General features: G+C 44.2%; 4 protein-coding genes across 5 annotated transcripts in view; 2 read left to right on the top strand and 2 right to left on the bottom strand.

The window, feature by feature from the left end:
* The first annotated feature begins 17,493 nt into the window (after positions 1-17,493).
* NPTN (neuroplastin) lies at positions 17,494-70,838 on the top strand. Of its 2 annotated transcripts, XM_080351185.1 has the most exons (9): positions 17,494-17,702; positions 40,764-41,111; positions 46,362-46,524; positions 50,349-50,443; positions 58,825-58,958; positions 60,428-60,701; positions 67,815-67,836; positions 69,313-69,386; positions 69,735-70,838. In XM_080351185.1, the coding sequence occupies exons 1-8, from the start codon at positions 17,615-17,617 to the stop codon at positions 69,371-69,373; spliced, it is 1,185 nt and encodes a 394-aa protein (XP_080207311.1). In that variant the 5' UTR covers positions 17,494-17,614; the 3' UTR covers positions 69,374-69,386; positions 69,735-70,838. The 2 variants fall into 2 exon arrangements, with proteins under 2 accessions (XP_080207311.1, XP_080207312.1); XM_080351186.1 differs by lacking the exon at positions 40,764-41,111 and having other exon boundaries at positions 69,735-70,826.
* A 79-nt stretch (positions 70,839-70,917) lies between these two features.
* Positions 70,918-83,061, bottom strand: REC114 (REC114 meiotic recombination protein). The gene is made up of 6 exons (XM_080351600.1): positions 82,791-83,061; positions 82,158-82,247; positions 76,433-76,516; positions 74,024-74,236; positions 72,682-72,750; positions 70,918-71,096 (listed from the first exon to the last, which is right to left on the bottom strand). The coding sequence occupies exons 1-6, from the start codon at positions 82,923-82,925 to the stop codon at positions 70,935-70,937; spliced, it is 753 nt and encodes a 250-aa protein (XP_080207726.1). The 5' UTR covers positions 82,926-83,061; the 3' UTR covers positions 70,918-70,934.
* Positions 83,062-122,549: 39,488 nt separating this feature from the next.
* HCN4 (hyperpolarization activated cyclic nucleotide gated potassium channel 4) lies at positions 122,550-215,269 on the top strand. Its single transcript, XM_080350900.1, has 8 exons — positions 122,550-123,338; positions 150,479-150,902; positions 178,190-178,351; positions 186,950-187,168; positions 198,896-199,042; positions 200,886-201,126; positions 202,823-202,987; positions 213,438-215,269. The coding sequence occupies exons 1-8, from the start codon at positions 122,635-122,637 to the stop codon at positions 214,991-214,993; spliced, it is 3,618 nt and encodes a 1,205-aa protein (XP_080207026.1). The 5' UTR covers positions 122,550-122,634; the 3' UTR covers positions 214,994-215,269.
* Positions 215,270-230,953: 15,684 nt separating this feature from the next.
* Positions 230,954-288,358, bottom strand: part of NEO1 (neogenin 1) — a gene marked incomplete at its 5' end in the record, with an annotated part of 156,458 nt that continues 99,053 nt past the window's right edge. Inside the window, 24 exons of the mRNA XM_080351601.1 lie at positions 230,954-231,599; positions 232,986-233,122; positions 233,438-233,692; positions 234,904-235,062; positions 237,572-237,664; positions 238,053-238,291; positions 238,597-238,740; positions 239,510-239,582; positions 241,184-241,216; positions 241,804-241,998; positions 244,260-244,367; positions 246,662-246,800; positions 249,656-249,879; positions 250,976-251,071; positions 251,751-251,945; positions 254,542-254,652; positions 256,251-256,395; positions 257,248-257,297; positions 260,307-260,445; positions 261,230-261,378; positions 261,882-262,036; positions 266,396-266,615; positions 284,283-284,403; positions 285,168-285,322. Coding sequence (XP_080207727.1) covers positions 231,516-231,599; positions 232,986-233,122; positions 233,438-233,692; positions 234,904-235,062; positions 237,572-237,664; positions 238,053-238,291; positions 238,597-238,740; positions 239,510-239,582; positions 241,184-241,216; positions 241,804-241,998; positions 244,260-244,367; positions 246,662-246,800; positions 249,656-249,879; positions 250,976-251,071; positions 251,751-251,945; positions 254,542-254,652; positions 256,251-256,395; positions 257,248-257,297; positions 260,307-260,445; positions 261,230-261,378; positions 261,882-262,036; positions 266,396-266,615; positions 284,283-284,403; positions 285,168-285,322 — 3,419 coding nt within the window. The 3' untranslated portion in view covers positions 230,954-231,515. The remainder of the gene's footprint in view (positions 231,600-232,985; positions 233,123-233,437; positions 233,693-234,903; positions 235,063-237,571; positions 237,665-238,052; positions 238,292-238,596; positions 238,741-239,509; positions 239,583-241,183; positions 241,217-241,803; positions 241,999-244,259; positions 244,368-246,661; positions 246,801-249,655; positions 249,880-250,975; positions 251,072-251,750; positions 251,946-254,541; positions 254,653-256,250; positions 256,396-257,247; positions 257,298-260,306; positions 260,446-261,229; positions 261,379-261,881; positions 262,037-266,395; positions 266,616-284,282; positions 284,404-285,167; positions 285,323-288,358) is intronic.

Genomic DNA, 288,358 nt, shown 5'->3' on the forward strand with positions numbered 1-288,358 from the left:
GTGTAATAGTCGTACTTGCAATTAATCAGCGTCGTGACACTGGTTTCCCTGGGTGCAGCGGGAACAACCTCAGCCATTTGCAGCTTCCTCCTTAAACCCTCTTTAATCATGGAAATGGGCAGCCCCGAAGCTCTGCTCAGGTCCCAGAGGGGAAACTGAGGCACGGCTCTGCCCCAAGAGCTCTGGGGTAGCATCTCCTCTCCTTCCCTCCTGAGCATGAGGCTCCTTTAGGCAAAATAGATTATCCAGCTTTTTTTCTGAACCCATATCCCTGACTCTCAGCCATTCCCAAATCGATGAGCCTGGAGGAAGCCAAACACCAGGCAGCTGGGAAGGGAGGGAGCTGCAGGGTGGCGGGACATCGCTCGGCTGCCCAGGCCAGGGACACGGTTACTCATCTCCCTTGGAGCTCTTTCCTTTTCCTGGTGATACTAAAATAAATTCTATTTTATAGTTTTCACGACCTGCCGGACCATCTCAGAGGTGTCACAGGAAGGGGACACCCTGGCCCCCAACTTTCTTTCCGCAGAGGGGGTTTTCTTTGCCTTTCGGTGGGTGTCTCGCCTTTCTGTGACCCAGTTTCCCCATCTCTGCGATCTGAGCCTGGCCAAAAGATGGGCTCTGCCCCGGACCTCAGCTTTCATCCTAAGTCAGGATACAACGAACCCCGCAAACATGTCCCTTGGAAAAGGGACTCCCCCGTGCACAGCAAATCAGGAGGGCTGAACCCTCCATAAACCCAAGAAATGATTAAAACCCGCTACAAAGCATCCGAAAACCATTACCGAGCCAGGCAAGCACCACCCGCACCACGTGTGCCGTTTGTTGCAGTGGGACCTCGGGGACCATACGTCACCTGTTCTCCTCTTTAATATTTACTATGGTGCAGCCAAAACTCTGCTGGTTTTTTTAACAATACCCGGATTACCAGCTGCCAAATTATCACCCTCAGATAGGTGGAGATGTAAAGAAAACATCTGCTGGTCCAGGGACAAGTCCTCACCCACCCGTACGGGTGGGTTCCAGCTTTTGTGGGTGCCTGGGCTGAGCCCCCGGCTTTGCTCCGCTCTTGCCCAGGGTTTGTGCCAGTGAAAAGCTCGCCCTGCTCTAGACTATTTTTAGTCCCTGCTTAACTTCTCAGTGTACAGCAGAAGCTCAAAGCGGGACCCTGTGGGGATGGGGGACACGACAAAGGAGGAGTGGAAGGATGGGGTGAAACCCCCAAATCCCGGGCGGGGATCTGGGGTGCGATATGTGGCGGTGGGAAGGAAGGGACATGGAAAACAGGCACAATCGCTTGGTTTTTTTGTCCCACGCGTGGGGTGGGGTTTAGTTCTATACATTAAATATGGCATTTTCAATTGGATGGCTCTATAAGCACCCGGGGACGCTGCCGTCGCTGCATCCACACGGTGGGGACACCGCCTGCCCTCCCGAGAGCTCCCCGCACCCCCCCGCCACCGGCTCCCGGTGGAGCCTCATTCATTTCGCCCTCCCGGAACAACGCCCCGGGGGCTCGAACCCGTGACCCACGGGAGCGGAACCGGCAGCGGCGGGTCCGTGTCCGTCCCGCTCCCCCACCCCCCACCCCCCCCCCCCCGCCGCGCCGGGCGCGCGCACTTACCGGGCAGGCGGCGCGGGACGGGCGGGAGCGCGCGCTCCGCCGACGGGCGGGGCTGGTCCCGGGGCGGCGGCCACGGCCCTGATTGGCTGCGGCCGCTTCCGGCCGGGTCCCGCCGGCGGAGGAGGAGGAGGAGCCGCGACCGGGAAGGACCGGGGGGTGGCGGCGAGTGGAGTGCGGGGGAGCGGAGGCACCAAGCCAGGGATTTGGGGTGCACAGACACGGGGAGTTGGGGGCACCGAGCCAAGGGATCGGGGTGCACAGACATGGGGAGTTGGGGGCACCGAGCCAAGGGATCGGGGTGCACAGACATGGGGAGTTAGGGGCACCGAGCCAAGGGATTGGGGTGCACAGGGATAGGGAGTTGGGGGCACCGAGCCAAGGGATTGCAGTGCACCAAGATGGGGCGCACCGAGCCGGGGAATTGGGGTGCACAGAGTTGGGGGACTGGCGACCACTGAGCCAGAGGAACTGGGGTGCATGGGGCCAGGGGACTGGGGGACACTGAGGCAGAGGGAGTGGGGTGCATGGGTCTGGGCTTTGAGGAGCACCAAGCCAGGAGATTGGGGTATATGGAGCTGAAGGGTTGGGGTGCACAGAGCTAAGGGATTGGGGAGCACCAAGCCAGGGGAGTGAGGTGCGCAGGGCTCGGGGGGTACACATGGAGCCTGGGGACTGGCATTCACAGAGCTCGAGGATTTGGAGGGCACAAAGCTGGGAAACCAGAGCATATGGAGCCAGGGGGGTTGGGATGCTTGGAGCAGACCCAGGGCATTGGGGTGCACAGAGCCGGGGGTCAGGGTTTACAGACCCAGGGAGCCAGAGTGCACTGAGCCAGGGGATGTTGGGGTGCACAGAGCCGGAATGTGAAGCCCTCAAAGCTGGGAGATTCAGACATGCAGACCCAAGGAACTGGGGTGCACAGAGCAAGTAGACTGGAGCGCTCGTACCTGGGGGTCTTGGGGTGTGCAGAGCTGGGGCTTTGGAGCCTTCCAAGTCAGGGCACTGGGGTGCACGGAGCTGGGCTGTGGTGAGGCAGGAGGGCTGAGCCATCTCGTCTGGGGAGAACAAAAGGCAGCTGGAGTTTCCCCTGCGGAGACGAGGCCACTTCCTGGGGAAAAAACTGGCTAATGTTTGACCCACAGCAGCTGCCCAGAGGCACCAAAAACCACACACTGTGCTTGGTAGAAAACGCTGCTGGGGGCTAGAGGGGGACCCCCCAAATAGCTGGGAACCGCAGTGCTGGAAGGGGACACCCATGAGTGTCCCCCAACTAGAAGAGCAGGACTTCAGATGCATGAGGCATCAGGGCAGCCTCCCTCCTGCATCAACCACCCAAAACACATCTCAGCACCTTTGGGGGTTTGGTTTTCTGGGAGCACAGGCTGGCTGGGTGCTGGGGGGACACCACCGTCACTCCCATAACCCATGGGGTCAACTTCAGGCTGGGGCAGGGTCACAGCACTGAGCTCCCACCCACAGTCTTGCACACAATGTCTCCTTTTATACAGCCCCGGGCAGGCGGCACCCAGCACCACTCCCAGACATGCACAGAGGGGCCTCATCAGGACTGAGACTGGGAAAGGGAGCACAGCAGGAAAGGAGGAAGAGGAGGAGGAAGGCAGGAGGCAGGCTCTTTGCAAGGGTGACTTTTCAAGAGCACACACACACACACACCCCAGATGTTTCCCCAAAGGAAGCAGCTTCTTGTTTTCAAATCTATTTTTCACAGGGGGTCTCTCAGCACCAGGAGCTCTCGCCGTGTCCCCAAGGCTCTGGTGGCAGCGGCTGTGCCCCACAGCCAGGTCCCTGCGTGGGAGGGTTGGGTCTTTCACAGAGCAAAGGAAGCTCCTCACCCCTTTGATTACAGAGAAAAGCTGGAACAACCAAACCTGGAAAGCTTAAAATGAAAAGGCAAACAAAAATAACCTGAAACACACTATATTTAAAACCAATTCTTTTCCCCTTGCATGCAAGGAAGGATTTTGCAGCGAAAGACCTGAATGCCTTGACCCAGGCATCACAGGTGACAGCAGCAAGAATGAGAAAAGATGAAGCCAATAAACTTCAGAAGCCTGTGACTAAATTGGGAGCCTTGTGATTGATTCACAGATGCACCCTGTGAACCAAGAGGATTTTCCATGCCCAGCTGGATGTGCGGAGCAGCTGTGTGATCCCAGCTCCAGCTAAGGACCACCTGCAGACCAAACTTGAGCCATCTCATGTTGGCACACTGTCCCCATCCTTTATTGGGGGCTGATGGTTGGATCTTCTCCATCAGTCCCCAGTGCTGCAGCAGGAAGATGGTGTGAGTTGCAGGGACCTTTTTGCATGAGATTATTCCCGCTCCAAGGAGCAATAGGTCCACGGGCATCTCCAGCATCAAAGCTCAGCAACCCAAAAATGCAGGTGGAACCCAAGTGTTTCACAAAGACTCCCCAAAAGAGACACGGGGGCTTCGCACCATCACAGCTTCATGGCTTTGTCCCTTCTCCCAACAGTTCATGTGATAAAAGCAGCATCACCACTTTGATATCTTAACTGTGAGTGCAACTCAGCTTCTGTTAGTCTTTGAAGATGCAAAAGTGAGCATCTGAACACCAGGAGCTTTCTTAGTGTTAAATACAAACACACACACAAAAAAGTAAAAACTAAGAAGCTTGGAAACAAACGCAGATTTTTCAACATCAAAACTAGCTAAAAATTAAAACCCATGCTGCTTGCAAGTCTGCTCATAATTAACAATGAAAGGGCTTCCAGGGAGGAATTTAAATAGTAGATGTTCTCCATCCCAAATGATTATTTTTGGCTAATTTTCCTTCCTCAAACCCTGCAGTACCCAAGATATGTGCATAAGAAATGTGCATACTAATGAAGCTGATGAAAAAAATATACAGAAAGACAAAGAAAAAGGCTACAATTTGCAAGTTTAATTTCATGCTCAGCCAGAATTTGATCAAGGAGAGGATGGATGGAGGCACTGGGGCAAATGTGGAGCCTCCTGACAAGGTGTCCACAGCATGCAGATCAGCTCCGTGCATCCCAGGGAGGCTTGCGTGGCTGCTTCTCCTTCCCATTAGCCCCATGGATATACTGCACAGCACTAGCAGTTTCCAGCTGCTAAAGCTGGAGAAATCACACATGCAGTGCCCAGGAGGATCTCCTGGATTTCCTTCCAGCACAGGGTAGTATGCACATGTCATCTTCAGAATCTCTTCGGTAAAAGGCGGGGGAGCGGAGGGTAAATCCCACCTTGGCCACGTGCAGATTTCCATCCCCCGAAAGCTGCCAAGATCATCCATTTTGGAGCACTTTGGAACCGAACATCAGCTGGATCCACCCTGCAGCTACTCCACTGCAGAATCTTTGGACGTACGGAAAGAGGCTCCTGTTCCTCTCGCTGCCGCCTCAAATGAATGCAAGGAACATTGCAATGGCAAAAGGCAAAGGATGTGGAGGAGCAGGAATGTGGTTTTGAGGCTGCTTTGAACCAAAAAGGCAGAGCATCAAGCCAGTCCCAGGACAAGACACACCACGACACTAACGTGGGCTCCTGAGCCTTTTTTGATGAGGCTGCATCTGGAAAACCTCAATCCTGCTCACTCAGGAGGAACAGAGCTCAAAGTGCTTTGGATGTGGCCATCCCAAGACACGGGGTTGGGGCTGGGGACAGCGAGTCACTCACCACCACCCAAGTGCAGATGTTTGAGGTCTGCACATGTGACAGGAGGCCGCTTTGGCGCCAGCTCAGCATTTTTTGCAGCACACAAAGGTCATTCATAAGCAGAGAGCCCAGCAATGGACTCCAGATGCAGAACCACCCCGGTGAGATGCTGGCAAAAATGAGTTCCCAGATGTGGGTGCACACCTGGCCAAGCCCTGATCCTGCACCTGGGTGGCACCCACATACACACCAGCCCTGTCCCTCTCCTTCCCAAGCACAGGCCCAGCAGATCCCCCCACCAGGAGATGCTCAAATTGGGGTCTCAGAGCCTTCATCTGTCCTTCAGTTCAAAACAGCTGCTGCAAATCATTCCACCCTAAATTTAGGGGGGTTTTTTCTGTCCTAAAATCTGGATGGAACCTAGGATGGCAATAGCTGAAAGTGCTAGAGGTCTGGGTTGCTAGTGCTGGTGCTCCCACAACTGCAAGATGAACCAATCATGCTGATTTTTATTTGGAAATTGAACCAATGATGAGGATCAGCAGCCCAAATTCACACCGGGGTGCCCCGGTGTGAGGGAAGGGGTGGGAACATGCACTGGGGAGTGGAGATGGGCCAACACTGCAACAACCTTTACTTAGTTTTGCCTAAACTTTTGTGAAGTTGCCTTGAGGGTCCGCAAGGGGTAACGAGAGAGGGTGAGCACAGGGTTACCCCATGACATGGGGGTCTGCACCCCCAGAAAATGCTTTCAGAAGCCCATGTGAGAGCCCTGCCAACAGTCAGCCAAGCCCACACAGCCTTCCCAGTCACAGCCACCAGGGTATTTATTGTTCAAGTCATATTACATTTGCAGCAGCAGTGGAAGCGATCCTTGCAGTTAGACCTCACCTCTGCTCTGCCGGGCACAGCTCAGGACACATCCTCAGTGGGACTGGCCATTCCCCAGAGCAGAGCTGAAGCACGTCAAGAGTTTTTTTGCCCAAATCTGATTTCTAGGAATGTCTTTGGGGTGTTGAGTGCACATCCATGTCATTCTCTGCCTCCTCGCTTCACGCAGGAGCTCTCAGGAGCAGGAAGGTGAAGCTGCCCTGTTTGCAGAGGTTTCCCTGCAGCCTGCCTCACAGCAGACACTGCAGGGTGAGAAGGCTCCTCTTTGTTTCAGCTGCATTGCTTTTGAGGCACACAGGGGTGAAGAGCAAGCTGCTAGGCTGAGCTGCACACCAGGCCCTTGGAGAGGACTTCCCCTCCTCCAGACATGGAAAATGAGGCTTTTTTCCTCCTCTTCCTCCCCTCCCACTTTGTTTCCACATCCCCCAGTCCTTCCGCCCAGCCTTGCTGCTGTGAGCATCTACAGCATGAAGCAGCTTTCCTGCACCCACCTCAGCTCTCCAACAAGCTAACTGGACTAAGGGAGGCTGGGACTCAGCGAACAGCCAGCAAGGACAACATAAAGGAGAAAAGGGGATTTATTTTCCCAAATCTAAGACACATGAGAGCTGGTCCCCAAAGGCATCGCTCCTCTGTGCATCCAGGCATCACCAGAGCCTTCATCTGTCCCCATAACATTCTCTACTGTTCCAGAGCCACCCTTGTAGTGGGATCATTGGGGTCTGTCCCTCCTCATCCTGCTCCAGCCAGGCCGTGGGTGCCAGCCTGGACAGGGGTGGGCTGGAGCATTGCAGCTGCCAAACCCAAGGTCAGAGAAACGCCTCAAATCCAGCGCTGACAGCTTCGCAAAAGGCATGTCCTCGTCCTGCAAGGGCCTGGGACACTGGACAGCCCAGCTCTGGTCCTGCCATGTGTCCACTTTAACGCAGACTGAGCTGCAGGTGGAGGCAGAAATGGGAAGCTGCAGAGCCCACCCTAATATGGGGTGAAGGTCCCATAGTGCTGGCAGCTCCCTCACAAATTTCACATTGCAGGAGCAAGAGGAAATTCACAGCAGGGATGTCCGTGCTTTTTCCCCCCTTACCTGATGGCTGCTCCCATTAAACCTCACAGCTTTCATCACTTTGACACCAACAACCAGATGCAGCTTCCCAAACACTGCCACATGGCCACCACCGTCCCCAGCAAGCCCATTTACCTGTTGTCTCCATACCCATCATTGTGGGCTCTGTCTCCTAAACACACCAGACAAATTGCCCATTCACAGAAAAAGCAGACAGGAGAGCAGGGTTTTCTGGTTTAGTTATAAAGCATGTCCTGCATTTTGATCTCCCAGGAAATTAATTCCATTCAGAGCAGGCTAGCTATCTGTAAATATTAGTAAGGTATTTCCTTATCAGAGAATCTCTGCAAGATTAGTTTCACTACAGCTTTCATCAATTCATGATTTGGAAAAAAAAAAATCTCTCTAAAGCCTTTTCTTAAGGTGTTTTCTTTAATAAATTCAAAAACCCACATCACAACAATAAGCAAACTCCATGCAGGCAGAACAGCAACAGCACAGCCAACCTCAAGTGCGTGCACAAGGGAAATCAAGCAGAATAAATACCCAGGCAGTGCCAAAGCGGAGCCGCGGCACCACAGGACGGGATCACCACGTCCTAAGGAAAGCAGCGACACTGCAGCCCAGCCATGCAGAACTTCAAAAGATCGGGCACCGGTGAAGAACAAACCACACAGAGAAAAGAGATTTGCCTGGGCCATTAGGTACTCACAAGATACGCTGCAAAGGATACGTGCTGCGCACAGTTCATGTGCGTGCAAGCACCAGGTTTGCCCAAAAGCTGCACAGTCTTAAAGGAAACTGTTCCTAGTTGACTCAACGCTTCTATTTACAATTACATGGTATGTGAAGTTGGCTAAGCCTTATAGCAGGGCGTGACTGAGCTAATGCAAAGTGTTATGCTATTCCCCCACAAAATATAACCATAATCAGCCATGGGGCTAATTTGATCTAACCAGTGGGGAACCTGAGGCTGCATTACATATTAATTACATATTAGTCCCTCTCCTGCCTGGGGGATGCCCCCCAGAGCCCACACAGGACCTGGCAGAGCCTTGCACAGCTGGGATCGCTTGGCAGCTTCCACCACCCAGTCATTCCTCACCAACTGCTGCACCAGCTCCTAAGTCGGAGCCTGCAGACAGACACACAGCCCAGATCTCTCCTGCGCAGCATCCCCAGCGCTCCAGCAAAATCCTCCACAGCACAGCAGCAACCCTAAAGTAAAGGAACCATGATGCCATCGGTGTCCCTGCTGTTAGACACACCAAATATCCCTTTTAAGCCCGGTTTTCTAGGGCAGCTTAAGTGCTGATCACGTTGCTGGCTGTCCTTCTTCTCCCCAGGAACATACTAGCAAACTTTACCTAAGCCTGAAATGAGGTCAAAGCCTAAGGGGTGGTTTGGTTCCTACCAGCTTGGGTAAAAATTTAGCAGAAGTATTCAGAGCAACACACTGCAGCATGTCCCAGCTGCCCATCGGCTGCTCCATCCTCACCATCATCTGTGCCATAGTGGTCCCAAGAGGTCATGGGGGGAGGAGGAGTTATTACAGCAGTGGGAAAGGCATGATCCAAAGAAAAATGAAGCCTTCAGAGGGAATAACCCCCACACTGCTGCTGCCGGAGTAGCTGATGTCAGGAAGCCAAGCTCTAGTGTACCACATTTCCAGACTCTCCCACACATTTTTGGAGCCCACCCTGTGCTGCACAGAACAGAGCCTTTTCCAAGAAAAGCCCTTCCCAAAGCAGCTCCTCCATCTCAGCACCATCACCATCCTCCTCCTCATTCTTCTCTTCCTCCAAGGCAGCTGCCAGCAAGGAAAGGAATACAGCAATTGCAGAAGTCACCATGAAGCTTGTCTATATCTGATGCTTCAGGCTTATAAATTGCAGCTGCCCCATGGCAACGTGTCAAACGTATCATGCACAAGATGCCATGTTCGCACCATCATCCCCATCGCAGTCCTCCCCACTGCCATCTGTTTGGAGCTGGGCCCCCTCAACAGGTGGTTGGTGGGATGGCAAGAGGAACCATCAGCTTTTTAAGGGATCTTGCAGCACGGGATACACCGAATCTCTCCCAAATATCCTGTCACCTGCTTAGGCACAGTCCCACAAGGAGATTCCCACTCACAAAGCCAGGCAAAGATATTGTCACAACAAACTGAAGATCAGCTATTCCTTCCCCCACACTTTTGCAGCAGCTTGATGGGCCTCAGGGGAGGTTTGCAGCATGGACCACCTTGCCCCACAGCACAAGCCCCATCAGACACACAGGTGGCTTCAGGACAGTTATTTGAACTCACACAGACACACTCCTCTAGCAGCCTTCTTTTTTTAACCTTTAGCCTGTGGTTTGTTTGCACTGTGCTTAAATCGAGCCCAAAGAAGGGCAGATGTCAGCAGAAACCTGAAATAACCACATACCTCTGCACCCTCCTCATCGGCTTTTTCTAGAGACCACAAGGCCTCAGGACCAAGGTCTATCTGAAGTCTGGGAACCTTTCCCAAAGCCCACTGGCATCCCAGGGCACAACACTGTGTGCTGAAGACCCTGGGGAAGGGAGGGAGGGTGAAGAGATGCTGTACAAGCACCCACCTCTGCTCCCAGCAGCCCAGCCTTGCTGGAACACAACCATCCTCCACCGCCCACGGGCTCTGAGAGGCAAACCAGCCAGGACAGCTGGCAAGGACCTCCAGAGATGAGATTTCCAGCCTTCCCATCACTCTTCAGGCTTCCCCAGATCTGCCTCTCGCTGCTGGCAAGCTCAGAGCAGTTCCCTTTCCATGCACACATCCCTCAGGCTCAGCATCGCTCTCTAAGGTCCCTTCTTAACACATCCCTTGCTCTTCTTTAGGGGTTGCTGTGCCTATTTTATATCTTTTTCTTCCCCCAAACTAGTTCTGCTTTCTAAAAGCACACATGAAGGTTTCAAACTTTCCACCAAAACCAGCTTTTTTTCCCCCCCCCATGCTTCCCCAAAACTGTAATTCAAACAACTTTAATTGTCCATTATTTTCTTTCAGAGTTGCCCCTATGGATAATTTATCTTCTTTTAGCCTAGCTGTAAGGAGTACAATCTTATCTTTCAGCTCCAGCAATGCTGACAATTTCCTATCTTCTGATGCCTTCTGCTCTTTACTATGTCGGGGCTTTGTTATATAGTTGATTAAAGCAAAATTGCTTTTTGCTGCAATTTTACTGCAATCTAACCCAGAAATGCCCAAAGAATCATAGTCATCTTTCACAACACTCATCTGTTCACTGCTATAAAAGTCCTCCCTGCTCAGTCTGGAGTGTCTCTAATTCTGTACCAGCCATAATGTTTGCCATCAATTAAACCTCCCCTATTGACAACTCCTCTGAGCTTTTTGTAGGTGAGATACTGAAGATATTCAGCTGAGCCCACGGTCACTCACTGCTACCCCCCATTGTTCATTTTCTTCTATCGATTAAAAATTCCTCTGCTCAGAAATTGCTTTTCTTTTTGCATTTGCATCTAGAAGCTCTTCCCAAGCCCTTTTCAGTGCAGCTTCCCCTCAAACTTCTGTTTCTTAAAGGTGCAAAAAAGCCTGAAGTCCAGATAATTATCCCCAACACAAACAAAGCCTAAAACCTCCACAGAAACCCAGAGTTCTCCAAGTCTAGCCTATTTCCAGGCCTTAACATAACATAGCCCTGATTAACACAACCTGAAAGCCCAAGTTAGAACAGACTCACCCCAGCTCAAACCAAGAGTAACCTCCTGGCTCTGAGCTTATATGGAGCGATGGGCAGAGGGTGTGTGGGTGGGGGTCTCAGGTGAAGCTGCTCAAGGCCATTAAAGCCTATTAGTGCCCACATGGCTGGACCCAATTCTCTCATAGGACTGGTATTTATTTTAGGTGTCATAGTCGGAAGGGAAAAGGGAGTGTCACATTTCATCAAATTGCTTTTATTAAGCCATGGCATCACTGGCTAAAATAAATGCCTCCTAGGCCAGCACAAAAAGCTCCATCTCGAAAGTCCTGACCAGAGGAAGCCAAGAGAGCCATTAAGGTTAGAAAAACCCACATCTAATCTGACCTGCATCACATAGGATTAGGAAAATAGGCTGAGCTGAGCTAATTGTATCATTTACCATACTGTAAAGGCTGCTTAATACCTTTAATTTTGTTTTACCTGGTAAAAGCTGACCTGTAGGGGATGCTAAAAATAGATAAATGTCACATATAATGCGATAACCAGCACACACGACACGTATGGTCTCCCACTGCCCACCATCATGAGTGATCCATGCTGCCACGAGCTGTTGTTTATCAGCTGGATAACGAACTCCTGACTAGGCTATTCCCTCTGTCGTCCCCCTCAATGATCCAAGCCTGATCATCTTCATTTCATTTTAATCATCGGCATTTAGTCCAACGTATTGGCGTTTCCGCCTGGTTGGCTGTGCATGGCCGGGACCCAGGGGGAGGCAGCGAGAGGAGTGCGGTCGATGCAAAGCTGCAATAACACAGCTGTCATCGATGTCTGGGTCACTGGGCTGCCTCCAGCCCCCCCAAAACCAGGCTTAAGCACCCCCGCAGTGACACCCGTATGTGGGTGCTCCTTTAGGAAGAGACTCACGTCATGGAGGAGCTGGGACTGGGAACCACGAGCCCAGGAGGGAAGAGCAGAAGGCCAGGGTAGCACAGCCAAATGCAGCCCTGAGGAGGAGGTGAGGGGCCGTGTGGCTCACTGAGGTGTCCCTCGGTGTATTCATTAAAATATGTATGCTTAAAAAACCTTAATAAAAATGATGTATTAATAAAACACAGTGTGCAGCATTTTGGGGACAGCACAAGCTCTTCTATCACTTGAGCAAGGTGACCCCAGGTGACAAGTCCTGGGGGCACTGATAGCCCTGAGCAGTCCCACCTGGGACTCCCACCCATGGGCTTGGGAACCCATTTAAGCTCAGCCCAGGACACTCAGTCTTCATTTGAGCTGTGCCCCTGGGGTGCTGGTCTCTAGTTCAGCCCCAGCTACATGTGTATCTAGCTATGAGCCCTGTTGATCTAAATCCTGATCCAGGCTGATTTCTTAGTGTGAACTCAGGTCTGTTTTATCACCTTGGACCTGCTTAGGACTCATCTAGCTGTGTCTGACCCTGGTTGCCCTCACCAGGATTGATCCTGCCCTGTAGATTGATTTCTCAGCTTGATCTTATTGCTGTGAATGTACCTGATGATTTGGACTCTTGGCTGACCCTGGCTGCCTCCTGCTTTCCTTGCCCAGGTACCTTGGGGCTGGTCCTTTCCTGTCAGCCCCAGTGTCCCCCTTCTTTCCCTGTCCCTTAATGGTCTTGGCACAACAGCTCTGCTTGCTGTGGGCAGCCCTTGACCAAAGCCAAGCCTAGCCCCTAGGCTAACAAAATGTGATCGAAATAGCCTGAGTGCCTTGTGGGGAATAGTCCTAGGACACAGAGATGTCCCTGCATGCAATTAAAATAATCCATTTCTCTGCTTTTCCAGGAGACAAAGCTAAACCCGAGCTTTAGGCATTGCCCAGCCTGGCTTGCGCTCACCCTGAGCAAGCCCTGTGTAATCCATGGGTGCCACCTGCTGTCTACTTCTGATGGCATCACCCACAACTCCACCTTTGCATCCTGCCAGTTGCTCCAGGTGTTCAGCTTTTTCCCTTTGTGCCTTTTCAAAGGCCTCTGGTTGGGACCTACAGCATGTGGAACAGAGTTGGGGAGTAGCATAGCACCCGTGCATCCTGGAGCTGCTCCTAATGAGAACAGGAGGATAACGATATCCCTTTCCTTGGGATAATGAGGTCAGGGAAGAGCTCTTGTGTGTCTGTAACTGGAGACTAAGCTATTAGACCCAGTTCTCTGAAAAAAATGGGTAGAGAAAAACATTGCTGTGTGGCTGAGCTGGATGAAAGATCTGCAACTGAGAGAAAGAACTTTAGAGTTGGGTCAGAGACAGGAAAAAAGCACTTTATTTTTGTCTTTTCTTGCTCTTTTTCTGTAAAAGAAATAAGGTTAGACAACCTTCAGGTGTTCTTTTTGTTAGTACAAAGATGAAATCAAATATGCTGATATTTCCATTGGACTCTTTGTCTACATTGCAGATCATTCTGACCATAATTACCCTTTCTGTCACAATGTTCGTTTTGCTTAAAAAGATATTTCTTCTCAGAGGGAAAAAAAGTCAGTTAAAACATTTTGACCAGTTCTGACAGGAACATTTGAACACGTGGGAGGATGGGAGATCACTCGATATAACCAAACTGCCATCACCCAGTGGGGCTGAGCTTTCTGCAAAATAAGAAAGCACATCTATATTGTCTCCTCATTACTACCCTGGGCTCTTTCCTCTTTTCCTCAGAAAGCCCATTTCTCCATAACTTCAGCAGCTTTCTCTTTGCCTCTCATACCTCAGAGCACATTACTTTATGATTTTATGAGCTTTTCTTTTGCCTCTTGTTCTTCCAACTTTTTCAGTTCAATCTTTCTCTGGCTATTTAGGATGACTGACTGGTGACTTGCTGGGATGGGTGTCACCTCTGTCTGGTGGCTCCACTCAGTATCTGATTGCGTTAATGATGTTCCCCACCCACCATTGTGCCATTGGGGCGATTAAAATAACATTAATGATGTGTATAACCCAAAGGCCAGAGCTACCTTTTAGAATGCTTTACCTCCAGTACACCTCTGCAATGACTGCCAAGGGCTGGCAGCCTTATATAATGTATATACACGTATACATTGCATTGTGTTTGCTCATTCACCTCTCCCCCTGCATGCACAAAACAAACACAGCGCATTATCTTTTGATTGCACACTTAACAATGCAGTTTTCCAGTGTGGAGGTATTCTGGTTTGCCGGCACACCGTGTGCGTGCGTCTGTGGACGAGGCTGCTGGATGTGGATCTGGGTTTTTTCTAGCATGTCGCCCTCAAAGCATTAACTGCTGTTATTCAGCATTTCTCAGCCCTGAGAACAGCTGCAATAGCTGAGTTTCACTGATACACATCAGCTAATGTTTCATGCTCTATCTTACATTTTCAACTTGCCAATAATAGATTCAAAAGAAGGTGATGGCAGGAGAGACTTCTAGGGGCAAAGCTTTCTTCGAGCGCCAAAGCGTATCAATAACTACATTGAAATAACAGGGATGCCTTAAACACTTCCGGCTGCAAGAAGACATACTCAAAGATCATACAGCAAAAGTCTCTTTGCTGCTCTGCAATGCTACAAGAATTGAAACTCTTTCCTCAATTTGCTGCTGATGGTTTGGTTTTTTTTCTTCTTTTTTGCTTGTTTCAAATCCAAGATGTTCTGTTATACTGAGGAATAGCCAGAGAGTAACAATTGAGACACCCCAGGCAAAAAGAAGCTGGGTCTTGACTGAAAGGGAAACACAGGGATTTTGAGTTACTGTATTTGGAAGCGTTGTTGACACGTCTGAGTTCCCCTGCCACTCAGGGGGTCGGGAATCGCCATACCCACACAAGCACCCGCCACAAAACTCAGCCTGCCTTTGTCAGAAACAATTTCCTTACTATCAAGCTGCTGTGCTGGATCCAGTGCTGGTGAATCCTATTTTCCTCCACAACAAGAGGAACCTCTTGTAAGAGGATATGCTCTAGTGTGGTAAAAAACCAGCTTTTTACCTGATGCTAAACATGGCTGGATACCTGACTAGGGCAAAAATAGATCTTGCTATATTAGGGATCTGTAGGAACTCCAAAAGACTCTTGAAGGCAACAGATTTGGCCCGTCAGCACAATTCTCTTCTGGCCGTGGCAATCTTCTGCTTTGGTTTCTTGCGTCGTATGTTCACAGCACGTCTGTGCCAACCACAAACCCACAGGTAGCTGAGTGTGTGCAGCACCGCAGCACCTTCGTTAACCGCTCTGGGTAACCATCTCCGACCGAAGCCTCCGAGGGAAACCCCGGCAGCCGCAGCCCCACGCTCCCGCAAAGCGAAACCAGCGTAAGCGGGTGTCCCGGGGCTGCCCCAGGACAGAGCCAGAGGAATGTGAACCTGACGGGGGAGTTATGCAATTGTGGGGAGAAGATCTAGCAAAACAACAGCGTGCTGAGCTGGTTACAGAGGGGAAAAAAAAGCCTTCTGCTAACTTTGGCCCAGGCCTCTGGCAGCATGAGTCACTGTGAGCTGCCATGGTTACGAAACAAGTATTACTGTGCAGATACAAACCATGCTCAGAGGCAAGCACAGCGCTAACTAGTTCCAAACTTGGAAAACATTCGAGTGTAGGTAAGGCCTAATACCGAGTGGGTGTTTGCAAAAGGGAGAGCTACAGCGAAGTCCTCTGGAGCTAACATTCAGCAGGCAAAACACCATGCAAAGTGCGGAAAGAAGGACACGGCTGTGTGAAACCTTCATTTTTTTTGCCTGTTCCTTTTGGTTTGCAAGTGCTACTGTTTGAACTGTTCCACAGAGAGGTGGGGAAAAAGGATGTTTCTGCACCATGGCAAGAAAACAAATAGTAGAGTCACAGATGATTCAGCTGGCATGAATAGTGAGTCATGGAAATGCACCATGGAAATTCTTCGGCGCAGGATACACGGCACAGTGGAATATCCAATGCACATCAAATCGAGCACCGCGGCATCCTTGGGGAGTTAGGGGCGGCTGGGATTATGTACAGCACCTGTACATGCCCAAACGTTTCTCAGCCCCGTGAAGACTGTCATCCAAGTCCTGAAGTGCTTGAGCAGCGATTTCCCTGGCTTCAAGCAAGGAGCAGGGTTTTAATGGAAAAGGTGTGTTTGATCTCCCTTTTCAGTCTTTGAGTCAAGCCAACAATAAAAGGCCTGGGTTTGCAAACGATCGGCTAAGAATAACCAGGATGAGCCAGTCCTCCCCATTGTGGGGACACCAATGCCTGCAGAGATCTGTGTTGGAAACAGAGGAGTCTGCAGAAAATCTGGTTTTCAAGGATTTTCTGTCCCCCTCCCCCCTTCTTTTTTTCTCTAGCATCCTTCTTTGCTGGTCCGCCCCATGGTCTTCTGCAACCCCTGTATCTCCTCACTTTGGGTGTGCGATAGAACAGACTCACGTTCAGCAGCGCGATCCAGCAGTTTGTCTTGTCCTGAGCAAACTGAAATCTGGCTTAAATACCACGTTGAGTTTACCACCGGCTGGGCTCACCAGTGCAGTGCTAAGCAACTGGAGCGTAAGAAGCAGATCTGACCTGGGACGTGTGTTTTACAGACAGGGAAATAAAGAGAAAGCCTGGCCAAAGCTCGGCATCGGACGTTTTCTGTGACGCTTGGCAGGTCCAGTGAACCGGGAATGAGCTTTTGTGCTTTCTGCCCCCAACTCCCCCACTGACCTGGGGAAAAATCTTTGCTGCTTGTGGCCTTGGACTCTTACTTGTGCCAAAAGGAGAGGGTGCTTGAAAAAACACATTAACTGCTTTATTTGTTTAATATAAATGAGTAGCAGCGATTGATAAAATGGCGTCTAAAGTAATTTTGGTCTTTTGTATGTGTGCGGACGCGAAGCTGATGGGGGGAACGGGGACAATGTAGGAGACAACTATTCTGCAAATATAACAGGCTCAGGCAGGATCTCTCAGCAAAGCAATCTTTTTAATAACGATATTGCAACAATATGTGTTGTACCTAAAGGTCGGCACACATAATAGGGCAAAAAACCCCTGTTAATATCCCCCAAAATCCCGGCCGCAATTTCCCCCCCTGTTCCCCACTGGTCGGTACTTCAGGGTTTACAGACCACCCGACCCTGCCTCAGTTTATATAAAGTAATACATAAAAAGGGGAACACTTATCAATCCATTTAAGATATGGATTCCTGATACTTTGGCTACTCATCCTCCTAAGTTAACTTGTAAATACAAGTATCATTATGTATACAGCTATCAGTATATATTTTGGGAAGAGACTGTGTTTTACATTAAGGATTCACAGTCTGCTGTCTCTCAGTTCTTGCCCCTGAATTAACTTGTAACTACGGGTATCAGTAAGTATACACGTATCAGTACATATTCCGGGAAGAGACTGTGTTATACATTAAGGATTCATCGTCCGATGTATCTCGGTCCTTTGCCCCTGCTGGGGTCAGGTGCCAGGTTTTTAGTTACGTAAAAACACCAGGTTTTGGGTAAGCGCTCCTCACGACAACATGGCGGCCGAGAGGGGCGGGCGGCACCACGCCCCGTCCTCCCCCCGTCCCGCTCCCTCCGCCCCGCTGAAATCTCGCGAGAGTTGGCGGCGGCGTCGCGAGAGCGGGCGCAGCGCTGCGGTAGGAGGTCGGCGGAGAAGGACGGAGCCGCTTCGCTCCCGCCGCCGCCCGCCTCGCCCCGCCGCCCCCTTCCTCCTCCTCCTCCTGCCTCCCCTCCGGGAGGATGCCGCGCTCCGGGCCGCTCCCCGCCGCCTTCTCGTTGCTGCTGGCGACGGCCGCGCTCCTGCCGGGACCCGCCGCGGCGCAGAACGGTGAGGGCGGCGGGGCGGAGGGGAGGGCGCGGGGCTGTGGGGGCGGCTGGTTGTTTCGGGGGTGGCTGTGGCGGGGGACGAGGGTCAGGCGGTGCGGGGGTACGCTGTGCTCTACCCCCTGGACATGATGGGGGGGGCGCGACCCAGGGTTTTGTGGGAACCCCCCCCTCCCCGTGTTTTCGGTTCCCTCAGGGGAGGGGGCGCTGACAGGGCCGCGCCGCGGCGGGTCCCCCCCCCAGCTTCTCCTGAGGCTGCCGGTGAAATGGAACATCTCCTCCCGCCTACTGAACCTGCATCTGCCGGGCTGCCTTAAATCATTTATAATGCAATAAAACCGTAGTTCCTTAGCAACTGAAGAGGTCCTCTGATAGGAGCGTAAAAGAACAAGGAAAAAAAACCCCAAAAAACCCACCCTTCTCTCTTCCGTGAAGGAAAGCGTGAGCTAAATGTGGCGCGGAGTGCCTCCTCCCTGTGAGTTTGCAGCCAAGTGCATGACAATTAGTGGCAGAACGAAGCGGGGCCGAGGGGCTGGAGTGACCCCGGGTGAGCCTCCTGCTCCCACGGAGGTTCCTGCAGCGCTTTAAAAATGTGTGTTTTCTCGTGTGGCGGGGAAGGCAGGTTTTACCCGCTCCAGGAGTGCCCGAGCGCAGGCTTTCCCAGGCGGCTTCCTATGCAGCATCATGGTGAAGCTGATGGCGGGGGTGCTTTGGCCTGTAAGTGCTGTGAAGGGCAGGGATCTTGGCTCGCCGTTGATGTGCATGGGGAAAATTTACCTAATAGGAAGGGATGCCTTCCTAATATACCAGTCCCACACAAGGCTTTGTCGTTTCATCACTCTTTCCCTCTTCTTCCTTTCTGCTCTGCAGAGATTATTCAGTCCTAGCGCTTTCCTTCTACCGAGGTGAATTTGCCTTGCAGCATGTCAGCTGCTTGCTCTAGAAAAAAATGAGGCTTTCAGCAATGGTGGGAGAGATGTATATGAAAGAAATAACGTCCTGAAGATCCCAGATCACAATTATTGTCCTAGTATGTGCAGATCTTGCAGTCTGAAACTAGAACTGAGCCTCTGTTAATCAAACAGAAGCAGCTTTGACACCCAGGCTGGATGAATGGAAATTGTGGGCTTTCTGTAATGTGAGGGACTTCTTGTGGAGCCTAAAAGGGTCTGGGCAAATTCCACGGGGGTTCAGTGGGAATGAGGGACCTGGCAGGAATGTGCTAGTGGGGCTGAGCAGTGGTGGAGTCTGGTTCTCTGTTGCAGAGGTGCTGTCTGCTTCATGTGATAGCTGTGCTATCTGAGCATCGTCTCAGGCTTAATCTGCCTGTGCCGTGGGTGTTTCCCCTTGTGTTTGGATGAAGCGAGGTGAGAGCGGTCTTCTGACTTCAGTTTAAATGGGCTGTGTGCCTGAAGCTGTTCCTGTGCAGAGTTAGCAAGCAAGGTGTCAAATGCTGGCAGCTGGTATAACAATTCCAAATAGCTGGTAGGCAGTGCAAACATTTGGTGTTTGACAGTAGTTATATGTCTGGAGGTCAACAATGAAATAAATTTTTGGGATAGGTGGAAGGCTTCAGCCTCTTTGTGTCTTAATCATGACTTCCATACCTGACATGAAGGTAACCAAGCAGTAGCAGATCTAAGACTGCAGACCCCAGATGTGTCATGAAAACTCATTAAATTTTTATTTGATTTACTAGGGTCATCCAAGCAATTAAATGGCAAGGGAGGCTCTGAGTGTCTCTGCTGCTGTAGGAGTTTACACAGGCGAGTGTGAATTTTCTTGGAAAGGAGTTAGAGCCCTTTGAAGCCAAGTGAAAGGTGGAGGTTCTTCTGAATAAGGTTTATTGCTGCTCTTGTTTTTTTTACCCCAATTTGAATGCTGTTGTAACAGAAGGGAAAAAAAATTAAAGACTGTGGTCCCTGCCACAGAGGAACTGTTTTCTTGCAGCAAATAATGGCAAATGAGATGCTTAATGAAATGGAACAATTCCTCTTTGGCTTTGGCATGAAGAATAGGTACAGCCATTTCCTGAATTGCGTATACTCCTTGTAAGTCATTAGAAAAAATGATGTTGTGGTTTGAACAGGCATGTGCAAGGATGTCAGTGACAACTCTTTTTTTAAAAAAAAAACAAACACATCTAACACACAGGTGTGGGCTTTGAAGGTATTCGGAAGGATCCCAAAGTATACGCGCAAGAATTAGGTTACTTATTATTGATATGGAGCAAAAGGTGATAGTCCATGTGCTGTTGAACGTATAGTAACACCGTGTGAGTTTATGGTCATAATGGAACGGTAATGAACTTGTTGAACCTAGATTAACACCATGCGAGTTTAAGATGATAAAGGAACGGTAATGAACTTGTTGAGCCTAGAGTAACACCATGTGAGTTTAGGATGATAAAGGAATGGTGATGAACTTGTTGAACCTAGAGTAACACCATGTGAGTTTAGGATGATAAAGGAATGGTAACGAACTTGTTGAAACTGCAGGGCAGGTCACCACTCACCTGGCACAGAAAATGCCCAGTGGAATCCTGAGTCTGTGGGAAGCAGCTTTTTCGAGATCACTGTTGAATTGTCAGTGATTTTTCCAGAATTAAAGTAATTTAGAATATGTTTAATCCAACCCAACTGTAGACTTAAATTTACTAAAACTGGAAGTAGGTTCTTGACGCTTGTATGGATTACTTTTAAACTCTTGCGTAAGCACCTAAAGATCACAGAAAAAATTGTATGTCAGATATTTAACTTTTCCTGAATATTCTTCTGAGAAACTTGTCAGGTTCTTCAAGGCTGCATTTCTGGTGCACATTAGCTCATCACTCGTATCCAGAGCGTAGTTTAGATGAAGTGGCAGAAAGGAGGGTTAGAATGGAGATGAAGAAACATGAGGAGGAACAGCTGGAAAAAGCCAGTCTGTCAAGATGATCTATGTTAAACCTGTAGTTTCCAACTGGTGTTTGTTGGAAAATCACTTCAGTGCTTCAAAACAAACATCCTCCTCCTTATGGAATGGTGCTTGACTTGCTGTTTGGTGATGAATAACACGCCTTTTCCAGTTGCTGTTTTTTAACCTTTGCAATACCTCTGTTTCTCCAGCTGCTTGTTTAGAAGTAAAGACTTCAGTGTACTAATAATTTCACCTTGAAGTGTTTGACGTTAAAGTAGCATGGTTGTATTTGACTGTTGTCTAAAGTAGATGCTTGGACTGCCCCCATGAAATCCGGGGTGTTTGTTCAGCACACTGACGTGTGAGTTGAATTGCTAGCAATTTTTCAAGTTCTTCCCTTCTCAGAGCTTTGGTCTGGTAAAGTGCGCTTAAATCCAGAACCAAGTCGTGTTCTGTAGAGGAGGGTGTTCTTAAACATCACATATTAAAAACTGAAAACTGCGTTTTTAAAATTGCTTGGGTTATTATTCAAAGCTAGACTTAAGTGGGAATAAAACCAAATTAAGTTAGGTGGTGCTTGTGAAGTTCTGCTCTCTTCATCCTCTTCTTGGATGAATGAGAAAGAGCTAGCTGGCTAAAAAAGGAGTGTGGCTTTTCTGGTGGCAGAAACCAGTACAGAAATGACCATAAAATCAGGAAAGAGTAACTTCTTAAAAGAGCAAGTGAAAAAACTTGCTTTTGTGCTTGTTGTGCTATTTCTGACTGCTGATTCTCATCCATTTTGCACTGATTGTATTCTGACATAATTTTAATGGTCCCCACATAAAACTAAAAACCAGTTTCATACAGCATTTATGGAGCGAGAGTGTGGGCTGAGCAGTGAGGAAAATGTTCAAAGTTCTGTTCTCTTTCCCACCATTGCCATTCTCCTTCCTCCTACAACTCCCGCATAGGAGAATTAAAAACAAGCAATATGACTAATGTACGTATCCTCAAAAATTGCACCGAATTCTGAGAGATCTCAGCTAACAGGTAAAGAGGCAATAAGCTGCTAGTTGTTTCAAATAAGTTTTAATTCTGTCGACACCCAGTTCAAAGCGAGTGACTCAATGGAACTGCTTTTAGATTATGAATATGCTGAGAGTGTTAACTGTCCTTACAACACAACTACTGTCTGAAGACTACTTCTCGTTAAATTCATGAATGAGGCGCATTGTCCCCTTCACAATGAGCTGTTTCATTTGCTCTAAGTACTACTTGAGAGGAGGCAATTGTAAAAACTTGCATTGCAAAGGACAGTGCTAGCCTGTGATTCATCCTTGGGTGGTAAAGCCCGAGCATTCAGACTCTTCTACAAGTGCTGGAGGTGCTGCAGCTCCCACCGATGAACCTGTTAAGATTGAAAGTTAGATAAACTGTTTCTGCATATCTATTAGCTGGAAAGATCTTCTGGAAATCAAACCTAAACCTGCTTTCCTATCGTCGTATTCTTTTTATCCTTGCAATTTAGAGTGTGGAGGACGGTGTTACCTTCTCATCAGCAATGACTTGCTGTACTTGTCCAGGTTAATTGTCACGGTTGCTCTTGGGAAGTTTCATTTTCCTGCTCTTCTTGGGGCTTTTCTGTGGATTTTCTGCAGTCACATTTTCTGGAGTGTGATGTATAAAACCAGACACACTTCTAGTTGGGACCAGACCAAGGTTCAGTGGAGTGGAAGGATCACTCGATGCGTCTTGCAGATGGCATTCCTGTTTGCATCACCTATTTTATCTTGCCGAGCATCCACCCCTACTTCAGCTTGCTTCAGTTTCATCATTTCAGCTTAAGAGACCCATCATGTCTTAATTTCATTCTGTTTTCCATCTACTTGTGCTGTTATTTCAGAAAAAACACACGGTACGCCAAGCTACATTAATGAAATTTTATGTTTTGTTATGAGGCTCTTACATAGGGCAGTGCTAAAAGCTTTGCTAAATTAGGGAAACTGTGTCTGTTCTTTCCCCTCTAGAGTCACCTTTGGCTTTTATTAACTTTATAGTAGGAGGTCAGATTGTCATGGGCAAACTATTGAACCACAGGCAGGCAATACAAGTCTGTTCTTCTTCCCTTCCCCAAACCCTTCTCTGTTTTTATGGGTATTTCATAATTTCATATTCCAGTTAGAATTATGAAACCTGACTTATATAAAGGTGGAGGAGGGTGGCTGTTAAAAGTTAACTCTGGAGCTATCAAAGTTCTGTATAAAATATTATATCTAGTTGTTCAAATTGCTATAGTTATCTGAAATGTTATTTGCATGACTTGATATGTTAAACTTATTTTCACTCTATGAGTTAAACACTTTTTTGATGTCTTGTACTACATGGTCTCTTCGGTGTTGAAGGAGATTGAGTCTAAATATCATTTCAACCTGGATTGAATGTATCTGTGTCAAAACTTGAAAATATTTATCCCCTAGTAAGACAACTACCATAGACTTTTAAAAATTCATGCTCTGTTGATAAGCTTGAAGCTTATCTGGGTCATCCAGGTAGTTGAAGTCACTGCTTACACACTGACGCAAACTCATTCAAGAAAAAAGACAATAACTTTTGAAGCTGTGAAGGGTTCCTCATCATGTGTTGTCAGAAGCTGTGGGCCTCTGCTATAATAAAGAATGATAAACTTTTTTATCCTGTTCTGGATTGAATAAAGAAAAAAAGTGGGTTTAGATTGTATTATATTCATATAGGCTTGTTTTACATTAAGTATTTTAAAATGTTACATTAGTGAATCTGTTGAGGGGAAAGTGCTATTTAGTGTAAGTAAGTAGCGAAGGTATTTACTATTTCCCGTGTTTTGTGGATTATTGGTGGCTGTGGGTGCACGTAGGGATCGTTGTGGCTCTTCCTAGAGCTTGTGTATGTGCTTGAAAACCTGAACTAAATGCATATTGAAGAGATGAGAAAATAAGAGGAAGGGGAATATAATGGGCTAGGAAAGGGGAGGTGTGAAAAGACAGAATCAGTCCAAAACTTCAGCAGTAAAAGTGGGTGTGGGAAAAAAAAATAATTCTGGGAAGTTGATAAAACTGATAAAGAACATTTTAAATGAAAAAAAAGAAGGAAATTGAACTTAAATGCCTAGAAAAGAGCTTGACAAGGATTTTGGCAATGCGGTAAGCTCTCAACAGGCATCATGGCAGACCCAGAGCAGGCTGCAATAATTCACTGAAGGCATTCAGCAGGAGCTTGAAAAAAAACAGATGCTTGAGTGTATTTTTAAAAAACAAGTAGATACCATCTTGACTGATCACTCTTAGATTTTTTTTTTTTTGCCTAGTTTGTTAGAAAAGCTTTGTGGTAGTTAATGAAGATAATCTACTTTAGCAAGTTCAGGTTGTGAATGTAGAAGTATTTTACTTCCTATTATATTCATTCAAAACTCCTAATAATTAGGCGATTCTAAACTGGTTTAAATGCAGTTATAAATTGGAGTTCAGCTGCATTGTTTCTGTTAGTCTTGTTACATTCTTGCAAGTATTGTAATGTTAAGAAGCTCTTGTCTTTCCTTGATGCTAAACATAGTATGTAATGACTGACATAAGTGTTCAAAATATTACATGATGCTTTCTTGCTAGAGGAAAATCTGAAACTATTACGGTCCAGAGCTTGGAAAGGGAAGGAAGGTCCCTTGATACAGGATCTGAGATTGTCAAAGACGTTGGGAGAATTGGATATGGGTGGGTTTGGTTTCTGTTTTTTTGTTGGCTTTTTGTGTGTTTGGGTTTTGTTTTTAATCTCAGTACAGTGAAGTTATGGCCATTGTTACGCAGGCTGTCAGAACAAACAGTTAGAAGATCCATGGCATACAGTTTTGCAGTATGTTGTTGATTTTTGTATTCTATATATCTTCAAGGACAGCGAATTTCCATTTATTGTACTTTTGGTTGTTAATATCTGCTTGAGGTATTCTAACCTGTATGTACAGATAGTTTAATATTGCTTTGTTCTCTCTGCTTTGCTTTAAGCATCCAAGGTTACAAGCAGCTGACTCCCACTCTCACATTTTATGCTGTTGCATATCTATGATTTTTATAGAAGCGTAATGACATATTAATTCACATTTTGGGGTATAGTTTGAAATGAGAAAAACATATCACAGTATGTAACTGGAAGCAGTTCTTAGATCTGTATATTCAATCTAGAAAACTTGTAAAAATTCTGTTCTAGAAGGAAAATCTTTGCATACGATTACTGAGATATTGAGGACCTTTGCAGGAGAATTAGTCTTTTCCAAAATTATTATTTTTTTTTTTAATTTAAAATTCATAAAATGTCATAGTTGAGTCTTTAATAACAAAGTGCATGCTGCGGTGTTGTGCAAGAGAAAGAGGAAATCTGTAACGTTTGGATCCTCACTGGTAGGCATGCCTAAAGTTTGGTAGACCTGAGCAGCCATGTCCTCTGCTGCATGCTGCTGATTTGTACTCTGCAGTCCTGGGTCATCTTCATTCAGAAAGGGGGTTCATAGCAGAAAAAGACTGAAAACTGTTCTAGTGAGGATTGAGGAGGGAATTAAGAGATTGAGATCAAAGCCAAGTATAAATGATGTGGAGGAAATATATGTGTATATATATAGAGAGAGCAAGTCTGATGAATTTAGTATAGCAAGAAATGTGGTAATAGGATGTAAAAATTGCAGTTTTAAGGCAGTCACCAATTAAGTGAACATTTAGTCTGAACAGAATTGCATTATCCTGTGTTTCTTGAGTTGGTAGCTGAAGACTTTCAGTGTAGGGTCAATCGGGCAGCTTAGTTTTCGCTTCTGATAGATTACCTTAATGTGTCTGAATAGGAAATTTAATTATTTGGAGATATCATTTCATTCAATGTTTGCACGTGGTAAAACAAGTCCTGTAGCAAACTTCCTTCTCTGATGCTGCCAGGCTACACAAGGCTGAGTTCAGCAGTTATTGCTGTGGAGGTTTAGCACTTTGCTAGAAGAAAGTTGCCTTGGGGAAGTGTTTCCAAAATGCTGAAGCAGCTGAACATGGAGGTTTTGTGACTCAGACTCAGGTCTTCTCTGGATGGACTCCTTCTGTACTGATGTATGTTGGGAAGCTACAGCTTGCCTGGTCTGGCTTTTTTTCTTTTCATGCAGAAAAAGCCTGAGAAAGTGAGCAGAGCCATTACTGGTGCTGTGCTGTATACAACCCATCCCATCAGAAACAAGTGATTTTAATTTAACCTAATGGGAAAATCCAGGTATGTCTCAGGCGTACTGGAGACTTGGTGCAGATACTTCCAAACTGCAGGTGAAAGGATTGTCTTTAGCAGTTATTTGAAGACATAGATGTTTTAGTTGGACTGGGAGAGCTTTGCTTTTGTACAGCTGCTCTACATCTGCACTAAGAGAGAAACATTCAGATTGCCACTCCCTTTGTGCTTCGTGTTATTTTAAAAAGTGGTATATTTGGTGCCTGTTTGGCCCCCATAATCTACAAACACTGTCAGTTATTTCTCTCTTTAATTCAGGGTACTTACCTTTTTGGTTTTACAAGCTTCCTGCCTTTGTGCAGACCTGGGGATCTCTGTGTGTCTCTGGCCCAGCACCAGTGTTCTCGGAACTGCCAAGAAAATGTTGCATTTCACAAAATTGTCTTCTCTCCCTTCTACTGTATTTGGGCTCATGTTTTTGTTGATGACTGGCACCCATCGTACAATGCTTTAGATTGTATTCACCTATGCATTTCCCCCACAATCTTAGTGCTGTCACCTCTGACTCTTCTGGAAATATTTGAGCTTTATCCTATTTGTACCTTGATGCAAAGGGGTTGGGAATGATGCTTGAGTACCTGGTTGTAACCATTCAGTACTGTAAAAGGCATTTCCTTCTGTTGTGTTATTTGTGTTTGGATTGGTTACAGTGCAATGCTCCCCATTTTTTTCCCCTTAGAACATGTTGTAATGCAGTGTTCCCTTCCCAGCTCTTTCCTTCCAGAAACAAACTCCTTGAAGTAGATAGGACAGTTCACATATCTCCTCAGTTTTGAGGCTACTGAACCAAATATGAGACTTAGATGTGTGGTATTGATGGTTTGCTTTCGGATTTAAGTTGTTAAATTTTGCACTTGACAGGTTTTTCAGCACTTTGCTGCAAGTTCTGTAGTGCTCAGTAGCAACTTATGGTCCCAGCTAAGGGTCTAAGATTGTTTTAAGCAAAGTTGCAGACTTGCAAAGCTCCTATTTTTAGCAATACCAGGATCAATTTAGTGACCCCAGTCTTGAACCATATGGAGTAAGGGGGATGGGGGGAAAGTGGTTTTTTGGTTTCTAGGAAGAGAACTAGTTGGGAGAATGGCACAAAAATGACAGGAGAGAAATAGGTTTTAAGGAGCTATAAATAATAGCCAAGGCAGGAACTGTGAAAGGGCACAGATGAATACAGACCTGTTTTCTGTCCCTGTACCTCCATCTTCATCATCTTGCTTTAAGTAGATACAATAAGGTCTGTGGCTTTGTAATACCCAGTGAAAATCTGGGAGTTACAGTTGTTTGTCAGTGGCCTACATTCACATTTATTTTTTTCAAAGCATTATTGCATTTTGTTTCCCCTTTTTAAAGAAAATTAACTGTAGAGATGATTTATCCTTTTAACAGCACCTATTGAATGTTAATCTGACGTTGGCCGCCCAGTCGGTACCTTGTCCTGTGTTGCTGCTCTCCTGTTTTGGGGCCTCAGTATGACAAAAATAAATGGATTTATAGTTCCCAAAGGGTTTTCCAAATATTAAACTGTTGTCCTCTTTTTGCAAACTGAAACAGAGCTCTTGCTTCTCAGAGATGGAAAATTACCAAAGAAAGATTTTTGGTTTCTTTGTGGAAATATAAACTTGCTCTATGATGGCAATGAAAACATGACCTCTGGTTTAGGAAAACCCTCAGCACCCAACTCTTGCAGCTGGCGGAAGATCACTGCGTGTTTGCCCTGTTCTTATATTCTTGCTGTGACCACCACCCTTATCCTGGTAGAGGAGAAATTCTTTTAGTGCGATTTGTCTGGTCTTTAGTAAGATATTTTAAAAATATCTTTTAATGCTGTTGTGAAATGGCTGCACAATTGAATGTGGTCTTTGGTTCAAGAGCACATGGAAGATTCTTAGTGTTAAGTACGACAGCTCTTTATCGGTGCTGTGATGTTAAGTAGATGAAGCGCCTTTCTTACTTGATTTAAGGGAGATGATCCAAATTAGATTTTAACCAAATTTTTTAGGTCACCATTTATACTCTTCTCGAACACCAAAATAATCTCTAAAATGTAGTTAAATACTCTTAAATACATCTCAGCTGGGTTTGGATTCCCTGGTATATTGAGTAGGCCAGGCTTGAGTTCTCTTGATGCTGGGTCTTGCCACTGGCTTCTGTGTTGTACTTTTTTCATATCTTATCAGTTTTATAGTGAAGTCATGTCGAACCCTTGCCTTTCAATCTTCTCGATTTCAGTCCTGTCGAGCTATCTGTTTAAATTAATTGTATCAGTGATGTGCTGGTACTGCTGCTCAGGTCAAAAAAACCAGAAGAATTTCCAAATGAATGTTTAAAAACTGCTTAGTGAACTGTTAGGGGGCTTCGCTTTCATTCTTGCAGAAGCCTTATAGTAGATACAGCTGTTGTTGTTTGGGTTGGGTTTTTTTTTCACTTATGATTAGTATTGGTAGCACAGTGGGGTGGTTTTGTAAAGTTGCCTCTTTATACTGAACAAAGGAACAGGTTTCTGTCAGTGTTTTCTGTCAGCTGCCTTTTATGCTGACTACTGCTTGAAGAGTCCGAATCTGCTTGGCCCTTTGCTGTGGAGCAGGGGAGCCTAAACAGGAGGGCTGTACATTGTGTTTCAAGCTGTGAGGCTGACTCTCTCAGCTAAAATTGACCCCTTTAACCACAACTGGCATTTGGTGGGGGCTTGTTGACTGCCTGCACTTCATCTGGAGTGGGGGGGTGACCCAAAGTCAGGAGATGCAAGTGACTCGGTTCCTGATGATGAGCAGCCTGCGACTGGTTGAAGGTGATTTCTGCGCGTGGATCAGGATGCACGGTGTGGATGATCGCGTTAGGCTTGCGTTAATCTTGACCGATACTGAACTTGAATTTCATCTCATCAATAGCCACGTTTGATGCTGTAGAGGAACTGCCCTCAGCAGTTTATTTTAGTACTCATAATCTAAGTGGTGTCAGTAGGCCATGCGAGATCAACCCCCCGGTCTGAGGCAGGATCCGATTTATGGCATAACCCTGATGCAGCTGTGTGTGCTGGCACAAAGCGCTGGGAAGGCAAAGGCTATTTCCCTTGGCACATCCTACATAAAAGCAAGAAGAGTCGGTAGACAGCTTGGTGTGGATGTCAGAGTTTGCAAAACCTTCCTGTGGTCAGAGGCATCGCTGAAACGGGAGAAGCTGAACAACCCTGTAGAAGTGGCTTGGGGAAAAATATGGAAAAATGCAACTTGAAGCAAGCATCTCTCCATTTTCGAATGGGCATAAGTCTGGCAAACACATTGTGGCATCCCTGCTACATTTTAATACATTTCATTCCTGCCTTCATCTTCTCCTGTAACTGGAATATGTTATAATGTTTTCCTGGAGAATAACCTGGCTTTGGGCTGCCGACTGCGGCTTGTATAGCTTGTCTGACCAGGGAGATCAAGACCTGACCTGCTGGAGATGTGTTACTCTGAATTTAGCAGTTAGCGGGCAGTCATTCTCTCCAGCTACACAGGGCATAAACTTTTGAAATAAATAAAACATCCCTCCTCTAAACCCATCTCCTGCAGTGGAGCTGGTATTTTATACATTTACATTTTTTAATGTATCTAAAATGCGTTGTACCTTCTGCTAATAGCATTTCTTGTGCATGTAGATGGAGTTTTAAATTTCTTTTCTTCACGGAATGACTTGTTCTCAGCCCTGCCTGAGATTGTGTGACCTCTTACATAACCCAACGGTTCTGCAAAAGGCATTTCTTTAAAAAGGTCGGTGTATTCAGATGTCCTGCTTCTTCATCACGGATGAGACACAGCAGCTCGGTACTTCTGCAGAATGCATAAAAGGGGAAAAAAGAGGTTTGCGATTCAGGATGTGCTTCCTTTGTGCTAAAGAGAAATGTAATCAGTCTCCTTTCAAACACCCGTTTGTTGGATCAGGAAAGGTCAAAGCAAAATTGAGGAGTACTTTAAACCTTTAGCTCTCTAATGGTGTAGTCTGAGGATTTTAAATAACTAATCTGAACACAAGATATTTTTTGTTATCCTCGCCATCAGTTTGCAGTGTTCTCAATAGCTGTAGGGTGCACATCTGGTGGTCTTAATTTTTGTTGCAGATCCTTAGCTTGCAGGCTTCACTTGCTGTGTTACATGTGAACATTGGACAAATTTAAATTGCTGTCTACTGACACTCAGCTTTTCAGTGTTGTGAAGCTAAATTCCTTCCTGCTTATTTCCAGGGAGTGAGTTCTTAGTTGTTGACAATTTTTGGCGATGTACAGCAGCTTTTCTGCTCCTGTGTGGTTTTGCTTTGGAGAAATTATTGTACATTCATTAACTACAACAATAATATTTCTGTAGTGACCTAAAAAAAGGAGTTAAACCTAATAAATGCTGGCTTATTTATTTTTTTCTCCTCGCGTGGATAATTGTAAGTCGTTTGTCCCTAAGTTGTGCCAGGGAGAAGCATAAATGGAAAGAACAGGAAAATAATGCCTACCTATTCTGAGGATGATGCAAGCTTAATCTTTGGAAAAACCATAGAGAAAGTAGCCTACAAATTCAACATGGAAGAAAATCTCTTGTAATAAACGCTTCTTGATGCATTCAGACCAGCTTCCTGACAGCGTGGGCTCTTTTGAACAACCAGGCCTGCAAGAGCAGTGTTTGCTGCACAGTTAGAGAGTTCTGAAAAGGCTCAGTGTAGCATCCTGTGCTGTGCCAGCATCGGGCAGGCAACCGGCCCAGCTCCTTCAGGTGATGAGCTTGAGTGCCTGATTCCAACAGCCACTTAGGGATTTTATTTTTGGCCTTCAAATTAGAAATAGTTTATAGCTCAAGGTGGCTAGTTAGTGAACATGATTACCACTTATATGTCTGCTTTGGACCCTCATCATAAGATGAAAACTGCCTGAAGTCACTTGAGTCTTGCATCAGTCCTGCAATGCTGAGCCCTTCAGTTTGCAGTCAGCCCAGGGGAACCTTTTCCAGCCATCCATGTAGTATTCAGGAACGTGATTATGACAAGCCTCTCTTGTATTTTAAGCTATTTTGATATGAAGACTGGCTTGCGTTCTGCTGGCTTTGCCCTGAGTTGAGATGCGTATCCTCTGTGAGGAATGACTTGCCGTTTTCCTGGGATTGCTCAAAAGTAGCCTCGTCACCCACGTCTGTTTAATTGGTGTTAGGCAAGTTGTTGCTCTACGCAAACTGCCAAATGAAGTTACTCAGACTTGCCTTTTTCAAAGCACCTGATTGAAATGCCACATGGCTAAATATAGTTCTGTTTAGGATGTAGTCTTCTGTGCTGCTTGTGGTATACGTGAGCTGCTCTAAAGACAGCCAGGTTAGTTATTGACTGATATCCTCTAATGGTTTCTTTGAAATATGAAGAAATATGCTTTTTAAGGCACTGAACGAATTGGTGCACTTACTGTTGATCTGGACATCATTAATTATTTGACAGGCAAGTTGACTTGCGCGTCTCAGAACTGCTTTGAGCTGGATTTGAAACGTCTCCATTAATCTATTGTTTCTTTGGGGAGTTCTGGTCCCAGTAAATGAGGGATTTTCTTATCTTCCTATGGGAGAGAATGACTTTATCATGTCTGCAGTGATATTTTAAAATGTCTCTTCAACTAAAACAGAGAGAATCGCTTTAGTAAACAAACTCATAGGGCAGAAGAGAGGCTTGGAGCTTTCTCGTTAATACTCCTTCGATGCCTCTAAGCAGATGGGCTTAGAAAAAAGGGAATACTTTCATAATGAAGAAGCTATAAATCGAAAATAGAGCTTGCACTCAGTGGAAAATGGGCTATGATAGGAACTGCAGAGCAGACCTTAGGGACAAGCCTGTGTAAAAATAGCATCTTTAACCCCATGTCTGCTTCTCACGGGTCATCTGAATAGTTAGTTTATACATGTAAACCACTACTTTGTTTACCAGCACTTCTGAGTCCCTTACAGAAAAATAGAGGAGTTGGTGAGTTAACTAAGAGAGCAAATAAATGTTGATATCAAGGCTTGCTTATAATTTTAAAGTGGAATGTATTTCAGCTTTGTTGCATCATTTTTCCAGTAACTAAGTAAAATACCAAGTTTCCCAATTGTTTGTAAAAGACTTAAGTCAATGTTTCGGTTACTATATACTGGAGAACTAGAAGAACCTAGTTCTTTCCAGCTAAAGAACTAGGAAAAAAAGATCTGCGTAACTCCTGCACTGCCAAAGGTGACTGTAACCAGCAGGCTGACATCAATGTGGGGCCAAAATGAGGGAGTAGGTATTAATTTCATCTTCTGACTGTTCTTCATTTGCTGGGTATTCCAGACTTGAATCTCTTTTCATGTCTTCATCATGGTATCAAACATACAGATATGGGATTGTTGCAAAAGTAGAATTGTAAATGCTGCCCACAACACATGAAATAATGTGCGAATGAGAAAGATGCCCAGAGAAGGGTTCTGAACCCAAACAGTTTATATAATGAGAATATATTTGGGATGAAAGTAATTTCCTGAAATTGAAGCATGTAGCTGTAAATGCCACAACACAACAGTGTCTTTATCTATCCAGTAATGTTTCTATGAACTGTCATTTGATGTGTTTTTTCATGTGTGTGTTTGTTTTTCAGTGAATTATGGTTACTGAGATCAGTGTTTGCATAATAAAAGTGACCGTACAATAATAGTTGCGCTCGGAAATCATTGTGGTGTGAAGCTGAGCATTGCTTTTTTATTCTGAGTAAGCTCTGGAATAAAAGCATCTGCACTGAATGTATATGGGAGAAGGTGAATGGGCAGCTTGAAGGCCTCAACCTGATCTAAGGCATTTACATTTGGGGGAGGCAGTTGGACCAGAGGACCTTCAGAAATCCTTTCCAGCCTGAATGCGTTTGATTTATAACCCAGAAGCTGATCAGTGTGTCCTCTCCCCATCCATTTGTGCCAGAGAAGCGTCTCTTGGCTATGTGGGGCATGTTCCCAGGGTGGCCTTGCAGCAGTGAAGGCTCTGAAACGTAAGGACTCTGGATTTTCCTTCAGCAAACAAATGAAATTAGTTCATCCATAAATCTTTTTGCACGTCAAACTAAGCCCGGGTTTCTAATGCACAGAGAAATAAGGAATGTTGGTCTGCATCCAGAAAATGTTAATCCTCATGTCTGTGGACCTGGAGAAAAGTAATCCTCAGGTTTCCCTCTCTGTGAAATGAATCTAACGCTACATCATGAGCTCATGCATTTTACATGATGCTCTCTGGGTAGCGTTTTCCTCTGTAGCAAGTCATAACCTACCTTCAGCTATATAAAGCTGCAAGATGAGATTGCAGGAATTAATTTCGTGTATCACTCTAGTTCTCATTATGCTTATAGACGGTATAGGCTCATCTGGGTATCTGATACGCACATGGAAGTACTGGTCTTAAAGCTGCTTCTGTAGTTGGCTAAATAGGGCAAAACAAACTCAAAATTAATGCCTTTTTTTTTAGTTTATGGAATTGGTGCAGTGCACTTCTAGCCAAAGGTTGATGCAATATAGAATGTGTAGGAATGCTGTGGCAGCTGGTGAGTCACCTGCAGCAACGAGGACACTGTAAAACTGTGAAACATCTCTTATCAGTGAAGTGATTAAACCCAAACTCATTTCTTGCCATGGGTATGATTAAAACCCATGCTTTCTAGTGATAAAAGAATGGGAAACCGTCAGACCTACTAAATAATAGGCAAAACCAGGCAGGATGCTTTAGTGCTTCCATGGAATTGAGATACTTTCAGGCTTCTCCAGCTGGCTGTCACTTTTTTGGTAGATTTGACTCATTTCAAATACTTTGGTTTAGTAAAGGTGAGTATTGGAAAGAAACTAGACATTAAATAGGCAGCCTTTTGCCCATCCTAAATGAAGCAAAAATGCAATACATTGTCAAAGTGATGGTGGGCTTTCTTCTGCCCTCAAAAAATTATCACCTAATTAACACCCTTCAGTGAAGAAGCAAAAGGTATTAATTAGACAGAGTACCAGTTTGAGTAGCAGACACCTGGTGCTTGATTTTGGAAGCCTGGGTGATGGGTGCAGAAGGCAAATGGAGAGGGACGAGGAGGAGGGCAGTTTCTTATGGTAATTTTCTTTGATATTCTGATGCAAGTTATCACTGAGACTGTTGCTATGTAATAAAGGTGAAAGTAAGCTGTGCCTTCATATTTTAATGAAGTATTTTACAGCTAGCACTTAGCTTTGTGCCCCCTTCTCTGAAACCACAACCTACCTGATTGTTTCCTGATGTTCCAACCAGGTTTTGTAACCCTGAGTCCTGCTGTCACCACCAGACTTAATTTGGAACAAGGTGATTGTCTCTGAGACAGCACAAATGCAGCATTTCAGGAGCACGCATAACATAACTGGTTATGTTATATTATATTCTTCCCTTTTGAACTCTTATAATGGCAGTTTATTTGTAATTCCACTACAAAAAGATGAAGCCATTTATCTAGTCGCTCTGAAGCATGTGCTAGTGGTGGTAAAGCTTTGCTTCATTTTACTTATGCAGAGCCTGGGGTAGCTGGAAGAATTAATGTATATATTACAAAATACATTGCGTAATCCACAATAGCAGTTAGGAAAAAGGTGTAAAACCAGCTTAATGAGGAGACCCAACTGAAATCTTCAACCGTAATCCCTGTTTTGATGGTGCAACTTTGGTGCCAAGAGTGATGGCATTTGCTGGAGTAACACATCAGTATCTCACCTGGAGTATTTTGGATAACACTGGTCCACAGAACATATAAAACTTCACTTTAGGAAAGATATTTGGCTTTTTGCTATTCCATTTAGGAAAGGCTCTTCTGAAGGCACATATTTACAAAAATAAGTTGCTTTAATGAGGAAATTTCAAATGGGTTTTCCAAGACAAAGGGAAGCAATAAAGGGCTGGTTTAGCTCTGCTTTATTCAGTCTATAAATAAATGAAGTTGCAGGCAAAGCTCTCAACCAAGGCACAGAAATACAGTCTCCAGAACTGTGCTCAAGGCCTGGGAGCAGTGGAGAAGCAGTGAAATGCAGACATATGGTGGGTTAATAGGACAAATAGGAAACATCAGCCTATTGCTGTTTACATGATGGATTTCACTGCCAATGTAGACAATCTGTAAGGCATTCAGTCCCTAAGGAGTCTACATTTTATCTGTGTATTGTGGGTTCATACTGAAAATTCGGGTTATTTTTGCACTAGCTTTGCAAGCTCTCTTTTTTTGAGCTTCGAACCATGTTTTCTTTCTTTATGTAAGTGGAACTCAGCATAAGCTAGAGATAGGATCAGGTTAGGAGCATTATCTTCCTTGACAGAGACACGCGCTGCTTTGCCCTGACAGTAAAATTGCTTTTTACAGCTAGACTTGAAAATGACCTTGGAAATATATTGCATTTCCTCCATTTGGGTCACCTTTGTATGTTATGCCTGTGTCCTGCTTTGAGCTTCTCTCATCAGCCACTTGTGCTCTTGGGCTTCATATTTTCCCATTTCCCGATCTTTGCAGATTCCATTTTCAAGACTGTTTCCTCTTGCTATTTGATGTTGATGGGCTGGTGCTTGTTTTCAGCTTTAATCTTCACACTTGATGTATGTAAAACATAAAGAAATTTGTTTGTTCTATGTTGTTAGGGCTTCTTTCTGCTGGGACCGGTTTAACGTTTTTTCGCTCAGCTAGCGCTTATCTACATTTTCTTAAGGCAAAACCTAGCTTTATTTTTTAAACCCCTTTCTTTAAACCAGGCTTTGACCTGGGAAGATCAGTATTTTCCCTGCTTTGCTTCTCCAGTGCCGTTGGCATTGACTCTTTTGCATCTTGTGTTACTTTCAGTAACAAAAGGATGCTTAAATCAATAGTGCAATCATTTCTGCAGCTCAAGGATGATTGTTGCCAGGTACTGCTTTCTGTATATTCCTAGGCTGGTAGATCACTGCTAGCATGCTTTATAAGAATCGATTTCTCTATCAAGATCCTATTTTGTATGTTCATTCTAGCAGGTGAGGAAGTTGGGAAGCTCTGGTCATTGCGATACTGGTTTTAAGCTGTTCAGGAACTACCTTTTGTGTCGCTTTTTCATTTGGGCTCCAGCCACCGTAGAATCCAAACCCTACAGGCTTCCACAGCTAGTCAAATTACAGTGAAATATTTCCATAAATATCTAGTTGTATGCTCTATTTAATCCTAAAGTTACATGATGGTGTCAGCAAGAGGATAAGCCCCGTTCCCTGTCCCTCCCGCACCTCTTCCAGAGGTACTCGCTTCCTGACTATTTTCTGGCTTCTATGGATGAGGAAAATAGCCTCAAGTTGGAAAGGGTGCTGCTGCCAGCTGAGGTTGGAAGGGGTGTTGCTAGTATGTAAAACTGTGATTCATTTATATGCCAAGCTGGAATGTAGCTTGGCTTGACCTCGCTTGAATTTCAGCCGACAGGTAGCTCATAAATATTGACGGAAGAAAAATTAATCTGCAAAAGGTGTCTTTCATTGATAAAGCCTCGTTAATGAAAGCGCGTCGCTCAGGAGCGGTAAAGCTAAGCTTTTTACGCTCATTTAAACTCTCCATCTTTAGGCTTCTTGTCCACTCTCCTCTTCTGAACTCTGGATTTGTTTAATATGGAGCTTTTCCAGCTTTCTGGCTCAGGGAGTCTGCTGTACATGTTTCTTACTGCATATGGAAATTTTTGGCTGCCCTTTTGAATAGCTCTTAGTTTCTCTCCCACTCCCAGTTGAAGTGCACCTGTCTCTCAGAATGCGTTTTTATTTTTAACCTGGATTTAGCAGTTCTTCACTACAGTACAAATTTTAACACAGAGATTTTGCAAATGTGAAGAGCCCTGCTGTGCACTGGGTTTCATTCATCTTTGGCAGAGTTTTATGTAGCGACTAATTTGTTTCTCTAATTTTAGAGCATTAGTCCGTTGCTTTCCTCACCTTTATCCTCACGATTGACGGTTGAGATCGAATCTTCAATGAGCAAGCATCGCTTCAGAAGTGATTGAATATTATTGCCACTTGTTCTTCATGCTTTCAGGCAACCACCAATTATCAAAAAAGAAATTACTGGAAATATAATCGTGTACTTGAATAGCTACACCTTCTGGAGCATCATGCTTGCTTTTTCTTGTGTTCTGGTTCATCGTGAAAATTTGTAAAGTCCTTATGAGGGATATTTAACAGTAGATTTTTTTCCCTTGTTCTTTTATGCGTGACAGCAACTAGTCTTAAAAAAGGCACAAACCAGCATTTTTATTTTAATGGAGAAAACTCACTGTGTAACAGAGTAACTTATTGATGCCTATAATGAAATAAATACAGCTTTCAATAATATAAAAATAGAATAAATTATAATAAAGTAAGATTTTCTTGAAAGCACTTGAAGGTGCTTCTTCCTATTGTACTGGATGGTAAGGATTCACTTAAAGTTTGGGCTGTTTTGCTGCTTGGCAGGGATCTATATGATCTGAAGATACGATCTGTGCATTATTGCCTCCTTCCTCCAGCCTCCTGAGAGTCCTGATCTTTGTGAGCTTTTGCGTGCTGTGGTTCTCTGCTGTTCCCTATGGAGCTGACACTTGCAAGCTGAAGCTGAATATCGTTCTTGCAACCAGTGCTTCCTACGGTTTACATTTTTGGAATAAGACAGCTAGAAATTACGAAGAAGGGCAGGTTTTCAGTTTTAAATGGCTAGAACATAATCACTTGAACAAAAATCTTGACCTCTTCTTGCCTTGATCTGTTTGTATTTTGGGGCGTATTTGTTCTTTTGATGCTCCTGTCTGTAGAATTGTGCAGAACGTGGTAATAACAAAGCAGAGAGGACGGTGCTTGGAGAAGACCAAGTAAGGAAACTGTTGGGCTCCGAAAGCCTCTTATGTAAGCAATGAAATCTGTATAATGTCATTTTCTGTTTGGTTTTGAACAATTATGGAAGTGGCTGACAATTGCCAAAAAGCTGGAGTGCTTCAACTTCCAGACTCCTGTTGTGTTACAGGGAGCATTCTCTGGAATATTTAGCCTTTTTTTCTCTTTTCTTTTTATTTCCTCTTTTAACATGTCTGTTTGATACTGGCAGATTTCAGCCCTTTTTGTAGCTTCTGCCTGGATATCTTAATTGGAAATGGCCCTCCGGCAGATGCACAGTAGCTGGAAGCATCACCTCAGCTTACTGATGCTGTTTGATGTCTTGCCTTTGCTGTTTCTGAACGGCTGAAAATGCAAAACATTAACCCCAGACTCTTGTGTAGGGTTTTTAATAGCATTGCCAGTCCTTTGTAATGCAAAGTTTTTATTAATTTGCATGTGGAGGCTTTTCTGCCACCCTCATTCCCACTCGTCCTCCCAGGATTTTATTCTAAGCTGGAATACCTTTTTAAAGAGTGTGTTTTATCTCTTGGTGGGGTGTGGAGGGCCATCAAATCCAGTTTGCTCTTTTCTTTGCCATCATTATGGAGTTATCAGTGCTGAGGACGTGGTTACTGAGATGATGATAGCGTTGGAATTTATCATAACCTGAGACATTGTTTTACAAGAGGATTTGAAACTGATGGAAGCGTAGGGTTTAAAACTTAAACACAGAGAATATTTACTATACAGACATTTGGATGCAGTTGTCCAGTTCAATATTTTAAAATTCTTTTTAGGCTTTATGCAGGATTGCAACACTTTTAACAGCTTAGCAAATGCAGAATCAGATTCAAAACCGAAAGCTTTTGACAGCTTGTTTTATTCAAATTATTGGTACTCCTTTTAATAAGAGGATTTACAGTCCTCTTTCATGCCTGTTGTGTAGCTCCAGTGGCAGCGCAGCTCACACTTGTTTTAAAATGCACAATTACAGCCAGGCCAGGTAAGAAGCCTTTCTTGCAGAACTGGTTGCTTAGTAGCTGGCACAGCTGGAGAAATAGGATTGAATTGCGGCTTTAGGGGTTTGGGGTCACTTGGCCTTTGACTGCAGGGATGGATTTCAGTTCATCATCTTTGTGCGTCTGTGTTTAGTGGAAACTGGGAACCTGTAGAAGGGGAATCGCTTTCTGAGCAATCTTCCCTGAGCTACCATCATCTTTTTGGCTGTGAGTGGCATTTCAATGTTACAGTAGGAAAAAAGAGAGAGAGAACCGCTAGGATTTGGAAAGAAGCTCGCCCACGCCATATGCTGCTGCTTTAGTCTTTTGCGTCTAGCAAACCACGTTGAGATAAGTGCCGATCTCGCTGTTTGATGGGAATACAAAGCCTTCCTCGTTCAGCATCCCTTGACATGTGGACAGTCCAGCAGAGCACGGTCATAACCCCATCTCCAGCAGTGTGAAAACAGTGCGATCCTTGTTAACCTCAAGAAACAACCACCGCGGTGGGCTGGGTGGGGTTTGGAGCTGCTACTAATTAGGGCACTTCTCATGTAATAGCTTTTTTCCCCCCTCCCTCCCTGCAGCAATGTGTTATTTGTGGTGGTATTTTCATAGAGCTCGCTTTCTTTGGTGCTGGAGCACAAGGCTGGAGAATCCTTGTCAAATGAGTTTAATGGAGACAATTTGTGGGGTTAATATTCCACCGCACAGTAGCTCTTCAGACAGGACTGTGCTGGCGAGGAACAGTTTCTGTTTCTGCTTTGGAGACTCCTGATCTTGTTTTCTTGCCCAGGTGAATTTCTAGAGATACATCTCTAGTGCAAATTACCCTTGTGATTGTCTGTCAGTGTACAACTGTTTGTGTCACTATTTCTAGAGTGCGGTCAAATGATGGGAGGGAAGAATACTATTCAATGAGTGTGCATCAGAATTTTTTCCAAGGCTCTAAGGCCACCTTTTCCAAAGAATTGTCTTTCAATCCTCTTCCTGAAAATAAGCCGTGAATTTAAAGGCGGAGGATGAAACAGATTTATCAGCTGTGTGGCACTCTGTTTGCTGATGGAAGTCCCGCTGCCCAGGGAACACAGCAATATGACAGGTTTTGCTGCATAATCTGTCTGGCCAGCTGCATTCTAATCTTTTAGTTTTAGGAGGGGCTGGGCGGGGAAGGAGTCTGGCTTTAAGGCAACCCTGCTTTCAATAGATACTTTTGAAAATAGGATTGAAGGACAACTTAGCATGTCTGCGCTCTTAACACAGCTCTGAAGCTGGTAAGTATTGAAGGATTTCATGCCATAATAAGGAGATTTTGGCCTGATCTCAAATGTCAGCACTGCATCGCATTTCAGAAGGTGAAAATCGTGCGGTCTGTTGAAGCACCTTAGTCCATTTCCTCACTAATGAAATGATCTTGTGGCCTGTGTGTGTATAAACCACTGCAATTCCCTTTACTGTACAGGGTTATGAGACTCCTGGAGCTGTGGCGATCCGGCTACTTCAGGAAAGTAGGTCACTTGTGTCTTGGGGAATTCCCCGCCTCGGAAATCCAAAATAGATGGAAGGAAAGGTCAAAGCAGAGTTCAGAATTGCGAGCTGCGTCGGGCAGCAGGTTAGGGTTTTACCCCTCCCTCCCCTGTAGATCAGTTGAATAAAGCAAGAAAACTTTTCAGAGAACACGCATCTGGCCACGAACACTTAACACATACCAATTACAAGGTCCTTGCAACTGAAAAAGGCTTGAAAAGTCAGTCTGCTCTACGGCTTGGAGGTACCTCCTGGCATTGCAGCCTTTGGCTTTGCCAGTACGGCTGCCAGAGATGGAATCCCCGGAGCGGCGAGGAGAAAAGCGCTTTGTGCCGTGCATACTGTCAAGTGGGAGTATACTGCTCTCAAACTATCAACCTCCAGCTGCTAGTGCTCCTCGTTGTGCTTTTTCTATAAAAGTTGTGTTATTGTAGATGCTAATGTCTTCTCTCTTTGTTTTCTGCACCTCATTGCTTTGTTCTTTAAAAGATCTTTTGTTTTCTGCCGCTCTGTCACTGCGTTTCTGCTGCCCCTCCCTCTAGCTGGGTTTGTCAAGTCGCCCATGTCAGAAACTAAGCTCACGGGGGACGCCTTTGAACTGTACTGTGATGTGGTTGGGAACCCCACTCCAGAGATCCAGTGGTGGTATGCTGAAGTCAACCGGGCTGAGTCTTTCAAACAGCTGTGGGACGGCGCTCGGAAGCGCCGGGTCACCATTAACACTGCCTACGGGGCGAATGGGGTGAGTGTGCTGAGAATAACCCGCCTTACCTTGGAAGACTCTGGGACTTACGAGTGCAGGGCCAGCAACGATCCCAGGAGGAATGACTTGAGGCAAAATCCCTCCATAACGTGGATTCGAGCCCAGGCTACTATAAGCGTCCTTCAGAGTGAGTCCGGCACCCCGTAGTAGTGGTACTGTAGTATCTAGAGGCAGTCTAGTGACCCTCACCCCCCGTTACCCCCGTCAAACCCTCTGCTACCTTGTGCTGTTGTTTGGAACCCCAGGCTGCTCCTCTGCCTGTAGTGCTGACGTTGTCTGCCATCTGTGTCTCTCCTCCTTAGGATCAAAAAGGACTTGTGAAAATCTATAGATCCGTTTATAGCTTCTGTGAGGAAAAAAAAAAAAAAAGCAGCCCGGTGTTGAATTTGTGTTTCTTCCCCTACCCCTTTTAGTTTTGTAGTAGGTTCCCAACCACTCTAATGCTGCCTTCTCCGGGAGTGCCTTTATATTTGATTTTTGTGTTCTTCCCAGATCTAACCGTTTTATTTTTATTTCTTCTGTTCTCCTGGAATTGCTCTGAATGCCTTCTCACGCGGTTTTGGCTGCGTCTGTGCTTCTGTTCAGACCCTTCCCTTTCAGTTACACGTGACCGTGAATGTTTAGATTTTTCCATGAAGTCGTGGTGTTTCTTTTCCTTTCTGAACAGCAGCATGTTCCTCATGAGTTCTCTGATGCAGTAGCACTGAACCAATGCAGCTATTCTTAATCCAGCCTATGAAGGGAGGGGTGAAATATCTTCCCCCAGCGTTGAACTAATAACTTTAGCTAAACGACTTTCATCTGAGAATGCAACTTTTGGCAGCAGCAAAGCTTTCAAAAGCAGCGAGTATGGTTGGCGCAGAATTGCTTTCTAAAGCAGTCCCAGCCCAGTTTGGGAATTTATATTGTCAGAGCCAGCAGAGAAGAAGCATGTTTCATTTTCCGTAAGACGCACAAGTCTTGCAGTTGCTGATGAGAAGCAGCAAATGTCTAATGAGTTATAGGTAGAGTGGATTAAATCTGCAATGTGAGCCTGCTGCATGGAGGTACAGGACAGCTTGCTTTCTCGGTGAGTTCTCAGTGTCCTAAGGCAACAAAGAGTAAGGCATAGGTGTTACCTTGCTATTGTGCTCTGTGCATAAATAGATCATTTGTGTACCACTTTGAGTTTTGTCTGAGTACAAAAATGCCGAACTCTGTAATTGTGTGTCAGTTGTGATTTTGGATACCTATAAGAAAAACACACCAAATTTCCCCTAAAGCACAGTGCTGCAGTCGGCCCTGCTGGATCAGAGACCTTCTTCCCTCTGGAAAATGGAAACAACATTGATACATGTGGAAAAATAGTGCGCCCAATGATGAATTGACTTGAAATATAAGTGGCATTGGGTTGGTCAACTCAAACCTGCTCAGCTTCCAGTCCTGACGCCCGATCCCTCCTTTGTGCTTTGAGGTACCAAAGGACTCTGATGGGTAGATGGCTTGCATGACCTCCAAGAGCAAAAGCCATGTCATTTTAGGAAATGATACCACTTTGAGAAAAAAGCTAAAAAATTTGCCTTCTAGGAAGTGATTTCTCCTGGATAATCCCCTCTGCCTCTGTTTAGCCCTCTAGTTTTTCTAGTGTGTGGCAAGTCTGTGGTGGTCCTGTGTTCCTCGCTTTGTGTTTAGTCAGTTTTAGTAACCTGCTGAGGGAGAAAATCCTTTTTCATATGACAAGTCACCGTTTGGGAATGAATTACTGTGAAGATGTCTCCGTATGGAAAATGGGTTTTTCCTCTCTCAGGCGCTTGATACTAATAACTAACCTGCTCCGGGGATTGAAGTCTAACCGTCCGTCTTCCTCCCCAGCTAACGTCGTCTTGTTGCATCCGATTTATTCTACTAATTCTGGAGTGTGTATCGTGACTTTATTGCTAAGTGCCTTGTGCCCAGGTTAATGCTTCTGTGTTTTATTCATTGCGGGGGGGAATATTGGACAGGATACTTTAATATTCTGTAATACTGTGTATGTTCAGAGATTTGACCAGCTACTGCTAGACATCAAATTCCTGCATAGCTATGCTGGAAACGGAGATAAGTGGGGGAAGTAGGTTGCTAAGCCACCCTTGGAAGATGGAGATTATCGTATCTGAAGCTGCCCAAAATGTCTCATCTGCTGTGCTATGTGCACGAACACAATTTGTCTTTGAAATGGTGATTTTTCTGACTACACAGCGTTGGAGTTTCCAGCTGGTGGTGGCTGTTCCGCTGCTGCCTTGACTCGACATCAGCATCAGTGTCCTTTGAATCAACAGCTTGTCTCAAGTACCAAAACTTGAATTGTGAAGAGGTCAAGTGTGACTTGATTTGCAAGTTAGCATGCAATAACCAGTGTCCAGCTTCTATCTCATTCGTAGTTTGGATAAAGAACTTCAATTATGATTCTTTTTTTAATTCTAAAACCACATCCTACATAAAATAGGCAGTTTAAGTGATGTGTAAAACGAGACTCCTCAGCATCCTGCTCTTTTAAGTGGACATCCTTTGGATGTTGCCATCCCAGTAGCATTCCATTTGCAGTTTGGTGTCTAGATTTAAATCAAGTTAGGATTGCCCAATTGCTTTTTTTAAAAAATAACGTAAATGCAGGTAAAAGATGTAAATGAGACTGCAGTTGCTTCCAGTGGCCTTGAATTTTCTTAACCTAAAACATGAAAAGTTGCAAGTCAGACACAAGAGGCTCCAGCAAACTGCAGCAAAGCGAGCTTGAGACAGCTATAAGTGTTTTTTGGATATCACAGCTTAGTGGGGATGTAGGTAAGAATAATTGTGAATTAGCAGAAGTAGTTACAGGAGCTCCAGGCATGTTTGGTTTTTAATTTGTATGTTCTGTTTCATTGATGCTGAAGAGCTGACCCAACATGGTCCATTATCAACAGAATACAAAAGCCAGGAGGTTACCACTGTCAGACCCCTTCTGCATTCAATCTGTAACTTCTACGGGGACTAGATGGATATATTTTGGTGATCTATTTTTCCCAGTTGCTAGCATTTGTGTAATTCTTTCTGCTGGCAGCAGGTACGCTCTCCGTTTCCAGGATCGCTGCAGGATGCGTCTCAGCACAGACATCAGCATCTCTTAGAACAGCGCTCACCAGATGTGCTGCAGTCTGCTCACAGCAGCCCGGAGCCCGTCCCGCCAGCATCCTCCTGAAAAGAAAACGCTGCGTTTATTTCACAGGCTACACACTTGAAGCCGCATCTTTCATCATCAAAGAAAAACGCTTAAAACAAAACCCAGTGTGATCAGTGGCAAAAGTTGATTTCTCTAGATAAATGTTTCTGTTACCAAATTACTGTTTCAAACACACGGCTAAATATATTTCCAGAGCTCTGTTAGTATTTTTCTGAGCATGCACACAAGCTTTTTGTGGAGGATGCAGAAGCATACAGGGCAATCCAATAATGGTACAGCTATAATAAAACAATTTGATGCCCCATAGGACCCAAACAGGTCAAAAAAATTCCCAGCATGGGAACAATGAGGCAGAAGCACAGTTGAAAATGTGTGATAATAGCAAAGTGTCAAAAATCCTCACTAGAGTATCTGCCAGCTTTTCTGCAGATAAATGCTAGTCCTGGTTTTAAATAGAAGCAGCTCTGCAGCCAGCCTGCTGAAGAAAGGGGGAAACGACATACAGGACTCAAATGGCTTTGTCACCTTATTAGTAGGTTGTTTTTTTCCTCTCTGGGCAATACTCTTAAGTATTGTACCGTTGGATAGATGAATGTTTTATGTGTTGAAAAATGCAGTGTTTCTGACAGTCTGGGTATTTTCCACTTCTCCTTATTCTGTTTCATAATTTGTGTTCCAAGTGCTTTGCAGATGAATATTTAAAAAAAAAAAACCAGCATGGGTATGACTAAATTTCCATTCCAAAGATGTTACCACAAGGCGTAACAAAATTGACAGGATTAAAAATCCTTTGCTGACTTGCAAAAATCCCAAAGACGTTGCTTATTGACCGGCTTCCTCGGGCTCCTGCCCTTGACTGCTGAGCAGATGGTGCAGGAGGCAGCCCTGCAGTTCAGCGGTGGCTGAAATGAGCAGCTGGAAACAGCGACCGCTTTGGAATTCGGTTCACCTTTTAAAGTCAGGAAATACATGGAAGACTGAGGACGCAGCAGCATTTACATGGCAGACGCTGCTATGGGAATGGCCTTTAGTTCAAGCTGAAACTATAGCCAATACTAAATCTAGGTATTTTTGGAAGACTAAAGGCAAGAATTCTTGAATTTCCTTTAAGCTCTGTCATCTTGTGTTCTTTTTCAGAATAGTTGAAACCAGATGTGAGCCCTGAGACCTTCAATAGAAAGGTCTTTTTTCCAAGCTTCTGAAAAAACTTGTCTCCCCCTATTCTAAAAGTTCATCAGCCTTATATGTTAGAGAGTAATAGCTAGTCTTAAAATAACCCCCATGATTATCAAATGTAAAGACAGTGCCCTCAGAATAATCTTAGAATAATCTTTCCCCTAAAAACCTGTGAATTTGATGTTCCCAGGTAAGATGGTAGAGTGAAGCAGTCTGGCTTCAGTTCCCAATGCAGCCAGCAAAGTATGTAACTCTTGTGGTCTGTTTATGCAAAGAGGCTCACATAGTGTTTGTTCTTCATAAGTGTTTATGTTGAAGGTTACTTTAGAAACAAAATAGTTCCTGACTCTAATATTAACATGGTGTATATTCTTACTTTTTATTGTTAGGCATTCAGGGCTGTTTTCAGCCATTCTTCATCAGATTTATGCCTTATTCACACTGGGTGTTTGCTCAACTTTCAGATGTCAGAAAAGCTGTGCTATTCGAAATATCCTGTATGCACGGGATATTTTCCTCAGTTACACATTAGTCTTTTTGCATGAGGAGGTCCAGAAATATTATGCAGACAACTGTTTAACTTTAGGGGCTATTCTGTGTAGAAAATGGGTTTGTTTTAAAGGTTTAAGTAGAGGATCTAACGAATAGCCAAAAAGAAGCTGCTTGCACAAAGACTAGCTGGTGTCCCACATATAGTCACAGGACATGCATTTTCCCAAGTTATGGTCAGTAGTGTATAAAAAATACTTAATGATGTTACAGAGAAATCTGTCGTGATGTTAAATATTAAAATAATCTAAAATTAATTCTTTTTTTTTTCCACATAGGGGTGCTGATCCATAAGGTGTTGCCTTCACTAGTGGTCAGCTGTTTTATTGTGACTTTCTCGATGTCTCCCAAATTAGTGCAGTGACATTCCTTGTGTAGTCTTTTTCCCTTCCCCATTCCCCTTTGGAATTTTAGCCTAGCGCTGCGCGATTGCCGGTGCAGATTCGTTGCTATTTACTGTGTCCTTTGTTTCAGAGCCCAGGATCAACTCCAGCGAGGATGTAGTCATTCGAAATTCAGCCGTCACATTGCAGTGTAATCTCACCACAAGTCCCAGCCCCCTTTCTGCCAGTTACTGGGTGAAGAATGGAGAGGAGATCCCTGGCACTAGAAAAGCTTCCAACACTACAGAATACAAGTAAGTTTCTCCGGAATAATCTTCATGTTATACTGGAGAATTACGAACCTGATAGATTTACGCCTTTGGGGTAGCTGGTGAGATGCTGGGACTCCACGGACCCTCAGACGAATTGAATTCATCTGCGCTAGAGGCTCCACAAAAATTACACCTGGGAATAGTGCTGGAAGAACAATTCTGGGAAGATTGTTGTCTACGTCTGTACCAACTGGCTCCTGTAAACATAATGTCCACAAGAACACACTATAAACTTCTCTTTTTCAGTCTAAACTTGAGTTCTTCTCTAGGGTATGCATGATGTGTGGACACAGATGCACATAATCTAGCTTTCTTTTCCTCTAAGTGTATTGTGCAGCCTACATAAAGGTGGACCTGCAGCTGTGCATCTTTACCATGCACAGCAATGCAGCTTATAAATCACAGCTGAAATCAGCTGGTTTAGTCGTTTTCTGGCCTTGGGAGATGAAATACGGTGTTCTCCGAGTTGTAACTGATGAGCTGTCAAACCGCTACTATGAAACGGTACCAAATCTTGATTAAACCAGTACACTTGTGCTTCTTATTTGTCAGCGCAAACGCATTTTCAGCATTAATCTATTCCACGTGCCCGTGCTGTGGCTTTGTTTCTACCCTTCCCTCACGGGGTGTGAAGGAAAACACAATGTGTGCAGCCACTGCTCGTGTTTCACTGCCGCTTGCATCAGGCAGAAATCCTTTGAGGGTTTGTGTATTCCTGAAATGTGGCGCTTTTTGCCATGGATTTGATGAGAGTTTATGCTCAGTGGTGCCCTCAAATCTGTTTTGTATGTGTGATTTTTTTTTTCCTTTCGTTTTCTTCACTTGATGCCAGCACGGATAGCAAATACACCTTTGTGTTCAGCGTTAAGCTAAGATGAAGAGCACTTCAAGCATGTTTAACCACTGGTAGTAACTGGCTCTTTGGAGACATTAGGCCACTGCTGACCCACCTGGTAGGCCAGAAAGAGATGCTTCTGTCTGCTCAAGGCCCACGATATTATACCGCATCTGCTCTACTGTGCCTTGTCACTGCACTAAAGGAAGGAAACTACCTGCACACTCAACTAGCAAGATTCAGAAATACTCAAGGTTTTCATTGCCTTAGCATAGCATCCGTTCATCCACAGGATTTTGTGCTTGATTCTGATAAAGAAGTGTTTAAATATTTCCTTTTGTTTTGTACTTTAGCTCACTTTGTGTTATCTGTTCAGTTTTGCAGCATAAAAAGTAGTCTCATTTAGTTCGATAATTCCATCTTGTTATTTTACAGTGTTTTAACACTGGAGCTGAGTTCTAAAGGCTCTGCTTTCTTATCTACTAATTCACTTGATGAGCAGTCTTGTCCAAAAACACCCGCTTGAGTGATACAAAAGGACCTTTACATCAAGGTTATTGAAAATCGCACGTTATTATTCAGGAATATCATGGCTGACTTCTCTATAATCTGTTGCAAGCTAGAGTGGACTTTTCCTTCCAGATTCCTCTGTAAGGAAGAAGTAAACTTGGTTTGGCTTTAACTTCCCAGTGAATTAAGGGTTGGTAAAGCATGCAGGAATCCCAGGAAATTCGCATTTGCAATGCACACCTCAAATTTCCTGCCCACTTATAAACTCCTTTGCTGTGTGTTGTGCTTTCAGGCTTCTGGCATCTCTTTGTTTCATGTGGTCACACTGCATTTGATCTGTTAACTTCCAGTTTGATTTGGTTACTTTAATTTAGATCCAGAAATACCAAATTCATACAGGCTATATCAACACAGTTGTAGTTAAGAGGTTATTCAGCTTCAGGATTTTTCTAGATGATTGGTTTTTTGCATTCTACTTATTATCCTTAAAAAATAAAACATTTTTCCAGGTTCTCGGTGCTTCAGTCATCGAGATGTTGTTTTGCTGGAAAATGTAGTTCAGTGTTATTCACCGTCCAGTTAACTTCACAATTTGTGAATTAAACTATTACCTTAAAAATCCTGCTTTCGTATAACATTAGAAGTGGATCGCATAGTTCCTGATTCTTCATTCAAACTTCTTGTAGCTGCTTTTCCTGAAAGGCAGTTACAGTCAGAAAACTCAGAGTTAAGCGTAGTTTTTAGTTCACCATTTTAATTAAAAATGGGCAAGAATTATTTGTGGTATATTCTTTCACAAGCAGCAAATGCCTGGAAGTGGTTCTGGCCATCCTGTGCTTTCATTCTGGAGACCTGTCCTCTAGTCTGTGTTCATGGTTTGCAGCAAAGTAGGGATTTCTTTCCAAATTCAGAGTTGAGCAGCAGGTTACTGAGCTCAATTGAAGAAAATCTGGGGTTTGTTTTGGTTTTACATCTGCTGAAAGTCTCCACTGAGGAGAAGCTGGGCTTGTCCTAAAACCACAGGGCTGGGGGATGCTGTTGGCTAAATAAACTTGGTTCAGGTGTTTGTCTTTAAAACTTTGCTGCTAAATCCATTTACACTTGCTTTGATGACTTATTGCAGTAACACCGTTGTTGTTTCACACTTTAAAACGCAGTTTGTGTAGAACTGCAAGAATACAATGTCTCACTTTTCCCTCTCCTCCTCTTAAGCATTGACTCCAATGGATTAAATAAAAGCAGAGGTCGAAGTGTGATTACTTCACTATTAAGATTATCATGTTTGATACTGAATGATAGTTCTTTCTGTTAAGATAATCTTTAATTTTAACTCTGTGAGAAGTGGATATATTATTGCTTATCTTTATAATTAACTTTAGACTTCCACCAGCAATTCTGGAAAGTACGTGTTTTAAACAAAGTGGAGACTTGAGTCAAAATATCGTGTTAAACTGAGCAGCTCTTTCTATGTGTTTAAGAAATGTAAATGATTTTATTGCGGTGCTGTTCTATGAGGTTGCTGTGTGCTATTTACTTAATGTGTTTTACAAATATTAATAAAACAAAGCACACCAAGAAACCTTTCAGTAAACGGAGGGCGGGCTGTGGAGAACTCTGCCTTGTTCTGTGCTGTGTGGAGATGTAAATCCTGCATCGCACCATCATACTTCTCTATAGTTTAATATGTCTTTTGTAGGTAAATATCTGAAGAACATGCGTAGGGCTTTTAAGTCATTTGTATCCAAAAGGTTTTTGAAGGACAGCAAAAGCTGGTGGACTTAAAGTTAATACCATCTTAAGTGTAAATTCATCGTGATTTTATTTGTTTTAATTTTTGGCATTTGTTACAGCTCTAATTTTCTTCTTTCTGGCTTGCATCTGTGTTTCCCTCTGCTAGTTGTTATTGCGTTAGTCTTGCCTAATTTAAAGTGGCAGCACATTCCTGCGTGGTGCTTTCCTTCACCAGCTTTTGCAGTTTATCTACATCCAGGCTGAGCTGGAGAAAACTATGAATGGACCGGCCTCAGATCTGTTATGGGACAATGAAAACAGATTGAGATGACAGTATGACAGTGTTTGTAGTCTGTTGTTTTCCGATTGTCCAGATATTACATGTAAATCACATTTTTTTTCCTTCAGTGGGAGGTGATATCTGCCTGATAGGCTAAATCAAACTAACTCTGGTGCATAATTAATAGTTGTTGGGCTCCTTCTTTGCTTTTTAACTCAATGCAGCTTCTCCAGCTAAGTTGGTACTGACTTTGCAGACTAGAGCTCACTTCCTAGGCGAGCATCCTTTATTTCAAGTAGGTAAATCTGTACAACATACCTTGAATAACAAGTAATAGCTGCGAAACTCAGTTAAAAGTTTATGGGGAGGGAAAGAAAAGTCCTAGCCTGCTCGTTTCTGGTTGCTAACACAGTACCTAACACGGCTCATGTGTTCTCTCCCTGTCTGCAGGATTTTGAAGCCCAGAGCAGAAGAGTCAGGGGAATACTTGTGCGTGTTTGTGTTTTCAAACTCTCCTATAGCCAACGCCACTATAGAAGTGAGAGGTACTATTTTTTTCTTGTTGTTGTGTTTTGTTTCCTCTCCCCCAAAGTGCTTTCACTGCCTCTGCCACCTCGCTCAGAGCCTGTACGAAAGGCTTTTCCTCATGGAATCAAACCTGTGTCTAATCCTTGGTTATAATTTCGGGGGAGGTTTTGCATACAGTCGCAGGGGAAAGATTTTGCAGATAATGGGAATATGACCATTGCGCTTTTGGTCTGCACGGAGGCTACTAAAAGACCTCCTAGCGCACACTTCTGCTCTCTTTTGCTAAACCTGGCTATGGTGAGAGCGCACGGCCAGCAGGGTATATTGCTGTAGAACATGTCTGTGCTCGTGGAAAGACAGCTGTGGTTTCCTCCCTGTCTCACTGTAAATGAGGCCATCGGAAATGTATTCAATGTACTTTGAATTTGGCTGTTCTGAATACCCAAAAAAAGTAAGAACCAGCATCTTGCGTGTGGCAGCTTGGAACTGGTTTTTGTCTGCAGGGACTATTTCAGTTGCTGGGAAAGCCTGGGTTCTGGTTAGGACAGATGCCCTGGACCAGATTGGAGTTTTCTACTTTCATACTCTTTTTTATTCCATCTTGTGCGTGTTGGTGCTCTTCTGGTATCTTTAGGATCCTAAAACCACGGGTATAAAATTCAAAATGTGAAGGAGAATCTTGCACTGCAGCAAGTGTGCCATTTGCGCTGGGGTTTATTGTAGTTGTTGAACAATGTAACAGTGTTTGGGCCATACAAAACAGCAGTAACACAGAGCTGATGGTATTTGATAGAGTGTTAAACTGCTGCCACAATGGTTGGCTGTTCATTGAGTAACTGGAATTTACTGCAGTAGCCGTGGTTTATCCCTTCTGTGCCGCACTAAGATGGAATTGATGCATCGCGGCAGCTTTCTTAGTTAAAGACAGATGAGTTAATGTGAAAATGTGTTTAAGAAGTCTTGCAACCAGCCTGTGCGTGTCTGGGACTATACTGATGCTTGTTTTATGAAGGTATACTGTAAACTTGTTAGAAATTTAAGTAAGAATTACTTACTGTCTTCCTTACATCCCCAGCTTAAAAGTAGAGCTGCTTCTGCTGCTGTTCGAAAAAGGCAAATGGGAAGGAGGATGCTTGATGCTATTTCTTAGCATCCCTGCCCCAGCGCTGCAGCCCGTCCTGCTCTACATAGTGATCATTGCTATTTAAATTCTAGTAGGTACCACGGATCGGTAGCAAAAGCCAAAACCTGACCTGTTTGCTGGGAATTTCTGGTGCTCGCTGCATGGCCAGGATCCCGAAGCCAAAGCGAGGGAGTAGGAGTAATTCTATCGGTGTGAGGTGACAAATGCACAGTGGCGTTCTGAATGCCATCCTTCCTCCCCGGGGAGCAGCATCTTTTGAACCACACCAACAGTTTCCTGGGGAAGAAAGATATTGCCACATAAATAAGCGTTCTGACTGATAGCATACCAAGAAAAGCTTGGTGATTTCCTGTGTCGGTTTTAAAGGCTTTTTGCTGATGATCTTGCATGAAACAGCCCTGTGTTGAATCAAATCTGGTGCAGAAGCCAGCTCTGCACGGGAAAAGGAAATCTAAAATAGATGCTCGTGTGAACGCACCGCAAGTTCCTCTTGGCCCAGCGGAAAGTTGTGCGGCGTGTGGACACAGGAGAAAGGGACTTATTGATTGAAAATCTGACTGCACCCATAAAATAGTTATTGCCTCTCTTACAGCAAGTTGAGTTCAACCTTAATTTATACTTCTGGTAAGTTTGTCTTTTAGGTGTTTGAGGAACGTAGGTGTAGGGATTTTTTTTGCATTCTGCTGTTATGCTCTAATTGCTAAATCTTCTAATGTTATCTTAATTAAGATCTTAAGTACTTTCTGCCTTCCCTAGGCTATTTTGGGTGACAAAGCGCTTCCAAAGACAGGAAATTTTGCTTTGATAATAGATGAAGACCTTTTCCAGCTTTGTATAATCTCTCAAAAGGCCTTTTAGAAACATTTGGCTTAGGGCTCCGCTGCTGCCCGGTGGCAGGCGGGGACACCAGGAGAACTTGGCAGCGAGATTTACAGGGACACGGGATGTAACATTGCAGAAAGAAAAGCCAATATATATCTGATTGAAGTGCTGGCACGAAGGGCAGAGGGAGAACCATAATTAATCCTCCTAACAACTTTTCACAGGTAATTTATCTATAAATATAAATGATTAGTCAGAAGTTAATGGCTCCAGTACTGCTCTTGGGAGGTGTGACACCTGCAGCTTTCTCAGCAGTCTTAAAGCCAGGACTAAGTAATCCCATTCTCCAGCTCCTCCTGGTGGGCCTTGAATTCCTCCTTAGCAGAGAGAACTACCGGAGCTTGTTTAGGGTAAAAAGCACCTTCTTGTCAAGTCTTCTGCAAAACAAATTAGAACATGCTTGCACTTTTAAGCTGAAAAGATGCTTTTCTCATGCCCGTTGTTAGGAAATTCTGTAGTAATAAATTGGGACTGCATTGAAAGCACCAGTTAAAGAGAACTTTGTGGTCTCCTTGCGGTCCTAGTGCTGTACGTAATTTAATTTCTGATCAGAGACACTGCTCATTTGAGTCACTGCTCCTGGAAGAGACATACAGGTATGTTGGTATGGTATCACACATATTTTCCTGGATGTAAATGTCTCTGAATAATATCTGTGCTAGATGCAAAGAATTTGCAGGTGTTTCTTTGCTTTGCTGTGTGATTCCTGCAGTTCACTGTAAATACTCTCTGTGTTCTGCCAGAGCAGTTGTTGTTCTCAAAGCAGACAGATTTTTGACACTAATTCATGTGCGGACAGGTTACCTGGTTGTTAGTCGAGTTGTACATAGTGCATCGGTGATGCAGGAATCTTGTTTGCCCATGCAGATGCTGTAATTTAATGCTCACCTGCACGTGTGACGTGTCCCAGTATTTGTGGGAGGGCAATTTTATGCAAATGTAATTGCTTAATTGCTAGTTGTAATTGTATTGCAATGTTTAACTGCTGAGGCACACAGAGAAGATGGTTCTGAATACGAAAGCGCTTGTGGACCAAAATAGTGACTTTGTGACAACTTGTGAACAACTTTAACAAATGCCTCGCAGCAGATGTAATCCAGGATGCACCAGCGCCATTTGCCTTTTATGTAATGCTGCCTATTTTCTTCCTGAATCTCTCCATGTGCCATGTAAGAAGATAAAGGCAGAAACGTGAGCATCACTGGTAGGATTACTTGGTGTGCTTGCATCTTTAAAGCAGATTTTCTTGGTAAAGAGTTTGCTAGGACAGCAGTAGTGTAGCAGCAGTTGAAAATGCTGGGTTTGATGTCAGTCTCTCCAGATTTCCAAGAATGTTGTAGGTCTGGTTTCCTTCATACAGTCGACTTTCAGATGAAACATCTCACGGAGACTTGGAGAATTGCTCCAATTATTTCAGAGCGCAGCTCTGAAGAATTCTGCCTCTGCAGTCTTTCTGCTCTTATCAAGACCTTGGGAGGAGGAGGAAGAAACAAGTTTCTTTTTGTCTTCTGATATTCTCCCGGCCATCGTCTGCAGCAGCGAGAGCCAGATGGGAAAGAATGCGCTTCCAGTTCCTCTGGCTGCTCAGAAATAGCACAAGCGTCAAGGGAGATGTCGATGTACGTAGCATGACTGCTGGGGACATCTGTTCTCCCTGCCTTCCCACCAAAGGCTCCTTTCTTCTGTGCACCTGGACAGGTCGAGCTTTTAAATGCCTCTTGTTTAAGGCCTTTCTGCCATCACTGCATTGAGGCGATTCTTTGACTTCCCTCCTCGCCCCTCGCTCATTTTGCACCTTCCTTTTCTATCCTCCCCGGTTGCTATTGATTTCCCAATAGGCCAGTCCTGTTCAATGCTTCTGAGAGACATAAAACCCACCACTTTTGACAAGTGCTTGTTATACCCCTTCACTTCAGCTGAGCTTTTGTTTCCCATGCAATACTTGCACTGAGAATTTTAATTGTTGCACTTAAACTCTGGCTCCAGCCCAAGCAGCGTGCTGGAAAATGAGTGGTTATTTCAGCAGCCTTGAAGGCTCTCGGTGTCTTGACTCCTGGTTGCCTTAAGAAACCTCTGCAGCAGTTTTTGGGCCAGAAATTAATGAAGAAATCGAACATTATCTTAGCACAGCTGCATTTTAGAGTGGTCCTAAGCATGACACAGAAAATGCGCATCACGCTCTCCTGTCTTACGGTGCCTTTGGTCTTCTAGCTCCCTGCCCAGGCTGTAAAGGTAGATGTGGATTAGAATCGTAATGCAGAGAAATCAATCTTCCCCTGCCCTTTTACTAGGTCACCCATTGCACATAATAGTTTTTACATGCAAGAATATTTTTAGGTGCTGTTGCCCTTGCTTTAATTTTGGCTGTTAATGGGAAAACTTGAAGGGGTTTTGTTAAGTGGGACATGCTTTGGAGGTGTTACGCATATTAGTTCTCCTCTCCTTTTTAGGAATGCTAGTAAAATGTCTTGAAAATACCCAGAAATCAAGGGCTGAATACCTCCTATATATCAAGAAATGGCATTGCATGCCTTGTAACAAGAAAAAACCCTCTTTTCAGGGCTGTATTAAAAGCATATCATTCAGAAAGCACTTGCTGCACGGTGCATTTTGGACATATTTGGTACTCGCAGCATAAAGGCCCAAATGGCACGAAACCTCTTTCTGTGATTCAGTTTAAAACTATCAAAAGAACGATGCTTATCAGTTTACTCGTATCAAGAATGACTAAATCTGCATTTATTTTGAGTCTCTTTTAATAGCAATTAAACTAGCCGTGCCTTTTTCTGCTTTCATATGCTGCTTTAAACAAACTTTCAGTATTGAATTCTGCAGTTTCACAGTGTAAGAATATAAAACTTGCTTTCTTTTATCGGGGCATTATCTTGGTTTCAGCAATTAGGAGCTGACGTAGCGTGTTGTGCTCATGTCTCGACGGCCAACTGTGTCTGAACAGAGATGTGGATTCCGCTGCTTAAAAGCTGAAGTGAAATCTAAATCCTTTCTGAGCAAAACCCGCTTCATTCTGTGCTTTATCCCTCACTGGCACTGGAGCTGAACGGTGTAAGAAAAATCTCGACTTGAAAAGCTTCACGGGGAAACATCGCTCTGTTGCTAAATCTGTGATCGAGGTCACTCACAGCGATGTTTTAAATGTCGTTTGTGCGGCAGAATGCAACTAGCCCAACAGTTTGGTAGAATAAGGACTGGATTAATATCTCAGGCGTAGCTTATGACTGGCTAGCATGCGATGCCCTGAAATATTAATATTCCGTGGAGTGCGTACAAAAATAGTGCGTTCCCCAGCAGAGCTGGAAATGGCTGCTGCACCGCCCAGCAAAGAGCTCAGCGTGTTCTTGTCGCTCTTGCTCTCATTAGGATAACGCAACGAAGATGCCCTCTTCTTCGAGAAATGTAATTATCTCTTGGCTGCAGGAGGACGCTCAGGTCACCCTGCAGTACGAGTTACTGTGTCCTAGAACACTTTCCTTCTTTACTTTTCCTTTCTTTGCTTTCTCTATCAGCAATGTCATGTCACAGGAGAAGTGGGCCAGCTGCGGAGCGCTGACGGCCTGTCCCTTTTTCCCCGGCAGGGTTGTGCTTTGGCTCGCTGGCTGCGGGTACGCGGCAGCAAAAACCAGAGCGCTGACAGATGGAGACTGCGCGGGGCTTCGGCTCCGCGGTGATAAATCTCATTTCTCCTTTTCCCAATGAGGCTAATTTGCCAGCGCTTTTGGCAGTGCTGGTTTTGGGACCGTCGCCTTGCTGCCTGACGTCTGTCTCTTGTGCAAGCCTTTCATTTTTATTGGGTTGGATGCAATCTCTGCAAATCATCCTCAAGTAAGCAAAAGCTACCGGCTTACCTAGCGCCTGCCTAAAAGAGAACCTTCTAAGCCTAGCGAGGCAGAGGTGACACCATTCAGTAGATCACGAGATGAAATTGTGCTTCTTGCTAAAGAATCATCGCCTTTTGGAATAATTATATTCCTTGTTGAGGCTGCAGACAGTGGTTTGAAGGACCATTGCGGGTGCGTACTGATGCTTAGTACCAGTACACTCAACCTTAAAGCTGATTTATTTTCTGCTTGGAGACCTTCAGCTTGAAAACTGAATTTCCTCCAAGCGTTATTGCCGCTCGCAGGCACAGGTATGTGACCGCATAGCAAGGGTGGGATGTTCTTTCCTTTGCAGCTTGCTGCGGTTTCTACACCTGGCAGCTTCTTTTTGCACAAGACCAGAGAACTGTTCTGATCTGGTGTCTTCGTTCAGTTCATGTTTTATGGCTCTCAAAATTTTCATGCTTGATACGTAAAGATACATGTTAAGAGTCAGGTTTTTTGCGAAATAAAACTCTTAGTGCCTTCTTATTCTTATATATTGTGGTTATGGTCAACATCATCTTGCAATTAGTTGGCGTTTGTCTAATTTCATCCATTGGTCTTGCTATACAGTCACGTATATTGAATATTGTCAGCAAAGCCATTATTTGCTTGTGTGGCTTGGATCAAGTACTTGTTTCACCTTCTTTATGGAATGATAGAATCATAGTATTTTTCTATAGTAATGAAGTCCTTTTCAGCTCCCAGCTGAAAAAGTGTTTACCTAAAATCAGGAGGAAAAAGAGAACATGCTTAACACATTAAAATATAACTTCCTGAGGGTACTGCCAGAAGTTCTGGAGTTAGTTCTAATTTCTGATGGGCAATATCTCTGCTGAGGAACCAGCCCCTTCATGCTCTGCAGCATCTTGTTAGTGCAAATCATCCATTCGAAAGTGCGGCTAAGAATGAATAACTCTGTAAGCAGCAAGTGCCCGTTTCTTCACATGGCAAAGGGGCAGAACTTCTGCGGAGCTGATGATCGTATTGGAAATCCTGTTTGAAGTTACACAGGCATTTTGAGAAAAGCTGGGGTTGATCAGCCTCTCTTGTCTTTACACACATACTAAGGAACGCTGTAGCTTTAATATTCTTACAACCATGACTTTCCAGTTGTTCAGAAGCTTATTTCAATTCTGCCTCTGACAGCACTATCAATCGGCTGCATTACTGTCCACAAAGAATCCTGCAGGAGTAAGGCGTGGGATACCTTCTGCATTCACAAAGCCTTTGCATTTGGAATATGATAATTCCTTTAGAACTTAAACTCGCGGAACGTTTTCCCAAAGAATGATGATGTAAGTTTTGGAAGGAGCATACTCAGCTGATGCTGTGTTGTTGCACAAGACATATTGCTTGGTTTTCTTTTCTTGGACTGCTCAGGCCTATGAAATTTGCTTAATTCTTTTAGCTTGCAGCTGCAAATAAGCTGTCATGAACCCACGTTCCCTCTGTACACTTGTACAGGCATTGCTACTGGCGAAGGGAACTCTCCTTGAATATATAATAAATTGCAGTGCCTGTTGTTTTTTTCCTGGAGCACTGGGATTGGACTTTGACTGGATTAACAGATCATAGTCCTGCCATCACACAGCAGGCCACGTGTGACATAATTAGCAAGCTAGAAAGCGAATGGGCTTTAAAGGTGGTCGGCACGGCACCAAAGCCATCTGCTTAAGCGAAGGTTCAGCTCGGGCGCTCCAGTGATCCAGCGTAATCTCTCGTGAGGTCTTAGGCTGCACCGGGCGCTGCCACAAACGTGGCGAATGGCGGGGACGTTATTTATAGAGAACTGAATTCAGAAGCCCCTCTGCTGATATTCAGGGCTGTGTTTTGTGCGTGGTTGCGCAGTTTCACCTGCAGCCTTCCTTAGAATGTATGGATTTGTGGGTAGGATGAACAAAACTATCTTTGTTGGAGGGATTTTGACTTCTGCTGCATTCCAGATACCCAAGAGTAGCTTCCCTGTAAGGTATAAGAAGCACAAAGCATAACAAGTCGTAGCACGTTCGCAGACCCAACCTAAAATCTTGCTGCGAGGCAGAACACCTTGATTTAGCTTTCTGACGGTGTCACTTCAGAGTCCTTATGCGGTGGGCAAGTTGTAACCAGAGTCTCCGACAGCTCAGTTTCAAAGCCAAAGGTCCTGCAGAGCCGCAGGGACCTCCTGAGGGACAGGGAGGGACATGCAGGTGTTTCTCAGCTCCCTGCCACCGGTTTGTGGCAAATAACTCAAGTCTGAAGTTGAGATTTCTCCCTTGCCCCTCAATTTGTGTGCCAAATTGAGCCTGAAGGACATTCTTGCAGATATTCAGTTGAGATATTGCTTGGAAAGACAATTTTTCTTCTGTAAGGTGGGTTCAGTGTGGGCAAGGCAACAGCTTCCGGGGAACTTGTCACTTCTTTTCTGTTCAAATTCTCAGAGCTTGAATTAACTCTCACTGGAATGAGCAGCTTGTAAACGCAGAGGGGTTTATTTGGTTTTGTTCCGTAGCTATTCCTGACATCACTGGCCACAAGCGAAGTGAAAACAAAAATGAGGGGCAGGAGGCACTCATGTACTGCAAGTCCGTGGGCTTCCCGCATCCCGAGTGGGTCTGGCGTAAGAAGGTCAATGGAATATTTGAGGTAAGAAAACCGTGGCACCAGGCACGTATTAACCTGCCAGGACCCCCAGTAAGGAAGGAAACAAGCACCTTGGGTTTAGAGATACATTATTTAGGGTGCCTTATAACTTCTTGAAAGGCAGTTCCTCCAGAGTCTGATATGTTACTGAGTGAAACTGAAATTTTTCAGGATAAAATGGATATTTATATTGCTGCTATGTGAACGGAGTTGCTCGTTGCGTTGCCGCTGGGCAAAGTTATGAACTGTCCAGAAAGCCAGTGGTGTTCAAGGTACATGCTACAAATTGCAAAATGTGAGTTATGAAATGTGATTTTAAAATGCATTTGATTATAAATTTCTCAAACTATTTTCCAGTTTTACTGGTTGAGCTCACAGGACTTAATGTGAGGATGTCAGGGATACTTATTAGTGTTTAAGTGATCCTATTTTTTTCCATGTGGCAGCTGATCTAAGTGAGCAGAGCAATTCCACCTGCAGTGGGAAGAGCAGAAGAGCAGCTGGATGTTGTGAAGTCCTCACCCCAGCTGTTGTTAGATTGCTGTATGGGAGGTAGCAATTTGGCTGGTAGATAAAGAAAAATGTTAGTTGATTGTTCCCTGTCAAGTGTGAGCTTAAATTTTTACGAGACAGTGCTGTGTGAGTGACTTACCAAGAGCTGCACGTTGTCAGAGTCCTCCAGTGTAAAGCACGTTGCCCTTTACACTGTATTTCTGAAGTTAATGAATTCATCCAAGATGAACTTTCAGGATGATCAAACATCCATATTTTGCCTAAGTTTTGTCCCTTTTAAATTCTTTAAACATAAGCAACTCCGCCAGTCTTTTTTTTCTTAAGGGTAGAAAGAATGCGATGCTTTGAATTCCAGCTTCTCTCAATATTGCTGAAGTCAGTGGCTTAGGCTGCCCTGACGTCAAATCTGTGACCAAAGGCCAAGTTTTATTAGGGCTGTCATACCTTAAATAGTTAGAAAATGCTCTCTAATGTGGAATAACCTTAACTGGCGCTGCTTTTTCTTTTGTAGCCCCTGTATGTTGACATGGTTTTGTCCCCTCCTAGGGAGCGTATCCTCTCTCCTGTGACTTGTCTCACCTGTTTAGATCGACCTGTTTGATCCTATTGCTGTGAACCGGTGGTGGAGCGTAGCGGTTTCTCTTGAAGCAAAAGGCTGAGGCCGTGGTAGTTTCCACAATCACAACCACTGGCATTTCATGGCTGATGCTGTTAAAGGAGAGGGAAAAGAATAAGAACAAAAATACAGCTTGTCAGTCAAGCTGGTATTTGTTGTTTTGAAACACAATTCACTTTAGGGAGAGATGCACTGGCAGTGGGCTTTTTTGTCATGTTAAGGACCAGCCTCTCTGCAAGAATCCCTCAAATCTCTTCTAGTTTCCGTGCCATAGATACAAAGAGGCACCAGAACTTCCTAAATCTCTTGGTCTTTTCCTCTTCCACCTTTCTTCTTTTATCAGGACATCAACAACTCTTCCGGCAGATTCTTTATTTCAAATAAAGACAACTACACCGAGCTCAGCATCACAAACCTACAGATCAACGAGGATCCCGGCGAGTACCAGTGCAATGCAACCAACCAGGTCGGCTCTGCCTCGGTCACCACCATCCTCCGCGTCCGCAGCCACTTGGCTCCTCTCTGGCCCTTTCTGGGGATCTTGGCAGAAATCGTTATCCTCGTTGTCATCATAGTTATTTATGAGAAAAGGAAGCGGCCGGATGAAGTCCCAGACGGTAAGTGTGCTCAAAGCCGCTCGGAAGGAGGAAAATGAAGGCAAAGCAAACGTGCGGAAGCAGAACGGAGTGGGGTTTGTGGCAGGAAGGATCAGCAGCCCAGTTCGTTCCGCTCCGAGCTCTTTGCTTTCTCATCCGTTCCCTCTCCAGACATTAAGCCCAGCAAGCGCAGAGGGTCCAAGTGCTGTGCAAAGTCCTAACCCTGGATTTCCCCAACATCTCAGACTATTGGGTGGGAGGGTAGTTATCTTGATATCTCTAAAGCTTTTGTTGCACAAGGGGTTTAGCGTTCCCGTCTTTCTTTGCCCCGAAAAATCCTGCATGTCAGCCCTAAGAAGCATAGGGCAGCACAGGGGAGCTGGAAAGACTGATCTGCCGTTGCACTCCTTCCGTGTCACATCTGCATTGGACACTGGGCAGGTTTTGGAAGGAAACATTACATTTAAAAGAGATTGGGACCACAGAGATGCTTCAAAAATATGTTTTCAATGTTAAAAGAGTGGGGCTAGGGCTCTAATATTGGTGTGTAACTGAACTTGTATTTAAGGAATGCTCTGGAAACTGTATCTTATTGTAATAGCCACTGAGTTGATATTTTCTAAAGATTAGGTTTTTATTATCATGTTTGGTAGCAGTAATTAGTTAAACTGTGTTGGGTACACACACAAAAGTAGTCACTGTTTCATCTCTGAGCTTCTTCTGCATACCTTCATTTTTAAAAGACAGAAAGAGAGGCAGTTTGAGCCTAAAATGAGTCCTCGAAAGAACCAGATCGAAAAACAGGTTAATACGACACTTTGCTGCTTACTACAGTGTTTATCAAGAAAAATCCTTGCGAGGAGTGGCTGGCTATGCCATCGTGCTGTAGGAACATGACGCGGCCAAGTAATGGAGCCAATGCTTTTGAGTAGGTGGAGGGAAACATGCTGAGTCAGCCTGGGAAGCGCTGAGTCAGCAGTGCCATCCTGGGTCGGCCCAGCCCTGTGCTGTGGGAGAGAACTTCCAAAAGCAGCAATAACTAGTTGCCACTGAGCTGCACAAAGGATTGATAACGCAGCACGACGTTTGCCTTTTGGTATGGAAATAGAGGTGCTGAAACGGGGATCTGCCTGTAGAGTTTGGGCAAAACTTCACGGTTGCTGAGCTGTGTTTTGGAGAATGAAAAACAATAATCTTACAAAACAGATAACAAATGAGAATGGCTGAGGTGTCAATCCCTTCTGTAGCAGATGGAAACTTTCTTAAATAGTGCATACCTAGAGGAAACTAGCTGTTGATCTTAACCACTCGAGTAGCGTTTACTAACTGCTTACAGAGCATGCCTTGTTCTGGGTGTGTATCCAAAATTTAAACCATGTAGTGCATGTTCCTCTGCATAACTAACGGCTTCACAGTTGCTAAGAGACTTATTCTGCCAGCGGTTTTTGAGTGGCTCTCAACCAGCCCAGAAATCTTCAAATGTATTAAAAAGAACAGTTTGAGATGGTCTCTGTTTCACATTGGCCTAAATTTGGTGTCAGGGTGGCCAGAGGGTATCTGACCTCTCTGTTGGTGCCTGTTCAGAGTTCCCTGCATCGCAGGTGAAGTCTCACAAGGTATCAATAATTATCGTTTGATATGACAACATTAATTGCAAGCAGCCTCAAATGGGCTTAATCCAGTAGAAATGGGCTTTGATGTGCCCAGATCGCGATGCACCCACCGTGTTAATGTGATTAAGCACACGGTGGAGGTGAGGACTTTGCTTCCAAAGGCTGAAGTTTTCCTGGCTGGAAAACTTTTCCACCTTCTTGGAGGACGAAATCCCGTATCACAGTCAACATCTGGGCAATTATTGCCCGGCTGAAGGGACACAATCAGCGTCGCATCTCAACTAAAGGCCGACTTGGGTCCTACGTTCCCTTGGATGTTCTTGCACTTTCTGTAGTGGCATTTGAAGCTTTCTGTGGTATCGTGGTGGGAAACACCCCACAACCAGGGGCGTTTTACAAATGCGTATGTGAGAAATCCTCCATAGGCTGCTGATTTCCACACTTGGATGTTTTACTCGGGTTAATCTTAATTTTATTATTTTAAACACGTTGTTACGGAATGCCGAAGTTAATGTTTTAATGCAATGGCGTGCTTGTTGTTTGGACTTGAAAGTCTCTGCTTCCAAAATCATACTTTGCCTCTACATGCTGCAGCGAGCTGAGCAGTAACATCAGTGAGCCAGCAACTCATGCACACATTAGTTTAAACATCATATTAATATAAAGATTATTTGGCAACAGCTGTGATCTCTCGAGCATCAGCTGAGTGTCCCCTCCAGCCCACCCAGACTGACAAAGAACAGGTTTATTGAGAGGAACGTGATGTTTCCCTTTGGCAAACCCTACCGACAATTTCACCCATTTCATTGGAAGCCCGTACAAGAAGGTATTTGTACGAGCTTCTCAGAAAAGCGAGCGGTCTTACAGTTGGGCCAGCCTTAAGAAAAAGTTAAGCAAGGCTTGTGGGCTGTACCTTTTTGAGTTCAAACAAAAAAGTGGACAAAGGGCTGCTTGTTAAGGCACTTTTGCAATGTATTCCCTGGAAGCGTTACCTCCATCTAGAGGTGCTGCTGTGCTGGGAGGGCAAGGATGCTTCTTTAACTTTGGCATTTCCTAACCGTGGTTTTGGGTTTGGGTTTTATTTCCGCATGGACCTTGCTTTTTGTCTTTAGTTTATTTGCTTGCTATGCCGTGAACAGGGCTGCTCAGTAGCTACTTTGCTAATATTTCCTCCTTCACATAATTTAGTTGATTATTTTTTGTTGCCTACTGCTGTATAGCAGAAAAAGGACCTTTCGCACTCGTGAAATCTCCATTTCCACCAGAAATGGTGCAAAGGTGGTGCCCAGCGCAGGTTCTCGCTGTCATACCTGTGGATTTAGGGGTGGTTTTGTCCTCCCGGGAGGGGCGGTGACTGCAATGACCCCCAGTAACTGTGAGCCCCCTTGCATCCAAATTATGTGCTGGAAGGAGGAAGGGAAAGCAGATTGCGCTTGAATTTCTGCATCCTTTCAAAACGTGACTTTAAACTTGCTTTTCCACGTGGGAGAGCAATGTATGGATCACAGACCTTTGCGGAGGGTCACTGCATGCACCAGGAACAGGCTCAGAATGCAAGTTGCTCAACAAGAAAAGGAAGCAAATAGCTTTTCATTCCTCTCTGGTATGGCTGAAGCTGCTTATTTTTGAGAGCTGTAGCGACCAGCCATCGCGACCTGAATGTGGGATATATCAAAGTTTCCTAAAGAAAGCGTTCGGGTTTGTTTTCTGTTGTTGTTGGATCAAATAGCCTAAAATTAGCAAAGACGCTGTTTTAAAGGGTGTGTGCTGGGGTAAGTAGAAAGTAAAAACTTCTTGGCGACATTCCCCCGTTGGAATGTAAACAGTTTTTACTTTAAAATCCATATTCTACATGCACTTTAGTCCCAAGCCATGAGGTGACTGGGTTATAACGTGTCCTTTTTCATTCTTCCCTTCTCATTTCTCAGCTTAATACAAAGACTTCCCCTAAAAGTTTTTCTGCTCCGGCTGCAGAAGCTCCATCCATATCCCCACATTCTTTCTAATACTCATATTTTTTTCTTGACTTTCCCCGTTCCTGCTGTTGCTGTAAGTAATTTAAAGAACAAAATGTTTTCGCTGAAACCGTTTACCTTGTAATGAGTTAATTTTTGTTTAGGTTTGTTTTTCTTTTCCTATTACCCGCACCTTTCCCTTCCAAGCTTAATATTCATCAAAGGGAGGAAACGGTCAGAAAGGCACATTGCGTAGCTCTGACTATACCCTACAGTGTTGTATCACCGTGGTAATCAAATAACCCAGCTCCTCTGGGCCCTTATAAACTAATTTCTTAGCTGCTATTATGGGATGCGAATTCCTCCAGTTTAATGTAAGTAATCTCGGCCAGAGAGTCTCCGTTGCCGATACGCTTTTGCCTTCATTCCATTGCAGAGCGACCGCTTTTATTTGTATTGATTTGCTTTACGGAGTGAGACGAGCGTCTCCGTTCGCCTCTTCTTTCCCCATCCCTCCAATATATCCCATTAATGAAGCCAAAGAGAAGAGCGTTACTCCAAACCCGTCTCAACTCTTCGCTTCTATAGATATTACGTTTGTGCAAGTTTGGAAGCGCTTGAGTCCCTTTGGGTGCAAATCTTAGTGCTGGAAGTACCCATCAGCATTGCGTTTGAAACTGCTGCCAGTCATAAGATTCTACAGAAGATGAATTTGATATTAAAAATAAACACTTGAATCTTGCAAAGGAGGGAGAAGAAACTGAGTAGCATATAAAATACCTTCTAAATGAATTCTGAAAGAGGACACACACACACAAAACACAGCCCCTTTTCAGGCTGGAGCAGGAGTTACATTCCCAGACAAGTTAATATGAATCTATTTGTCATCATCTCGTGATTTTAATGTGCAGATATTTTTGCCTGGAAGGATTGATTATGCATTACACGATGCAGCGATTCTAACCTTTTGGTTCAGAAATGTGCTTTTTCAGGGCAAGACTAAGCAGATAATTCCTCGTTATAGCCACAAGAAGAGCTTGGCTGGTGGGCTTTTTGAACCTTGTATGATATCAACAGTGGGGTTTTTGGAGCCTGCAGAATTCAAAAGCAAATTCCTGCCACAGGAGGAGCTTTTTATACAATTACAGCTCCCCTGGCAGCATTTTGGGAGCAGAATGGAATGAAGCAGCGTACGGGGAGGATGTTCTCGATGGCCACAGGTTTTACCTACTGTTAGACTATCGGTGACTAGAGCAGGTCTTCTGGCATAAAGCTTTTGAGTTATATTGATATTTGTCGGTTACTATGACTTCTTTTTTTGTTGTTTTTCTTTTTTTCTTTTGTTGTTTTTATTTCCCCCCCCTTCAATTGCATCATACCTTTAAAAAATGGTGGTAAGTGAGAGATCTGCATGCTTTGGAGTTTGTTTAATCTCCGCTTTAGTCTATACAATGCACAAGTCATAATGTTAACACTTTTTCTTACAACTTCTTCATTCACGTTCACGACTAATTTGGATTTCAGTTTGCTGTTTTTAATCTTTATTTAGTCTAATTTTGTACTTATTTTTCTGTTGTTCTGTTGCCCCCCCGATTTCGCTGAGGTTTCGGTCTTTGTCTGTACTGTACTGGGGACACTTTTCCAGCAGTTAAATGGCTGAGCAGGGGAGGAACGCACAGGAAAATTGTCCTCGGGTCTATTTTCTTCAGGTTCTAGATGGGAAAGGGGCGAGAGGTGGTGAATCCACCGTGTAATCTGAACTATTCCAATAGGCATTTTTGGGCAAACACTCGAGGGCAGCCTTTAGAAACGTGAGGCTTTTTTTAAAACAAAACAACCACAAAACTACCTATCTGAAATAGCTAAAGATTTCCTAGCGAGAGCTTGAATCTTATTTCGGAAGTCAAGCAAAACAAACTCTCAAAGGTGTCGATGCTGCTTGTTAGAGAGCGGAGCTAAGTCTGAAAGCAGCGGGGGAGCGGGGGGCTGTCTGTCCGTCTGTCCGTCCGCCCCGCTGGGCTCGCACAGCCCCACCTGCTTTCAGATCTTTGGCCGAACCAAAAAGCCGTTTGCGGAGGACAGTCGTAGATCTCCCGCGCTTTGTGTTTCAGTGCCCGATGTGTCCGTATATCCCGCTGTACAAACACCAGCACTTTGATGTCCGGCTGTCCCGATTAGTCCCAGTTCTCTCTGTCCCTTGTCCGATAGTGTCACTGTTGCTGGTAATGGACTTCTGTGGACACCGGTGTGTCGCTAGTGTGTTATTTTTTGGCCGTAAAGCTCTTGGTTTGTGGTTAGTTCTTTATTTTTCTTTATTTCTTTTCGAAATATTTTCCTTTATTTTGTTCTGGTCACTGTCCGTGCTAGCGGTGGCTTTGCCTCTCCGTTGCCTTGAAGGTCCAGGTGGAGTAATGTCCCCTGTGAGCGACATTACTCCCGGCGTGTGCTCATGCGGATGCCTACACTGTTTTAAGACTGTAACTTCCATAACTGCTTCATGTGCACTGAGCACCCTTGTGGAATCCTGCTGAGAGTTTCTTAAAGACTTCAGTGAAACAAACCAACAAAAATCCCTCCGGAACGAGGTGGGAATGGCAACTGTTGAGTGCCAAAACCAGCAGGTCCTGAATTGGTCCCCCTAAAAAAATCCTTCTATGGGAGCGTTGACTTTCTGGATTGATTTTTTTGCACTTCTGTCTTCTGAACTACAGCTCTGGGGGCAAAATAAGGTATTCTCTCATTAAAAAAGTTCAATTGGTCATGAAAGAAGCTGGTGCGAAACGTTACTCATTGGCGGATCTTTTTCCAATTACCAAGAAAATTCTCTTGCCAAAAGACAATCTTTTTTGCCACGAGACACAGGCAGAACGATGCCGTCAGTCTTCTGTAGCTGAAGTCTGTTGTGTCCGGAGGTGTTGGAGCCCTTTGCGATGCCCATTGCTATCCAAGGACTGCCTTTGGATTCTTAAATTAATTGCATCTTAAAGTAATTGCACCTTCAACCTCCTCCTAACCTGGCCTGTTGTAATTAGACCTTGAGAAAAATGGAATATGTAGAGGTTGTATCATCCCTGGGGGAAGATGAGCACATGGTGTATATACCCTGGTGTGTATATACCAGTAATTACTGGTTGAATCGCTTAAAACAATATATACGTATATATGTTAAAAAAATCAATGCAAGAAAACAACCAGCAGGATTTTACAACTGAACCGTTGGTTTGTCCTCTCATCTATTTTTTATGAGATTGAACCACTGGAACTTGGGGACAAGATGAGTCTGACCATATTGCACCAGTCTGTCCGCTACAGTTGCAGTTCTTCATGACCAGCATTCCAAGTGTTAACTAAAAACCATTGAAGCAACATACCTGCCATTAAAACCTGAATCCAGAAAAATAACTCCATGAATCTTTGCACTACCCAGTGGAATGGCCTTTCCTGCTGTAGATAGATCGGTTTGCTGTTCGCGGTTCGGCCGGCGCGCGGGGCCAAAACTCACTCTGTTTCTGTTTTTCTTTCCTTTTCCCGTCTTCCCCCGGATCGCATCGGAATTTCTGCTGCAGATGATGAACCAGCTGGGCCAATGTAAGTGCGTTTTAAGGAAAAAAAATATTAATGAGCGTAATCTGAGGGTTTCTGGGAATCGACAGTAAATAGGTTGTGAACTGGCTGAAGGGAAGAAGCCAGAGAGTTGTGGTCAGTGGGGCAGAGTCCAGTTGAGGCCTGTATCCAGTGCAGTGCCTCAGGAGCAGTGCTGGGGCCGGTGTTATTCCATATATTCATCAATGATTTGGACCAGGGAATAGAGTGACTGTCAGCAAGTTTGCTGATGACACCAAGCTGGGAGCAGTGGGTGACACTGGAAGCTGTGCTGCCATCAGAGACCTGGACAGGATGGAGAGTTGGGCAGGGAGAAATTTAATGAAATAGAACAAGGGCAAATGTAGAGTCTTGAATCTGGGCAGGAACAACCCCAGGTTCCAGTACAAGTTGGGGAATGACCTATTAGAGAGCAGCGGAGGGGAAAAGGACCTGGGGGTCCTGGGGACAGCAGGGTGACCATGAGCCAGCACTGGGCCCTTGTGGCCAGGAAGCCAATGGTACCTGGGGTGGGTTAGAAGGGGGTGGTCAGTAGGTCAGAGAGGTTCTCCTGCCCCTCTGCTCTGCCCTGGGGAGACCACATCTGGATGCTGAAGGGAGTGGAGCATCTCCCGTGTGAGGAAAGGCTGGGGGAGCGGGGGCTCCTGAGCTTGGAGAAGAAGAGACTGAGGGGTGACCTCATTAATGTTTACAGATATATAAAGGGTGAGTGTCAGAAGGATGGAGCCAGGCTCTTCTCAGTGACAACCAGTGACAGGACAAGGGGCAATGGGTGCAAACTGGAACACAGGAGGTTCCACTTAAATCTGAGAAGAAACTTGTTTGGGGTGAGAGTGGCAGAGCCTGGCCCAGGCTGCCCAGGGGGTTGTGGAGTCTCCTTCTGTGCAGACATTCCAACCCGCCTGGACACCTTCCTGTGTAACCTCATCTGGGTGTTCCTGCTCCATGGGGGGATTGCACTGGATGAGCTTTCCAGGGCCCTTCAACCCCTCACATTCTGGGATTCTGTGATATTTTGTGTGAGGTTATGGATGGTAATGGACCCTTTGGTTTGTTGTTGACAGAAGGAAAAGTGCTGTGGGCAAGGTCTTTGCAAGGAAAATAGTGCTGAAGGAGTTAGAAACAAGTATTTGTGGTCTCCCTGACAGGCTGGTGTAGCCAATTTGATGTACTTGTTATAAATATTATAAGCAAAAAGCAAACCAAAAAAACAGCACCAACAATAAAGTGGTAAAACTAGGAAGGAAAATGCCAGAGATGGGGCAGGAGTTGCACTGGGCGAGAAGGCGGCAAGATACAAAGTCCAGAAGTCACGTTGTCCTTGGCCACTGAGGAGGAGGGAAAAATTAAATGCCATTTAACTTCTTATTTATTATTATTAAACTTAAACGTTTTTTCCTCTGCTTGCGACTTATTTTGGTGTGATCTTTTTTTTTTTTTTTTAATTCTTTCTTTCTCCAGGAAAACCAATTCTACAAACAATCATAAAGATAAAAACTTACGCCAGCGAAACACAAATTAAAAACGCTTCTCATGTAAGTATGACTCGCCCGCATCTCGGCTCCGCTCAGGCTAAAGCCCTTTTGCTGTAGCGCTTGGGGTGCGTAAAGATCTGTTGTTGTATTAAACCATCCCAAAGTCACTAGGAACGGCGCTGGCCTTCCTGCCATGTTGTCAGCAGCACTGGGGGGGGTCTAAAGAGATTGTTCATAAGTGATGCAGGTAGTTTAATGACACCAATCATCGCTATCGCTAATAATAATAATGACCCCCCCTTTCTGTTGGTGTGACCGCGGAGCGCTTGGCTTTGCACGCTGGGACGGGAGGTGACGCTGGGAGCGCCGCCGGGCATTGACTGGCACCTTTTCTCGTTTCTTTTGTAGAGCTTTAAGTTTCTGAGAGACTGATGGCAATATGACCTGCTAAATTTAAGGGTTGGAACTCTTGGTTCTAGAACTCCAGTTCTGTCTGATTTATTATTATTTTATTATTTGATTTTTCCTTTTCAAGTGAGCAACAATATGACTGTCTAACGCATGCCTTATTTAGCCTCTCCTGTAAGGATGACCTAGCCAGATAAATTTTAATAATGCTTCAGTGTAGAAGGTGTAAACTATTTTGGGCTTGATGTGCTGTGAATGTTGCTTTTTCTTTTTAATTTTAATTTTAATTTTTATTTTTTTCCTGGATCTATTTAAACATTAGGAGCAGTAAAGCCGGTTCACGCATGCGCCATTTTTTACTTCCTGTAGCTGTTCAAATTGGCAAAGCTCTAAATCGCACCGCTGCCATCTAGTGAGACTTTTTGTAAAGTACAGCGAAACTTAAAAATATATACAGTATATATTTATATTTTGGGGGAGGGGGAAAACCAAAATACAGTAATTGTGTTTCATTTTTAAGCTGCTGATATTCATTCCTTACTGTATGTCTGAAAGATGAGAGAATTATAGTGTTCTGGTACTTAGAGACGTAATATAAATTGAAATTATCTTAAGGGCTTAACCTGTATAGAGAGACTTGGGTGTCCTATAATCAGGCTTCAAAAGCTGGAATGGTTCGATGTGGTGGTGGAATGCAGTTGAAAACGAAAACAAACCTTCAGTTTATAAATATATATATATGATTGCTTTTTAAGTGATTTTTTTTTTGTTAACTCATGTAAATTCTCAAATCCTTTTGCACTGATGTGTTCAACATATTCTTGTACATTCAATTCAGGCAAACTTTTATAATTTTCTTCTTTTTTTGTTTTGTTTAAATGATGAAATGTTACAGCATGGTGATATTCTATGCAACTAGTTATACTCTTTAGTTTGACACTGTAATTTCTCATGATTTAAAGACTGTAGAAATAGACCTAACAGGGTTCTCATGATGTGCGTAACTGTAGATGCATGAACTTGTGTTCTGTGTATTTGTTGAAGTGCAATGATGTATAAAAAGTGGATTCACCTGTTTTTAAAAATAAAACACTGACCAAAAAAAAAAAAGGCATGAGGCTTTTTCAGATATTTAATGACACTTACTCGTGTGCATCCCGAGTGTTGGGTATCCTGCAGCGTGTCATAAGCTGGAATTTCTCAGCCTTCCGCGAGTTTTCTCAATTCCTTCTCCACATCCTCCACAAAAGCGGGGAAATTCTGATCCATGAGACACAGGCGGATGAAGGGCCCCAGCTCCTCTGCGCGCCACACCGCGCGCTGCGACGCGAGCGACAGCTCGGCCGGCCGCTTCAGCACACACTGCCAAGTTTAGCAAACACAAGGTACCATTGCACAGCTCTGGTAACAACACAGCTCCATTAAAGCCATCAGTATTTAATAAAGATCTGCCTTGTTTTGAACGCTTTCCATTGGGTAGGGTTGCAGTACGGTGTTTTTGCTGCAATACCCAGCTCCAGTCTTGCTTTTACGCAAGTAAAGGGGAACAAACCCATTGATTTGGGTGTGCCCTCTGAATATTTGTTTGCTTTCAGTGTGGTGCTTTGTTCTTATGCAAATGGGTTAATAATTACACCCCAAAATTCCTGGTTTTGTGGCTTATTTCCTAGCTCCAGATCATCACAGGAGATCCCGGGGTTTTGTTGGTGCAGAGGATGGCATCCTGATCAATTTTAAATCAGAAATGGGTAGCATGGTTCCCTGTGAACCTCCATGCTGGAACAGGATGAAATGTGTCTAGCACACCCATAGGTTACTTGGTGACCCCCGAGTGCTTTCCTGCTGCAGTTCCTATGACAACCAGCTGAAGCAGCTTGACTACAACTTACATTTTTCCATCGTTCGGGCTGCAAGTGTTCTCTAGACCTCCTCACCTTTAATTCTCTGTACCCGTCTGTGCTGAAGGCGTTAAAGCTGCAGCATGGTTATCGATAATTTTGTACACAAGAGCAGACGTAAATCACTGAAATGCTGAAGGTAAGTATGACATGCAGGGGCCTTAATATTTTTGCTAATGGTTGTTGGTTCACACTGCACTACTGCTCTTTTCCTGGTGCAGAAAAATATCTGTAAAAGATGGTTGAGGAGCTTTTTTTAAAAACAAAACTGCAAGAAAATGCTTAAAATTGGTGTCTCTGCTTGCTTCCTGCAGTGGTGGAAAAGGAGCACTGAACCCCTTTGTTTGAAGCAGGTATCGTGTTCCCATCTTATACAGGGACCACAGAATAGTTTTTAGAAGCTAGGGTGTTTATTACGTTGGGTTTAATTTACATTTCCTAGGATTGCCTCTTAAAGCAGAGGTTGGTCATGAAAATACAGCTGCTAAAAGCAAAGTGCCGTGTTTGCTTGTTTGGTGATGTGCTCTCACTGCTTTGTACGAGCAGAAAAGTAAGAGGTTGGAAAGAGTTTGCTCCTTAATCATCTGGTTCTGTACAGTCCCAGATTCACAGTAAACAAGCAACGGTAACTTTCAGTTATTTTTAAAGCTTTTCCCTCGGTGAAGCTGCCAGTTCAATTATGGGATCTTTTGCTGTGGGTTAAGCATGGTTGATCCTTTCAGACTTGAACTACAACAAAAGAAGAGTCATCTCTGCAGTCAGAGGGGGTACAAACCCATTCATTTGGGTGTGCCCTCTGGGTATTTGTTTGCTTTCAGTGTGGTGCTTTGTTCTTATGCAAATGGCTTAATAATTACACCCCAAAATTCCTGGTTTTGTGGCTTATTTCCTAGCTCCAGATCATGACAGGAGATCCTGGGGTTTTGTTGGTGTAGATGATGGCATCCTGATGTTCAGTGAAGATATTTACCTGATGTTTCCAGCATATCAAATAACTTCCTGTGCCCATGAGATTCAGTTACAGGATCTAAATACGAGATTATTCTTACCTGTGCTAGCTGTGTTACAGATCTTCTTTCTCCAAGACTTGTGCAGGAATCTGGTAGAGGCTCATCTGGCTAAAAAAAATATCCAATGCAAATGAGGGCTGGTTGGCAAGCGGAGTGTGGGTTTGTGCAAGAAGAGAAGTGGTTCCATTTTTAGAGATAACGCAAAGCATGTGCTCAGCTACCTTCTGCAGTAAAAGGGTGTTTTTCCTGGAACCTGAATGCACATCTGCTCAAATCTTTAAAAACAAAAGACATGAACTAATGGGCCTGGAGTTAAACTGTCATGTCAAAACTAAGACAACTTTTAAACTACTTACACAGTGTTGTCTAAAGTTACTTCCAGTATGAATGCTCCCCAGGAGGATTTTTCCTTCCTGGGGGCCACATCATTGAGAAGTTGCTATTTTCTGAGCAATATTTTCAGTGTTAGCTTCTGGAGCAAAAGCATTACTACCAACAGTCTGACTGTTGCTGTTCAGTAGCATTCTGCCATCAAATACTTTCTTTACCTCTCATTTTTTGCTTTAGCTTATTGGAAAATTAGCAAAGCCTAAAGTATAGGTTATCTCATAAAGAACAAACAACAAATCTTGACTATCAGCTGTTGAAGGTCTCTTGTATTCCTTCCTGGAAATGGTGTGAGATTAGTACTGTATATATATTTTTTTTCCTCAGACTTTCTCTACCAAATACGATTCCAGTGTCCAGTAGAGCAGGACCTTCCTGTCATCATGAAAATGATGTAGCTGAAAGCTTTGCCGTTCCTTTCTCAGGGCTCAGTCTTGGTCCTGATACTTTTATCACATACCTGAGGATATCCTGGCTAAGCTGGCTGGGGGATGTGTTGTTAGAGCGAGTGAAAATGATCCTCTGGATACCCAGGAGAGCAGATATTTAAGAATTAGTCACCCTCAGAAACACTTTTCCATATTTACCTTGGATCTTTGTCTTGGAAAGGGGAAACACTCTGTTCCTACCCTGAATACACTTGCTAATATTCTTCCTATAGTCATGTGAAATGTATATATTAATTTTGGTTGTTGGAGACTGAAACAAGGTATCTGATTGCTCTGAGGTATACTACAATAAGCGTGAGGAGCTGGAACCATGTTTTTGAGCATTGTTAACTTTATTTCAGGCACACTGAGACAAGAGCAAGATGATGACCAGTGTCAGCAGCTGCTTCCCTGGTCACTAACTCAGTTTCCCTGCATGTAAACTGAATTTTGCATTTCCCAAATCTACTTCCACTATTAATAGACTGTCTCCTAGTTTAACTGTTGTCCTTTACAGATCTAGCGCTAATAGTTGATTGTTTTTGTGTCTCTATACTCTTACTTACCATAAGTAGAACTGATGAGTTTTGTTCGGTGTCCTGCTCTTGATTTTCACCGTTCCCCAGTGGGTGGAGAGTGTGATAGAGCTGCTGGCTCTGCTCATCCGTGACCTGCACCGGGACGTACTCTGCGAGTTTCTGAACGCAGCTGCAGCAGCGTTCCAGCATCTGCTCCTTGGAATCGCCACCAAACTGCACGCGGAACAGGCGGCATTCGTTCTGCTCCACAACCAAGGAGAAATTAAATTAATCGTGGATCCCCTCCAACTATTTGGATTTAATTAAAAACTCCTATTTCTTGTGGTTTGGAAGAAGGCGATTAATTTTCGGATCGCTGCACCAACTTAGATGCAAAGAAACAAGTTCTCGCTGCTGTATCTTCGTTTATCCCAGCAGCTAGTTTGAAAATTACTTAAAAAAAAAAACCCTCAAGAAAATGGTGAGTGAACAGGGCTGCTTGTCAGCCAAGTGAACAAACCTTGCCATGATAACACAGTTTTTTACAAGTATAACAGGGAAACTGGGTTCTTACACTTGCTGCAAGGAGTATCCTATGAGGACGTGCCAACTCCAAACAGTTACTCGTGATATAAAATAAAATGACAGTACAGTAAGGAGACGGTAACTTTGGAATCTAAACTAGAAGCGGCTAAACATAGCAAGTCAGCAGTTGGATCAGGAACACGAGAAACTCAAATGCGTTACTTTAAATAGTGAAATAATACTAAAAATAAGAAAAACTGGATCGATCTGCCCCCTCTGTATAGGTAGTTGTGCTGTACCATATAGAATCTTTTTTTTAAGGTATAGGAGGTCCAGCAAAAACAGAGAGGTGCGGGAGTCTGTCGTGAGCTGTCCCAAGTGCATTCAGCTGATGCGAGGCAGATACACGTTGAATGCTCTTGTTTAAGGAGCGAATTAATGGGACTTTCAGTTTGATCTTGAAATTCTGAATTTGAAACACAGCTAAAGTACTAGAAAAGAAGCAAGTTTTCCTTGGACTGATGTAGCTTATTGGCATTGTAAGCATAAAAGCTCGTATCGGTGCCTTTTAAAGGGAAAAAATGTCAAAAGAATTCAAACTGTAGCACTCACTTTACCAGTGCCCACTGACATTCGCTCCAGTTAACTAAGATGTCAACTCAACTGGCTCAGCGTCGCATCGCCATGAACTGTTTGGTGGAATTGCCGGACAGGTAAGATCTCATTAAAATGACAAAAAAAGTAATATGTGTCTTAATTTGGATGCCTTTTGGAGGCTTTCAAAGCACACTTGTTTCAGTTAGCCCTACATTCCCTACATCCATCCTGAGCTTCTCAAAAATGTAGTTTAGAAACCTATTCTGCTAGCTAAGAGTCCACAATGCCCTATTAAAATAATACTTTTTAAGAAATGAGTAAGTCTCGCTATAAACACAATATTAATGACTTAAGAAAACCAATCAGTTAATGTCCAGGCAGTTTCTTCTGAAGTACGCGATCCCAGTCATTAAGCTCCATGTTTCTTTGACATGGATTACTCAATAGCTGCAAAGCAGGTAACAGGCAGCAAAAATGCAAACATAGGAAAGAAACTGGAACCAGTGAAGCAGTAAAACAAGACTGAGGAGGAGCACAAGGTAAGTCAGAAATGGTGTAATATTTTTGAAGATTGGCATAGAAGTTATATACACTGATGCCATTTAAGGGATCACTTCAGCTACATTTTAGGATATGAAGTCAAGAAACTATGATAGCACCACTGCAGTGCCACTAAATCCAGTTCAAGGCAGGTGACTTTATGGTCAGTAAACATCTAGATGCATTAAACTCATTTAAGGCTCTGTTAATATTTCTCTTTTTCTGAGCTGTCCCTCAGAGCTTCTGTTCAAGCCTCAAAAAGTGATTGTGATATTGATTTAATGTTTCCTGTGAGGCGCAGCAGAATCTCTCAACACTCTGCTGGGCAATGGGTTCTGTTAACTGTAAAGAAAACTGATTGATCAGAACTAATTACTGGAACGGCTCAGTAGTTCAATGATAATACACGTTTCATAAGGATTGACAAAAATCAGAAAGCCAAGGTATTTTGGTTTCAGGCAAGCATAGCCTGTGAATTTAAAATAGTTTAAGACACTTATGCATTTCCTAGTGGCAGCATTAGACTCGGCTTATTCTGAAATGAGTCCTTATATTTAAGGATAGATTCTAAAATAAATACTGGTCTAACTGCTTGAGTAGATAACTCAGAAAAAGCCTAAAAGACATGGTATTAGCAGTTACCAAAGACATTATGATTCAATCCATTGTAGTTTAGAGTAAAAAAAATAATCTTGTAATTGATACAGACAATTCACAGTATCTCGCAGTTTATCCACTGTTAAGAGATCTTACACAGAACTGTGTCAGCTATTAGAAATATCAGCAGCAGCTCACCTTTGAGTGTGCGCGGAGCAGCAGGCAGTCTGCTCTTCTGACTACCTTTAACCACTTATGGGAATCAATTAACGAAAAGCCTTCCTGAAATGAAGCAGAGCACAAACACACAACACTCAGCAGCTCACACTGAAGTTACATGATGTAATTTAATCCCTAATGCAATTAGTCTTTTGTATCTGTCAAAAAATTGCCTATATGTGATTTCTACTGTGCTAGGAATTGTGTGCTTCACTGAGTAATATTTCAAGTAGTACAGCTGAGTTTCAGCAGTGACCTGTGAGAGGTATCTTTACGTGTCTTGTTCCTTTAAGTACATTAACACAAAGCCTCTCAAAAATACACCACACGACGAATTAAATCTGAATCTGCAGCTCCAGTAACAACACTGAGTCAAAGTACACTCCAATCTCTATAATATTTTACATTTCTATTTATGTGTGTTATGAAATACATAATAAACCAGCTGCATCAGAGCTTTACATTCTTCTGCATCCCATGGAGTTGCCCAAGAGGGCAGCAGAGAGCAGGAAAACCTCAACGAGGGGACATTTCGTTCAGCTCAGGCCCGTTTTCTCCATCTGGAATTCAGGTAAAGGAAGCATCTTGATAAAGAGGTTTTTATACTGCAGTTGTGTTACCTGTCAGTCTCTTCAGGGAGGAGAGGACAGCAGAGAATATATGGAGCAAAACACCAGTATGAGGTTAGTGGGGTAAGAACAGAACACAGCACTATTACAACATTGCCAGAATATTCATGTTAAACTGCACATTACAATATATTACTTTGAAATTTGGCTACAGCTGTCCAGGGCTGGGCAGAGTTTGGCTCCAAAATACTGGTTAAAGCTGAAAATAGAAAAGCATGGGCAAGTTAAGGTAGTGATTGTGCACAGCAAGAAGTTATGTCAAATGTCACAAATTTCGGTCATGCCAACATCGTGGAAATAGCAGCACCTGTGATGGCAAAGAATTGGCATTAAATGTGCACACGCATTGCAAAGAGGGCTCAGTACATGGCAGTACAAAATACAAGACCAAGTGCGTTTATTTTTTTGTGAAATAAACACTTAACTTAAATTCCACATCAGCACAAGGACTTAATTCCCCCATTTAAAGCCATAAATCTTGGAACATGTTTTAACTTCTATTGAGGGGAATATCCATCCTTTCTCAAAACACAACGGCCACATTAGCTTGTGGTTACTTGTGCTGCTTCTGTTCATTTCAAATAGTTGCTGTTTTTGAGACACAGCAAATATGTTTATTTAAATACAGCTGTTCCCATAGTCAGTCTTATTTTATAGGGGTTTTCCCTATACTGTAAATGTAGGTAGAACAAACATTTTTCTCCTTAAAATAATAGCTGTTTGCAAATCATAAAAATCAGCCAGTGTTTAACATTCCTACCAACTATTTTATTGATGTTCCCCAAGCTGTCATCCATTTATACGTCCTGTTTCTACAGTAAAGAATGCTGGGAAAAAAACCAGCATTTGGAATTTTTAGTTATGTACTCATATTAATTCAACTTCAAAAACGTAATTAACTGAAATGTAATTTAGTTCAGGTTTAATTAACTGAATAACAAAGCAGAAAGTGTTTCGTTTTGTCTTGCACCTTTGGGTGATTGCGTATTGCCAAGCAGAAATAATTAAGAGTAGCTAAATCAAATAGAAATCTCAGTGCAGTACTCCAGCAATACACAGCACAAGTATTATACCTGCAAAAGGAGAAGAAATGGCTTAGAGCAGCTCAGCTCTGCAGAATTACCGTCCTCTTCATTCTATTTGCCTGATCACAAGCAGACTGCATTTTTAAAGGAAAACGGATGTTAAGATAGTTTACAGACATGTCTCAGTGTTCTTAAAGAATGCTTAAAGTCATCTCGAACACACACCCATTCCTCAAAAGTTTACCCATGAAAAATACCTAACTTGTTTTCTGATAGAAACACTGAGCATGTCCACAATTAATTGTTAAAAAAGCATCGAAGTGCTTTAATGAGCAGTTCTGGAGCTTTCTTAGATACCGTCATCAATTATTTCAAACCTACAGCACCTCCCCACACAGCAGTGTATGCTGCACAAGGTATTTTACCAACCTGCCCCGTTTAGCTCAGTTTACATCACTGTCCACCGCAGAAGAATCAACAAAGGAGAGTTCTGTGTGAAATACAAACCAGCCGAACCCTGGGAGTTCACACTTTTTATTCTGTGACTTCGATTTTTTGCTGGACTTTTTAAAAAGCAGCCACTTGCAGTACTATCAGCATAATTCAGAGCTTGCTGGCAGCTCAAACGTTCATTTTGGCTTTTGTAAAATGTATGCACCACCGAAGAACAGACGCACCCTGACTTTTATCTTCCTAAAGAAAATAGAAGGTACAAACCAAGACAGTTTGCATCTATTAATGCACTAATTTTACTACATTCCTTGCCAATTTTAAACTGGAAGAGATCAGAATATATCAACTACAGTATTATCTATTTTAAAAGCATCCAGTTAATAAGTTTTCTTTGTTACAGATGCTGGATTAAAACTATTTTTAGAAAAAATATTACCTAGGATGATCATGTTAAAATTCTTGGGGTGGGACGAGGGTTCCTGCTCTATCATTACTGCTGCAGTCAGAAAGACAAAGTTAAGAACCTTCACCACTGAATGGATTCTTGAATTTAGCTAGCAGTTTGTTCTTGGGTTACTGTCAGAGGGGAAGAAATCCCTTTATTATTCATCCGCAGAAATTGTACAAAAATGCAGCATAGTTATTCGAGGTGAGAAGGAAAAGGTGCCCCTGTGACACAGATCTCGTGCCCCGCTGTGTTCCTATGCGGCGGTACAACGTACAAAGCTGTGATAATCGTTACCCAGTCCCCTCAAAACTGGGAGCCTGTAGTACATCAACATGTCTGAAAAGCAGGGATTAGAAGATAGATCAAAAGCCTAGACATCAACAACTTAAAAGACGCACTTACTACATAGTAAGAAACAGTTCTGTTAAGCAGATGAGAGGGAATTTCAATGCGAGTAAGGCAGCATGGACGTGTTGAGAATTCCTTGGCAATAAAAGGAAATATTCAGTAGCCCAGACCAACAAGTAGAAAGGAGTGTGGGCAGTAAAAACATGAGCTGAATCATTCCAGCAATTGCAGCATTCCATTCAACTTCATACATTCCCTCTGCAGCAGAAACTTGTACATTATCCTCTGTGACAGAATGTCCGTTGTGATGGACTCCAGTGAGATGATTTGGTCTGTGACAGATTCAGAACTATATGTACTTAGTCGTGCAAACCCTGTTTAGATATTGTGACAGGTTTCTGACAGCTCCTGAGAGTCGGAGACTAGAGGGAGATAGAACCCGTGAGATTAACCATTTCTAGTGTCTGATAATTTCTACAGCAATAACACAGACTGCACAGTATTGCAGTTTTTTTGTTATAGTGCAACTCATGAAGGAGTTTGCAAAATTTCAGCAGGGGCCTGTGCAGTTCTGGCTGGCTTTGAGTCTACTGCATTTTAAGCTGCTCCTGTTCTCCACATCCTGTTGTCAACAGGCTTTAGAAGACACTTGGCCAAAGACAGGGGTGTAAACTGTCCTTGGACAATGAAGAAAAGCATTCAGAGAACCAGTAATGGTCATACTTATTTTTATAGCAATGCTGTTATCAGCATCACTGCCCGTGCAGCCTTTTTCCAGCACAATCCCTCCGCATCACCTCTCTGTTTGATGATCCTGGCTGCTTCACTAGAGACATTCCACAGCCTTTGTTCTTCAAAGACTGAAAAGATACCTGTAGGTTGGGATTGTCCCAGGAAGAACAATTTTACAAAAGTGTTTCGCACTGGGTTAGTTCTGTATGCACAGAATACACCTGCAGAATGAGCCCAATTACATCAACTCAAGTGCACTCAAAAGAATCATCAATCAGGTTTTAAAACACATACGACACTGGTTTCATATAATTTTTCTCTAAAACTTAATAAAATGTTGTTGGGGTTGGTAGAGAAGCATTGCCAGAATAATTTAAAGAGCAAACTTTTTTTTCTTTTAAACTCTCAGATTTTACCAAGCATGTCTGTTCCTCCTCTATTCTGCACTATTCTCAGCTGTGATTGTTACTGCAATATCTCAGTATCTCTTAAAAGCTGATAGAGCTCCGAAATTCCTCAGCTGGCATTTCAAGCCAGGCAGCCGCCTGAAAGCTTCACTGGCCACCGAACCCGGGAGCTGCAAGAAAGTGCTTTTCTCAGCCAAGTCTTTATGAAGCTTTTCTCATACTCCCCGTGCTCATCCCTCAGGACAGCGCTTTTATCTGCCCGCTGGCACTTGCCAGATTCAGTCTTTGCCAGATGCAGCCTTTGAAGGGCTACAGCTGTTGCCTGTGCCTTTTTTGCTCTTTAGTTAGTTATTCAAACTTACTTTCTGTTAGCCTTTATTTGGTTATTTCAGGGAGATTCTATAAAGTAATATGAGTCTACTAGTTACTAAACATTTGCAGCCATCTCATTGGGATACTGGAAACAGGACCAGCCCCAGGAGAGGTGCAATCCAAGCAGAATTTGGCAAGAGATGGCGGTGAGTCTCAATTCAGTTGTGTTTCTTCACCTATCTGGACTTTCAATTACTCCGTTCTTTTTTCTTATTCAGCACAACTGCTGAAACACTTTTCCACGTTCTTTTTTTACCTTGTCCAAGAACATTCTGCTTGTCCTCACGACATACGTGAGCCAAATACTGTGTCAGGGATGTATGAGGGATATTCAGACAGACAGCTCACCGTTAGCTCATCTATTCCACACTCCTAACACATTCACTGGACAAAAAATTTAAACGGTATCCTTGGTTCTTGCCCTATACTTACAAAATATTTCTGTAAGTTTAAGACATTTGAAGAGGCACAGCAAAAACTGATTTATAAGCTTATACATATTTAAAGGTAGAAAATGCTCTTTAATATATTCTATATAAAAGTTTTTGCTATCCTAATGCTGCAGCATCTTCCAGTGGATCGTAAGAGCTTTCAGATATATTTATCAGCCAATTCCTACTTGTTGTCATCACTGAGTGTTGGTGATAAGCATGGAACACACTTGCTTCCACTTTCCAGCACAGGCCTTCTCTGTCCTCCTAGATGGGGTGTTTTGTTTAACCTCTTCAGTGTCACTGTGAAATCTTTACAGTTTAGTCGCTGCTCCTGCTTAAGTACAGGCTACAGGAAAATGAAGCTGTGATTTTGTCTCCATGAATATAACATGTATGTCAGATTATATTACCCAACATAGAAAAAAAACCCAAACCATAAACTTTGATAAACCAAATTATCAAAACCAAACTACTCACAGTTCATTGGCAAAAAAACCATACAGCACATCTTATAGGGACTAATAGTTATATTTTTAACTACTTCTTAACAGCGTGTTTTTTCTGTTTTCTAGGCAGAAGAATAGTGAAAAAAACAGTAACACCAACAGCGCTTAGTATTACATCTTAATCTAGATTTTTAGGGGCACAGAAGAAACAGTGTTCCTCAGTATGAAATAACACAATTAATATTATTTTGATAAACACAGAGAGAAACCAGCACATGAGAATTACCATGAGGAAAATAAAATGGGCATTTTCCTTTTAGTGGGAGAGAACATGAAGCTGAGAAGGGAAACTAAGTTAATGCCGATGCTAACATGAATGGAGCAATATTCTTTATACATGAGAAACTCACCAGCACTGCTCGCCCTTGGGAAATAAAGAAATGGCCAGATACCACAATGGTAAGGATCAGATGGCCTGATTCTTCATTTGATTCAAAAACCTTTAAAAAGATACACAAAATAAAAACCTAGCCCTGTATGCACAAAATCTACATATTCCATTTCTAATGCAAAATAAGGTAACTTGAAGTAATTCAAAGGTCAGCACTAGAATTCAGGTGCATCATTTACCTCCCAGCAACGCAACTTGCCCTCTCCCAGACAGGAAGCACATTTAAGAATTTTTTTACTAGTTAAAACTGTATATCCAAGTTTGAACGACTTTAAGCAAACATCTAGACTCTTCCAACTTTATTTCTTAGGGATGTAGTTTAGTGTCAGTGCTAAGGGTTGGGTTGGATGATCCTAGGGGTCTTTTCCAATCAAAATGATTCTAAGATCTATAGTTTTTGATACAAGTCACTGCTGAAAGAAAAAAAAAAAAAAGCCACTATTATATCATGGATGTGTTTACATTAATGATGAAACTAAATCTCTCCTGTTTGCTGCATTAGTGCGACAAGACCCCTGCAAAGGCCTCAGTTGTTACTGCTGGATACCCACTGGAGCCAGTCACAGCCACACCAAGCGGCACCCCCCCGCACCTTCCAAGAGGAGGTGTTTTGCCCCTCATCGTCGGATTCTGCCGGGGGCAGGAAGCGGCCGTACCGCTTCAAGGGCCACGTTGTGGCGCTGCCGAGGAGGGAAGAGGATCCGCCGCCCCCGCCCGCCGCCGCCATCCCGGCCTGAGGGGACCGCGCTGCACCGCAGGCAGCGACACCGGGCAGGGGCTGAGCGGGAAGCGGAAGCCAATCGGAAAGCAGAGAGAGCGCGAGGGTGGAATTGTTCACCAATCAGCGGGAGGCAAAGGAAAGGCGAGCCAATCAAATAGCGCGCTCGGGCTCGCGCAAGTCTCTCTCTCGGTGCCGCTGCTCCGCTTTCGTCAGCGGCGCTTCGTGCCGTCTGTTCACGTTCCCTCGTATCTCGTCTCCTTTCGAGGGTTCCACCTCTCCGAGGGGAGCGTGTCTGCCGCCCCCCCTCCTCCGAACACCCGCCGGGGTACCGAAGTAGCGGCACCGCCTGGCGTGAGCCGCGGGAGGGAGGAGCAGGGCGCTGGGGCGCGTGCGGCCGCCATTTTGTGGGTCTGAGGGACTCGGTCCAGGCGGCGCAGACAATGGAGGTGGCGGCATCGCCAGCCAGGGCTGTGCCCCTCACAGGGCGGCCTTTCTCAGGTGAAACGTTCAAGTCCATGTGCAAAAGCTGTCCTAAGCTCTTAAATTGCCTTTTCATTTCTTGGAGCTGGGCTCACTATACAAAACTTTAAACAATGCTTGGAGTGGGATCTGTGTTAAATGTCCAAGAGCAGCTCTCTTTATGTTTTTTTTTTTCCCCTCCACTGCGGTGTTGCATGTTATTAGTCCAGGTTTGCACGGCTGGATTATTAAAATCACACTCTCTCCCTTCTCATATTTTCTCTGTCAGTAGGTTGCTCCTAGAATTATGTAACGCCACACTTTCTCCAGAAAAAGAGCGAGGGTGAAATGACTCATATAAATAAGACTGCATTTAGGCATTCCATTTATAGTACATATCCTGGCCAATTAATGATAAAAATATGTGCATTAGGCAGTCAAGGTCATGGAAGAGGCAGTTACTGTTCAGGGAGATGTTCCTGAGAGTCCATTGACCTGAACAGGCTGAGGGACGACAGCTCTAATCCCAGTTCTCAGCATTGTCTACCACCAGCAGCACATACTTGATCAACATTAAGCTTGGCTAAATAGTCACGCTTCTAAAATGAAGCAGAATAAAGAAGTTAATGCTTTTTTTTTTCCTTTTTGTTAACCTGTATGGCTTGTGCTTATGTTGCTGGCTTAGCTGATATGAATAAGGTTAAAATGGAACAAGTGGCTACTGTCTCATTTGAAATAAAACCTTCTAGGACAAGGTTAAGCTGTTACTTAAACTGCAATGGTTCAATCTATTAGGAAAATATTAGATTGACATTTATGTCATGCGACCGTTGTGGTTTTCATCACCCTGAGCACCAGCTCTGAGGAACTGTTTCCATAATAAACAATTTTACAGTGTTTTCTAAAGGAAGGTGTTTATCTGAATACAGATAGGGAAGCACAGGCAGAAAGGCATTAAATAACTTGACAAGGTCATTCAGAAAAGTCAGTAATGAAACAGGGAATACAGTGTGGGCCTCCAAGCTGCCAGTTTTCTCTAATCGCTGCTTCCCCAGAAGGATTTCTCAAATTGTGCTTGTCAAACATTCAGACTTGGACTGTAAACTTGGGACTTTCTCGGAAGCTACAGCAGCAGCTAAATATTATTGTCAGAGAAAGACACAACGGGTGCATATAGTGATTTTCCCCTAGTTCAGCTGAAGCTGTGTGGAAAACTCTTTGTTAGCAGCATCTTCTAGTGTCTGTTCTCCAGAAGTGATTTCTGGCGGATGTGCTGGAGGGAAACCAAATCTCAGGCTTTTACCAAAACAAAAATTAGAAACTGTGGTTTAAAAAGAGGCGAAAGTAAACCAAGAACATCAGATTGTCCCATCAAATCCTTTAAAAATAACTTCTTATTGGAATGGCATGTGAAAAGGACGACTATGATTGGTCAGAATCTCAATCCACTCTTACCCAAACGTACCAGTCAGAGCCATGTTCACTTGGGAGGCTGAACCTGAAACATGATTCCAGCACCCTTTAGTTTCTGATCGTAGCTTTTTGCTTGGCTAGAGTCTATTAGTTTGCTTTTAGCTTTTGGACTTGAATGCGTTATGGGTTTAGATGTGTATAATTTACAGTTTGAACTGGGAGAAATGAGCATTGTATTAAGCCTGATTCTGATTTTTTTAGGGAATTGCATGATTAGTTCTGTATTCAGAGAGCAGACATGTAGGAAGATTGTTAAAATGCTTTTTTTATAAAAGGCTACAGAGGTTGCCAGTTCTTTAAAATGACCAAGTAGAATGTAGACGAAGGAGACTGGTAGGTGAACCTGACAAATTAGGATGCGTTTCTTCAGAGATGAGATAGCAAATCCCATGTACGTGCTGAGGGTTTATCACTGTGGTTTGCTTCAGATTTGCTTGAGACTTCCCAGCCAGCAGTGGTAAAAGTTAATTCTCTCACTGCAAAAGTCCATAGTCCTGTTAATAAGTTAGAGAAACACTGCCAGGAGCAGAGAGATCCATGCAGGAGGAGAGGTCTGTTCTGTTCCTGAACAAAATGGACTTGATAGTGTGCTAGTAATTGTTATATGTGTAACAGTTGATTTTGGTACTAGGCATTTTGCTGAGCCATCTACATGACTGATTTTTAATAATAATGGTGGTGATAACAGCAATAATAAAATCCTATGACTATAACTTTATTGTAAAGTATGTCTGTCGGTTGCCCATAAGTGCAAAAGATGGACTGGAGTAATTTATACAAGTTGAACAAATAATGTATTAACAAAATTGAGGCTACCAGATGCATGAAATGAATAAAATGAGCAACAAAAGGTACATTTTAGAAATTCTGGATGTTTCCATGTGGTACTGACAACTTACCATCTGCTTCTACCCAGCTGTGTTAAAGGAATAAATAGGGTTATTCACAGTGGCATAAATAACAGGCTAATGAAAACATTATATTCAGAATACTGGATTGATTGCTTTGATTTTTACAATAACCAGTGTTACCTTATGCTGTAGTTGCTTTGTTAGTAGTTGTGAGACTCTCAGTAACTGACAGGTTCATTCTGTTAATCACCACTTCACATAGTTGTACCTACTTTCATCTGAATGCTGTTTGACATTGGGCAACCTCACTGTTCAGATCTCTTAGTGCTAATGAAATTACAGCATCTTGGTATTTGATTATCACATAACACTTCTGTATCTATCACAAAAATACCTTCATCCAGTTGTGTTCTGGGTTCTGGTGTGGCCTCTGCTGTCCTGAGGATGTCAGACTTTCACACATGTCTGAGGAAACCTCATTCCCCAGCTGGCACCAGCTGCACTCACTGAATTTTCCTCATCACTTTTATCCTGTTTCACTTTTTTCCTTGCCAAAATCTACCCCTTGCAATAAGCTTTAAATTTTTAAGTGAAAACCAGAAACCAAATCAGTGCATTCCTGACTGAATGTACTTCAAGTATTGTTGTAAGGTAGGAGTGAAGTCTGATGACTTGTGTTAGGCATCAGGCTCAAATTGTAATTTGCAGTTACACTTCATAGTCCCTCTTTTCAATGGCCATATCAAGATTAAGACTGAGAATCCACTAGTTAAATACCACAATAATTAAAAGGTTCTCCTGGCTCAGAGTCTTTCAGAATTTTAAGCAGCTGATCCAAAGTCAAAACATTTTCTCCAATGAAGTAATTTTGTCCAAGGAAAGTCTTCAATTGTCTTTTTTTTTTCCCCACAAATTATTCAGTTTTAGTATGCCTCCAGAAATTGAGTCCATAATTCATGTATTGTTTCTCTTTATCTGATGGTGACACTCCTAACTTGTCAAGTGTTGTATGCTTAAATGACAACTTCATCTTACTCCTTAATTTATATTATTTGTGAAGATGCTTGAGATATACAAGGAAGGTGTGGAAGCTCATACAGACATATATGTTGATGTGCACATTTAGTTGTGTGACAGAAAAATGTAGCCACCTAGTTCTGTGGTTTGCATATCTTAATTGTCACAGCCATGGGATTTGCTGGAGCGTTGCAAACCAAGTCAGAGGCTTTAAATTGGTAGGTGGATATAGATGTAAAAAAGTCTGTTTACACAAGGTCTCCATGGCGAGTGCCAGTTCTTTTTGTCAATAGAAAGCAGAGATCAGCAGGGACAAACAAAAGACAGGGTGACTGCATTTGGATAAAGACCCCTGGCTTAATGATGGTTTTGGCCTTTTCTTTTGAGACTCTGTCCCATGAAGTGTTAGACTTTTTCTAGGGAAGGTCACATTTATCCAAAGCATAATTTATTTGCATTGCCTTCCTTTTGAGTTTTCTAACTTTATCGCTCATTGCACAGAGGGAAGGAGCCTATGCCTCACACCTTTCACATTTACATAAAAAACCACCCACAAACACCCTTTACTGTCAGTGCATCAGTTTTGCTGAGTGCCTTTCATTTTCCATGACCTCGAAAACATAAGGGCGTTTGTTAATTAATTCAAATTTACAGATGGGTGGAGTGGAGAATTGCAGATTGGAGATAAGCAATTTGTTGTATGCCCCTTATTTGATGAGGATTGTGGAAGGAGAAATAGTCCTCACCATTGCCAAGATTTCCTGTTCCAATCAACTGTGTTTTTCATTTAACCGCTGGTTAAATAGGGACCTGAGGAGGAAGAGAAGAGTCTGGATGTAAAGTGATTATTGTAAACTGAATTTCTGACAGTATTGGATATGGACAAGAACTGTAATCATCTCTGCTTTTTTAATTCTTATGCCGATTGACTGTGGATTTTTCTTAGCGTAAGCCTATGTATACTGCTATAAATGCAGCAATAATGAAAGGGACTTCGGACTTCTACATGACTCTGTCATTTGTTTCTGCCCAAACATATACCAGACTGTTAAGAGATTTGGCAAAGAAAAAAACAGATATTTTTTCTCAAGCTACATTTAACTGTTTTTAGCAGTTCTTGCAATGAGCTTGTAGGGGAAAATACCTCTTTGATTATCTCTTTAAGTTTCAGCCCCACAGCTCACATCAGTGAGAGTTAGGTGTGCATAGAGAAGGAAGAAAATACATCTCAAACTTCTGTGCGTTCTCAAAGAAGGATATTCTCTCCCCAACACCCACCTTAATTCTGAATTTGCTTTCTAGTCGACTGGTGTGTCGTGTTCAACCTAGGACTTACTGAGCAGGTGAAGAGCGGACTCTATGTCTAGTGTAATATAGTTGCTGCATCTTCGAATAAAAAGGATACTGTGTAGTACACTTAAAGCCACCCTGCCACCTTCAGCTGTCCCTCTGACCTTGTGAGACCCTGAATCCCACACAGTTTGGGAAGCAAAGCAGCAGAATGCCAACAAACTTAACTTACTTGCTTAATTTCCCCCGTGTTTTATATTAATATGAATAGCATTATAGGAGCAGGGGTGTGCTTATATGACAAAATGTTCTCTTTCAGCTTAAGGTTAATGTAGTTACTCATATTTACCGCACATAAAATCGAGGTCTGAATCTCCTGCAGCAGGATACAAGTAACTTCAATGAGAGTGAGTTATATTCTGTGCCAGGAGTTTCTGCGCCAGGGAATGGGATATCACGTATTTGTGGTTTCCCCAAATCATGTAATATTAGATATTGGAGGCATTCCCATCGCACCAAAGATGACAGAATCAGTATGTGTAAAAGAGAGTATTGATCAGAAGCATGCGGTGTTACACGGGAAATCTTTGTTTGCTCTAACAGCCTCAAACAAAAATTAAAGACCTGGTCTTTCTCCAGCCCTCAAAGGCTTCTGCTTTGGCTCGCATATGGTGCAGTGTAGAAATTGTGCTATACTGTCATGTACAGCGTTGTTTTCTTGTTAATTAAAATATGTGAGATCCATCATTTTTTCCTGTCAGCACCTTGGGCCAGATTCTCTTCAGCTTACATTGATGAAATCTCACTGCTAATAGTGTTACAGTCTCTCAGCATTTGACTGACATTCAAAGACATTAAATGTAAGAGAATATTCTGTGAGATTATTTTTTCCCCCCAGTCAGTATCAGGCATATGATATCTCCCTATTCTTGAACTTTATCTTTCTGTGTATCATAAGAAATTAATCTGTTGTGGTAAGTGCAGATATCAATCTCTCATGCTCCTGTATGAATGATACAGGTGGCCAAACATAACTCTCATCCATTGTCCCCAGTTTCATTGAGGCCCCTTGCCAAATAGGAAAGCATTATTAAGCTTTGGACATTTCTTCAAGATATAGTTTTATAATAACCCATTTTTCATCTCTGAGCTTGCCTTAGTGCATCTTGGAAGAACTGGTTTTGTTTTCCCATGTTTTTATAGAGCCAAGCATTGCATCACCGTTTCATAAATATGTAATATCTTCTCTGTACTCTAAGTTACATTTTTGTTAGTTTTAATACAGTTGCTTAGTTCAGTCTAATTTTGTTGCTGCATGAAAACTATTGTAATTCTTTGCAGAACTTGCATACGATTCTGATCGTCCAGCAAATACACAGCAGAACAGTTTTGCCAGCTTCAGCTGATTTCTTCTTGATATTGTTTGACAGAAGGTAAGAAAGAGAGCCTCTCTGTCATATTTGTTGTTGTTACACAAGCCCTAAATAGACAGGTATGGAAATAAACAGAATTTTAGTTGTTATTCTCAGCAAAAAAAACCCAAGTGTGATGGATGGAATGCCATTTGTGATAAAAGATATTTTGTTTTTCTATCTTAGCATTCCACAGGTAGGTTATTTGCTAACATTTAGCAACAGCCTGATGTCAGTGGAAAACTCAGATGTCATTTGACATAAGCTCTCACATAAATCAAGAAAAATGTAATTTTTAATAGTCATCTCTGCTGCCTGAACAGAAGTGAAGGGTAGGGTCACACTGGAAAGTTGGAGATTGTTTTAAAGCTGCTTTTTCTCCTCACATGCTTTTTCAAAGACAACCCCTTTCCAAAGTCAAACAACTTCATGGCTTCACTACATTCACTGTAAAGGTCAATGTAAAAATGTCTTAGTTATAACAGTGATAATGTAAAATAATAGGTTTGTGTCTGTGTTTCAAGATGCTGACAGAGAATATTTTGACTTGAAGGACAGAGGACTGAAAGAGAAGGATTTTAGATTGTGCGAACATTTCCAGTGCTTCACAGTCTGTTCCATATTTTGTGTAGTGTGGCTCTGTGACTGAAAGCCACTGTTGCAGAGTATCTACAAATCACCTAAACTTTCTATCACTCCAGTATTTCTTAAGAAAAAAAAAAAAAAAGATTATTTTGGTATGATTTTCACATATTCTTCACTGTGGATTTTGCACAGTGTTTAATGCCATGTAGAAGGTGCTGGGCAAGATGACCCTACTGGTATGATCATGGGTGCTATCTTTTTACGTGTAGATATCTCACTAGTTGAGTGCAAGCCAGCGTACCAAAGAGGCTCAGTACTTAAAACAGTAGCATGGAAACAATTTTAGAGTGTTTGGCAATTTTAAAAGTATTATTGGACAGTGCACAGCACAGAATACTTTGCTTTTCAGTAGAACCGCAGACTTAGACACTTACAAGTAATGCTAAGCACTCATATTGAGAGGAAGTGATGCTTTAAATCTGTCTGGGCTTTTCATTTGCATTCAAAGCAGCATAGCAAGGTGATGCAATCTGTAGCTTTTCTTCTCCAGCAGCTTTAAGTTTTGTAAGACTGTTGTTTCTTATGGTTTTGAAAAGCAAAGAAGAGTAGGCCACATTAAGCTGAGAGTTTCCTGTAATGCAAGGAAAAATGTATTATTTAATATGTTTAAAGGTTTCATTCTTTTTAAGAAAAATGGATAAAAATACAAAACACATACCTGACTGCACAGCAGCACACAATTCATCTGTGGGCTTCTTTGCTGCAGAGTGTTGTGGAGGCCAAAAGTTACATGGATCTGAAAAGTAATTAGACAAATGCAAAAGGAAAAAAAAAAACTTGTAATGAGCTGTTAAGCATAGAGATGGCCTTAGAACAACGAAGTCCTTGAGCCACAGCTTGCCAGAAGCTTTGAGGATATTGCAGGGAAATGTTTTTATAGGATTTTCCCATTCTTATTATATACTTTTCTCATTATTCCCTTCCTTCAGAATAGTTAGTGGCCTTTCCCTAGTGAAAGCCAAAAAGCAGGGAGAGAGGTCCAGGAAACAGAGACCAGGAAGAAGTACAAAACCAAGTAAGTTCAGGGAACAACAGAACAACGAAAGAGAGAGTGTTGAGGATTGAGGGAACACTGAGCAACACACTCCCAACAGTGCCCGCTTTTCCCTCAAGACACTAAATGATGCTGTACCATTTCAATTTAATCATCTCAATTAAGAGAAGAAATATTTTCAAAGAAATCACCTTGTAAAAACAGTAGTACCTCCTCTTCACCACTCTGTGAGGAGTAGGCCAGGCATTAGCTGCTGATGGTGACATACAGAGTAGGATAAATTGACTGGTTTGCCCTGTGAGCCATTGCTGTGGCCAGTGAAAAACATTCCTGTGGGGTTTCATGTATAAGTACAGGTGCTGGGGTTAAAAAAGGAAGACGTTAGTCTACCAGGAAATTCAAGGAAGAAACTGTGTTGTCTCGTAGTCCCTTTGAATTAGGTTTGGGTAGGAATCATAATTCCTGCTGACTGCTGGAGGAAGGTGGTGGAATCTTCCTCCTTTTTTCTATATGTATGGCCTCGCAAATTGCTGTATTAAAACACTTCATTGAATTGTCTCAGTTTACCAAAGTGCTCTCTGTGTTGTGCTGACAGATAAATAATTATTTATCACTTTGCCAATCATTGTTTCATTCACAAGAGGAATTGGCAAAGACTTTGCATATATGTGCATTCTCAGGATGTTAGTTTGAATGTGTTTGTGTGTATTTATGTGTGCAGATGCGCATTTCTGTTTGCCTTATTATCACTGATAAATGTCAGATCCAGAGCTGTTATTTCTGGTCTCTTTTTCCCAGATAAACTTTGACAGCAACTCTACCAAGACAGGTTTGCTTGGAAATCTGATTTCCTGTTTGTTCCTGTTGCGTTTCAAGTGTAGGGAAGTCCAATTCTAGCTCTGCAAGCTACGTGGTGAAGCTTTGCCAAATGGAAAACCTGTGCGTTCCCAGGAAAGCAGTTAGACCTTCATTTGCTGGGTTTGTGCATCATTTGTACAAATGGATGCAGTTTAGGTGCTAGTTTTTGTTAAATTGTGAACAAGGGAGTACTTGGATTCCACTCAGTCAATTTGCAGCAGTCTTTCCTTGCTCTGAAATACTGTCGAAGTCTCAGTAATCCGTATCCTGCCTCTCAAAACATGCATTCATTGAGTTTAAAATGATGTCTGCTTTGTGTTCAGAAAGCTGACAGACCAGTGTATTATCCAGCAATTCCAACTGACTGTAGTGGTTTTCTCCTGTAACAGGTAGCTGCAGCAGTACCAAAGTGAATAAGCCAGTAGAATACTGGTCTGTTTGGTCTCAGGATTTTGTTGAACACATGTATATGCCCCAGATGTCCAGTCATTTCTAGAAAATAGGTAGCACGAAGCTTTTCATTTCAACTGAAGTACACAACCGTTCTTACGATGTGGGGGGAAATTATAGGGTAATTATTTCTCTGGTGTTATTGATATGAGGGAAAGAAAGAAGATTATAAAATCCGCTTGTTGATACTGGTTGCTAGGCAGAACAGAGTGATAGTCTTTGCCTTTCCTGTTCAAATCTCTATGGCCAGATGTTCTTTGTGTAGCTGTGAAAATGAATGAATGAGGATTGTACAACACAGAGCTGTACAGAACTGAGGGGCATTTCCTGGTTCGTCCCCAAGCATTCTTTGAAGTAGCAAGATTCTGTATTCCTCACTCTGTGCCATACTTCTGCCCTCTAGTTAGAAAATGGGAATGATACGACTCTGCTTTATGGTTGTGAAGAGGGAGAAGCAACGCGAAAATGAGTCCACAGTTGTGATGCATTCCTGCTGCAAGGGCGTGGAGAGAGCAGTGCCACTCAATAGGTTAAAGCTGCTTCCTGAGAAATACTAAACTATTTTATTAGATCTCTATTCATTACAAAGGAATGCAGCTCCAGTTGCTTGTTGTGATTGCAGGAGAAGTCAGGAATTTCTACCAAGTATATATTGTTTCATTCCAACCAGCCTGTTTGTTTCCAGATAATATAGAAAATGTTCCAGTCAGTCAGATGCTGCTACTGTACCTCAACTCACCAAACACTGGAGCTGTTCAGAAATCCAGGGTAATTGTGATACACACTTTGACCCTACTTGTCAAAACAATCACTAACTCGGGGCGAGGAGATCTACCAAGGCTGCAGAATATTCCTGTGGGACATGGAAACTTCTCTTCTGTGTAACGGAGGACATGATTAATTCTGACTGTGTTGACACAAGAAGGTTATTGAGTAGGATTTTCTTGTGAGTGGGCAAATTCATTCCCAGCAGAAAACCATTACAGAGATGTCAAACATACTCCCATTGTATTCTGAAAACCCATACCAAGGTTGCATAAAATCAGCTTAAGGTGAGTGCGGTTAAAAGGTACAAATAAGCCTTTAAAAACTTGTCCATTTTGTAGTATTATGTAGTTACAAAACAATATAGAGAAGACTCATCTTATTGAAGAAAAAAGGTTAGCTCTGCATCCTCCCTTTGTCTCCTCAGTCTGTCTCTGTGTTTTCGGTAGCAATCCTCCATTAGTCTTTTAAAAACTCCAGGCTTTTGGTTCGTGTTCTTGTGTGTCCAGAGGCTCTGGTTCCCACTCAAGGCAGTATATAATCACGTTACCAGAGTGTCCAGCCCATTATAGACACAGATATACACAGCTAGAGTGAGGACCTGTGCCTCCATTGATTATGAGGAGAGGTGAGGAAATTACATAGATCTACACTGCAGACATCCATGTTTGGTCGAACAAATCATACATCTGAGTGGTGCATTCATCACTATTATCCTCTAGAAAGAAACTAAGAACCTTGACAAATCTGATCATTTTTTGTTTCAAATGCAAGGGATGCATCACCTTGACATTTGACAGCAAATCTATGCACGTGTAGATGGGTAACAATTCACCTGCATCTACTTTTCCACCACTGAGAGGATTTAAAAACAAGTAACATCTATTACTCATGGTGCTCTAAGCACTGATGGAAGATATTTTGATGCAAGGTAATGGACGTAGTATAGATGTATAGAATTCCTACTGAATTCAGTAAGATGTAAGTGTGCATTAAAACTGCTGGAGTGCTGTACTGACTAAAGTAAGCAGTCACCTTTATGTTGCTCTGTTAAGCTCACTAAAGTCAGTGGAAAGACTTGCAGCTATTAAAAGCCACAAAGAGGTAACTGTTACCTCTCTGTGAAGTTCTAAAATCCTCTTTTAGCAACTGTTGAAAAATTCTGCCCATGACTCATAAAGGCTTCTCTTTTTTTATGACCGTTTCTGGCAGGTGTATTTTGGTGGACAGAGCAGCATGTCCTGGAAGGTATAGATAGCTGTGAATACCATTGGATTTTTATATTTTTTTTGGTGCCACAAGAGGGCTAGGTAAATCAGCATAAAGTATTACAGCAGTTAACATGGTTGGTGTGATTGCAGGAGCCCTCTTTACTATGTGGTTATGTAGACTCCCTTGGAAGACATTACTGCTTATCATAGTCTCAAAAGACTGCTTGACAGAGCGCTAAGTCTCAAAACAAACAAGGAAAAGAAATGGTTATTTCTGCCGTCTCATCTACTTATTGGTTAGAATAGAAGTGGAGAATCAAAGTATTTTGTACGTTTTCTTGCAGAAGAGATTTTAGGCCTATGGTGGGTTTTTGGAATTTATTGATTAACTGAGTCCCTGCCACAGCTTTCTAGGAGCACCAAGGCCCTTAGGAGGTTATCCATTAAGATACTGAATGCTATTCAGAATCTTATAGTTTGTGGAAGAACAATATTGGGAATCTCACTGTTAAAACAAGTTCAGAAACTCGATGCGTAGAGCCAAGGGAAAGGAACCAGTTCAGAATGTTTTCTGTCTTCCAGAAGTCAAGAATTACGCTATGTCCTTTTTGAATTTCAAGTACTAACTAATATTTCATATACATAAGTGCTAGATGTAACCTACATGTCACAAATTCCTCAGTAGGAACTATTATATTAAACCCTGTAAATACATAAATTAACTAAATGATGTTATTATTCATGTTGTTGTTAGTGTGAAATCTGAGAATCATCCTGTTAGTTGGACAGATTTTACTGATCAAGTAAGATTTGTTTCAAGTAAAATCTAAATTCCAAGTAAATTTCAGTCTTGGTTGCAAAGAATAAATGAGCAAACCCATGTATTGGTCACACAGCACTGTAACGCACAGCAGAAACAAAAAGCAGTATAACTGGAGCTGTAAGCAGACCTTTAAAAGCAGTGGGTTTAGTCCTTAAGTATTTTAAAAGTTAATAAAATTAAACATGATTTTCAGCACTGTGTTTCTTTTAGAATTTCGTGGGATTCCATATAGTTGCCTGATGTATTTATTTCTGCTTTTGGATAGTAAGTGGTTGTACCATTCCTTCTGCTCCTGAGGTCCGAAGGTGAAAACTTTACAGCTTAATTAATCAGTGCTTTTGCTGTTTTTATTGTCTGTGGGATTTGGAATTGGTTAGGGTTATTTTCCTGCTCTCCATAATGTTTGGACCCATTTGTGTTTTGCCCTGTGCATGTGTAAGGAAATAATTGAGGCCCTAAGAACCTGTGCATTCTCAGAAGTGTAGTGGCTGATATAATGATTTTGGAATGTATACATAACTTTAAGTATTGGCTTCAATGATACTTAAACATGTTTGTAATGCCAAACATAAAGTCTGACAGTTTTTCATAAACTTCGATATCAAAATAAGCATTTCTTGCTGGTACAACTTCTTTGAAATGCAAGAATTTAACCCTTAAATATTTGCTTCTTGATGTCTGCAAGGCAAGTGCTCACTTAGGCAGTTAACCTGCCTTCAAGAGAAAGGTGTTGGTGACTGAGTGGCTGCTTATTTGCAGTAAATCTTTTTCAAAGCATGGCCAACTTTGGGTCTGAATATACAGGCTTCAACTCTGCTCTCAGTCTCACCAAGTAGATACACAGGAATTCTTCCCAGTGTCACCAGTGAAGTTACTTTAGAGTTTTTTATATTAAATCAGATTTTTCAGAATTCATTGTTTTACCTTGTGTGGTGGTGTAAGCAAGACAGATCATTTTTCCTATGTAAGTGAACAGCCCACTGGTAGAAATCTGGTATATTTTAAGTTTATCTCTCTAAGCTTGTCAGATACAGCACAGTAAGTACAGTTTCTTCACCAATATAGTTAGATCTCAAGTTTTTTTTTTTTCTTTTAAATCTGAAATACTTGGTACTTCTCAAATGCAGCACCTTCCAACTTAAGAGTACAAGCCAAACATCACAGGTGCATGTTGTTACTTGTTTTGGGGATGGTGGTGGAAGATAACATTTGTAGATGTAGAAGCACATCAAGTTGGGCAGTCATTGTATTAAAATAGATCTCTTGCTTTTGAAGGCATGGTTTAAAACACTTGAAGTGATAATGCTAAAGTATTAATTATTTCTGAAAAGATATGAAGTTGTAGCTTCAGTATTGTGCAAAAGTCTGTCTGAACCTGAGCGAGGCTGTGAGGGCATCCTTGTACACATGTATTAGATGCTAGATAAGTGTGATGGAGGGAGGAGAGAAGATGATGATGAAGTGAAAGGAAATATATTCCTTAGTAACATTAACTTGTTTTCTTTTGGAACAATGAGGTAGGACAGTTAAAGATGTTGAGGTGCCATTCACAATCAAGGAACAAAACTATTCATTTTGTACTGACTCCTAGCATATTTCTAGTCCATGTTACTCAGCATCACTTGTTTTATGCCACAAGTTATATCTACATGGGTTGGGGGAAGGAGCAGGTAGATTTCTGCTGTTGTGTAATTCCTGATTTCACTTTAGAGGGCTTCTTTCTGTAGCTGCAAGAAGTAATTGTTTATGGTAACTGTAGCATCTGTAGAAAGCCTAAATCCTTACCACAGATTCAAAAAATAAGCAAATTCTTGGTATTCTAGATCAAAGGAGTGAGTAAATAGAGGCTGTATGCAGCTTTGTTGTACATCTCTCTATCTGAATAGCAGTGGATGTGATGTATGAATAAAGTGGAGGTGTCTTTTCTTTTCAAGTGCACTAGTTAGATTGGGCATGTATTGGATAAGAAACCCTGCCACTGATGTGGCACTGATTTATTTGTTCATTGTCTATGCACATACCTATATGTTCGTATAAATGTACACATATACATGCATACCTATATCGACTCTGGAAATGAAACCTCAGTTTGGAGCTTGTGTTTTGCTTGCCAGTCTGCCTGTATGATTAGAAGACTGTACAGCTGAGACTTCAGATGACTGCCAGAGATGGATCGTTGTGTTTTCTGAATGCTGCAATTTTTGTAGCTCACTATGGCTTCTTGTGTTCTGTCTCACCTGCAGTCTAAGATTGCAGTTAGAGTGAGGTGTGTTGTTCAGCAGCTTGACATTGCTCATTGGTGGCACTAGTTAGGGGACTGGCTTTGTTATATCCCAAGTCAGTAGGTGCCTGAACTGCAAGGGAAGGTTTTGTGTCATTCATGCATTTGCTGTTTAATGAACATCACACTTTGGACTCCATTGAGAGTGCAGCTTGATTTTTGACTTGAGATAAAATGCTGTACCACCACTCTTAAATTCAGCTTGAGCTAAAAGACCAAGTTAGAGAAATAAATACTTGCCAGTAAAGGAGCACAAAAGGAAATTTATATCATACTCAGACCAGTGTAGTGTACAAAATATTGCAAAGCTGGACAGTATTACTGCACATACTTCAAAGATAATACAGACCTCAAACAAACTCAAAGGAACCCCAAAAACTTCACTTCAGTGGGGAGAAAAAAAAGTGAAAATACATGGTGTAGAAAATGGCTTTTTATCCCAGTCTGATTATCAATGGGGTGCCTCTTTGTCTAAGACATCATCATCAGTTATACCTTTCCTTCCCCAGAGCTGTTTACTGTAAAAATCTATTTTCAGAGCTGTATGTAGTAGCAACAAGAGGAAGAAGGGCAAAAACCCCCGACATTTTACCCTTCAGGTACAGAGAAAAGGATCTATTAGTGGTAGGGGATGCTATTTTAGAAGCATTACCACTGTCCCACTTATTCACTGATCTGATACATCCATCTACCTTTCAAAAACCTGTAACAATGGCAGGGAAAAAAAAGCCTTTAGAAATATATGCATGCCTTGCTCCTGTTTAATTGGTGTGTTGGGTGACTGAGCTCAAAAGGCCTTTTCCGTGTCAGTCTGTGTCCCAGTTCCTGCACTGCTGTGCTGGCCGCGTTCCTGCTGCGTGGAACACAAAGCTCCAGCACAGCTGCAGAAGACTTTGGGTCCCTCTGCTGTAGATTACTGTCACTGACAGCAGGAAGGAAGATGAACTCTGAAAAGCACAGATGTACATAAGGCCGTTTATAACTGCAGGGAAAAGTGTCATTTAGTTCTAACTGCAGTGAAGCATTTAAGTACGGTAAGGGCCAGAATCCCCAGTCCTTGTAAGCTGTGCTCCACACAAGCCTGCTAAGGCTTTTGACTAATTTTAAGGCTCCGTGTTTAGGCACAGGGCGTGAGGGAATTTGAACAGCGTGGTTTCATCTAGTTTATATTGTCCATTGAATAGTTCTAGAATCTTACTGGAGTTCAGTGCACAAATCCTGACCTCTGTTTCATCTAGGTTAATTTGGGAGCAAGGGAAGCAAATGGCTTATGAGTGTGTGTGTGACAAATAATCCTTCCAGAGTTAGATCTGCACTGGCTTGAAGGCAGTTTTGTTTCTGCAGATCTCCCCCAATGCAATAGTTTCACTGGAAACTTAGTAACTGTCTAGTGTTTAGACTGGCAACCAAGAGAGTGTAACCTCGGGGAAGTCATGAAATTGCATATGACCTTATTTGCAAGTTTGACATATTAATCCTCTTCTTGAAGAAGGGGGAGAAAAAGTATATTCGTTTTCCTAGGAGAAGGACTGCTGAGAAAGTGAATATAATTGAAATTCACATGCTTGAGTGAAACATGAGTGCAATTTTGTGTGAGCTCCACAGCATTAGCAATATTCTCTTCATTCTGTTGTACTGAGATTTTATAATGCTATTACTTTAAAATCAATATGACATGAAGGCGAATCAACCTATGGAATGGAGGTATACTTCAGTGCATACTTTTTGTTATCTTTAGACAGGGGTACATCCCATTGGAAGCAGTTCATGCCTATGTTGTGAAAAGCTTAATATGGGAAGTTGAGGCACACACATCCTTCAGATTACCTGCCCCAAAGCTTGTCCCATTTTTGAAATTACAGCATTCCCATCGAGTATGTGTGATTTTCTTAATGACAGATACTTAACATCCCTGAAGAACTGCAGACTTTCACACATCTTTCAAATGATTCAAGCAGAAAAACTTGGCCTATCCTTGCATAGGCTACTATAAAAGGGGAGAGAGTTTGCTTTCCATGGCTCATCCAGTTCTTAATAGGCAGTTTTTGTCTGGGAACAGAACTGAAATGGTGTAATGCTTTCTATCCTGTAATCAGGAGAAGACATTGATTCTGGTTCTCTACTGATGTGAGCCACATTTGTTCTCGAGGCTCTAGTTACCAGTGCCATTCTCTACTCACTCTAGCCCTATTCCAAATTCTTAAGACATTCTTTATCCCCCATCCCAGTTAGTCCTGAGACTATAATTTCATCAATGAATTACATGATGAGTATATGCAAAAGGAGGGAACTGTGAGTGAGAAGGTAATGGTGGAGGAATCGCTGCTTTAATTCCACCCTCAAGCATCTTTGGGCAGGGCTGGTGGGGCAGCTAGGGCCTACTGGTGCCATGAGAACCCTGACACTACAAGTTGAATAGTGATCTCTCTTTAAAAGATGCATCTGCTTTCCTGTCCCCTCACACAGTGCTCTCTGGCATTGTGAATGCAGAGTTGCCGTTTCCTTCATTAAAATGAAATGAATCTACCGAAGCCAGTCGCAGCCCGACCATTTCAAGCAATTTATGGTGAAGCAATTCTGTTGTTTTCCAAAGTCTCATCACAGGCCAATTTGCAATGCAGGTTTATGTATCCTCCCAGTTCTTTAACTGCTGTTTCCTGCAAATTCACAGGATAGAATAAATGAAGAGCACATAGTAATAAATTACTCTTGTTGAGGCTGCTGAGTGTCCAAAACTGCAGACAGAAGGAGATGTCACATCATTGTTATGGTGACAGTAAAGTCAGTGAAGGACGATCCTTCCTCTACCCTAAACTCTAGTCATGAAAATTCAGCTATCATATATCTTTAGTCTGTGATGTATGCCAGCTGCCACTCATTACAAAGCAATAGAGAATTTGCATACATCCCTACTACATATGATTTACTAACCAACAACTGGGAACCTTTTTTAAAGGAAACAACTTGTTTCTACCTTCATTCATACATACAGTAGCTTGAGGTGGGGCTGTATTTTCTTCCTTAACTCCTAAGTATTTCTTTTTGAGTCAACTAAATATCTAACCTATTTCCTAACCACTCCAGAGTCTTCATATCTTACAGGCTCTTCCATGGGCTGCTGCTGAGCTGTCCTTTTAGACAATGCACCTTAGCCTCTGCTCACAGGATACTTCGCTCTAATTCCAGACTAAAATATTACGCTGTTCTCCAAAAAAGAAAGTCCATATTTCAGTCAGGTGCCACAGCTGAGTGATGAGGCCATTCAGGCCCATACAGGAGAAGCCCTACAGAAGTTGTTCATTAAGGGAGAAGCTGTTTGCTCATTTGGTGGCATTGTTACGAGGTACTGTTCAGGCAGGGGCCCTGTGTCTTGGCTCTGCCTGAGGCATTGCATCTAAAAAATGCTGGTTTAAAACATACTTTGCATCAGATTCCTAAGAGTTAAAGATGATCTGACAACATTTAGGGCCATAACTGGTTGTCTTTGTGCTCCCTATTTTAGCACATTCTTAGCAAGAGAGCTTTATGATAATCTCTCCTTAATCCTGCAGAAACCTGTTTTTTACTAGGCTGCCAAGGGCTGTGATCTGTAAGGGCTGGATTTGGGATATAGATGCATTCAGGAACATCGTCTTTCTTATTCCTGACAGGGTCTTCCCAGGAATGATCACTCTGATTCTCAGCTTCTTCTTTTTCACTCTTATTTTTGGCTACTAAGAAGAGCCTTTGAGAGCCAGGGATTCTTCCACAGATAAGCTGTGATCGGCTTACAAGTCTTTTCCTTTTTGATGAGAAATGAGTCCCACTTCTGCGTTCAGTTTACTGACCATAGAGAAGCCTGTTGCCTGAGTTAAAGCTCATGTGCTCCAAAATAAACTAAATATTCCTGTGTAGGTCAATACATTGCATCTTGTACCAGTTTGAACCAGACTACAACTGGTGGCCCAGAAGCAGAGGGGGGATGCTGCATCTTTTTGTTCTACCAAGACATCTAATTTCATAGAAGAGGATATAAATATTAACAAATAGTTAGTGTTCTGGTTAATAAAGGAAGCCATTTCCCATCATCCCAGGAACAGACATTGATTTCTGTAGAAATCCAGCAACCTCTGACCCAGAGAACAGATCTCTTCACAATTTATGACCTATGCTGAAAGGTTTGCTAAAAAAACTAGTGTGTCAGGCATTTGATCTTGAGTGATTAATGAAAATCAGAAAATAGTCAACCCGCAAGAACAAGTATTTCACAATTGCAGCAGCATCTTCACAGACTTTATTCTTGTTGTTCAGTTAACATGTTTGAACTCCTTATTAGTCTGTGATTTCTTTCTGTCTTGCCCATAACCATCCTGACTGAATCCAGGGACAGGCAATTCTGTCACTGTCTCTATTAAGCTCACAGCATTAGTTTCTGAGTTACCACAACAACAAGGATTACGTGACAAGCAAATGAAGAACCAGACAGATAATGGAGTTTTTAAAATGGGGATTACTGGTGCTGAAGATGTAATGGCCTCTTTGATGCTGTTACTATCTATAGAATAAATCCTTCTCAGTCTTTGGACTATTGACCTGACACACTGAAAAGGCTTCTTTGCAGCCCCTATTGTCCAAAGAAAGGAAAAAGCTTTGAGCACAGACATCTTCAAGGCATAGGAAAAACACAAGGCCAAGAGATAACTTTAGTAATCTGAAGGTATTTTATTTCTTTCAAGCACAATCCCAACGTTTTAGCTGAAACTGATAGCCTGATTTTATCTGTGTTGCTTTTTCTTCAAGGTGTGCACTCAATACTTTGTAATTTCTAAAGATATCCCGAGCTGATCTCCTCAGCCTTGCAAATCAGCGTCTGCTGAAAAGGACTGTCTAATGAGATTTTGGAAAATCAGTTGTCCCTGACACTTTGGGCACTGTACCTCTTGGAGTTCGTACAGGCCTCTCAAACCGTATGACTGGATATATATATTTACTACCCAAAACCAAATAAATTTTGGAATAACTAGGTTGATTGGTTTTGGCTTGTGAAATGCCAGTTAGTGGCAGTGGAATAATTTGTAGAAAGGCAAGAACTTTTAGCTTTTGTCCCTAACATAATTCTAACTCCCTGCAGAGCTGTTAATGTAGAGAGTCTGCTCTGAATTCTGAAAACATGAACTGTTTGTGCTTTCATCCAGAGATCTCTTGAGGTTTTATCAGGTTCATAATATTGTGAGGAAGTGGGGGAATGTAATTCTTTCCATTTTTACAGATATAAGGTGAAATGATTTCCTGAATTAGGGCAACATTACGCTTTATAGTGGAGTTGTGAAGACTGCCTGCAGGAACTTAACAGGTTTAGCTGTGCTTCACACGGGTGCGCACACACACGTGCTCCCTTGCTGGTTCTCTCGTTAGTCTCTGGTTTTGTGAGAGCTCTGTGGGATATCTGGCAATTAGCAAGTCTTGGACCAGGCTCATTTTGCTCTACCTTAGGTGGGTAAAAGAAAACCAAGGGGTGAGTTTGAAGGCTACACTTGTATAGATGTTACCTCCTTCAGTTTTGACTCTGCTCCTCCGCTGCATTTAAGGACAGGAGCGTGAAAATGAAGAATAGTGAGACTCATTCAAGAGCCTTTTCATACAAACACCTGATGGTGACTGTCACCCTGAGTCCCTGTTACACAACAGATGCTGTCACTCAGTGCGTGAAGAAGCCTCCCGCTGATGCCAACACATTTGTTATATTACACTGCCCAAGTTCAGAGAGGCCGGTGCTTTCTTTTTCTTGACAACCCATTGTTGCCTGTTTGCAGCTAAGGACTCAAAAGAGTTGTCCAGGAATGTGAAGGAGGTGAAGTGTTCTTTTACAGTGACTTCAGAGTGTCTTCCTGGGCAACAGTGCTTTCCCTTTCTGTGCTCCCTTTCTGTATATCACAGCTGGTTATGCAATTGTGCTCAAGACCTTCAGTTCCACAAGTTTTCAACATTTTTCTCTTACCAGTTGCACTGTTCATGTAGTAGTGACATCTCACTGTTGGGAAGCTCTCTTGGGCTTTAGCCTATGCCGCCTTTACTCCATTCCCTTTCCCTTCCTTCTCATTACAGCGCTTCAAAACAAGCTGAATTTCCCTCCCTCCTTGTATTCAAACCCTTCAGCTGTTGGCACGTGGCTGTCATGAGTCCCCAGTCATTGCTGAGCCAAGCTATATATATTGATTTTTTAAAAATGTAATCTTTCCTCACAAGTCAATCCCTTCAGGTCCCTAATCACTTGCAATGCTTTTATCTGAACTCCCTACAAAATCTGGCAATGTCTTTGTGATAATAAGGACCCCCCCATCACAGAACACCACATTATAGATACAATTTCACCACAATGGGGAAAGACAACATTTTCCTATTTCTTTGTTTCATAATACAACACTGCTGCAGATTCTCCCTTTAAAATTGCTTTATCTTCCCTTTTTGCTGATATATTTTTCTGAAAACTCTGAAAAATTTTCTGTTTATCCTAAGGCCTCAGGTCTTGCCCATGGTCACACATAGTATGTAGTTCTTGGGGAAGCTATTGCCCTTAAGTTATTTGTAAGAACAATCCAACTGCTTTTGATAGTTTTGTGTGTGTGTGTGTGGAAAGGATGGTGGTCTGATTTATCAGGGTGGACAGAGCTAGTGGCAGGAGTCCCGCAAGGCATACCAGTTTAAACACAACTGGATTCAGGTAATGAGTCATGGCCAGAGCTGAGGACAGGAGACAGGAACTCTAGTTACTAATTTTCTGCATCAGCCTTTGATCTCACACCTCAGATACACAGACATCTTCCTGACGAATGGCTCCTATCAGAAACTGCCTGCTTTTAACTGCCTGGGGCAAACTAAACAGCATCACTTACAAATTTCTGTTTATCTAGTGTACAGGCACACCAGAGCTGGTTGTCTGTGAACCCCTGGAGGGAAAGCAAAGTTTATTTGCAAAAGCAGCTATTCACATTCTAAACTGCACTGTGTGAACTGATCTGTTTAGATTGGAGCTGGTTTAGGTGTTACCTATTACACAGGTAGCGACAAGGTGAAACTGTGCAAATGGAAAATTAGTTGACGTATCAAAATGTCGTAACAGTTGGTGTATTACACGGGGCTGGTACTCAGGAGACTTTGGCCCTACAGCTGCCTTCACCGCTGAGTGACTCCCTGAGCATGATTAAATCACCTTCCCACCTTCATCCTCTCTTTGCTCTCTGACCCTTCATCTGGAACATCAGCCCTCTGCAACAACAGCTGCCTGTCACGGTATGTTTTACGCAGTGCCTAGCACAGCAGGGCCTGGTTTTAGCTAGGATTCTCCTGTAAATCACCATAACGAAGCCCATCACAATAGAACAAACTACAGAAATAGAGCAGAGTGATAAGCCCCTCACTAGGTTATTTGAACTACAACGGGGCTAAATCCCACAGAATCTGCTGAGGACAAGACTGGCAGCAAGAGGGATTTAAGTAATGTAAAACATGTATGAGCTAAGATACACTGGGACAATACATGGCTGCCAGTAAAATTTGGGCTGAAAAGGCTTTAAGCATCAAGCCACGAATGTTCTGGGTGAGTTTCCCACTGAGGAAGTTGGAGGCAAAAGACCTAACTTTTTGTACTAACTCTTAATACCCTCATTAACGTTCATTAATAACAGGGTATAGGGCTTGCTTAATGCTTTATTAAAACATGGGGAAGTAATAGAGTTTAAGGACAGATTCCTACTCCACATCTTCCTTTCTCATCTCAAAGCTATGTCAGGTCTTCATTCCTTCTCTGTTCTTTTCTAGCTTTAATTTTGAAGATGAATTTCATTCAGTTACCTTGAACAAGAATCTAAAACATTTGTGAAATAAACAGCTCAGATTGGAGAGTGTGACCTGTCCATTCTAAACCCAAGAACATGTGGCTTCACAGTCAAGACTTTTAACAGGAGCACATTGTCATAATGGAGATAATTTGTCCCTTGATTGCATCAGTCCACTTAAGGAAGTTTGCAACTCAAGTGTACAAGCAAATGCACATTCTTCACTATCAGTAGGAATCGAGCCTCTGCTCCCCTGCCTGCCACATTTGATTTATGCAGCACGCTCCCTAGGACTTGCCTGTTTCTTAAATAGGTCAGTCAATATGGAAAGTGGAACCTTAGCTAGTTATCGCAGGTGAGAAAATTGGTATCTTGGGTTTCGGCACAATCTGCTGATACAACCTGGTGGGAAAATGACTTCAGTGGAAAAAGCTACTTTTGTGAAGGAACAAAGCAGAGAGGAATTTGAATCTACTTCAGAGTAGCTGAGAAACTCTGCTTGGTAGCTGCCTGCCTTTGTCCCGCCTAACAGTGCATTTGCTTTAAACCATTCATACGGTCCTAAAATTACATTTGGCCCTTTGAAGGCAACTGTGAGGCTGATGTGGCCCCCGGTGAAAATGAGTTTGACATCCCTGCTCTAGCAGAGGAACAAGCCCAATACTTCTTGGTCTGTAAAATTGCAGGAATTCTACCTGAGCTGAATGTGAAGTCCAGTCAGAACCAATCATAACCTCAAGGCCCAGGCACCACTCTTTTGGTAAAAGTTGGGTTTACAGCATTCTTTCCAGAAGGTTCTGCAGGATAATGCTGACTAGTGGGCAGGACAATCTTACATAGAAGAATTAACACAATGTGGAGTGGGAAATACAGTCTGGATCAGTTGCTTGTCCTTTCTTCCATGATGGCTCATCCTGGAAGGTGAATCCCAGTTGTTCTGCCCTCTTTTACAGGGAGTTCTGTTTGCTGCTGAAATCAGAGCCCTGAGCCTCCTGTAAAGGTACCGTCTGATACGGCCCACTCAGAGCCCAGTACAGAATGTTCTTCAGGGCACCCAGCACTTCTTTCTGAAAACACCTCAGCAGCTTTCCTGGCAAGGAATCCCTTCCTGATGTCTCTGTCTTACTGTGCTATTTCATGTGTCAGACCAAGCTGATCAAAAGGTTACTGCTACTGAAAGAGGGAAGCTTTATTTCTTCAGCTACCTGCTTCCCACATTCTGCTGCTCTTTACTGCCTCTGGCTCTCATCAGGTGCTTTAATACACTGATGTACTCCACTAATCTGTCAGACAACCAAAAAACGCACACTTTTTTCTGAATTAGGAAATAGAAATGTTTGTTCATGAAGGTTCTGTGAGTGCAAGGAAAGGGGAAGCTCGAGGTTGAAGATGACATCTCCTCTTTCGACATCTGCCAGCTGGTAGATCAGAGTGTGAAACCACAACTGTAGTTTCACCCTGGTTTTTTAAACATTAGGAAAAACTGGAAACCTAGGACCAAATTTCATGATTCAGGGAAATCTCTCTCCTAATTATGCAAAAATATCTACAGGGTATTTATCACAGACCACAAAGCACATGAATGTAGTTTCTCTTTTAATTCTAGTTCTAGGTATATTTTGGCAGGGTTCAACCCTTAATAGTGAATATTCTTCTCCTTGGGTAGAATCTAGGCTAGACTTGGATGTTAAAAGGAAAAAAAACACAGCAACCTAGCTTGTCTCAGTGAAACACAGGATGGTGATTGTCTGTATGTCTGTATTGCTGTTAGAATTTCAAGTTACTCTCCATGCAGACTGTTTTCTTCTGCTTCATACTCAGCCTGGTTTCATCTGTCTGGAATGGTAACTGCAAAGGTTTGATAAATGGATTGAAAGGTTGTCCAGTTTCACTGTGAGTGTCGGCTCAAACTCGCTGATGTAACAACGAGCTCCTCGCTGTGTCACAGCAGCTGTAGTGCTGGAGCTGCAAGGGTCCATTCTCCTGCTCTCTAGTGGTAGAAGCACAAAAAAGCCAAAAGTATCCTGCTTCTTCAGAATAAGTTCATACATGCATGCCTAATTCTTGCTGTGCAGACCTGAAAATGGCTGCCAGATTTCAAGTTTGTAAATTGGAAAATGGAAGTATCTAAACTACATAAGAAAGAAAGAACAATAAATAATTTAATGCAGTGTATATCTACATGTGTAGGGTTAGAGCAATCATTATGCTGAATTGTAGTTGCTTTTAACATGAGAATTTTATGCTTTTCTGGGAGCCCTTTCAGGAGTTACTTTGCAGAATGAAGATTTCTCAGTGCCATAGGCAGTAGATGGCCCAGGATACACAGTTGCTCACTGGTTACAACCAGTAGATAGCAGCAGTAAGCAGACTCAGCGGTTTGCTGCTGCTTTGTGCCAGGACAGGCAGAGCAGCACCTGGTGAGCAAGAGTCTGTTTCATGCCAGAGTTCAACAGTCCTGTGATGTGGTTCATTAGAGAATAAAAGTGAGGCCATCGTGCATGCTGAAAGAGCCAGCCTGCTGTAGAAGGTGGTCATCAGCAGAAAATTCAGAGATCAGCCAGTGAAACTGGAGGCAAAACTAGAAATAAAGCCCTGACTCATCTCCCTGCCTTTATCTCAGGGGTGGCTAACTCAGAGTTTAATTGTGGCTCGTGAGTGTCTGCTGAGGACATCCCTTATGCTGGCGTAGCTACTGTGATCCACGGGGAGTGATCCGTGTAACTACCACTCCATGTAAGACTGGGCTCATGTAGTAAAAGCAGTAATAGAGGGAGGCTACCAGCTCAGTGCCTGCCCGCCAGCTGGGGACACAACCTTTGAACACGTACCTATAAATATAGTTGAGGCCATACTTAATTAAAGGTGAATCTGGATTTTAAACATGCAAACATTTCAGAGCAATGACATGTTTTGGAGCCTTTCTACATTTCTGTATGATAAAATAAACAAAAAGTTCCCTTTAAAGCTTGCTTTAACGTGGGCAACTCAGAACAGATGGGTCAGTTCTGGAAAATTGCAGATTATTCCCTTTTCCTTCCCTATCCAGTGGAAAATAAGGAATATAAGCTTTTTCCTACAGTCACCTCCTGACACGTAAGTAATACGTGGTTTGGTACCTGGGTAGGGAATCCTCAGCTAAACTGCCTCAGTTGCTAAAGCATCTATTTTAATCAGTGTTGCACAGCACCCTCTTCTGCTGAGAGGTGATGAGAAGTGCAAGTCCCTGGTCTGTCTCTCTTTTCCTGCCTCTGACAGGCGTTTATATACTGAAGAACAACGTAAGTATAAAAACTCAGTTACAGCAAATAGGGGAGAATCAATAAAGGAATGAGAAGCTGGCAGCCACGCAGATGGGGATTTATCTCCGCAGCAGAATCCTGACACACGACATGACAAGAACGTAAAGTGCTCAGATGAGTTATGAAGATTGATATTTAAGATGATGACTTGCAATTGTGCCATTTAAAAAACCCCACCTATTTGATAATGAAAACCTGCTGGCAAGATCTGATCAGAGAGGTGAAATTGCAGGAAAAGTAAAATAAGATCGGTAAATGAAATGTTCTAAATCATAAGAGAGGCACACTACAATTAGAGTTGAATTCAAGAAGGCAGAATTATTGGAATTGCAAGCATAAATCTGTGTCATGCATGTGCTGCCATTCCTTCTGGGAAACACACACCTCAAGCATTTCCAAATTGACCTCTGTCAAGGGCAAAAAGATATCAACTGTCTCCTAATAGAATGACTCCCATTGACTGCAGCATGTTTCAGTTCAACAGAGGCTACACAGGCTTTGAGGATCCCCGTTTCATTACCTCAGGAAGGCTCTCTGATTTTGTGTCTTCTCATCAGCTTTCTCAGTATATGGTCAGTGATGTTCACGTGCAGAAGTGGCCCACGGTGCGTCCAGCTGGATACAAGCAGGGAGACCCAGGGGGCTGTTGGTGGAGGCTCAGAGACCTTAGCTGACTTTGCCTGGGAGATTGCTCATTGTTATTGATCTGAAACACAGAACAACCTTGAAACAGCAGTGCTGCTACCTTTTCTGACTATAAGCCTTGTCTCTCTGTCTCTCTTTTTTTTTTTCTTTTAATTCCACTTGCTCTATTTGTCTTACGTTCTAGTTCCTAACCCTATACTTGTCATTGTACGATATCTGCAGCACAGGAATCAAAGGTGAATGAGGCCTTCTGAATAACGCAGTACAATCTCTTGCATACTGCATTTGTCACCTCCTTTCTTATACATTGACCAAAAAATACATTATAAAAAAAAAAAGGTGAGACTATCTAGTCATAAAGTTCCAGCCAGTGATTTCTTTTTTGGTCAGAGATGTCTCCTTAGAACATTCAAACATTCATATCAGATGGAAATTGAAGTGAGCTGTTCTAGTTTCAGTGGTCTGGCAGCTGGAAGATCAGGTTTAGTGCAAAAAACATGTTTTGGAATGCATTTAGGGAAATGCTTAACAAAAGCTGCTTTGAGTTCAGTGACAACAGCTGGATTTGGGGTTTAAGAGACAGTGTTGAGCAAGCACAAATGGAGAGAAATAGTTTGTTCCAATTGACTGATTATGGGATGAGGAATTAGGAAATTTTGTAAATTTTGGTTTCTGCCCTGCCACTGCTTTGCTGAGATGAAATCTGTTAGATTCTCTGTAGTGAGCCTCTTACTGATTGTGTCTCATGTAGCATTAAAACTTGCTTCAGTGAACAGTCGCAAAGGCTACCAGCTTGACACACTACAAATGTGCCTTGCTTAGAAAATTAAGCAGTGCATATGTTTTCTCTCTTTTAATTTTTAGTGGAGAAGAAAATACTGACAATCAGCATTGTCCCAGCAGTGCACATGGGAGTGATAATATGTGTGAATTTCCTGTTCTCTCTGGGGGAAACCACAGATCTAAGAGCGCTTCCATCTGCTTTTCCCCTGTTTCAGGAAATCCTCTCTCTTTCGTCCCTTTGTAAAGAGGAACTACAATGAAAGAGTGGATTTATAAGGAAAGAACCCCTCAAACTAATTTGGATTTTGAGGGATCTTTAGCTGTTTAACTTTCTTCCTTTGTAATATGCTGCAGAATGGTGGCTACCAATTAGGAAGTGACAGCGAGACTGTTCCAGGTCTTTAATTCTGGGGCCAGCATGGACTTTGTTGTGGTAATCTGGGCAAGGTAACCATTTTTCCTCCTTTTCCCTACACAGAAACCAGACAGAAAGTGCTGGAGTGAATTTGTGCGCCTACTGTTAAGTAGCATCTGTGGTGCAAGGTAGAGTGAACTTATTTCAGTACCTCCATGATTTTCATTCTATGTATACTGAAAAACTGCTAGAGGGAGCTTAGTAAATGAATGGTTAGTTATTATTCTGTCTTCAGAATGGCTCCATCCCGTTCTATAAAATGCCAGTTTATTAGTCATTTTACTTAGCTACAAGGCATTAATAAAACATGAAAGGCTCAAGCTGACTTCATTGCACTTGGAAATCCATGCAGTATGGTTACACAGACTGGGAAATCTTGTTATTTTGCATTCATTTTCTATGGGAAAATGATCATCGTGAGTCTTTCTTTGACGTGAGTCCATATTGAAACTGAAATTGCAATGGTCCAGCCTGGTAGAAACTCAATACTCAGCCCATAAAAGATGAACAAGTGTGTATGTACTCCCATTTCATATGGGCACAAGCATCTGACAAGTGTGTGTGAACCCTTGGGGGACAATGACCCAAAGGCCATATGACACTGTCATTTTCCATGTAGGCATGTTAGGAGTTCCGTCAAGAGTATGCTGCAATCCTATTAAAAATGCAGCACAACAAAATTTGTGAATGGCTTTCCAGCTTAGAAGGAAATATTTAATAGTCGAATAGATCACTGTAACTAAAACCAGAAACGTCCTACAGGACATGAACTTGGATAAATATGATCTAGTTCAGACTACTTGGGAAGTGTCAAAGTGGCTTTCGTAAAGAGGAGTCCTAATAGTTTACAAACCTCTCAGACATCTTTGACGAGCCATTAAGAAATGGAGTGAGGGTGTGATCTGATTTATACTGTCCATTTGAATTCTCAAAAGGCTTTGGCAAGTAAGTTTTTGAGGAAACTAAGCAGCTAAAGAGGGTAAGGGAAGGTCCTAGCACGGGTAAGGAGTTGGGTAGACAGTAGAAACAGATGGTAAATTTTTGAGCCTCACATTGGAAGGAGAGTGCCAACAGAGTTCTTTAGGCGTTTGTGCTGGGGTGTAGGCAGTTCAGCATATTCGGAAATGACCCAGAAGAGGGTGCGAGCATTCTAGCTGCTATTAGTGGTCATTTGCTTTTCCAGTTTTCCACATCCTGTGTGATGTGATGAAGGACTAACCCAAATTAATTGCAGATTCGAGTCTAGTATCTGGGATTGAGTTTAAAGTGGATCTTGTATAAAAAATATCTAATCTTGTTTTTTAAATTTCCTGTGACAGAGAATCTACAAAAACTTCATCATGTTAATCTAGAGGTCAGTTGCCCTCACCATTAAAAATTATTAACTTCATTTTGGCTTGAACGTGTGTAGCTTCCAGGCAGCATCGCTTTTGCAACTGTGTCTGCTGGTGTGAGGATTCCTCTGTGTTCAGGTCTCCACCTCTCTGTGTGGGTACTTATAGATTATTATCAAATAATTACTTATACTTCCCTTTGCTTGACTAAAAAGAAAAAAAATAAAAAAATTAGACTCTCAGGATCTTTTCTGTTAAAGTATGTCTTCCAGTTCTTTTCCACTGAGCAGGATCTTCAGCTTAGATTTGGTGCTAACATCTACCACAAGTGGCACAGACAGTCCCGAGTCCAGTTTGACGACCTTTTGAGAGTCTTCTGCACTGGGGAGGCCTTCCAGAAACAGGAGAAGGACAGAATCACCAAAGCAGCTCTGATACCACCCTCCTGTTGAGCAGGGAGTGAATGCATGGTTGAGGGCTACATGTTCTAGCTAGTTTAGACTAATGGATCTGCCTCTTGGGAAAAGCTGAAGTAGGGTAGCAAAGTCTTCAGACTACTTAAAGTCCCAGGAAGATGTTTTAACATAATTCCGTGTCAGCCCTAGGTTTGATGGGAAGATCAAGTCATTCTGAATCTCACATTCTTTAGGTCTCACAGCAAGACTCAGTCTTCTCTATTTATTCCGCTCCAGACTTCTCCCAGCTAGAAAAAGTTAAGCATTCTCTAGTACTGAAAACTGTGGGTGGCAAACACCTGATTTGAACCTTTTCCCCTGCTGAGAAGTTTGAATTCAAAAAAGCAGCAACAAAATTGTGAGCTTTTCCCCCTGTTACTCATGAACTGGGTATTTTTATCACCACACATTGCTAAATAAATCCTAACACCTAATCCTGTTAAGTGAAACCTGCAAATCCAAGCAAGTAGAAGTCTTGTTGCTCCACTGAAACTGGGGTTTGTGAAGGGTTTTGCAGAATGGTGAAAAACAAAGACAACTCTTAACAAGCACAGAAGTGGCTAATAGTAGATACATTTTTTCTTCGAGCAGACTTTGAACAGCAGCCTGTGGAACATCCGCTATGACATGAAGTTGTTCAGAAGAGCGAAAGGTGGTATTTGTTGTTGCTGTTCTTTAACCTTAAGTGCTTCATCTGGGATAGAGTGTGCACTGAGATGTCGCCAGCTTCACGGCGCTGTTTAGTCTGACATCCCTCTATGCAGTGTCTAGGTCTGCTTTACTCTAAGCTACTTTTTTAATATGTATGTATGTGCATAAGCAGTTTTTTCTTTACAGGAGTAGTAAGCAGGAACAGCAAGCAGAAATAAAAGGTTTTTGCTTGAACTTTCTGGTAGACCATAGGAACCTATGGGCCAGCCTGTGTGCTGAGCAGAATGCCACCCAGCCAGGAAGGGAACGCTGACAACATCAAGTAGCTGCCAAATGCTTCTCCCTATCATCTCACCACAGTTCAGCCATGTGCAGGGCTGCATTTAAGCCTTTTTTAAAAAAAAAAAAATCAGAACAGTTCTCACTCTTATTTCCTAAACTGCAGCTGGTGAAGCAAATGCTACTTTCCTGTTCCCCAAGTGTCCCACAGGAAGCATCTTTGTGAAGTTGCTTCATTGAACAGAAGATTTAAGATTCCATCAGTCGGTAGGAGAACACAGGAGGGAGTATGATTCTGTCAGCGAATGGTTTAGGGGGAAAACAGGCAGGCCTGACTTCTGGTCCTGCTCCCAGGAAGGTTTCTACAAATCACACGGGAAAGTGCATTGTCTAAAAAGAAGAGGATAAAAAGAGTCCAGGAAGCAGCATCTAGAACTGCTGTGTATTGTCCTGCCCTTGCGTTAAGCAGCACAGAGCAATAACATTAGATGCAGTGTGAAGTTTTCTCATTGATTTCACTGAAGAAGTGTCAGTATTCACAGAAGAGCCAGGTGAGCAGGATCCCTCCCCTTCACAAAAACACACACACATAAATAAAAAAGGACCATCCACTGAGACAAATTTATACAATGATGAACTGATACTATCAAAGCAATGGCCTCAAATGTCTGTAGAGCTTTGTTTAAACTCTTACACAAAGGTCAGCGGAGTGTTGAAAACAAATGAAAGCACAGGCTGTGAAAATTAATCAACGGGGAGTCCCTGGGTGGACTTGTGGAGCTGCCACAGTGTGGGGCAGGGCTGGTCACTCCTGCCTGTGCAGAGGAGCATCCGAGCATCTGACAGTGTTTAATCGGGGACAGCTCGTGTGGCACTCTGCAAGATAAATGCTTTAGTCCTTAGTCTGGATGCCTGAGAACTAGGGAGATGCCTGCGTGATAGATAGTAATTAGTACAAGGGCATACAGGCTGAATAGATGTGGCTGATAAGGAGCAGCCAGGGAAGGGGAGGCACAGATAAGAAAACGCTGAATGAACTTTCTGGGTTTGCTGGGTATTTAATCTTTGTCAAGTGTACAGTGTTTGCATATCTTTTTATTAGGAAGTCCAGATCTCATTTTATTATTAGGCTCTTGGGTAACACATTGGTTCCTAAAATACCATTTTAAAAAAGGAAAAGTGCATTTTCTTGTTTTTCTCTTCTACACATACAACCTTCTTGTTGCCAGAACCAGCAGGTTTTGCTTGAACTTTCACCAAAAAATGAAATTCACTTTTTGGTAAAGATAATGTTTCCAGAATTGTCAGCTCCGTAGCTTGAGAATAAGAACAATCATAAAGAAGTGCATAACAAGAGGTCATGCTGTCCATAACGGTGGCATTTGCAGCACAACTTCATACAGAAAGTTGAATGCAATGGAGACAATTCTGTCCCTGAACTCTTGCCACATTCTTTGTTTTTTCTCTTCTGCTTTGGATCCACCCTTCTTTGTCTTTTTTCCCTGCTCTAGCTCTTCTCAACAAAGCCTTTGCTAAAACTAAACAAGCAAAAAGGAAGCACACAGCACTGAACTGGCATTTGAAGACCAGGAGATTTACTCTGCTGCATTCCGTTCCTCTGCTGTTTAGACTGGGGAGGGACTACCTTCCTCTGTTGGGGCTTTGGTATCAACAGAATTTTCTAGATGCTTCAGTAACACAATTAAACAAAACTAACATATGACAGAGGCCCTAGAGTGCTTTCTGATGCCAAATTGAGGTAAAAGCTTGATTAGCACAAGCACAAACGTGCATATGTAGACACAGACATGCTCAAACTCAGGAAATAATATCCAGATTTAGGCTAACCACAAGATCTCTCTGGTGTTGAGCAAGTTACATGCAATATCAGTAAAGGGCTGATTTCTAAAAGGAAAGGCCATAGAGAGGAGGTCTTTTTTTTTAATCTCCTATAATTATTCGTAGCCTTGTCAAGTGAAGCCTCTTCCCTTATCTGGTGGCTCACCGAGGCACTCGGCATTGCTGACAGGCGCAGACACTGTGGCTGAGCAGCAAACGTGGCGGTGGCACAAATGGCTCTTTTTCTCTGCGGCACTAATGGGAATGTCTTGAGGATTCAGACTGGCCTCGCCTGGTTGCTTGGTTGTAGAGGATATATTACATTTATGCCAATAAGGAATGAAATGCAGACAGAAATACTGTATCTCCCTTGCTTTTGGCCTTGATTTTGTTGGTAGTGGAATTCTACTCCATTGCAGTTCCTGAGTGAGACGAGTAACTGCCCGAAACATCTCGCTGTGGGTCGTGTGTGACCAGGGGATGTGTAAGGGGTAGTGATAAACTAGGATCCTCTGCTTGGAGCTCTTCTACTGCCGTATTGCTTAGACATGCAGGCTAAACTTGCTTTTGCAATTTTGCAATGTTCAGGAGTTCAGAAATCATGAATAAGCATGAAAATGTCTGAGTTTGCTCTCCAAAATCATGAAATGGCTTCTTGCTGCTTACCTGAGGAAATGAAGCTTATACAGTCGTGCTTTGTATCCATCAGTCTGTCAGTTCCCTCCTACTAATATTTCAACCTGTTTGATCGTTTAAAATAAATTTGACAGAGTGATTTTATCTTGAAGATAAAATCTTCCTACACGTTTGTGAATGTAGGTAGCTGGAGTAAAGAGAGAATTCCTGTTGAGTCATAGAATTAAAGTGTAATTTAGGTTGGAAGGGACCTCTGAGAGTCTTCTGCTCAAAGCTGCTGCAGCCTACAGCACTGGCATCATAAATTACTACACATCAGGGAATCCATGGGTGACAGTACAATTATGAATTATAGAGGAAAAGTTTGTATTGAATCCTGCACATTGGACGTGGGAGACTCCGGTCACAAGGTGCAAATCTATGGAACATTTCTTTCATAGCCATTTTGCTCACAAGAGCATCTTATTTCTAATTAATCTCTTCTTTCAAATTTTTAGATCTTCTGCCTGTCTTCAGCAGTTTGCTGTGGGGAGGTGTTGTTAAGATACATCCATTAGGATGATGAGTTCTTAAATCAGAGCTGTCTAAATGTCTGATAGGTGGTATGACTGCGAAGCATTGGTTTGCAGTTGCATCAACAGCACGATGTTGAGTTAGTTTGCTTCACTTACTGAGGAGGAGAAAGGGTTGAAGTCAGCCCTGATGATTCAGCTCACCAAGGGCCGAGTCCAGCCTTCCCAACCTTGGAGGCTGCCATTACTGTTGTTGGAGACAACATATTTCCCATCGAATCCATGATACAGGGAATTGACAATTAACTAATTAACACTTAAAAACCTAACACTTGACACTTAAAGAACTAACCCTACCCCACATCACTAAAGACATTTAGAGAACTGACCCTTTAACCCACATCACTATTGCCTAGCCTTGCTTAACTCTGTGTAACTTATTGTACGAGAAACAGGACTTCTCTGACGCCTTGCAAGGATAATAATCCTTGGGTGCATCCTTGATGCATCCTTGGGTGAACTAGATTACAGAAACTTGGGCACAGGACAGGAGATACGCCAGTTTTAACCAACTCAGCAGTCTGAGACCCAACCAACTCATCACACTGGACCAAAGGTGACCGTGTACAGAGAAAGAGGGCCCGGGGTTGTGATCACTGCGCAGCTGCAACCAGGAGGAGCCAGAGGTGGAGACTATGGAAATGGTCTCCCAGAACTCATTGTCATAAGAACCACCTTCTCGGGGACAGGTTATGAATATGTATAGGCGTTCCTAAAACTTTCATGAATATGTAACGCTTTACTGCATTTAACCAAGCTCACAGGTACTGTAGTTTTGCACACGCATTAGGTGAAATGATTCCCCGTGTGTCCGGCATCGTAAATAAATGCATACCTTCCTTATAACTTCAAGGGTTGTAAGGTCATTCCGCGCCTCATCCAGCACTGCATGATCATCAAAAATAGCACAGTTCATGTAGATGGAAGACACATCGTTTGGGACAGACTCGTGAAGAGGGATCCATTATTCTTTGTGAAGCTACAGCTCATTAAATGCTGGTGAAAGGCACTATTTTGAGAAAGAGTCTTTTGATAGTCATGGAACTGATCCGGTTTAAGCAAACCTCCCCATGCTTCCTCAACCTTCTCCTGAATAATTCCAGCTGAGGGCAGAAAAATAAGCTAGTGCTCGATTTTTAAATAGAAATTTGATGGCATTATACATTCGGAAGGCAAATTTTCTTGAAGTCCAAGATACAAGCTTAATATGAGCATTTCAATGTGAATATTGGAAAATTCATTGGTAGAGTTCAGACCATAATGTAAAAATGTAGATACTTTGTAAACTAAAAGTAATTGTGAGTAAATCATATAGTTGCTCTCAGCAGCTTCTCAGATTCTGTGTAATTTCTCATAGCTTCATACCTCATTACCGGTCTATTTTTTTCTATTTCTATTAAGTTTTTTGTTCTCCGTGGGGAATATGAACGGTCAGGTGGTGAGATGCTCCTGCTAATCAATCTGTTTCTAGCCACGATTTTTAGCTACTTGCTCCAGTGAGGATTACCAGCTCTTGCCAAATGTCTAAACATCCTGAAAACCTCAGAGGTTTATTTTCTGCATAGTCTGTATCTTCCTTCCATAGATAACCAACACGGCTGATTATTTGGATAGCATTTCCTTTTCTGAAGTGCAGCGGCATAGCTATTTGTTATTTATAAGCACGTTCCCAGTAACCCACCAAGTGCTGTATTTTCGTCTTGGGTGACGAGAGTGGGATTGCTGCAGATTTGTTTACCACTGCAATGAATGAAGCTTTCCAAGGACTGCCTGATTCAAGCTTTCCTGTCCTGTTGTGTATCTTGTCTCCTGCCGCTGCCTCTCTTGCCAGGCTCCACAGTCTGCTGTTGTCAGGGATCTGTTTAGTATCTCTCTGCTCCCACTGATGGACTTTGAACCGTTCTTTCACCCAACGCAAACCAATTCTTGCACAGCAGAACTTCTTCCTTCCATCCTGATGTCCCACTCTGTGGGACTCCTCCCTGTCCCCCTGCCCTCTGGTCTGGCTCCCTGACTCCTGCATCCTGCCATGGATCCTGCTTCCTGTCCTTCAGCTGTTTCTTTATTCTGGCCAGATGCTCTGGTGCCCTCTTGTCTGTACCTTAAATATGTTTCAGCCAGCTGAATTTCAATGAGTACAAGTGTGACAGCACACTTTAGTAATTAATAGAGGCGGGGGGGGGGGGGGGGGGCGGGTAGAATTTCTGTATTTATGGTGATTATTTCTTTATTATCTTCTAGGTATGATATGAGCTGCAGAGACGGCGAGTGCTGACTCTACCACTAAAACTCTGAGGTAGAATTTCCCCTGTTTTGTAGTGTTGAATATTTCATGAATTTCAAATGCCAATTATGAGTTCCTTGCTGCCTGCTAGGAACAATAGGCAGCTTTGAAAGGACTTGCTCCCATTCTTCCAATCTATACCACATGTTTTTTATCTGTGAATCCAAGTTTTCAAGAGTGATGACTGAAACTGACCCAAACAAACGTGGTTGTAACAGGCCAACGTGCAGAAAGCTTGTGATGCTGCATTCTGTACCCTGAGCTAGAGGATATCACTTTTTATGGTTCTCAGTCTATTCTTCTAAAGTCCTGAGCTCATTAGGAATGTGATTTTTCACATTTGCATTGCAGCACTGGATTTTTATTAAAGTAGCACCGCATGTATTAGCACATATTTATATATGTATATATGAGCTGGCAAAATCCCCTAAGAAACAAATTAATCTTTGGCTCCTGTACCTGCATTCTCCCTACTAAATCCATTCCCTTTGTATCTATGCCAATTCTTGGATCAATATCTGACAAATATTATTAAAAAGGAGATAGTTTCCCTCAAAAACACTTCTCCCTTTTTATAGCAGGTGGGTTCTCTATACCCTTTCTGAATGTACTGTGCAGCCAGTGGTAGGCAAGACAGTCCTACAACAGTCCTAGCTTTTCTGAAATGTTCTAAAAATGTGCCTGTAAAGGTCCGTTTGCTGACATGGAAAGCACCGCCATAATGCCAACAATAAATAATGTCCATGATAGTAGTTTCATACTGTTAGACAAGGATAATTCCCAGCCTCCTGCACTTAGTTCTTGGAAGGCTCTCAAATAAAGTGTCATTGCTTTCAAGTTCTCTGGACACAAAATTGTCATTCCATTTTAAGGACTTTAAAACTTCCGCTGAGTGTTGTTGCTGTAACTCTGGAGCCAAGTTTTTACAAGTGTTTAGTAATCCACACTTGGAGACAGAACTACCCAAGAATGCCCTTTGGGCTGTCTGCTGGACAAGGCCTAGATTCAGTACAGCACTTGCACTCTTATTTCAGGTTTTTTTTTTTTCAAAATGGGACTATAGTATTTGCTAAAATGATGTGCTCGAAAAATTGCTTCAAAGCAGGTGTGACACTGAAGTGAAACTTCATGCTTTATAGATAGACGTAAAGGTGAACAAACGTGGTCTCAAAAAAGTAACTTAAAACCCCTCCTCTCTATCCGAGGAATCATCTGCATCGTATATCGACTGGACACTGGTGGCTGGGGAGTGCCAGGCAGGATTGTGGGCATGAGGATACCATCGTGCTTCTGTGATTGTGCAGCAGCGTGCTAGTCAGCCTGACTCAGTCTTTGCACCTGAGAATTGCCTTTCCCAGCTACGGAAGTGATAAAGGAGCATTCTGCTGCTTGGATGCTCCGTTCTGTTCTTTCCCCACTTCAGGGCTGTAAGAGAATCTTCTTTGTGTCATCAAATAAGGCAGCACTCAGAGAATAATCCCAGATAGGCCAGGAAATAAAGAGTGTGGGTATTTTCCGGGAGCTGGCTAGAATACCTATAGCTGAAAGAGGACGAACAGCTTGATTCCTTGAGCACGTCCTTTATTGCTCTGTCATTCTCTGGGAACATAAGGGACTGTGTTTAAGAAGCTGCATCAGTTTCAGATGTTATGCACCTCATTAATCAAAACGCATCCTTTTGGAAGGCAGTTGATTGCAGCTGAGGCACAGAAGTGCTTACACCTCAGCATCCCCAGTGTCTGGAGGAGGGAAGAGGAGGAAAAAGACCTTTAATGCTATCACTGGCTTAGTTCACGTGATATAGTCTACAGGAGCATTTCAAAATAGAGATCTGTTTCCCCAGAAAACCTTCTTCTACCAGAAGTTGTGATGAAAATAATAATATTAAAGAATATTTCCACTAGGTAGCTTCACTGGAGAGTATTTCAAGTGAGTCACAGCCAGTCTCAGTTGTGCCAGGAGGTGGGAGGAGAAGAGGAGCAGGTGAATATTTCAGAGAAAGGATTTGAGTGAGAGGGCAGGCAAACAAAGATGAGGAAGCATGTCCTGTCTGTGGGGTGAAATCACTGCTGATGGTTGCATTGCCTTGAAGCAACAGCTTAAGTAACCTCCTGCTGCTTTAAATGGCAGAGTTGCCTTAGGCCAGTGGCAGGTGACTCCTGGAAAGGAAAAGGTGGATATTTGCAAAGATGGATATTTACTGATGGGAGCAGAAGCAAAGAGATGGGGTGAGGATTTCCTTGCTGCTCACAGAGGGCATTCATTGCCTGTGTTCAGCCTCCTTGCCTGTCTGCACAGTTCATGTGGTTTCCTTTTCCTAGGAGGCACAATTTAAAGTATATAAAACCAATAAACATTCTAGAAAGCTTCACATATTGAATCTGTGCAAAAATATATGCATGGCTAAACAGATTCTCAATTCCACTGGTTTCAAAGGCTTTACAGTAGGAAGTAATTTGAACTAGTTTATCAGTCTAAGAGCTTCTTAAACATAACAGAATAAACAGTGTATGATAGGACAGGGCTGATTGCTACCTCTTTTTGCCGAAAAACACTATCTCAAATAACAAAAGGTAGAGAAATACCTGATTTTTAGCATTTTTTTTTTATTTCCCCCCTACACTGATTGGCCTCTATTATATGAAATGCACCCCAGCCAGCAGCCCAAGGCAGGAGTGTTCCCAGCCAGAGCTGTTATTTTCCCTAAGCCGAGGCTGAGCTGCACAAAGTGCTGACTCAGGTGCCCACTGGGAAGTGGGTTTCCCGTGTGGTGGGTGGGGAGAGCCCACGCTCTGCTCCTTCCCATCCCTGGCATCCCCGCTCTCCTCCTTCCCATCCCCATCCAGCCTCCCGCAATCAAGCGGGGGAGCTCTTGGAGATGCTGCCTTTTTTATTTTTTTGAATGACTTCTACAGATCCAACCCCGCAGGGGAGAAATAGTAGCGGTTTGCATGTGTAATGGGGAAGGAAAGCAGCAGAGGGAAAAGAACTGTTCCAAACCTTCGGTGGTTTGCAGACAGGTACAAACCACGACGTATTTCCCAGCAGGCAAACTTCTGCTCGGAAAAAAAACACAGTTCCCACACCCCTGCTTTGCATGCAGCTGAGATTTTCAAGGTGAACCGCTGTTTTTCCTTTAGGTTTGGGTGTGCCCCTTCCCCCAAAACCCCCTGAGGCTTCACAAGCAAACCCGCAACAAAGCAGCTACGACTCCCGAAGGAGAAAGGATCATCAGCATCTAAAAGCCATCTTCGTAGTCTTTTTTATTTCAATGTTTATGATGCTGCTATTTTTAAATTCACGACTGCCTGCTAATTTTTGCTGTTAAGCCGAGGCTGACACTAAGCCTGGCAGCAAAGCCGAGCCGCGAGTGACTTTAGCTCAGCAGTTGTGCAGCGCCAGGGCGCCGCGGTCCTTGCAGCCCGGCAGCAGCAGCAGCGATGCGGCGCCGTCCATCCCCACACACCCTTGGCAGGCAGGCGTTGCCCTTTTAAGAAGCCTGGGTGCTGGCTCAGGTAGGCAGAGCCTGCGTGCAGTAGTCGCTCCTATGGCAACCCAATAGAACGGGATCGCTTCATGAATATTCCCAGGAGCTGGGGCTGCATGAGGAATAAGTGATGACAGTGATGTAAGCAAGCGGTGGCTGCTGCAGGTTGCAGTTCATTGTGTTATTGGCCGGCAGGTTGAGGAGTTTGGAGACAACCGGGCTTGAGCTTGGCTTTCCGGATGATGTCTGCCCGCCGGGAGATCCAGCACATTTGCATCTCGAAGCCAACATGGCAAGGCGGCTGCTGCCGCTGCTGCCGCCCTCCCTCGCCTTCCAGCCAGAAGTGTGTGGCTCTCCTCTAGACTTCTTGCCCGGTGCGCTGGATTGGAGCAGACAGGGATTGCAGTAACACTCACCAAGGGGCGACAAGCAGCAAGTAGCCAAATCGGGACAACAGAGGAAGGGGGGGGCTTTTTTGCCTTCCTTCTTTTTATTTTTCTTTCTCCTTCTCCTCTGGATGCAGAGCCTGTGGATACCACAGTCTGGTAAGGAGATGACACGCCAGTCTGTGGTCCTTTTAGCCCCTTGAGCTGGGGGCAGGGGCCTGGGGGCAGTGACAGTTCCCTTCACTGGGCAGAGCGGGGGGGGGTGTCTCCTTCTAACTGAGCAGCAGCAGCAGCAGCACCGGCCATGGACAAGCTGCCCCCCTCCATGCGCAAGAGGCTGTACAGCCTGCCCCAGCAGATAGGACCCAAGGCGTCGATCATGGACGAGGAGGAAGACAGCGACAAGGACACCCGGAGGAAAAGCATCAGGCTGAAGCCGCTGCCCTCGCCCTCTGCTGGGAGCACCCGGGCGCTCGGGGGAGACCCCAGCAGAGGTGGGGACCCCGGCCTCTTGGAGACGGAAGCCGGCAGCAAGAGTGCCAAGACCAGCACCAATGGGGACTGCCGCCGCTTCAAAGGGAGCCTGTCCTCGCTGACCAGCAGGCACCTCCACGACGCGGCCGAGGAGAAGAGGCTGATCGGTGGGGAAGGGGAGCCGGCCTCCCCCTGCGAGGACAAAAGCCCCCCCGGCAGCGGGGAGCTGGAGCAGGGACTGCCAGCGTCCCCACCGCCGGCGTCCCCGCCGGAGCCCCAGCAGCAGCCCCCCAGGGCTTGCTCCTCTACCTCCATCAAAGTGGAAGGAGGTGGAGGATGCGACCAGATCACCCCAGATGAGGAGCAGAGGCTGGGCCAAACCGGTTTCATTCAGAGGCAGTTCGGGGCCATGCTCCAGCCGGGGGTCAACAAATTCTCCTTGAGGATGTTTGGCAGCCAGAAGGCCGTGGAGAGGGAGCAGGAAAGGGTTAAGTCTGCCGGGTTCTGGATCATCCATCCTTACAGCGACTTCAGGTACAATCCCCCCCTCCTGGCCCATTCAAAACTACCTGGCCTGCCCCTTCCCCTGCCATGTCCATCTCAGACCTTTCTGCACAGAGCACACACCCAGACATAACTTTCCTTATTCATTTCCTTCTCAGAGGAGCTGGAGGACACATCTTAGATCTGCTCCAGTCAAACAGTCTGCAGGTTTCATTTCTCTTCAAGCTTAATTTTAGATTCCTCACTCTATCATTAATTTTAAATTGTGTTTTTAGAGCAACAGCCAGTCTTTTGCTTTGGCTTTTTAAAAGGGAAAGCCTCTCCATAAGTTCAGTGTAAATGGGGAAAGATGTTTCCACCTGATGCACAACTTTAGCCTAAAAGCGTCTCTGCTGCCTAACTAGTCCTACGTCTCCAGTTCAGAACAGATGATCTGGTTGATTAATGTTTCAGTTCCCATTTCTGTACCTCCAAGTCCTCTCCCTTCTCCTTCCCCAAGAGTTAGGGGAGGATGTTGCCACCGTTGCTGTTCTGTAGGGCTTCTTACTGCAGCATCGCTTGTGGGGAATTGGTATGTGCAGGGGATAGCGGCATCATTAAGAAGGAGCTTGACACCTTCAGAGTCTTATCGAGAAAGATTCTCTCTTTTACAGATGTAGATCCTTATTTGCAAAATTCATTTGGACAGGGAATAGTTAACATTGTCTTTATGAAAGCAATGGTTTTCTTGCACTCAGCAACATTTCCATGAAGGTTAATAAGGAAATTAACTTGTAAACCCTAGAGCCAATTTTTGTAGAGTTCTGTGTAGCAGAGGGGTTGTGTTTGGATATTTCTGAGTAAAGTACTGTCTACTGCACAGGTGAGTTGTCCTCTGCAATACATATGTAAAGTACTGCAATCAATAATTAATTACTTAGTGCAATCAACGGCTAAGGTTTATTGCTTCAACTTTAATTACAACTGGCTTATATCTCACATTTAAAAGCACACAGTAGAAGAACATTATTCAAACACGTATCTGTCATACTGCATGATTTTATTGAATTCTTGGACTCTTGAAGAAACCTTGCATTATTCCCTGAAACACAGTTAGCAAGATAATTGCAGGAAGGAGTTCCGGGATGGATTTGGGTGCCCAAAACCAGAAATGCCAAACCTTTTGACACTACCTTTTATGGATTTAGCAAGTAGTCCGCACGCTGAAGAGATTCAGCACTGGCACTGAGCAGATTCCTTAATATTTGCTTGGATTAACAAATGTTATTAGAAGGCTCCGTGAATTGGAAGACTGCACTGTCGTTTGAATTCAGTGCATTCGAGTGTCCCAAGCGCACAGCTGACCGAGCACATGCGGGTTTCCAGCAGCTACATCATGATACATAGTCCTTGCAAATAGAACCTTATTGAAACTCAGATTGAAAAGGGTTTAAAATTGCCTCCCTGTTGCGAGTGATCAAGTAGTACCTCACAAACACAGTGAAATGCGAGAGTTATTAGCTTTATAAAGAACAAAACCAATTTCATTCTCTTAGCTCTAGATCTTTGTATTTGCCCCAAGTCTGGAGTTAAAAACTAACTCCTCTGCTTTCTTGGGTTATTCTACCAAGGTGTTTCCTGTGTGTCACACCCTCAAGGCGTTTGTGGTTTAATATCTGGATTATATTTGGATTTATGACAAAGTAGTGTTCCGTTTTCATATCTTTTATATGTCTGTGTAGTGGGTTTATTCCATCTTCATGACTACGCTTTCAGCATAGAAGCAGACTGGCAAACTTCAGTAAAAGGACTGTAGCAGTTGCTGAGGTAGCCACCTTGCCCAAGGTGAGATGGTCTGAAGAGTTCATTTTTTTAAGATTCCTAGTGCACCTGTGCTTATTCCTTAAAATGGCAGAATAAATTAGGAGGTTTTTAGTTCTGAGGTACTTGGCTATAGGGCTACTCCCAGTCTTACACAAAGGAATGAAATACGTGGGCGAGCCAGACTCTCCCAAGCCAGCTGACCACACTGAGTCTGCTAAGGCTCAGATGTTCCTGTGTATGCAGTTATATACGAATGCATGTATGACTTGTTAGTATTAATAATAAAATCCTCCCCTTACGTAGCTGTGCAATTGTGCAGAGAAAGCGGAGTGAGTTGGATCTGTGTGCCGTGGTGCAAGAAGCTCTCTGCTTGGGGTCAAATTCCACGTAGGCTGATACCTTCCCTCTTGCTGTTTCTTCTAAACTGATGCACACAAATGCCTTCGCCCTCCTACTGTATATCGACATCAGATGGGGCAGTGGTATTGATTGTACAGCGAGACATCTGAGGAGAGCAGGAGGAGCTGCTGTATGGTCAGTACATGGATTTTCTGGGAAACTTTGTTCGCTCCTGTTTCTAGGTCACTTGCAGCATATCTGTTTGAGTATGAATGCTGCTTAGAGAAAACGTGTGGGCTTCCATGAAAAATGACCTATGAACAACGGCTGCCTTGAAGGAGAAGAGTGGGAGCTTCCCCGAATTCTGTTCGGGTTTTGTATTCCCCCCTTCTCTGAATGCTACTAAAGCATCTGTCTTGGAAACAACTCACATGAATCTGAGTAACATTTTTTGACCTCTGAAATGCAGCAGATTGCACCAAAGAGCAGATATTGTCAAAATATTTGCAAAAGCTATATCCTTGACCCAAAGGACTTTTATTTTCTGCTTTGCAAATTACGCAGTGTGATGCGTGATTGTTCCTTGTTACAGATGGGTGCAGACTCTGGAGAGTTAGGATGTTGTAAGAGGCACGAGTCTCCATTATCCTGCACTGTCACTGAAGCCGTGCAGCATTTGGTGTACAAGTTTCAAGTTAATATTTCAATATTTAGACCCAGATCTTGTTTTCTGCTTCTTTGGAGAGAAACCAGTTTCACCTGTGAGAATGAGGTGAATGTCCAGGTGCTTTGGTAGAGCTCCAGACCTCGTGGCTTCTGTCTCAGTGCAGCTTGAGATGTGAAGCTTGGGACTGAACACTCTAGCCCTATTTACTGGAGCTTGATTCTGCTGTGAAATGCCATTGGTGTAATTCCTCCAACTTTATGGAGCTGCTTCTCCTTTGCACTGTGAGAGGAGTTCCTGGTTTAGAATAGAACAGAGGTTTTCATCATAGTCTCATTAAATTATCATTTTAGCATCTAATATGGCTAATTTCAGTGGCAAATCTATGACCCTCCAAGAGTAAAGCAGATTAATATAGATTAAAGCTCTGTTGATTTCTGCTTTTAGTCCATTGTGAGGGGAAAAGACGCCAAATGACCTTTATAAAAACCAAACTCAGTGCCCCTGAGTACTCCTGACTAATGCAGTGGACTAGTTCTAGAAGCACTTAAAAGGTATCTTAGCAATTTCTAATGAAAATAAGAATACCAGCTCCTGTGCTGAGGTGCAGATGTATGTGCCAGCTGCTTATTTGCATCTGTGGTTGATGGCACATCCGTGCAGAGCTGGACTATTACCTAGATCAAGATTTATCTGTGACTTCAAAAGCTTTTTCACTGGGTAGGTAGAATTGTAACTTATTGCTTAGAGGAAGCATTGATCCAGGAAAATTGGTTTAATCAAAAAATTCCAGACAAACAATGATCTATCTAGTCCGTAGCTGACTAAAACATATTGGTTGTCGCTGCTATCCAGAATTGCTTGCAAAAAAGTGTAGCATGCTGCTTTTAGAAAGGCCTGAGAACAGATATACTATCTGAAGGACCAAAACAGTAAATATAACTGCACATTATTCACTGCCCAGTAATCTATTAATTTCTTCACAGAAAAGAGAAGCGGTTGCCTCCTTGAAAACAATGGAAAATTTTCCACTCGGTAACAATCCCAACTTCAGATTTCAGAATTTTTCTTTTCGCTGGTCTCTCTTAATTATAATATTTGTCTGCAAACAGATCCCTTTTGCATTTGCTTCCCCCGCCAGAGCCTCCTATCTGCTTGGGAACCTGGCGAGGTTTCTGTGGCACCAAAACAAATAGATCTTCAAGTGCAATGTATAAAGTTGGGGAATTCCTGAAGAACAAAATCATTTGCTTCCCTTCATGTCTGGACTTCTAGGCAGTGTTGTTCAGACTGCCTTCTTGTAGGGAATCTGGGAAGTTTACTAATCACACTTCTAAATACTAAATGAAATAGCACTGGGAGGATTAAGCAGAAATGGGGAAGATGCCTGTTTACCTTTTCCGCTCTCCTGAGCAGAACTGATTTCCAGAGTGCCTCATGGAGTGCTGCTCTGTCTGTGGAGATTGTTTTCATTCGTCAGCTTTGCACTATTTTGTTAGAAGGATAAACAATTTGTGAAGCGTGCAGCATTGCTCACGGACTTCAGCAGTTCACTTGGATGGGCGTTGCTGTTCCTGCTCTCAGATAATAACGCCCTTTTCTTTACCTGCTGCTCGTGTCAGCCTGCCCGCATTCAGATGCTGCCCACAGTGGCAAACCCTGATCTTGTGACTTGCCCACTGCTCATAGCAAAGGAAAATGAAAGCTACCCATTGTGTGAGCCTTATGTACAGCAAATTGAAATTCTGGTTCAGTGAAACCTCTGAAGGTCGGGGAAACAGTTGCATTAGTAGCAGAACCTGTGCCTGTCAGTAGAAACAAACTACAAAGGGTAGATCAGGCACAGGTTCATTGGTAGGCAGCTTGTAGGCTTGGCTGTCTTCTTCTCTTGTTCATGCTGATGGCAGTTGCCTCAAAATAGTGTGAGGACACTGGTAGCTGAGGAAGGGGAGATGCTTTCTTGAAGTCAGATCTTGCTGTCTTTACTGCAGATGACTTTTCCTGCTGATTCCCAGGGCAGTTTTGCTGAAGCAAAACTAGGGGATCCAAACAGGAATAATATGAGGGATAATCATAGAACAGTTTGGGTTGAAGGGACCTTCCCAGCTCCCCCAGTGCCACCCCTGCCATGAGCAGGGACATCTTCACCAGCTCAGGTTGCTCAGAGCCCCGTCCAGCCTGGCCTGGGATGTCTCCAGGGATGAGGCATCCACCACCTCTCTGGGCAACCTGGGACAGTGTTTTACCTCCCTCATTGTAAAAAATCTCTTGCTCGTGTCCAGCCTGAATCTCCGGTCCTTTAGTTTCAAACCATCATCCCTTGTCTTACCATAACAGGGCCTGCTAAGAAGTCTGTCTCCATCTTTCGTATAGGCTCCTTTTAAGGACCTGGCACTTCGCCTTTTTGAACCTCATGAGGTTTGCATGGGCCCGTGTCTCGAGCTTATCCAAATAAACAGCATGGATTTGACCTCTGTTGCCTTTAGTGGACTACAAATCAGGAGAAGCATCACAGTTTTGGGACGATGAACTAAGGAGACCAAACTAGTGCAGCCATACTGTCCATATCTATAGGCTGGTTATCACAGACATCATGCCGTGGTTCACATCATGAGTCAAAGGATAAAAAAATTCCACACTAGATGATCAGTGTGGGGATATAGTTTTTTTGTATGAGACAGGTTCAGTTGCTACAAAGGGCAGCGTTTGAAAACAGGATGGCTTCAGTAAATGAAACACCTCAATGTATCATCAGAATATGTTTTAAGACTATAATTGTATATTATTATGGTATTTTCGTGTATGTTCATGTGAGGAACATGAGATAAAGGAGTAAAAGTACTAAAGCAAGCATTGGGATGTAAGGAAGTGATGTGATTAAGTTTTTCTGCATAAACTTAATTCAGGCCCTTTGTACGAATCTCTGCCAATAGATGAACACATTATCACTTCCGCAGAAGCCCATGTCTCATTCAGTGCACACAGTGATGGTTTCTTTGTGAAAAACTACGTAACATTTTCTCCATCTCTCCGTGTATTTATTTCATCTCATTCAGATCATATTCTGAAAAATACAGGTTAATTTCCTCATGGCCTTTTTTTTTTTTCTTTGACACTTAAAAAATATTCAACTATAACAGCAAAAAATGTTCATTTTGCTTCCTGACACCTGGGGTAGGGAAAACTGGTACCATCATTCCCATTTTATAGCGAGGTGGCACAGACTCCTAGAGATTAAGGTCAAAAACATCCATCGGCTTGGTGTAGTCAATTTGAGGACCTGTTTTGCAGAGTACGTAGCATTACGTGTTGTATCTAACGTTCAAAGTTCTGCCTCTGTGGGTGCTCAGTAAGAAATCAGACATCCCTGTGACCCAGAAGACAAAGGCACAGAGATAACTACCTGTTTTAAGGCTAATGGGTGTTTGAAGAGGATTGGGACGTTCTGATTTGGACCATTTCTTAGGCTAGCTTGGTGAGCAGCCAGACTGAGAAATAGACATGCCGATCCCACCCACCCTCTTCCGAAGCCTCGGTTTGTTATGTTTGTTAGTTTATCTGTTTATAGCAAAAAAAAAAAAAAAGAAAAGAAAAAAAAATTATTGCTGTAAACAATGACATAGTGTTCTCTTTAATCATCACCTAAGAATATTGTTCTAATTACAGTTTTGGATTGAGCGATTCGCCTGACACCTCTGCAGGAACTTTTTGGCAGAGATGGAATCTCCAGGGCACCGCTCATCTGCCTCAGCCATCACATCTCATTCTGCAGTTCCTTATCTCTTACTGCAAACCTTCCAGATTGTGCAAGAAATGAGCTCCTATAGAAAATCTCTTTCCTGCACACATCTGCCTCGAGCCCTTCCTCTCATCTTGAAGCGGGCCCGGATTCTATGGGAGGAACTGTTTTGCATCGTGTAATGACTGTAACACAATATATATGTACAGCTAGCATCCGTCCTGCTATTTCATAACCTCCACTTTTGACTTTGCAGTATAATTATTGATATAGTGGCTTTGTACAGTTGTTAGGGTTTTATAAAATAAATCAGTCCTCGTCCTTGTCATAATATCATCTCTGGGTTCGTTAGCAGGTAGGGATCTTTTTGAGGATATGCTGCACTACCCTCTGCTCTGAATTAAGCAATGGCTGTAGCAAGAAGTTATGGCATAAGAACGACGATGCACTAGATTCTTGGGTTACTCTCCAGGCTTTGAAGGGAAACATATCCTGCTTATTACAAACTCTCGCTTGTTTTCTCCTCAGTACCTAAGCATGACGCCTTCAGCCCCACTCTCTCCAACCTGTTGTTTTCTCCATCCCTCACTTCAAGTTCGTGTTTCTTAACCCACCAGGTCCATCTCCATTTTCTGGGCTTCCCGTGGTAGGTTTCTTCTCCAGCCGGTCCTGGATCCCAACACCAAGCTTTTCAGCTGGTCACTGTTTTCATTCTCACCTTTGTTTTTAGTACTGCCTCTCTTCTCCACCCCGCTCCCCATGTTCTCCTTTCAGAACGTTGCGCTTGGCAATTCATTTAGTCCAGTTTCCTCTCTTGCCAGTCTCTATCCTTACCCTTCAGGTTTTTTTTTCTTCTGGGTGGGTCCCCCCCAAATTAGTTTCCTCTCCTTCTAGATATTCTTAGTTGCTATTGTCCCTCTGGCTCTTCAAACAATCTCAGTTTTCTTGGTCCCTGCTTTCCCTCTTGATTGAAGAATGGATCATTTTGGCTAGTAATTTAAAACCCTTCCACACGATCCCTCTTTCCATCCTTGAAGACCACCAGCCCAGCAATATTTAGACAAACTCTACCCATTTTTTTATTTTTTAAAGTTGAAATACCTGTGTCCTTGGAGCTAGATGTTTCAAATGATGAATTTGTATAGAAACACAGTCCCCACTGCATTAATGCAAACCAGATCTTATTTGATGGAAAAATGTGTCTTCTAAAGGTGTTTATTAGTAGGCACACACAGAATCAGTGCCGGAATTGTCAGTACTACGGTAAGCAGGTAAACTGAAGTGTTTGGTACAGTGTTATTCTGGTTAGATAGCTGTGCTAGTGCTTTCTGTCGCACTGAGTTTTTTCTGCTGTAGAGTCACTGCTGCTGCACTGAAATCCATTTATTATACAGATAAAAGAGTGATCTTTGTCTGCAGATAACATAGTGTCATTTTAGCTTGAAACCATTGAAATTTGTCTTTGTTTCTGATGTGTTATGAGCATCTCATTAGCAAGCCCATGAATCCCTCAGTTTGCTTTTGAAACCAGCTATCTGGGCTCTCATCTCTGCCAGAGCACAGATTTCTTCCTTTCTCTTATTTTTAAAAGCTGTGTTGGTGCCAAGGCAGTTATAGGTCAATTGAGTTATTGTTGGTTCTAATTGGCACTCTAACAAGCTATTAAATCAATTTACCTACAGATGAATGTCACTCAAAAAGAAAGGTGCCAGCTCCTTCTTTATCTTTGGGAACTTGAAAAACAACAACCAAAAAATCACCCCTAAATGTTTATGGCACGAGGCCTGTGGCTGAACAAGGTCCAGGCTGTTGTGTGTGCGCAGAGATGAGACGATTTGCAGACCTCAAGGCAAAAGGAAGAGTTAAGAAAATCACCAACTCTGACAAATGCTCTTCTGCCCCTTCCATGGTTTGGGGTTTATTTCCCTGTGTGGAAATCTACATCCTCTTCTCCTTTATGGATTCCCAGTGTCCCACATGCAGGTGTGGTATCCACAGCCATCTTTCAAGTCAGGCAGCACCTGGCTGGGGACATCATTACCTTTTTGCTGTGCAGTGATCTATAACTTCATGATATTTACTTTGTGCTTAAGGAGAGTTGTTCTGGTGAATAGGAGTTAATTTCAAGTTCTGTTCTGAAACATTTAGGTAGCCTCTTTGTCTAGCAGCAATACAGTGCTCATTCCCACGTTGTCTGAGCATTTCTTAGTGAGACAGTTGTAAAATAGTTGCTTTTCAGCTTACAAGTCCGGACAAGGTTTCTTCTCTAAGCCACACTGCAAATCCTTCCTGGGGTCTCCAAATCAAAGCTGCTTTATATATTACAAGCAGCAAGAACTGCTCAGGTATCCTTGCTTTTTTTGGTGAAGCACAAGGCAGATGAGAACGCAGCTTGGCTTTGTGCAGCTCTACAGCTCTGCAGTGCTGACAGCACTAAAACCAGGGGTTTGTCAGCAGACAAAGCCGTGAGGACTTGAGAAACACATGAGAGAGCAGATGTGTGCTGGGCTAACAAGGCGCTATCATAGAGACCTTTTTTCTGCCCCTTTTCCTTGTTGAATGGTTTGCTACCTGGGAAGTCCCTTTACAAATTGAAATTCTTCATTCCATGCAGTATATTCATAGTGGCTGACATCAAATATGGTCACCCCATGCCTGGTATTAGCACCAGACTGTAGTAAAACCGGGCTGTTGACTCCTAAAGAGCTGCTGCATGCAGCAGGGGAGGACGGTGCCACTGAGAGCAGAGAGATGAGCATCCCCAGGGGAATTCCAAGGTCAGCTCTAGGCCCCACCACTTGGACATTAGAGGGGCACAACTGCTTCCCCAGCGATGCGCAAAAGCTAATCTCATTCGTGGCGACTCGTCCAAATGTGCTAATTAAGGATTTAAATCTCTGCCTCTTTGAATGGAGAGGTTGTCTGTGTTTATGCACCTATTGTTAAAGAGCTTAGAGGCAGGGGAGGTGCTGCAGATTGCCAGTTGACGGTAGTGTAGCAGCTATAAGTCCTTTTTTTTTAATTTTTTTCTTTTCACCGCTGTGCCTGGGGTTCTTGTGACTGCCAGGAAATCAATACTTGTACACTGAGTAACTCCTCATCCCTATACACAGCTCCAATGAGACTGTATGCGCGGGAGCTCTGACGGGATTCAGTTTTCCTGGTCAGAGGTGCTGAGCGCTGGGGCAGTGTGATGCTCAGTTCCACCCTCTGTGTGTTTTGGGGATGGAAATCCTAGTGAAGTGCATTTGAATTTGTCTGGGTGTGGGAAAGAAATGTCTTGCAAAGTTATCAGCGCTCCAAAGCTTGCGAGTGAGATAACAGCTGCATTCCAAAGACTCGGGGACTCCACATTAATAGGTCCTTTCCTCCCAGCCATTGCTTCACACGTGATTTCAGGGCGATGCTAACTCATTGCAGCGTTAACATCATCCGTACCCCGTGCAGTGTCTCATCTGCAAAGGAGCCGTGTGTGTGTCTCTGGGGAACAGGGGAAGCTTCGCGGGTTCTCCCCACTCCGTCCACGTTTGTGACCAGGCTGGGGGGACGGGGCAGGGACAGAGGTGTGGGCTGAGCCAGCGCAGTGACATCTCGGCTCTCTGCAGAGAAGCAGAACTTGCATTAGGCATAGCGAAGCGGTGCAAAGGTGACGTTTTCTGGCAGTGTCAGGCTTTGGACAAGCTCTCCCAACAGTCAAAAATGATAACAGAAAAGATAATGATGACTGAAACTATGCAGCTTTTTTAACAATAGCAAACTCGCTTTCATTAAGCACAAATTCTTGATGCTTGGTGTTTCCCCCTTTGCTTTAAAGCACTAATACACACACAAGTTATACTTTTGTTCATAACAAGAGCAATGTTGTTTTCCATCCCTGGTTTTCTGTGAATTGTGGGGATGGCAGGAAAAAGGAACAGTCTAGACTACAGATCATGGTCTGTTCTCTTTAATGCCTGTACAAACCATTTGTATCATTCTTCCATGCTCATTTAGCTGCTGATATCCTTTGAATTATACACAACATACAACGAATAGAAGGACAAACTGGAAGGCAGGTCAGACATCTAGTTTTGACCCTACGACCCATCCTCAACAGAATACTCTGTACCTTGATTTCTCCAGCTTTCAGAAGGGGGTGATGGTGCTGCCAGGGGCCATGGAAGATGCTGTAGAAGTCTGAAATCTTGTAATGTAACAGAAGATGCCAGAGTAGATGTCAGCAAGGGTGTGGTTAATATCTACAAGGCAGTTTAACGAGAATTTCTTCATATTTATCCGTTTCTGTGTACTGCTCTAGATTCGGTTAAATTTCTTTGCTAGGTCTGCAAAAATGAGTAGATCCATATACTGTTAAGTGATTTGTGAATAATTGGTCCCTTTGTCTTAATAAGGAAACTGGTTACCAACACTTGTACAGTATGTATTGTGCAGTATTGTGGGGCACGTTTAGAACTAGGTTGGTAAAAAAGATAGAAAAAGACCTGCATGGGTAGGGAGACAAGATGAATTTTACGTTTTGTATCCGTAAATGAGAATGGTACAGCCCCTGCATGGGGTTTCAAGATGGTCTAAAAGGAAAACGTTTCATCTTTTTCTCAGCGGTCACGTGTACTGCAAGGTGTGCTACCCTTTTCTTTGAGAATATGTGATTGCTTGACTTACGCACACACTCCTGAATAAAAGGTCAGGCACAGGAGCTGGCAAGATGTTTGTCCATTTCTGTGGTGGGGCACCTTTAGAAAGCAGTGTCTAAGCTCACCAAATGTTGAATCTTTCGGATAATCTGTTGTGACCCTTGGCTTTTAGTGCAAAGACATGTGTGCTTCAGGTCATGCCAGCTATGGTTAAGGTGATACGCTGTGTATGCCATGGTAAGAGAGCAGCTAGGCTTGTTCCACAGTTGGGAGCTGGGACAAATGCCTGGGTCTAACACATACTTAAATACCAGATTTGGCAATGACTGTTGGCTCAACCCCGACTGCATTTGGAAAGGTTCTGGTCCTTACTTTTGCAAAACCTCATGTAAAGTTAGGTTGTTCTCAGCTTCTCTGGCTGTATTCCTGTTGTGACTGAGCTCCTCTGCTGCCTCTTAGTACCACAGGCACTCCTGTCATCTGCTCCTGATCCATCACCCACATGGGGCAAATTCCTCCAGCTTCTTGTCTACACACATTGATTGAAAGTGGTGCCAAAGGTTACTTCTGCTGGTTGTGTGCTTCTTTTTCAGCACAAAGAAGAATTTAGGCTAGCACTGGCAGATGTAGGTATGGCCTAAGGCTCCTGCCTTTGAACAGGGGATCTAGAAGCCTCATCTGCAAGTAAATTCACCCAGCAAAATCTGCACTGCAGACAAAAAAAATATTTGCCTTGACATCATCTGCCCTGCTCTGAGATCCGCAGTCAGGAGAGCAGTGCACAGCTCTCAGCCTTTCTAGCTCATTAGAATTAAGGCTAAGCTTCATCATGAGCTAATGCAAGCTGTTCCCATCCCAAATAATTGGCTGCTTGATGGCTTTGTGTCTGTCTAACCATCACGGCATGTGGGTGGATGTGTTGTGTGTGTGCAAATGAATCTGCTTGGGAAATGAATACATAACATCAGGGGTGCATCTAATATTATAATACAATACCTTGTGAGTGATGTGGATGTGAGAAGAGTAAAACAGAGCTGAGCGTGTCAAACATCTGTACAAAGATCACTTTCCCTGATACCACAGGAAGGTGATTCCCAAGTCCAGACCACCACTACCCCTTGTTGGCTCTTGCTCCCACCCTAAAACACTAACAATGTCTTTCCAGTCCAAAATTTAAAACCATGGGGAAAAAAAAAAGCAGTGACATTTCTCAAAAGCTCAGTCTCCCAGTCAACACAACCCTCTTTGCAGGACAGAGCACCCCATGGTGAATAGGACGTGATGGAGGTGTTGGCTTGTCCATGGAGATGCAAGACAATGCGTATCCATGAGCAATAGCTGCTGGAGACACGAATGTACATCAGTCATGCATGACTTGGGGAGTCGGGAGATGTAACCCCTCTGGGACTTGGCAGCTGTTCTAGGATATTATGTTCACAAGGCTGAGCTGTTCTTAAACACTTCCTCTAGTGTAATCATCACACACACATTTTCTCAGTAATGGCAGGCCATCAGCTTTTCTTTCCACTCCTCTTAGATAAGATGTGCAGAGACAAGCTGTGAAAGAGCTGAACAAGATGCCTTGACGTTAGTCATTCACATTTCCTCAGCTTGGCCCACAAATAAGCCTTAGGCCTTGCTTGCTGTGCACATCCTTGTGGCTGGGGATTTTTTCCCATGGAAAGAGCACCTCTTTCAAGTAAGGACAGATAAGCAGCAACTTGTGCCTGCCCCGTACTTGGATACTTGGATCTGCAGTCTGGTTAGGGAAAAAGACATATTGTCAGCTGTATGTCAGGTTGGAATGGCTAAAGGTGGAGCATAGCTTTCGTACAGGAGGGGAAAGAATTCTTCACAAGCTCTTTGAAAACTTCTTTTTCAAAGGAAAAACATATACGGTCCTGGTTAGCTCAGAACGCAGAAGGGAAAATGTTCCACATGAAGTAGTTTTTTAGTGATATGAACTACCCTGATCATTCAAAATCCATGGCTGTTGACAGAGCAGCCTACTAGCCTTATAAGCAGCCAAATAATGCTGTAATTTTAGTACAGTTTAAATGATGCGCTTTTTATTCATACCCTGCCCTGAAGCACTAGTTGTATGTTCTGCTATGTACTGCCTTGCTGCTGTGTTTCACCCCAGCGTTAGCCGTGCTACAGTGCTGGGTAAAATGTTTTCTCCGTATTTTGGGGTTCTTGTGGATGCAGAAGGATAGATCATCATTTCTTTGAAATGTCTTTTTATTAGTAGACATATGGAGCCAAATTCCTTGGTGAGACTCCATCGCACCTAGTGGGAGTGACACTGAGAACCCATTTCAATCCTTGGAGCTACTTCTGGCCTGTCTCTCCTGTATATGTACCTGAGAGGCACATACGGGCACTATGTCTAGCACATATTGCACTACAGTGGGAGACATCAGGTGATGTTCACATTTGGATGTTTGTGGAATGGATCTTTGAAGCAGGATTTAGTGAGGATAGCTCTCTCTTGCTGCTGTGGAAGCATTTTAGAGCACTGAATTTTCTGCTCTTTGCCTACCAAGCAGCTATTTCTGATTCAATGATATCTTTTGTAAAGGAGATCCCTAATTTACGATCTGAATATCTAATGAGCTCAAATGTTTGAGAACAGAGATAATCTGCTCTCTGCTGTTCCTGAGCTCCAGCAAAAGACCTTGTGCTGTTCCCCGCTGAAACCAGGGAGCGCTGCGGATGTTGGCTGGAGTGACTTGCAGAGCTTTTTCCAGGTACCCTCGGCACTCAACCATCTTTCTATTTCTCTTTCTCAGCCTTCCCGTTGAGTGCCAGCCAGTTGGGCTGAGTCATACCACATATATTTCTGGTGGGATGAATTTGAAACTACACAGAGGAAAACCCTAGCCTTTGCCTAACTACTAATCTTAAACAGAAGGACTAGATTAGCTAAAAAGAAGAAAAACATTAAGATAACATAATCAAGCATTATTGAAGTGCACATTTCCCAGCTCATTTGCATAATATGCTCGCACATCCCTGCTCCTGTCAAAATCAGAGGTTAAGTCAGTGCCTGCTACAGTGGCCTTGAAATTGGGTCCTGTATGTGTAGATGTAAAAAAAGAAAAGTATATTTCATATTTTAGAGAAAAGGGCTTTTGAGAGTGTGTTCTTGTGTTGCTTCTTGGGAAAGTTGGAATTCACTGAGACATTGCTGCCATCCTGGGTCCCCAAACCAGGGCGGGGAACTGATTTGCCTCTAGGCACCACGAGCAAAGTATAAGACATCTCTTTTATTTTAAGACTCAAAAATCCGGAATAGTCTTTTGTGGCTGTAACTTTCAGTATCCAGAGCATGCTCAGGTTCTTTTGGGGTTTCTTCTTCCAGCCTGGGGACAAGTACATCTTTCTAGAGTGGGGAGGAGGGCTGTGGCATCCACCAAGTGCCATTGCTCATCTTGCAGTTGGACATGCTTCTCTGGGCACAAATAGACCCTGTCCTCACCAAAAGAAGCAAAGAAAATAGAGAGAGCTCTGTGATGAGTTCCTGTCTTCAAGTAAGGGGATTTAAAATTTACAACAGGATCAGGTAGATTTAAAATAATCACTTACTGCTCATTTGTCAGTGGAGTCTGCACCTTGAAGAGGCAGGAAAGTGCTCAGATATCACTGCCTTGGTGTAGCTACCTGTCCTGCTTTCCTTTTGGTAATTGTTTACTGTGTCAATAAAACTACTTGTGTGTTTCAGTTATACCTGAATTTTGTGGGAATGATGTTGATCACACATCCAAAAATCTTTAAAGAGAACCTTATTTCACGTTCAGTTTGTAGCACATCTAAGCTTTGATGCTGAAGTGCAAATACAGGGGTTTTTTTCTTTATTTATTGGGTTTTCATGACTATCATATCTTCACTGTCCCAACTGTTTATAGAAATGGCTTTGTAATATTTCTGTGAAATAACAAGGATTTATATTCCCATTTTATGCCTGGAAAACTAATATACAGAGAAACTACATTATTTTCTAGCAAGTTGCTCACAGAATCCGAACTTGAGTTGTGTAGGCAGCACAAGTCGTTCCTCGGTGACAGGACTGCCCCTCTAGGTAAGATGGGAGCTGGGCAGACTGGAGCCTCCTTGTTATGGATTGATGGAAAATGGGCTGCATCAATTTGAATATATTTCTGAAACAACTTGTTTCTGGCAGGTTATTCATTCTAAAAATATATTTATTTATAATTGCTGAGAGGAATGCTTAATGAATTCTTCCTTCCAAAGAACAATTAATCAAAGAAATTATTGAGGGCTGGCACTTGCTCCCCCAAGGCTCAATGGCTGTGTTCCATTGACTTAAATAGTGATGATCAAGCCCAGCCCATATTGGAAAAGATTTATCTAAGCATTTTTTTAATGGTGCCCATCACTATTAGTCTGGATGTCTCTGGCAGAAAAGCGCTGTATATATTGGAGGAGCAGCACTGGACGTTACCCTAGTGTTACCGCAAGCTGCTGTGTTTTGGAACCAGCGTTTTGTATGCTTTTTAAAGAGAGGTATTCTGCAAACTCCCATTGATTGTAACAGGGATTCGGAATGGTGAGGAGAGGCTGCAATTAACTTGCTTGAGGTTTCTTGACTGGAGCAAACTGCTGGAGTGGACTGCGAGACCCTGCAACACAGGTTAGAACTTTGGTAATGGAGAATCCCCTGAGAATCCCCACCATACCACACAGATGTGCAAAAGAAATTTGCAGCATGTCCTGGAAAGAGCAGGAGAGATCTGTCAACATCCTGAGTGTTGGCAAAAGACAAGATAGGAGTTCACTGAAGATGCCCAGATCCTTTAGCAGCCATGTCCTTTACAGGAGAGTTACGTAGCATGTTCTATGCCACACAGAGGGTGAAAAGCCAGTCTAACACCAATCTGCCAATCTAACACACCTGCCAATCTAACACCCCAAATCTAGCCATTGAATTTGCAATACTCTCTATAATTGGTGATTCAAAGCATCCTGTGTGGGTGAAGAGTGGGTCTGACTGTATCATTTCTAGGGGATAATATATTTTAAATGTCCAGAGTTTCTGGGTCTTCTATCTCAGAGCTTGCACCAAGTCGTCCTCATTTTTCCCCAGGTCTCCGTCTGCCCTTAATCTTCTGCTGAGTTTCCTCATTTCAGGTAGTTTAATGCAGAAATGTTTGTGGGGACAGCAAATAATAGATTCTCAGAAACCAAAAAGGTCTTTGGAGCACAGCGACTACTTGCATAAGGAACTGCCTTTCTGTGGAGCTGAGTTGTGAGCTGAGTGTCCTTCAGACACTGGAGTGGGTGTTAGGATTCCTGGGCTCTCTGGACCTGCATGTGAGTGAGGCACTTGGGAAATGCTTGTGGCTCCGTGCCTCAGTTTCCCCGGCTGGCACATGCTGATGGTGAGACTCGGCCACCTGCCATAGAGTATTTTGAGGTCAAAAGGAAAAAATCTCTTGTGAGCTACATAGTGTTTCAGTACATGCAGTAATTAATTCAGCATCCGATGTTTGGAGCGGATAGTGGATTCACGTGGATGCCTTAGATAAGCATAGCCTCAGCACAGTATGTTTCTTCTGAGACCTGAAATAATCAGAGGCAATTGGACTTTTTTTTTTCCCCTGAACTGCTGCATTTTTAGATGATGATTCATCTCTTGTCTGGGGTCTCAGGTACCTGAATAACCCCGAGATCCCAGCAGCATTAGTCTTTTTGAGGATTCACTGTGCTCCAATCCAGCCTGAATAACTCACTGCAAACAGGAATCTGATGTTAGCAGCAAGAGAGTTGGGAAGGAAAAATATTTTCTGATTTTGAAACTAAACCACACGTGACTTGGGAGTGTAAATGGGGAGTGAACTCTCACTTCCAGGTCTTCTTCCCCCTGTGCTGCACAACCAGTAGGTCTATGGTGAAGTGTCCTTGTTGGAGATGAAGGCTACACGCAGGGAAATGTTCTGTCACTTCAGCTTTCTCTTTCCTCAGTGAGCATGTGGTTTAGGAAGTTTTGAGCCTTTGAATGTGATAATTCCAGCAGACTGATGAAAAGCCTCACACTACTTTCTCTTACCTCTCTCTGGCAGCGTTTTGGATTCTCATCGTGCCATTAAGCGAGAAAGGTTAAAGTGTTTTCCCCTGCCCCAGCTGGCATGTCCAGGGCTCATGCAGAGCGGTAGACATAAGCGTGCATGGGTGCTCAAGTCTGGCAGATGCCGTTGCTTATCTCAGATATAAATCCCGGGAAGTTTAAAAGTTGAAGAGACACTATGAGAGAGCACGTGTGCCTTATCCTGCAAGCAGAGATGTATCTGAGTAAATTGCTTCATGTAGCTGGATCAGGCTCAGATCTGATCCATCCTCAGGCACAGGAAGCTCTTCCTCTCTTTTTCAGTCTTTCATTGTAAAGTAGCTGGATGTAACTGGCCAGCTACTCAGCTAAATGACATAGATCTTTGTCTCTTTGCTTAAGCCCACTGGTGACCTGCTGCACAGACGGTTATCCTGGTGGTGCGTGGTTCAAAGGTTACGGTGAGTACCCCAAACCTGGGTCTCTAGGAGCCTCTGTGAGAGCCTAGATGTAATAAGAGACCACTTTCCATCTGGGAAGACTGGAGTTGTGATTCCTAATGAACACCAAGCCGTGGCACAGCAACACCTAGGAGGAACATTTTTAGCAGTCCAGATGGCTAGAAGTCTTTCTCTCAGCCTGGCAGATGACTTAGCTACCTGCCGCATGTGTTGTCACCTCTCTGTGGACTGCTGCAGAGCATGAGGGCTTAAATATGTCAACCCAAAGGAGAACAGCTGGCAGAAAGCCGAGATACGTCCCCTCCAATGTCTCCCACTTTCTCAGCTGCGATTCTGATCTAGTTGCGTGACTCATGCCATCTCTCTGCCGTGTTTTAGTCTTAATTTTAGTAAATTTGGGTTCCTAGTGGTGAGGCTGATATCCTCATCTCATGTGAACTCACATTATGTTAAGAGAGCCATATCAATACTAAGTAGTTAAGAATCTGGCCTGTCATCCTTGTAACATACTGAGAAGATAAGTTGGTGGAAAATACCTCTTACATCAGTTGGTGTCATGTGTCCTCTGCCGCTCTTGCAGTAGCATTTACACTGAACTAATAGACATACCTACATGTATCTGTATCGTCTATATAGATGTAAAGTTTGTACGTGCAGCACCAAATACTGTAAGTGTGAGCTGCTGTTAATATTCTGGCAAGTAAAGGTGAAAGATCAAGCTCAGAGAAGTAGACTTTGCAATCTCTACCTGTATGTCTCCCAGAAATTGGAGTCTGCGTGCTCTGAAATAAAACACACTCCCTTTTCTTTGTATCCTTGGGTACAAATCAAACTCTTGGCCCAATATCACTGCTTGCTGAGACAATTCAGAACTCCCTGGTGCAGATCCACCTTTCTAACAGACTGCCCAAACATGTGAATTTGAGTCATCCGAGATGCTGGATATCAGCCAGGGCCTGGACTTCCTAATGTCACAACTTAAGCATGTCTTTAGGCTTTCGTCCTTCACATTCCGCAACGTATTCATGATGACTTGGAAGCTGCAGCCCTTATTGATCGATTCATTCTCTACAAGAACAACATATGGCACGTTTCCATGGCAATAGGTCCCCCTGAAGGGGCTTCCTTCCTTTCCTCAGTTTATTGGTCTTTTTCATTATTAAATCATCGGAGATAAATGCACACAGAGAAGGGTCAATGTCTGGATCAATGGACAGCAAGCAAAAAGGAACTTTTCCATATTCATACAAACGAGAGATTTCAGAAGATCAAACAATGCAGAATGGCCAGGCCCTTAGCATGTCAGTCTCATACATAATATATTCTGGGAGCTTTATGGAATCAATACACATTGAACACCTTGAAAACCTTTGGGATTCAGAGGAGGGGGTGCAAAGGAGGGGGCTGTCAAGACATTGATGAGTGCAATAGGGTGGGATATGAAGAGAGGGTTGAGCTCTCTGCCCTGATTTCCTTCCAGAAGAAACTTGTGCTAATACAAGTCCCACTTTATCTTCCCAGTGGTTACCTCCAGCCACTGCTGCAATGAATTCCCACTGCAAAACAACATATATCTGACCATCTCAGTGGTGCTGGGAGCACAATAATAAATTGTCTAGGTTGAATGTGTAAATGTTCTTCCTTTGGGCCTTCAAAGAAGAGAGAGAATAATGTTCCCTACAGATAATACCCACAAAAATTTCACTGCTTTTGCAGCTTGTTACAGGTGAATTCTTCGTGAGCTCGGAATAGCTGCATCAAGGCAAGTGAGAAAATATTACTGACGCTGTTTTTAATGAAAATGGGATATGTGCTCTGTTGGCCTCCGTACTCTAAATTTAGAACTGGAACAAACAAAATCTCTTGTGGCTATCTCTGTTTCTGTCCGTGTGTGCTCCCCAAAGGGAGAAATGAAATCTTATTTATTTTTACCTTTCTGAGAAGATCAGATTCTAAGTATAGATTTCAGATACGGTTTACTTTGTTAGGGTGATATCTGCAGGCAGGAAGGCAGGAGTTGAGGAGAGTGGTCAATTGACTACTTCGTGCAGAATCCACCGTGGCTTTTCTTATTCTTGAGACATGTTTATGTTTCAGCATTATTGGCAAAGAAGTGCAGGAGCATATTGTTTCTGTGTGATACAGTATGTTTGCGGACCAAGGATGACGTGTAAGGGTTCCAATACATTTGCACTTATCAAATGGCAGATTGCACATAAAACTCTTGAAAATGCATGTACAGTTTCTATTAGACGCACTGCAAGGTTGATTTTACAGATGAGACATCCAGAACTCTCATTATCCGAGGCCAAGGCAGGCGGCAGCACCGCAGCCTCCGAGAACTGCTCTGTCGCATGCACCGAATGGCATCTGGGGGGACTTGAGTGAAAGCTAGCACTGTAGTGGTTAGAGAGCTCTTGTCCTACCAAGTCACTGAAATCCTATCGTCAGTATCCCTGTTGGAGTAAAAGTTAAATACTCTTATGAGATGGGGTGTCAGCAGCTCTTGTGGAGAAGGTTCTGTATTGTTTTACATGCTTGAACAATAGTTGATGTCGTTTTGGTTCACGACTGGTGCCCTTCAGCGCAAAGATAATAGAAAGCGCTTGGGGTTTTGGAGGCAGAAGAACAGGAAACAGAATTAAGTTGTTCCAAGGAAGTTACAATGTCAGGACTGTCTGCCTTGGCCGATTTGCAAAGCCTGTTCTAAACTGACTAGAGGGAGGTCTGTATCTTGGTAAGTGTAGTTTTGGGGAAGGACAGTCTGTTTCTTGGTGGCTGCTGTAGCAGCTCCCACAGGCAGTGCTGGGCGTCCCAGCTATGGGGGGACATGTCCCCCAAGGTCCCTGCACCTGAGGTCCCTGCATGTGGCCAGAGCCCATGTGAGGCGACGGCTTTGCAATTTCTGCTTTGCTAATACTGTTTATTCAGAGCATCGAGCTGTTTTATAGGTCAGACCAACACGTTCCCTGGGAGATTACCATCGACATAAGGTCTGCTTTACTAGTTCTCAGTTCTTTTGAATTCTCTTGTAAAAATCTCCGTCACGCAAGTCTTCATCTCTTTAAGAAGCCTGACAGTAGAGTGGGTGTATTGTAGGTACTATCAAAGAACTAATAATTTAAGCTAGCTCATATTGGTATAATGTACTGTGTTTTGTAAGTTAAAGAAAGGGCATAATTCATAGTGTACTATGTTATAATTGGGTAAATGCATCAGTGCCTCAAACATGTTGTTTGCAAATTGTCAAGTATTATAGCTGGAATAAAAATTTCACTAAGTAATGTGTATATTTATATTTTTACAATGGAAGAGAAAGGAAATTTCCCCTTTGCTGCTACTGATCAGATTACAGTGTATAGCAAGACTGGAAACCTCTTCTGAAACTAGGCAACCATATTTTCTGGATAGTAGTTCTGCCTCCGGATAAGTTACTCAAATTTGTAGTATCTCATAGTCTGTCTATTTGTAATATAGGCTGCTAATGCCTTCTTACTTTAATATGTTGGGATGTAATTAATGTATGAACATTACTTTAAAAAATGCAAGGTGTTGATTATTGTTTAATAACATCGTGTTAGATTTAAAAATTGACGATAGAAAAGCAATAAGAAGCTAACATGCTACCTTACTTGGACTGCAAATGCCGGTTTAAACTATTACATGAGCAATAGCTTTCATAATTTTCCACTCAACAAAATCCATGTAAATATATTTCAAGATAATAATATGAGCATACGTGTTAAACTGGAAACATTGTATGGAATTCTGCACTGTTCAGAGGGGATTAGGTGAGCAGTTCTGTAGACTGGAGATAATCTAAGCGAAAGGCTAAATCCAGACTTCAGAAGATATCTTGCTTCAAGTAAAACTGACAGTTGAATTCAATTAAAATTTTGTCAAAGACAACACATGAGTTTTAGGAGTACTGAGACCCATGGATGCTGGTAATCTGAGTGGATCAGCCCTGGTATATCTCTTTATTTTCTCCGTATTTGCACAGCAGCAGTGGGCAGTGAAGCGGAGTTGGGTGCAGCCCATGTTCTGTACCAGCCAAGGACAATCGAAATAGGAGGCCAGGGGATTGGAGAGGAGGCTGGGACACAGCACAGCTTTTCCTTTTGCTTTTCCTCCTGCTGCCATAATGCATGGTTAATTATCAGCACTCTCAGGGGGTTTATTCAGGATGGCAGAGGACACATATTATTTGCATAGGTTGGTCAGAAGGAATTAAAACTGTTTGTCTTCTTCTTTAGCTAGGTCCCTCTAATCATTTCCCATTATACAGCACACAGAATATTTTGGTAAGTCATTTGACTTTTTTTTTTTTTGGTGGATATTCATTTCAAAGAGGTTTTCAAGTGCACAGGTATTTGAATATCTCACTATAAATAAATGAATTCTTCTAGCAAGCGAATTCTTGGACTCGGTAGCTGGTTAAGTGTCCTTTAGTGCGTTTAGGAGCAGTGAATCACCATGTTCCTCCTATTACCTCTATGAATAATGCAAAGTTTGTAACTCTCCGGTAGAAATACGCCTACTCATATCTGGGAGAAGTAATGCTTCCAAAGGCAGGGAAGGATCCTTGCTTCTCTCTCTCTCTCCTCTGTGTTCAGTTACCTATGGGAACGGCTGCGTTCTGGAGTAAACTTTGCTCCAGCCACACTGACATCCACTAATGCTCCTTACAAAAGATGATTTCTATTTCTAGCCTAACTAGCAGTCCTGGGAATTAAAGTGCGACCTCTTTCCCGTCAGGATAGTTGCTGGAGAGTGTGGTAGCATCTCATTCAATGTGCAATGCAGAGAGGGGGAAAGGAGCTGCCACTTGGGGAAAAAAGGGCAGATTTTCAGCAGCTCTTCAAAAGAATAACGCAGCAATTCCTGGCCATGCCAGTCAGAGGCTGGAGCTGTCATTTGTCACTCAGTAGGTGGCACTCTGTTTCTGGAGTCAGCGCTGAGCCAATGCTGCCCGGGCTTCTAGAGCAATTGGATTTGTCTTTGGGCTTGGTTTTAGCAAGATACATTCATTAAAGGTCTGTTCTACTAAGGTTAGGAAGGTTGGTCACGGTGTCTGAGCTGAATTCCGTTGCTGGTGAAAATGCCCTGGCTCGCTGGCATTTTCTGTTAGATGCATTTTTATTTTTGCTTCCTTTGTGTGCACTTTGAGGCAGCGCCTCAGTTCAACCTGGAGTTGGCTGCCTTTCAGCAGAAGCTGGAAACATCCAAAAAGCTTTGCTAATTTAGAGATTGCTAGAGTCTATTTTCTTTTGACAGTGCAAACACTACAGAGCAGGAACAGAAGTTAAGGCCACGAATGTGCCTCGCTTGGGAAGGCTCTGAACACCAGACCGACATAGAGATGCTCGGCTGACCTCGACAGTTCACAATCTGCTCTCCAGTTGGTCACTCTCCTTCCTGAGCTCATGCACTGTAATTGATTACACTGCATAGCTTTGAAAAATCAAGATTTATTTAATTAAAAAAATGACATCCGAAAGCAATATTCCTAGCCTCCTGTTACATCATGCACTCAACAGAGCGGAAAGATGATCTGACTCTGATCAGAAACCACAGACTAATACCTACAAAGTGTACATACTATCAAATCAACTGAGTGACACCAACTACACTTAAAGAGCATATATTCTTGAAATGCCTTTGCCACGCTAATTCTCAGATGCATTCTGTTACAACTAAATAATATATTAAGAACTAAAAGATGAGAGGTAGCGGTGCATGTTAAAATGTGATTTTCAGATCTAAGAAGCGTGCGCAGAGTAGGATGTTGTATAAAACACAGGTATGTTTGAACAAGACATCTGGTTTATATAGTACTGGCTGTTCCCTGTGCTGTGAGCTGTTCAGTCGCACTGAGTCAACTGTAATAAAACAATACATTCCTATTTATTAATTTTTTATGTAGGCTTTCGAAAGCAGGAAGAGAAGTGAGAAGAAGCCAGGATATCGGAGGAAGCTGTCTATGAGATGCATCTCTATTAAACACTTTTTTTCAAGCCATATAAACAGCTTCAGATCTGGTTAGACTCAAGAACCAAATTCAGGTCCTAACCCTTATTTAGCCTCAGACTTCTGTGGACAAATCCCATTCTCTTAATTTTGCCATGTGGCTTCTCTATCTGCAAGACAGGGATAATAACTCTATCTGCCTCTCATGGATGCCGCAGAGCCAATTTCATCACTGTCAGCTCCGTGGAATCCCTGGGTGAAAGGAACAACAGAAATACAGAAAACATGGGTTATTAATAGCTGGTTCTTGCCCTTACATACATCACATGCACCGTTAGTCATTCTGGCCAATAATTTACAGGGAGTGAAAAGATGTTCCTCAGTGTAAATACAAAAATGACACACGGATGATATTAGACCCGTGAGCATCTATTCTGTCTCAGTCCAATGATGCCACCCTGAGCAGATCATACTTCCTGTGTGGGTAAAATTAAAATCTGTAGGAGCTGTGGGGAATCTTAACTGTAATTTTCTGTGCTGGAATGAGCCTGCAGACCAAATTCTTAGTGGTTTTCAGCTTTTTCTGTCTCCTTCGTAGGGTCCAAAGGTTATTGCCTCCCTGACACACTGGATACCCTTTTATTAGCAGGGGTGCACTGGATACAAAAGTTTGCCTTCTGTGTTTTGTAAGTGATGGCTTTAAAGGTCAGAACTGAGGGGAGCCTGTGACAATAATCTTGAGTCACTAGTACACCCTTGAGGAGAACTGTGGTTTAAGAAACACATGGCAATGAATTTTAGCACTTCATCTTTGCTTGCCCACATTGTAAACCATGATTCCGTGTGGACAATTTAGCAGGAATAGCAGACTGGGACTGAAGAGCCTGTGTGAATTTGAAGATCTTTTAAGTGGAATAGCAAGAAATGCTGTAAATCAGGACAGCTGACTCTGGTATGAGCAGGCTTGACTAGAAGAGACTGGGGTAGGAGAGGTGCAGGCAGAAAGTGTTTTACTGGGGTTGTGTGTGTGGAAAACATCTGACTTAAACTACAAACCAGCCTAGCCACTGTTGTCATTGTCGCCACTTCCCACTAAGTACTGAAATCACCAGCCAGTGTAGAAATAAGTGGCAGAAAAACCCCAAGATCTCTGAAGAAAGCCGCTTACCTTTACATCTCTGCATGTCTGGCCATGTCCGCCTCATGCCGTTAATTTGAAACTTGGGAAAAATAATTTTCTGTGTGCATATCTCCTTCTGTATCTCCCCAAGGAAAATTAAAGATGGCTGGGAGGTTATTTATTTTCAGTAATAATATACACGCTGCTTCCAGACTTCCTGCTATTGTGTGATTATCTAGATTAATTGACTAGGAAAGCTGCAGCATCATCTCAGGCCCTTAATAAGGAAGACCGCAACATGGATTTATACGGTATTAATGCACATTACTGCGTGACACAGCCTTGCTCTTAGAACATATGGACAAATCTCATTGCTGAGTGTCTTCCAGCACCAACTATACTTTTATTCTAAGTGAAGGATTGCTTGCTACCTTGCCTGCGGGGGCATGGCACCTTGAGAGCAAGAAAGAGATGGTTGATGACATTTTTTAGAAACCTCGTTAGCGGGTAACTTTGTTCATACTAAAGCCAGTTTCCATCAGGCTCTGCTGAATGTTTCTGAGAATTGCTGGCGTGCTGCTGGTTTGTGACCCTCTGTACATGTGTAATAGCTGGAATCTTAAATATGCTTTTAGGTGCTTTAAAGTGTTACGTTCTTAACAGGGAGAGAGCATCTATCCAGAGAAGGCTTTCAAGGCATATTCTGCCCTTTTTGTTTTCCTGCTGAGAGTTTAACAAGTGAGCGTAGTTGCCTCACTCTACTGATGCCGTTTTGCAGCAGCTCAGCCTGGTCCAGGGCGCAGGCTTAAGATGAACAACTATTACCAAACTAGATTGTGAGGATCTTTGAGGCAAATCTGTTTCTCTTAAAACATTTTCAATGATTTGGAACATAATCTGTCAGTTAAAGAAGCAGCATGTGCATATCCTTTTCCAGCAGACCCAACAGTTTTGTTTGTACCTCATTGTAAATCCAAGGTCAGTGTTGACTTTATTGAGACGATTGGTTTAAAGGAAGGCACAATTCTCTCTTGTGTTAACTTGCTCTCACCTTTTTTATGGTCTAGAGTTATTAAGCTTATTTGGTACTCAAGGGTTATTTGGTACTCAAGGGTATTGTAGGCTTATTAGGCCTACTTGGCACTCAAGAGATCAACAATGATAATAATAAAAACACCATGCTAATTTGTGTGACTGACTGGAACAGCCACAGCAGCTTTCTGAATGTTGTGTCCTCAGGTTTAAGCAGCCAAACCTGATAATCAGTTTGCTCTGTGTACTTGGCTCATTTGCTGTGACATCTTCATACAAGTTATTTATGATACCTCACAATATTGCAGGAGCTGCCCTGTAGTGTACAGTGTAGAGCTGATGAAATCTTGGCAAAGTGAAACCACAGTACATTGGTGTGTGAAACTTTTGGAGGGGATGGGAGCACCATTGACTCTGTGGGGCAATGAGGCTTCTTTCTCCTTTCCTCAACAAAGACTGAGACCCAGAAAAAAAATTGTAGTCCTTACTCTAGGTGAACTGAGGCACCATAATGTGACTGTGTATCTTTTACACTAAAACCCAGGGAAAATCTTTAAAAAATCCCCAACAAATTAATAAGGAACTGAATTCAGTCTATGTGTGTCTTCAAAATCAAAAATGAATGTTGTAAGGCCCACTGAATAACATGGACTTGTCACTAAAGTGAAGATAAGCTTCTTGGAGAGTGTGCTTCATGGAACAATAGTTAAATGTTGTCATTGCTTACTTTAGAAATGAAATAGATATTTCCAGGCACATGACTCCAAGCTTTATCGATCATTTCTGTACCACACAGGAGTCTATAGAGTGTGGACTAACCTCCTCAAGTCCAGGCTCAGTGTAAGCTTGGCTCCGCAAGAAATCTAAACTGAACACTGTAGGTCACAGCATGGTCTCCAGTTCCATCCTGATCCCAATGCTATCAGTGCTAGCAAATTCTAAGGAAGGAGCAGGCAGCAGGAGCAAGCCTGATGATTTTGACCGCAAATGGCTTTATTGGCCTACAAACTTTGAGACCTTCCAAATACTTGTTCTCTGTCCTTCCACCTAACAGGCACTGTGGTAATTGCAGAATGTCAGTCTCTTGGGTGGCTCTGAAGTCCCTGTCAAAGTTTTCAAGTGGCCATGTCCAGCCATGTACCCAATTCCATCAGAAGATGGGTGTTCCTTTGATATTAAGTACCTCATTAGCAGCTGGTGCACTCTGAGTACATCAGAAGGACAAGCAGAGCGTAGGGAATGAATGACAATAGAGATGTATAAAGCACATTAGTGCTGTTGACCTGGGCACCCTGATCTCCCACTCTGTAGCTCATCTCACATGTCTGTCTTGCTGTCCAGGTTTTACTGGGATTTGACCATGCTGCTCCTGATGGTAGGGAACCTGATCATCATCCCTGTGGGCATCACTTTCTTCAAGGACGAAAACACCACGCCATGGATTGTCTTCAATGTGGTTTCGGACACATTCTTCCTCATCGACCTTGTCCTCAACTTCCGAACAGGCATTGTGGTGGAGGACAACACCGAAATCATCCTAGACCCGCAGAGGATCAAGATGAAGTACCTGAAGAGCTGGTTTGTGGTGGATTTTATCTCCTCCATCCCCGTGGACTATATCTTCCTGATTGTTGAGACCCGCATTGATTCGGAGGTGTACAAGACAGCCCGGGCGCTGCGCATCGTGCGCTTCACGAAGATCCTCAGCCTCCTGCGACTGCTGCGGCTCTCCCGGCTCATCCGCTATATTCACCAGTGGGAGGAGGTGAGCACAGCCTGTGATGCACTTGCATCCTAAATCTTTTCTCCACTTATGCCGCTATTACACAAAAGTGCTTTCTTTGAATGCCCATTCTCCTACTTCATCCCAGTGTGAACGCTAAAGAATTGTGTCTTGAGTCTAATGCTTTGCTTTTAGCAGGTTCCCGAGAGGGCCTTCAGCATATTGTTACATAGTCGCTTGAGGCTGTACTATCTGCTTCACGATCATAATACGTATAATTTGTGGAGATGATGCGTGGGCTGGAATGAAAGTAAGCAGAGCTGCCTGGGAGGGGAGCAGTTAGCCAGACACCGGGGTCTTGTCCTCTCAGAACCCCAAAATGTCCAAGAACAGCTGGTCTAGAGACAGACCATTTTCAGAACCTGTGGCATTTGTTTACCCAAGCATCATCTTCTTTTACATGCTTATCTCTTGAATAAATGGCTTGGTGATGTATTTATAACTTTCTTGCTTTCTAAATTCTCCAACACTGTGTTAAGGGGAAAAGGAAAGAAGAAAAAAATCTCTGCAGACAAATAGCGTCTGTTTAAAGACATAAAGGTCTGGTGAAAAGCAAGAGGAACTCCTGTGCTGTTTCCAGGGGAGTTCCAATACTCAGAGTGAGTTGTCAGGTCTAACGTGAGCAAAGCCACAACCTTACAAGTAGCTTGACGATTAGTTATTTTTTCCTGTCTTCGTGCTCCCCAAAGCAGAGAGGAAGCTCCCTGCAGCTTTCTCCACATGGCAGGAGCATATTTTCAGGACAAGGAAAGCTGGTCAAGGCAATTTCGTCTTCCTCCCTGTACTTTCTCCCCTGCTTTGGAGCAGAGCCTGATGCAGAGCATGATCTAATGCAGAGTGTGCTCCTGGGAACGTGAAGGGAAAGCAGCCATGCAAGTCATGGCTAGATTGCACCCAGCTGTCGGAACGCTAATTCATGATAGAGCTGAAGCGTTTCCTCCTCCCGGCATCACAGACTCAGAGGGAGAGCACTGGTGCATACTTTACAAATTTCAGGCTTCATCTTTGTGGCGTTATAATTTGCGAATGCTTCACTTAGAGCAGAGCATGATGCCTTGCTGAAGTTTGGGATGACATTGTGCAAGGTGCTCTATGGATGTATAGGGAGAGATGGCTACAGCCCTGAAGAATTCACTATGAGGTTAATTTGCTTCATAACACGACAGGCAGGAAGTGCATAGAGAGATGGAGATAAATAAAGCAAAAGTGTCTTTCTCAGTGTGACTCAGTAAGTCAGAGACTGAGCAGAGCAATGAAATATCTCCACGTCCGTTGTCCTCTAATCTGGGCACGCTCGGGAAAGGCGAGTTGGTGGCTTAGGCTGGTGTTCAAGTAGCTCCTTCATACAGATTTACATGTAGCCCCAGCAGCGCAGAGCTCCGTGCTTGCTTGTCTCTGCTCCGTGACTTACTTTCCATAAGGTGGCTGAAAAGGATTTAAGTATATTTGCTGTTGAGTGTACTGAACTTGTTTTAAAAAATAATGAAGTCAAAGCAAATCAGCACCCTTTTCCCGCCTCGCTTTGCATACTGTTTCACTGAGCAGCCATTTCCAGTTTCAGTGCTCTAACACGAATCGGTGGGGTATTTTTCCCTTTTGCTGCCTGTCATGGGTACCAGGGGACAGCACAGCCGGGCACTCTCTGGATCTCCCGAAGAACAGAGTCCCTGAAGTGATGCAGTGCTGCAAGTGGAAGAGACAGATGGTGTTGGATTGCAGTTTGACACTGCAATGCAGACGCTGTTATGCATTGCAGAGCCCAGCAGAGCAAACATGATAGTCGTTTTTTCAAACAGGGCTTAACCCAAGCAGCAGTTTCCCAGAGAGAGTATGATGCTGGGAGGTTTTCCACCTTCTCAAATGGGGGAGGGATGCAGAGAGAAGGGTCGATCCTTGTCGTTGGTGCAGTCAGTGCACACCACAAAGCAATGAGGAGATGGGGGAGAGAAGTGCTGCTTCATCTTTGTCTGGAAGTAAATGGTTGTGCTCACTGGAACCACACTGACAGTTCTTTTTTCCTCTTTGAAGTGCCTGCAGATGATCCATCTCTGGAAGTTCACGTTCATCTTTCCTAACTGCACCAATCAGCAGTGGTGATCTAGAAGTGTTAGTTCCTGTAGGATGGAGCAGTGTTGCACTAGACTTACTCTGGGTTTACAAAAGGGCTAGAGAACTGTTGGGAGAGAGGATTGCTGAAAACTTCGAGTCTCCTTTGCTCCCCACACTATCCCACCCTATGCCTCATATGCTTGGTAGTTTCCTTCTCTCATAGGCTCTTTGCAGATAAACTGATGCCGTGGGAAACTTAGCTCCTTCCTTATGACTAGTGCTGAGACTATGCGTCCTGTACAAGGAGTAGAAGGGGATTGAGTACACAGAGAGATGTTAATCTCCTCCCTCTGCCTCCTAGGTGAACATTACGTCTGTGCTTTAGTGTAACTCTGAGTGAGTACAGGGATAAGTGGCTACTTCCCGAGTTCACCCTGAGCCTCTCCGTTTCTTCCCCTGCAATTGTCCATGCTCTGCATGAATTTATCACTCACCCTGCAGTGAGGAGAGCAGCCTTCTCCGAGGCTGCAATGCTGTAAAGCAGCCAGCCACTCATCCGTTCCACATCAACGCTACTCGTGAGGCTGTGGGCTCAAGAGCAAGTGGTTTGAAGTGCCTGCACCGTTGTGGCTCAGCAGCAGGATGGTCTGACATCCTCCCCAGCTCTGAAACAAGAGCTCTGGGCGCTACAGCTGGGCAAACACCCTAAAGAAAAAAAAAAAAAGAAAGAAAGAAAAACAGTCTAATGTTCTCCTGTTCACTGGAGTACGAAAATAAGCTTAATTCCAAATGTAACAGTTTCATTTGCATTATCCATTTTGCATGAGTGGTCCAACGAATGAATTTACCAGTAGGGCAGAATATAAATAGAGTCTTTTTGAAGTGTCTGCTGTATCTACCCTGCAGTAGGAAGCTCGATTGCAATGTAGGAAGGCACACTCGCGCTGGCTTGAGCCAACCTTGCCTGAATATCGTATGGTAAACTTCAGAGTGCGGTAGTTAGCCAGTCCGTAAGCAGAGACCCAAGAGGGCTGGCGTGGTCTGTGGCTGGAGCTGCGCTGCCTGGTTTGCAATGAACTTGCGCACCCTGGTCACACCGTGGTCATACCCGTGGAAGCTCTCGTCATCTCGGCCTTCGAACCACCCCAGCAGCTCTTCAGGGTGTCTGGGCCGGTCTGTGGTTCTTGACCGTGTGAACGCAGAGGCACGTTGTCGCTCACGGAGCCAGAGAATTGGGTCTTCTCTGAGGAACTCGTCAAACAAAAGCAGACTCTGAACATTAACACACTACAAACCTCAGCAAAGGTCACCCAGCAGCAAGAGCAAAAGCAGAATAATACCATGTAATCCGTATACTCAATCAAAATGAACCAATGCAGTTCAGGTTGTGAGTGTTAGACAAAAAAAACTCTTCAGGTTTTCACAGGCAAAAATGATTGCATTTTTTTTTTCTTAAGATTGATTTGCTGAGCTTTCACTATTTTCTGCACAGCATCTCCCCCTGTGTTTGGTGCCAGGACGCAGTAACTTACATTTAAGATCAAACTATTTTGACTTATGAACAAGAAACATTTATTGGCACAACAGTGAAATCCTACTCCTATAAACTGGTTTTGAAATAGCGCATACGCTAAGATAAAATATTTTTATTTCAGGATCTATATAAGGGCTCGTGATGGGAAGGAAAGGAACTAACTGGGTTTGATACATAGCACAATGATAACATTATCAGGAGAGGATTTTTTCAGATTTTTGTCAGAAAAAATATAGTTTTCAATTTTTGCAACTGAAACCTGAAGAAAAGGTGATTTTCAAACTATTACATCAATGAAAACTTTCCCGAATGCTGTCCTTTTCTTCCCCTGACTTTCCATATTACACAGAAGTTGTAGAACTGAGGGAATGCATCTTCTCAGGTCCGTTGCTGGGCTCAGATTACATCACCTGAAGGATGACTTCACTTTTAAGCAGATTCAGAGATATTCAGAGCATTGATTCAAAGGCTACAAGACCCATGTGGAAGGACTAGGAGAGAACTTCCAAAGACTGTGAGAATATGGCTCCCAATTGATTTTCTATTGGATTTGAACAGCTAATTCCCTCATTTTTTTCTGACCCATTTGTAGCCTTCCTTAAATTAAATTAAAATAACGTGGCTAGCGGCCTGGGGGATGTAATGTTAGGCCAAATCCATAACTAGATCCTGAGAGGGGAGGAGCTCGGCAAAATGATTATTCTCAAGCAGCACAGCAAGGTCCCATTCCATAAGCAGTTCAAAATAGCTTAGCAGATTTTTTATCGATATGATCTGCAATTCTGTCATGTTAAATAGCGAGGCAGACCCACGAGAGTAACTCATTAAAACCTCTGGCCACCCTTGAGTAAAATCAGGCTCAACAAACACTGGTAATGTGGCAGGGAGGGGGAGAATGGGCTGAGTTTCTTCCTAAATTTGCATTACCTCATTTCTGAAGGCAGCATTATCAAGCTTCTGTCTTTAATGTCATTACTGGAGCTTATTAGAACCGTCATGCAAGTTACAGTAATTTTCGTTCTCACTGCACAAAGTGACCCAAAGCTCGAGCATCTTTTCCTTGTAGGGAAAATCCCAGCTACACTGAAATCAATGGCAAAAAACTCTCGTTCATGTATGAGAAGGTCGTTGGAGGTTTCACCACAGCCTTTTTCGTTGAACAGTTTTCACTTGTGCAGCGTAATATCCTTTCAGAGGGAGGATAGCCAACAGAAGGAAACAGATGTTTTCCATTCCTGTACAGATGTTGCGTTTTCCCTCAGTTGCCCACAGGCAAGTGATCCATCCCCTGCCCTGTGCCATATTATCTTTCAGAAGAAAGAAACCTGAGAAAGTTTTCTGGTAGAATTTCTCTTTAACAGGAAGTTCTAGTGCTACAATGCAAATGAAGTTTCCCACCTGGGCAATGGGAATACAGTTTCAAAGAGAATACCATAAAAAATGGGTTATAATGAATTATAAGGAGCCAGGCAAATATTTGAATAGCTGCGCAGCTACGGGGGTTGCCATAAAAAGGAAAAAGCCTTTCATTTTTTTACAGTCACCTTCTGGCAGTGCTTAATGTGTCTTCTGTCACCAGGATGGTATGATAGGGGGAATCGGTGGCTTGAGGGCTTGGGATTAGGGCATGGAGCCATTTGTCTCTAGGTCAGTAGTTCAGATCCAGCATGTAGCAACTGAAAGGCATTTGCTCTCTCGTGGATGCTTTTTCTCTAATCTGTTGTGCGTAGACAGGTGGCTGTGTGACAAAATCAGCTGGGGGACTGGCCTTGGTGAGCCTCAGGCTCCCCATAGCTGCAGCAAGGGGGTTAAATTCCCCCCACATCTGGACTGAAAGGCCCACTGACCAGGGTGTAAGGCATGTTATTAATAATAAGGGATCTTGCCTGTGCTCATCCTCTGGTTCTCTGTATCACAAAGGCCGTCAGTCTGGGGTTTTCTAAAGCTTTTGAAAAGAGTTGGGCTGCTCTCCTGATGATGTCTAATCGCTGTGATAGCTGGTCGCTGCTCCAGCCTTTTGCTTTTCTCTTCCCTCAGACTCCTCTAGCCTGCTCCTTACGTGTCCCTTCACTGGACGTGGTGGTGGGTTTGCCTTTTGGGGAGCTCACGTCTCTGTATTTCTCTGCCAGCACCAGCTGCCTGCAGCTCTGTGCCCATATCTTGCCAGCCGCTTGTCATTTTTCTTCAGGCCATTGTTTTTGGAGGGGGATTTCTGGCAGGCTTTATTATTGCTGTGGTGATACAATAACAGAGGGTCCTCAAAGGAGAAATGTGTGAGGATTCCTCCTGCAATCAGTGTTCTTTTCTGAGATGCAATATCACGGAGGCTACACACTCTTGTGGTGGGGCGTGCTCCAGCGATATATGGGCCCCAGGCCCACAGCGTATCGACACAGCCTGCCGTGTTGCTGCCATATAGGTGACATACAAGGTGTTGTGACCTATATGAAGTATGTTCGAACAGAAAGAGGGGTCTTGACGACCCTGTGCTCTGACTGCAAAGCTTAAGGAAAAGATAGTGGTGACGTTAGGGACAGCCAATAGAGCTTTTGAAGCCATTCCATGGGAGATCCTGTTACCATTTGGGTTGCTGATCCAACGCCAAGTCTGGTTTTTGTCTTTTAGCAGTATGGGAAGCATGTTCTGCCAAACTCACTCTGTACTTTAAGGCCAGTGTCTCCAAGGCACAGTGGCAAGTGGTAGCAAATTAATTGCTCCTCTTGTTGAAGCTTCTTCCAGGAAGGCACTATTGATTGCATTCATATCTAGTGAAAAACCTTAATGAGGTAGCTGAAGAGAACAGCATTTCCTCAGCTCATTTTTTATATGTAGCAAGACAGGGTTGGAAAGGAACGTGCCAAATCCGTGAGTTGTGTGAATGAAGCATGAGCTTGGCCCAAATAGGACCATGGAAAAAAAAAATTCAACTTGGTTAGTGGGGAAGGAAGAAAAGGGGATTTTTGAGTGTTAGAAAGAGGATGGCAGTGTGGTGTTGCTTTTTGCCGAGAGACTGAAGTCGGTTACTTCGTCTCCCACAGAGCATCCTCCTGTGCTCTGAGCCAGTGCTTGGGCAAGCGCCAGGTGGGGACCCGAACAGCTGCTCGTGCTGGAGCTGGAGTGGAAGGGACAGCAAAGCTCTGCCAGCGGGAGAAGAAAAATACCCCACTCACTGCCATAATTAAGGGCTTGGATTCTGGAAAAGAATCTGTATCTGAACAACTCTTTAGATATGTGTGTGGTTTCTTCTGTCTGGATTGCTTTGCTTGTCTTCCCCCTCGAAGCTGCTGGGCCCTCTGAGGCACCACCGGACACCAGAGGAATCCACGGCAGCGGGTACCTACCCGGTCCATTTTATTCTAGTAGGTGGATGGGGATGGTGGGTCAGAACAATCAGTTATCAGTACACCTCCCTGTCTGCAGACACAAAACCATGTGGCAAGTGCTGTTGTGTTGTGGAGCTCAAGGCAGAGCAGAAACCTGAATCCCTCTCCCAGACAAAGCCCAGTAGGATGGCATGCAGTGTTCAGACCTCAGGCTCCAGCACCACCACTAGATAATTCTGTGAGTTGAAGAATTCGTATGCTTTGCAGTGCAAACAAGGTAGCTGAATGGAAGCGCTTGCCTTTCCAAGGTTCTGTGCACGGAGGAAGGGGAAAAGGGCGTTGTGAGCCATGCAGAAGGGCAGGACGGGGCTGCACGAGGGCTCGGCAGGCTGGAATGGCCTGGCCCTGCTGAGACAGACTGGGGAAAGAAGGATGGAAGGAAAGTTCCTCTGCAGGGCAGCAAAACCCAAGGCCAGGCTTTGGCTCTGAGCAGTTCTCACTTCCACTCCGGAGAAAAAGTTGCCAGGCACAGTGCAAGACTCTCTGCAGCACACCATGTGTGGGCAACCGGAGCTGGAAAGCCCAGCCCTGAGAACATGTTTGCTTTTCACCCTCTTTTCTTCTTGCAAGAAATATGCTGATGTAATGCAAACCAGCCTTACTTTCTCTACTAGTTTGTACTGAAAGGAAGAAGTTGTCTTTCTGGGGAAGGACAAACTTCACTCCTGAGCAAGGCACAGGGAGGTGCGAAGGTTTAGTGGGCAAGAGCCTTATTGATGAAGTTATTTTCTGAGCACTGCTGTGAAAAGAGCTGTTTCGAAGACAGTTTCAGGACATGCAATTATCCAGTTTGCCAGCTTAATGCATTCAACTTAACCTCATTTTTATGAAGCAGAAATCAATGTGGTAACTTTTTCACAGCTGAGAGATGACATTTTATTCTTGCTTTTCTCATAAGGATGCATATTTTTAAGCTTCCTCTTCTACTTTAACTCCTCCCTCTCCCAGTTCTGATTAAACAGGAATACCCCAGGGACTAGAGGAACGGGTGAGACAATTTCCACATTCACAGAGTCACATTAGAATGGAAAATATTTCTGAAATATCTTTGCAATAGATGGCAAAAATTTCCTTATTACTTTCTTGGAAAAGGACTTGGAAGTACATCTGTGACCTTAGTACATGAATTTTTTTTATTCATTTCATTCAGCATGACTTCACCAGGAACAATTCCAAAGTGGTGTTGATGGTGCTGATCTTCACCCCAGTTTTTTGTTCCAAGGAACGCCTGTCCCCTTCTTCTCTTTTCTTCCAGCGTCTGTTACCTTCTCTACTCCCACATGGCAATAGATATTCTGGTAACTAGTCCTCCCTTGTGTCTTCTCCCCTCCGTATGCAAGAAGTCCTGCAGAACAGCAGCTGCTACCTGTGAGCTGGATAATGCCTGGCCAGAAGTTCCTCAACAAGAATGTGCCATAAAATTGAAGAAAGTAGGGTAATTGCCATGCTTTTCATTAATATGCCCACTCTCCTTTCCCTGGCACTTCTGAAGTGAGTTGCACCGCACGTACAGTATTTTAGTCTAGTGACACATGCAAATTCCTTGCAGACTAAAGATAAACTTCAGAACAAAAATCTTCAGCCCAAGCTCACTGTGCTGCCACCTTACCCGCTGTGGTTCTCTTATGTTCAAGAAAGTAAAAGTGCTTTACTTTTTTGATGCTTTCAGATAAATCTGAGTTATACTTCCCCCATTGCCCAATCAGTGCCCAGTGACTGGATTTTTTTAATCACAGAAGCTGAGAAAAACATTTCTTTGTGGCCCCTTGTTTGGAGCTTTTCCTCATGGACTGATGGCACATTGGTCCCGCAGCGCAGAGCAGCCCAAGGCTCTGGAGTAAGTCCCAGCGTGACTCAGCAGCGCTGCCAGGGACGCGCGCTGGGTGTACGGACGGAAAGGGGAATGAAGACTCTGCTCTTTGGCTTTTTAATCTAAGGAGGAAATTATTTTCCCTGACAATGTAAAATGGCAATGGTTGCCCTATGTACCTTGGCATGGCCGTGTAGCAGGCAGTTCCCTGCTGAGCTGCTGGTGATTTTATCTTTGCCGTTTGCTCATCCAGTATTTATGAGGGAGAAGCCAGAAATCGGGGAGAGCCCAGTCTTCGGAAATGTTCTGCTTTTGTGACAGCTGGAAAAAGAAAGTAAGAGTTGTGATCTGAAAACAGAAACACCAGAATTATTCCTCTGGCTTCCTTCTGGGTTTAGGATAAGCCACATGCCTGGAGTACCACAATGTTCTTTTCCATACAACAAAGATAATAATGTAGTCACCTCACAGATCTTAAACAGCTGCAGTTCATTCACGCTTCTGAGGTGCCATTGGGTCTGGGATCTGCTCTGACATAGACCCTGAGCAATCCCACATAAACATCTACTTCTCTGCTCAGCACTCTCCAGGGCCAGGGAACACAGTTCTACTCTTCTGTAGAAACAGAGCCCTAAACCAAAGTGGGACATATATATCTTTATCTTCTCATTCTGTGATGTATCTAATTCCTCTCCTGTGACCTGCTGACTTGGGGTCACTGAGGTAGATGAGCACAGCAGAGGATGGTGTCACGTTAGGTCTGCCCTTGCCCAGGATCACGTTAGGTCTGGCTCAGCCATCGCGTGGTGGAGCCCGTGGAGGGTGAACTCTGCAGAACCTCTCTGTGCGCTGGCAGTGACAAGCAATCAAACAAGCAGCAACAGCGCTTCCTTGTAAACACTGGGAAGAAACAGTGAGGATAATGTCCCTTAAAGCAGCTGACAGGCCTGCTCTTCCTCAAGTCCCTAGAGGGGGTGGAGAGCAGTTAAGATGCAGCAGCTGTGTTTGTGTGTTTTTTCATTTATATACTTTTTTTTTTTTCACCCAGCAAACTGCCGGGTGTTAATTCCTCTTGATTTGCTCTGTCTCGCTGCAGCCCAGTTTGGAAAGGCTGTCCCTCAAATAGGGTTGATTAAATTCCTCTCCAGTATGCATGGCCCAAACATCCTCTAATTCCACTTTATCCCACAGTGCACCTGGCTTTTCTGATGCTACTAAGAATTAAGCTGAAATTGTGTAGTTAATTAAACAAACTAGGTGCAGCCAAAGTCCAGAGACTTCTGTCAGGGCCCAGCAGTGATCGCCAATGAAAGATTGTGAACATAGAAGGAGCTTTTGGTCATCTTCTCATCACCACCACCCAAAACTAGTCCTGTCTACTGGGCCCAGCTCTAACTGATTTGTGTACGTAGCAGAGTGTCCCTAGGGGAGATGAGACACATCGATGTGACCATGGCACTGAGAAAGCTCTTCTCTTTCGGTGCTAGAAGGATGCAACATCCCCCTAAATTCACCACACTTACAAGTCTTCCTGAAGTTGTTACAGCACATCCCAGAGCCCAGACAAGCCTGGCCTGTGCCAGAGCCTCCTCGCTCCTCTGCACTCGAGCACTTGCCCAAAGCTGATCCCGCCAGGATGCACAGGCATCTTACCAACCACCTTTTTCCGCTGCTAAATCACCTCTGGCTTGTAGGTATGAGGAAGGACAGATAAGAACTCTTCCCTTTAGCTCTCTTCCCTCCAAATACATAACTTGTATTTTGTTTTGAACATAAGGCAGACCCAGTCCAACTCTGGAATGCAAAAGGAATCAGGAGGAAGGCCAGCAGAGTGGGAGGAAAGCGGAATGCAGAGGGTTTCTGAGATATGAGATGGTAGCAATGAGAGATAGGGAAGGCTCACTGCATCATCTGGTCTGTGTGGCACAGAATTGTCTGTTCCATCTTCAAGGGCTGTTGTCAGATAAGTTTTAAATGTGTCAGGTAGCAATACCTTGTCACTTTTTCTGAGACGTTCATCTTGTAGCGTTGTCTTGTATACTGTGAAGGGGATTGATTACTTTCAATGCTGTAGATTGCTGTGCTTAGCCAGGGTCTCACTGTGCTTTTGGCCCCAGAGCATAAGTGGGCCAGAGAGTGGAGAGGTGTGTTTTGCGTTGCCAGGGGGAAGAGATTGACTTTTGCAGCACGCAACGCCAAAGGAGAGCTCTCCTATCCACAATGAGAGAGAGGGGGAAGCATGCAGCAGTGAGCAGATTGCAGCTCCGTCCTGCTTTGCTGCCTTCCGTGAGTGTGTGGGGGTACAGTGCAGCAATGCTTCGGGGGAACCTAAGGAACGACCCAGGCAATAATGTTGCTAGCGATGAGATGCAAGCACACAATCCTGCTGCTTCTCATATACAGGTTTTCACCCCTCTCCTTGCCCTCTTCAAGGTCATTTTAGTAGCTGGCAGGGAAGGAAGAATGCAACCCATTTTAGGAAGATGGAAAAACCCTTTGGTTTCTATCCTGGCTCGCTGTGAGTGCTGGGAATGCAGATGATGAGGTCTGGAGCCAGGCTGGAACATGTTCCTCTGGCCTTTCTCCTTTCCCTCCTCCCCCCTTCCTGAGGCACAGCGTGCTGCAAGCTCCTACAGGAGATGGTTCCTTTAAAAGCAACCTTATCGCAAAGCACTCTCCCCTTATCTACAGCCTTCAGCTGTGGACGTGCTGCACAGAGTGCTGACTGGGGACCTGCAGCAGCTGGCAGCAGCTTTCCATCTACCACTGCAAAGGGAAGCTCTCCCAGCCTGTCTGCAGCAGTGCACCCGCTAAACCAGCCGTGCACTCTCATGAGAAAGCCATCCCTCCTGCTTTTAAAGGTTCATCAGCATTGCACAAAAATGCAGACGTATCTCTGCTGACTTTGCTCAAGTCTGGATATCAATAGCACCACGGAGGGGGGACCTTACCGGTCAGAGCAGGATCATAACCCCATCAAATACCCGTGGGCCTTGGTGAGATTTGCGCAGCCCCGGGGAGGCTTGGACTGCTCCAGCTTCCCTGCTCTTTGTATTCTAGCAAACCTCTGCAAGTGCAGTGCGGCAAGCTCCTGAGGGTGAAAGCATGGACTGCTCTGCCCTTTCCTTGCCTGATAAACGTCGCCCCAGCCTGAGCAATTGCCGGCAACAGGATGGGCTGCTCATTTCAGCCTTTCCTTCCTACCTCTGCAGCATCTGGCCAGACAGAGGGGAAGCAGCCTCAGAGCCCAGCGTTTGACCCCGATCAGCTAATGGGGTGAGAGAAGGGACAAGAGCCAGTGCTACAATCAGTCATTTGAGTGAAGCAGTGCCTGTTTTGATTAGCTAGCAATTTTTCTGGTCATTTAGAGGAAAGTTCTCTCCTTCCTAGGGAAGACATGAACTGTAGGACACCACCCCAGAACTATTTTGGAAGGGGGGAGAAACTATTTTGTGGAGAGATCTTTCAAACAGATGAGGAGGGGGAGTATATGGAGTATATTTCCGCAGTGATTGACGTGGAACCACCAAGCTTAAAAGGACAGAGCATATTTAATTCCAGACACGGCATTTCCTCAGCATGAGGGCTGGGCATCAGCACTGCACACAGTGACTTCTCGCTCCCATCACTTGTGTGCAGCTGATCCAGAGCTGACCCTGTCTGACAGCTAACAAGCGGCTCCTCGCCTCTGAGCCTGGCACTTCAGTGCACCGTGGGTTGCTTTTTGGAGCCGGGTAGGTGGGAAGGTTGCACCAATGCACCGACTTAATTGATAGCTGGCACAGAAAAGGGGACGCGCTGATGGATGGGAGGCAGCTGCCAGCTCCAGATGCCAGCAGTGGCATCAGAAAAGTGACAGGAGAAGGGGCCAGGAAGCAAGCTGGGGTGGGAGTGGGGAAACAAGCCTGGGACATAACCATGTGAGGGGGATTAGTGCATAACTCTGTTAAAAGCCAAGGAAATGTGGCAGACCAGGTGGCTGGCTGGGAGGCTGGACTGTGAGGGCAGCCGAGTGCTCCAAGTCCTTGGTCTGGAGCCTCCTGGGAGCAGCACGGCAAGCTGTGCGCTTTTCTGCTGACTGCCGGGAAGACTGGAAGCCAGGTGGGAAGAACTGAGCTCCCGCAGTCGGTAAATACAGGAGAGCACTGTTGGCCGGTTCACAGGCTGACCAGGGAGAGAGACGCTTGATTCCTGGAGCGGTGGCAGCAGGAGGTCATCTGTGGTCATCAGTTCTGCTGGAAGCATCCTTTCATCTTACGTACAAATATATATTTGTGTGTATGAGGCTGACAACTTAGCAAAGCCCAGCTGGCTTGCTGGAGGGTGATGGGACATACTGGCCAGACGCTTGTCTTTGTCGCTGGCCTGGTCTTCCCTTTATGTCTTTTGCGACAGAAGGATGTGCCAGGTCACCTTGGGTGTCCTGAGTCATAGTGAGGATACGCTGGGCTGGGCAGACACAGGTGCTAGTGCAGATGCTCGCAGAAACCTCCTGTACTCCAGAGCAGCCCTCATTTCTGATGCCCTAAGTGATGAGTCTTCCTACCTTTCCTTTAGCAGCTGCTCAAGGAGCCTTACAATCAGGATTTTCCCCTGATGTTCCATTTAGGGTTTTCCCTAATTGCATCCCAGTACATTCTACTCCATGCCTTTCATCCCTGATGATCCTCAACACTTGCCTTCTCACCTCCCTCTTGACATCTGGCAGATCTGAAGGAGAGACAATTGCCAAATTCCTTCTCATTAGTCTTGTCAAAAGTGTTTGCACCCTCCACGATATTTAATTTACAGATGGGAGATGGATCCCTAATAAAATCCTGATGTTCAGATTATTTCTTGTCTCTTACATAGCTCAGATTCAAACACCGATCATTTGTTAAAACTTTAGACACCAGTCTAATTCTTCCAGAGATCGAGGTGGCTGGGATTTTAGGGAGATCCAAACTAATAACTAGGATATCAGACATCTCTTCCCAACTCTCTTCCATTTTCAGTCTCCCTGCTGGGGGCTGCGATATATTTGATCCCTCAGATTATTTTGTTTACTGCTCTTCAGAGTGCCCACACCCATCTGTGTGCTTCAGAGCCACTTCTCCTGAGGAAGTCACTGGTTCGTAGGTGGTCACGAAGAGAAACTTCAGTGCGGTTCCCATGTCTCACCAGCTGCCCACCATGTGCACAGAATTCTGAAATATGATGGTGCTATGAACCCAGAAGATGATATTTTGGTGAAAGGATGCAAAATCTTTCATCTTGTGAGATTTCAACTGTATCAGACATGGAACTGGGAAATCAGATCCCACGGTTTTGAATTCATGCTGAGCCCTAAACTAGTGGACCGGGCTCATATCTGGGTTCTCCTGTTCAGGCTTTGGAATCTGAAGAGGTTCAAGTTTGGTGCCCTGTGTTTGCTTCACCCTGTGCTCTGTTGTCATTTTCAAGCATCCCACCACCCCTTCTCACACTGCCGGGATGGCAGCCGCCTGAGAAGGGTCAAGTTTGCCAGACGGTGGGTTTCCAAACAGCATTTCTTACCGTGTGTTGCTCAAGCAGAGCTCCCTGTCTGCATCTTAACTCCCTGTTCACTTAGTGGAGGGGAAAGCACCGTGAATACAAAGAAGGAAGCCAATAGTATTTAAAGCAGAGAATCATGTAGTCCCAGCACTGAAGCTTTCTGAAATGAGTATTTTCACATTGGCTAGGAAGAATGTCCCTGCTGCCCTGCTTGTTCTCCTTGCCTGATCCCATATGTTGCAGCTGCTCCTGGCATCTCCATCCTCTGCCTGACTTGTGTCCTGATTCACATTTCTTGCTCTGCCAAGGCTTTCTGGGGTCAGGGATCCGGCTTCATTTATAATCACCACTGACACTTAATAATAATTCTGCCTTAGGTTAGAAGTGCTCATGGAAAAGACACTCATTACAGTAAATGCAAACCACTGAAGCGCTGTACCAGTCCTTTCTCTGTCCCTTCTTACAGCGTGGCTTGCTCTCTAGGGCAGAAATCTAGCCCTGTGTTATAGTTTTACCGCTCTATTAGTACTTGTTTTTTGGGGGGAAAGCCAATGTCAGCCTTTCTTGATTCTGGGTTGATACTTTGAGCAGGTGCTACAGCCCCAGCCACTGCAAGGGATGGAAGAGCGTGTGGCGCAGGGCTGGCTCCACATACCTGTCACTTGCTTGGAGTCCATTCCTTACCTTCTGGTGTAAATATAGCCTCTATGTACTTATTCTGTAGCCTTTGTAGACATAGCGCGTGTAGAAATAGCTCTTGTGAAGCCCAGCCAGTCACAGAGGTAAAGCAGATTCTACCCTAGACTTAATTTCTCCGAATAAATATTCCGAGGTATTGACAAGGCAGGCTGTGCTGCAGCAGCGACCTGCTAGGGGACTGAAAAGAATGATCAGTGCTGTCATTTCCATGTGCTTCATTTCCACTGCTAATTTTTCAGTGCTGCTACTGTCATTTCTTCTGGCTATTTCTTCTTACACTGATGGGGGCAAATTTTCCTACCGCTGGACCAGGGGCTTTCACAGCAATGAGGTGTCGTTAAGTCAGACATGGCAGCAGAAGCTCAGGAATGATCCACACTGCAGAGGGCAAGGCAGGAGAGGACATATGAGCAGGTTATGAAGTGAATTCTCAGAGGACTCGGTTTCTTTTAAAGCTGAACAAGAAGCCGAGCAGAGTAAGGCTGAACTGGTAAAGCAGCTCCATTTCTGTTTCATCATATAGCTTCTTTATAGAAGCTGCTTCTGTATAGCTTCTTACTGGCTGGTTCTCTGCTTGGAGGGGATAGAAAAGCAGAATGGGGATTGACAGTGCACAGGGTGGAGACAAGCATTAAAAAATAATATAAATGACCATCATAGCATAACTGAGGATAAAAATATCCCAATTTGAATTACTTGGGCTACTTCTGCACTGTAGGAGTAAAGTGGATTCAGAGAAAACTGATGAGAATGATTGAGAACCTGGAATAAATGAAAAGTTTGAAATTCTTTCCTCTAAGGCGAAGAGAAAAAGCCTGTAAAGTAATAAGTGAACTAGAAAAAAGATGAGGGCTGTATATATTTTTCCTGCTGTATTCAGGAAAGAAATGGAGCAGTCAATGAAATTGAAAAGGCAGCAAATTCCAAATGCATTCAGGGGAAGGTTCTTTCAGACAGCGTGTACTCAGACATCAGAGCTGCTTCCACAGACAGCACAATTCAAGGGCAGGTTGGATGTTTGTGTGAGCTATAAGTATGTCCAGAGTTATAAGGTAGACAAGAGCTTTGGAAGGTTAAAAACCACTCCTGCTTCCAAGTTTAAATCAATCTCTCACTATTACACATTCAGGTGAAGTCTTCTGAGGAGCTGGGTTAGCATCCCTCTGCCTGATGGGAGGTTCTTAGGCCTTTTTCTGAATTAACTGATCCTGGTTGCTGCCAAAGAGAGTTTTCTGGAGCAGTTGGGCCCACATCTGATGTGGTTTGACCTTGTTCAGTTGTGGTTTCAACTGAAGCGGGTGAAATTATTCAGTTCACTGGTGTGAAGGAGGCCAAGAGAGGAGTGAATCCAGAGAGAGTGGTGGGTCCCATTCCCATCAGGATAGTAGGAAAAGTTGAATAGATATAGCAGCAAAGCCATTTCAGAAGGAAAATAACCAAAATTGGGCCAGAGCAAGTAGCCTTGTTTAAATAATTCTATCATGCATTATTCTTTTTGGGAGAGAAACACCAACAAAATACTTTCTGATCGCGTGATGCAGCAAGACGAAAAGGTTTAGTTAGGATTTGGTTAATATTTGTGTGAGCATCTTGCAATGCCTTGGCAGTGTCTGGGTCCATTCCGGCACTGACAGACGAGTATTTGGTATGAAATGCCTCTTCCTTTTCAGGGGAAAAAGGATAAAAACCTGGCTGTGGAGAGTGGGGCCTTTTAAAAGCACTTCCTAATATCTTTTGCCTTTTGGGGGCCTGGTTGCTGTGGGTTTATTGCAAATTGAGGGTGTCAAAGTTGTGAAGATTGATTTCAAGACCAGCAAAGCCCCATACTGTGAATACGAAGAGGGACTCCCCTTTGCGTTTTCAACTTGGTGACGTGTCTCTGAGGCACAGGGGGGACAGCAGCACTTTTGTATAACACCCTTGTATTTTACTTGAATGTACAACATCCCTGTCAAACTATTATTATTACTATTATTATTATAATATAATGTTATACCCCTAAAAGAACTGTGCAAATCTCTTTCTTGCTGGCTCCAGCTCTGGGGATTTTTTACTTGATAACTGTCGTCAGGCAGCATTTCCTGTTGGATTTCTAATTAAAATGGCAGCCTTTGGGGACTATATTCCTGCCCAGCTTAAATTAATGGAGGTTTAAGAACATTTTAGGTAGAGTTTAAATACTGCTTTTCAACATCTGTGTTCTGACTTTCTATAATCAACCAGAAGTGTCTATATACAACCACAGCAGGAATTAACCTGTCATACTTCTCATAAATATCATCTGTGCTGCCTGTTGGTTAAAAAACAGCTTTCCCTGCCCCAGATTCTTAAAGCAAATAAAAAATGCACCCAGCTTCTCTTCCTCTAATTTCTCTGTGCCTCCTCATCTGCTGCTCTGTGAAGGTTATTGGAGGGTACAGGTTTTCTGAGGTATATTACTCAGAGAGTTATTTTCACTGCGCTTTTCTTTTAAGGATGTCTTCTCTAAGGTGCTTCTCTAACTGAAAAGGTTATATTGCTATTATTATTCTAAAAGAGTAGGAGGACGCTTGTCTCTCCTCTTACTTGTCTTGGGCCGGATGTGACATGTATGACATACTCTATGGAAATAAATTTGTATCCGTCTGCAATGAAATTGTTTGCGCTCTGTCAGCAATCTGTTGAGGTCCCCCAAAAGATGATTCAGATCTTTTCTGGAAATACTCAGGCAAGCCTCAGTCAAAGCAATTTAGGGAAAAAACCCAACACTAACAAAGCAATTTAAATTTGCACTACTGGGGACCAAAGAGTAGCCTGGCCAGCAAGCAAACCTGCTTTTTCTGAATTTGTCCAGGGCTGCAGTGAAAACTGTTCATCACCGTGGTGTGAAGTGCACCCGTCGTTTCATCTGCCATTGCTGAAACGTTGCTAGCAAGAAAAAGTGCCCAACGGGGATCAATGGAGACTGTGCAGGCAAATGCTCAGCCTGTCTGCAAATCAGGCCGTGTGCTGAGCATCCTCAGGCTGCGAACTCTGGGCTCTGTTAAAACACAGTGTCACCGAGTTCACAGCCACAGGAGCTTTTGCATTATCTTTGCTCACACACTCTGCCTCGTGGCACGTGGAACCATCCAAGTGTCCAGGCCTGCCAGGCCGCTTCTTTTCGTGGGTCTTACAATTGCTAACAGTATAAGAAGTCAAGGGATGGAAGTTGTGCTTGGTTGCCGTGGTTGTAATTGAATTAAGCTAGAGGACTGAGTTAGGTGGAAGGTTCGCAGCCTCCCTGCAGAATGCGAGCTGTGCTGTAAGCATCAATAGTTTATGCTTTTGTACATAAATATAGTCAAACGTAACATGCTACCAGCGTTTTGGCCGATGCCCTGATCTCTGTGTGCTGCTTCTATAGGGTCCTCCATGGCTATGGATCCACAGGCCAGATTTCTGTAGGGACAGAGCCTATAAACTTGTGCTTCAGCCTGCTCAAGCCCGTTCTAGGGTGAGCTGGAGGCCTCACCTGCCTGTGCAAATGTTGCTTTGTTAATGCAGAGAAAAGCGTTTTGAAGACGAACAGGCACATACTGATTCCATTGAGGAATTTTTTGGCTCAGCATCTTTCAGTTCACTCTTACAGATATCCAAATAGGGCTGAATAATGGGTTAATATGTGTGTGCTTTGCTCTCTCAATTGAAATGCAAGATGCATTAAAGAAGTACTAATTGATGAAGAGTAAACTGCATGGGTTCTGCAGTTCTTCAGCAAGTTTGTACTTACTGGGCAGGACATAATGGGTTTATATGATATCCCAGGTGGTAGTCATATGAATCCGTACATACGTTAAGTGATAATCTTAGATTTTTAAAAACCTGTTAGGAATCTTAAACTAAAAAATTCAGCTGTGACTGAAAGAAATATAAAGATAAAGGTCACTGCTAATTTCTTTTGAGAAGACAGTTTTCTTTCTCATTTGAAGGGTCTGTTCTCTTGATGTGATTTCCTTTCTCTCATGTTCTGGTTGTGTGTTTATGGATACAAATACAGCTGGCAGTCCCTAGGTCTCTGGGTCAGGCTCGTTCATGTCCGTAAATGGGGACGGGAAGGCACTGTGGCAGACCAGATGTTCATTTAGTCCACTCTCCTGCTCTTAATAATCAGCAAATGTTTCAGTGGGGGCACGCGATGAATTCCAAAACAACAGCTATACATTAATCTGCTCACAGGTAAGATTTATTCCTCAGGGTTTTTTAAGCACTGAAAAGGAAGAATATAAACAGATTTTTTTAAAGTTATTTTTAGTCAGCCATTTATTTATTTAGGCATGCATTTAATATCCTGCCAAGTTCCTGGCCCAGAGGATTACATGATACTGATGTCTTTCTGGGATATTTGTGTCTTACCTGCCTGGCAGCATTTTCTCCCTGGACCAAACAGTCCCAGAAGGTGTTCTATAATATAATTACTGTTTTTTAACTCCTACCCCTTAATCAGGAATCTTTGAACTATGGTAAAGCCATCCGTCAGTGGAAGGCAAACAGCTTCACAACAGTATGTGACAGCACCCAGCTCTGACACCTGGTGTTGCTGCTGGGAGGAAAGACCATGGGGATCCCCTTCCTCAGAACACCTATTTATATGAATTTGTAATTCACTTGCTGAAAATAGGTCTGTGCTCCAATGGAAGGGGTGTCACTGACCTAGGTAATAGCATAACCTGATCAATGTTGCCATGAGTGCTTTGTTTCATTACTTGTCCATTCTAACTGTTTTAATTGACTTTGTCCCTGGTAGCTCAGTGCACTCAGGGAGTGTTTTCCCCCTTAGCTCAGTGAATTTTTGATCAGACCACAACCGAGGTCCTTCTGACACAGTCTGCAGCCTGGACTCACCTCCATGGTCTGACTCATGCAGCAGTTACCTCATCTTGCTGCTCGATACCTGCGCCTGGTCCGGTCCAGCCTCTCCCCCCACTCTGAGCTCCTCGATGCCGTGTCCAGGCTGTGACAGGTGTCACCTCTTACCCTGTGCTACCCATGTTTTCCTAATGCCCACTTTCAAACCAGTTACATTTCTCGTCTCCTTCTCAGATATTGATGCTTCCTTTCCTCTCAACCTCCCAGATATTTCTTTCCCTAGGCGTATCTATGTATAGCTACTGAGCTAGACAGACCTTTTGCCTGATGACTGTGGTCATTCTTAAACTTCCAAAAAAGCCTGTGACCTATTTCCAGAAGTGATTCATTGCCAGCCTCTCGTAAGAGCTACAATTCCCAAAGATGCAGATAAGAGCCACGAGAGATTTAAAAAAAAAAGCCTAGGGAGGTAAGATATCTAATTCCCACAGAGAGCGAGACACCTAACCTACTTACAGCTCTAGGGGCTTGAGTTTTTTTCTCCAAAAGCATTTAACTATATCAAGAGATACTGCTGCAAACCTGAGCGGTAGGCATATGGAACATAAGCCCCATTGAAAAGCAAAGGGGTGCATCCTTCAAAGTTATAGAGGTTCATAAAAAAACCCTGGCCCCAGTCCTTGCATCGCTGTTCTGGGACACATTCCCTGGGAGGTGACAATGCCGTTGTCCCTCTGTGCTGGTGGCACTGGCCAACTCCTGTCCCTCTTCACTAGCATCCATGGGAGGCTCCCAGCTCAGGTCAGTGCAGGCAGAATCCAACCCTGAAGATTTTTCCCTAGAGATTTAAAGAAAACGATGCAGGAAAGACAGTCGTTCGAGTTGTGCTAGAAAATATTTTTAAAAGTCTGTGGCGTGTTGCCGTGGTGACGAAAGTTCTTAAAATGCTGAAGATTAAAGTCGAGGCTGGGAATGGTGGCATGGGGAGGGGAAATGGGGCTGTTGTCTTGACAACCTCCACTCTGAGAGTGCAAGAGGCAAAACACATGGTGGTGGTGGGATCTTTGGGGTTTATATATATATCTATAAACATCTGCCGTTTACGCCAGCTTTCTCAGTGCTAATTAGTCCTGCTATTTCACCTTTCTCTGCTGTGAATACTTTCCAACAGACACAAGTCTCTGAGGGAGAAGGCAAGAAGAGTTAGATCACCTTGGGAGCAGGCAGAGCCTTGCATCGTGTTCTGACAGACCTTTAACAGGCTGCTGCAAGATCACTTCTCCCTGCCCCGTGTGCACATACACACTCCGGCTTGTCCTGGCACTGAAGTGGCTGTTTATGACCATCAAGGGGACCTGCTTGGGCTCCAGTTAGTCAACAAAATACCTGGGCAGTGGTTAGAGCAGGAGATCAAAGCTGGCATCCCTAGATTTGACTCCAAACTTTCCTCTCAGATTTCTCTGCAACCTCTGGGAAGTGGCTTTTGTCTTTTATATGCCTCATTTTGCCCATCTAGAATAATGGAGATCACACATTCGCTGGAGATATTGAAGCATACCAGATTAATGTCAGCCGAGCCCCTTGAGACCTTCAGATGAAATCTGCCACAGCAGCACAAAGGATTATTGTATTTTAAGTGTAAAATCTACTTGGGTATCTCTCTTAACACCTGGCACTCGGTGCACTTCTCTCAAACTCGCTGTTCCAGGCAGCTCTGAGACAAGCACACTCCATAATATGTTCCCCCGTGAGTGTTAAACCTAATGAATCACAGACCCGAATCTCCTCTCGCACTGACTCAAGGCAGCATCAGCAACTCTGCTGACATTGATTATGTCATTTGGTGCAAAGCAAGCATAAAAAGAGAATCAACCCCAAACTCTGGCCTTCATCTAAAACTTGATCTTCTGGCTATAGTTTTCCTTGCTGGCACAGCAAAAAGCAGGCAAAACCAAATCTCACACTGTCTCAAACTGTTGAGCGCATCCCTGATTCTGCACGCTGCTTGCAGATGTATCTGTGCGGCACAGATGACTTCCCATCTCCAGCCCATCTGCTCTGTGCTGGCTGGTGCTTTCAGCGTTGTCCCAATACAATCTGGATCTCGAAGCTCCCTCTCTCCCTCCTGTACCATTGCGCCGTTCTGCCAAACACATGGTGATGAGCACGGCGCAAAGCTGTCTGACCCAAAGCTGATCCTTCGTAAGGGACTCCTGCTTCCCAGTACACTCTGGAGTTGTAAATAAGCCCAAACTGCTGTCCTTTACATAATTTTTCTTCCTTAACTAAACCCCTTTTCAGCAGGCCAGCCTGAGCAACAGTTGCCTCAGAAATTCAGACTTTGGATGTTTTAGTGGCAAGAGCAGCATTAGCAGCATTTTGTCGCTTCCAAAACAACCAGATGTGTGTCCCGGTGAGTTACTCAAGACAACAAACCTTTTGTAGTAAAATTAGTTTATGTTTTGGCACAGCTTAGGCATGACATTACTGGAATAATGAATAGAAAGTTGGGGAGGGTGAGGAAGGAGCAAGTAGAGGGGTTGTTGATGCATTTCTCCTTGCAGCATCAAGGAGAGGGGAAGAGCAACTGAGATGTTTTGCTTTGCTTTGCTGAAACATTGTGTTTCCCAGCAGTGTGGGTTTCCTCAGCAGGCTGGATTTCTTGGGGAGCTGCCCTTTCTTTCTCAACTCAGATTTTTATGTGTGTCCTCACAGTGTTTGAGTTGCTCGGGGCTTTTTGCTCTGTGTGAGCCTTGTGTATGCTAGAGCTTCCACGCTTCGGTGCTTCAATGTGCATAACGCTGTGTGGGCCTGGAGAGGATTTTTCCTCCTGGGGAAGCCCATCCTGCGAGCTCCACATGTTGTTTGTCTTTCTCCTTGCTCCAGCCTCCCAGGACAGAGCTGCACGCCAAGGCTCCCAAACCCTTCCTCTCTTACGTGGGTTGTGTCAGTCAAGACTTGCTGAGTGTGGAGAAGGTGACGTTTTGGCCCTTGCCACTAGAATTTGCGCTGATTCGTGGTAGTGATCCCTAAAGGAGAAAAACCACTGGTTTTGTGATGAGCTGCCTTTAGTTTGCACATTGGCCAGAATGAGTAAGAGCTTAAACTGTTGTCCAGTCAGTTCTTGGAACTAAACAGGATGAGGCCCAGTCATGATGCGGGTACTTAGTACAACCACCCTAGAGTAATCTAACAGTATTTTACGCTCAGAAAAGCTCTGCACAGCAACCACCTGTCCCCAGTATATCAAGAGATTAGCACTGGGATTTGAAAAGGCAGCTAATGCCTCTATGAGGAAAATGTATTTTTACCTCTGTTGTTATCTACAAAGGCCAAGAAAGGAAGAATGAAAGACATCTCAACTTTCTCCCCCATAGTTCACAAATACTCTTCTGAAATATAAGTAAATATGTATTTCCTTACAGCAGAACAACCTTAACTGTGACTAGAGCACTCAGAATAACATATGACACTGTTTTGATTCTCTTTTGACATTTGTGTTTCCTTTTAAGGTCTTTGGTTTTTTGAAGCCATAAATTAAGAGTCAATTCTTTGCTTTCTGTGAAGCTGGAATAGTGTCATAGCTACTTGATTATCCACAGGGGCTTTATCACAGTTGTTTATTAACCATAGCGAGGATACAGACACCAGCACTGGCTCAGGACCTGCAGGCTCTCTTAGTTTGCAAGTGCTACAGGAATACTGATGCACCATGGCTTTCAAAGAGCTGAGAAATTCTGGTGACCCGTTGGTGTGGGCAGCCACACCAAGCTGCGTGCCAACAGAAAACAAGGCGCCTAATTAAACATACGAGTTGGACTTCAGGCAAAGCCCTTGTTTCACTGCCAGAGCTGGGTCCCTACTTCTCCAAGGTGTCCTTGATTTCTTCCAACCCATGGGAGCAGGCTGGAGGAATCCTGCTGCAGTACACAACTGTACGCAGCCGTTTGGGGCTGACAAGATTTCAGATTCATACTGATGGGATCCCGGTAGCTTGTTCTGTATTAGCAGGATTTCCAAGATGGAGTTCTTCTCTAAGTAGAGATGACTTTGTTGAGGAAAGTTTTGGTTCCCAAGCTGTTTTTTCAGAAAGCATTGCAAGCATTGCAAGAGACAGCTTTGTAACAGAGATTCTGAAGACACAGGTTGTTTTGGACAGTCAAGAAGCAGGGATATTAGCTCTATCAGATAATACCCTTGGAAAGAGGTGCCTTTAAGTGTGAATCCATGCTTTTTCCTTCTCCTCCTCGCTCCCCTTTTCCCAATCAGAGGCAGCAGAAAGCCAGAAAGCACAAGCAGTCCCAGGGGCAGAAGAAGCTCTGAGACCCAGCCTGGATTGTGTTACAACACAACAAGAAAGCCCTGAGTGTTAATGATGAGAACCAGAGAAGTTCCATTCACCATCCACATTCCTCTGCTCGTGGCCCAGCTATTCTCAAATGTTTCTTCCCCCTGTCTCCCTGGTGAGCTCCGGACTGCTTAAGGGCACTGCAGCTCTGACTTAGACACTCTCCAGCACACCAATGGAGTTAATATTCCTGCAACACAGCCACCCATTTACACGAGGAGCTTCTTCTCAGTTATTCCTGTATGCCACACAGTCAGTGTTTCTTGTTTTTCTCTTGCACGTGAATGCAAATGTATTCCAGGGAGTGGGCCAAAGCTGGTAACTCCTGAGACTGACATTTGAAATAGGATTTGTCTCACCTGCACTTCAGACATTTACAGTTGGAGTTCATTATTTAGGCTTACTTTATGGGCAGCAGAAACAGGAATTCCTGTGTATGATTAGCGCATCTCCTTCTCTGGTAAATAGGTGCCACAAATTAGATGTCCTACCCTGGACACTGGATGTGTGTTTCCATCCAGTGGCTCTAATGATAGGTTAGTTCTCAAGGTTTGAAGACGCTGAAACCACCACTTCCTAAATCCCTGTCCCTGGCTGCAGTTCGCTGGGTTGCAGGAGGCCTGCAGCTCTTTAAAAAACACACATAGATAGGAGAGGAAAAGTCATTAGCACAGTAAAACCCTGGCGATACAAAAGATCCATTCAGTGATCCTTCTGCAAACTGCTGCTCTGGCTTTGTTAAAAGCATAGCCCATGGCTGTCGCTCAAATAGGCTGGATTCGCTTTGAGTTATCTAAATGAGAATGATCATTTCTGCAATGGGAAAAAAAAAGGTGAAACCAGTAGGAATTATTCTTTAGGAATTATGCGCTCAGCTTTCATATTGAGTCGGCATTGAAAGTCAGATTTCCTAGAACAGCCTTTCATGCGGTACTTTGGATATTTTCTTCTCTTCAGCCCAGAAATATCGCTAGAATGGCCTTTCTCACACCAGGTGACACTGTGGACTCTACCTGCATCTTGAATGTGGTGGAAATAATGGGCTTTAGAAGCAGTTAACCAAAACATTCGTCCTTGTGGTTTCCAGCGCCCTTCTCTGGCTCCCTCCCGGTCCGAGTTGAGCACGTTGGCATCTGTCAACACGTACGAGCTCGTGGCATCCCGATTAGGTGGGGAAACAGAAATTCAAATTGAATGGTTAGCTCTGACAGCAGAGCGATGAGCCAGTTCAGCTAAACCGACAAACCTCGATTCCTTTATTTTATAACAAAAGTTTTCTGCCTTTTTAGCTGCTTGAACCAACTTGCAATGGGATCTGGGCAGGCTGATCCTTGGTCTGGGCAGATATGACGGGTACATAGGTGTTGAGCACTCAGGTTTTGCTAGATGTGCTGCTCCCTGCGGTTTCAGTCCCTGTTGCAGCAAACCGCTGTCTTCTCTAAGCCTGTGTCAGTGTCTCTGTGCCTTTTGGCCCACTGCCTGGTGCCCCATAAGAGAGTTTTGTTTACAGATTTATTTTCCATCTGAAGAATGGATAGTTAATGCAGGAAGAGAGCTGGGACATGCAACCTCATCTGCTTCATAGTGCTCTTGTTTACTTCCTCCCATTCCTCTGCTTTTTGTTCCCTTCCATTCAGTCCAACCAGAATGTTGTGTCACCAGACTGCGGGCTGGGCTGCAAACCAGCCGGGCTGGATGTGCCTCCCGAGAAGGCTGAGCTCATTCCGCTTCATTCACACACAACATTCCAAATATTTCACTCCTCCTCTCCCAGAAACGGCAAGACCGCATGTGGGGAGATGTGATTAACGTTTCTTCAGGTGAAGCTCTAGGGCAGGACACATTGGCAGAGCTGGGACATGCCTAATAGTCCTCTGTCCATCACATCTCTGTCACAAATTGCCATGGTGACACAGCACCATGTGGGAGAGGATGCCAGGTGTGTTTGGGGTCTCTGTTTTCAGGGTGGTACAGTGAACTTCTTTAGCTGGAAAGCCAGCACACTGTGAGGACTGGTCCTTACTGGATCCAAACCATTGCCCAGCGACGGGTTGAAGGTCTCGTCTCTTCATGAACTGTGTTAATGGCAAAAGAGGCCAGAAGGTGGGCTCTGTGCCGACCCACACTCACCAGAGCCCAGCTCTCCTCACTGTGGCATGTTGTACAGAAGGGAAATCCAACGTTGAGTCTATATGTGGTTCAGTAGAGCAGTCGCCGGCATGCCCTGTGTGTCTAGCTGTCATCACAAAGCTGGCCATAAAATGACAAGCACCCCCAAAACTCCAAAACACATCACCCATAGGGAAAAAAATAAGTGTCCCTCAAGTAATTCTTGATTGTATGTGCCGCTTTGATAATAGGTCACCTGGATTTCTCAGTGTGCCCTGCTATGGCCAGTACTGTGGACAACGTGGCCATAAACTCCGTTTGCATTAGAGAACTGGCTGCAGAGATGTGGTTGCACCTGCCTGTTTCCAGGTTTCTGGGCTTCTTTGCTAAGAACTGTTTACAGCTCTGCCACGTTTCTCTTTTCCTTGCACACCTGCACATAAGACTGGAAGTGATATAGCTGCAGAATACAAGAAAAACAAGAAAATGGTTGATTCAGATCCTCTTCTAGAAGTCTCTGCTGAGTTTGAGGCCATTCTTTCTTGCGTTTGATATTTGCAGGGACTGCATCTGCCGTGCAGTACAAAGACAGCTTCCACCATGGGTCAGTGCCCAGCACACATTCACCAAGAGCAGAAATCAAAGAAGGGCATTGCAGTTAAAAAGATGTAATGATAGAGTTTATTTCTGAGGAGTGGCTGGTGTTCCAGAAATATTTGCAACCAACTTATTTTATAAAATTAGTTACAGAGCTTTTAATATAAATTAGAAGGCAAAATCAAAGGGCAGAAAGGATGAATGACTATGATTTTGTGTTTTGGTTTTTAATCTGTTTTTCAGCTGGTTCTGCTTGCATGCTGTGATTGACCTGAGCTGAGCTGATGCAGCCTTTTCTGCTACTTTAGCAAGGTTCTTGACCCTGATACTGCATTTAATTATGTTGGGTTGGTCGTTTGGGGACCTGCCATCTAATCCGCTCCCTCTTGGCCCCTGCAGATCTTCCACATGACCTACGATCTGGCCAGTGCGGTGGTGCGGATTGTGAACCTGATCGGGATGATGCTGCTGTTGTGTCACTGGGATGGCTGCCTCCAGTTCCTCGTGCCCATGCTGCAGGACTTCCCCGACGACTGCTGGGTGTCCCTCAACCGCATGGTGGTAAGTGCCTGGCCTAAACCCAGGCCCTCGATCATGGCATCGACCTCCCAGCGCTAACGTGGCACCCTCCAGCTTCCCATCTAAACCCATGTCCTTTTAGGGCATTTCTCCACTCTCCAGCAGTGTGTTCAGGTGGGATCCCAGTACATATTCTGCCACACCACCCACAATTGTGTGGATGAAGTTTTGTATCAGTCTGGACTCAACGTGCCTGGGGTTTCTTCCTCTTATTCATGCCTCTGCCTCAGCCAGGAACAGCTACCTTAGAGGTTCTTAGTTTGGCAAAAAATGAGTGAAAGATACAAAAAAGCACTAGGACTTTCCACAGACAGAGGCTGAAAAGCCAGGGCAACCCCTAGGAGGCAGCAGGTACGTTTGTAACATTAAGGTCATTTGGAAAGACCACCATTCAAATACGTCATGTAGATTTGACATTAGTGAGAAGAAAATTAAAGAACTGCTTTGTTCCAAAACAGTACCTCTTCAGCACCCGATCAGGGTTCATGCAGAGGTTCACATCCACAGATGGTATGAGATATTTTCTGCAGCTCAAAATTTATAAGACTTCTTTTTAATAATTTGGCTACTTCATGGCATTCTTTAAAGAAGACCTTGAATTCGAATTAAAGGTATTCACCTTGATGTTCTCTCACAGTCACTAAGTTTCCTTACCTTGCCACAGACAATTTATCCAAATCTTGTATGTGTTGGTCTGGATTTCCATGGAGTACCACGTTACAAATGCTAGGGACCTGGCATAGGAAGGATCCTTCTTCTGGCTGCTCGCTCATGCCAAGGAACATTTTGTGGGCATGGAGGCTCCTTTTAGGCAGTCTGTGCGTCTCAGGGACGCAGAGCAGGAACCAGCCCCATCAGAGCCTGCCTAAAGCAGAAGGCAGGAGCCAGGCTCCCTCTCCTGGCAGGAGACAGCAAAGAGCAAGAATGGAAGCTTTTCTTCTGGGGTCTGGGCATCCTGAGCCAAGGGCAGGAGGCAGAGGGGGTCCTAGAGCCATGGCTGGCTCTGATCTGTATTTCCCATTGCTGATCCCAAGGAAAATGGAAGGGTGGATCACCCACACTTCACCCCAGGGAGCTGCACAATATCCCATTAGAGTGGGATGAAGCATTCTGCCAAGGCACAGTTCAACCTCCCTTTGCCAGACTTCCCAATAACGTCCCAAGCTGTGCTGCTCACTCTGCTATTTACTGTGAGGGAGATTTGTACCATATGGTAAATGCACGGGGAGTTCACGGTACCTTTCAGCCATCTCGCTGAGAATTCAGGATCTTTTATTCAAAGGGACAATGTCCAGTTGATTAGGCAGCAAAAACTGACAAAGCTTAAAAAATTGCCTCTTATTGCAGCTCTTAACCTCCGGATTCCCCCAGCCAATTTCTTCTTAAAAAAAAATATATAATCAGGCACTTGGGCAGAACAGAACAAATGTAAAATGTATAAAAGAACTGCCAGCTTCCCATGCCTCCCACATGCAGAGCTGTGGGCACATGCTGCCCATGCCTGAGAAGAGTGAGCATCCACGAGAAAGTCGTCTGTTTGGTGTTTATTTATTCATTTCTTCCCTCTGCAATAATCGTTCACTGCCTGCTGTTGAAAGGCGCCAGACTGACAGTTCTGGAGACTAGAGTCCTTTATTTATCTCCAGCAGAAGAACAACCCATGTAGCAGCTGCCTTATCTTCCCCCATGCTGCCTTTTTATTATTTATATGGCAGGAGCAATGAAAGATCAGGGCACCATTGTGCTTGTGCTATTCGGGTTCAAAAGGACATAGAGCTTTTCGTCCTGGAGAGCTCAGAGGTGCAGACAAAAATCATCCTCATCCCATGAAGTGGCTTGGCCATGGTGGCCTTGCAGGACAGCTTCGGAGCAGCAGGTTTGGGTCGTGTTTCCTTTACCTTAACACTGGGGGTGGAGGCTCCTGTCTGATGGCAACAACTTCTTTTGATTTTCCCATCTGACCCTGGGGGAAGAGGTGAAAGCCAGGATTGCAGAGTTACACACCTGGATGGAAGCTGCAACACAAACTGCAGAGTGACATGAAGAGTCAAAACAACCAGGTCTACTGGTAACTGGTGCATGAAGAACCTTCACAGAACCAGCAATGACGGACACGCATGACGGGGGGAAGAATAATCGCATGGCTGGAGCACTGACTGAAAGCAGAGCAGCTGGGTTCAGTTCCCAGCTCAGTTCGGTGTGATTCCAGGCGAGTCAGATGGGGGGCTCTGAGAGTTGTTTTCCTTCCCCAGGTACTTTCTTGAAAGGTGGCAGGAGACAGGGCATAGAAATAAAGTCGGGGGTGAAGATGCCTCCCACAGGCAGGAGGGCTCAGCAGAGTCTTCAGGACAGGCAGAGTAGACAGTTTCTTTCCAGAGCAGAGCTGTACCAGGCAAAGACTCATGCTGCAGTAATTGTCTTCCAGCCTTGAGAGCCTGTGAAGCTGGGAATTAAACTTGCCTTGTGTGATTTTTTTTCTGCTTCTCCTCTGCAGCTAAATCACCTTCACTTTTTCCACTTAATAAAAGTGGGAAAAAAAATATATGTATTATCTCAGTGACTGTCTCAGAAATGGAGCCTCATGAAACTGGGATGAAGAACTTGAGAGATGATTATATGCCTCACTTCAGCTCCAGAAGCTGTACAGGAATATGCCAGCCCCAAAATAGCTTGGTTTTAGAATATTTAACAAAGAGAATAATTAGTTCTGGAATAAGATAGTTTCTTCTCACAGTAAGGTTTCTGTCCCCTAATCTCCTGAGAAGATTTCCAGATGTGTTAGTGGGACCAGCAATGGATGTGGATGGCGTCACTAGTGCAACAACTTACATAGTGTTTATACCAAAGTAATATTAGAGGTCACTGAGTCAGGAAAAAAGAATAAAACGGTGGTTTGGGCTGTTCTCAGACTTTGGTGCCAAGATCTTGCTGGTAGTTTCCGTTTCTCTGTTGGAGAGCTGTGATGGACAGGGTTGGGAGGCCAGGGTGGCACCTGTCTGTGACGGAGTCAGTAGGCTGGATTTGGGGACATTGTGTACTGACCTGGTCACGGCTCCGAGGAGATAAATATCCTTGGTGCATGACTGCCCTAATTGCACACAGGAGCCAAAAAGCTGGGATGGAACCACTGTAGGAAAGAAAGGAATGTTCTGGAGCTGCTACAGCCAAGGGGAGCTGAGGGTGAGGTGCCAAATGCTTTGGAGGCTTTCTCCTTGAGTATGCTGGTGCTGCTTTTCCACTGCTCCGGAGTTTCCCACCCAGCCACTTGGCAGTTCATAAAACCAGCTCTGATTCTGGTGTAGCAGGGAAAGAAGATTCATCACCTCTCATCTCCTTCCTAAAGGTTTGATCTTCTTCCAGGGGACCTGTGAAGGGTCTGCTGTTGCCAAAATCATATCAGGGGCTCGATAAATCCCCGAGTCCAATTCATCTTGGTGTTTTCTACATGCTCTGTGTTTCATCTTTAGCAATTGTCAAAGGACTCTCTGTAGGACTTCTTTCTGAGCTGGCTCTGAAATGGTAGGGAAGGATGTTTTCAGTATTAATTGCTCACCCTCAATCTCATAGGCTTCAGCATTAGCTTCCCTACAGGGCACGTTATTAAAAAGAGAAACGCTAGTGAGTCAGCTGCAGAGCATCTCCCCAAGACCCTTTCCTGGCAGCTTCGCATCAAAAGACTCTGAGCTCTCCTGAGACCCAAAAGCTGCTGGAAGCACGTGGCTCCCTCCCTTGGGTATTGTGCTGAACTGATAAACCCTGCAGGGAAGGCAAATATCCCCATGTCAAATGCAGCGACCTTGCATAGGAAATACTAATTATCTTCCCTTCTACCCAAAGAGGGAGAGAAGCATTCCTTTTGAGCTTATACCCCCCTCCCTGCCACCCAACACATTATTGTGGTGTTGCTTATAGAAAGGAGGAAGAGAAATTGATGCAGCTTGTGTTGTGGAATTCAGATCTCCCGTGTGATTCCTAACCACCCCCCAAGCTTCTGGTCATTCAGATCCCTCATATCCTCACCCAGCAGCCATATCACAGAATACTTCAAGTTGGAAGCTGTGTAGTAGATTCTCATGTTTTACAAAATCTAGTAGGGCTGCTTCACAATGGGAAATGAGCCAGGAGCCAAGGGTGGCCCTTGCACAGGCAGTGCCCTCACCCACTATGGCTCAGTCCTCCCAGGGAGTCCAGGTGGAAGCAGCAGGAGATGGGATCAGAGGCAAGGCTGGAAACAAAGTTAAACAGATGTTCAGGGCCGAAGACCGGGCAGAGGTACAGCCAGCTCAAGCTAGGCCTGGATGCCCAGGCCTGAGCTGAAACGGAGCTCCAGGAGCCATGGGGGCATGGGCTGACTGGGGCAATTAAAACATACTGGTGTACTCAGAGTCCTGAGAAATCTTCTCTTCTGATAGATGAAGGCCGTGCAAAGCTCTTCTTTGAAATAAGCCTAGAACAGGCAAGTTCTGTCCGATGTGAAGTCTGACCCATCATCTCAATTTCTTGTCCCCCTATTCCCTTCCTCTAAACTGGATGGGAAGGTCTGTTTTCCCTGCCCAGCAGCTACACTGTTGTCCACAGAAAGGCAGTGATGTTCAGAGGCCTTATTTCACAGCTTGATGTGAGTGGTGTGCAGTAGCAAACCTCGAGAAACAACTTCTGGCCAGATAAGTCACTGTTCCCACAAACGTCGGAGTTCACAAGACTGAAATATAGCCTGTCACTACAGACAGCTCCTTAATACTGTGAAATGTTAGTGGCATAAAACAGACATAACATTGTGCCCATTGTGCCCCTACCTCAAGAATTTGCCAGTACTTCTCTGTGTCCTTACTCCTCTCTGTCTAGTCTTCTCCTGTGAGGGTTCAACCAGGTGCACTCACATATACATCAGACTCAGAATATCCTATAAGACACCGTACTGTGTCTTTAGGTGCTTCTATAAAGTCCTGCAGAACATTACCTTTGAAGAGTTCCAGGAACATGTCTCCGAGTATTCAAGGATGGATCTGAACAGAGGCATTACAGTCCAGACACTAATCCCAGAGAAACCCTTATAGTCCTGCCAGTGTGGATGTTAAAAACAAGCTGGTGTGCGAAACCACTTCAAAGTGGCTTTAACTCCCTTTTGCAAATGCTCTTAGTGCCTGGGATGTGGCTGAAATAACATCCCTCTTGACTGTGTTCAAGCACAGATCTGTAGCTGCATTTTAGCTTGCTTTGAGGTCTGGTTAACATGGAGTTATTTTCTTTCTGCAGTTTAAGGCCTTATTTACCTACCCTAATGGACCATTTTGGCCACTCCAGTGTATATGAAGAAGTACAACCCTCCCATTGTGGGGACTGGCATATGTTGAGTATAGGAGTATGGCTTTTAGGGAAACAAGCTGTATCAGGATAAGGCACTGTGATGCCATTAAACTCGTGTCCGCAGTACATTTGGAACCACTTCTACTGGTCTGGCTTAAAGTACTGCATTCTGGCCCTGCCTGCTTATTCTGTGGGAAACAAAAAGAGTGCAGAGCAGGCCTAAAAACTACAGATATACTGAGACCTATAAGCAAAGAGTCATCCCATAGACTGTACCATGAGGATCCAGTGCTCTTTACAGATACTCAAAGGGCTCAGAGTTTGTGTCCTAAAGGTACTTGCTTGGAAAGGTTTCCCCTTATGGAAGTGCCTCTCTTGCAGCAGTCCTTGCTCTCTTCTCCCAGCAGACCGCATTGCTCAGGATGTTTTTAAATGCTCCGTGTTTTGCTCCAGCTCTCGCCCCTCGGTCTGTCATTACTCAGCACTCTGGGTCTGGCACGAAGCAGGCTGTCCTCCCGCGGAGCTCTGCTGCTGATGGCATTGGGGTTGTGACTCCTAAGTGCAGAGTTCCCAGGGAGCCAGGAGTTTCTGCAGGCTATGGAGGCACACTCATGTTGGACGTCGTGGTTTTGGATGACTAATTCCTACAAAACGCTGGCAAGCCTCCTCCTAAACAGCAAGTTGCTGGAAAAATGGCTTCTAAAACTTGAACCTGCCTGTTACCATATGCTCCTCTTAAGCTCTGATCATTTGTGGCCATTAAAGACTTTGGCAGCCAGTTTCCTGATACATCAAATTCCAGCTTAGCTATTCTTGTTCTGTCTCCCCAAATTCCCTTTTGAATTTCACCTTGGTATTTCTTTTATCGCTGTTCTCCATTCTGTTATGGAGATGCGCTGCCCTATTTAACTGCTGCCACACTGAACTCTGAAGGCAGCAGCATTTCTGCAGTGGCCTTTGAGAAGCGCCTGCATGGGAAAGGAATTAATTTAGCAAGGAAAGGACGGGACAGGACACTGCCCCAGTAAAGCTGTGAATGCGCTGCCCACCTGCATGGGTGATGCATCATTTTAAGCAAAGGTTGGTCAGGAGTGACTACTGCTGCCTGTTGTCTCAGGATGACGACTTCCCTGCTTCACATGGACAAGAGATGGGCTAAAGCCATGGAGTTCACAGCATTTGCTGTTCTGTAAGTGCCAGACGCATTGGCTTTGTGACTGCAAGTACCACAGGGCTGAGGGAAAGGGACTGTGTGTCAACAGTGTAGATGCAGGGACGCCTGTGTAAGGTGTGTGGGCTGCTTGATGCCTTCCCAAATCAGAAGTTGGTCTGCAATGTTACACAGAACCTGGATGGTGGAAAAACAGCCAACCCCCCTGCTTCTTTGGCCAGGTCTCTGTGAGCCACATACAGCCCTGGGTGAGACTGAGGAGCAGATTTGCTGCTTTGGTGCTTACACCTCGGGCAGCCCCTGTGGTCGGATCCTTCCTGCTGCCCTGTACAGGCAGCGAAGTGCAAATGCTCTTTGCCCTCACCCGTAGCTGTCTCCAATTTGAGCTGCAGCTCCTGACACACAAGACAACTGCATAACCAAGAATAGACACCAATGGCCACATTGTCTCTTGTCTGTTGATCAAGGGTAGTTTTTTCCAGTGCAGGAGGGGAACAGGTGCCTGCTTTGTTGGGGAGGTGAGCCCAGACAGGCTGGCGCCAGCGGGGACCAGTCTCTACCGGGGCTGTGAATGTGCCGCTTCTCCTGTGTCCGCTTCCTTGTCACTTCTGTTGCTTTGCCCTTCTCGTTGCAGCATGAATCAGGCCTGTCTTGCATAATGTAACTGAATATGGCCAGAGTAACGCTATTCCATCTTTATCCATGTGCTTATCTCCTAACCGAGCATTAACACCCTCCAGAGGTTCCAGCTCTCTGCCACAGCTCACAAACAGCAACAGATTCTCTTTACTACTTGTAAATTTACTGAAATTTTCCACCAACATTAGTGACACTGTTTGCAGAGAGGTCATCAACCATCCACCTGGTTGCGATTAGATCCCTCCAAGGAGGTGCCCAGTAAACTCCAGAGCTCCCAGCATGACCAGTCACTGGTGCTGGGGCTGCTGCATCTCTCTGAGTGGAGCTCACAAGAGTGTTGTCTGTCTGACAAGCCACAAACCAGACATTCTGTACAATGACCTTCTAAGTTGCCGTGGTATATGTATCTGCACAGCTATATCCATAATGTTAACACCTTCCTAGGAACAGAAAGATGACTGATGAATGTACAGGTTATGTGCTGCAATGGATGTCACTGTTGCAGAGGTATTTTTTCACATACCTTGTAACAGCAGTGTGTGATGACAGTGCATTTACTTTACAAGATTTTGTGGCAAGGACTTACCAGCATATAATATAGGATAGTAAATGTACCTTTAGCTGTTCCATGAACTCAGGCTAATCAGAATAATCATGAAACTTACGCTGTTTTTTCTCCCTATCCTATGATGTAATTGCTGAGGTACATCTTGTGATAGTTGCAGTGGGAGAGCACAGGGTGACCAGAAGAAGCCGTTGACTTCAGCTGGCTTCTCACAGTGGATTGTTGCATCTCTCAAATGAGACCATTTGTAGTTTTCTCAGCGCCCTGGAAAAAAAACAAAAAGGCAAAAGAAAAAACCCGAAAGCCCACCCTGTTTAACACCGAGAAGAACTTGCTGTCTGGGCATTATCCTCTTAATTTTCTGCCCTTCCCATCTCTTCAGGTAATGACCAGAGATCCTGACCATTTCTTAAATTGCTGGGGAGTGATTTTCCCCACTCTAAGATCTTGCTGCTGGCAAGCTTGCTCAGCCAGCTCCCTTCAAGTCCATTTCCCAGGGCAGTAATCATTTGCTTCAGTTCCTTCTCCCACACGTGGGTCATTTTGAAAACACCCCAATGCATCATCTCAGTTTATCCCAGGTTACCAGTATGTCAGACTGGCTGGCTTCTTTTCTGGAAAGTTTTGCTGGAAAGAGTACATGGAATCTGCAGAAACTCTGGCCAAAGTCAGTTGATGTCAGTTGGCTAAATTTGAGTTTTTTGTTTTTAAACCGAGAGTGCCCAGCCCTTACAAGCCATCAAAGAATTGAATTGCATGTTTAAGATATAGAGATGCCTTAAACATGGAGTTTTGGGTCTAATGTTAGGTATTCTTTTTCTGAAATGTGTTCAGCTTGGAGAATGTGTTGTCCCACTGCTAAAGCTTTGTCTGTCTGTCTGTCTGTCTGCCTCTCCAGAACGACTCCTGGGGAAAGCAGTATTCCTACGCTCTATTCAAGGCCATGAGTCACATGCTGTGCATCGGGTACGGGCAGCAGGCGCCCGTGGGCATGTCCGACGTGTGGCTCACCATGCTGAGCATGATTGTTGGCGCCACCTGCTACGCCATGTTCATTGGCCACGCCACAGCCCTCATCCAGTCGCTGGACTCCTCGCGGCGTCAGTACCAGGAGAAGGTAAGGACTGGGCTTTGCAACCCTTCTGTGAGCCGGGGTGGTTTATGCACTGGCTGCAGGAAGCCAGAGCTGTGAGTGATCCACGCAAGAGGCCAAAGGTGCCGTGTCTTCGTTTATTGGGAATTCATACCCATCCATTCACCCAAGCAGACCCTTAGGAGGAAGTAGATGCAAGATTAGATGAATAATAATCGGGCAAGCTGTCTTTTTAGATAAACTTCATCAATGTCACTGGTATCTAAAATTGTAAATCACTTTTTACTTTCCGAGATCTTGTTTCAAATCCCAAGTGAACGTTCCAGAATGTGCAGCTTTTGTTTAGCAAGTACTTTCTTTAAAACTATCCAGATTATTTACTTTGGTGCTCGTGAATGAGACTACGTAACAAACTCCAAAGCACAGATCAAAGCTCAGGAGCACCGAACAGGTTCCCCAAGTAGCTATCAAATTAATTGCATGGTTGTTGAATTACATAATGTAGGGCACAGACAGAAATGTCACAACTGATCAGGTTACCACTGCAGCGGCAGGAACTGGTGGTCGTGGGTTCAAGGCGATGCTGTGAATTTATACTGTGCTAAGGGGCAAACAGGGTCAGTCACCATGATTCAGCCAATAAGGAAGAACTCCTGAAACTGCATCGATTCCTTCCCTCTTTCCATGCCGTCGGTGTGTTGCGCTCTGCACAATGACATTTAGTTATCTCAAGCAAAGGGGCTGCTGGTGCGATGATAGTTTTCGCTCTAGGACACAGGCAGGCAAAAACTTCTGTCTTCAACCTCTGGTTCAACCTGTAGGACTGCATTTGATCTGAAGATTAAGAAGAGGAAGAATTAGGTGCTAGCCCTGTTCTGATTCTACCAGGTGCAGTTAGGTGAAAGGGCAGCTGTTCAAGTGGCTAAACTGTGGCTAGATGAATTTTAAGTTTGGGGGTGGGAAGATGGGAGAAAGGATTTGTTAGATGGCCTAGGAACAGGTTTGAGACGTGGAGATGACACCGCTGAGCTGCAGAAGGACCTTGCAGCAGGCCAGTGAGTGAAAAATCAGAGGTGGAAGCACGCTTTGAGAATAGGGCAAATCTCAAACCACAGCTAAAGATAAAAGATGGAAGAAGCCCAGGAGAAGAAGTGTGGAGGACTGGGATGCAACTGGAGCCCTGGGCTTTGTATAGAGTTTTACTACTGTGTAACACACTGGCTGGACTAATGCTAATTGAGAGCAAGACATGCCAAAGAGAAGGACACTGCAGCACTAGGAACGCAAGCTGATCAAATCTGTGTGTGCAGAGCCCTTATTCAAATGTGTTTGAAGCGGCAGAGAAGTCAAGGACTTGATTTGCACATCCAGCCACCTGGTCAGCCGAGCTGCAGCCAAGTTTACATCTGCAGGACTGGACACGGTGATATTTTTCCCAAACCAGGTCCCCTGACAAGGGCAGAACTTGACCCTGGAAGTTGGACTCCAGTCAGTGCTCAGGGAAATCAGTCATCGGTAGCCAGCAGGGACTGCGGCAGGGGTGGCAGAAGCATGACATGTTAAAGTCTCCTTAGAATGTGGAGATGTGAGTGAGAGGGTTAACAGATCCAGAAGAAAAGCTTTGTGTCAAAAGCAGTGGGTAGAGGGTTTAACAAAGGGTATATTTCATCTGTAGTGTTATCAGAGGTTCATTTCCCAAGGTATTCTCCTAGGAATAAAGCCTCAGGGATTGAGTATGTTCATATTCCTCTTGCAAATGGGACAAATGATGGTCTCAAAACAAATATGTATTTACTCTCTGCATTCCTTAGCACTTGAATAGCCATGATTAAAATGAGGCTGCTTTGTGATTTGCAGCCCTGCAACTCAATTTAGTTCGGTCCTCAGGGGACAATGTGTCTGTTGAAGCATATTATAAGCAAAGAATCTCAACAAGTTTGGAGGTCGATTGGTAGAAGCAGACAGTAGTTTAGAGACCTCTGCAGAGTACAGCTTTGGGCTGCAAACAGGGCTCAGCAGAGGCTCAGGCTACAGAGACTTTAGCAGCTGTTCTGGGAGCAGCCAAAGAAAGGGGAGACAGCGGGGAGTGAGAGGAATAGCAGAAATAACAAAATACCCGGGCAGGAACCGTACTGAGAGGCTTTGCTTTGTGTAACCGTCAGGACGAGCTTCGGGAGTAAGTTCGTGGTGAAGTCTCTGATTGTCCAGATCTCTGCCAAACCAACTTGTTCTTCACTTGTACAAACAGGGCTTTTGAGAAGAGGAATAAAAGCCAAGATGTGTTGTCTGTTGGCTTCAGCAGCAGGCTTGTCTCGCTCGGGGGTGGATTTATTGAACACTTGGAGATTCAATCCCTGTCCTCTCCAGATCTCCTCCTGTAGCAGCTGACTTCATTCTCTGCTGGTTTTTGCAAGGCAGGGAAGCCATGTAGGATCAGTGGGGTGGAAGGAGGCCTGGAGAATTTGGAGAGAGAAGTTGCACTCTCCGAGACAGCGTAGTGCTAAGCTTTCTGAGTATGAGTGGAGGGTCCCATGTGGCTCAGAGCATTCACACCAGCTCGGGCACTGTCAGTGGCACAGCCGTCGTGTCAGTCTGTCTCTGAGCCTCACTTAAAAAGCTCTGAATCAGAACAGCTCTTTAGATCTGGTACTCTGAAGTGACTGTTTTATTTCCAGTCCCAGAGGCAAAGTGAGGAGGGACCTGTCTGTCCCGTCTTGCATTACTGAGTGTGTTATGCCCTACATTACTTGCCCGTGCTCACAGAGAGAGTCAACGGCAGGATCAGGACCTGACTCTTCTCTCTTAATCTCGGTCTGGTGTCTAACTCTGAAATATCTTTGCACCCAAGACTTGTTTCTATTCTTACATGTGAGTCAATATTACTACAAGGATTCTAATAGAAAAATTTCCCAAAGTCACGTTGTACAGTTCTGTGCTATAACTGAATTGATCTGACAGCTCTGAGTGGAGGGGAAACCTCACGGATCTGTTCTCACCCAGTGCTCCTTGCTGCTGTTCTTCACTCTTGTGCACCACCTTTCATACTCCTCAGACCTTTACCGCACTGATTTCCTTATTCCAAGTTAGTTTTGTGCCAGGTTAGCGGGTTGGATTATCTTACTGTAGAGTCCGGTGAGTGCCAGAGTGCAGGGTGCTGGGGGGGGAGGTCCAGAAGCAAGAGCAGAGGCTCAGGGCCCTTCGCAGCTGTTCTTGGATTAGCTCAAGTCATAACATATAAATTCATAATTGACTGCAAAATTACCCTACAACCTGCAGTAACTCTGGCTCATGAGAGAGAAAGAGTGTTTCCTACCCAGGAGCTGGATAAACTAGGCTGATATGCAAGTTATTTGCGTGTTTTTTGCAGGTTCCCCTGGTAATTTCTTTCTCTAATCCTGGATTAATATTTATGTCAAGTCACCACACACACACTCATCCTCCCCAGCAGACTCGGTAACCTCGAGGCTTTGGGGAGTGGTGATTATCTGCAGCCATGCTCCCTGGAACAAAGCAGGGACTCTGGGCTTCGCTCTCCCATCCCAGCAGGATGCAGGCAGTGCTGGGCATCCTGCAGAGAGCCTCAGCTCTCCCGCCTTATCTTGCCAGGTACACACGGAAGAATGACTGATGAGAGGTAGGAATTGCTGCTGTCAGCACCGCAGAGCCCAGTAAAGCTGTAATCTCTCCTTCCAGAGCCTCATCTCTCCTCGAGATCTGTCTGCTACACTGGCATTCGCTCAGGCTCTCTGTGCTCCACATTCATTCCCCAGCTCCTCCTTCCTCCTGAATGATCCATTCAGTGCCTCTTGTTCTTAAAATATATGTTGAAACTAGGTAGACACTTGCATATTCACTTGTCAGTATTACGAAGAAGCACCTGCTGCAGCACAGTGGCAAGGAGGTGAGCAGGTAACTCTAATCACCTTATAAATCCTACAGCAGCACTAATGACATCGGCTCTCGGTTCCTATGTGCTTAGCCATCAGCACAGACCTTCTTGCCACAGTTTTATCCCATGGGCTGGCTGTCCAAGCAAAAAAAGCACTTTACTGGCCAACTATCAACATTTCAGCCCTTCTGTCATCAGCATGAATTCAAGAAAGAGTAATTGGGGAAAGTTTAGTAATTGTGAAGGCTGAAGCATGGCAACTGGAACGTTCAATCTCTGTTGGATGACAAAGCAAATGTTAGAGCAGCATTTGCTAGAGGGGAAGTGAGATACATACATTGCCTACTACACTGGCTGAGGATCTGTCTTCTGGGCTTAGGCAGTCCCTGCCCTTTTTTGGAGACTAGCAGTAGAGAGTCTTAATAGGCAACAGATTTAAGGAGTGATTTTTTTAATCATATGTAATTATAAAGTGTGGTGCTCACTGCTACAGGGTGCTGTGGGGGCCCAAAGTCTGATTTCAGGCTGTTTTACTATGCAGTTTGTGTTCTGAACTGCCTCCAAATGAAGGTGCACAGGGAATTCGGTGCAGAGCTCCTAGCTGGGGTCCTAGGTACAGTATAATCACATTACCCTGGCAACATGCCCTTGCTGATTAGCCCCCCTCCACCCCGCATTTAAGCACAGCTAATTAACCCAAGCACAACACTGTACCAAAGTGATATTAATTGTCGTGGCTCCAGGGTTGGCTTAGCCAGTGCTACCTTGGGGACGACACGGCGCAGATATATTAAGATAACCAGTGTCAGCTGCTCTGTTAATGTGAAATTGGGCCAAAACTCCCATTATTCCCACACCTACTCTGCCACAGACCTGTCAGATGGGAGATTTCATGTTCATTACCACTCAGGCCAGGATTTGAAGTGCCATTCCCAAGATGTTTGGTCACCAATGTCTGTAGGTTCTCAGGTGGCATTCCCAGGTTCTTAGAGTCCAAAGGGATCATATAGAAGTCCCCTCCTGAGGTAGCATCTCAGTTCTGCATGTCAGGAAAGCTGCAAAGCTCCTTTACTTTTCTAGTGATGTGTGTGAAGGAGAGGAGAGGGAGGGCACAGCACTCCAGAAATTAAAGGTGTCTGGAAAGTTTAATCAAATGCAAAAATTAATCACATTTCCTAAATGGAAAAAGTTTGGGGTGCCTTGCTTTAGCCTTTTGTGACTGCACACTAGTTGGTGTTACCTCAGCCTGTTAAGAGATGGCCTTGAGTACTATTATGTCCCGTGTTACTGTCAGTCAAAGCATTTGGGGTTGCTAACAAGGCTAATAAATAATATGCTGTATTGATTGTGTCTAGAAGGGGCTGTGCTGAGCACCGGGCTTGCCGGCTCAGCAGTGCCTCTGCATAGTTTCTTCTGGAAGCAGGACTGAGTTTTCTGGCTGGTTTGCAGCCCAGAGTCAGCAAGTGAAAGGAGCAAGGTTAGATCCAGCTTAATTTTACAGGAGGGGTCCAACTTCCCCCCCCTAAATGGCTGGAATAATAGAGGGTCCGCCATCCCCATCTTCTCTGCGTACCCACCCACATGTGATAATTGCAACCTGCCGTAAGCTGGTCCTCCTTTGAGCGAGGATTCGGACCAGATGACCCCCCAGAGGTTCCTTCCAACTTAGATCTTCTTTTGGTTTAAAGTCCCCAGGTGTTTTCAGGCAGTGAGCTGTCAGGATTCAGTGTGAATGGCTGGCTCAGGATTGTGCACGCAAGGCAGCTTTCCTTTTCCAGGTACCACAATTACATCTTGATTTTAGAGTGTTTATAAGAAATAGGTAATGGAGTAGTATAAATAATGATCTGTTCACTTCAACTCAACCGAAAAATCAGAAGTTTGTGTCAATTGTTCTAAGGTTATTTAATCCTTTTCATGATAGAATCCTGGGCTGGTTGTAAATGCATATGTTTTCTGAAAGAAATACCTAATGGTTTCTTTTAAAAACATCTTGCAGTGCAAATTGCCTTCCCTTTATAGTCTTAACTAATCTGAGGTCAAGTAGTTTTTATTCTTGTGAGAATATTTCATTGGTGAACGTTTTCTTGAAACTGTTTACCCATGTGTTAGAGAGAAGCCCCACTGTAAAACACATTTTCTATATATGGATGCAGTGGTGATCAGTCAGCACTTAGAGCAGACACTATGTGGACTATATAGTTATAGCAGTGCCTATATGGAATGTATGGCTGCCCTGAGGTGCAGAGGAACACACAGTACCCACTCCGTGCTCATACGAACAATGCAAGGAAGGAGTCAGCAACACTGCAGCATCTTTACAGGAATAAAAATGAAACTGCCAGGTAGATTGCCTTCTGTCAGCAGGTTTACACCAGAGATTCATCTTGCGTTGCTGTATCAGAGATACTGTGATGATAAGTGGGTTTTTGACATCTTATTTCTGCAAGTGGAAGGCAGACAGTTGTGTTCTTTGAGCAGTGTGTTTGTGCACGCACAAGCACTGCCTGTGTTGTCACGGGAGGGAAAGGGTTGTCGCCTCAGCAGTTCCTCACATCCCAGTGTGGGATTTCAAACTTCATTATCAGTTTTGAAATTCATTTTGTCACTTGGACTGTAAATAAATAAAGAAATACATCATAATGCGAAGAGCTCAGGCTCCCTGCTGAGCTGTCTCTCCTGGCAGAAAGCTGCTCCCAGCAATGCTGATTGCAAATTGCAGACTCGCTGTTCCCTTTGCCCCATCCCAGCCTTTGGCTGGTAGCAGATTTTACCTCATCTCGCTCTTTCTGCTCTTCTGATGGAGGTAATGTTGATCTCTTTATCCCCATTGCGCCTCCAAATATGTGGATCCAGTGACAAAACCTGACATCTCCAAACCACCCTGTGATGTTTCACGGTGCCTAATGAATAATAAAAGGTTCATTGAGCAGGTCCAAAAGTTCCCTGTGCTGAACTACTGACTCCCACCAGGATGTGGCCTGTCCACCGAGGCAAAGCATTCTCCTCGTGTGCCTTTCCCAGGCTGGAACTTCTTCTGGAAAACAAGCTGTTTCTGTAGCCGCGACATACAAGCTTGTACATCATACATAGTGCAAGCTCAGTTCCTTGTGCTGGATGGCACCGTCCCCTGTGGTGTGTTCCCTGGCTTGCGCCGTGGCTGCTGCAGCCATGTGCGAGGAAATAAACAACTGTTTATCAGGCTCATCATTGACTCTGCTCAGTCTGTTGGCATCTCACAGCCCAGAAATATTTGAAGCATGATCCTTGCCTGAATAGGTGCTGATTAAGAGCAGCTACCCCAGCTGATCAGTACAGCCATCCTCAATGTAAGGAGTGTTGTATGGGAAGTGGAGAAGAAGCTCCAAGAATTTTCTGCTGGTGTCTGTGGTCTTTGTTACACAGCAAAAGATAAAGAGCCTGATTCTAGGTAGGGTGTTACAATTTCAGAATGCATCGCTGCAGTAAGGGTAAACATGTTCCATGCTTTTCCAGCATGTAATATGCAACACTTAAAAATCACCTTCCTATGCCAAATCGAGATGATAGTCTTTGGAAGAACTGAGAACCAGGACATTACGTAAAGCTTTTTGCAGAATCAAATAGCTTCCAAAAGCTCTAGAGTAGATGGACGTGGGTTTAAATTTAGCTCATTAATCAAAAAAGCAAAAGTAGCACTGATAATCTTTGGTGCTGTGCTGGATGTGGTCGGAGTTGTTCTGCTTGACTTGGTACTGAAATAATCCCCGGTTGCCCCCATCAGCTCTCCCCTTGTGCAGACACCCCAGCTCTTGTGCACTTACCGCTTCATGTAGGAGTTTCCTCGGGTTCCCTCTGTCAGGAATCCAGCTGTAAGCCCAGCTTCTCACTGCCTGGCGGCTGGAGGCCATAGAAGGGACAGCATATGTCTGAGTACAGCTCCCCTCAATCACTTCCCTATTGCTGCAGAGAAGATGGCCATGTGCACATTTAATTTGATGAATGTCTATATTCTTGTTGGAAAACAGCAGGAACATGAGTATGGGTGTAGAGTCAGCTGCGTTCTGAGTGTTGGCATGGGATAAAGTGTGATAGCCTGTGCCACTTACCGTTCCGAGCAAAACTTCAGGAAAAGAGCGGAATTCTGGAAGCAAGATCTGACACTAAATATGCTCCAAGCATGGAGCTCTGTACAGGGAAACCAACAAAGATCACCCCAGCAATGTCAGCCTGGTTTTGTGTTAGAAAAGTTCACTTTGCTTCCCTTAAACTGCTCACTCCTGGAAGCGTTTGTCTCCATGAGAACATGTTTCTTGATCATTTTGAGTAAGGTGGAGATCTCCTGGTTGTAGAACAAATCCTGAGGATGAGAATATGAATGGCTTAGAAGATGAAAAATGGAATTCAACATCTATTTAGTTTTGATGATTACTAAATGCTGGGGAGCTGGCATTGCAGCACTGGTTTACTCCTAATCATAGCTCAGAGAAAAGAAGACAAAGATGCAACTGTGTCCCATCAGGACACTCCATCTCGTGAATCTCATTACTTGATCTTTGCCCCTATGAAGCATTAATCCACAGGAGAGAGCCACAGCATTGTATATTGTGGCTGCTTATGTGTATCTTAATCCAGTCTCACAGGATATATACTACCAGCTTTTGAAATACTGTTAGAGCCTCATAATTTCATACTTAATTCAAAATGTGTTACCCTGCTTGATTCTCCTTTTTCTTACACAAGTGCATCTCTGTTGACTTCTGTGATGTCCAGATTTGAAGCCTGTGACCAAGATGAAACACTGTCGCATGGTGATTTCAGCCTCTTTCTGGAAGGGTGCAAGCAGTATAGCTCTGTATAGGAAATGTATATTTATTTTTGGATGGAGGGAGACAAGCATCCCAAGTGCCTTCATTACAGTAGGTTACGGGTGTGTGCTCATGCTGTGGCAGTGTCTAAGTGTGTTTGAACGAACTGGGATGCAAAAATGGAAATCAGGCTCTGAAGAGTGATGTGTGTGGACCGGCAGAGGATGCAAAGAGCTGTTGGTGCTAGGACTGGGATGGGAGCAGCTCTGCTCAGATGCAGGATCTTTTTAATATTCAGAAGCAGGACAAGGAAACAGTCCAGCCTTTTCAGACAGTGATTTGTGACTGCCAGAGAGAGGAGGATTCGTGACAGAGATTGAGGGCACGGATGGAGTTAAAAATATTTAGTTCCCTTTGGACTGTGAATGATCTGAGCTTTGGTGGAAGGGGAGGGAAGTGGTGAGACAGCTGCAGAAAGTGGCCAGTTATAGAAGTACTCAGCTAAATGATTCCCTTTTGATATATTAATACCTCCTTCAAGGGCTTATTTGAGGAAAAACAGACTTAAGAAAATGACTTAGGATTTAAATGGACTCAATTGTCTTCAGAGAGATTGAAATAATTCCTAAATGAGTCTTTTTAGTTGAACTCAGATTGGCCACTAATCTCTGCGCATTCCTCCGAGCACGGGTCAGACTGAGGACATGGATGGAGATGAGTAGCAAGACAAGTGCAAGGGAGAAAGGAAGCAAAAGGGGCTGTGAGGTTAGTCCTGGCCACCTCTGAAGAGCACTCAGAGGGGTGTGAAGGGGCTTTGGAGAGCGCCAGGTCTGCACAGCATCAGGGCTTCAGTTGGAAAAGGAAGACCTGTAAATTCAGGGTTATCAGGCAAAGTCTTTAATCCCCATGCGCTCTGTTGTTGATGTTCACCACACAGTTCCTGTTACTCCTTTGCTTTCAGCTTCTGGTGAAGGAAACTTGTCCTGTTTTTACTCTGAGCTTTACCTAGGGACCGTTTGCAGGAGAATCTGACAAGCCCTGGGGACTTTGCAGAGCAGTAATTTATCACTCTTTGTTACAAAGCAATGAATCTATATACAGTAGTGAATAAGCAAAGAGTCTGAGTCGCCCCATCCTTCCTGTGCTTGTGAATCTGGGAAACTGCGAGTATTTTTCCCAAGAAGCAAAGGTCAGTTGAAGACTGGGGAGAAGAGGGGCAGTGGGCAGGTGACTGGCAGCAGGCGGTGAGAAGCATCTTGTGACACTGGTCAGTGGTCCAGATCAAGACATGGCTAAACCCCAGAGTATAAGGTGATATTTTTGGCAAATAATTTATTCAACAAAAATGTGGCATTAAACCAAGCAGAACCATTTGTGGATTTAGGACAAATTTAATAAAAGTGAGTCGGCAAAAGCTAGGGCCTAAGGATTTCCTTTTCCATAATGAGTGGATGTATGATGTCTAATTTGCCAGGTCCTACATATGTCTCAAATGCTGCAGTGCACCTCCAGTGGCAATAGACATCTGTGTTTAGGCATCTGAGCCAAGCAAGGCGCTAAACTTTCTGCATTTAAGAACATAACCTGCAAAATCCTCCGTGGGCTCAATCCAGTGAGTTGTCCCCGTGTGAGGTATTGGTTTCTGCTCCCTTTATCTTCCTCACTCGCTGCTGCAGACTGTGCAGCAGCCAGCACGGAACTTCAGCAATCCAGCTCATCGAGTGCGACGCTCATTGCCGATTCTCTGCCTGGCTGCCTGTGGGGAGGTGGTGACTCGCTTGACTTTGATCATGCTGTAGTCATCATGAATATTTACAGCCAGCTCCTCTGCTGCTAGCTACAGACAAAAAGCTCTGGAAATGCCAGGAAACCCCGAGTGTCCCCTCCGCCACCTTGGCTTCTTAGAGTAATTCCTTCTCCTCTCTGGTGCAGATCAAGTTGTTAGCATGCAAGGCAGCGCCAGCACAGACTGTACGGAGAGCAGAGTGACACTGATGTGTGCAGGGGAGGTCTGTAACGAGCAGAAGTTTGGTAATTAGGCTCTTCAGCACAAGCTGCAGTAAAGGGACGTTCAGAGACACAAAAGAGGGGAAAGAAGTATGGAAAAGAGGGAGCATAGTCCTTTTGTCAGCATTATTTACATGCTTAGGATCATATTGGGAGCATGGCCATTGCAATGCACACCCGATGTCCCTGCAGCACCTTCAAGGCAAGTGCACACATTTACAGTCCTGTGCCCTTGAGGAAGTGTCATTTGCTTATAGAAAGCACCATTCAACCCCAAATACTGCTCTGGCATCCGTCAGTGTGCCCTTGTATTCCCCTCTAAATGACATGATGGAAGTGTAAAACATTAGGTAAAAATACAGACAGGTTTGACAGCACAAGTGCATGGGGCAATAGGTGAAGAAATGCCAGACCTGTGCAGCCCTACGTGGGAGAGCAAAGGTGCCGTCGTAGCCGGCACGGACGAGAACAGAGGAGGAAACGCAGGCCATGGGTGCTGCAGCTTCAACCAAAGAACCATCACATTTCTACGTGTGTCCTTTGGTTTGTGCTGGTGACCATCCAAGGCAGAACCGTGTTCTGCTGTTCCGTACAGCCCCTGGGCTTGGCTGGGGCCTTACTGCTCACACACCCTGGCCGCCATTCTGCTGTGTGGTGTGGAAAAACCTTCTGTCAAGGGCACATTGTGCTTTCCTTGCTCTCATTCTGCATGGAGTTTGGACACTCTTCCCTTGGCATTCTTTGCTGAGAGGAGATTCCCAGCTGAGCACTTGTTACTCGTCTCTGCTTCCAATTTTTGCTGTGTGCGTAGGGGAGAACAGGCACCAGGGCTGCTCAGCTCGGGAGAAGTTTAAAGCTTAAAACATGGGGCAACCATTTGGGGAATATAGCAAAGGTGTCTGCAAACTCCCCATGTGTTCAGACAGTCTTCTGCACCAGATTTATCTGCCTAATGGCTTAATGTGAAAGGAGCAGGGCTGGGTACGGTCTGCCATGTGCTTGTCCATGAGTGGGCACCGTTTGTTGCATGTCCTGATAACTCCTTCTCTTCCTCTCTCCCCTGCGCAGTACAAACAAGTGGAGCAGTATATGTCCTTCCACAAGCTCCCCGCAGACATGCGGCAGCGCATCCACGATTACTACGAGCACCGCTACCAGGGGAAGATGTTTGATGAGGAGAGCATCCTGGGAGAGCTCAGTGAGCCCCTCCGCGAGGTAAGGAGAGGGTGGTGAACAGGCAGCGCTTGTTGCTGTTGTCTTTGGCAGCTGTAGAGTTCCCAGTGCGCAGTGTCCTGTCCCAGTGCTTTGCTCTAGTGTCATGCCCAGCAGACGTGTCTGAACAGCCATAAATGCCCCATTTTTCTTGACATTGTGCCTGTTCCTCTTGGCCTAACTTTCTGGGAGAGGAAAGCCAAGAGGAATATGGTCCACAGCTTGGCTATGTTCATTCAAAGGGAGTGACTGTCCTACTCATTGATGTATGTCTGGGATTCCCTTGGTCATGGCAGAAGCCACCGCTGTGGAGAGAGAAATCCAGGCCTTTGGCATTTGCAAGACTGCTGCCCGAGTCTGCAAACTGCTGCAGCACAAGTGCTGTCTGAAATAAAGGCCATGGGGGCTACAGTGCGCAGGCCCTGACACACACTAGTCATGTGAACAGCTATTAATACATCTGGGCATCTTTTGAGGCCATGGTGATGTCTGGCCATGTCATCCTCTTTCTCAAAGTGCCTTGCTGTTACCTCACACTTCTCTCCCCACGCATACGTGCACCACAGCATCTCAGTGAGCTCCCACCACATGCTCCCTAACGTTAAGCTGTAGCTCATATATTTATATAAACCTCTGTGCAGTGTGCTGGCCTCATCTATGCCTCATCCATCATCTGTACCAGCATGTAGGGTCAAAGGAAAGGAGGAGCAGGGCCCACACTTGAAAGGAGTCTCCACAGAAAACCCCTTTCCCCAGCTGAAGCCAACAATGCAGGTTCTCCGTAATATATGCCTTTGATATGTTACCCACGAGCACTAGAAGCAGTCTTCCTCCTGTCTTCCCCCCTTCCCTGGGTAATGTACTTCCATGGGAGCGAGAAGGAGCTGAGGGTCTAACAGCTGTATTTTAAAACTACTTCTGCCATAGTCTTGAAGGGCAGCCCTGAAAAGGACCCCTGTGAGGAGGAGGCACCTGCTTCCCCAGCCCTCTTTCTTCCTGCACAGATGCTCCTTCCCTGCTTGGCTGGGGAGTGTTATGCTGAGGTGATTTACCTGATATCACTTTCTGCTGCTTTCAGAGTCTGAGCTGACACGGCACAGAGCAGCTCGTGTGCAGCAGAAAGTGCTGTCGCACCCTCCGAGTGACAGCAAGCCACAGGAGGAGGCACAGTCCCTGTCTGCTGTATGACAGCTGAAAAGCTGAATTGGGTTTTCTTCGTGCAAGGTTGATGATCCAGCCCATGCCCCAGTGACTGGTGGGCACCTCTCCCTCCCCTCCCTTGACACTGTCCCCAGCTGCTCAGGATAATTCTTTCTCTGAGCACCTCGCCGCATTTGTGCTGTTTAATATCTCATTGACAAGGAAGGGCAACAGAGAATGTAGGGCTGCCAAGGTGAGTTATGACATTTTCCCAGAGAGGAGCCCTGGGCTTTTTCATTCAGTGTTTCATGGATGCTATGCACCTCTCTCGCAGTTCAAGGTTTCCTGCAGAAAGAGGTATATTGTGTCTGCTTGGAAGGTTGGGGGGTATTGTCCCTGCTCAAAGAGAAAGCAGATGAATGGAAGCAGTGGAGCGTGGTGTCAAGCTATCAGCCTCAGCTAGCTCTGCTACATGCTCTGAGCATCCAGAGGCCCGCTCCAGCCTGTGCTCGAGGGAGCAGACATGGGGAACAGCATCTTTTTTTCTTATTTTTAACTTTCTAATGTACAGGTCAAGTGGGGGATCTTCATAGGTTATTAGATATTGACTAAATATATGTGTGTGTTTTTTCTGCTCCCTGTCCCACCTTTCCTCCCTCTCTCTCTTTCTCTCTCTGTCTCTCTTTTACACTCACTTTGTGGTCAGGAAATCATAAACTTCAACTGCCGGAAGCTGGTTGCCTCCATGCCCCTCTTTGCCAATGCAGATCCCAACTTTGTGACGTCCATGTTGACCAAGTTGCGGTTCGAGGTGTTTCAGCCGGGGGATTACATCATCCGGGAAGGCACCATTGGCAAGAAGATGTACTTCATCCAGCACGGCGTGGTGAGCGTCCTCACCAAAGGCAACAAGGAGACCAAGCTGGCAGATGGCTCCTACTTTGGAGGTGTGTGTTGGTCCATCACCCACAGCAACACCCACTGCTGTTGCTCATACATTCCTTAACCTGTCCTTGGCGTGAAAGGGTGGCAACATGTGGAACTGATACCACAGGAACCTCCTCCTCCACCCTCTGTTCTTCTCACCTGTCTTGCAGCTTCCCATATAGTAAATTGTGCAATGAGAGGTGACTGGGACTCATGGGTGGTGCAGGACTTTAGATAATAAATGATAACAAAACAGAGAAGGGGAACTTAGTTCTTGTTGGTTCATTTCTTTTTGCTCCAAGCAAATGAACAGGTCTGTGAAGCTGAGAACCTACAGAAAAAAAATGGAGCGATCTCAATTCTCCAGGCACATTTATAGTGTTGCCTAGTCCTGCTATCTGGCATCTATCATATGAGGTACTGTAGAAACTCTGAGGAAAAAACATAGTCCATCATCTCCCCAGCCTGTGGCTGAGCAAGATGTCGTGAAGGTCAGCAGGCAGGCGTAATATATCATCTGGAACAGTCAGGTCAGAAAAGCGTATGAAACAAGATTTAGGATATTGTTCTTCTGAGTAACACAGAGACACCCACCCAAGACCTACAGAGACCTCACTGACAGCCCAAGACAGACAGGACTCTGGTAGGTGCATGTTTCAGTACAAGCACTGAATGCACCGCAATTAACGACCTACTGAGAGGGGACAGAATGAAACCTGCCTTTCATTCCCTTCTGTAAGGCCTTTTTCTTTTTAAAAAATCCCCATCGTGCATTTCCTACACTCTTCTTAGTCTCTTAGGTCCTGTGAAACAACCTGTCTGCATCTACCTGCAGTACAAGGATTCTGCACATCCCTAGTAAGTTGGGTCAGTTTGCTGGGATTTGGAGTTTCAGGCTTGGACTCAGGATACCCTGACTCTGACCAATTTGATTAAAATTGCTGATGGCATTCGGTGTGTTTTAGATACCATACACACAGCTCTGCACACACATTCAAAGATGACATGGTATTGTAAGCACCATGTCCTTAGGAAAGCAGCCTTAGGAGCTCTCCGCTGAGTGTTCAAGGAGCATCTGTGTCTAAGTCAGGCATTTATGGTAAAATCAAGGGCTTTCTGGTCTGTATCCAGCTGGGCATCCTCCTAGGAGTAGCTGACTGCAGTGTAAGTACACCATGAATTAGTGGGCAGCACTAACTCAGTTTAGTCTGACAATCTGTAAGCTTGTGCCACAGCTACAAAAAACTTCACAGACTTTGAAGAGACAAACGTTCCAGGTGTGGGGTTCAAAATTACTGCCAAGCACCAAAGCCATAGGTCAGCACAGAGCCTTTACTACAAACCTAGAGAGAGGAGTGGCTTCAATGAGAGCACAGCTTGACCTGCTCCCAGCGCCCATGAGGAGCTGGAGAAAGGCAGCTTCTCCACTCGGAATGAACGAATGGAATCTTTGATAATCCACCATAACAAAACTTGACTGGCTAATTAGATCAGCAGAATCCCTGGGGTGCAACTGTGTGTAGCAGCTGCCACAGCTGAGCCCCCTGGTATTTTTAAATGTTATCGCATATTGAGAATATTACTGTTGTTTGTGTTTTCAGTGGGAGAGCAGGTAGAGTCCAGCTCGAGAGGAGACTGGGTGTGACAGTGCCAGGGCTTGTGTCACAGGGTGACAGTGTCTGTCCCCATGTTCTCAGGCTGGCTCTCTCATTCCAGAAATTTGCCTGCTGACGCGTGGCCGCCGTACAGCCAGCGTGCGAGCTGATACTTACTGCCGCCTCTACTCCCTCTCCGTGGACAACTTCAATGAGGTGCTGGAGGAGTATCCCATGATGCGGCGAGCTTTCGAAACCGTGGCTCTTGACAGGCTGGACAGAATTGGTAAGTAAAAGGTGTGAGGGTCTCCTTCCCATTACCTGCTGCCCTGGCACCCTGTCTCCATAGAATCATACAATGATTTGGGTTAGAAGGGACCTCAAAGATCACATAGGTCTGTAGTTCCTTCTCTGCAGTTGTGAACTGAAGGAGATTCCAGCCTGTCTCTTCTTGCCTGACTTCAGCCCCTGCAAGGTGCCCCATTCACAATCATTTAAATCCCCATCTTTCTCACTCTTTTTCTTTCACACATACACATTTCTGCTGCTCCTGCTTTCATTTGTTTCCCTTTCTAAGAGGTCTTTTTGAAGAATTGAGATCTGCAATCTGAGTCCATCAGGGCCACGCTGATGAATTCCCTACATTTTGAATTTTAGCTCAGAATGTGTAAGTACCTGCAGCCTCTCAGGTCCAAGAGAAGACAGCCCAGGCTGTGAGCCCAAAGTCCTGTAAGCAAACCCCAGTATTTCACTGGAGTGTTCTGTGGCAGAAATAATCTCTCAGCACAGGGACTTAAGTGTTTGTTACAGTGTGACCTGATTTTGCAGGGATATGGTTGTTGGTATTAATTTTTTGTAAGACAAAAACTGGCAGCAACGTTGATGAGGAAGAGGATTCTTCTCTCGTTTATCAATGCATAATGAAATGCAGACATAATGCTCCTTTTTTGGACCTTTTTTTTTCTGGCCGTGTTTGACAAGCAACTGGAGAGGCAGGTAGTGCTGTAGGGAAGGGAAAGCTTTGGGTGCTTTGTGATCCTAAAGAGACCCTTGTGCAAAGCCATCAACCAAACACAACCACAGGAGACTGACTGTCAGAGCCCAATTATAAATATATTCAGGAGGAACAGGCACTTGATGGAACGAGGCATGGAACAATTGCTAAAAAGCTAACCTTCCACAGTCCAAAGGAAACACAGGTAACCAAGGAGTATTACTGGATTGTTCTAGCTCATAGAGACCCGTCCCAGGATGATCTTGTGTCTGTGGGAGACATCACCTGTGCTGCAAATATCCTTGTCTAAACAGAAAAGCCAAGGATATTATTCCTTGGTCACAGCCAGAGACGTTTAACACAGAGTGATTAAATGACAAGATTGTGCAAGCAGTCTTTGCAGAGCATGGGACAAGGCATTGCAGAGTCCCACTCCTAAAGGAGTCTAACTCCTTTAGCTTCTTATTCTATATCTCCTAAAACCACTTGCATTTTCATCACTTTTCAGCCTGAAAAAGGTCAGCGTGGGTCTGAGTACAATGCAGAGGCAGGAGGAGGATGGGGTGAGGGGGTAGGGAATAAGCTGGCATCCCAGCAAGGGGTGCAGTGCCTTTGGGGCTTTTCGTGCCAGGAACATTGTATTCTGTGCATCTCATTACCTGCTGCAAATCAGAAAGTGTGACCCCTGAGGAAAAGGTTATGAGCTAAATATGTCGAGTTTGGCAAAGCCCACACTAATGAGGCCCTAGTGTAAGTGGCAATAGTCCCATCACTCGGGTTATTTAAATTAGACTATACAAAGCACTAAGGAAATGTAATGTCAGGTGCAACCAGGGATGGGCCAGCTTGAGTTTATCTCCAGTTCTTCGCCTTTAGACGGTCAGTGCTGCTCAGCACCCTAGTCTGACACTCTCTGTGACTGTGTATACACGTGGGCAGGGCGTCCTGTGCCTCTTGGCTTTTGCTTTGGGTGCTACTGCACACACAACTAAAATTCATGGAAAATTCTGAACCAGGGTGAAGAGCCTCACATGCTTCTTCCCCTAGGAGAAATTCCCTTCCACGCGCAGCGGCAAAATGTCAGTGTAAGGTCAGAAGGTGACACAGAGCTACTGGAATAACAGGCCCTTTGGAGCAGAGCTCTGGCACTGTCCTCCCCTCCTTTTGCCATTCTGCTGACCTGAGACAACATCAGTTCTGTGCCATATAAAATGCAGAGACCTTCAGAGTTGTACTTTTAAAATCCCTTTTTCCCTGGCAGTCAGACTTGAGAGCTGCCTGTTCTCTCAATTTTACATCCTGTGCTATTGCAAAATAGCATCTTGATAGCACCTTCCAACCCTATTGCGCCCTACACTCTGGAATTTCATAAATAACCTAAGAGAGTTATGCACACCCTACTGAAACCAGCAGATCCTATGGAAATCCTTGTCTTTATAAATAAGGCATTTCTTCACCTTCCCCCGAAACGTGCACCATCCGGAAAGTGCAGTGCAGTAGCTGCGTTAGTCTGCGTGGATTGACTAAGGCTGGGATTCCACAGAGGTTTGTGTCCCTGCTTCACTCTGCGCTCTGAGTAACTTCAGACTCTGAGTAACTCCTCAACCTGCAGAGCATCACACGCCTAACGCTCAATGGGCTCCAGACCTGAAGGCTGAAACTCAAGAAAATTAGGTTGATCACTGATTAATGACCATTTTATCACTGACTGAATCTTCCTCTTGTTCTTGACCAAGCTGTAAAATTCTTTGTCATATTTGTTCAGTTCTCCAGTGAGTAATTCTTTGTGTGACAAGCATTTGTGAATCGGCCCAGTTTGTGATGCACCAGTTACGTAAGTCACATCGTTCTGCTCCTGACTGGCTTTGAAACTGGCTTTCAGTGACCACTGAAGCTTAAAATTAGATTTTCACAACTGTTCGCACTTGTAAAACACAACCGCTTAAATGTTCATTGAAAGTAAATACAATACAGGTCATGGATATTGTCGAGTCAGAATTCACTGATGCATTGAAAAAATATGGGGGGACAATTATTGTGTATTGTTCATTGTGCTGTAATAAACACCATAAATGTATGGCATAAAGTTGCTTACCATCTGTGCCAAGGCCACTGGTGAGAGCTGAGAGCATACTTAAAGCCAGAGGAAGTTATTGATTCATTTTTGACAGGAATTTTTCACCACGTAGTTTGCAATGCATACACTTTGAATGCCAGTTGCATATGTTGCAGTTAATCCAGGATTAAAAGTGCCTCGCACTTCCTCCAGGCATTGCAGATGCTAAAAAACTAAAGCTAAGACATCACAATACCAGTCTCCAAATATAATAATATAGTATTGTTACAGTACAAGAGTGTCTGTTCAAGATAGATATTAGAGTGCTAGAAGTTTGAAAAGCTTTATCATATAAACAAGCCACAAGAATAGCTGTTCCCAAACTTTTTGACTGGGCACCCTGTTTGTCAGCTCGTGATCACACTTTTGCAATTGAAATCCTGTTGGGTTTGCAGCCCCGCTTGTCTAGGTCGTGCCTAATGCTCTGGGATCTGCTGCCTCAGAGGAAGGGCTGGCCTGCCTTGGGCTGGCTGAACTGGGAATGAGAAGAGCCGGGATCTGTGCCAAGCGCTGCCACACATTCCGTTTGTCCTTGTCGTGCCTTTGCTCTGTGCCTCAGCACCTCATCTCTTCCACAGGGAAAATAAAACCAACACAGGTGGAGCTCTGTCTTTGAATGCTTCTTAGCTGCCGCGTGGCAGGGGCCTTGCAAGATCATCCGAATAAATGAAACGAACTGAAAAGTGTGTAAATTAAACAATAAATACTCAGCATAAATTTTACACTGTATCTGCATCCTAGTCCCAGATTGGTTTGCTGTACGCAGGTGGGTAACCCCTGAAGAGCTGCACATGAGATGAGCAAGCAGATTTGGTCATAAGGCTGTATACATATCTGTATATACTTACTTGAGGCTGCTGATACAGACACAGGTGATGTACAGATACAAGTTCCTATGGCCCAGGTAAACAACGGCAGAGTATGTGTGCTTTGGGAGAGAGCTTTATTTCAAAATCACATGGAACTCTGTCCAGCCCTTTAAGGAGGTGGAATCTTATTTATTATCCAGGTACTGAGCAGGTGAGGGGGTCCATGGCTGACAAGAGATAACACAGGTTCTTCAGTGTTGTGTCCTCTCTAATAGCTTGAATAACCCACAAACCTAACTATGAGGAATCAAAGTACCGCTGTGTGTATTGCTCTGATTTGAAATCCTCTCCCATCATTTCCAACAGAACAGTGTGGAGATCTGAATCTGACTTTTATAGTCAGCAGAGAGAAAAAGGTGTTTAGAGTGTGATTTGTCTTCTCCGAAGGTGACTATCCAAAATAGCTCAGGTGAATCCCACCCTGGAAATGCTGCCTAGCACAGATGTGCAAGGTAGGAGCATGGAGTTCAGCAGGAATGGAGTATTTGAAGTTGTTTTTATTTGGAAGTGAAGGCCCAGACTCAGAGTATTTGCTGTTCAGCCTGAGGAAAGATGCCAGCAACCCACCAGCTGTGCGTGAATGCAGATTACTTCAGCTTAATTAAGGTGAACCGGCAACCCTGTTCACCTGAATACGAAGTGCCATTTCTCATGCAAAACTCTAGAAGGAAAATAAAGCCAAAGACACCCCAGCAGAAGTGGTGATGAGGTCCAGGGAGACCTGTATTTGAGTTTGTAAATGACCTTGGTCACATCAGTTTATCCCAACCCATGTCTACCTTGCAGGGCGCAATTTCTTTGGGCAGTTTGGTCTCCTAGGCAGGAGTCACCAGGACTACGAAAGGGTAGTTGATTTGCTGGGAGACAAGAAGAAAAGTGAGGGAGTTGTAGGAGATAAGGTATATTTGTGCCTCATCTCTGTGGGTCCCCCAAGTTATGGATTCCTTTTATATTCAGGGAGCCGCATCCACACCTCTTTGCATCTGCATCAAAATAAAACACCTGTTCAGATGACATTTTACCATTCCAACACCTTTAAAGATAATTTTCAACCCTCTCCTTAATTATATGAAGTAGGGCCTGTTTCCCAGCTGCACCTCTAGACTGAGGGGGCTTTTCTGCCTGGCAGGCAGTCCAGCAGCTATCTGCAACCAGACCAGCTGATGGCAAACTCGTGTCTGCCTGAGCGTGTCCCTGTCACAGCTGCCAGCTCCAGCAGGCACCAAGGACGGAGCGCAGGAGCTCAGGCTGCGGACAGAAGCACTTGGAGGAGGAGGCAGCTCTTTGGTGTCAGTCTGCAGCCATAAGCAACAGCCAGGACACCGTGCGTGCGGCAGCCCAGGGCGTCACAGGCGCTCTAGAATTACACAAAATGTGAAGAGGGGGAGTGAAGAACTTACCTGATTTTCAGTTTTGTTTAACTGCCATGAGATTCATCAGACAACATTGTTCACCGTGTGTCATTTGACCTACAGCACTTTGGCCCAGTTAAAGTTTGTGTTCCGTCTGTTCAAGGAGATGCCACAGATTTTGAAAGATGTCTGTTCAGTTTATGGGAGAGGAGAAGCAATCAGTGGCAGGCCTGAGCTGTAAGGGAGGGTAGACCTCCACTTGCAAAGATAGAGAATCGTCCATTTTACATTTTTGAACTCATTATTGTTTGTTAAGATGGGTAATAAGACAGCAGATTCAGCTAACCTCTCTAGTAAAATTTATTTCCCTTATAATATGGCATTTGGATTTCCCACAAGAAAACCTCTGTGTGCAGGTGTAATTCCACATCAGCTTGCAGGAGAGAAGGGAATATTGTACTTTAAATGTACCAGCTGAGTTCAGCTGATCGAGCTTTAGCAAGAGAGATGAAGCTGCAGGTGCAGGTGGGTGCTGCCTTGTGCATCTCATGGCACAAGAACACAGGTATGGCAAATACTGCAGAGTGGGTCAAGAGCTGCACATCCAGCTTGTAATGTGTTTACACAGCCAGGCTCTCAGGGAAGTTAATCTGAATTAGTTTCCAGAGCAGATTTGTTAAGTGCACCAGACTCTTCTGTCAATGCTCTTAGATGTGATCCAGCTGGCTTGGCTTTGCTTACACGAGCTGCTCTAATTGTGATCAGAAACCTTTGCATGCCAGTTAATACAGTTCAGTGTGGGTTAAACTACCTCTGAGAGAAAGTCAGGCTTGGACAGAAAAAGAGCACATATACTGGGAGTTAAGAACTGTTTTCAAATCTCTGTTCCAGCTAGTTTCCCTTTGTACATACTAGCAAGGAGAGGAGGGCCAAGGAGAATCTCCATCCCCTGATGGATGCGAGGGAAACATAGTGACAGAAGGTGAATAATAAGAAGCGAAGACCTGAAAGAAGTCACCATGTGTCACTTGGACAGCAGGCCAGGGCATAAGCCAGCCTAATAAAGTGAGATTATTTCAAATACATGCAAATTCAGAGAGGAATTTAGTGACCTGAATTCTTAAACTGCAGCCAGTGGGCTTAGACAGAGCTGAAAAGAGAAATGAACAGAAAGTCAGAGCTAATTTCCCCTGTGTCTGTGCGGAATTTTAACAACTGAAGGCTAATTTTGATTATTTGATGGAAGAATTATTGTTGAGTGCTGGCTCCTTTTATGAAATCACATGAGCCTTTCTCCTTGGTCTTTTGTGTGCTATCTACAGTTGAGGAAAATCTGACTTTGCAGTTCTTTATTAAGGGAGAAACATGTATTTGCTTAGTTTCCATAATTTTACATACCCTACTCCGCTTCAAAGCACCAGTAGCTTTGCAGTGAACGTCTTCTAGGCTTTAAATATCTTCCTTTTCTTTTTCTTCCCCCTGTATTTAGCCTATTGTTCCAGTGAGGAAAACAGGGAATTTTTAGAACCCAGAGCACTCGATTAATGGTATTTATTTTTATCTATGGGGGGAAAAAACCATCATATTGTGTGAGGAGCTGTACAAAGTGAACAAAAAAATCAGTTGTGCCGTGGAGACCTTTTAGTCCTAAGTCCCTGTGCTCCGGTAGCAATTCCATAATTAAGACAAGGGGGAGAAATAAATTCAGAACCACTGGCGCAAGCAAACTTAGTCCTGCTGCCTTGTTCCCCCGTTGGCTTCTGGTTCATGCAGGACCTTAGTCAGACCTGCCAGGAAAACGTCTTTATCCCAGCAGGACTCTGCCTGCTCTCGTCTGCTGCTGCTTGGAAGGAGGATTTTCTTCAGAAGCAACTAATAAGACTTAACGTTGGTGTGTGGAAACATCATGTAAATGATACAATTAATTAGAATAGTGGAACCGATTAATTTTTCGGTTTGCTAACCAGTGGCAATTTTGAAAAATGATTTGGAAAAATTGCAATATTCTGTTTTAAAAACAACAAAAAAAATCCAAGGTGTTTGCTGGAACTGCTTTATCAATTTGACACAAATTTAAGGAGCTTTGATGAGACCATTTTCCGGTAAATAGTATGCACATTTGGAAAATGTTAGCATATTCTCTATCTAGAGCTGTGCCGAGGAAACCGCAGTCTGCTGTTCAGCTCTTTCTGTGTTTCCAAGAGCTCCGGTTATGAAAATATCAGTCCCCTCAATTCATCCGTGCAGGTCTGATTAACATCGCTGTGAGTTCTCATTTGAATTGAGGGCAGCACTGGAAATTGCAGCCTATTCAAGCACAGACGAGCAAATCAGAAGCCAAAGACAGGTGAGATGGAATTAAAAGAGTGAGCTGAGGTGTGATGATGGAAACACCGAGTGGTTGCTGGTATTGAGCTTTTTGGAAAGCTGCACTAGCAGCATCTGCTGTTTCTCCTTCTTCTACCCCTTGCTGTTCCTCCTCAGCCCAGTTTTGCTACAGTCTGTTAGCAAGAAAGCAAATGTGGCTCGGCGTTTTTTCCCTGGCTGCTTTGAACTCAGCGTGTGCCTCCCATCCGCATCCTGACCTCACAATTGTGCAAGGTAGCGGCAGGTTCCCCATGCTGGGATTTGTACCTTCAACTCCAGAAAGAATGATTTACAAACCTGCAATCCGAATCCCTCTTTAACTCCTGTGCTGGCCAGAATCTCTCTTACCTGTCTGTTTTATTTAAGATAGGTTGGTTGTTCCTTCTCTTGGAGCAGTTAGTATTTCTAGTTCTGTTTAAGCAACTCTTTGCAATCTATTTTGTATGTGGGCATGTATGTGATTCTAGTAGATACGAGGTGGAAATGACTGTGTTGACCCTCTGCGCCATTCACTCCCTTTCACTCTGTTCACTGCAAAAATGCTCAGAAGTTTAAAGGTGACATTCGTGCTCCCTCTGGTGTGCCTGGCTGCGTGAAAGGCGAGTGGATAGGACGCTGTGTGTTCTAGTCCAGTATACAATGACACAGACATTATGTACATTTTTGCTCATTTTTTTAAATGGGCTTGTCTAAAGTCACAGTATCTCTTAGGTCCTCCTAGAACTGAAGGGAACGGTTCTTAGCAGCCTGTGAAGTTCCCTATAAATCAGTATCAAATCACCTCTTCTCTGAGAGAAGCTGAATACATTGTACTTATTCACTGGTGTTTTTCAAGCCTGATTCTTGTAGTTATTTTCTGTACCTTTTCATGCTGTGCAGCTGGACACCAGAACTAAAACGTCATACTACATGTATGCCTTCCCAACATTATGCGTGATAGTGACTAGTATCTCCTTTATACTTTACAATTTCCCCCTTTCTTGTGCAATAATTGTTTCACCCTTTTTGGGTGGTAGATTTGGAACTCAACTATTTATGTTCAAGACTCCACCATTTCAGAGCTACTTTCTAGGACACCAGGGTACCAGCCACTGTCTTCAGAAGGTCATTCAAGTTCTTTGCTGCAGGTGTTTGATTTTACATTGGCTAGAGTAAGAGGCACGTCCTTAAACTTCTACTCTTTAATCTTTTACAGATGTAAAGCATACATCAGACATTAAAACACCGAAACGACAATCCAGATGTCATCTATGCACTGTGTACATAGAGATCTGAGAAGGAAATTCCTCTGGAATCTCATTGGGCTTTACTACCCAACGTAGCTGTCCGCTCTTAACCATTCCTCCTCAGAAACCATCTGCTGGCCAGGTTAAACTAGGATGCTATATGGGACAAAGTAACTATCATACTGTGGTCTTAGTTGATAATATCAATGGGTGCCGTATCTTGAGAGTTGTGATTTCATGAAAGCATGAAGACAAATTTAGCGGATGAGGCTTTGGTTGCAGGAAACTTAATTGACCTGAGCTGTGCTGCCAGCCTTTAATTCTTAAAGCATGACGTGATTTGGGGGTTGAAATACAGAAAAAGAGGCCTTTCCACATCCAGGCCTCCTTTCCATACCTGCTGCTATGTAATGCTCTGTAAATCCACAGCGTTTGGCAAGATGCTCTGTGTTTGCCCTGGTCCTGTGTGGGATTGAGAAGTGATCAACCAGGAACCAGCAGAAATGACATTTGAATCAGAGCAGAGTTTTCTCGGAGGATGTGTTTGGTTCAGGAGCCGGGTTAATGCAGCTTTTGATCTGATCCAAACTGGCTGGTGCCTCATCTAGAGGTGACCCATCTACGCTCACCCCCTGAGCTTCAGCTACAAAGTGAACTGTGTACGGACACACAACCAGGGCCGGGGATGTGCACACACACAGACACAGAACTTCCTGCACCGAACCCTTGCAATTCAAACAGCTTCAGTAAAATTAAGTGAAAAGGAAGCCTGTAGGCAGGTGCTATCCACACTGATTTTGTAAGAAAATCATTCAAACTGGCATATACCAGCTCTTTATGAATCAATGCTGGCACATTTACTGATTTGCACTCTGTTATGAGAACAGAACCATTATGCAGAGAGCTTGTCCACATCAGAAATGTTATTTTTTGAGAAGGCATTTGTGCTCTGGTGAAAGGGCCTCACGGGCAGCATCTCATCCCCCAGCTCTGACCAGTCCTGTTCTTGGGTCCAGCAGAGAGCATCCCTTCAGTGCCAGCTGCACGCTCAGGCCAGACGAACTCATTGTGCCACATTTTCCAGCCCATTTAAAAGGCAAAACGCTGAGCTAATATTTTGCTGCAGGTGAGGAAGTTCAGCTGGCACCTGATGTTTGCTGGCCTGCAGATTCCTTAAAGTTGGGGCTAGAAGGACACGGCCAAGTAAGATGGGAGCTGCAGCTCTTACTTGGGCCAGCTGAGCTTTTCCAGCATGTAAAGTCCTTCCGTCCCTTATTCCATAGAGAAATTTCCTTTCCACTAGAAACACATATTTGTCTCCAGATGGAACATGTTGCACGAGGCAGATGAGGAAAAGGTGTAGCTGAAGAAGATTAGCTGAAAACTGAGGAGACTGGACTGGATTTACATTTTTGAGGTTTTCCTTTGCAGACACAACAAAATGACAGCCTTCAGATTTATTCTCTTTTTCTAATGGAAGTTCAGATTGTGAGGTGCAAAATGGGAATCTTCCAGATTCATAAGCTTTGCTACCAGTCTGCCACACTTATCAAAAGTGGCTTTACTGTCTAAGTCAGAATACATGTCCTGTTGGGCACATTTTTATGGGATCTTGAGGTTTGTTGATCATACGATGAAACTAGAGGATGTGACGTTTGTACTCTTGTTGCTGGAGCAGAGAGACTGTGCACAGATCCCATAATGACAGAAGAAGTGCCGGCAATCTGAGGAAGGTCTGGCAGGAGGCTTTGAGGAAGCCTCCTGTGCTTTGACATATCCGAATGACACTTTCTCTCTTCACTTTCTCTACAGGCAAGAAAAATTCCATTCTGCTGCACAAAGTCCAGCATGACCTCAATTCAGGCGTTTTCAACTACCAGGAGAATGAGATCATCCAGCAGATTGTGCAGCACGACAGGGAGATGGCACACTGCGCTCACAACGTCCAGGCCGCCGCCGCCGCCGCCGCTGCCGCTGCGTCCACCCCGACCCCCGTCATCTGGACCCCACTGATCCAGGCGCCCCTGCAAGCTGCAGCGGCCACCACTTCTGTGGCTATAGCTCTGACCCACCACCCGCGCCTCCCCACTGCCATCTTCCGTCCTCCGGTGTCCGTGCTGGGTTCCTTGGGCCAGCAATCCAACCAGACTCCGAGACAGCTTAAAAGGCTGCAGTCTCTAATCCCGTCGACAGGGCCTTCTGCCGTTGGCTCTCCCTCCAGTACTCCATCCCAGCTGCACACCCCAGGAGCAGAAACCCCTTCGTCCTCTTCCTTCCACATCCAGCAGCTCGCAGGATTCTCAGCTGCCGCCGGCTTAGGGCAGTTCCAGGTGGGATCCCCTCCGGGTGGCCCGAGCCAGCCGGGTTCCAGCAGCATGTCCTCGGTGGGACCAAGCCAGTTCCAACATGCGCCTTCTGGGTCACCCCTGGGGACAGCTCAGCCCGTGCAGCAGCAGCAGCCGCCAGCCCTTCCCAGCGCTGGCTTTGGGCACTTCCAGCAAGCCACAACTAGCTCCCCATCAACATCGCTCACCCAGCTCTCATCAAACTCACCCCCCAGTCTTCTCAACCAGTTCCAGCCCACCACAAGACCGCTGCAGGGGGGACAGTTACAGCAGCTCTCGGGTAGCGGGACTTTGGGGGGAATGAATCACTTCCAGCCCCCTCTTTCTTCCAACTCTCCATCCTCCAGCCTCAGCCAGCTGGCACAGGCCTCTGCTGGGCCGTCCTCAGGCCTGTGCCAGACACATCCAAGTGCTTTAGGATCGTTAACTGGAACGATAGCCCAGCTCCACCAAGAACGCCCGCCTTTTGCCTCCGTGTCTCCGCTACAACAGTCTGGCGTCGCCTCTCCCTGTTACACCCCTTCCGGCCTTAGTCCTCCTAGTCAGAGCCCAGTGGCGACAAGAACTTTTCAGTGTGGCCCTTCGGGGGCCTCAGGCTCTCACGGATCTCTGCTCCTGCCTCAGACCGCCAGCCCACCTCCGCAGGTCCTGCAGTCCAAGAGCACGCCGCCCGTGCCGCCGGGACGTCTGAACCAGGACATCAAGTTGATTTCTGCTTCCCAGCCATCTTTGCCCCAGGAGCTGGCTCAGACGCTGAGCCAAAGTTCTCCTCATTCCTCTAGAGAATCTATTTCCAGCTTCTCCCCTTTTCCTGGGGGAGGGACCGGACTTCTTGGGAAGCCTTGTAGCTCAATTCCTGGGCGTGTGACTTTACCGCGTCAGATGTCCTCAGGTTCTTTACCGCATCCGCTGGTGTTTGGGGCCGGCGCTGCAGGCGCTCTGACTGCTGGCGGGCGGAAAGAATCCATAGTGCTCACAGGGGATCTGGAACCTGTCAGATCCAAACTGCCCTCCAATTTGTGAGGACTCCTTCTGAGAGCTGGTTATGTCAGCCGTGCAATTCAGTTCCCGATTAGACTTTCATGAATCATATTTTTTTTCCTTTTTTTTTTATTTTTCTCCCCCTCTTTTTTCTCCATTTATTTTATTTAGGTTTAACTGTGATTAGAAACAAACAAAAAAACACATGAAAAACAACAACAAAAAAAGAAGATAACCAGGTATTCTTAGAGCTATAGATTTTTGGTCACTTGATTTTATAGAATATTTTAATACATGGAACAAAAGGATATGAGCAAATTTAATCCAACGAGGTAACGCACAGACGAGGCATGTGCCTGAGCTGGAACATGTGAATGATCAGCCATAGAAGCCACCAAAAAAAAGGTTTTCCTGTTGAGACAAAGATCCGAGGTTGACGTGGGCCATGATAGGGACCGTCAGGTCGAGGCTGTAGCTGGTGTGTGTGGAACAGCTCTGGTTGGCCTCAGCTTGGCCTGGCTTTGCACCAGCTGTGAACCCAGCACCTGTTGATGGGGGAATTGGATGGCTCACTGTGCGCATCAGAAAAATTCACTTGCCCCAGGTTTGCTCCTGGGATCAGCAGGTTGCAGAGGAAGCAAGAAGCGGGGTGAGTGTCATTGATGCAGTCCCATCTAGGGATTTCAGAAGGGCTGAGTTTTTGCTTGGACTCCATCTGAAGAAGATAAAGGTGACCAGGAGATGGACGGGCATGACTTGTCTCCTTATTCCACTGATGCTCTAGTAGGGAACAAGAAACAATCCCATGTAAGTCCCAGGGAGGGCAGTGAATATCCCCTCTGTATTATTGTAGGCGTCACAGATGTGGGTTGTGGGAGAAGTCCTGTCTCTCTGCCAGCAGAAGAGCCCAAGCTTCAGCCTCTCCGTGTTTTTTTACTGTGTGTGCTGCCTGCCAGGGCAAAGCGAGGGGAGGGACGAGGACAGAGGCAGCACTTTGGCCTTCCCTCCCTCAGTTTAATGTCTCAGTGTCCATGGGCTGACTGCTTTGAAGACAACTGGGTAGAAAAAGATGGAGAAGTGGGGTGCAGTCGCCCCAGCCCTCTTCCTCCTTAGCCCAGGGGAGTCTGAGCTTTGAGGCACCAAGCCAAGAATCCTCCAGATTTGCAACTACGTTTCTACCATTTAAATCAGATTAGAGCAGAAATTCGGCCGGCTGTGGTCCATGCTTCTCTGACGGGGGAATTGAAATCCTTTGCTTGATTTCACCAGCAATAAGCGCCTGCATGTGGCTGGCGTTGGGCTTGTCCTGCAGCGTCACGGACACATCTGGGGCCTGGCAGGCACCTGCAGCTGGATTTTCCAGGCTCCCCTGATATAAGGCAGTCAAAGCGGGATGGAGACGGTAAGGGGCCATTGGGTGCGCGCAGCGCTGAGAAGCGACAGCCTTTACCTCTAGAGCAAACATCTCCTTTTCTTTTACTTCGATCCTTTCTTTCTCTCTCTCTTTTTTTTTTCCTGTAGGCCAAGAGGTGTCTCCAGCCACCTCGCTGTAAAGAGTCAGGTGCTCAACTTTTCTAACAGGTCTTAGAAACACATGTCCAGCCTTCCTCTGTTCCCAGCGATCGCAGGGTCCTGGCAGCCCGCAGAGGGAAAGCAGGACTTCATGCAGCAGTGCCAAAAAACTACTATTTCCACAGTAACGATACAGGTCCATAAAACTCCCTCTTTTACCTCTTCCCACCCGCAACTCTCTCCCGAAACACTGGCTGACAGTCGTTTTTTATACCGAATTGTTTGCAAAACTCTTGACATGTGCCTGTATCTTGAATGTCGCTGCAAGCATTACTGGGCACTCCTGCTTCAACGTGCTTTGGTGGCTCAGAATTCAGATGTAATCAGCTTTGGTCTTCCTTAAAGGGTCAGGGGAACTCTGGAAATGTTTTTTCTACTAGCTACATACAAGTATATATGTGTGAGTGTGTGTGGTGGGAGGGGTGCGTGTGTGTGTGTGTGTGTGTGTGTGTAGATTTTATATATCTATCTATATATACACACATGCTTTTCTATATATAGTATACAGTTATACACATATGTAGTCTATTTATGCACATGTGTAAGCACGCACACACACACATATATATATCTCCTAGTTTTAAAATACATGTCAATTTTGACCCTCCTGTAGGATTGATTGGCAGGTGATAATTATAATCCATAGCTCCTGCTTTTCCAAATATGTACAGGTTCATCTTGAAACAGAATCAGTTGCCGGAATTGAAGCAGACTCAGACCCTCTCAGATTTTCAAAGGTATGAGGCAGTTCCTAGAAGGAAGACTCACAATATCCTTTTAAGTTTGATATTTCTTTTAGCGATCTTTTTTCCCCGTATGCTTAGAGGGCCCCTAGAACGAGCATCTCAAGAGGTTGGGAGCTGTTTGTGTCTGGGGTATTTAATAAAAGGAGCTGGTTTTCAATGCCGAGCCCTCTTGGATGACGGTCCCGTGACTGCTGCATTGGTACTTGAATCTCAACAGGCCCTGTGGACACTCAGACAAACGGAGGGGCACAGCAACACCCCGAGGGCTGTCTCTGGTAGACGTGCGTTCCATCCACCAGTCTGGTGAACATCCTTCTTCGGTTGGGTTCCTTTGCTTTGTTTTTCACGGGGATATTTGATTTTCCAGTTCTTAGCAGTGCAGTAGCCAATATTGAGTTATTCCGACTGGACCCCAGTCAACACTAGGCTTGTCTCAGTAGGTGGAACTATATTTATTATTATTATTACTGTTATTTTTTGGTTTCTTTTTTGGGGGGAAGGGAGGGAAGAGTTCTAAGGGTGGGGTTTGCAATATAAAACACACAATAAAAACCTTAGTAAATAAAAATGTGAAAAACCCATCCCTCTGACTGGCCGTCTGCTTTGAGTGTTGAACTTCAGACAACGTGAGATGAGGTTTCGAGAAGTAAAAAAAACCTTGGGTGACATTTCAGTCCTCTCTTTCCTACTGGACAGAGGAGCTGGAGGGTTTTGTCTCACTACCTGTATTTTCCTGATGTCTTTAGAGCTTTAGTAGTGCATTTACCTGCTGCCATATCTCCACCTCACACGTTCTTGTAGGAATGAAGTCTTAAGCCGTTGACAGTAAAAGTTTGTAACTTTTGCCTACACTTGAATTTTTAACAGTAAAAAGGAGAAATCTGTGATCCTCGGAGAAGAGCCTGAGGACCCTGCCATGGGATCCGGACCTTAACAGCTCGGAGTAGGAGCTGTCACAGAAAGCAGACAGGAAACCAGAGAAATGAAATAGCCGTTTCGAGGTCTCACACTAAGCTGGATGAGGATGTCAAGGTCAGGACCCGATATATTTTAGGAAGGTAAAACTAGACTCAACTCTTAGCTGTCCTTTCACTTCTCTGAGATCCTCTTTGAGCCTTTGTCCAGCCCCACTCTACACACGAAATCGATGATTTGGGTCAGTAGCTCAAATGGGAGCTGTTACCTCGTGCCCTTTCTTTCTAGCAAAAAAAAATGTAGGGCCAAGCAGCCTGGCTGCTGGAGGTAGTGTGTCCCACAGCCCGTGGCAGCGAGGTGTAGCAGATACCATCCTCCACCTCTGCCTTCTGATAGTCTCACATTCATCTTTCCTGCTCTGAAACCTCATTTTCATGGTAACTTCTTATCCAACGGTTTTATTTAGCCCTCTGACATCTTGTCCAGCCTCTGAAAGACTCGAATTTGCTAATACATCAATTGTGTTTCTTCCCTGCTGAGATGAGAACAAGGTCCAGAACCTTCTTTGCCAGAATGCCCAATGCCAGAGATGTCAAAAAGAGAAAAAAAGGAGCCCAAGGGCTATGAATGAAATCAGTATTTTGCAGAGAAAGATGCACAGACACACAGACTCCCGCTGGCACAGCCCAGCACAGGCTCAGTCCAGGCAGGACGCTCCTTTTCCCTCCTATTTCTGCCAGTACAGGAAAACGGGAGAGCCTGAGAGTCTCCCTGCAGCAATCCTCTGGCCTCGCCTGGCTGTAAATCAGCAGGAAAGCATAAGGGTAAACCAGATATTTTCATCAGAAAATGCTGTTCCCTTGAAATGAGAGGACTCCTCCCTGGTAGGTCAGTTCAGGAGTTTCAGTGAGGGAAGCTCAGGCAGTGAAATATTGGTTTTGCCTTTCAAAATGAATGTCTGTGCCAGTGTTTTTTTTTATTTTATATGCCATTACTATTACAGAGGAAACTGGGATGGAGAGTCAGTCCAATTTAAAAATGTGTTTTAAAATTACATTTCACAGAAGATTTGTAAACTTCCAAGGTTTTAATGCTGGAATAGAACAAAGATCTAAGTTTTGAGCTTTGAAACTTCCCTGTGAAACCTGCTTTGTGTTCTCCACCAACACCCAGCAGGGATTCAAACACAGCCACAGGTTGCAGAAGAATGGGCAGGACTACATCAGGAGGGTCTCATGCTTTTCCTGAGGGCCCCCAAACTCATACTTCTTTGACCCTGTGAGACATTTTGAGGTGCTGGAGACCAGCCTTATTCCTGGCAGTGCTTTCGGAGCCCCTGCACCAGCCTTAGATGGCAAGGAAAGTGGTGCCAGAGGTGCGGCGAGAAGCCGGCTGGGGTTCAGCTCTTGGAAGTGAGGCTTTTTTCTTCCTCTTTGCAAATTCACTGAGCTGTTTCAGACCTGCGAGGTGATGGTGAGGTTCACTGAGCACAACATTCAGCGCTATGTGGGCACAAGCCTGGCATGTGGGCTCTTTGCTCAGCATTGACCTCCAGTCACAACCACTGTAAGACACCCTGCAACATCTCTGATGTATCTCCAGGAAGCCCGACACTGGGGTTGCGGTTGTGCATGCCCTGGATGAGTGTTTTTTTAAATCTCTGCAAATTCAGGGATCTTGTAGTGCCGAGCACAGGACTGGTGAGCTCAGAGGAGGAATCTGGTACCCTGCAGAGTACTCCAGTGAGTGCCCAGGAGGAGAAGGGATTTGTACATTTCTCCTCCTTGCTAGGGGAGACATCATTACTAATTGAGGAACCACAACTTCAAAGAAACGAATACATCATAATTCATATATTATTTAAAATAAAGAAAACCAGGCACTTGTGACAGCTTTTACTTGTTCACTCAGCCTCAGAGGCCACCTGGTACATGCCAACTCAAGGGGCTGATGTGGCAGTGGGGACACGAGCTGCGTGAGCCGGGCTCTGCATTCCCGTTATTCTGTGGAAGAGAATCGCTTTGGGATGTGGAAGATGTGCATGAGGCAATGCTCCTGTTTCTGTGCAAACCATGGCACGTAAAAAGCAGCTGAGAGAGTTGCCCAAGGCCTGGCACTGCTGGTGCGGCGGCACTGCTGCTGCTCCTCCACCTTCAGGCAGAAGCAGGAGGAACCGGTGGCCAGGCGGAGGTGACATCTCACTGCTTACACCTCTGTAGGACAACAGTGGACTCTCGCCCCCCAGCTCCTCTGCAGCCACCTCTGGCCAGGCCGCCTGTCACACCGCACGTGACTGCAGAGAACTCAGCCACTTCTGCCCCTGGGCTCGGCAGCCACCTCACACAACAGGACAAGCTTGCAGAAATGAGTGACTGAAGGGCCCCTACCTCCCTGTGGGACTGGAGACATGGGGAGAGCACAGACAATCATGTCCTCAAGTGATGGGGTAGGCAGAAATCTTTCCAGCCTTACCTGGCTGGGACAAGGGTACAGAACAGGAATACAGACCACAGGGGGGGCACCAGGGTGGGAACAAAGCTCCGTAGCTGAGGGAGCTGAAGCCCAGGGAGAGAAGGTCCAGCGTTGGCATCTCGACAGCCCTGACAAAGAGGTGCTGAGGATTGTGGTGGGACTGAAAGGCTGACCAGGAGTTTCTGCTTCCCATAGGCAAGGGCAGTGTCACAGCTTGAGCGCTGGTGAACCAGAGACAGCAGCTGCTGGCACCAGGGCAGCCCCAGCACCCGACAAGGTGCACCTGTCAAAGGTCGTTGTCCCTGCAGCACCCATGGGTGGCAGACACCTCTCCAAGCCCCTGAGAGGTTCGGCTGGGCCATCAGTACCACGTGAGTCCCAGTAGAACGGAGAAAAGAGGCCAGACCAGCCATGGCACTGAGATCCCCGTGCTGATGCTCTGCTCCAGTGCTGACCACCCCTCTTTTTGCTGGTGGCACTTCAGCCCTCTCCTATCCACCATTACCCCCTTGCCGACAGTGTCCCACCCCTCCATCCCTGGAAGAGGTGACGGACTGGTGGCCTCTGAGCAGGGACGTGGGTGGGGTGGCCCTTCCCACTGCTAAACTAAAGCGGGGCTCAACGAGGAGAGAATCAGGGCAGGGAAAGCTGCAGTTTGGGTTTGCCCTCAGCAGTCAGAGGTGGTTTAGCCACTTGTCATCAGCCGGGTGGTTCCTTGGTCACATTTATCCCTTTCCCCACCCAGGGAAATGCTCAGTTTGCGGTGCCAGGATTTCTGTGGCCCCCCAGCCAGGGTGTGACCACCAGTGAGTTTGGTTTCTAAGCTCGAGCCCACACTCAGAAATCTGCAGAAATTCAATCAAACCACTTAGGCATATTGTGAGCAACACCACCTCCCTCCTGGCAGAGGCCTGGGCTTGGCTCAACACTGCTTTTCTGGCAGGACGGAGCAACGTGGAGAAGCTGGGCCACCCCAAGGTCCTGTCCCCGTGTCACAGCTGAGCACTGCCTGTTTTCAACACAGTGCTGAAGTCTGAGGTCCCAAGTGTTTTCGCTGTTTAAGGTGTTGGGCCGAGAGGGCTCGCTAGACGTGCATGATGGCCCTGGATGTGAGCTGTCTGCTGCCAGTGCCACCCGCCCCGGTGGCCCTGTTAGTGCTGGGGCCTTTCCAATGTCCCCGTCCCTGTCCCTGCCAGGCACTGTCCTTGTCTCTGCTCCCAGCAATCCCCGGGGACTGCTCTCTGGATTGGCATCTTCAAAGGTCCCCTCAAACAAATCCCTTCATTGCCTGCTTTCTACCTTTTGGTAAAAAGGGGGGTGAATTTTCACACATCAGTATACGCACATTGGTTTTGTCCCTCAAATCATTTGCAGAGGCCTCAGACATTTTGTCTTGCTAATTCCAGCACACTGAGCCTCAGCTTCACTTTGACTTTAGGCTCTGTTTTAAATGGAGCTGAATATGGTGCCATCTACTATTTGCAAATTAAGGAAAGAAAATCCTAACTTGGTTCTGCCACTTACAGTTGCAGGAAAGTAAATATTGATTTTTCTTTTAAGAAGGCATTGCAAACCAGCTGCCTTTCAGCCTCCAGCTACCAGCTGGCCTTAATCACCAGCACTGACTGTTCTCAGGTCCAACTTTTAGCAGGCACTTGATTAGAAAAGACATTGACTGAAGTCTCTCGGAAGAGGTAAATGCTCTTTTGTTTTAACAAGGGAGAAAGAACAGCTTGATAGGTTAAAACGGGTGCTTTAGCCCAGCAAATGCCAAACCCTTTGTATGCCTTTGAGTGATTTCTTGTTGGCACGGGCACTGCAGGACCCGGTTTCCTTGCGGTGTAGGGGGAGCTGGTCACCTCCTCCAGAAATGCCCCCCCGAAGGCAGCCCCTGCCTGTGGGAGGCGGTGGGATCTGCCCGAAGCTGTCCTGCGGCACTGGGCACGAAGGTGTTAACAGCATCTCCCAGGGCCACATGCCTCAAGGCCTTCCCCTCTCTAGGAAGCTGCTCTCCCTGACTGTGCTGCAAATTAGACAGCTCTTCAGGGGCATTTTTATTTTTTTGCACACCCGGCTCTCTTCAGCTGCGATGGGAATGGCTGGGGCTCGCCCACGCACGGCTCCGGAGGAACACACGTGCTCTCCCTCTCTGGCTCTGCTGGAGATGGGTCATGGGGGTGGCTCATGGAGGACACGGCCAGCTGCCCTCCCCAGACCCGCTGCTGCCTCTCAGGTGTCCCCTCCGCCCGCGCTGGCCTCCTGCTGCGGCCAGAGGATGCTGTCAGCTCCGGCCCTGTGCATGCCCATCACTGTCAGCTCCTCTCGGCAGCGGCTCAGCACTGACGTGGGCCAGCATAGCCCTGGGGTGGCTCTCCAGAGGGGCAGGAGCTGCTCTTGGCTATTGCTGATGCTCCAGTTGGCCCAGCTGCCCCACCATGCTGGGAGAAGGGAGGTCACCCTACCACCCAGCACGGGAGGCGGGTATGGCAGGTCCTGGCACTGCTGGAGAAAAGCAACCAGAGTTAAAAGGGCCTGGCAGACCTGGGAGTGACTTCTTGCTCTTAGCAGGGGAGGAGAGATGGAGAACAGGGCTTCAGTGCTGCTCCTTTGGAAGTAAGTTGGACTCTTGAAGTTGGCAAACATGACACCCATCTAGAGGGGTCAGAGGAGGATCTGGTGGATTCCAGACCTGCCAATCTGACCTCAGTGCTGGGGAAGGTCATGGAGCAGATCATCCTGAGTGACATCACACGGCACATCCAGGACAACTGCGCAATCAGGCCCAGACAGCATGGGTTCGTAAAAGACAGATCCTGCTTGACCAACCTGATTTTCTATGACAAGGTGACCCACCTAGTAGAGGAGGGAAAAGCTGTGGATGTTGTCTACTTAGACTTCAGTAAGGCCTTTGACACTGTATCCCACAGCATCTCCTGGAGAAGCTGCAGCTCATGGCCTGGATGGTTTATCTGTGATGGATAAAGAACCGGCTGGAGGGCCGGGACCAAAGAGTTGTGGTGAGCGGAGCCAAATCCAGTTGTTGGCCAGTCACAAGGGGTGTCCCCAGGGCTTAGTACTGGAACCAGTTCTGTTGAATCTCTTTATCAATGATCTGGATGAGGGGATTGAGGGCACCCTCAGTAAGTTTGCAGATGACACCAAATCGGGGGGATGTTGATGTGCTGGAGGGTGGGAGGGCCATACAGATGGATCTGGACAGGCTGGATGAATGGACTGAGGCCAACTGTCTGAGGTTTAACAAGGGCAAGTGCCGGGTCCTGCACTTGGGTCACAACAACCCCATGAACGCTCCAGGCTGGGGAAGAGCCTGGAGAACAGGAGCTGAGGGGAGACCTCATCACTGTCTACAACTGCCTGAAAGGAGGTTGGAGCATGGAGGGTGTTGGTCTCTTCTCCCAAATAGCAAGTGATAGGACAAGAGGAAATGCCTCAAGTTGCACCAGGGGACGTTTATATTGGATAACAGGAAAAAATTCTTCATAGGTTGTGAAGCATTGGAACAGGCTGCCCAGGGCAGTGGTGGAGTTGCCATCCCTGGAGGGATTTAAAAGGTGTTTAGATGAGCTTCTCAAGGACATGGGTTGGTGCTGGAGTTGGGTTATGGTTGGACTTGGTCTTAAGGCTGTCTTCCAATCAAACCAGTTCTATTTCTGCTGCCTTGCCCAGGATCAGTCTAAACTTATTGCCAGGAGCACAGGAACCCTGGCAGCCTGGGCAGGGAGGGGACACAGTGCTTGGGGCAGCATGTTGCTGATCTCTGCCACATCTGTAGCTCATGGCTGTGCTGCCAGGCAGGAGCAGTGTCCCTGGTGGATTATCAACCTTTTCCCTGGTGCCTCAGGCCCCTCTTGCAGCTTCATGGTTTGTGGCGAAGATTTAGTGCCAGGACAAAATGGTATTTCATGTCACTGTAAGCCTGGAGCCTGGTGCTCCTGGAAAGGCTGTGGCACATACACTTTATCTCTAGAAAGATGCTTAACGTGTAGCTCTACTGTGAAGGCTCAAGTGTGATACCATATATATATGATGTCATATATATATATAGGAGATGAAGATACCCCAGGGATGAACAGGGAGACCTGGAGGCATTCGTGCATGGACACAACACACATTTTTCTTCTCCCTGTCTCCAGCAAAATGATCTCCAAAATCATAGGGTTTGGTTCAAGTAGTATGAAAACAGGGAGACACCTGGGGACTCAGGAATATCCTGTGAGAGGCCATGAGTCACAAGCTCAGGATCCATCTCCAGTTTGTCATGATGCCTTTGTTTGCTTGCTGGGTTTTACTGCATCTCAGTGGCTTGTAGTATCCAACACAGTGCCTGTTTGAAAAGGGCTGTCCCCAGCTCCAGTCCTCACCCCATTAAAACTCCCTTGTCCTGCCCAGCCCCATTTCCCAGCCTGTCTGCAAACCAAGTCCAGGCAGGTGGCCAGAACGAGCTCCCAGTGGGCAGTGCTGGGGTGGACACTCCAGCTAATTCCACACAGCTGGGAAGCGGCCCTGCCCTGGAGATGGAGATGGGAAACACCTGGGGAAGGTGAGGCACAGGGCAGCTCTCAGTCTGACTCCCAGCTCCTTGCAGCAAGCAGCAGGCTCCTTCAGCTCAGGTAGGAGTGGTGGTTGAGATTTTGGGGTGCTTTGCTGTTTTAAACTCACTTTTTGGGAGGTGCTTGTGGTCCTCCTAATTGCTGGGAGCAGCTGTGGAGGAGAGGTGGAGCCCTGGCTCTGTGCTCTGAGTCCAGGCTGGGGACAGTCCCCTGGCCAGGACTGTGCTCCATGTTGTGGTGAAAGGCTCTGAGAGCTGCTGTGTGCTGCAGTGTGTTGCTAACCAGTGTGCATCCCATCTTTAGGGTCCCCTCAGTGCTAGCAGGTGTGGGGCTGGGACTGGGCAGCATTTTCCCCCAACCCTGTGTCTGGTGGTGTCCTTTGTGTTCCCCCCACTTCCCTGCACACCCAGCCCTGCTCCACCAGCAATGTAGCTTCTTTTCCCCTTCCAACTGTGGCTGATCCTACATGGGGCTGAGGAGACCCCATCTCAGTAACCCCGTGTGTCACTGAGCCTGTCCCAGCATTTGGCTACTGGAGCTCACCAAAAAGCAGCTTGAGGGACTGGGTTTACCTGGCAGCTGCTCTCTGCCCATACCGCAGCATTGTCTCCAGTGACAGGGATTTTTTGTCACGGGGCTGCAAATCCTCCCTGCAGCCAGCGAGGAGATCAATAAAGAGCAGCATGAGCTGGGGCTGCGCCTCATGAACCAGCAGCGGCTGCCAGGGAAACCCCCGTGCGGGGGTGAGGCCGCCCCGGCATCCTGTCCTCATCGCCCTCCTCAGCGCAGAGCTCGGCCACATGAAGTGGCTGCTGTTACCATGGTGATGGAGCAGAAACGGGGCCTGGTGTTTTCCTCACATATGAGGATGCTGGGCAGGATGAGGCTGTCAGGCACACAGCCATCCCCGCTTTCCTCCTTCTGCTGGGGAAACCCTCCCCAGGCTCTAGTCACAGCTGGGCTCCACTGACAAACCTCTGTGTCCTGTGAATCCCCAGATGGTGCTGGGTGCCCACAGCCTGGCCCCCCTGCCCTGCCCCATGTGTCTGCATTAGCAGTGCTCCTGGGAGGCTGAGCTCCCTGTGAAAGGGTCCCAAGGGGGGCCCTAAATCATGTCAGGGGTTTCCAACACGCTCATGTGACTGTCCCAGGTCTGTGTGCAGAGGCCCTGCCGGCCAGGGACAGTCACTGAGGTTACAAATGGGGCTGTTCTTTCTTTTTCCCTCAGGTTTGCAGCCCAGGACAGAAAAACCTCACCCCCTTTTCCCAGAATAATGAAGTGACAGGAGGTGGAGGTGCTGACAGCAGCCTAAAGTGAAAGAAGGGAAAAAGGGACACAGTAAATCCTTGAGTAGAGGAGCCTGCGACAGCCCAGCCTTCCCTCGCCCGCCAAGGGTGAGTACTACTGGTGTGGATTGTTAATGTGTGATTTTATTGCTACATCTCTAGCACATCTCATTTAGTTCTCCCAGCCTTTGCAGTGAGGAGGTTGCTGCAGGATATTGTAAGCAGGGCTGTGTGTGGCTCAGGTGGTGAGGATCTGCAGATCCCGCAGCAGCCCTGCATCGTGTTTCCAAGTGGTGTTACTGGTGCATTTGTGTGTTGAACAAAAGGGCTGTGGTTAAACCGCCAGCCTGACCAACCCTATGGGCACAGCACCCTGCAGCATCCCCTCAGCCAGGGGCACTGGGCAGCTGGCTGGGCTGGGATGTCCTCAGGCGGCTGTGGTGGGGAACAGCGTTTCCTCCTAAGAGGTTACTGAGAAAAATGAGCGTTTTCTCTAAATTGCAGCCCTATGGAAGCTCATGGTCCCTACAGAGAGATGGGCAGCGTGTGCTGGAGGGAGGCTGGGAAACAGGGGCTGAAATGTGAAGTGACTGGGAGAAGTTGATTCTCATTTGCTGAAGGGCAGAGAATAGGTGATTGTCCTAGTTTAACTGCTACTGGTCCTGCTTGTGGAAGGAAAATGAGTGAAGCACCTGTGAGTCCTGATGACAGAACCTTTCTCAGCTGGCAGAGAACTTTTTCCCCCAGCAAAGTGGCCCAGCAGCACTCAGGATAGGCCGAATCCTTCTTTGCCCACCCTTCTTGCTGCCTTTGTCTCCCTGGCGCTCTGTCACATTCAGGCTTTTCCTGCCTGCAGGTGTGCATGTTTCTCACCCTTTCACTCTTAGGCTTGTGTTCTCCTTGCCACTTTTCCACATTGTGCTTGCCAAGGGTTGGCTTTGCTTTTCCCAACCCGCTGGTCCTGTCTGCTGCCTGTCCCCTGTCAGCCCCCCTTGGCTTGCTGGGATGATTGTCCCCTTGACCTCCAGGGTGTCTGTCACACTGGGGAGCTGACGAGCTTTTTTGGAGGCAGGAATTTCACCGTGTCTGCTTATGGAAGGTTCTAGAGAGCCACAGTGCAGCTCAACATTTGGCTTTTAAGAGTCACACAGGCTGTATGTGTTTAGGCTGAAGCCTGTGTTGGGTTAGGGGAAACCTGGCCCCACAGAAAAGCTATAATGGTTTAACGTTTTTGGCAAAGGCAGTTAAATCAGTAATGCTTTTATTTGAGATTTGTTATTTGTTTATTGAGATTTGTTTTGGTTTTAGTTTAAATCCAGTCTCAATGCATCTTAAAGACAAGCAGCTCGAGTTCTTTATTAACCTGCTGCTAACAGGAAAGCATCACCAATGTGAGTGTCCTTAACCCAGGCTGAAGAGAAACAAGTGATTCTCTTCCAGGGGGATGCACAAATGGTGCAGCCCGCGGGTTTGCGGTGCAGCTTTGGGTACCAGCGAGTCACTGCTGCCCTCTGGTGTCCCCATCTCCACTCAGCTCTCAGCATCCCTTCCTTCTGCCTGCCTTCAAACGGGCTACGCGATGAACGCCTCATTGAACTGTCCCTTAGTCGTCTGGCTTGCTCTGCAAAGCAAGTAGCACCGACTAACCTAGCAAAAAATATTCACTTTTAAAGCTAGAGGTTACTAAGTAGAAGGGAGGGCCTTTTTTTTTTCTCCCCCGTATTCACTCTGTCTGCCCTGTGACAGCCTCAACTTGATGGTGAACGCCTTTGTGCCATTTCTCCGCTCCTGTACACGTATACGTGCACAATCCAATTCTAGCATGGCTGAGAAATCCCTGCTGGGTCTCGGAATCCCTCCAGAACTTGAGGCTCCCACCTGAGAGCTCCGTGTGCTCCAGTAAATGGAAAGATCAGAGTGGCAAAATAAAGAGGGGGGAGCTGAGGGATGCAAAACAAAGCAGTACCTTGTGTTCCTGTTAGCAGAGGTCGGGCTGAGGAATGCTCTGATGTCCCCGAGAACAGGGGGCACCAGTCATTGGGCAAGCAGGGGACTTGTGGAGAAGAGGCTGATGATCAGTGAGAGTCTCTAGTATGGGAAGGAAGAGGCTGGAGTTAGAATGAGGGCAACAGTAAGGATATTGCTGCACTTTTATAAAGTGCTATATTCAAAGAATTACAGGATTATTTTGCTGTCATTTCCTGGTTTACTAAGGCCAGTCAATGCAATTTCACTGATGTGAAACCCTTCCTTATGCTGCTTGCTTGTTTAGACGGTGAGACTTTTACTATTGAGCTTTGAAAGGGAGTTGAAAGACGCTACGTGCTCATTGTCTGCACAAAGATGGGGGAAAAGAGTTGTTCTTTCTCTGGATACACAACTCACCAAGCCACAGCAAAAAAGGGGCGAGTAAAATTCCAAACCTGCTCACCACCCTCATTGAAAGAAAACCAAAAAAGGTATAGGAATAATTAAAAAGAGAACAAAACTCTCCAAGCAGACCAGAATTCGATTGGATTAAAAAAAGTGTATTGGATGTCCAATACAAAATAATAAACATGAAGTTATTAAAAAAAGCCATAGAGTATACAGCAAATACTACAGAAAAGCAAAAAAATTGTACAGAAAGGTAGACGTCTACAGCAGGCCTCCAAATTCTACATGAGAATCATAAAACAATATACAGGTTTGGTTCTTTCCCCAAATGTCTCTGAGGGAAGCTGCCACTGCACAGCTGCGCTATGACACTACAAGGATACACAATGTTCCAAATGGAAAATCACAGGATACGTAAGAAAACGTAGCATTAAAATGTGAAAAAAGTGCAATACAGATTGTACACTGAATTGAATAAATGTTTGCTGTTTTTTCTTTTCTTTTTTTTTTTTAGTTTAACCTTAAAAAACCAACTTTGAACAGTTGTTTTATCATTAAAAATATTCCCCCTCCCCAAATTCAATGACAATATTAACATTCATGGTGTTATACATAAGTAATATTCACAAAGACCCACCAGCTAAGAATACTGTGTATGTATGATGGCATTTCTTTGGGTATAGGTAAAAAACAGGCAAAGGAAAACATCCACCCCCTCCTTTCAGGACAGGGTGTGTATTTCATTACTTAAATACATATTCTGTAGCTTATTTTGCCCTGAACTGTGTTGATTAAAATTCCAAACATCAATTATCTGGGTTGCCCACGGTGCTCTGATTAATTTGATTCCCCCCCCACCTTCAAATAATAAATAAACCAGCAAATGTCCTAGAAATGACAACACAGAGTCCAGGAAAAGAAAGGAAGTAAAGCTGGCTCTCCCTTCTCTTAGCGACAGGGACTATGAAAATTAACATACTTGGTGATGGTGGTGGGTTTTTTGTGGATTGCTTTTGGTTATTTTAATGCAAGCAGATTCCAATATTCCTCTTACTGTTCCAGCAGAGGCACCACCCGTGACCTGCGCGCCCTCCATCGTCACCGCTGAGCGCCCGAGATGGCAAATCCCGCCGCTCTGGAGGAACAGACGCTCCAACCCCATCCTCAGTAAGTCTGGAGTTTCCTTTCATCTCGCAAATGAAATTGCACATGAATTTGTTAGGCAGCTGAGTATTGTATTTTTTCCCTCTTTGTATGTCATTTCTCCTCACAGAGTGTGGCAGAGCCAGGCACCTGAGGAGAAAACACCCTTTTCTTTCCCCTCATATAGGAATTCCCTTTGAAATTTCCTTCCTCTCTAGCCAGGTATGTGAACAGCACCTGAGGCGCTAATACTGGGTTTTCTTTTCAAACGGCTCCCAAAGTGTAAAAAAAATACATTTTTGCCTTGCTCATGTCTCTGAACGATCCTGAAGAGGAGGATTCTGGTTTAAATAGGGTAGGGACGCAGCACTGGGGTTGGACTTGCTGCTGCAGGATCCTGTGGACACGTGGTGTTCTCAAAAATATGATATGGTCTGTTGCTGATGAGGAAAGGTCCACAAAGAAGCGTTAGTGTCATCTGAACGTAAGGAACCCTACTTTACAGGAGGAATTTATTTTAATGTTTCTAAATGAGACTCGCTGCCATTTGTTAACCACAGTATGCTGAAGGTACAGGGAAGGACATTACAGAAGATGCTTTCACTTGCTTCGGTCTTTCGAGTCGATGTAGAAAGACAGGAAAACAACAATAATGAAACTTCCCGCTGGATTCCCCTCCCCCTTCCCCATCTACTTCTCCCCCCCCACTTAAAATATTGAAACTGCACAAAAAGCGACAAACAAGCCTTTCAAATTACATTTCAATTCAAACAGACCGGTAATCTCACAGTGATGAGAGGAAAAAGTCAGGCTTTTAATAATTATAATATAAAAATAATAAAAAAAGCTTACAAATAGCAGTGCAGCATCCCAAAAGGCCATGGATTAACTGCCAGAAGGGGACGTCGTTATACGCAGAATATAAAACAAAACAGAACAACCCACGCTGGCAATGAATTTTCATACACAATAGAACAAGCAGTCAAACGTCAGTCTAGGCTGTGGAAAACAACAGTTTCTCCTCTTTTTTTTTTTTGATTACAATATTTTTTTTTCCTTTTTATAAAAAAAGATAAAACAAAACCAGAAATTGTACATAAATGCCAATGTCCAACACTGAAAAGGCAGGGCAATCACACCACTGAGACAAAACCTGACCCAAAGGAAAATAACCCAAACAAACCCAACACGAAGTCCACTTGCTTTCCTTTTGTCTGGATGCCGATTCGGCCCGTCCTGCACGGCCGTGGAATCCCACGTGGCAATGACTTGGATGACAAGACAGGTCGCCTCTTGCCGCCCGGCGGCAGCGCGGACGCGCTGGCTGGCGCGGTTGCTTTCCGTCCATGCTCTCGTGTGCTGTCCCTCTTTATTTTTTATCTTTTTTTAATCTTTTTTTCTTTCCTCTGTACAATTCCTTGTGTTCCAAGGCTGAGTCCCAAGACTTGCAAAGTGTCTGGAGTCGTGTCCCGGGGCGGGTGGTCACGCTGTAGTGATGGCGTTAAGGTCCTTCATGAGTCCTTCCAGGTGGGCCATCTCTTTGGTCAGCTCGTCCGGTTCGTAATTCTGGGCGAGATAAAGAGCTGTTATTATTGGCAAGGTGACTGCCTTTCTTTAAAGAGAGACACAATTATGAAATAAGAAGAAACGGCCAGTGATTCTGGTGTAGATTGTGACCCTGACACATGAATAAGCAGATTTAGCAACAGTTACAGTAACTTGAAACAACTCCTTGTTTTAATACAGATCTCTTTGCAACAGTGATTCATGTTGTCACTGATTCTTACGACTGTGATCATCTCATCTGTTTTCCTTGTATCAATTCCTGCTTCAAGATAACAGCTTCCTTTGAACCAAAGGAAAAATCTGTAGAAAAATCTTCCCAGCTTAACTAGAAAAAAAGCTCAAAGGAGCCACTTCAGTAAAACTGCTGTGAGAATCGTTATGCTTGCTAAAAATCATACTCCACTTTTAGCCTCAATTGTTTAGCTTCCCATTTTCTTGCGGTAGAGAATCGCATAGATAACACAATTCTGGTAGCTGTTTGTGTGTGTAGACAGAACCAGGAACTGGTGCATCTCAAAACCTTTCCTAAGCTGCCCAGGCCTTTCCCAGCATGGTTTAGTTTTCAAATCTGCTGTTCTCAGAAGCAGCAGAACTCCTGTCTCTATGTATTTAAGGCTCATTATTAAACCTAATATTGAAACTACTTCTCAGCTGATTGTGTTCCACAAAACTGGAGTCCTGACTTGGATCTCCTTTCCTCTGCTTCTAGATACAACCCTTTTCTTTCATTTAAATAGAAACAATCACAGTGGGCGCTTTCCAGTTTACCAAGTCATCTGCCTTGTCCCAGACAAGTCCTCTCTGTCCTTTGTCTAAGACATTATCTGCCAACTGTTGACAATGATAAATAGAAGTGAGCTAGAAGGACTCAGGCCCATCCCTACAGGCTCTCATAAAAAAAAGCAAAATCAATTCCAATAACTTTCTAATCTCATGCTATAGATTGGATCTTTTTTCCTCTGGGAATCGTGATCAGCCAGCAGAAACCAGCAAGGAGGCAGGAAAGCAAATCTCGGAGAACTTTATGTTCTGCTAATATTAATAATAGCCTCAGTTCAGCCAAAATATTGTTGATTGTTTTTCAAGTGGGGCTTGTGGGCTGGAATAGCTGGAAGCACTTCACCTGTTTAGTGTTATATAATTAGCAATGAAGGTACCTTAAGTCATTTTCAAATTTAGGAAGCACCACTAATACTTGCGATTTAAGTGCTTATTATCTGAATTTACAGCCTTATGTAAAAGTATTTGCGCTAGATTTTTTAATATGGATAACAAGCAATGGCACTTGGTGGAAGTCAGATGCCTCATTATCACCTGCCTGTGAAATTCTCAGTGCAGACAGGACTAAATGTGATATAAAATATGATATAAAGAGCGATTCACCACGCTTTCCGAGTCCTCCAGCATCCGGGTGGTCTCCTGCACGTCAGGGGCGCTGGGAACCACCACTGGCATGGGGGGGCGAGTTCTTCCTAAAGTCCCAATCGACGCAGTCTTCACCGAGTGAACTGGATGGTTAGGAGCTTAAAAGAAATTGTTATATAATTAGCGTTAATATATAGCGCTAATTAGTTCTGCGTATTCAGAAAACTCTTGAAAATGGGGAATTAAAAAGGATTCTATAATGCTTCAAATTATGCAGTCCTGAATTTTTGTCTACTTTCTCTATGGACATAACACAAAGGGCACTGAAAATGATACCAACAAAATTCAGTCTGGCCTTTGACATACTTTCTTTGAAGCCCAAGTCTACTCCCCAGTTTAAGTCTATTCCCCCCTCAAGGAACTTTTCATCTTAGACCCCTTTTGTTTCTGTTTGGGGCAGTTTCCCAGCTAACCTTGCTGGGTCAGTAAGGGTGTGCTGGGCAGCGCGGGGTCGTACGCGGCCCCTGCCGGCGGCACCGCCGGCACCGCGAAGCTCTTGAGCGGGTGTGAGGGCCGGACGTGCGCGGTCGGGAGGGTCTGAGCTGCGTCCTCCTCCGGCGCAGCACCCAGGTAAGGCCCCGCCGAGCCCTCGGGGTCCTGGTGCTCAGCACACGGCTGGGACGAGGTGGCCGGCATGGTGTCGGTGCTGGGTGTGTTTCGGACGGATTCTACAACAGACAAGAAAACCCATGGTTTATTTTCTTTAACAGCGTTTCTGTCTGTGGCCAGCTGGAAACAAAGCAGTAGGTTTTGCAAGCACCTTTTCCAAGATGGCTGTTTGAAGCTAAGAAGTGAATTCACAGATTAACTGTGTAGCGTATAACACCAATTCTGTGTAACTGTCCTGTCTTAAGGTGAACGGCAGTGGCTGTCTAATAACTAAATAAGCTTGAGAACGGAATGACTCCACAGGCATAATACCAAATCAACAATTTTGCACTGAAGCAGCTACCCGTAATAAGACCTCAGATGATAAGCATCCTAGAACACAAACCTTCATTCTCATTTTGTCCTTGAATACTTCCCAGTATCGGCATTATTAATTGGTATATTTTAAGTGTATGTCAGCGTAGTGCATACAGACAGACAGTAGCTGGCATTTAGGGCATTGTGATCCTACTCACAGCACACGTGAGATCTGGATCATGAGAGCTGTCACTTCAGTGTAAAACCAGAAGGGAAACCTCTGCCTCTATCGTATTATCTGCCTTACATTTGCAGCCTCGTGAATTGTTTTCATAAGAAAACAGCAGACAACGCTGTTGGCTGTGGCACCGTAATGAAAATGTAGACCTTAAACTAGACAAGCTCAGAATTCCCTTCATCTCAAGCTGTTACCTAAGCGCGATTTAGCCACAGTGCTGCTTCAGAATTTCACAGAGCACTGGAGACGTTATAAAAAATATGGCAAATGATTGTGCTTCAAGCCTGAAAATGCTGCATAGGAAACACCAGAATATTCTGCGTGCTTCAGGATGATTAACTAACGTCAGCTCTCAGTAGTGAAGTCTGGACTTCTGTCCTCTCTCACTTTTAAACACGACTAATTAGTTTTCATATAAAGTGGCTCAAATTAGACTTAAACTGCTGTTTCAGATTCCTGGTCTGAAGGGTTTAGAATAAGGAATCTTCCTATTTAAGTTGTATATGAAACATTAAGCCTCTTTTTCATCATCACGTATCTCAAGGGTCAACATCTGATCTACACAAGAAAGTGTCTAGAGAAAACTCAGCCTGTGAAGGAATATTACTTAATTACTGTACTAAATCTCTCTGTCTTTCATGGAACACCACAATAACCACGTTTCAGGGTTTGATTTCCACGTTTCACTCATTTTTTCCATGACAAGCAAAATCTCGCTGCTGATTTGTATCTCACCTGTGGAATTGGCCCTGTCTGAATGGGAGATGGATGTGCCAATGGGCCACGGGCTGACCTGGTGATGGAGATAGCTGCGAGTTGGAGAAGCGAGGCTGCCGGAGTGGAAATGATGGTGAGGGTTATCGAGGGAATGGATGGGATGAGCACTAATCACAGCTGTGGGTGAACACAAGACAGAAAAATGCTTAATGCACAGACACGCATGCACGTGTATGTCCTGAAATGCACCATGTCCCTCCCTTCTCCCACAGAGCCATGCAGCGAGATTTCCAGTGACACCAAGATGATGGTTCTGCACCGATTTTCCAAGTCTGCTCCAGCACTTCATGCCAAGATACACAGCCCCCCCGAGAGGCAGAGCTCTTCACTGCCCTGGGCACAGAGTACATCTCTCTCGGCTGAATCTTTCCAGCGCTTTCTGCTACGCTTGAGAAAAGGTCAGTTCCCTTTAGACCTTCCATGTATTTCACCCTGCGCTATAAATGTCAGAACTAATACAGGAGAACTAGGAGCTCAAATTCCAAAATAATTTCTGGCTGTCATTGAACTTCTTGCCATTGTAACGAAACGTGGCATCTTTGGTTAATTAAATAATGCAAGACAAAGGGTAAGAGTAGGGCAAGACACTTGGTGCAGACTTAGTAAAGCTCTGCTCCAATAAATTCAACCCAAAAGCCTCTTTTTCTTTTCCCCTTCCTTTTGTTATTTTGCTATTTTCTTTTTCCGGTTTGAGACATGAATTTTATACTGAATGTAAATCATCCTTTGCCCTCACCCTGATGTGACAACAAACTCAGTTCTCCCCAGCTAGGAGGAAAAGCACGTGCAGAATTTAGTTCTTAGGACAGCCTATAATACTGAATTGCTTAAAGTCTTCCAAACGAAAGAGTCTCAACACAGAAAACAGGAGGGGAATGCTACCACTGACACCATAAAGAGAAAAAAGGTTGTGGTTGGTTATTCTCTTTTGAACCATTTTTGGAAATCCTCCACATGTGCTGCTTTTGAACGTTACTTTCTAGGAATGGCATAATGCACAAATCCATCATTGTAAGTGTGACTGCAGGTCAGACCTCTTGCACTGACGCAGGCAGTTTGAACACGAAGGCTGACGAAACAAACCTGACCCCCCGAAGCTCCCCCTTTCCTGGAGAACAGGCTGTCAGCAGGACGGGATATGGGAAACGATCAGCGGAGGCCATAGGTGTAGAGATTTGCAGCTATTGCCAATGAACAATTTCTCCCACTGAGTTACGCCGATGTCATTATGAACCTCCTGTCAATGAAGAGCAACTAAACTCTAATACTGGGCAGTCGCTCGGTTCTAGATGTCAGTCCTGTGAGAGCTCTCAAGGGGATGTGAAAAGTCACGTATTCTCTTTAAGAGTTTCAAGCAAGATTAAAATGCCACTTTGTCTCGCAGGGAACCGGGAAAGGGAGGAAAAACCCACAAAAGCTCAGCGATCAGGAGTCCAGGCACAGGCAATGGGCGTTACAGACACCAGCACTTCTCGTGCGCATCACCAAGGTAAGAGGCTTAACGATTTTTAAGACATAAACATTTTAATGACTTCTATTTGTAGAAACCACTGGTCTTCAGCAAGGCTTTCAATCATTATCATTACGTGGCTAGAGGGCTGAACATGATTATAGAGCTCAGGGAACTCTACAGCTCAGACCAACTAAGCACTGTGTAATTTTGCTGTACAGTTCTGTCACTGCCTGTTCACTTCTGTGCATTTGACGTGTGTTCTTAAGTCAGGGTTTCTGTCTAGTCCTTACGAGGTTTTAGCCAAGTCCCCTTCCATCTCAGACTTATCACTTGAAAACTAGATACATTGTTTAATTCTGGAAATATTTCTTAATAACGATTAAACTACTCAACAAAATTTCAGTTTGGCACTTTTGCTTAAATCATCATTAAACAATAGGGAAATACATAGATAAGAAATAACCAGACATCCTCCTCAGGACAGCAGTTATATTTAATGTTTCAGTATGATTGCAGATAAGGGTAAAATGGTCGTTTAGAAAAGACCAAGTGTGACTCCTGTAAAAGTAAATCCCACTTCTCTAAGCTCACAGTTTCAAGACAGCACCAGTAAATATATGTCAATATACTGAGGAGAGTCACCAGGAGATTCCCCAGGTATCAATGCTGGGACTGGTTTTAATCAATTATCTTTCTCAGTGACCCAGAAGCAATCAGTGCAGTCTCCAAGTTTGTCAATAATAGTACAGTCTGTGGGGTAGTTAAATACTATTTGATGGCAAATAACTCCAGAAGGGCCTCACAAGTCTGAACGAGGGGGCAAAAAGATGGAGCATCCCTTCAGTGTACAGTGACACAGTGAGGGGAAAATAATCAAAATAGTAACTAGAATGCTGCAGTTAGAACTCAGCAAAGAGTTTTTGGAGATACGGGTGATGATCTCTGATCTCATTAGCTCAATGTGCACACTCCTCGCTCAGTGTTCCTTTTAACGTGAGCTAAGGATGCCTTCACCATTAGGGATGCGGGATGTCGTCCTTGAGCTGTCTCCCTGCAGCCTGGACAGAATTCCTTAGGAGGCCGGAGGAAGGCAGCACGTGAGCGTGTATGCCCGTGCGTGCAGCATCAACGCGCCTTGTTGGGCTGCTCCCCACGTCAGGGCTGTTGACTTACGCTGAGGTGGCTGAGAATCAAAAGGCATCATCATCTTGGGTCTCATTCCCCTTCTTCCAGCCAGCGTGGACATGCTGTCTTCCGACTCGTGCCCTGAAGGAAAAATCCGGAAGGTTATTTAGCGCTGCAGGGAGATGGAGCTGGTTGAAGCACCAAAACCTGAATCTGTGTTTGACCAATTAAAAAAGTCACACGCGTCTCTCAACAGTTTAATACGAAACACTTGTTAGATGATCTTCTGATTACTAATCAGTATTTACCAAGGCAAATTAATCATTTAACTCTTGTGCACTCAGATTTCTCACTAAAACAAGTGACCCATCCTTTTCAGAGGGTCTTATAAACTAGGCACCCAAAACCAACTCCCCACTTGGAAAATACAAAGATACTGAATAATATGTCAGTGAAGTGATGTCAAGTAGACATAGGAAAATGTATTTTATTTTAAATATTATGGTTGAAGTACTCATTGATCGCTCACCTCTGTAGGAATTCCGCCTTTGATGGATATTGCTGTCCATGGAATTATCCACCGGGGTGATGTCTTGGGAGTTGCGAGGGATAGGGGTATCGGTCATGATGGGATTGGGATCTGGAGATTTATCGATGGGTTTCAGCTCGAGTCTTTCGTGGTGGATCCAAAGGTCAGGAGGTTTGACATCTTTGGAGTTTCCCTTGTACTTGTGGGACCCGTTCACTGATTTGCAGGCAGCTCGTTTCCTTGGGAAGGAAAACAAATGCCACGGTCTGAGATGTAGTTTCCTTTCACTTGTTGAGAAAGGCAAATTTGCACTGATCCTTGGATCCTTCAGATCTTGTGCCCAGCTGAGCAAGAGCCGCCCACTGGGACGAACCTTTGAATTTTCCATCTGACAAAGCAGAACGCAGCTCTGGTGCCATGACATTTGTCTCAAATGCCACCACATGCTGCGCAACTTTCATTTAAAAAAATTAACTTTGCAGTCCTTACAGTTATTAAGAGAATGTTCTAAACACAATGGCAAAGTTCCACACCGATATCTTACTTTTTTTGGTGCGAGGTTGTCCGCCGGGTGCAGAAGACGGCGACTATGACCACGATGACGATGGTGATGACCCCGACAGAGACGATGATGACGAGGAGCATGTTGCTGTCCAGGGGAGAGGTGGGACTTCCATGGGGGCTGTTACTGCCTGCGGGGGGGAAAAAGGGGTTAACAGAGAGAAAAAACATCCATCAAAAGCAAGGAGTGCCCAGGAAAGATTTCTGGAATCATACAGATCAGTCGAATGAGAAAGGTGGTCTGTCTGCTAGGATGTCTAGTGAAGTGCTCACTTCTTATTTTTGTCATCTGTGTTTCTGGATAACTGTTATATAGTGTTTTATATATATAGATGTATATATATATAAAATTTTTTGTTTTAATAGCTAAATAGCTTTAGAGTCTAAGGAGAGTTAACCTGGGCCCTTCTCAAAACTACAGGCACTTTCCTTGGACCAAGTCATCACACGAATGGGTATCAGGATCCTACAGTGGTCACTTTCCGCTGAGAAAAACCCCATTTTCTATAACGCTAATGAGTGTAATCTTGGGCAAGGCTTCTGCAATGGGCAGGGCTAATAAGGAGGAGATGAGATGAGATGAGATTTCTTTTCTCTACTACGATGATCTTTCCAAATAAGTTTTGCTGGTATACTAGGGCAGCTATTTCAAACTATACAGGGAACGGGATCTGCTTTTCAAGTCTGAAATGTAAACGTGTGTAATGAGATTTTCTTTCCATGTTCCCCACACAGGAGGTAAGAACATGAAGAAAGAAGAACGAGACCAATTCTGGCACAGGAACAACCCCATCAGAAAGAGAAGTTACTAGGGAAGATGTCACGGATATCTGAAGGTAAGACACAGCAGAACACAGACCCCCCTGTATTTTCCAGGCAAAGCTTTAGAGCAGCACGTACCGCCGAGCGGGGGTTTGTAATCCGGGCCCATGTCCAGCGGGCGGCCGCCCTTCCCTGCGGAGCCAGATGCTGCAACAGGAGATGGCACAGTTATTGGCACAAACCGTTTGCTGTGTTGTTTCTGTCACTAAGCTTAGGAGCCACTACTAGTGTTCAGATTTTAGAAACAGAACCATTTTTGTGAGTTTCCTCCTGTCTGTGCAGCTGAACCTTCTGTGAAAGTAATTAGGTGTGTCATTATTAAGCTGTTTGGAAAAAGTAAAAATCCTGTTAGCTGGTGATGTGTAAAGAAAAATACAAATAGCAGAAAAGATAAAATAATAAAAATGAAATCATTATTAATTACTGAAATAAATCAAAATAATCTTATTAATGGAATAATTCAAAATAATCTATGATACATTTGCATAAATTAATAGGCATTAATAAATTATTATTATTATATAGTCAAATTATTCAAATATAACTGTCATACATTAAGAAATTATGAGTATTAGGGGAATAAATGAAATATAGTATAATTGAAAGAGAGGTACTGCACTAAAGTGTAGTATTTTTTGTGTGTTGGGAAACACTTTTATGAAAGGGCATGAAAGGCTGTGAGGAATGAGTGTGTATTTTTGGGGCTCCCTTTCCCTCTCCCTCCTCCTCCCTCCTGAGTTCTGCAAAGAGCTCTGCTTGGCCAACTGTAATTTCATATCCTTAATAACACCATGACAGAAAATGAAAACAATTGCTACTGAAGTTAACAGATCACATAAAATAATGGAGTAGATAACAAGATATAAAAAGACAGGAGAGTACAGGACTGCAGGATGGTAAGGATGGCTACAATTTATGGTGCAACAGACAAACCAGCAAGTTTTAAATAAAGCAAGCACTTGAACCTTCCCCTGTTCCCTGCCCGTTAAACATCTGCTTCCCCACAGCCATCCTGAATCTCACCCAGCGTCTCTGGATATTAATTTACTCCGTAACTGTTTACTGTCTGCTTTATTGGGTACACAACATGTAAAAGCATGTTTAAGTAATTACTTCTAAGCAACAAGTTGAAAATCAAGTAAAATAAATTCATTCTCAACACTTTAGGATCTATTTAATTGTACGTCTGTGCTGATTGCCAATGTCCTTTGAAATTCATGCCTGTAGACTAATTCCTCCCCTTTTTATTGGCCTTGTAGGTTATTTGGAAGAAACCAAAAATAGCCCTGAGACATTCACCTTCTAATCCAATGCACTCAACTCAAAGCCACCGTTTTTCAAGCCAGCATTTTAAAACCTGAGGGCTTTTGAGAGTCTGGAGCCTCAATGAGCCGACCAGAAAAACTTTCCAGAGCAGACAGAGTTTCCTTTCTTATGAAAATAATTATAGCTCTAGAGCCCTGGCACAGGTTGGCAGGAGCATCACCTAATCCAAACGCATTCTGACAGAATGGTTCAGCTCCGGCACAACCCGCTGGCACAACCCTGGCCCATCTGACTGCAGAGATCCCTCCACGTTCCTAACACCCAACCAGCGCTGCCCGCTCTTCCGCTACTACAAGCACCGCAGGAACTTGCTCATCTACGCTTCGAGATATTGGTTTCACTTCAAAAATGCAACAGCACATGGACAGGAAAAACACGGTGTGAAGGATGGGATAAAAGAGAAAGCGTGGCTGTTCATTTACCTTGATCGTTTGGCATTTTATCTGAGGACTCAGCTAGTGGGGCAAGCACAGGGAAGGAAAAACAAGAGAAAGGTCACAAGCCTTGAAGGAGCGAGAGACACAATTTAAAGTTTCACATCGCATAAGCGCCCTGGCCAGAGCTCTCATTCCCAAACAAAGTAGTGATAGAAATTCTACTCCTCACTTTTTCACCTCTCCTTAGAGTCCGTTTTTCTCAAGATATCAGGCATTTGTCCTATGCCACCAGTTACCCAGCACCAAGCAGTTGTGTCACTGATTCCCCTGACACCATCCAGCTACCAACTCCACACACCACCTGGAACCTTAAAGCAACTCAAAACTGCTTTTCTAAAGAGCCCATTTAGGATACGGACCTTTGGCGTTAATAACGAGCTGACTTGTCCCACTGGTAATTTTGAAACAACACGACCAATCCAACAGCGGAGCAACATTTCCACGTGTATTAACTACATGCAGGAGCCATCCAACACGACATTTCATTCCAGTCCATCTCCACTGTCTTCCTGACTTTTCTAGTTTAAATATAACATTCACGCTATTGCTATCTTATCCTTACAGAGGCTGCGTTTGGGAAATGAGAAGAAAGATATTTATCCTACCCTTGGGTGTTCGGAACTGAACCGCCTCGGACATGGGGCCCATCCCCTTGGAGTTGCGGGCCTGGATTTTGAAGTAATACGGGGTATCGAGGGTCAGCTCTTGGATCTGGTGGGTCAGTCTGTTTCCCACCACAGGTTCAATAACCCAGTCGTGTATTTCGGCGTTCACGTCCGTGCTGTAGTAAATGATGTATCCTGTCGGAGGGAAAAAGCAGAACAACTTTAGACCTGAAAGAACTGGGTAGTGCCAGGATCTCAAAGAAAATGTACTACTGGTATTTGCACAGCTAAAGGATTATGGGTTTTCTGAACATCTATTCCTACTTTTTCAAAGACTAAGAATACATTCAAATATGATACATCCTTCCCATCTTCAATTTTAAACCTTTCAAGAATACATGTTAAGAGAAAAAAAGCAATTTCAACATCAACATTATTTTTGAATACGGAGAAATTATCTCTACCTGTTCACGGATCAAATAATGTCAAATAACATAAAGCTCTTATTATTAAAAAATCCTCAAACCATTCATATTTATCAAAAATAATTAACATTAAGCCAACATAACATTATCATGCACAGCTAAAGGACATGTTCAGCACTTTTAAAATTATTTTTTCAGTTTATTAACAAAGACAACAATACAAAGAGAACTGAAGTTCTCTTGCACACCAAAGAAGAAAGCTATGGGAAGTGTTTATGATCTGTTATTAAATATATTGTAGATACAAAGCAATATAAAGTCAAAGCTTTGTACCATTTGTTACATAAGAAGCAGAGCTACTTGTTGAGCTCACACAGCAACATATCTGTAAATTGTCTAAGAAGCAGCAACATATACATCTATATATAGTGACAGTTAAAAGCTCTCTATATAGTATAGTGGCACAGGACTACTGAGTTAGTTTATGACCGTACTAATTAGTCAGCAGCTATACTGAGGCACAAGCATCTGGACTCCAGAGCAGCACAGTTCATATCTCACATCCATCCCACCCCCATGAAAAGGAGATGAGAGCTGGGAAGACGGCTGTTCCACAGATGTGCTGCAGTTACATCATCATGTCGTTTGTACGGCATTACTTAATGAGCAATTCCTGCAGCCCGAGGTGGCGGCGCTGGCCGTCCCCAGCAGAGGGCACCCAGCCCCCGCGTCCCTGCCAAAACTAATACATACATTTTCATTCAATGCATGTAAATAAATGTGAGGTTCTCCTTCACAGACATTGCCAGGAGATTTTGTACTTGGAAAATGGAATGCATACGATCATTTCGTGCCAGGCAAGGCTGATCTCTTTGTACGTTGTCTTCCCTTGCTTGTGCACGCGCTTGATCTAAGACGAAAGGCTGATCTTTGCAAGAGCATCTATAACCCGGGGATATTTGTGCTTTACATTTCACCCGTCTGTACGACCCCCTGACCGCCTGCGACCGCAGCCTTTAACCTACAGTTACGGCAACGGCTCCTGTTTCTCCCGTCAAACCTTTCTTGTACAGAGCAAACATCTTGTTGATAGTAAAATAACCCTGGACAGGCTTGATATAGAAGAGCAGCCCAAGAGACAAAGCATGTACCTGTTACAGCCTCTGTCCTACCTGCAGCCTTTCACGGGTCTGTCTTACACATTGCATAAAACTTTATTTCAATTACTCAAGGCTGAGAGTCTCCAGCATTCGGCCCTTTCAAGGGATCTAATTAGTTCTAGTCTCCTGTCTAGAACCTGCGCTAGACTCCCGCCTAATCAGACGCCAGCTGGTTTCAAAGGTTTCATTCTGCACCATGGTAATTCTGAAAATAAAAGCAAACTAACTCATACGCTGCAAACTATGTGTCAATAAAACCTGATTTAAAAGCTTAAAGCTTGGGGTAAAAAGGAAAACTGAAGTGAAAGCCTTGAGGAAGGAGACTCCAAACAGAAATTACTGAAACACTAATTATTAGTTTCTGTGAAATGATCTGTCTGCCATGAAAATGATGCAGTTTCACAGGCGAATAACAGTTTACTCTTAGTACTTATGCCAGGGGACTAATAAACTGATTTTAAGTCTGTTCTGTGCCCACAAAATGACACGAAGATGACAAAGAGCTCTGGAATGGAGTCTTCCAAATGAAATACGGATGGGCCAGATGCATTACAGCTGTATTTCTGGAGGCATCTATTATAACAGCACAAGCTGATGAAGGCAAAGGTTATAGAGCTGTTTCAACTTTCAATTATATTTCTGGTTAGGCTCCAATTTCACACTGCAGTTGGTTTATATCTTAATATATTTTTACTAGGTACAAAAGTAAATAATTAATCTGAGCTACTAAAAAGATTGACAAAGAAGATCTAAACCTCTTGGCTAGCTCTGGGCTAAATTAAACCCGGAACATGTTCCCATAGTTATGCAGGTTGGATTCTGCCGTTAACCGCGTGTCTTATATCCGCAATATCGCTCACACACACCGCACCTGTGATTTTGCCGTTGGCTTCGGACGGAGGCTGCCAGTTCACAATGATGGTGCGGGGCTTCCCCTCCTTGCTCACCACCGTCACGTCTTTGGGAGGAGAAGTCGGCACTGCAAACGGAAAACCACAACAGGCTGTGAGAAGCGGGCTGCCCCCTTCACTGGATAAGCACCTTCCCTTCTGGTTCACCATTGGAAAAATACAATAATAATAACGCTGAATGTTCAGTCTTCCAACACATCCACCATCCCAGCGCAGCGCTCCTACTGGTGTACTCCAGCTGGCAAATGCCATTGTGGTGTGCGGCATCTCTGTAAGGAGGTCCCTGCTTCTAACTTTGTCTGGTCATGGTAAAAATTACATGAGCTGATGAAATAAACACATGCCGTATGTACAGATATACAGAGTATCTCCATATCTGCAAGTTAATGGCGGGACCTAGAAATGCCAATGTGAGCGAGGTAAATCCACCAGAGGTGGCGAATCATAATCTGTAATTGCTGATTTAATTTAGTGAAGAATTATTTGTGATTGGCGAGGAAATCTGCACCACCGCAGCACTGGAAATCCAGAAATCTTTGCTGAACACCATTCAACCCTTTTCCCCGGTTGGCAGAGCGAGGCTGAGAGAAGGAACGGGGAGCGCTGCTTCCCCCGCAGCCTCCTGCCCAAACTCAGGAAACTGCTCCAGAGAAGACCTGAAATCGGAGACTCTCTGGCTGTGAGCTCCACTTCCAGCTGGGGCTCAGATTAATGGTTTCCAGCGTCTCCAAAGGTGCATTAACCAGCCACGGTTCGCAAGGCCCCACGATGAAAAACCCGAGACTTCTAATGAGGCACCTTTTAGCAAAGTAAATCCGCCTTGGATATTTAATACTATAATAGTAACATTTAGTGCTTACACGGTGCTTTCTGCATTTAAAGAGCTTTCTGTGCATTACCTATGAGGAATTAATCTGTCCGTCCGCTGAGATGGCTCCTCATTATCCCTGTGCAGAGTAACAGGAACAGAGGAAACCAGGGAGAGCAAAAGCTCAAGAGTTACTGTAACTATTATCCCAAATACTTAAAAACCTGCTCCACAGAAATGGACAGACGTGAAGCACCAATCAAGGCCCTGTAGGAAGCTTCAGAGAAAATAAATACATAGAAAATCTTGGGCATTAGCTGAGGAGCAAGTCCTGTACAACGCTGCTGCTCACCAGCATTCAAAAATAATGAGTCACACGCTCAGGAATTTGGCGAGTAATATAAATCACAAGATCTGTTAGGAGAAAATACACTTTGCCTTTTTTTTTTAGTTCCCAAGATTTAAGTCATATTTGCAAGTACTCTTTACAACCAGCCCAACTAGAAATGTGGCTTCTATTGAAATGAAATGAGACCTCCTGCATCTCACTCTTGCTCCTGTGCTTTTTGAGCTTCAAATTCTCTTATGAACTCTATTTGTGCGACCTCTGCAATCTCTCATCTTAGTGTAGAGGCACGGACAAGAATCGTACGTCTGTCAGCCAAAATACCAAATACAGTGCTGTGCTGTGGGAAGGGCATTTTATAATAACTGGGATGGGAAAGCATCGGTCCAGACTGGTGGATTCCCAACGAAAACTAAAGCAACTGAAGCTCACAAAGGGTTTCCGAGATTCAGAACAAGTTACGAGCGTTCTGTTTTTATCCTGGTTTTCCTTTTTATCATTTCTTGGTTTGGAATGTTTGGATGAACTCACCAACGCTTGCTATTTCTGCTGTATTTTCCTTGAGGCTGAGTGCCACAGGTCACGTGGATGGGCTCTTTTTGTATTTACGCTTCCAATACTCACAAACACCAGCATGAGCAGCAGTACATTTAACTGCACAAACCTCATTTCCCACTGCAGGATCGGAGGCCCCGATTTCCTGCCGGTACCTACAACCCCTTTTCTTTTCTGTACCTGGACAGTGCGGCGTTTTGACAGCGCAGCAAGAGCAGTTCCTGCTGAAGAACAAGAACTCAGGTCTAACTGGGATGGCTTCATTTCTACTGGGATGTTTTAAAACTTCATTTGCCTCGTGCACTTCCCAAGTCTGTAGTAATTATCATCGTAACTACAGCAAATTGAAATTCTTCTTTGCTGAAGTATTTTCTTTGTATTTGCGATTAACATGCTATTAACATGCTTCTTTATTCTCTCCTGTCTGTGAACTGTGGTACATTATTCATTACTCCTCCGTAATTTGATGTAAATTCTTTTGCGTGCAATCATCCCTGTGAATTTTGAAGTACGTTGTTGTTTTTTAATCAGAATTTCTGACTAAACCATAAAGAAGAAAAGCCCCCAGCAATTATTCATCAGCATAATTTCAATACATGTTTTCCCTCCTCCAGAATTCTGGCAGACTCGACTTCATTCGTCTCGTCGCGTACCGTATTCAAACGTCGTTCCGTGTGCCGTCATGCTCCAGGTGCTCGATCTCCGACCTTTGGTCACCATCACGGAGAATTCGTACAAGGTGTTTGGCTTTAACCCGGTCACTAAGTAGCTCAAAGTGGTGGCGTTTGCGGTCTGGAAGAAAAGCAACGCGTCAGGAACTTCTGGACTGAAACCATCCATCCCCAGCTCCCCCAGCCTCGTCTCAGGTGTTTCAAACATTGCAGCATCGCGGGCATTAATTCCGTACGGGTTTTGCTCTGTCATGCAAATTCATTAATCAAGTGTTAATGTGCAGTTGTTTTATCCTAAACTAGAAATTCTTTCTGTAATCAGCAAGAGCATTTAATAGCAGTCAATTATACATTTCAAAAAAAAAGCAAGAGAGCAGTACAAGGTGCAGAGCACACTTGTTATGCGGCAGCTTAAATCACTGTCTGCTTGGGGGGGTTCATTTACAGCATTTCATTAACTCCTCTGGCTGGGGAAAACAATGAAGGCCAGCTAACAACAACAGGCCTTCTCCAAATATCTGCCTTTCACGCTCCTGTTATAATTTTCTGTAAATATTTAACATACTTTAAAAAATCAACTGAAAGTACAGGTGCTGAGAGACCTGAAGATAAGGAAGGTTTAGTAACAGGCCCATATTTTTCAGCAAAAACTGGTTGTCTAGGATCACGCACTGAAACTACACATGGTTTATAGTGCGATTTGTAACAGCCGTCTGGGTAGAATTCTTAACCTTTGGGTTAAAATATCCGGTAGTTGTTATACATGAATTAAACATAAAGTATTTGAGACCTATGGGAAAAAAACCCCAACCAAACAACAAATATACATACGTTCCTTACCGTGACCTACAGTAATGCAAACACAGAATTAAGGAGTTGGTTGCTTCAGTATTTGGCAGGGCTGTATAACAACCACATACAACTGCTGCCTTCAGAAAACAGCTGTTGGCAGCCAATTCTTCTTCAAGGCAAGCAGGGGTCTATAAATGCATGTTCCACGCACACTCGATGAATAACACTGGCCAAATTCTGCACCCCTTTATTTCCCTAATATCAATAGCAGGTGTTTTGTTCCAGCAGGTGACATTCGGGAAGCCGTCAGCCAAGCCAGATTTCGATTTGTACAGAGTATTTTGCTTGTTCACAGGTGTCTTTTGCCAGGTAGACATGGCAGGGAATCCTCATTTGTATTTTTCATCTATGCCTTGGAAACTTGGTATTTCGTTTTCCTGCGCATCATACTGAATGTAAATGACACATGAAAGGCTAAACCGGAGCGTGTGACTTCTCCGCTTCACTTTTTAACACCACTTACTGTTTTTTGAGATCACAACATGTCCCCTGATACTAAACCCCGCTCACCCGCTAGAAATAAACTTCATAAATATTACCCTGTCAAATTTGTTTTCCTTTTATACTCTCCTAAAAGATCCAGGTTAAGATTGAAGAGTTTAGGTTGCGATAAATCACAGGGAGCGAGCAGGACGACTCTGCTCCGCCAACAACGGCTCTTTGTTCTTGTCCAACAGGATTCATGATTAAACCAAGACAGAGGAGCGGGCTGTGAGTTCTCCAGACATCACGGCTTAAAAATCATTAGAGCAAATGTTCTCAAACTTAAGTCCTTTTGGGCAAATGCTTTTTATGATGAGTAATTTTGAACTATATTCCACCATTACGTATTATTTTTGGTCCACAATAAAACTCCTTGACCACTGGCACCAACAGCAACGGGAGTATTTCATTTACCACCATTTTTTGGAAAGCATTTAACTAATGAAACTGCAGTATGATATAAATCACTCCCGAGACGGCCTCTGCACATGACTCAGGAATGTGGGTTCATAAATAACTCGCCTTTAGAGGAAGAACACGGCTTTTCATTTCAATTAAAAAGAAAAAATCTGGTTTGTAATAAGATTGCTCGGCAAGAGCATAAAGGGAGCTCCAATTTAACAACCATTTCCTTTGAGCCTCATTTCAAATGTGAAATTTGCAGTCAGCATTTTTGGGGCCTCCAGATAACTCTGAAAACTGAATAAAATCCAACCATCTGACTATAAGAATCCAAACCAATAAACCGAGCCCTGAATCTCCACATCAAAACAGGAGATGGAAATCAAGGCAGGCAGGGATATCACAAAGTTATCGTCAGCTATTGTGCACCCACTCGCTCCCAAAGGAAAGTTCGTTATCAACTTTGCATGACCAGAAAAGGTTGTAAAACAAAAGTTGAAACCGGCAGGGTAAATATTTTCCCTGCGTGACTCACCCCACAAATTCAGAGGCCTTTGCTCGCTGGAGCGAAGCCATTAGTAACACAAACCTTGTTAATTAGTAACGCAAACCTTATTAATGCGTTCTGGCTCCTCGGAAGGCAGGCCCGTGCGTATCTGCCAGACATGGCCAACACGTCAGGGTCGAGCAGAAGGGCCATCGCCGTGTCTGTGGTTCCACAGCAGAAGGTACCCTGTTTCCCCAAAAATAAGACCTACCCTGGAAATAAGCCCTAGCATGTTTTTTCAGGATGCATTACTCCAAAAATAAGCCCTAGTTACAAATTAATAAAAAATGTCAATTTAAATAGTGTCCAGGCAACTATACATGTAAAAAAGTAAGCATCTTTTGGAGCAAAAATTAATATATGACCGTGTCTTATTTTTGGGGAAAGAGGGTAATTCTGAAGTGTTGGCCGTCCTTCCCAGAGCTGCTCACACAACTCCCCATCTCAATCTCCTTCACACACATACGCAAAACCAACCACTAAACTAAACCAAGAAACGGCTTTGAAGGGATAACTTAACTGAGCGGGACTGATGTGAGCTCAGCCCGGGCAACTCAAATAAACATGGGCACACTCTATACCCTTTTCTAGATGCTTGTCTTTACTCTCAGCTTCCACTTAAGCCCGACTTAAATGTTAAATTTCGCACTGAAAAAAACGCAGCTGCGTTAGCGGTGTCGAAACTCCGGTACCTTGTACTTGGTATTAGCGGGAATATTGGTTTTCCAGCGCACGGTGTAGTAGCGAGCGTCCGTGATCTTCTGGTTCTTGGGCAGGGAGTTGTCTGCCCAAGTGATGCGGATGGTGTCGTGGCTCAGGATGGAAGCCTGAACTCCCACCGGCGGCATCATGGGCGACGGATCTGGCACTGGAGTGTATGGAGCATTAATAACAAACAAATCAACCTCGGAAGTGTCTACGGAATCGATGGGCAAAAAGTTGTGTATCGTAATTAAAAGAGCGAGAAGGTGGCATTTTAATGTGAACAAAAAAGAAAACAAAAAAGGGGGAATGCAGGGTAGTACAATGAAATGAGAGGTGAGAAATGGAGAAAAAGAGAGAAAAGCCAGAGTTAATAGGTGACATAAGACTGGCTAATAAAATTATTCTTGCATCGTGTTCCCTTCTTAAGACAGTAAGACAACATATATATGCTAATATATACATATATATATACCAAATTGTATTTGTGTTCAGCACATTCAACCAACCCCAAGCATCCAGTAATTTTAACTTTGACTTTATTTCCCTCAGTGTCCCCGATTCCTCTTCCAGAAAACAGGGAGGGGGAAAAAGAGCTGGACTTGTCTAGATGGGTCAATAACACTTCAGCAAAGTTACAGGGAACTCCCATCATCTTTGAAAGAGCGTTCATGGCCATCAAGTTCCAAGTACCATACAAATTGCCAAGAACTGAAGAAAATGCAATTCCAATGTCCTCTCTAAAAGCTGTAAGAATTCCTGCTCTTTAGGAGATGGAACCAAACAGCAGTGTTAACATCTACACAAAATAGCTAACAGTCAGGGAGCACGGTGAGCCATAGCACTGCAATAGCCCACTCGTGAGCAAATGTCTCTGCTTAAAATCTTCCATTAATGTATTACAAGATGAAAAAAAAAGTCAAGAACTTGTTTAGCGTAAGTGACTGCAGATTGAGACTTAGAAAAAGAAAACACAGACATTGTATTCAAAATCTCAGAGTAAAAGACCAAAAACCCCCTATGCTTGTCTGTTAAAACCAACCAATAGGGGCAATGCCTTTAGAACTGCACCCACACAATCTGTGCTACCGTAACGGTAACTTTTTGAGAGAGAACCTCCATACACAGCTGAAAGGTAAGTGGTGTAATTTAAAAAACGAAACCAGTTTCTGGTGGTTAATAAAGGGATGAAACACGTGACCCTGAAGCAGTGAGGCCAATCGGTTACAATAAAGAACAACCCAACAGTTCAGTGTCATCACATCCCAACTCCGGGCTGTGCGGGAGGGAAAAGCTGCCGCGGGTGTTACCTGAGTGGGGTCTGGTCACCGCGCTCTCGTACAGAGGGATTCCTTCCCCCACGTTGTTAAACGCCTTCAGAGTTATCACGTAGTGGGAGCTGGGGTCTGAAAGGGAAAAATTCAATAGATTTTTAGCACAAACCGTTCGTGAAGCCTATTTTCTGCTTCTCCGTTTTCTCTTTGTTCGGTATTTTATTTTTAAGTGAAATACATGAACTAACTAGCCTAACATTAGTGTTTGATAGTTTTCATAGAGCGGAAGCGCACGCTGACAGCAAATCTATCTTAAGTACAGTAAAAAAACAGCAGTGAGGAGAAACCTTTTAAAATCAACATTTTAAGTTGCTCTGCCATAGCATTATCAAGCCTCCAACTTTATGAAACTTCTCAACAGTTTGCAATAGTAGCATTTATTTTGCTTTCAGGATGTTTTACCCACCATAGAGAATTCTATGATTCTATATTTTTCTTTTCAAGTAGATGCCGCTGTACCTGGGTGATATTTTAGTTGTTTTTGTGGGAAGTTCTGGAGAATAAGGGAATGCTGCTCGGCAGGGGAGTTTTTGTCATAAGGGAAAGCATCAAATCAAAATGCACTCTGCTGCAAACCTGGTGAATTTCGGATTCTGGCTTTGGATTGTTGTTTTTAATTTAAATGTTTATTCCTCTGCCTCATTCTCTACCAGTAGAAAACTGAGTTTATCTGAAATGTGTAATATCTGAATAAGGAAAGAAGACTCTCTGAAAAACACGCCTGGGATTTTACTAAGTTCTAGCAGCTCACCCAGGTTCTCGATGGTGTAGTATCTCTGCTTGTAATCCACCTTGATGGTCTGTGCGTGTGGGCTGCCGATGCCGTAGCCGATGGCGTAGCCCCTCACCACGATGTTCTGGTTCTCCGGCGGGGTCCAGCTCACCACGATGCTGGTGACGAGCGGCCGGACGTGCAGGGAGCTCGGCACTTCCGGAACACGAGTCTCTGCTCAGGAAAAATGAGGCTTTTACAGCATTTGTCTTAAATAAAGGTGATGATGTGAAGAGCTGCGAGGGCAAACGCAGCATTGCGGCTTTGAAATGAGTGCGCTGCAAAGCTTTAGTGTACGAGAGAGAGCAAAAAACTCTAATACAGAGAAGAAATTAACACATTTTCACACACTAATAGATTTTAATAGATCCTCATTAGAAGAGAGGACAGTCGTACTGAAGAAAAGTATCAGAGCTGCTTCAAGGCAGAGTTGTTTGATGTTTGTGCATTTCTCTCTAATTCTTCAAAACATGTGTTGAATTTATCACGTCCCGCTCTCCACAAAGCGATCTACTTTTAGTTCCAACATACAACTTACTTGTGGGCATTAAAAGATTGAACACACACTGATGATGAAGGAGAGGCTCCTGAGCTCGCTGTAGGATTAAAAAGAGCATTCCAAAGCTCTACACATGGTCAGTAAAACTCAGGGGGTTTTGCTGCAAAGGTTGGTTGTGATTTGTCCTACGCTTGTCGCTGTTTAAATCCTGGAGTCTCTTGCAGATAATTCCCCAAATATACGAGGAGATGACACATCCACAGCACAAGATTGAGGAATACTCAGAGGCCACACCTCGCGCTCAAATCCTCCCCGACAAGCAGCACAAATCTACTGATGACCCAGGGACGGAACGTGGATCCTTCACCACAGCAGGATTTCCAAAATACGTCACTGAAATCCCCTCTCATTTTTACCGAAAGGATTTTTCTCCAACGTTGATTACAACTTAAGAGTGATCTAAAAGCAAACCCTACCTACAAATGTCCACACCTTTGTTTTACCTTCTCAAAAATGAAATAAGTACATTCTCAGGTCGCTGGGGCCTGCCGGGTGGTGACAGAGCGTAAATAATTCTGTGCTGAGTTTCTCACTCCAAAACAAGATTCTGCTTCCTGCGGGGATTTCACTTTAATGAAACAAGCTGCAGTTCGGTCAAAACATTCAATAAAGCACCACAAAAGGATTATTTGCATCATAATAGGCCATCGGCCTGCAAGCCCAGGGAGGTTATGGTCTCCAGGTGAGGCAGCTGATCAATTAAAATTCACAACTATTAAATACAGAAAAGCGACAGAATCGTGATATAAGAGATGGCATTTTTAACTGCACAGAAGTTCATGCAGCGGAGAGAACCTTGGTACGAACCTATGAACACTACGGCCACTAAACTGCAACACTCTGGCTCCCCTTTACATTGACAATGCTACGAAAACCAGCCATGGAATAAAAAGGAATTATGCCTTACGTGTCTATTGAATCTGAGAAATAAAGATTAACTGTAAATACATTTGCACAGTATTAAAATTATGCACATGGGCTTACTAAGGAAAGTAAAGCAAAACGTGTCTTTCCTTCCAGTATGCACACACGCAAATATCTCATGCGTGTATATAGAATGGTATGAATACCATGTTACATTGTCTTAACGGTGAATTTTTATTGCTTTATTAATAGTAAGGCATTTGCATAAAGAAATTTAGATTTCCTATAGGACTGCAAATTTAAATACCTACAAACCTGAACTCTACTAGTAACACTGGGGTGCGCACTGTTCCTGATAGAGCGAGTGAAGCAAAAAGAGGACAAAATATTAAGTTGAGCATCATGTTTGCCTAAGACACCGACTGAAGCTCTTTCATTAAAAACGGCACTTTCCTTCCATTCTCATCGCTCTATGGCGGATTAAGGGACACACTCACACTTCTTCTCCTTTTAAATCTGCAAGAATCAGGTCTCCCCTTGCAAATAATCCTAGTGTGATGAATACAAAACATCTGGATCACCTATCACAGGTCACAATTATTCACAGGACATTTTCTGCTTTGCTTGTTAACCTCTGCATTGGGAAAACAAGATGTTACCAAGGCTCTGGATACCACGTCTGAATCTGCGGCTTCGGTGGAAAACACTTAATTTCTGATGGAAGATACGGTCTGTACTAGTCTACCAGTACCGACAATAGAATCAATCTCCCTCTTCTCCTGTGGCAAATTACCAGTTACTGTGGGTTCAATGTTCCCTTTAGAAAAAAGGTCCAAGAAATTTAAACAAACAAACAAAAAAAGGCAGGAAAAATATTTTAAGGCCACATGGGAGCAATGAAACACAATGGTAAGATTGCAAAGGTCTGTGGGTGACAAATAATTCTGCTGCTTCTCTCCTACTGTGGCATCTCGCTCACATTTGACGAAGATAAAAATCGAGCCATTGTTATTATATGTCTTATGTTATTATTTAAATATTGTATCACTGACATTGTCCTTCATAACTGGATGTTCCTTAGCGGAGAAAAACATAATGCCAGCACATACTGCTAGGAAGTGTAGAGGCGGGGTTGAATTTCAAGCCATTTAATTGTGTTAGTAAGAATTTTAGGTGAAAATAAAAATTAATCTCACTTAATAGAAAATAAAGCACATTGTATCATTAGAATGCAGCAAAACAATGGAACGAAATCAGGTTTAACGAAGGCAATCAAACATTCCTGTGCCCTGTCTACGAGTTGTGATGGTTTTGATACCATAACGATGGTCACATTTATGATCTTACCGTCCAGGTCACTCTCAAAGGTTTCTGCCGACACCCAGTCGGTGGCAGGTCCGGTGCCGTTGACGGTCAGCGCAGCGACTCGGAAGCTGTACTCTGTGCCTCGCTCAAGGCCTGCGACAAACAGCACCACACACCAAAGCGGGAATGTCAGCTGGGTTACGGGGTGTGAGAGCTTATAATCGACAGTCAAAGCAGTATGAAAATGCACTCAAAATTTGATATGCGGAATTTCTTAAACGGGCACTGCTGCTGGCTACAATTACTGTGGCTACAGGCACACATCAGCTACTGGGAGAAAACAAACTCACTGAGTCACAGCTGGAGTTTCTGAGAACAAATCAAACATCTTCACAGAATCCCAGAGTGTCAGGGGTTGGAAGGGCCCTGGAAAGCTCATCCAGTGCAATCCCCCCATGGAGCAGGAACACCCAGATGAGGTTACACAGGAAGGTGTCCAGGCGGGTTGGAATGTCTGCACAGAAGGAGACTCCACAACCTCCTGGGCAGCCTGGGCCAGGCTCTGACACCCTCACCCCAAACAAGTTGCTTCTCAGGTTTCAGTGGAACCTCCTGTGTTCCAGTTTGCACCCATTGCCCCTTGTCCTGTCCCTGCTTGTCACCAGCAGAGCCTGGCTCCATCCTCCTGACACTGCCCCTTTCCATACTGATCCCCAGGAATGAGTCCCCCCTCAGTGTCCTCTTGTCCAGCTCCAGAGCCCCAGCTCCCTCAGCCTTTCCTCACACGGGAGATGCTCCACTCCCTTCAGCATCTTGGTGGCTGCGCTGGACTCTCTGCAGCAGTTCCCTGTCCTGCTGGAACTGAGGGGCCACAACTGGACACAAGATTCCAGGTGTGGTCTCCCCAGGGCAGAGCAGAGGGGCAGGAGAACCTCTCTGCCCTACTGACTACCCCCTTCTAACCCACCCCAGGTACCACTGGCCTTCCTTGTTAAAAAGTGCATCTTCATTTTCTAAAGCTGCACAATTTCTCCTCTTTTGACCAACTGTTCATTTACACAGGTTTAAAAAATGAATAATATGTAGTCTTGCTCCTGTTCTCATGTACTGTTTTTGCTATACAAAATTCTAGTGACGAGATATAATTTATACTGAGTAATGTACAGGGTTGGATTTTTTAAGTGTACAAAATAAAGAGGGGCTATATTATCTCCATGCCAGAAAGAAGAAGAAAGGTTGGTGTTAGTGGAACTAAATGGGATGATTTGTTTGTGCAGATGCTGGAGGTTAGAAGTTCACAGGACTCTGAGTTGGGCTTGTCGGTGAGCACTGACAAACAGAGCACACCTACATTGTATGATTCTATACATTATATCCTACATGCAAAGCGGCGACTCTGCCCAACAGCAGCCAGGCTGCAGTTCTCCTAATCCTCCTCTGGACTTCCAGCTCAATCCTGAGCTCACTGTGTGTGCCCATCTCCCTGCAACCCCTACGCACTTTATAAAGGTTTTGAAAGGTCTTGTCCAGTCCCCTTACAGCAGATCAATGACAAAATCAGGGCTAGAAAACAGGTCGTGAGAGTTCGGTTACCACTAGCCAGCCCACGCTACACGTCGTAACCTACAATCACTGATTTTAAGTGTTTTCATTTTTTCTCCCAAGGCAAGAACCCACGTCTCTGAGCCTCAGCCCCATAAAAGCATCTAAGCCCCGTTTTTGCTAACAAATGTGTGCAAATCCCAGCTCACCTTCGATGAGCTGGAAGAGCTGGGTGCCCCCGATGCTCTCGGTGACGTCGCTCTTGCGGGACACCTTTCGGTAGCGGATCTTGTAGCCGGTGATGTGCCCGCTGTGCGTCCCCGCGGGGGGTGGCTGCCAGTGCAGCATGATGCTCTGCGGAGGGAGAGCGTGTTACCAACTGCTCCAGGGCTGCTACTTCATGGAATGCGAGACAAACCCGTGCATTTTCATAGAGGAAAACATAGGCTGTCTGTACAAAGCACAATTGCTGTGCCTGAGCAGCAGCCCAGGTCATACCTGTGCCTACAGAAGGGCACATCAAAGCTCTTCAATCCTATAAGACCTTCAGATTCCCATGTCACAAATGGCCCCTTGGGTTTCCCTTTCATTTTCTTCAGGTTACCTTAAGATACAGTTTATTTGAGGACCTATCTATACAAACTGGTGTTGCCTCTACAAGGTACAAATGACCTGAACTGTAGCTTATGTGCAGGAAGTTATTCCTTTTTAATCATACTGGCAGCAGAAAAAGGTATTTGGAAAAGAGTTTAGAAAAGGCTTTTTCAAAAATCTCCCATCATAATCACTAAAGTCATAATGACTAAGTATATAATTTTCTCCTTTAACGTGCCCAGGACACTATAAATACAGGTGTGTATGCACACACACCATAAACAGTAATTAATCACCAGGAACACATTCAAGCTCTGGTGCTTCAGGCTGCTGAGCCTGATTAAACCCCTTTCATAATTGAAACCCCTTTCACAGAGCCTCCATGCTCTGGTACATCGTCACTGTCTTCACTGCGTTGTGACACATGATCCACAACGGCGCTGGAGCTTCCAATGCTCCAAACCCCGTGGCAGACACCGTCCTGGCGGGACACTCATGCACAAAGAGCTGAAAAGCAGCATGGTGGAAAAGAAACCCAAAGCAGCCCTGGATTGTGGTTGTTCTGAGATCCACCAACCTCTTCTGTTCCTGCTACCAAGGAGGAATTCTTACCTTGGAATTCCGCACCTCCAGCGTCAGGTTCTGCGGCGGAGCGCTGGGGACTAGAAATATTAAAGGAATTACAACTCCAGAATTCCCATACACTGTACAAAACACTGTACTTCCACACAAAACCACTCTCTACTCCCATTCACTATGAAAGCACAAACCATTCTGGTGGGAGACACTCTGGAAAGTAAGTGCAAGATGCTACCAGAGGTACTTCATGCCATACAGTATGAGCTGAAGAGGTTTACGGATTTTCAACACAAAGAACAAACTCACTTTTAATTCAGCTCTTTACTTATCACAGGTATCTGAATTAAACACACCCTCTATTTAAACATATTTCCCATGAACTCTTAAGAAAAAAAGATCACATTCAATTCTTTTCAAAATCAAATCTTTACTTTACACGTTGGATTCTGGGAACCCAGATGTAAAACCTGAGCCGTGGGTTTGATTAGCGTCTCTTTCCGTGACACAAAAACCTCACAGTCAACACATCCCTGTGTTACTGAAGAGCATCGCAAACACAGTTTCTGCCTTTCACCCTCCACTCTTTGCTGGGTCTTTACTACTTTTGTGCTGTTTGTTGTGTGTGTACCTTCAGAACAACCTAAAAATAACTCACAGGTTTCACGGGGAATGATTTATAATTAATGCATATATTGCAAGCTTGGAAAGGGCAAAACAATCAGAAGAAATCCCTATGAGCATCGCATAAACCTTGGTTCAAGCTTTAACACCTGAGGAGCTAATCCTAAACAAACCACTGTAACATGCTCAGATTAGGAGCGAGCACCTCCATAAAAATGCAGCAGCTTGTTAAATAGAAGCTAAAAGAAGCTTAGAACGAAAACCCTGTAGGGAACATGGAACTGGGTTACAGGCCCCACAACAGCAAAACACGAGAAGAAAATGTGCATCTCTCATCCAGAAAGATCTGAGAGACTGAAGGGGAGAAGAGCGTGTTTAAAGGTTTTAAACCGGTTAGAAGAAAGATGACAGAAAGCTGTAGACAATAAAATTCCCTGGGTTAAATGACAAAAGTTGGGCCAAAATGAATTTAATGAAAGCTTGAAAATGACATTACAACTAATCATAAATTCTTCTTAAAACAAATCAGGAGCTGGAAGCTCTTCAGAGAAATTGTAGAGAAATGAGGCCATACAACCAACCTCTTTGCCTTTATACTGAGTGGAAGTGATAACAGAGGTTTCCATGACACCCTTCACAAGGAACTTACAGGACCTCTCAAACTGAAATGCCAATAGAAAGGCTGATGGAAGCGCCAGACACAACGAACAGGGTTAGATGTTACTCAGCCAGGGTTTCTCCAGCAACTTGGGAACAGAACCAGCTGCATGACTCAGAGCGGGCTGGACCCTCCCACAGGTTATTTCTGTGCAAGGAGATGGGAAATTCAATGCCAGTATTGAAAAATGTTCTGTTTGAAGTCCAGAAGTCAGTCGGAAGCCGGTATTAGGCAAATAGACTATAATAAAGCATGAAACCCGTAGATATGTGGAGGAACAATACGTATTTTTCACTTTTTAAAGGCAAATCCTGCGTTGTAAACTGCCGGAGAGCTCTGAAGAAATGAAGTGATAAGGGGAAGCCCTCGCCTGAGAAAAGAAGTGGTTAAGAGAGAGGAAAGAGAAGATGGAAAGGAAGGTGGTGGGAGGTGAACAAGGTGACAAATGTCAGTACAGATGAGATCTGCAGAGCTGCAGAAACACCTTGGGATATTTTGCGCCTGGATATTCAAGTGACAGAGAAATTCACGGGAGATAAAGTTACACGCATGGGAAAAATGATCCTGTCTCTATATGCAAAATGATGGCTCTGAGCTCACAAGTTCCACCCCAAAAATGTTGCCTCTGTGCCCAGAATGAGCCAAAAAAGTTGGTCAGATGCTACTAATCACACACTTGCATCTTGGATGCAATTTTGGTCCCCTCTACCTGCATGCAGGAGAAAAGAAACCAAGAACAAAGTTCAGAAAAGGGCACTGGAGGTTGAAACAGGAACGGCCAAGTATTTCTGTGACTTCCGAGTCTGGAAAAGGGATGAAAGAGGAAGAATACAGCAAAGTGCAACAAAAATCTACCAAATGAGGAGTAGGGCAGAGGGCTGGTGCACACTCAGTGTCCACTGAGTATTCACAGTACAGCGGTGGGGAAGAAATGACACCAACCTACGGCAGGTTCTGAGCAGACACCACCAGGTGATTTTTCACAGAAAATTGATGTGCAGAACCTTTGTCCACTTGATGTCGTGGATGAGAAAAGCTGACATGGGTTAAAGATGATGCTGACAGGGTTTCGTGGGTGAGAAACTGCATTAGCAAATACAGAGAAGCCACGACACAGTCAAGTGCCAGAGGAACAAACTTCTGAACACAGAATCTGGGACAATGCTCCTCTGTGCTGCTTGTGGACGCTGCTGGAGAGAGGATTCCAGGCTCTGGTCTGACTGTTCTTATATATAAACTAACTTCCCAAGAAAAAATAAACATTAACATTAATTCTGATCATTCTACAGTTGTTCATACATCTACATTTGCTCACATCGCCTCTTTATTTGCCTTATAGTTACCACATCGTGATTTCATTGTTATATGCAATTGATTTAATAGTATGTGTGCTGGAGTCCAGAGATGACCATATGACCACAATTAAAATAAAAACACTCCAAGTCTGCTCATACGTAAAAATATTATAGAATCTAAAAAATAATTTCTAGTTGTTGCCTTCAATATAATTGTGTTTCTGTCCACTCTTAATGGTTTGTAGACTCAATAACCCATGAAATAAACGACTGATGGCGAAATGAAGGACACCGTTGTTTCCTAATCAGAATCAGGTACAGTAATTTTCCTTCCCCTCATCTGGAAAGCCCCGGGGGAACTTTCAGCACACGTGGCCATACACAACAGCGACATTATTAATAAAACAGGGCACACAAAACCCATAGAAGTCTTTTTTCTGGTTAAAAATTCGCTTAAAGGAAATTACTGCATAATTCTTGCAAAAAAAACCCCAACAAATTGGACTAAAGCAGCTTACCATCCGACAGCGTTCGTACAACAACATCTTGAGTTGAGACTCCGGGTCCATGCTTATTGTAAGCGACCACTCGGAAACTATATTCCGTGAACTTCTTTAACCCGTTGATGGTGTAGGAGAGTCCGCTCACATCAACATCCTGCGCACAAACAAACGCACGTGCAAGTCAAGGTCAGACTTAAGTGAGCTTAAAATAGTGGGAGGCAGAAGTAGGAAAGGTAATTTTATCTGAGGAATACAACATTCCTGTTTAAAAACTGCTGTCAACAAGTATTGTAAATGCTAACAGAAATATTCTTCCCTTAGCTTTTTTTAAAGCTGGAGTCATATTCATATGCCATCGGATAGGATTAACGGCTGGGATTTATCCTTTCAAAGTCATGATTATTCTTAAGCACCAACCTATACTTGCACGGACCATATTGCATCCTTCCAGTAGGACCATAAGAACATCTAATCGATTACACACTTACCACTATCAAAATATCAATCAAAGAACTCAAGAAGCAAGAGCAGTTCAGATTGAGGATGATGCTGAAATCAGTAATTCGCCTGCTTTACTAAACTAAAACTGGCCAGTGTATAAAACCTGTGCAAGCACTGTGATGCTACCCAAACCAGAGCCGTTAAAGGATGATACAGCCATTATTTGAGTGATCCAATGAACACACCCAAATGTTTCTTGATGCTGACAAATAACTAAATAAGCCACCACATAAAGTATTGCTTTAATTCCAAGACCTATACATTTCATGATGGATTTTTGATTTTCAGTATTTCTGTATTTCAGGCTAAACGACTCAGTCTATCAGAAAAAATGAGCACTTCACAAGGTGTTTCTGGAAATAGAAGGTAAACACATAATGAAAGAAAACTGGCTGCCCCTGGCGTCGCTTCTCACGCAGGAAGAGGAGGTTCCGTACCTGTTCCGTGTCCTGTCCCTTCTCCATGTAGTAGAGCTTGTAGTTCTGGATCTCCCCGTTCCCGGACAGCGGCGTCTCCCAGCTGACAGTGACCGAGGTGGGGGATCCCGCGTACGCGCGGATGTTGGGGGCCGGACCGGGGAGCTGAACTGAAATGGAAGCATGACACGCTGCTAGAACATCATTGTTTTAGTAACAACTTCACTATTAGCCAACTCCACTTAAAAGATGGTTGTTTTTCCACACATCACCATTTGGCTGGATTCATTAGTGGGGGTGTAAAGGCAGGACCAAGCTTCCAAAGGAGATCCTGCTCAGATTCATTTTGTCCTGAATGATCTTAACAAATCACACATTCTGCATTTTCTTCAAGTTTCCTTTTTCCTTTTTAACCTCTTCCAGTTAATACTTTAGAATTATTCCTTTTAAAACAAATGCAGAGAATTTAACAAGGAACATCATCTCAGTTCTTCTTAAGGGAATAACTCACAGAAGCATATCAATACGGTAACGTGGAAAATAAATCTGACACTACGGCTTGCAAGAGCAACTTGGAAGATTATCACCTTGTTCTGGGAAAGGTCACAAATGGGGAAAACAACAATAAAAACTCAATGTTAAAGTCAGGAAACGGAAGCGATGGTGGGCTCACCCTCGGGCTGCGTTGCCACCTTGAGCGGCGCGGAGCTCTCGCCGGGGCCGTGCCTGTTCTGGGCCACAACGCGGAACACGTAAACCGTCTCTGGCATCAGGTTCTGGATGGTCACTTGTGTCTCTCCAGGACGACTTGTATTTTCAACGCGTTCCCTTTCGGAAACAGAAGGTTTGGGCACAGAAATATGGCTTAGTAAGAGCGGTTTATAAAGTGGTAGATACTACTAAGATGTATCCTGTTTTAACGTATTTAACGGTGTGGTTATTTATACGGCGCTGACTACGCCATGTAACAGTGACATGCCAAAATTGCTGGTGACAAACAGTTTCTAAATTTGTAACTTCTCTTTGAAAAACAGCCACGCACCGAAGTAAAAAAATAAATTACGCTCGACATCACAAAATTCTAAGTAGTTTCTTTGTTATTCTCCTAACAGCGTGCGATAATTCATCCTGACAGCTTATCCTACTGCTCTGAAGCCCGAAAAGAAATATTTAAGCAACGTACACAGAGTCTGGCGAGATCTAAGGCATTTCTGTTCATCCCGTGGGGCTGCTTTTTGCCTATTCCTCAAAGCAACCATTTTCATGGATTCTTTTTGCCCCAGACTTTACTGAGTTCCTCCCTAATATTTCGACGTTTTAAAAAGGCCCTGGGGGCTCTGCCTGGCGCACCCCCGGGCACCGCAGGGACTGCAGGGGTGCGGACCTCCCATCGCACCCTACGCGGGGCAGGAAACCCCAGCGGCTCTTGTCTTGAGAGGAAGACTGAAGGATTAATCATCAAGTAACGACAGGTTTGGTTTCCAAGACGTTGCTCTTGGCACGTGAGCTCTCAGAGCTACGTTGGGGTAACGCCATCTACACAGCGGCCTTGCTGGAAAACGAGCTGCTCGCCCTGAAAATACAAAGGCAAAGGGTCTTACAAATGAAATCTGGAACTTCCCCACTGAGGAAATCAACTGCTTTGGATACAATTCTTTGCCTTTTGTCTGCTCAGCTCCACAGCAGAGGGCAGACGTTTCCCATCCTGACCATCAGCGGCTATTAAACCATTTCTAATACAGAAGCCCAGGCAAAATGAGCCCGGTCTCCCCTTTTGTACCATCTAGCCATTACGCTGTGGTTTGTATCATGGAAATATGATGTCAAAATCCCCATTTTAATTGATTTCTTTTAAAATCAACTAGTATTGCTGATCTTGCATAACTGCACAGAATGAAACTGCAGGGCAGGGAAAACGAGAAATATTTTCCCTCACTGACTTTTCCAGTTATTTCTAGCGCAAAATGTTTGCTGGAAAACCCAGTTTCAAATGGGTAGTTTCCTCTGAGACGTGTCTGAGATACAACGATGGCGTTTGAAAAGCCAGGATAAGTGCCAGCTGATTCAGAGCTGTGGAATAACATCGTCTCCCATTGACATGTAAAATATATTGCAGTCTCTGCTTCAAGTGTAAATGCACTCTCTGATTTGATCTAGGAAAAAAATCACCAATTCAAGGTTATTATTTAAAACGACAAGAAAAATAAAATTATTTTAATGGAAGGATAGCATTTATCAAAAAATAAATAGATGCGTCAAAGTACTGCAATTTTCTGTAATAACTGGGAACTGCGCCTTCCCTCTGTTAAAAATATGGAGAGATTCATCTCATTAAGTGCTACATGAATCTCTCATTTATGCCCTTGCTTAGGGAGCCTTGAGCAACTTCTGCGAGCTCTGATGTGTTCAGGTAGCTACAACAGGTTAAAAACAGCTGGTCCACATGAGTAACTGCATTGCCCTACATCACAGAACATCACGACCATTCGCACTCATTCCACTTTAATCCCCAATTAAAGAGCTTTCTTAACTAAACTTGAGGTTTAAAACAGCTATGGAGGACCTCAGGGAAGAAGTTCAAACCCAGAAATGTTGAACTGGCAATGCAGAGTTTTAAGTTACACTTAGAACAAAAAACAAGCTGGAGGGAAGGATTAAAAAGCGAATATTGGTGTGCCGGCCCTGTCAGCTGTAGAGCTGGGCGCTGATTACACACAATTAAACTCCATTTTCTGCAATTTAAACACCCTACGCTGAACCGTGAGCTGAACACCTCTCACGTGGGATTTACCAGCATTGTGTTATTCTCTTTCATTTTTGTCGAAATCCTGAAAGTCTGGAGATTTTCCGCCTGCGCGCTTGTCTGGAGCGGCACCGAGCTCAACCTCCCTTTGCCCCTCGCAACACGCTGGGATTTTCACCCCTTTTTCAGGGGAACTTCAATCTGGAATTACCTGATGCAAGGGTGGAATTGCCATGTCATGGGACAACCTATGTTTGTATCTGATGGGATTACCCAAGGTGTGACGACGAATCCATCAGACAGCCGCTTCATTGGGATGGAATTCCCTCAATAAAAGCCTCTCTCTGACGTTATCAGAACCATTTAACCATTCCAGAAGCGGTAAAAAACCACTACAGCTTCAGCAACATTTCCATTTTTCCTGTAATTCCTTGTTTCCTGCTGCTTTCTGTAACATTCAGTTTAGGGGCCAATGTTTTTCTGCAAGATGCTGAATTTAAAAGGTGAAATATCACTTAGAGGTGTCAGAATATCTCGCTAAGCCGGTCCATGTTACACCTATTTTTTCATTTTTCACAAGCCCAATTTAAATGGTCAATAAATCAAATAGCGAGTTTGATCACTGCTGAAATACAAGCCAGGAAGAGACAACAGAGGTTACTAAAGGAACCAGTAACATGTGCAATGAAAATGGCACATGTAGGCAAAAATATAACAGTACGAAGAGAAGGAACATACGCATTTAAAGCCACAGTGAAGATCCGTGATCGTGTATAATTCAAGGACTGCAAAGCGATCATTTAAGCAGTTTTATAACGCTGAGAAAAAAAGGAGGGTTGCACACCTGAGCTCGACTTGGAGCTTTTCTCATTTCTGTCTGTTTGGTTGTCTGTCACACACTCATCTACTCTTTTATTCAATAATTAACCAACATTTCCACAAGGCCCAACCAACTGGGCAAAAAGTACCACATAACATCAATGGTAATGAGAACTACTTTTTTTCTTTTCCTTTTTTAAAAATGGCATCATTCTCCCTCTCTAAACCCAGGTTCAGCGGCAGGATTTCACAGTATTCTCATATAAATCCATGAAATGTGTGATTCCGACCACCTTTATGAAAGCATAATAAAACCCATTAAAAACACGATGGAGTGGTGAAGTTGAGGAAATGGTGAATATGTGCTAATAAAAGGCTTTCGGAGCCCACTCTGAACCCTGATCCAGAAGGACACTCAAGCAAACAAAGACTTCACTGAGGTCAATGGAACCACCTGCTCACCCATCAGCACCAGCTTAAGTGCTTTGCTGGGTAATCCTTCCGCACACTGCGGTGCAAGAACTGCAAACAGCACTTTCTGCACATTACTCTGTAATTTCCTAATTTACTCACCACCAATTACGAGACACCTCTTACCCCGTGTTCCGCACACGCTTTTGGCCCCAAAGGAATATTTTCTAGATTTGTATAATCATGTATGTAGTGGAAGGGGATGCATTTTTTCTCCTCAAAAGCAGTACAGGGGGGGGATGAAGCCAATTTCCAGCAAATTATTTTCTAAGCACCCAGCAGGCTGGGCTGGTTACAAGCAGGGATGTGAAGGGGAGAGGCAAGGACCAAGATCCCACCTTTTTCTCCCATCTCAAAATAAAAACGGATATTACTAAAGTAAGGAAATAGAAAAACAACACTTGTGCAGCAAAGAACATTTTACTAATTGCCTCAATTAGTCATCACGAACCTGGATGAGATGTCTTTCCACTGAATTAAGACAGTGGCAATTCATCACGAGTAGTTTTAGATTCTTTTCAAATGACTTTCTGAACTGAGTCTCACGCTCTAGCAAGTAGACAGATCATTTTCTCTTGAGTAATAAATCTGATAAGCAAGCTAATTTGCCATTAATTAAGCATTGCTCAAAATAATTATTAGCTCCAACTCCTTCAAACTGACCACTACTCTAAGTCTGAGCAGCAGATGCCATCAGTAAGAAAAAGGGGTGGTTTGAACTGAACCATTGGGATAATATGTCAAAAACTCACGAATGCTTCACAACCATGAAATTTCCATTTACAGGGATTACTGGGAGAGGATCAACGTTTAACCAACACCTGCTACATGGTTCTCCTCAGAATCAGACTGTATTTAGAGGGTTTGAAAGCACAAAGCGACTTCTGTCCCTCATCAGCCCAACAGGTTATCTGGAGGATGTTTCTGTGCCCATGGTGATGGCATTTACAGATTTACAGCAGTGCTGGTGTTCCTGAAGGGGTGTTACAGCCTCTGCTTGCTTGTAGTTTCCAAGCAATTTGCTAGAAGCGGGTAGCGACTGTTTGCAGTCAAACAAACATGTTTGCGTTCAACCAAACCCCGGCGTGAGCTCGCAAAGTGAATGTGGAGCGTCCCCGCAGAGCGCAACCCGTTTTCCACGCCGAGATCTTTACCTGTTGATCCCTTCCTTGGTGTAGAAGATGGAATAGGTGAGGTTGTCTCCTTGGGGGTCCGACACGGGCGTCCGCCACGTCAGCCTGATGAAGCGAGTGGAGACCAGGGTGGCCACGACGTCCCGCGGGGCCGAGGGCAGCGGTCCCGTCGCGGCTGGTGCTAGATGGTCATTAGTGGCACTGGTCAGTGAAGTGGGAGGTAATGTTGGGATGGCAACATCTTGTCATGTGCAAACATTGGGGAATATGAAGGGCAAACATCACCACGGTTAAAGAAAAAACAAAACAAAAAGAAAAAAAAAAGGAATAAACAAAACCACGATGGGAAACAAAAGAAATGAACACACACAAAAAAGGCCATTAAACTGAAGGCCGACATGCAGGCAAAGGTAACTACTGGGAACTAATGGGAAATTTTAAAGGACACGTCACTGTGGAGCAAGCAGACCAAATCTCCATTGTAATGGAAGTGGCAAGGGACGGGAAGGGTGAAAACTGAGCACAACATTTGACCAGCAGCAAACTGCACTTTCAGTGCTTTGTAAACCAGGTGTAACACCCAACCGTTACCAATAAAAAACCCAACTGGTACTATTTATTAAAGAATACATCCAGAGCTCATTTTCTACTATATTTCGTTACCATGCAGAGTTGATTTTATAATATTCTCAATCATAAAAAATGACAGCACACAACGTTCATAACTCATCCAATCAAAGACTGCGGTCAGTTCACATTCGGAGCTGGCCGGGTTCTATTAATGCCACTGCTAAGATGTGCTGACCAACTTGGTATGGCAGTACAAATAGAAACGTTTTCCTAACTTTCACTAATGTCCCTGTTTTCTTTCCATCAAGGCTTTTCCTCCCTCTCATAACATATCACATAATTTAAGAAAGATACTAACACGCAGAAACAAGTCTTGCTTCGTATTATACGGAGACTTAACAAACTTTTTGTGCTAAGTCGTGTACGTCTTCATGTATAGCTATGTTAAAGCCAGGATATCTCTGGGATTATTGCATTGAAAGGTTGGCAAGTTAGACGCCCAAGCTGTAAGGTACAAATAGCTGCTCTAGAAATCCCATTAAAGCAATCCGTCCAGTAAATCTAACAGTAATATTCTGAGCAGCTGGACCCCAATTACCACAGAGTATTACAGGAAGCACAATTAGTAACAAAAACCTAAAGCTCAGGATACCCTGATTTTTTCTGGGTTAACTTTTTACCCAGCTTAGGCCACCCAATGACATTTTCCACCCAGGAACGTATGCAGCCAAATACCTTCATTCACTTATTAATTATGGAAACTAACTAAAATGGTTCATATTGTCCCCAGAAAGAGCTGAGGAATAGTACAGCTTCAGTATTTCTACCCAACATACCACCAAAATACATGGACCTGTGTCTCAACAGACAAGGAGGAAATCAGACACACAACATCTGAGTAAACCAGAGGGTGTGACCTGAGCAACCAAACCCTCAGGTGACACACCAAGAACGTCCATCATCAACAACTTCATCTTCAATTCTAAACAAACCTTGCCAAACAATGTATCGTATCACAGGGAGGCCTTGAAAACACAGGTCCCAGAAATACAAATACTCAATAATTTATTATCTTCTTAATTATCCTTTCCACAGTGTGACAGCCACAGATCACAATTATGAATTCTCCAGCGCCCCCCTCCCAATGAATAGACACCACTATTAATTTCACATTCATTGCAAAACCTAAACTATTTTTATGCTGCCGTAATTATTTTTTTTCCAGAAAAGCACCACGTTTTAGTTCTTTTGCTGGACTCGGACAGGGCCTTGTTGTTCCGGACCACTCACTACAGGATATTTCATGACACGGCCTCACCCCTTGTTCGACGGTACAATATACTGAGGAGCAACAGCAGCGTCTCGGAGCAGGAAAGGTTAAAACTGAAGTTACCAGCACTTAGAGTTACTGCTATACCCTTCCTCCAACCTCCAGCATCACCATTTCTCCTCTTGGTGAAGACCCAAGTGTGCTGTCAATGTTTGGACATCAGGGCTGGATGATGCCCTCCTACGTCCGTTATTTGTGAGGAAAATTTGATCAGAGATGTGATAGTCAGTGGCATCCTCAGCTGAAACGACCCTCAGGTGGTGGAATTCAAGATCCCCAGGAAAGTGGGGAGGGTATCTGGGATATTCAAGAAGTGGGAACCTTGGAGTTCAGCACCAACACATGCGTTGGGATCTTCCCAACTACCCAACTCTTTGATGAGCGCCAATGAAATCCCGGTTGCACCAGCCAGGCTTCTCCCACATTTAAATTTGAGGCCGTGGACTGGAGAGTTACTCACTGTGCCTTTACTCATCACATTGCCACCGAGGAACGAGGTACAGGGCCCTGCACAAACCTCCCGGTACCCAGAGTTTTCAGCATCTCTCCCAGAGTGCCCGTGTGATTGACTGCTGCTTCGGTTCAAATTTTACACTTCGCTTTGCACTTCAATTGAATATTTTTCCCTTGCAGAGAGCTTTAATTTCTTACCCTTCTATTAACTGATTATATTCACAATATTACTTCAATCCATGAAACAGTTTGAGGAATAATCTGCAGGGAAGCTGTTACAAAAACAAACTGGTGTTTGCCAGCTGCACCAGCCAAATCCCTTCTGAGGCAGCATCTTCTGAACCATTCTGGTGAATTCTTTGACTGATTGCTTCACACATTTATTTAAACTACTTCACATGTGAAGCGTCTCCGTTTTTTAAAAAGAAAGTGAAGACATTTCATATCCAGCACAACAGGACAGAAATTCCTTATAACCACCATTTGGGTTGTTCGTTTTAACTCTGGGAAGACTGCAGGAGATTCATTTCTGCTGTATGAACTTACAAAGAACAAAACTCCAGCGCTGAGCCTCAGACTTGCCATTCTCCTGTACAGCTGGCATAGTTATTCACACTCAATTGCAAACCACCAATCTTCTGTCTCCTTACGTTAATACTTTGGTTTCTCCTCTGTCTCTTGGTAATATTGTCGGGTGTTCTGCTTCAAATTACATGCTCTGCACACAAAAGCTGCATTTTACCTACCTTTAAAAATCATTCTGTTTAGTTAAAATGTAATACGAAGATTTTTTAAATAGTTAAATTGAAGCAAAATGCTGAAATTGCTCTAAGGAAAATGATTTTCCTGATAGTTTTTTAGAATTCATCTGCTTAATCTCATCACATCCCATACACTCCTGTTATTTGTCTTCCTCTATAATAAAGATCCATCCTTTATTTAAGTGATCTGCACACAGGGCTTGGTGAACCTGCAGGCGTCAAGACGAGGAGTCTGGGAGAGCTGCCAACATTGCCGAGATTAACAAAAACCCGGCTTTATCCTCGCGCGAGACTCAAACCCAGAGACATTTCTTCTGACAGCATTATGGGTAGATCGGTCAAACACAACAGAAAACTAGCGGCGTCTGAAAAATAAACTGTGAAGCAAACAGAAGCACAAAGGACCTGTAAATCATACAAGTACGGTAAGCAATGAATAAGCTGGAAAACTCGCCCAGTGCAAGCTGCAATTAAATAGCAGCTTGGTGGCAATTTGCTTCTGTTAATAGCTGTGGAATGTCTTTACAAGACTAGGTTATTTCCTTTCCTTTTTTCCCCCATTCTTCCTCAAAATGCCTTGAGTGCCATTACAAACCGATTTGTACACAGCCGCGCGAGCACAACGCTCCGCAGCGCACAGCTCTGCTAATGAGTAATTACACTAAAATTAGCTTGAACGCCAATAAGGGAGCAGCTTTATTACTTCAAGGTTTTAAGCATGGTGTAAGAAGTAACATGCAGAACAAATCTGTTCTTTCTAACATATAGTTCATCACTTTTAAAAAAGTAACTACGCTCTGGAATATTCTTTGCAGGCCTATTCCTACAGTTTCGCATTAACTTCAATTTTTAAAAAAATACGTACACATACATATATATATATATACACACACACAATATGCATATGCAGTGGCGTGCTGAGAATACGAAAAAAGAATGATGCTGTTGCACGCGAGACACATATACAACAGATTTATCTTTTCAAGCGTTGCTGATCTATCAGTTTTTCTGAGCGTATGTTTTTCCAAGGGATCAAGAATGAGTCCTTGCTCAATTTGGCATCGCACAAAGATCCAGTACATTGTGAGGAGCCGCGTTTGGAGGGAATTGTTTGGCCAAAGAGCTGACATTAAATGAATTAGCCCTCAAACGGCGGCTCCACTGCAGGCAGGGGCTGAGAGTGGGAGATGACATTAAAACCATCACAATACAATTGCAATTTGGGATCGATAGACGGGGAAAGTCACTTGATTCATCTGTCTGCATCTAACGAAGTTAAAGTCTAATGAAAATAAGTTTAAACCAAAGCAAAACATTTCAAGCAGTCATTTTTTTCTGCTTCGCATAATAATTTTTCTGATGTAGTAACCGGGGCAACAGAACAATGTCTAAACTACTAAATAGACAGGTAGCGTTCAGCTACTGCAACCCAGTCACCGCGGGACACCCAGCAACCCGCCAACGGGGCGACGGAGGCAGAAAATGAGAAAAGCAGCGTTTTCTTAACTTTCCGCTGGAAATGACTTTTCCTCACGGTACGTATGGTTTACACGGGATTGCGACGCGTCGCGTCGTGCATCTGTGCTACCTGTGGGAAGACAATCTGAACATGGATCCCACCGATCCAGGCAGGTGAAGATTCCTCCTCCATTAGCCCTGGCTTCTCAAACACATCTGCATCACCCATTTCTCACAGCCCTTGCCAAGCCGCTCTTTCCAAGGGTTTCATCTGAACAGACATCACTTATTGCAACTATTTTATTAATATCACAATGTTTTGCAGAGTGCACAAATACCCACAAGGAGCTGGACTCAAAGAAATAACCATCAATGACTTCTATAACTTGGATCCTTCACCAGCAAAAGCACAAACGTGAGGCTGGTAAAGTCTAAAAGGCACTAGTTAGTTTTACTCTGATATAGAAAACATTTACACATTAGTTTTATGCTAACGTGGGACCCAGCTTTTAATTGCATAGGAAAAATGACCCCTGTGTTTTTAGCAAAATTAACTGCAGTGTGACGACAAACTCGACCGTGTGTCCGTGGTGCTATTCAACCAGCAGCGCTGCAGGGTGCTGATGCGATCAAAACAACTCTGTCAAACACGCCACACCTGAAAACCGGTCATTGAAATGCTCCATTTGTTAGCTAATTATTAGAAATACTTTCCATGTCGTCCAGCCCCTCCGGTTTAAATTTCCTTTTTCCTCCTTTTTTCCTCCTGTGGCGCATTATTGGCATATTCACGGCTTCCTCCTGCCGTGGGCAATGACACTCCCGTGACCCCACGGGATACAGGACACAAAGGAAAAGCGGATTGGAATGTTATCTGTGATCTGCCTGGGCTTTGCTGCTGTATGGGAACGACCTGGGCCGGGTCCAGCTCCCAAGGCCACCTCATCTGTGTCACAACCTGCCGCGGGACGGCTGGACTCGAACATATAAAATTAAGATGCATAAACACCTTAAGAACTAGTTATTGGCCATATTTAGGCTATTCTTGGCCACGCTCTGACCTAGAACAACTGAAAACAGCAAAATACTGTTTTGCCAAAAAATCTGTTGGAAAAAACATGATGTAAGACACTCAGATCTCCAAACATCTTGAATAACATAAGAAAAAAACCACCTCAGAGGTACTAATATGTTTGACTGGGGGTATTCAGATAAAACTATGTACTTGATAACTAATATTTTTCACACAAACCACAGTGACCGGCTCAATGTAATAAGTATGAAATAATAAAACCAGAGAGTGCACGCTATACAACCATCCTTTAAAAACTGGCTTTCTCTCCTATTTTTCCCCATTTTTATTCATATCGAATTGTCGTCCTTCTTCAAATGCTTAATTCCTAAATGTATTAATATGACAGGAGAGACATCACCTTGTTATTCCGAGTAGTTCCTTACATGATACCATAATCAAAGTAAAACACGCTTACTAGCGGTAATAAGTTCTTCCAGGACAAATGGCCACAACGGTTGGTGCTTTGTCTCAATACATCAATTACAGTATTTATAACGAAATTACTTCCTTCCCTTGGAAAGAAGTAATTAAAAGGAATCTATCAGACTCCTATTCTTCTACTAAAAAGGTGCTTTCATGCAAAACTGATAAAGTAAATCAACAGATATGGGGAAAAAAAAGTGTATTAAATGAATTTATGGTGTATAAGAGAGTGAGACATGGATCTACGTCTGCCTGAGGTGACCGTGGAAAGACAACAAAATTCACTAGATCAGAGAAAATTCAACATGATGTCAACAGTTGTGCACAAAATTGCACTTTGTGGGGTAATTTAAACCGCACAACTTTGTGATTTTGCTGTATTAGGGGATTTGTCAAAAAATCAACCACACGAGGACTGGCATGAGGACAACAGGCTCAGGAGATAAAACGCACAAAGTGGGCATAGATTAGATTATATTGCAGTGGTTTATACATTGTCTGCCATGATTACCTGAGAATCCCTTAGTAATGCGTACCATTGGATAGAAAAGACATTTGGTACCAAAATGGATGGGAAAATGGTAGAATCTTTGATAATGGTATTTTTCCAGTGCTATTTTTTATACGTTCTCATGGCAATAGTATCTTAGTATCATTTTGTTCCGCCACTCTCTTGGCCAAAGGAACCTCCATCTATTGGTTTTATGAACCAATTATTTTATTTTCAATAAGTCATTTAAAATAATTATTTTAACTTTTGTAGCATTTCAATGACTTTGGCTCTAACACCCAGTCCGTGAGGGCTGGGAAGTGGAGGCGCTGTCTCTAGCAGATTTCAAAGCCCAACGCAACCCTCCATTCCTCAGGAACACACCAGGGAAAAGCAACCCTCATTTTCCTATGAAATGAAACAGAGAGGCTTCCTTATTTCTCTATGCAGACACTTCTTGCCTGAAGCGGGCAGGCAAAACGCCTTTTTTTTTTTTAATTGCCTTAGATTAATTTACATTACCACTGGGAATGAGAAGAGTTATTTACTCTTCACTCAACACATACTCCTTGGAAAAGCTCACTTAAAACACACAACAAACAGATGCCTCATACCGTCAGTATGATTTTAAGCATTTTTTGCTTCTACACTCTAATGGACAACGATGGGCGCTGCATAAATTAAGACTATATAAATATACTCATAAACACATCCTGACCACGGAGTTGAAAGGAAGTCATAAAATCCATTCTGATAAGAACACTCCTCTTTCATTTCATGATGAAATGGTGTAGAGGAAACAATATGGCTATTTTCCTGTGTCTGAAAACAAGCATTAAAAGGTGTGCCAGGCGTCGGTGACGCAGGAACCGCCAGGTCGGATCAGATAGCGGATCGGATATAAAGCAATTTAGATCACAAGAGCATTTGGATCACGAGACTCACCTCACCAAAAAAGCCAAACATATCTCTACCTGTCCCTGGGGAGTTTGAAACTACTGCTAAACAGGTTTTGTAACTGGAAAGTAAGTCAAATCTTAACTACATATTGCAAAATGATGGATGTGACCATCTTAATGTTTGCTAGTATTTAATTTTCTCTTTGAGAAATGAGAGTCAAAACCCCTAAACAAAATACAACTATAGAACGAGGCAGTAAAAATGCATATAAATGTACCAAAACCCCCTGTATCCTCTTAATGTAAATATTCTTCAAGCAAACTCTTATGTCAACTAAAAAAAGCCTCCTGAGAACAGCAGAGCCTGCAACAATATGTGGTAACTTGACTTCAACAATAACAGGAGCGCAATGATTTTACTCCAAAAGCTGATGCGTAACGTTTGTGCAAAGCTCTTTCTGGAACGGCTCCCACTAAAAACCCCGTGTATTTTGGGAGGCACTGGTTTTTACAGCAGCTATTTCCATACCTGAAGAGTTCAAGATTGTTCCTTCTGCCCCACGTTTCCCTGGGAATTCTGCCAATGATTTCTTTGATCACCCTGAGCGAATCGCTGGGTTCCCGTCTCACCTTGGGCACTTCTGGCAGCGCTGGTGGGTCTCCGCATGCCCCAGGTAACAGGGGCTGCCAGTTCTGTCAATGCTACAAATAACTCACAAGAACCAGTTCAACCAGGCGGGTTCACAACTAAGTCAGTGCGTGGATGGCACAGCAGAGCCAACACACTGGTACCAGGATCAAATCACTCTTATTTCCCAGTAACAGTCTAAACTGAAATAAATGACTTTAAGCTAATCCACCAGGTGCAATTCCTGCAGTGCTGCTTCTTGCATATAACTTTGATAAACCTTGATTTTAAGTGGAAATACTTTATTTAAATGACCGTAAAGCTCCTCAAAGTTTCCACTGGATAAAATGTAAGGTACCCGAGGTTTACGGGTGGCTGCAGCACCCAGGATTTCTCCAAATATCAGCTTTCTCTGAGAAATAACTTGGAAATGAAAAATAACCTCCCTCCATTTGGGGTCTGTTGACGCTTCCAACGACTCTGACAAGCTCAAGTTCCAACGGCCGAGCCTGAAGAAGCTGTTTGTGTATCCAAACTGTACTCATTTCTGCTAATCTCTTTCTCAAACATTGACTTATTTATAACTACTTATTTCTTATACGTATCTAGTGCACTCTACTTGTCTTTCAGTCAGGTTGATACACACGATTATTTTTTAAGGGAGAGAGGGTCCCAAGCAAACCCCACCTTTCCTCTTTTAGGCTCTAACCAGGTACGCAGCAATACTACCGGATGTGGTACTGGCGTTTTTTACATGCATTTCAACTGGATTTCTCCATTAAAGACCATATTTACCACTCACAAGTACCTCAGATTCACTGTTTTTATAGAAACCAGATGAGGTGTCAGGATGGTTGGGAATTCACACAAAGGACACAACAGCCAATCCTATGAACTCTTAATTAAGATTTTTTTGCTTTCTGTTTTTAAAGAGCAAGGTAACATTCTTCCGCTTCTTCATATTTCTGATTTTAACAGAAATAGTGAAGCCCATCAGCAATTTTAAAACAGATCTTCTTTCAGTAGCACAGAGGCTTGGGAATTTGCTTTGCACACCACAGCACAAGGTTATTCCCCAAATGAACATTTTAAATGTGGGTACTCTGGTCATTTACCGCTGTTACAAACTCCTGCCTAACAAGATGAACAAGCAGTTCCATGGCAAATGGTGCTGAAGAAGAGACAGAGAAAGGCCACAGACCCGAGTCCCAAGGTGAGGTGTTCACTGCTGAGACACACTTGAATGCACGTCATCAGAAATGAGTGTTAGAGTCACTTATTTCTTCCATTTATTTGATTTCCTTATGCTATAAAACCCATAAGCCTATTACCTTGTCAAGACTGCTGGAAAATCAGAAGAGAGTCTTCTAGATTCAGGTATTCAATGAGACGAATGCCATTACATTTGCAACCAAACTGTAAATCAGTCATCCTCCTTTTTCTCCGCATGGCATTCAGCTGTCTCTGATATTACTGTATAATTTAGCAACTCTGAAATATAAGCAATCAGTTGCGACCATATCCACACGTTTGTTCCCCCCTCTGGTGCGAGACTGACAAAATCTGATCTTCTCCTTTACAGCATGGGGCTGGGATCAATTACAAATGAAGGCTACTCCTGTCAATCTGCACAACTCTGTTTATGAATAATAAAGGCCTTTGGTAGTCATGACAGATATCAAAATTAAGCTAATCCTGTCATTATACCGTTCATCTAAACAAGAAACAACCAAAAACCTCTAAAAATAAACACCCACGGTGATTCAATGAATGCATCCTACACAGCCGATGTTCCTAGGAGCTGGTCACACTGAATACACTCGCGTTTGCTCAATACCAAGCTGCCAGAAACAACTATTATATAAAATACAAGAGGATAATCAGAACGTGAAACTGGTGGACTCGGTAAGTGATATTCCAGTAAATGTATGTGCTCTTCTTCGCCCTTCTGGTGGCAAAGAGACTGTTACTGAACTGAGCAGCTCTGCAGGGAATTCGGGATGACCCAGAAGAGATGATTTAAAACAGGAACTCAAAGTCTCGGAGCCTCTTTCACTGTGTTAGACGCAACCTGGTTCATTGGTATTTATTCTGTGTGAATAAATACCAGCACAGGGTAGAAAACATGTACTAATACGTGTTGAATGTTTCTCAAAATACATGGAAGCTTTTTGCCCCTCCAGGTTCTTTTTCTGCCTCCACCAAACATTCCTTACCTATTACTGTTCTTTACAATACACCTATTTCTTCAAACACAAGTACCTTTTAGCCATTCGCTTCACTCAGGAAAACCAAAATGAAACAGGAGCCGCAGTCCAAGTGTTTCCATGTGTAAGTGCACGAGCCGCAAGCCCCGTAACCCGAATTTGTGCTGAGCAGACTGAAACTGCAGCTCCATGCGACACCAGCACCTTCACCGGGCTGCGCTTTGCTTTGCCAACTCAACTGTGAATACAGCCAGAAAACGAGAAATGAAAAGCAATAAGCGCCATCAAAATATCCCATCAATTTTGTTATGCCTGCCTGCGATTCACCGCGCGCCGGCAAACATTAATCTATTACTAATTTAATCTAAATTAGAGCAATTTATTTCAAGCGCGTGCCAAGTTTATATGTGAATAGTCTATTGAATACAGAATATGAGAGCTGGTTGGGGCCCGGCTTCATAAAGTTAAAATTCAAGAAGTCTATGATTTGGTGTAGTTTAATCAGCTGGACTTCTCAACAAGACTATATATAAGCAGGGGCCATAAGAGGGAATAAATAAAGGCCATTTTTTAAACAGGGATTGAGTCAAGAAATTAACTGAATTAAATCAGCTTTCTGGTCATTTTGAAGATGAGAAACAGGAAACTGAGGAAGACTAACTAAGCAAGGTAAATTAAAATCAAAATGAAAATGAAAAATGTCTTTCAGCATTAAAGAGGAGAACATACTGTTATGTTTACCGAAAATTAGCAACGGAGTGTACACAGCCAGTAACAAAACATTCTCAGAGTTTGGCTCTGGTTTTACAAAACACTGTTTGGAGTCAGTTTGTTTTCAGATGCTGTTTGTGTTCCTGAAGCACAACTTTCCAACGGAGCCTCCCAAGCTGTTCATCCCTCATTCCCGCGGATATTTGGATATTGTCAGACGGGTTTGAAAAGCTTTCGCCCGCTTACAACACAAGCACCGTCATTAACTTTTCAAAACCTTATTGTGCCGCCAGTATTGAGATGGTATTTGTTACATTTGCCGCTGTTAGAGTTTTTCACAGAACTGTAGCCGCCTACAGCATCCTAGAACTTTCATTTAAAAATGAGTATTTATACATGCGAATATTTTATATATGCAAATATATGTGTGCACAGAAGAGGTGATGTACATGTACCGTGGTGCTGAGGAAATTACTTGGATTTCATAATACAATAACTGCCCCAATAGCCAAAATCTTTTAAATGGCATATACTGTATAGAAGATATTTGGCTCATACCACAGTCCCATTACCTTCTGTATTATTTTCTAAATGTGAGACACGATTTTTGACAGAAACTGTGATAAACTCTGTATGAATATCATGTTTCAATATGGCAGCTGGTTGCGTACATTTAAAAGCCTGCTGAGGAAAAAAAAACCCATGGATTTATGTCGATATATGACAGACAAAAGGGGGAAGGGTTCTCGAGGGGAGAGGAAATTCCCCCGCTGGGTCTGGCTCTGAGGAGCCTCATGGGAGTGGATTCTCCATCCTGCTCCTTTGGGATCTTCTCCCCACCCAGACGGGATCTCCCAAATCAACCCTTCCATTGAAACACCTAAAATTGGGCAAGACAGAAAGAACATGACAAATACCCCAAATAACCCTCCTCTTCTATTGCACAGACTTTTTTTCACCTTACTCGGCCATTTCACCCGCCATACCCTGTGTATTTTTCAAGTATACCTATAGTCTCCAAAAGCTCCATAGCATTCCAGGGGCTGAGAAAATATTTACTGTATTACCCTGACAACACCACCAAATGTTTTTGATTCACAGTATGTGACTGCATACAAAATACTCTAAAAAATTACCTCTATAAATGTGAGAGCGCCTGAGAAGTTACATTTGATATCTGTGAAATCATCCAAAATAGGTTCTGAAGTAACACGTGAGATTTCTGCCTCTGGGCTTGAACCAGACGAGGGGAGAAGTTAAATTTATGTTAATTTTTACATATGGAAAATACCCAAAAGTGCAACCCAGTTTTTCGAAGCAGAGCACAAACCTGTCAGTGCCAACTGTTGGATTTCTTTCAGCAGAAGCCAAAATTCCTCAAAAAGAAATCATATTTGCCTCCTACATCAGAATAATGGAACATACAGATATGGAAAAGGCAGAGCATTTCATATATCTTAAGTATGGCTTTTAACATTGCCTTGCGTGACATTGTCAAAAGCAGGCAAATACGTTCCAGATGAGGCCACCACAAAAACTGGATTCGTAATCGGCTGGAAAAATCACGCTCAGAATAGTTCTCAGTGCTGCGGTATCAGAAGGAAAAGTGATACAGAGTTGGGGTGCGCAGGACGGTGCAGCGAGTTCCATACGGTTGGAACTTAGATAGAACTTGGTTCAATGTATTTTTTTAAGAGCTGGATGATGGAGCAGAGAATATGCTCATAAGGTTTAAATGCAGGCAAAGTCAGGAGGGCTGGAAGCGCACCAAAGGGTGCATTTAGCATTTCAAATTGTGTTGTTAAAGTGAAGAAAGAGCCAGGGTTCGACACTCCACCAGTTAAGGAAAAAGGGTCCAAGGTTTGGCTACCAACAAGTTGAAAATCCAGTTATAGCTGGATTGGCTGAAATAGCTTCTAAGAATGGAATCTGACCCACCAAAATCTCCGAGTGCGTGTCTGAACTAACCTCAAGCAATCAAACACCACTCATGCTCTAGAAATGCCAGGTTTTCAGCACAGTCTTAGCTGGGATGTGCCAACTCCAGACAATGTTGATAGACTTGTGATGTTCTCCACCCTACCCTGGCCCGTCCACCTCATTTCAGTGCTACCAGACTCGCGATCACTCGTGGCCAAACTCTAGCGGAGAAGTACCAACATAAAATGAAATTAGTCATGCAGCAATGGTCCTGGACAGAACTAAATTACACAAAGAAAGCACCAATTTAGGTCAATAAACGATGTCTTTAAAACTCTCTCAGAATCAGGATTCACATAAAGCAATTCGGCGAGGAATCAGTATCACACAGTGCAAGCAAAGCGATATTACACTGTAATCAAATTTGGTTTGTAATGTCAAACTGTGCCACCGATACCAGACATTTGTGTTTCTCACAAGGAGATCAGCGTGGAAATGAGCACCACAAAACCGTCATCATTTGACTACTCCATTAAGACCCCACACAAAGAGAGACATGGGGCCCATTCACACCTCTCAGACCAGCAAGTTTTCTGAATTGTAAAATACTACGACTTAGGAGGGATCTCAAGAGTCCCTCTGTGCGACCCTCCATCAGAGCAGAGCCACCTGTGACCAGGTTGCTCAGGGCCTTGCCTTGAGCATCTCCAACAACAGACACTTCCCAGCCTCCCTGGGCAACCTGTTCCAACTGCAGCTGCCATCCCTGTGAAACTATTTGCTCTTATCTGATCAGAAATTTTCAGAAATCTTCCCGTTACCTCCCTCTGCTCTGGGCCCTCCTGCAGCTGCTTGAGCAGTACGATGTCGTGAGGCTGCCGCTCTTCAGGAATAATCCAACTCATTGCTCTCGAAGTCACAGCACATCTCATGGTCTAACCTGCAAACCTGGTGTCCCGCCAGCCAGGTCACTGGCTGAACCCCTCTCTGTCCCAGTATCCAGCATCTGCTGGACACCCAGCTCCCCCATGTCCCACCATCCACTCGGCCAGTCCGAGTTTCCCCAGTTTAGCTGCAGGGACACTACTGGAGACAGTACCAAAGGCCTTGGTGATGGCAAAGGAAACTATATTCACTTCTGTCCACCACAAGGCAAATCATTTAAACTCCGAAAGCTACTGGGATAGTTGGGCACAATTTGCCCACGATAAATCATGCTGGATTTTCCCGGTCATCACCATTTCTCTGGTGTAACATGGCTCCATAACCTTCTCTGAAATGGCTCCAGCTCCAGCTGAGCTTTGTCTTTCCCAGTTCCACCCCCACACATCCAGGCAATATCCCTTACTTTTCTGCCTTTGCTTCCAACTTCTATGCGCTTTCTTTTTGTGACTGAGCTCAGTTAGCAGTTCTGCTTTATCCCTGCTGGTCTCCTTGACACATACGTTCAAATTCCTGCCCTCTGCAACAGCCCACCCCTGTGCTTTGAGACTTTCTGTAAGGATCAAACGGGTCACCATCATCACAACCTCCCACAGGAACCTGCCAGAAAGACCCCTGAACAAATCCAGATCTCCTGTCCTGAAGCCCAAGCCTGTAATTCTGCTATTTGCTTTGCTCGGTTCTCTCAAAGCTTGAATTAAAGCAGCTCAGGAGAGCTGCTGCCAAAGCTGGCATGACCTTTAGATCTCTGACCAGTTCATTTTAATCCCCGGATAGCAGGTACAACACGCACCTCCACCAGTCATCCCGTCAGACACGGATAACCTGGGCTGAGAAAATCTTGTTTCTCATGCTGGTAACATTAATTCACATGTAGGACAGTACTTCTCAGCTATGAACTACGTTTAATGAAAAATTTCAGTTTAAAGAAATTGATAGTTCCACCACAAAACATCTTGATACCACTGGATACCAGCATCATATTCAATTCATTCACTGCAAGATCTCACTCCCATACAGCTCCCAAATACAGCACAGAATAGCAAATAGTATAAAAGTACAGAAATCACACAGTACACTACACTTACTTTGGAGTTTTGATGGTGATACTGTGCATCTCAAATAATGTTTTGAAATAGTTCTCTAAATAACGTGACATATTTGTTTACAGTCTACGATTTTTCTTTATACAGCATTCAACAATCACTCCTTTCATTTTTTTGGTGCCTGCGCACTTGTCAAACGCCTATCGCACAGGGGTGACAGGGAACCATCTGCCTTCCTCCCCAAGGCACCTCCTTTTCTTCATTACCACCTGTTCCGTTTTCGGTCCCCAAATGGCCATTGTGAGCAATGCCAGATACACTGGGAAAGGTCAGGTTAGGGGTCCGGGCTCAATTTTTCAGTCTTGTCACCAACATTTAACCTCCACGAGGAAAACCCCAATGTATCCATTACTGAAGTTTCACAGACCACACAAAACAAGGCTATAAAAACGATGACAAGAAATAGCTTTGTTACAATGGAGCATATGATTGTATCTGATCCATAATGAAGATGGTCAGAGGCTGACCCATGAGGATCTAATTTTAAGTTAAAGAAAGGCTCCAGTGCAATTCCCAAAGGCACGTGGCCAGTACCTGAGAGACAGAGACACCATTTCCAGTCTCCAAGGATTTGGAAAGTAGCTGGGATGCTTTCCAAGGGCGCTGGGAATTCTGCACCCGAGCTCAAGTACAGGAAATACTGGTGGAAGAGTATTTACTCAGATCATTCACCTGGATCCTCCTCCTCCTCCTGGCCTTTCAACCTGCTCCATTACAAATAGTTGTCCTAAAATATCTTCTCACAACAGTTGTATTAAGCTTATTCCAGCCCAGCAGAGTCTGCATTTGAACTGGTCTGTGTGGTTCTGCACAACATACACTCACGTACATTCCGAACCACCAAAATATTGCTACTTGCAAAGTAGGTTTGGTTGTAGCCGATAATCACATCAGATACCTTACGCCTATTGTATTTAAAATAAAAAAAATACGTGCACCCTGTCTGAGAAACTCCATCAGGCTTCTAATTTCTAATATAAATTTATTAACGATGATAAGCAAAAGGGCTAATGGGAAACAGCCACAAGTTTGCCAATTCCATTTCGGAAGGAGAAGACAGAGAACAGCAAGGGAAGGGACACACTGCTAAACGGGTACAACCCTGACCAACACTTCACATTTTTTACTGAAACTACTTTTCAAATTGGCAAAGTAGGTATTTCTTCTCAGCTGGTATGATTTTTTTTAAAGCTCTCTGTATTAATGACTGTTCAGAATACGTTTTGCTCAAATTAGTGTTTTTAATTTTCATATCAAGACATCTGTCATGAAAGAAATAATACTTATGAAACCTTCATCCTCTTTCCCTGAATATTGTTTCCTTCTTTGCCATTCATATATTGGGATATATGAATTAAAAGAAGTTATTGAACATCTGCATTTTCTTCTACATTGTATATTATACCAGTTTTCATCTATCACAACCAAGCCACAGCACATTCACGCCTAATTGCACTACTTGTTATGCCGCTACTAAACACCAAAACCAAAATACGATGCACATCGGTGATGTACCATGAGCTTATCGCTACAACTACAATACACCAGCGTTACACAGGGGCCACGGAACAGAACGGTATGACTTCGGGGTGCATCTTTACACCCCAAGGAGGCTCCACCATCCTCTGGCAGCATGCAAAAGAAAAAGGACAGTGTTGGAGGGCACAGTCCTTGGGTGGAAGGAGAAACCACTGGGCAAACAACAGGGCAGGGAGAGGAAGAAGAGTGAGACCACAGCAACTAAAATAATAACAGCAACAGTCATTTAGAAACCACTACTGGGAACCGGGAGAAAGCACAAACCTGGGCAGGGCTTCAAAATCCAAGTCTATTAATTATTCAGTATTTTTCAAACGTGGAAAATACGGAATAACGCTTCCACTTGAAAGATTTGGAAATTACTCCGGTGATTCATGCATAGAGCAGAAATAAAATTACTTTTAATAATTTCTTCTGGCGAGCTGATGACAGTAGCTCATTGCGGGATCCAGCTGCTGAGCACTACTGGGAGGCTGAAATCCCACAGCTCTGCACTATTAAAGCCACTGAACCCCGCACAGGGCACCTGCCGTTCCCCAAATCATTGCGGTATCACCCAGCAAGCAAGGGAGCACACCCAGAGCCGAACCAGAACCCAGAAGAAGTTGTAAGTGCACAACTACTCTACAAAACAACCAGAAAATACATGGAAAATCCCTCTTTCTGTGGTACGCTCCTAACAGCTTACTCTCTGTACGCTAAACACCACAAGCAGGTGTAGCAGATTTACATCAGTTGAAATTCCAAGTGTGAAGTTACATCGTGCCTCTGACCATACAAAGACGGTTTCTCCTAAACCCCTTGCATCCAAATAAAAATAAACTACAATTTTGACCCAATATCCCAAAAAAGACAGGCAACACAAAAGCCTCCAAAGGTACAGAATTAGTATTTCCTTGTCTGCCTTGTCTCTCCTCTTATCCCCCTACTAGTGGTTTTCTTCCTTATGCTCCTAGGAACTGTTTTTAAGAAGCTTACTACTTTTTAAACTAATAGCAGAAAAAACCCTCTGACACCAGAATGACTACAGTGCAAATACTTCATTTGTGGTGCACTCCATAACTGCTTATTTTTGTAATTTCAGTGACTGTTTTCATTTCAGCTATCCTGTGTGTTTTTTTTAAATCTCAGCATGCAACAACAGTTCAGATTTCTGGCTACAGTTTATTATTGCACTAAATATTTTCTATATTTTTTCCAAAATACAAGGCTAATCCCACAGAACTCCTTAGTTTCTCCTAAGTAACTTTAAGTGTGCAGAAGACAACACTGAACCTCATATGATTTCAAAATATATCCTGCTCTAGCTGAGTTATAGGTGTGACATATCATCTGGAAATGGTCCCTTGGAACTGTTCCTCCCTATCTTTGGCTGTATCGTCACGGTTTATCTTACCGAGGTCGAGTATTATCAGCTGGGCTCCAGCCTGGGCATTTCCAACATCGTTTTCTGCAATGCACTGATAGAATCCTTCATCCGATTTCACCAGCCCCAGCACTTGCAGATTATGTTCTTTCTGAGGAGAAAAGGAAAATGACAACACTTAAAACCAGGTTGTGATTGAAAAACAATGGTGCTATTATGGTATATTGTTACAACAGGAGAAACTTGTGAGCGGTAACGTGGAAAGTGTATTTGGAGATTTCATCTCTCTTGCACTGAATCCTCACATTATTCGGTATTGAAAAGCAGCAGCAGCTCCTCCTAATGGCTATCATTTTCTAGCATCACCTATCACTGGCAAGTCATAACATTTCCACAGCCATTTTTATGCTATTTTAAGGACTGAATATAACCTGAACATATCCTACAACCTCAGGTATACCCAATTATACAACCATTAAGTTCTCAACCATGTCTCAATAATGACTTTCACTACCTCTAAAATTTCCCTCTAGAAGTACCGATATGCCAAAACTCATGATGCACAATTCAGTTACATTTATGTTTAAACTCCTGTTTGAAACGGTGTTCATGGCGAGCTTGCACTATAACAGGTTCATCCAACAAAGTGCGATTTGTGCGTGCGTCTATCTCGTAGGAAATCTAAGCTATAAAGAAATCAACCCACACGATACGAGCAACACGCCTCAGCATCTCAGTAAACCAACTGAATTACGGAGCATTAAAGGTCTCAAGAAACCATTTCCCACCCAGGCTGCAAACATCCATAGTACAAAATTAGGCAGCCGGTCCTACCAAAGAACCTGCTCGTGGGTTAGAGGACTAACAGAGAAATCAACAGCTTAAAAATCAGCCAAACGGACAATATATACTCACAACAATTTTGAAATAGTCACTGGGGATCACCATGTCTCCATTCTTGACCCATTTCACAGTCGGGGTCGGTTTTCCAGTCACCTCACACTCAAACACGATGTCCATGGATTCATGAGCATAAATATTTGCAGGTCGCTTCAGAAATTCGGGAGGAACTTCATATAGAGCAGAAGAAAGAGAAAAGATGGTGTCAGCATCCACAAATACCCATCATTTGTGCCTCTACTCTAAGATAACATACAACGATGGCTTTCAGGGATTTGTGCACAAACAGTAGCAACGCTGACAGTAGTTTTCAGGTCAGGGTTTGATAGAAGCTCATACAAGCTCAGTGTAAAGTTCGACTTGTTCAGGAATCTCCACTTGGATGTGTGGTGACTCCAGCTGGAGCTCCGTAAAACACACAACACACGTAGTTATAGGAGGGCAGCAACTATTTATTTATTCAGAGAAAATCCTCCAGTTGATACACCAGAAACTTTTCAGGGTGCTCTTTGTACTCAAGTCAGTAGGTAACCAAAAACTAAAGTAATATTTCAAAACTAATTTAAAAAATGAATGGACAGAAAACAGAGATGAAACTTTCCTAGGGCTCTACTGCCTTGTGTTTCCAGCTCTTCAAATAGATAGTGCTGTATTCACCCAAAGAATTTCGTCATTTAAGACATGTCCCAAAGTTGTTGTTGCTGGTACTTGGCTGCCTTTTAAAACGTACTCAGAGTAAGACTAATTAAAGACATTTAAAACCCATAAAAACTGAGAGAGAGAGGATTTTTTGGTAATATACGCCGCAAAGGGTCCAATGCACAGACATGTTAAAAACCTCCTGTGAACACAAGTGCCACTGAACACCAGCCAGGACTCTCCGCTGCTCCCAGCACAAACAAAAGCTGTTTGCAGGCACCTACAATTTTAATATCATCCATTATGAAGAACATTCACCTATTTATTTGTTTTTACTCCGCTCACTGGCATAAGGGCAATTTGCTTACTGATGTTGGCGGGTCTGATCATTCAAGTTCCAGGAAAGTCAAACGCGGCCTTTTGTCCTTTAATATTTATCAAACAAAGGCAAGGTTACAGAGTTTAGGCAAATATTTTATACGCTTTGCCTATCAATGGGATTTATTTCATGCTAGGAAATACTAGATGATATTTTACGTCTTCCTGTTGTAAAGATTTGTAGGTGGATTTAATATTTTTAAAATCAGAGAGGTAGAAACAAGCAGCTCCCAAACCTCCTCACATTTTGGATTATAAATTAGAGAACATAGACATATGGAAATATTGATTTCTACAGTAAGAAAATGGCTTAACTCTCAGATAAACATGTAAAACTATATCAGAAACTACATAAGGATGTACATATATATATTCACTGCTTGAACTCTCTCACATAGGAGGAAAAATCTAGACGGGGCTGAGTCCGGTTGCCTTTGAGTTCAGACACACATTGTGTATAATCAGTTCCAGAAATTTACCAAAAATTCCATAAACTGCACCTTAAAAGGATTCAGGTATTTTTGTACTATCTGTTATAACCATATATAACTCTGACATTTGACAACTGCCTTCTGAATTTACTTGTGGCCAAACTGTGATTATTTATTCTGTATGAAAACAGTGCCTTTTGTGATAAACTGTTATTCCTCCCTGGCATTTGTATTGATTGCGAGCTGCACTATTCCACTCCCTTCCCGCATCCCAGCTTTATTTGGGCAGGCCCAACTAGTCCCGTTTGCTTAGTCCTGGTCTAAGTTGACCACACCCCCCGTACAGACAGACCCGCTGTGTTTGCCCTACTTTGAATTCAGCTTTGTAGTCGCAGTTTCAATTAATTGTGTGCAATTTCAGACGCGTCTCACTGGTGACTTGAGAAATGGCATAAACACAGTGTTAGCACTGCAGCAAATGTCTTGCCCAATCCATTCTACTACTGGATTTGCCCTTTTCCAGATGCCCCGGACCGATGTGGCAGATACTGTTCTCTCTTCCTTAGCCATTTCTAACTAATGAGGAGTTTTGTTCCAGTCCGCTTGATCAATAGTTTATGTTCTCATTTCCTTTCAATCTTTCTCCGTGTGTACACAGACACACACACATATCGATTCTACAAGTGCTTACACACTTGAAAAAGGGGAACAGAAAAACAGGAAACATGAAAATGTGAGTTTTACTGCGGGTTTACAGTGCTTCTATTGCCATAACATACAGGCTAACATTTCATTGCTTAGCCATATATTAAACTTATTACAGGAATCCTAATCAACACAAGCCAATAGTGTTCAAAAGCAAAACTATGGACCTTCTGATCTTGGAACACATGGAAACTGCCGTACTGAGCAGCTACGCCGTGAAACTCGGAGATGAGAAAAGGGTACGTAAGGGAAGGTCAATGAAATCATGAGTGGCACACGAAAAATAGCTGCTCTGGTTCACAACTGCCTTTGCCCACGTCATTATTTGATCAAAAGCATACTAGAACCCAATTTATGTTTAATTAAATCACAGGGAGGAGCACCCTAAGGGAACGATGGACCATCACATCTGAAACAGAATTAGTGCAAAGGCAAGTTCTGGGGTTATTTCTGTTTTCTCCACTGGTGTTTCACTGGTAATGAAGACACGTGGAAAGCACCCAAACATCTTTAGTGAGTGACACTGCTTTAACCTTGGGCATCATCTCCAAACCGGCATTTATACTGAATTGTGAGATGCAGTGTTTCTTTTCCACAACAATGAAAGCTGAACTAGATATCCCATTACCTGCTCTCAAATATTTTTAATTTAGGAGATTAAGAATTTGAAACACATTATTATTTCAAAGTGACTTTGCCTTTTTGGCTTTCAGAGCAAATGCCAAGCTGCTCGCAACTAGATAACAATGTGAGAAGTGCTCACTGTACTACGATTTACTCGCCACTTAATGAATTAAAAAATGCTTTTTAAAGACACTTCTATCACTTAGTCAGTGTTTCACCTTCACACAGATTAATGCAATGCAAGTACAGATGTTTGTGGTAGAGAAGTTAAATTGAGAACTAGAAAGAAAATGAGCCAATTACCATATAAAATAAGATTTGTAATGGAAGATTATGTGTTCCGTCACCAAACAGACAATTCAACTTCAAAGACAACTTGGCAGTTCATGCTACTCCTACCCCTCTTAACGTTAGCACACAAACAACAAC

The sequence above is a fragment of the Nesoenas mayeri genome (genome assembly GCF_963082525.1).
Source record: "Nesoenas mayeri genome assembly, chromosome: 11".
Taxonomy (NCBI): Eukaryota; Metazoa; Chordata; class Aves; order Columbiformes; family Columbidae; genus Nesoenas; species Nesoenas mayeri.

Excerpts from the sequence above, each read along its gene's own strand:
- NPTN (XM_080351185.1), top strand. The coding sequence starts at position 17,615 with ATGCCGCGCTCCGGGCCGCTCCCCGCCGCCTTCTCGTTGCTGCTGGCG. Across the intron at positions 46,525-50,348 it reads TCCAACACTACAGAATACAA|GATTTTGAAGCCCAGAGCAG; the intron begins GTAAGTTTCTCC and ends CCCTGTCTGCAG. Across the intron at positions 60,702-67,814 it reads GCCGGATGAAGTCCCAGACG|ATGATGAACCAGCTGGGCCA; the intron begins GTAAGTGTGCTC and ends TTTCTGCTGCAG.
- REC114 (XM_080351600.1), bottom strand. The coding sequence starts at position 82,925 with ATGGCGGCGGCGGGCGGGGGCGGCGGATCCTCTTCCCTCCTCGGCAGC. Across the intron at positions 76,517-82,157 it reads CCCAAGGGCGAGCAGTGCTG|GAAGGCTTTTCGTTAATTGA; the intron begins GTGAGTTTCTCA and ends GCTTCATTTCAG. Across the intron at positions 72,751-74,023 it reads ACTCATCAGTTCTACTTATG|CCAGATGAGCCTCTACCAGA; the intron begins GTAAGTAAGAGT and ends TATTTTTTTTAG.
- HCN4 (XM_080350900.1), top strand. The coding sequence starts at position 122,635 with ATGGACAAGCTGCCCCCCTCCATGCGCAAGAGGCTGTACAGCCTGCCC. Across the intron at positions 123,339-150,478 it reads CATCCTTACAGCGACTTCAG|GTTTTACTGGGATTTGACCA; the intron begins GTACAATCCCCC and ends CTTGCTGTCCAG. Across the intron at positions 178,352-186,949 it reads TGTCCCTCAACCGCATGGTG|AACGACTCCTGGGGAAAGCA; the intron begins GTAAGTGCCTGG and ends CTGCCTCTCCAG.